This window comes from Liolophura sinensis, chromosome 1 (genome assembly GCF_032854445.1).
Source record: "Liolophura sinensis isolate JHLJ2023 chromosome 1, CUHK_Ljap_v2, whole genome shotgun sequence".
Taxonomy (NCBI): domain Eukaryota; kingdom Metazoa; phylum Mollusca; class Polyplacophora; order Chitonida; family Chitonidae; genus Liolophura; species Liolophura sinensis.
Window position 1 is genome coordinate 40,261,430 of NC_088295.1, and position 288,358 is coordinate 40,549,787.

At 38.1% G+C, this 288,358-nt stretch overlaps 9 protein-coding genes across 19 annotated transcripts; 4 read left to right on the plus strand and 5 right to left on the minus strand.

Annotated features, from left to right (window-relative positions):
- Positions 1 to 22,626: 22,626 nt before the first annotated feature.
- Positions 22,627 to 43,278, minus strand: LOC135482222 (ketimine reductase mu-crystallin-like). The gene is made up of 12 exons (XM_064762100.1): positions 43,112 to 43,278; positions 42,470 to 42,614; positions 42,138 to 42,249; positions 41,664 to 41,881; positions 36,078 to 36,197; positions 35,537 to 35,638; positions 35,062 to 35,242; positions 34,206 to 34,327; positions 32,716 to 32,800; positions 27,765 to 32,508; positions 26,566 to 26,802; positions 22,627 to 25,675 (listed from the first exon to the last, which is right to left on the minus strand). The coding sequence occupies exons 1-10, from the start codon at positions 43,276 to 43,278 to the stop codon at positions 32,438 to 32,440; spliced, it is 1,323 nt and encodes a 440-aa protein (XP_064618170.1). The 3' UTR covers positions 22,627 to 25,675; positions 26,566 to 26,802; positions 27,765 to 32,437.
- Positions 43,279 to 43,363: 85 nt separating this feature from the next.
- LOC135461541 (nuclear pore complex protein Nup85-like) lies at positions 43,364 to 59,234 on the plus strand. Of its 2 annotated transcripts, XM_064738681.1 has the most exons (22): positions 43,364 to 43,420; positions 44,179 to 44,275; positions 45,123 to 45,227; positions 45,558 to 45,618; positions 46,043 to 46,113; positions 46,750 to 46,863; positions 47,350 to 47,471; positions 47,753 to 47,878; positions 48,083 to 48,205; positions 48,535 to 48,666; positions 49,659 to 49,762; positions 50,901 to 50,984; positions 51,463 to 51,528; positions 52,112 to 52,162; positions 52,876 to 52,976; positions 53,999 to 54,084; positions 54,567 to 54,598; positions 54,923 to 55,023; positions 55,720 to 55,819; positions 56,070 to 56,121; positions 56,544 to 56,669; positions 57,407 to 59,234. In XM_064738681.1, exons 1-22 carry the CDS (start codon positions 43,382 to 43,384, stop codon positions 57,506 to 57,508), a joined length of 1,995 nt encoding a protein of 664 aa, XP_064594751.1. In that variant the 5' UTR covers positions 43,364 to 43,381; the 3' UTR covers positions 57,509 to 59,234. The 2 variants fall into 2 exon arrangements, with proteins under 2 accessions (XP_064594751.1, XP_064594752.1); XM_064738682.1 differs by lacking the exon at positions 48,083 to 48,205.
- Positions 59,235 to 59,379: 145 nt separating this feature from the next.
- On the minus strand, positions 59,380 to 72,949 carry LOC135461542 (transmembrane protein 104-like). 4 transcript variants are annotated; one of them, XM_064738685.1, is made up of 10 exons: positions 72,821 to 72,949; positions 71,254 to 71,375; positions 69,246 to 69,318; positions 66,770 to 66,854; positions 65,104 to 65,156; positions 64,503 to 64,533; positions 63,850 to 63,949; positions 62,954 to 63,065; positions 62,465 to 62,558; positions 59,380 to 62,269 (listed from the first exon to the last, which is right to left on the minus strand). In XM_064738685.1, exons 1-10 carry the CDS (start codon positions 72,863 to 72,865, stop codon positions 61,497 to 61,499), a joined length of 1,488 nt encoding a protein of 495 aa, XP_064594755.1. In that variant the 5' UTR covers positions 72,866 to 72,949; the 3' UTR covers positions 59,380 to 61,496. The 4 variants fall into 4 exon arrangements, with proteins under 4 accessions (XP_064594755.1, XP_064594753.1, XP_064594756.1 ...); XM_064738683.1 differs by lacking the exon at positions 66,770 to 66,854 and adding an exon at positions 68,333 to 68,429; XM_064738686.1 differs by lacking the exons at positions 66,770 to 66,854; positions 72,821 to 72,949 and adding exons at positions 68,333 to 68,429; positions 72,449 to 72,736.
- Positions 72,950 to 73,251: 302 nt separating this feature from the next.
- On the plus strand, positions 73,252 to 79,968 carry LOC135482385 (N-acetyltransferase 9-like protein). The gene is made up of 7 exons (XM_064762340.1): positions 73,252 to 73,328; positions 73,825 to 73,934; positions 74,323 to 74,382; positions 75,237 to 75,317; positions 77,857 to 77,916; positions 78,881 to 78,975; positions 79,629 to 79,968. The coding sequence occupies exons 1-7, from the start codon at positions 73,252 to 73,254 to the stop codon at positions 79,743 to 79,745; spliced, it is 600 nt and encodes a 199-aa protein (XP_064618410.1). The 3' UTR covers positions 79,746 to 79,968.
- A 1,215-nt stretch (positions 79,969 to 81,183) lies between these two features.
- On the minus strand, positions 81,184 to 101,757 carry LOC135462222 (arf-GAP with dual PH domain-containing protein 1-like). 3 transcript variants are annotated; one of them, XM_064739638.1, is made up of 10 exons: positions 101,665 to 101,757; positions 98,013 to 98,146; positions 97,030 to 97,121; positions 96,113 to 96,308; positions 94,984 to 95,130; positions 94,589 to 94,672; positions 94,001 to 94,132; positions 92,338 to 92,563; positions 86,507 to 86,571; positions 81,184 to 83,170 (listed from the first exon to the last, which is right to left on the minus strand). In XM_064739638.1, exons 1-9 carry the CDS (start codon positions 101,744 to 101,746, stop codon positions 86,516 to 86,518), a joined length of 1,149 nt encoding a protein of 382 aa, XP_064595708.1. In that variant the 5' UTR covers positions 101,747 to 101,757; the 3' UTR covers positions 81,184 to 83,170; positions 86,507 to 86,515. The 3 variants fall into 3 exon arrangements, with proteins under 3 accessions (XP_064595708.1, XP_064595706.1, XP_064595705.1); XM_064739636.1 differs by having other exon boundaries at positions 81,184 to 84,974; XM_064739635.1 differs by lacking the exons at positions 81,184 to 83,170; positions 86,507 to 86,571 and adding an exon at positions 88,606 to 89,300.
- A 470-nt stretch (positions 101,758 to 102,227) lies between these two features.
- On the minus strand, positions 102,228 to 118,363 carry LOC135469286 (vacuolar fusion protein CCZ1 homolog). Its single transcript, XM_064747905.1, has 12 exons — positions 118,212 to 118,363; positions 117,397 to 117,494; positions 116,943 to 117,033; positions 116,031 to 116,156; positions 114,485 to 114,568; positions 113,704 to 113,879; positions 111,608 to 111,760; positions 110,942 to 111,087; positions 109,874 to 109,988; positions 107,097 to 107,252; positions 106,658 to 106,785; positions 102,228 to 105,865 (listed from the first exon to the last, which is right to left on the minus strand). The coding sequence occupies exons 1-12, from the start codon at positions 118,284 to 118,286 to the stop codon at positions 105,810 to 105,812; spliced, it is 1,404 nt and encodes a 467-aa protein (XP_064603975.1). The 5' UTR covers positions 118,287 to 118,363; the 3' UTR covers positions 102,228 to 105,809.
- Positions 118,364 to 118,470: 107 nt separating this feature from the next.
- On the plus strand, positions 118,471 to 131,229 carry LOC135477038 (uncharacterized). 2 transcript variants are annotated; one of them, XM_064757199.1, is made up of 11 exons: positions 118,471 to 118,499; positions 119,341 to 119,518; positions 120,064 to 120,296; positions 120,776 to 120,901; positions 122,001 to 122,126; positions 123,696 to 123,923; positions 124,483 to 124,551; positions 126,078 to 126,196; positions 126,504 to 126,746; positions 126,992 to 127,010; positions 129,505 to 131,229. In XM_064757199.1, the coding sequence occupies exons 3-11, from the start codon at positions 120,089 to 120,091 to the stop codon at positions 129,615 to 129,617; spliced, it is 1,251 nt and encodes a 416-aa protein (XP_064613269.1). In that variant the 5' UTR covers positions 118,471 to 118,499; positions 119,341 to 119,518; positions 120,064 to 120,088; the 3' UTR covers positions 129,618 to 131,229. The 2 variants fall into 2 exon arrangements, with proteins under 2 accessions (XP_064613269.1, XP_064613262.1); XM_064757192.1 differs by lacking the exon at positions 118,471 to 118,499 and adding an exon at positions 118,583 to 118,678.
- Positions 131,230 to 154,797: 23,568 nt separating this feature from the next.
- On the minus strand, positions 154,798 to 207,821 carry LOC135472438 (ras-related protein Rab-37-like). Of its 4 annotated transcripts, none has more exons than XM_064751946.1 (8): positions 207,404 to 207,821; positions 187,146 to 187,256; positions 170,801 to 170,842; positions 165,335 to 165,401; positions 160,703 to 160,755; positions 159,784 to 159,906; positions 159,290 to 159,366; positions 154,798 to 158,211 (listed from the first exon to the last, which is right to left on the minus strand). In XM_064751946.1, exons 1-8 carry the CDS (start codon positions 207,518 to 207,520, stop codon positions 158,112 to 158,114), a joined length of 690 nt encoding a protein of 229 aa, XP_064608016.1. In that variant the 5' UTR covers positions 207,521 to 207,821; the 3' UTR covers positions 154,798 to 158,111. The 4 variants fall into 4 exon arrangements, with proteins under 4 accessions (XP_064608016.1, XP_064608024.1, XP_064608034.1 ...); XM_064751954.1 differs by lacking the exon at positions 165,335 to 165,401 and adding an exon at positions 165,724 to 165,790; XM_064751964.1 differs by lacking the exons at positions 187,146 to 187,256; positions 207,404 to 207,821 and adding exons at positions 174,293 to 174,403; positions 184,995 to 185,251.
- Positions 207,822 to 267,920: 60,099 nt separating this feature from the next.
- Positions 267,921 to 272,389, plus strand: LOC135475191 (chromobox protein homolog 8-like). The gene is made up of 5 exons (XM_064754993.1): positions 267,921 to 268,047; positions 268,139 to 268,182; positions 268,295 to 268,360; positions 268,510 to 268,573; positions 268,747 to 272,389. The coding sequence occupies exons 1-5, from the start codon at positions 267,979 to 267,981 to the stop codon at positions 269,677 to 269,679; spliced, it is 1,176 nt and encodes a 391-aa protein (XP_064611063.1). The 5' UTR covers positions 267,921 to 267,978; the 3' UTR covers positions 269,680 to 272,389.
- Positions 272,390 to 288,358: the final 15,969 nt, after the last annotated feature.

The following is a 288,358-nucleotide window of genomic DNA, read 5'->3' on the forward strand; positions in this document are numbered from 1 at the left end:
ATTTCCAATTATAATACCATTGCAGCAATGATTAAGTAATTAATCATTCCCATTAAAACAGTAGGGTGTGGCCTCCAAATCTGAACCTGTAACTGGGCAAACACCTATAATGGTTTGTGACGTCGCGAGAACACCACTGGCTCGAAAGCATCGTTTTTGTACTGAATAACATAGTCAGTGTAGGAAGTATGTGTAGAAATAATTCTTTAGAGGGATTTGGTCTTCTATGGAGTTCAGTGGGACCATTTCACTTCTGCCGATAAGGCATGTGGCTGTAACTCGTCAAGGGTCGGTGGTTTACTCCGAGAACTTCGGTTTCCTCCAGCCATAAAATCATATAAATGAAAAATGACTGAATATGGTTTTAAGCAATAATCAGATAAATAAATAAATCTGTTGGGGTTAGAGTAGATAAACGATAATAACAACATGTCAGAAAACCTTGTTTATTCAGTGAGAAAAATATGAAACGGGGAACATCAGAAAAATACATTGAAGACTATAGGCCCTAAATCAGCTATGTCGGTGTTCAAGCCGGCATTTTCGGCTTATGTGGCGTCACTTACAATCTAGGACGAACAAAATTTTTCTGTCTAAAGTTTATCTCCAGGTTTCATACATACCAATGTTTAACCCATTTATACCTTGCCGTTAAAGTTGCAGACGTCACTTCCACTTGTGTAACATTTATCTCCTTGCTTTGGGATAATGTTAGACGAAAGACTGTGTCTGCGTTAAGAGAACTACCTACTTAAAAAAAAAAAAAAGAGTTTTGGAGTCACGTGACATTTTCACCGAATAGCGAAAATTTTCAACCGAGAAAGTCCTGATAAACGAACTAAATAAGCCTAGGCTTTGTGCAACTGCAGCCTCAGTCAATTGTATCAGCCGTTCTGTAAAGAAAACGATTTTCTGTCTGCTTGCACAAAATCAAATATGGACGACAAGTCACATGATCAAAGTTTCCAAAAGTTAATGTGCATAACTTCACGTCCTTACCTAAAACAGAATGAAATTTCATAAATGTCTGCTTAGCTGGGTTTTTTCCACAGAAAACGTTCTTCAATTTTGGTGAGAATAATAATAATTCAAACAGATACAGTAGGGATTCAAGCCTAAATGGGTTCAACCCCTAAAAAGATTTCAAGCTGGGTTAACTGTTATGAACCTATCTTCACTAAAGCGATGACCCAAGATACCGTGGTTTGAAGTTCTGTTTTCATTTCATTTCGCTTTGAAGATGTTGCTCTAAAACCGAACCATGGGTATTTTATGTTTTCTGCTAGGTGATCTTTTCTGTCCTAAAGTTAATGACGTTCATGACAAAAGTCCATTTATTAGTTAAGATTGTATTTCCTGAGGATTACCGTCAAGTAATAATAAATGGCGTATGGTTGAGGTGCGTAGTGCTTTACTCCTTTTGGAGTATAGCCTACACACAATTATCAGATGGCCGATGAAAATTTCTGAATTTGCAAGTAAAAGGATTGTTTAATTTAGACTGCCCGATCCGCAAAAAACGATCTTTTCAACTATTAAGCAAATGCTAAAGAAAAGTGAATAAAAAATAAGCAACATAATTTAAGAAATTAATCAATGGCTTTAGTACAAATGGGAAAAAGGTTTTGACGAAGCAAGATAAAAACTACAACAACGACACTCATCGTTTTAGATTGATGGAACAATTTTATTGAGAGCCATATTTGTACCAACTTACACTGCGTTCATAAGTAAGAACTACATACCTGTAGTGGAACCATTCACCTCCAGTTCGCATATACATAAAGCCTGAGAATCACGGGTGAATTTGGCAGTCCTGAAGTATCTACCCATGACCGGGTTAACACAGGCACGAACCGACCGTAATCCGTGTGACAGTTTGTCTTCACTGGTATAACACAGGACGGGAGTCACCATCTTGCTCATAGAGTCATTCCAGAAACGTGAGACTGATATTGTGAAGTTCTTAATCTGACAACCTGAAAAACAATGTTTCAAAGTGAATACAACAAGAGTTCAGGTGAACACAACATACGCCCCAACGAATGCATTTGTGTGAAATGTATAAAAGAATACCAGCAGCATTGTGGTGAGTATAACCCCTGAGGGAGAATCTTCATCTCAAGTAGACAAAGGCGTCCACATCAAATCCCAATTTTATGCGGAAAACAGTTGGAATTGTAAACCAGACACGAAAATCAAATCTATTTATATAGCATATATAAACAAAATGACTATCTAGGTACAATGAGAACTGCGAAAATAGACAAATGTGAGTGGCGACACATCGTCATCTGTGTATTCATGTATTCACCAAAATTAAACCTCTATTTAGAAAACTGTTGAGTTATAGCCGGGACGCGAAATCAAACCTATTTATACAGTATATATAGGAAACTGGCGATCTGGTAACCATGACAAGAGCGAAAATGATCAAATGTGAGTCGCGACACATCGTGTATGTTTGTATCCACCAAACACTAAAACTTAACGCATGAAACGGTTGGAGTTATAGTCAGAGGGGAAGTCAGACTGAGCTGGTATTGAACTAACAGCGACCTTAAGCACTCTACGCACCAGGCCACAGACGCCCCGCCAGAAACTATAAGAGAACACAGTTTGTTAAATAAACCTTAAGTGCATTCCTTTCTCCAAAAGGCTATGTATTTAATGGAATCGAGCCCTTCAGTTTCATTGTTTATCACTGTATGCTGCTAACTGGCTAAAAGAATCATCTAAATGACAGTTGATGCCGTTGGATTGGACTTTTGCGGACCAGTGTTTGTGCGTGCCAGTTTGTTGCGTGGGTTTCTCCCGGGTCACTGAATAGGTGATCGTACAGCAAAACAGAACTATTAATATGACAGCGTCTATTGGCATGCATTCTTAACAGCTCTTAATATTTCAAAATTTGGATTTTCTCCGACAGCGCAACTAACGAGTTTGTAGCTGATTCTCGAAAGGACGACCTATTTACTCTACAGAGAAAGCTCACTCATTTACTGCGAATTACCCGAAAGATAGCTGCCGGTTAAAAGTACTCTAACACAAGGGCAGGCTTTCACCCTGTGAACAGATCTAGGTCAAACGCTGACCCGCTAAGCAATAAGCCGGCCTTATTGGCAACTGAACACACATAAAAATAAAATAGACACAATTTATCATAGACGGGGTCTCAACAATATGGATGTAGAGTAAAACTAGCTACATAAAAGTTTGACGAAGCCATTAAAATCCGTTAAAAGCTTAGAAAAACCTTGGAGGACAATTATATGATCTTTAACTGCCTAATTAACTGCCCATGATTTCCCGGAATAAGTGGTATACCAGCATCCCTGTGTTACTGGTCGACGGTTGCAACATTGTCATGTCTGAAATAAGCAGAAGCTGAAAACCATTTTTACAGATTTCTTGGGAAGCGTGAACTGCAGGCTATTCCAAATCGATTAATGTTAATGTTATGTCACACACACCGGTTGTCATGCAGGAATATTTCAGATACAAATTATATGTAAACAGCCCGCAAATAGAATAGTCTATACTTACATTGGCTGTAAGCGAAATTTGCGAATATTGCAAAGTACACGATGAAGGACGTCAATCTTGCCCCATACGTAAGAAGGATCTTAGCCTTTCCTGCTAATCGGCTGAAGTCGATGTGCATGTCACTGCATACTTAGAATCTGCCACAGGTTTTTCATTGGATGTCATAAATTTCAATAGTAACTATTGACTGAGGCTTGATGGTGATTTTGATGATGGTGACAGTTTTCTAGAGGAAGTCATTTATAGTCAACTAGATATTACATTGTATATGTAAATTTTCTTCCCAAATCTGGAATCTTGGAGAATACGATTATCTTGGAGAATAATACGTTATCGTAATGACAACTCTATTAAAATTGGTAAGGATTCTCATCATGTCACACTTAACTATCTCTTCATCATCTACGTAATTCAGAAGTTACTGCTTCAAGCATTCTCAGTCACAGTCTTCACTGTTATGAGAATTTCAGTTCACATCTTGTTGATTTTTGAAACTCGTCTGACAATATGAATCAAAATAAGTGTGGAGAAAATGAAAACAAAAAAAAAGCTTGTTGCAACACACAAAACCATAGGAATATATCCACTTTCAATATCCATTGGCAGATTTGGAGGGACTTTTTTTATCGAGGGTACATGTATAAATGTACAGTTTCTGCCAAGATATTTGCTGATTCCCATGACCAATAACATGAAGGTGACATCTCCCACCATTGGATAGCCAATATTATCTGCCACAGTTTTTTTTAACACGCCACGACAGCATTGGTATGATACCATACCACTTAACAGTTAATAGTGTATAAAGGCAGCGATATTGTAATTAGCTAAAATATATTTCAGCTAGTATTTCTCATGCCATACGATTACTTGCGATCATCTCTTTGTCATAGTAAGGTGTGAACATAAGGTTTCTGCGCTGATAAGCATAGCAGTTCTTAAATAAACTGTCAAGATAGGCAACACAAGAGTGCTAGAGCGGCTGAGATATCGATCATGCAGTGTAAGAGGTTAATATTAATTACATTAATGGAAACCAAATGCTGTGACAAAGGCTGTCCTCTCCAGTTAACCCTCCTCAAAGTTGCATGGTTAAAAATGTAGAAGTCTAATCCAAGTAACACATATATGTCAAATTTAGAATTTTTACCAAATGTTTCCTTGGCAGAATAATCTTTCCTATCTCTTCAAAAATTTAACAGCAGGAATGGGATCCATGTATTGAACCTGAAGATAAAAACAATTAGCCATTATCAATGGTAGATACAAGTAAACGAGAGACAATCTTACAAGTACACAAAATCACTTAGTTGATAAAAACCCAAAAAATAGCTTTCAGGTAAATCGTTATGGAAATCTGGGCCATTTTTTGTATATTGCAAACTGTATTTAAAAGGCCTCGGTTTTCTACAACTTCATTTTGGAGCGATGAATGACTTACAGTGACGACACCATTTAGTGCTGCACCTTGGAAGTCATGTGATGACTTCAATCTACGATGACCTTCTGTTGCAGAAATTGTATAAACTTCAAGCATGAAAGAACGGATACGGCCATCATCGTAATACTGAAGCACTGAAACGTCGGTTTCAACAAACACTAATAATTTATTTCCCATGATTACTAATTATCCCCTTGACTTGTTTTGAAGGGATACAGACAAAAAGTCCCCCGGGACAAAAAGTCCTGTTACTGGAAGAACGGACAAAAAGTCCTCTTCATAACTAAAGCTTGTTTTCTTCATACATTTTAACAAATTGATACTTGTAAAAGAAGAAAAAGACATTACTGTTGCTCTTGATATAAATTAAAACACATGTATTAAAAGCTAATCTGTTTGACCCTTGTAAATTTGAACATGTGAAAAAAGAATAAAAGGCATCAGTGTTGTTCTTGATGCAAGTTTATTAACACATATTAATGATATATATAGCACAAAAATGCAGCACAACTTTATAGAAAAGATTACCATTGTTCAGGATAAGTTTAATAACACATGTTAAAGCTATAGCACAAAAATGCAGCATTGTCACCCAGAAATCTAGAAAATTTGTCACTAAAACTGAAGCTGTGAATTGAACTTCTTTGCATAAATGTTGGTAGAAAATTGTGCCGCATTTTTGTGCTACAGCTTTGAAAAAGTATGCTTCAGTTCATATCAAGAAAGTCTTTTTCTTCTTTTACAATATCGGTTTGTTCAAATGTATGAGGAAAACAAGCTTTAGTTATGAAGAGGACTTTTTGTCCACCCTTCCAGTAACAGAGGGACTTTTTGTCCTACATCCTGTTTTGAGTAAATAATACCGATCCAATGACAAGTCGTACTGGACTAGGCACAGACACCCGATCTACCAAGACGCAGTGCCATGCTTCTATCTATGTTATCTCAGAAAAGATAAAGACAAAGACGATAAATATGTTTAAATTTTACTTTTTCTTTTATTTTAAAAATTGGCATGATATGTCCACGGCTGGTTGTTATGAGTCTTGACCCTGGGCGGTGCAGAGGTCAAATCATTTTAAGTCGGGCTGTCGACAAGACAATGACAAGCCCTCAAATCAAGCATTCAAACAACAGTTCAATATCAAAGTTCACATCATCAACAAAGTCAAAGTTATCACATCATCAATATTGACCCTTGGCGGTGCAGAGGTCAAACTTTAAAACTTTAAATTTGAAATTCACATTATCGACAAAATCAAAATTAAGCTCATATTCAGTAATAGTATCGGTATTGACCCTGGCGGTGCAGAGGTCCAATTTCAACATTTCCAATTCCAAATTCACATCATCAACAAAATCAAAGTTATTCTCATCATCAGTATTCACTAATTGACCCTGGGCGGTGCAGAGGTCAAATTTCAACACTTTCCATTCCAAATTCACATCATCAACAAAATCAGTTCTTATCATAATCAGTATTGACCCTGGGCAATGCAGAGGTCAAATTCATTTAATATGCATGTAAATTTTGTTGGGTTTGTACCGCTCCTATCGCCAAATGTGCGACGGTTTGGAAGAAGTAAACCAAAGCACACCGCCACACATAGTGTAGGTTAGGAGCTCAGCACAAACAGCAGCCGTGAACAATGACAACAACTAATAAGGCGGGTAAATTGAACCGCTGATCATTTTGAAAAACTCTAGCCCACCCTGCAACGTGTTCAGAAATATTTCCAACTGGTGACAAATGTACTCCATCAGAGTCAAGAAATGCAGTCGGATTGTTCTCTATATCTCTATGACAGAGAATCGACCCCCCATTCTTAATGACTAGACCTCCGGCAAAGGAGTTCAACCTTTTCCTGGCTTGATTCATAGCAGCGTTGTTGCCCGAATATCGCCATTCTAATCTAGGTAATATTTGTGACCAGATTATTTTCAAATTCTGGAACTCATTCATGATATAATCAAATAAAGAAAACATAGCCAATCTTAGTTTTCGTATAGCTGCTTTGCCCATGTCATTCCCACCACAATGTAATACAATGACAGCCGGCTGGGGGCCGATATGTTTCAACAACCCTATTTTGTTTCTGGCCTGCAGCAAACTCATCCCACTGTATCCCTGCCACCACAATGTGTACCGTATTCTCGACAATCCCAAATCAGGGCCACCGGGTATTATGACTGGTGCAGTGAAAGCTCTTTTGACTATGGAGGAGCCTATAACCCAGATGCACTCTGAAAGACCTAAACGATATCACTGTTTTACATTTATCAGTTATTTTAACAATGGCACACGTATATATGATTGATAACAGGCAGACCGCCACCGGCCTGCTCTTTTAATCATTTCTGCTGTCCCGCCTGCCAATGCCAGGTCTGTGGCCGCACCAATTTGCAGGGAGTGACCTCTGTATTTCAAATTCTGCGTGTTAAAAACCTTTAAACATTTCTGAAGTATTGCAGAAAACTGATACCGAGTGAGTGGGGCACCACTGAAGTCACAAAACAAAGGGCCCTTGATGTGTGATCGGTTTGAAAGATATGTTCCCATGCTTGTGTAGGGACAAATACGAGGATTTCCCGTTTGCTTGTCAACTTTGATTGTTACACCTTTGCCTGTTTGATCAGTCTTAGAATAGCGGATATTTTGGGTTAGTCTCTGCCTTTGTGTCCAAATGAATATCAGCCCGGCTGATAACCTGATAATCAGGCTTTGTCCTAGATACCGCAAACTCTCCGATCCTAAGAAAGGCAAAATACGCCCAAGAAAAAGCAGCTGTGAATAAGGTTGACTCATACGTATTTAGCACAAACACTCGCCAACACGTGAATAACTTTCTGCAAGATTTCTTTGGTGATAGGTAGTCTGCTGTCCGGGCTATGGTGAATACGTTTCATTCCCTGCATTAATTTGGAGTCCGCAAAATCTGATGTGTAATCCACTTGTCCTTCTAACTTACATCTGTACGAGATCGCAGATAAGTACGACCTTTGCTGAAGAGTAAGTTAGACCTCGTATTGACAAATGAGCTATGTATGAAAACAATGAACTCCAGCTGAGGAGGCCAAGCATTTTCGATGTCTACTTGTGCACAAAATTGAAAATATGAAGCTAAACCAGTTCTCTGGGTTGCGTGTGAATTTTCTGAGAGTGCTGCTAGGAGGAGTCTGTCAACTTCAGGCTGGAGATCAGAGTATAGAACTCGACTGGGACCGGCTCTGGTAATACATTGGCTGATGGGGACACGTCTCTGAATCTGTCCCACTGTTCACGAGAAATTGCGTCGGCCGTTAAATTAACTTGACCAGCAGTATGTACCGCTTTAAATGTTATGTTGTGAAACATTGTATTCTGAACAAAGGGCCTTACTAGCCCCATGACACGTCTAGATTTAGATGTTTGTCTGTTCAGGATTGCAACCAGGGCTTCGTTATCGATATTTAGCAGCACCCTCTTGTTTGATAACTTGCTACCCCATATCATAATAGGGACGAGTTCAAGAAAAGTTATATCACACTTAACTTCCTTCTCAGGCCAAGAAGCTGGCCATGGGTAAAATACCCACTCTTTCTGAAAAATTGCCCCACATCCTAATTCAGTAGACCCGGCACTGTCAGTATACAGTTTCAGAACCGATTCAGACGACCAAACATCACTCGAAAAATACACTGTTCTATTAAAGCGGTCCAGAAAATGTGACCACATCTGCGTGTCGGAACGAAGCTCTTCGCCAGTTCGAATAAAATGGTACAGTTTACTCACTCGACTTGTAGCGTCATGAAAACGTGTGATGAATGTTCTACCTGGCGGAATGGCTTTGCAAAAGAAATTTAGTTTGCCCGTCAACGATTGTATTTCACGTAAGATTACTTTCTTACAAGTTAAAAATTCACCCAAAAGGCTTGACAATTCCTCACGTTTTTTGGCAGGAATCCGCACAAGCATTTGAACAGTGTCAATTTCGGACCCCAGGAATGTGAGGGTCATTGAAGGACTAACTGTCTTTTCGGAAGCTAAAGGGACTCCTAATTCAAAACACAGTCTTTCAAATGTTGACATGATATTTTCACATATATTCGTGCCTGCAGCTCCAGCAAAAATAAAATCCATGGGTAATGGTCCATGGTGTTTTCATTTGTGGTATGTACCGTTAGCCAGTGTAAGAAAGATGAAAATGTTTCAAAAGCCCGACACGAAATGGCACAACCCATTGGCAAACATTTGTCGATGAAATAGTTTCTCTGGAATTTCATGTCGAGTAAATCAAAATCTCCTGTATAAACGGGTAGTAACCTAAAGGCAGATTTGACATACATTTTACCAATCAGTGCCCCACAACCTAACCCAGCTATCATTTCTAAAACCTTGTCAAATGAAGTGTAATTTACAGAACACATTTCTGGATCTATAAAATCATTAACAGTGTCTGAAGATGGAAATGAAAGGTGAGTAATGAGCAGCCCCCGTCCGATTTAGGAACCAACCCAGTTGGAGACACTCTCAAGTTTGATATCGGACGCTGCGAGAAAGGCCCAGATATTCTACCCAAGTTTACCTCTTTCTTTATCTTTTCCCGTAATTCAGACCCATGTTCAAGAGCTGAAATGAGGTTTTTCGATTCTTTAAAAAGCCAAGGGCCATGATAATGTAAACGAAAGCCGGAACGAAACCCATCAGAAAGTGATCGAGCTGCTTCTCGATCAGGATACAATGCTAGATGTTTATCTAAAGCCTCCAGGTTGACTGGGGTTCGGCCTAAAGTCTATATATCTGGGGGGGGGGGGGGTTTGAGATGGGTTTCGTGCTCTGGGCTTGGTATATGTGTACCGGTTTGTGTTGAATGTTTGTCTTGTATTAGCGAGAAACTGGAGTCAAGTCCTTCTTCGGCCAAGAAAACCGGCCCGGATAGCACAGTTGGTAGAGCGTCCTCTTCGGGCCAGGCAGATCCAGGATCAATCCTTGATCGAGTCACACCTAAGACTTTAAAAGAGGAAGTTGTAACTTCCTCGCTTGGCGTTCAGCATGAAGGGGATAGTGCAACGACTGGTTGACCCGTATCAGTATAATGGCTCGGGCGGGGCGGCTTACTTGCCTTCGTTAAGTCGTCTCAGTGAAGCAGCACTAAATAAAAGAGCGGTGGAAATCCGTCCTGCAACAAGGAGGCACATTACACGTACATGCACCCCAATGATTCCTTCGTCGTCATATGACTGAAAAATTGTTGAGAACGACGTTAAACCCCAAGCACTCACTCACTCACTCACTCGGCCAAGAAAGGGCTGTTGCTGAGGTAGAAATGATTTTTGCATGTTGGACATTGAAATGGGATGGTCACCTCCACAGCGCATGCACAAAGGCAAATATAGACAAGGATGCTTAAAACATGTGCCCTTAAAGTTGTAGTCATAGCATTTGCCCTGACTGCTGCCCTGCTTGTAAGTATGTGAAACAGCTCTTCCGCTGTTGTTAGAACCCATGTACAGAAACCACAGCTCAGTGTCAACCTCTCCGCACGAAGCGGATGGGTTGCCTCCCTTGCTTAGTCTGTATTGTACATCATACTCTTTCCATCCTATAGCTGCCCTCTTTGCACCTAATCGAATTGTGTAAATGTATTTCAGCATACTACGCGCAGCTATTGGGTGCGCACTGATATAAATATCTATGTAATTGAGAAAAGCATCTGTCCATTTGTCTAATGTGTCGTTAGATTTTGACTGGACTTCCCTGGAGACAATTTCACCATTATCATTTAAAAACAAACGCCCCGTGCTGGACGGAAGTCCGTGCTGAACGGAAGTAGAGAGGCCAAATCTACAAATTGACCCTCAATGATTTTTTGTCTAGTTTGATTCGACACATGTAATCCCAAACTAGGTGCGTTACAGGACATGACACTAACAGGGTTGTTTGTATCACCTGTTACCGGCCCGGATAGCACAGTTGGTAGAGCGTCCGTTTCGGGACCGGTAGATCCAGGATCAATCCTTGATCGAGTCACACCTAAGACTTTAAAAGAGGAAGTTGTAGCTTCCTCGCTTGGCGTTCAGCATGAAGGGGATAGTGCAACGACTGGTTTGACCCGTATCAGTTTAATGGCTCGGGCGGGGCGGCTTACTTGCCTTCGTTAAGTCGTCTCAGTGAAGCAGCACTAAATAAAAGAGCGGTGGAAATCCCTCCTGCAACAAGGAGGCACATCACACGTACATGCACCCTAATGATTCCTTCGTTGTCATATGACTGAAAAATTGTTGAGTACGACGTTAAACCCCAAGCACTCACTCACTCACTGTATCACCTGTTTCAGGCTCAGGGGCCTGGGTGGGACTGGCAGTTTGGCATAAACTTTGACGTATGTCCCTCTGAACCATCAAATCATTCCCGCATGATCCACTAGGCCTACATCATCGTGACTTCCTTCACAATGATGTGTACGTGATTTTTTATACGTTAACTAGAGTATTCAGAGTAAGAGACATTTAATCTTTACATACGAACTGACTTACCAGACTGGATATTGTCAATGGATAACAACTCAAAATATCACATAGAGTTATCTGTCAACTTAACTTATTATAAAATATAAAGAATTGAATTGAATTGAACATATTGTGCAGATTAAACCATTGTCTCTTCCCTTTCTTTGTTACAGAGAAATGAACATGTAATAAAAAATACACATTTCTCTTTGTTGTTTCCTTTGTGCGTGTGTGTGATGTTTACCGGTCAGTGACTGTATGCTTATACAATATACAGTCTGAACTGAATCCTGAAGAGTGTTTAGCATATGGGTACATCAGAAGTCTTTCATCCAGACCAGCTGACGGATTGTACGTCCTAGTGGAATGTGTGATGGGAAATGAGACCGATTTGTGTGTGATGGAGGAGGTGAATGCGGAGGAGTGTCGGAACATGTATCTCGTGTCCTTACTTAACTTGACGATTTCTTCCTAATTGTGTGTAGGGAGAGAGTGTACTTCTGTTCGCGTTTGTGTGAGTTTTCGTTGGTTTCCAACTGTTTGTATTTGTATTTCTCCTATACAGTGAGCAGACCTGTTGATATGTGATCTTGGTTGTTCTTGCTCATTAACACACTCAGTTTCTAGGTTTCTAACCTTCTGATGTGTGTAATTGTACCGCATCTCCATAATGTCGTGACGGTTGTAACGCTCTACTAGGTCATAGTAATGTTCCTGCTTGTCCCTATATGTTCTTAGCTGTCGATGCATTTGGGGAGGTCCATATTTCGGTTTTAGGACATCACTGCTTGTTGGCAACAATGTCCGTCCTCTGCAGCCCATAAGTTTCTGCATTAGAGATCCTGGTGTATTATCCCTTGGTGTGTTACATAAAACAGAAGTACGAGGTAGACGTCGCCTCCGTTCCCTGTAAGGCCATTGGTCTGTCGCTGATACGGTTAACAGATCATATGTTTGATTTTGTAAGTTTGAGCAAACACCAGACTCGCAACTTGGGATCACGCGTCGCTGAGTCATGCGCCTATAATACCATCCCTTACAATGTTTGAATTTATGTGCGTGATCGCTGTTCTGGTGAGCTGAGCTACTATGCATCGCGAGTAGTATGGTCAACCACTGTGAGGTAATCCTCAACTTGAATTTAAAACAGATCACAGCCTACCTCGCTCCAAGGCTGATTTGTGTGAGACAAATACGACATTTGCTTCAACACTTTTTTATTTGCACAGCACAGAGAATGACACATGATCACATACATTTTCAAATATGTCTTACATGTATATAAAGAGAAATTATACATTTGGCAGAGATCCTTGACATACAACCCCAAAAACATCGAGAATTGATTTGTAATCCCAAACGTGAAACGTATCTGGAAATATATGACCATTCAAAAAAGTAATCATTTTTCCAACCCATACACAAGTTATACAGTGTGGACCCGTTCAATTATATCTTTTACAAATGTCCATTTAACGTTAAATAGTTTAAAGTTCCGGTTCATTGGTGCGACCAAAACTTTCAGTGATATATACTAGTAATTTAGCTTTTGTACAAATGCTCTAAAACTTAAAGTTGCTGTTTTAAACTTGTTTTGATAAATGTGCTGCTTAGTTAATAACAAAAAAGCACACTTGCCAGATATCCCCTATCCGTTTATTCATTTCTGGCTAAAACACAATATCTCCAGCTCTTTGTTCTTCACAATTTCCAGGTGCACATTTTGTATTGTTCTAGCTGTTTCTTGTCGCAAGGTTTTGGGACTGAATAAACGCTGCACTTTGTACACACCATCATTATATGTGCTTAACTCGTCCCTGTTATCTCAATGATGTGTTGCTAGGCCGTGGATCTCCCGCCTGTTGTCTAGCCAACAATGCTGTATGAGCTTAGTTACAGTTCGTAATTCCATATCTGCTTTGATGGTTGCTGATAGTTTCTCATGCCAGTCATAGGAAAGAGTGTCTGTATTGCACAACATTAATTCTTCATTTATTAGCTAAGACTGGGGTCTGTTTTTTGGGAAACTTTACTAAGGAAAGTCTGTAAGGCGAATGTCGGAGTCAAGATGTAGGGTTCAAGTTTCAACATAGTGCGATTTCTTGGCATGGACGTAGCATGTAGAACCTTTGTGAATATAATGTCTCTAAAGGCATATGTCTAACTCAACTGTACCATCACATTTACCTTCAGTTGATGGAAGCGTTACAGCCCAGCATACGGCAATCAATTCCTTATTGGGCCTATATCGTTGCTCATGGGATGACAATGAGGCGTCAATTAAGACCCTTCTTGGACCTGCCAACACATAACAGTATAAGGAGTTTGCTGGGGTCATAATACTTCATTAATGATGCTGAACTCAAAGCGTCTTTAAATTCCTGTAAGGCTACTTTTTCTACACGTCATTCTTCTGGCTGTTTGAGTCCCTTAAGGATGCGTTAGGCTGGCTTAAATGTGGAATGTACCTTGTAATATAGACTTTCATACCTAAAGCCTCTGGAATGCATTTATCAACACTGCTTACCCTTACGATCAACTCATACACCTCATTGTACGTTTACAACGTACAGACATGTTAACATACCAATCATCATCAGATTATGGGGTTGAATTATTTCAACAGTAATCAACAGTACGCATTTCACTTTCTGGTTTCACTGTTTCACATCTGATTCCGTCAACATTTCTGTATAGTGTTACCAGTGTTACAGTTCTTGAGTTAGGCTTCATGCATTGACCTCTGCCACGTCCGCTGTAGTTTTCTCTGTCACACCACATGATCCGCAGAATTTTAGAAATTGTTACCACCCAAACTGTCTGTATTATAAAGAGATGGCTTGTTCGAAATACTCGACAGTTTAGCCGCACAAAAAGTAACCAAAACCCGCAGATTTTATTTTCCAACGATTTATTAGGTTTAACAAGAACAGATAACAAGACTTATACAAATACTAAAGTACTGAAGTTTAACAAGAAGGATAGCAATATCTATACAAATACTAAAGTACTTACATATACAACGGTATTAAGTCCAAACGGACGCATATACTCCACAATGCTTTATAAATGCACAGAGGCAATGTTCACAAGAGGGAAAGTCCACAGTATAACTGAATGTATGACGAAATATACACAAAATTCCACAGACAGGGTCCGTTTACTAATAAGCACTGTGTACACAAGAGCACAAATTAAATATACAAGTTCAGACTGAAACAAGTGCTCGGTGGAGATAGGATATAACAAAGCCAGAGGCTATAAAGACACCAAAATTCAGCGCAAAAGGCCTACTAAAGTAACACACAGCGAAAGCATCCAAAACTCTCAATAATACTCCTTTTCTCCCCTTTCATAGGTCTTATATAGACTGGTGGAATTTTCTAGAATAAGAAAAACTTAGCGTATTCTGGAACATTCTAAGGCAGAGGCAGACAGCAGGCCCTGAACTCAGCATATGTAAACTGTGGCAAGCTAAATTTAGAAGCTGACGGCAGTTGTTCACATAACAAAATGTATGACACTTTCCATATTCATGGGAGCGGTTAGATTTGACACAGGTTTTCTTGCTGTCAGATTATATAGTTAGTCTTCCAGGCCCTCTACCGTGAAATGGTTTGAATAGTGCCCATGTCTTATTTCACCGGTTATGAGTGACATGGGATTAAGATACATCATTTACCAATTACACTGTCGTCGCTGCTACGGTTTTTCTCTCTATGCTGTAATTCTTACTTTATTACAGTAATATCTTCTTTACTAGAAAGAGCATTTTGAAGAACCTCGCGGTCGTCTGGTGGTACGCTTGCGATGCCTACGCCCCCATTAGTCTCGATCTGATGCGATTTGATCGAAGGAAATGCAGAAGTGAATTCACTTTACCCTATGCCAGTGAATTCACGAGATGTGCCGTTTGAATTGGCTTTAAACGGCCCGGGCGGGAGATTGTACATCGCCTCTACGTAGACTTGATAACCACGCCGCCATGAGGTACCAGCGCCAACGACTTTATTTCCGGTTAATAAACAGTGCCGAAGACGCACGAAGGTGCATAATACATTACAATATGATTGTTCAAACTATGCAATTCTCAAGGTTTCAAATGTACTAATGTGTTCTATTTTTGGAGAAAATATTTTATATTTTCGACACTCATGAGTGAGTGAAACTATAAATTTGGCGTTTTCCAAGTCCTGAAAAGAAATGATGCACGCCACACTTAACAGCAAGAATGAATCTATGCTACGTTACTAGAGATAGCACTCAAATAAACAGGATGAGGGTTGGGGCGACTCAAAATCGCCTTGAATTAATAATGAACTTCGCCACTTCATTGAAAACTTTAACTCTGTTTCTTGGAGGACATAGAACTGCCTGTAATGTGTGTTGAAAAATACCATAATGTGATAGCTTTGCAAACATTTGAGTTCTGATTACATTATATCTGGGACATCTTAACAGAAAATGTGCTTCGAACTCATCTACATCTCAAAAATCACACCAGCCAGTTGGGTGACAGTTTATCTTGAAAAGGCGTAAGTTAACATGTAAGACACCAGACATTAATCTGTAAAATAAGACATCGTGTCGTCTTGGAGATAGGCTTAACCACTGGAAATAGAAGGCTGAAAATGAAAACGACCATTATTCGTTGTATCCCACTCATTCTGCCAAAGCGAGTAGAAGTGTGATTTAAGTTCATTGAACATCCCTCGACATGATAAGGTGTAAGAGACAGATGTATTATGCAGCAGTAGCGCTTGTTTTGCAGCCTTGTCCGCTTCTTCATTACCCGCTGTTCCGACGTGGGCAAAAAAACCTCTATCCCCTGAAAGTACAAGGAGGTTATCAACCATAACAGCTCCAAAATCACAGCACATACAGTTTGCCTTTCGACACTAGTGTGATTCTGGGCCATCTTTGTTCAGCTGCTCCCCTAAACTACATGGTTGGCGTCACATTTATTGGTTGGTTGGTTTTCTAAACATTGACCATTTAATACTTTCATGTTTCAAAATGATGAATATACCTTGTCTTTATAATGTCCTATGCAAAATGACTGAATTAAAATTTCAATTTTATTCACTTATTTACGTGTAATGAACTTTACAAAGATTGTTGAACAAGCACTACGTATTACGTGTACAAGTACGTCTACATAATTGCTTAATATATGTACTGGTAATCTCTTGACAACATTTCGTAATTACGCCATAATGGCTTAAATTATTCACTAAAAGGCTAATCGAAAGTTTCCATAGTGTACGCACCATTAAAGATGCTGGTATGTGTTCAATGTACATCTGTTTAAAAGATCATTGAATTTTCTTCTCTGTTGCAAAATCTTCTTGTATACCATTTTTGCAGCTAGTGTGTCTTCCACACCAACTCAAGGAAGCAGTAAATGTTTGTTGTCTTACTGTACCATATAAAGTGACTAAGAACGAACTGATGCATAATCCCGCCCAGATAAGGAGATAGACTTTATTCCAAGAATATCATCTCTACAATTACAATCTCTACAATTCTTGCTACTTATTTTAATATTATCTCGATTGATTCTCCTGAAACATCTAAAAGACTCTTTGACAAGTAGGTAAGATGTTTTAGTAAGATTAAATAATTTTCACAATAACGGACTGCAAAATCCCACCCTAAAGTAGTGGAACGTTGAACATAAACTGTCGAGATGCTATCTTTGTGATCCAGATTTATGCAGAAAACACATTGTGTATTTTACGTTGAAAATACAAAAAACACAAAAATACACAAAACTTTTTGACCCACTTAGTGCTCTCCTATTAGGTGGAAATGAAAAACAATATCGCTGTGCCAAATACAAGAGACAGCATAGAGAGCGAAAATCAGAGCAGCGACGACGGTATGACATTTGGTAAACGGTAACGCGTTACCAGTGAACCCCGGTGTCTTGTTAATAGAGCTAATTGTACCATTCTAATTGTTCATGCACATGCTTATGAATAACAACTTACACTCTCCCTATGGAATATAATTGGGTAAGAAATATGCATTGACGTTAACTGTAACATACTAGACCTCACTGGTCTACAATTACTCAAAATGCTGTGTTGCCATCACACTGAATAATCATTCAGGTGTACATGAAAACAATACAAAAGGACCAAGCTTCGAGGATTGTCAGTCCATCAGCTGATTCCTGGTTTACGCAGGTATACAATACAAAGGACTACAGTATATCGAAAGTGAAAGTAGACCAGTGACAACAGTATGAGAGTTAGTTAACACGTAACCTGTGAAATCCGGCCTGTTGTCAAAATGCCACAGTTATAGTTTTATTCTATCTGTTCATATAAATGCTTAAAAAGTCTAAATTTATGCACCTACCCATCTGTTATACTGCAATAATAGCTTAAGTATGATGGATAAGTCGAACAACACTAGGACAGGTCTGTGGCAGTATGAGATTAAAGAAGGCAGGGATTGACCACAGTGTAACAACTGGTATGTCTATTGACACCAATGAAAACCTGACATTTGACGGACCCTTGTCAGACTTGAAGTAAAATACAAACTCACAGCATAGAGAGTAAAACCAGATCAGCGACAACAGAGTGATAATTGGAAAATGGCCACACCTCACCTGCGGAATACGGCTTGCTGTAAATTTACCTCAGTTAGGGTTTTATTCTAACTATTCATGATCACAACTCGTCAAGCCCGACTTCAGAAGTTCAAGTTACATGTACCTAACTACCACACACTTAATTACTTCAAGTATTTATGCTTTTGGCTGTACGTCGAACATAATAACTTTTCAGTCATATGACGACAAGGAGTCATTGAGTGTGTGCACATATATTGTGTCCTCTTGTACTAGGACAAGTCCATGCCGTCAAATTGCTGTTGCCACTGAAGTATCATGCCGAGGACAACATGCAGACATGACAACCCACCCAGTCACATTATAATGATAATGCTCTAACCTCTCAGTGCTGAGCGCCTAGCGATGCAGCAACAAATACCATTTTTAAAGTCTTTGGTATGACCCGACCCGAGTCTCCCAGGTCTCCCGGATTAAGTGGATTAATCGTTACCACTAGTTACAGAATAGAAATGTAATCTGGAACGTATTTCCTTATTTATTTCAAGTTTCTGGGTGGAGAAAACCGGGGTATCCAAACTAAATAACCGACCGTCGCCCAATACTTGATAAATTTCTTAATCACTTGAATCTATGCGTCGAAACGGACTTCCGTCAACCTACATAGACCTACCCAGGTTAATAATCACAAGGCCATTTCCCAAAATGACGTTGTGTACGAAAAAAAGTACGAAATTAAGACGGAATCTTGACCTTGTATGGTAAGGCGGAGAATCGGCCCGAGAGAGGTAAGATAAGAAAGTGCAAATTTCAAAATCCCAGCACAGTAGTGTAAATTTCCAAATCAGAAGTATAAATCAAAGCACGCATAAAGTTATACGGCCATAAATGGTCACTTAATAATAAAGCATAAAAAACGCACTCTCCATTTAAAACGCCAATTTTTCGTTCAAACGGGGCATTGTCTTTTTTTTTTTAATTTACAGTATGAGGAGCAACGTTAACCAGAAAATATGTTTACTGACGTACTGTCAAAGTTTCGTTTTGGTTAACGTATGCCTTCATATGTAAAGCATAAACTTTATAATGTGATAAGTTTTGTCATATTTTGGCAAGTCTAAACTCCGTATTTCTGCGGTAGTATCCCAGGATCCTCCATTGTACAGTGGTCTAGCAAAGTGGCTGTTGAAAACAGGTGCATCTCGAGGAAGACTTCGAATCTATGTTGATCTTTTTTTCCTTTGGAAATTATACTTTAGTGTGAGTAAAGATAAAGGCCGTCTTGCATTAAATAAATGTTATCATGAATAAGAATGATCATTAAAGCTATGATATTACGCAACATTTAGCAACTGTAGCGAAATCATACATGATCCTGGTTGACATAAGGTGTGGCCCATAAACTATCATTAACATTAACTTGTTATCTATTTGTTTAATTGATTGTTGCATAACTGCGAGCTCAAGAAGTTTTCAGAAAGTTACGTTTGTGGCGCAGTGATTGTCGCAATTCTAACGCAAAAGAGAAGCTATTTCAGTGTGAAAGGAGCCGGCTACAATTTTTCGATTTTATGACTTCTACATCGCTTTAGTGCACGTTTGGAGTTTGACGTGTCACATGGTTGCCATACAACAGGAAAAGAAGAGTAAAACAGAACTGAAAAAAGATGTAGCCATACTAGTGTGTCAGTGGCAGTAACTCACAGCTATAGTCAGTTTCACTACTTGAGGTGCAAAGTTTCTCGCACTGGGGCAGATTTCCTGCCTTTTCACACCAGGTCCTTTCGAGCAAAGTGTTTCGATAAATGAATGGTTTTGAATGAAGATAATTAGGGTATTTGCAACGTTGGGTAGCTCTTATCGAGCGACACAGTTGCGAGAGTTACGGAGAGCAACAGTCCCAAATGTGTCGGATTGACGGTAAAGAATATTTACCTCTGTTCACACGCGCATTAAAATTTCTCTAGCATAAATCAACGTCAACCTTGTGATCTCTGTAATTGACTAACCTGTTGTGAGACTCACCGAACCAAAAGGGCAGTCATGTCTGATCATGTAAAATAATCACATTCCAGCCTATATCATAGCAGTTAGTGTATTACCGAGATAGCGACTGCAGGATAGACTCTGAACACTGGTCAATGCATCAAAGTCAATGCATCGCCTCCTTTGCCTCGATCAAAAATGCTCCTCCACTACTGCCCTCTTGAATGGCCGGCAGTTTCATACTGGTTTAACAAAGTTACAAACACATTTCGTTATATTATGTTCTAAGGTGTAAAAATAATTCTAGTGACCAACTGCATGCAAGTGTAGCCACAGTTTTTTTTTTACATTAACATCTTCATACCGATAGGGGTGAAAAGGATTAACATGGGGACGTATGCCTCTGCTGCAAGGAATTGGACATCTGCTTGTCAATAATATATCTGCTGTAATATTACTCATCAACACACATTATGGGTATCAGCAATGAAACATATACGTCATGTCACTAGAGTGGTGTTCAGAGAGGGTGTGTAGCATTTTTATTACGTGTTGCAGGTTCAAGACATTTACCCTACAGGACTTGTGTTTAGAAAGAAAACGTTGTAAAATATTTGTGTTTAGACAGAAAACATTGCAGAATATTCGTGTTTCGATCGAAAACACTGTTGAATATTCGTAATTAGGTAGATAACGCTGCAGAATATTCGTGTTCAGAGGATATTTGAAAATATTTTTGTATGGTGGATCTTTGGGACCACAATTTTTTGGTACAGATCGTCGTTGGATAATAATGTTTTAAGTAAGGATGTGATGTATGTCTAATAAATCTATTTAAATGTAAATTGGTATTTATATCCAAACACATGCATTTAATTTGAATTATGATAATATTTAGGATTATATTAAAAATATAAATATGATCCAGGTTAAACATATTTCTTTCATTTATTTTCATTTCATTTATCACATTATCACACAAACACAATATATACCAAGAGATGGTCCCAAATACCCAAAAGACAATATTTTCAAGTGTCTTTTTCTCTTTAGGGAAAGTCGACAAAAGTATTGAAGATCACATATACAGCTATGTTTTCGCACTCTGTCATCTGAGCTTTATATAATTTTAATGTTTTCTCCACCTTTCAGACTTTCTTTCACTCTCAGAAAGATATTCCACCAGGAAAACGTTACACACCAAACAGCAGCCACTGACTCTCAGGTTCCCATTCTTGAGCCCTCAGTTGGATACATTTGGGATGAGATGGGAAGCCGAGCATAATATCACATGAACCCACTCCAGGCGTTGCAAGATTATGGGCAAGCACTAGCTTCTTAACCATTGACTTAGTATTCAGGTGCACTAATCCTAGAGGTGCTAGAGTCTTGTAATTGAGGAGACGTTGGCTTTTGATATGGTCGTCCCAGGATGACGTTATGCTCATTATTGGCCTCCTCTAGCTTAACAGTTTTATCATTGTAGGCCCTTTCCTGATAGTCAGATTTTTATTCCGAATTTACGACAGCCAACTTAAGGAAATTTTTGTCCAGCCAAAAAAAAAAAATAAAAAAAAAAATAACCCGGAAGCTTTGAATTTACAACATGTTACCAATATATAGAATAAATTCAAGGTGCTCGATTCGTTGATTTCAGTGGCAGCTTAAACTCCAAAATTAATTTGTTAATTTTAACAAAGTGGTTTTTTCTTAGCGATGCTAGAATGTATTTTGTCACATACAACATAACATTCTGTTAGTCTAATAAAATCTTCATGTTACAATAATCTGCTGTAATAGCAGAGTACATTCTAGCATCACTCGGACAACAGTGTTTCTGTAAAATTTAACCCATCCATATTTTTGGGTGTATCTTGTCATGTCGAAAGGTAGGACCAAACGTGTTAACAATGTTTTCATGCAGTGCATAATTGATTACTTTCAATGAAGGCATTCAGCCTTTCTACAGAGCCTGAACATAATACTTTCGTTTCTTCTCTTTCAAACACCTGATGAAAATAATAAATTATCTAGTATAATACCAGTACATATTATAGTCGGATTTATGGCAGATGGCGCACAAGTGTTTTCAATCTCCGCATCTGACATACTTCATTACAAAAGAATGCCTTAGTAGTTTTATGTACTCTTTTGCTTGAGTTGTGTTGTTGATTACAAACAAAATCTTCCTTCCGTCTTCGGTTCAGCTTAGGCCTAACTCGAGGTTATGGACGAAAGAACCCAATATCCATTAGCTGGCTTTTGTCTTCCATTGGCGCACAAAGCCGCTTGACTATGACTGAATCTCAAGAGTCCGACAAGGAAGATGTTGACGTGCAGTGTAATATGTATAGACTTTGTGAAGATGACCTTACCACTCATTGATCTTTCTTGAAATAAAACGCGACTAGGATGTATTTGACATATATTACCCATATCAAACTATTGCTGATGAAGGGTCCCAAGAATAGAGAGCCTAGGAAGATTACTTCACATGCGCACCAAAAGGATATATATGTAGAGGCCAGATTCATGCCCAGAACATTCAGAAAATTCAAAACATAAACTCCTGTCCACGTTGTTACTTTTTATTGTTTCATAGCATTGGAAAATACATCATCAATTGGGCTAAAGGAGAAGAAATTACAACATCTTTCCTCGAAACCTGACTTAACCTCGTAAAGGTGAAAGAAACCATCCACCAGCTAAGACAAATAACAGACAAATACGACGTACGTTGTTTCGGCAGACAAAATAACCATATTTACACATTCTTTTGCATAAACTATTATTACAAAGTACTTGTAGAAGGGTTAAAAATAGACAGAAAAAAAATCTAGGCCAAAATACTACTCGCGCTCTTCAGCTGGGAGCAACTTCGACAACATTCTGAAAGATCAGGTATTTCACTTAAACCCAATCATGAAGACTCACCACCAATATACAGGATAGCAGACATGCTAACAACACCATGCATGTCAGGCAAGATTTATATCTGAAACCTGAAAATGCACAACAAAATGAAAATGTCCACATTGTGAACAAAAACTCTACAGGAAGTTAAAACAGTTTTGGAAAAATGCTTTTCAGCTATCCTAAAAATATACAATGCATGTGGATACCAGACAATTCAAAGACATTGGCAGGACATCTCCACATGAGACTTCTCGATCCTCTACACGAAGATCTTTCATCGAGATTTAATCCATGACTTTAATTTCGATATTGTTAACTATCGATTTATTAATGGCAGAAAACATCACAGAAAGCCCAGCATAAGGTGTGTACAAATCTTTCTATAGCGTGTACAAACATTGACGATTTCAATCTACGTAATAAAAACACTGGTTAAAACTTCTAAGTCAAGGCTACACTATCAAGTCTCTCTATTGAAAGTGCCTTAAATTTTGTTCAACCATTAATTACAACATATAATCATAGCGTGAAAAATCCACGGCGCTACGCGCTTTATAAGCATGCATCTTACTCCGTTTAACTTGGGGCTATATAGGAACTGTATGTACACGACACAGCCTTATAATCCCCGCTATGTTTATATGAACAGTTGCATTGAAAGTCTATCTGAAATACTATCAGCCTTTTTCTTGCCTCATTGGACTACGTGCTGGATTTGATTGTTATAAATTGTGCCTTTTCAGCATCACTGGAAACTGCACACTTCTCGCATGTACATATGCGATTAATGTTTTTCTGTATCAAAAGAGTGTAAAATGTGATTGGTCACGAACCATGTGACCTTTTGGCTAATGAAACACGACAAAATGATTGGAATCCTTGTGTTTTAATGATAACACACGTGTATTTCTATCATCACTGGTTTTAATGTGAAACACTGGCTTTACAAGTATGGTTCTAAAGAGAGCAGTTTTGAAGCAGTGGTTGAAATTACTCAATGAAAACGTCATTTGGTATCTCTTAAAGCCTTTTACGTCATTATCGGGTGTATCCGCCGTGAGCCTCGATGACAGTCTGAACCCTTCTCATTATACCACCTGTCAGCCTCCTGATACTCTGCAGAGGAAACCGCTGCCATTCCTCGTGCAAGGCGGATTCCAATTGAGCCAGATCATGTACAGGTGGATCCTTTGCTTGCACAAGACGACCATCTGGCCCAATTGGGAGCTGCCTTACACGTTTTACTGGTTGAGGGCATAAACTGCGAAATTTGCTTGCTATTCGGATATGTTTCTTGAACAGCATGTATTATAGAACACATCGTGAAATCAAGGGCTATTTCTGCTTCGCCCGGTAAGGCGTGGTCAATGAGCTCGTAGTGAAATGATCTTAACAACATTTCATTTTAATGTGAGCGTTGGGTGCTTTTAGGTTAGAAATTCTGAGCTCATGAAAAGAGAGACAATAATATAAATACTACATATCGACTACATTTTTATTTAAATCAATACCAGAAACCACTCTTGTTAATGATCACTTAATTTTTATAACTATATTAGCGTCTTCTGAAATCCGGTTCTGAATAAAAGTTAACGCGGTAAATATTCCAAGAATATGAGATAATTCACGAAAACACGTCATAAAATTGTAGACACATTGCCATACGTTAGACCGAGAAAATTTCCAAATTTGACAGCCTAAAGTAAATTTTAAAAATTTTCCCGATATGCTTAACGATAAAGATGAAATAGGTATGTCTTCACATCCCACTGATTACGTGTTTACAACTTTAGCTCCTAGAATCCAAGAATAAATAGCTTATTATAAGTTATAAATGTTGACTTAAGTAAAAACTTAATCCCAGTGTCGTCACCAGGTTGCTTCATAAAACCTCTGGTCAAAGTTCACATCATTCTCCTAGGGAGAATTTAACAAAAAACAGAGTAGCCATGCATATAATGTAAACGATACCCATAAGTTTAAAAAAATCATTCACAATCTGCAAGCATTGTATGGGTGAAAATATACATGTGCTTATATTATTTGCTGGCAAACCATATCCTTATTTCCGTGCCATTATTTTCTAAACTATCTATCGGGTGGGCATAAAAAATGGGCTTAGAAGATGCTGCATTGCTCCATTGTCATTTGTTCAAACCCTTTCAAACTGCCAGCCGTGCAACACAGCAGCATCTTGAGGGAGTGACTCCTTCATTCATAACTAAGGCCGAGTGGACACCGCAGATCCCCGACTGCAGTCCCATGGACTACTCTGTATGGAATTCTCTGAGCGAGAAGGTTTATGAGGGAGAAGGTTGAAGCACGCAAGGACTGTTGGAAAAAAGTGAGGTAAGACGGTTTCGGAGATTTTGAGTGTCAAAGTACGGTCCATTTTTTTATGCCCATCCAGTAATGCATTGTGTTGCAACAAATTTTGAATTTACGTCCGCATATAATGCTTCCCAGTTTTGCTGATATCTAGTGTAATATATATCGCGTCCATCCGGGTTCTGACACCTCATTCCCATGCAGATTGTCCAAAGGGTCAGCGATCAGCTCGCAAACTCCGCTCTCTGTCGCCATGTTGAAAGAGGTACAATCCACGTGATGCCTACAATACGCGGAACAAACCACACTGTCCGGAACCTTCAAGGTTTGTATGTAACGGCTTGTGGATCTCTTTCCTAGTCTCGACTGATACAGGAAGAATCTCTCTGCGAAAACAAAACAGCAGAGTGGGCACTGAAATGTTATTAAGATGTGTTATCCAATAAAAAAGACCTTGTAACTTTCTTACCCGAATGGATATCATATCCCCAATGGATACACCACCCCAAAAAGTCATTGCAACAAAAAGCCATTAATTAACTTTATCTGGCTAAACCATGCATGATAATGTTAACAGATGGTCATCGTGTACGTTAACTCTCAAAATATCATCCGTTAAATTTAGCAGAAAGTCTGTTATATGAGTGATGCTACTGCTAGAATGTATTCTGTTATTGCAGCAGATTATTCCGTCAAATATAACACACACATTTTATTAATTTTGGAATCTTGGGCGCAAATGTGTTCTCTTAGAAGGCGCAGTGTGGACTGACTCAAACCATGCTCTAGCGGCTGTCTTAACTAAGGGCAATCGCTCAGTAAACAAGGTGAAATCACTCTGCGCTCAGTGAATGTACGACAACGCCAAATGAGGTCTGTCAATTACGCAAGTTGCACCTGTTAACGACTTTGTGCGGCAAATGCAACGTAGCTCATTAAATCGTGCTTCATCACATTTATTTTAGGTTGCGACTTGAGTTGTCTCGTCCTTTCCGCGTTACGCGTGTCGTCTGCTTCAGTCATTTTGAGACAGAGCGGGAATTGAGACGATGTCAAATTCAAGGTAATGATTAGCCTGTGTGATTCGATATAACAAAACAACAATTGCGTGGATCCAACATCGTTATTTTCCCGTCTATCAACAGAGCTTTAATGTACAACTTCCACAGCACACTCAATTTATATCAACTGTTTCGATGCGGCAAATTTTACGATTTTTCACTGCGCAAACAAAAGGAATTAATTTTGTATAAATGTCACAATAACACAAACTTACCATTTGTTAATCCAAACACCTCCAGTTCACAAAGACACAGGGACTTTGGCTTCCTCTTTGGGAACATACTGATTTTCAGGTATCTAGACATCAGTGGTTTAACACAAGAAAGAACTGTTTGTGTGCCGTTCTGTAGACGATCTTCGCTTGCATAGCAACGAGTCGGATTTACCATTTGGTCCGTGGAATCATCCCAAAATAGTGACACTGATATTGTGAAGTTAAAAATCACACAACCTGTATAAACAGAACAGTAGGTCTATATCATGCGAAACCAAAACTCCTCTTTGTATTAGATCCTCCATAGACCATATGAAGTACGTTGATTTACGTTTGCTGGCCATAAGAAAACATACAGTCTTACTTGCATTACGCAAGGGAATTTGACACAGATATTGTGAAGTTGAAAATCGCACAGCCTGGATAATTAGAACAGTATACTGTGCTAAAATAAATATCAAGTGTGAACAAACCTTGAAGTAAAATAAAGCTAAAATATGAAGTTGATCACATAGACAACTGAAAACTACACGTAAATATCCTTTTATCTATTTTTTTTCAGAGATTTGAAAGGCATTCAAATATTTGAACACTATGGTGGGCTTTACGAGTCATATTGCCGTTAAGTAGGGACTCTGACGTAACATCATTTTTTTTCCTGATGTTCATCAAAAGGAAGGAACAGTATTTCATTAATCTTTTAGTCATGGATAAAAAGAGTTTTTCCGACATTGTGTCGTGATTAGGGTTGGAAAAACTTCCCGTGAAGTCAGAGCTCCTAAACTCTATTAGTATGGTCCATAAAGCTCACTTTAGAATTCATTTATTTGAAAGCCTTTAACTCTTTTCACAAAGAAATGAAAATATATCTATGCATAGTTTTAAGTGGTCCATTTCGTGATGCCTACTTTGGTGTTTAGAGGTCTTTTCCTTTAAAACTTACTTATTTGACTTATTTATGCCAGACTCAAGAATTTTTCACCTATACAATGGGAGTCAGCTTATGGTAAAGGAAACCGCAGTATCTGGGATAACCCACTGTTCCCCTATGTCACATACAAACATGCTTTTTTGACCGAATAAAATGCACCACCGCCACCCAAAATTTCAAGCCTCTGACCACATTTTACAAGGCCAAAAACATCTAACTGACCATTTCTCTCACTATAATATAGCAAAATGCGTTGAGAGATAATTACTTTGTGGCCTTGGATGAATTGTCACTCCTTTAATAAGATACGCATCCTGCAGGTCCACCATCCACCATGGTGCAAATGACTTGGCAGTCGAGCTGCACGTTTGGTTCAGTCCAGTGACGGGCTTTCGATCCACGGCAAAACTGGAATTCCCGTTGAACACATTACCCTGGTAAACATACGTTTGCACCCCAGATTGCTGTGTGGGTTTGTCTCGAGCAAGTTCCTCCAAGTCTTCATGGAATGAAATAAACTTTATTTACGATGGTACATGGTACATAGAAATGCTAGTGAAAAACAGACAACTGTTTAATACAAATCCAGCGTGCCATTTCTGAGCTATATCCGTCCAGTAAGACCGCAACTTGAATTTTATCAAAATAATTGGGTATTTCTCCGGAAAGAAATATCAATTACTACGTAACAGTTACAGTTGCTTCCAACTCTAATTTCAGCAATCTCAGCAATAGTCCGTTAAAATACCATCATAAATTGGGTTCTTTTACATGGCACTCGAAAAGCTGTATTTATTCCGTAAAAAAATAAATGGTTACCATAAAAATGTGAGAAACAAATGCTTGTACGAGAGCATTTTGGTGCACTGTAAATCTGACACTGGTGATAACTTCAACTGTAACGACATTTAACAGTGAATTTCCAACTTTAGTAGAAACCTTCCACAGCGTGTCACTTCCGAAATTCGTACGGCATTCATAACCCATGAAGGGACGTCCCAAGTCGATAATCGCAAGACCCTTTTTCAAAACAACACGTATGCCCAAATGAAGATACAAGAGATGACGCATAGGGTCTTAAACAGTAAATAAAGCTGGTAGCATGTAAGAGCGAATGATTCATCAGTTTAGGTCGATTAATTCGATATATTGAAACTAACCTCAATTAAACAAGATCATTGGCAAAATGTGCAAAACTTCTCTTTCCTATATCTGATATGTTTTGTTAGGAACCCTTACGCTACACATCAGATTATCGTCTTTTTGACTATACCGATCGATAATTGCACTGTTGACATTAAAGTTGTCGTACCGGTACTTACACTGAGCTTGGGTCAGTCCTGTAAGAAGCACCAAACATACGATAACTGGCTCCATCGTGGATACGATAATCAGTCTGACGGAGGAATGTTTCGTTATAAACGTTTGTAATCGACGTGTATTTCTCCTCTCATGTAAATGTATGCTACCGAAGTCCCATTGGATAGCATAAAAATCCAATATTCATATTCCATTACCGACTGACGGCGACCCATATATATAGTACAGATAATACAAATGAACGTTAGCACAAATAGAATATGAACATCAACCGAACGCTCCGATTCAGCAGTTTTCTTGCGAATCAATGCTTTGGAAAACAATGATCTGTTACAGGATCTTTTAAACATATTGTACTCTCAGCGATCCCGTGATAAACACTGTCTTTTGCTTTTAGAACAGACTGATGATGCCTGAAATGTGCTCGTGTTAGTACAGATAATACAAATGAACGTTAGCACAAATAGATTATGAACATCAACCGAACGCTCCGTTTTATGAAAATTCAGTAACAAAAAAAATGAAAAAAAAAACACTCTATTATAATTTCATATCTTTTTGCTATAATTCAGAATATATCGAGGATATGTAATGAGTTATCGATATCAATATCATTAAACGATTGATTAATGTGGATTGAGCTTCTATCCGATAGGTCACCGGAAATTATCGATCTGAAGGAAGTTCATTAATATAAAAGCGAAGAAGCGCGAGTCGTGGCGGGTGGCTAAGACATGCACTTATCTGTCAAACGCTAGGAAGGGAATACACTTACTCTCATTGTTAGTGGGGCCATGATGAAAATAAGCTGTCGATGACGAGAGTATCTTTGGCTACCGTTCCTTGAAGATCACTTGCCTTTCAGCAATAACTAAAGCAATGAATCAACGTAAAACATCAACCTGTGCACCATATGTGTATTACAGCTAAGCAACCATGTTTGTGCCATGATAGGAATCAACCAACATTAACCTATGACCTTTGTGAATTTCTCAGGGGCACAACATAAGCTATCAACATGCGCGCATATATACGGTCCTCTCGCACTCCCTATTTTCCATTCTCTGTCACTATACCTCTTCTTACAGCAGCCTCCATAGTGATAACGTGTAAGTAATAAGGCACCATACTCATCCCAATGATCTCGGAAGAGAAATCTCCAAAACTTCACATCGCCTGACATGTACGCGATATTACTGTACGTGGCGTCAAAAACTCTTCCTTGAAATAAAGGCTATAAGGCTTGAGGAGTCGGATCGTGAAATCGTATTACACGAGTTGGCTGAGTATTCTAAGACGGAATCGACTACAGCGTTCTTAAATAATCACTGTTCTTTCAATGTTCAAGTTTATGTGACTACGCCTGGATATATAGTGCCTGAGACATTCATAATGTAATATAACGCACTGACCATTCATAGCTGACAACGAGGAATAAAGGTTAGACACTCTATAGCTGACCAGAGCTTACAAAGACAAGATGAAGGAGCTGTCAGCAGGCTGATTCTACAGTCAAACGTATCCTTCATCTGCATGTATGTAGCTTATTTCACCAGAATTTGACACTTTTGTTTTGTCCTAGCAATGTCCTGATCATACCTTTTCTATCACTGAGCTTACTATTATTTTCGTCTCCATGAAATGCTTGTATTTGTTCTTGTGCAAATTAGCACGGAGTTTTACATAACACTGTGTGTTGATGGGTTTCCCCATGGGTTTCGTGGGTTTCCCCCAGGCCCTGCCCGCTTTCCTCCCACCATAATTAAGTATCGCCTAAAACACCATGCAATTGGATAATAATAAAATTAAATTTGTTCTTTCATTCTCTGAGCTACAAAGGATCGTTGTACGAAGACATCGCAGGTTTTTCCTAACGGCAGATGACAATGGCGTTTCATGATTCGCCACATGTATCAAGAATGTTTTACACATGTATTTATCATGTGACGATTCAGCAGTTTTCTAGCGAATCAATGCTTTGGAAAACAATGATCTGTTACAGGATCTTTTAAACATATTGTACTCTCAGCGAGCCTGTTTGAATGATAAACACTGTCTTTTGCTTTTAGAACAGACTGATGATGCCTGAAATGCGATATTGACACTTTGCTTTTGATGGCTCCCATTTCGCTGTTCCGTTCATATTAACAAACTGATAACAACCGAAACTATGGTTTCTGATAATGGGGAATGAAGGAGGTTCAATTTTTCACCATTGTACAAATGCCGATTTCAATGCCATTTCGAAACACTTTTGATCCATAGCCCCCAAACAGCACTTTGCATTCTTTGCATATTATGCAACAAATTACCTCATTCCTTACGTCTAAAAATTCTGCTAAACTATCATATAACTACTGGTGATTGTCATGGTGAGTGTCCCATGAAAGCAAGTGTGTTTAAAGCTACTATGAAAAATAAAAAAATTGTTCTTAAACTTGACATATGTATGTATCAATGTAACGTTGAGTTATTTCATTTATCTGATTGGTGTTTTAGGCCGTATTCAAGAATGTTTCACTTATACGACGGCGGCCAGCATTATGTTGGGAGGAAATCCACGACCATCCGCAGGTTGCTGGCAGATCCTCCCACGTACGGGATGTAAAGCTGAGCCAGGCATATATCCGTTGTGGCTATATTTTGTATGTACATGTTATATTTGTTTAATCAACATTAATATAACACAGATTAAACAACGAACAGACAGTTACCATGAAATAAAGACCATAATAGTATAAATGAGATCCAAATATAATTCGCGAGCATATAGGTCTCTATACTTGGGACTTGAATCGTGAAGTTTTCGAAGAATCTGTATATATGCTAACAAGACGCGCCCCTTACGCAGACAGATTGAGCAAAATGCTTCTTTATGCACTGCTAAAAAAAAGCATCAGATTGAATAGGTCAGTCTAGATTGCTGACGTTATGTGTATAAATATAACTGAATAAAATGTACTGATTTGTTGTCCCTCACCAAATTTAGATGCTCAGTTGGTTAGCGCGCTAGCGCAGCGCAATGATTCAGGAGTCTCTCGCCAATGCGGTCGCTGTGAGTTCAAGTCCAGCTCATGCTGGCTTCCTCTCCGGCCGTACGTGGGAAGGTCTGCCAGCAACCTGCGGATGGTCGTGGGTTTCCCCCAGGCTTCCCCCGGGCTCTGTGGTTTCCACCCACTATAATGCTGGTCGCCGTCGTATAAGTGAAATATTCTTGAGTACGGCGTAAAACACCAATCTAATAAATAAATAAATCAATTTAGATAACAATACGAATCAAAGTCTTACATGGCAGCTAAAAAAGAGTACCGGTGCACATCTTTGAACCCGTGTGCTATTGGTGGACCAAGTTCCACAGGGTGAAACTACTGTACACTAGCATTTTAGTGCTTTAGTGAACACCTATGTGCTGTAACACCCTACTTAGTTTGGATCCGTCAGTCAATGATCAATGAAGTGATATTAAACCTGTCAAAATTGTTTACCTGCCTAATATACATTAATGTGTACAAAATGAGTTAATCAACATACACACGTACGTCAGTATGGAAAAATATTTTCTAAAGTTTCAGTATGTAAATATTTGGTAATATACGTTTTCTTCTTTACAAACGTTTTTCTTCATTTCGGCCTTTGTTGTAGGATCTTGTCGTATACCAATTTTGCAGCCACTGTGTCTTCAACACCAATACCTGAAAAAGATAAATTTTGCCATCCTAAAGAAAGGGTTGACCTTACTGCCTTAACACAGGGCGACATTTATATCATATATATCAACCTAGACAAAACAACCTTCCCACCTATGACCGGAGAGGAAGCCAGCGCGAGCTGGACAGACATAAATTAGATATCAGATATCTATGAAAGCAATTTGTTCACAAGGAATTCTTGTCACCTACCTAGTGATTTGAAGATGGTGGTTTGATCAGTTTGCGGTTTCTTCCAACCCTGGAACAATTCACCAGCTTCAGCGAATATTTCGGCCTGAAATCATCCAATATGTAAAATGTATAAACGCACATATATACAAGCCCTTTGTACTTACACATAACTGCATGTGCAATGGCCTTCTCAGAATTAATTCAAAGATACTTCTTTTCCGATAGCACTGATTTCGAATCGCTGTATCAAATCAATTCTATCACGAAAATGATAACTTTAACACTATACGGTTTATCTTGCATGAATGTAAAAATAGGTCTTGGGTTTCCGCACAGGTTTCCCCTCATCGAAAGTATAAATGAAATAGCCCTGAGTATGACGTAAAACAATAAAATAAATAAATACATAAATAAATGTAAACGCAGATATATCACACAAAACTGTTCCCCAAACGTTATGTCTTAATTTACTAACGTTTCCCCTTTAAGTCAGGAGCGACTTTCTTAAATGGGTTTCAACTACAGCAAACAATGTCCTTGTTGGGTTTGTAGTACACCTAACATTCGTTCTTTTTCTCTTTTTTTTTTTCAACACCACCTATCACTCTCGATTCAATTAAGTACATTTATGGAGTGGGTATGCAGCAGCAGCTCGAGTTCACACCAGTGTCTTAGACCTAATGTAATGAAAACCGCTGGAAACCCAGAGACAGTCTGCGAACATACATACTGCGTAAATCGGATGTTTGTCTTCAGCAAGATCACGCGAAAAACCCTTATAACTAATAAAAACACTTAAACAGCGTTATGTCTTTATTATTTCTTCATCCAGTCCAGATGTTCTACAAGGAGAGTATCTTTCTACCAATAAACCGTGATCTAACGATTGGAGTAGTCACTGAGTTGAGGCTTCGTCAATGGAGACACTAAAACGTGTTCGTTAAGCCTGTCATACGTAAATGTCGCTCTAACTATGCCATAACCAAGTCCATTGTACCTCGATCAAAACGCAGGACGGCTATAATACATCAATTCTGAACATGTCTGAAGTCCGAGCAGAGTTTCTGCGCTTACTCGACACCATTAACAAGCCGCGACATTGAAAGTTGCCTCTGTGTTGTCTGCAGGTTTACGAGTTCTTACTATCTGCGCTTATGCCATTTTTGATGGACGCGCCGTCATCTTCCTGGTTGTAGGACATAGTGTGGTGGGGGCATTAAAAAAGAAAACGCACCAATCGGCGTGTGCGATACCATTCAAATTTCCATTTTGTCTTAGTGCATTTTTCTGATTCAGCATAAGTTCATATAAAGTGCCATAAAAAGAGATAAACTGTCCTTAAAATAATTTTGAGAAAAGGATATTCCACATAATACATATCTATTTTCGTGTCATAGGAAGATATGCAGTTCTGATGAACAAACACATGGCCCAGAGGTAACGGATTCGAAAACGCGACATATATTGCATGAAAGTAGCACTCAAGAAGCTGTAAATGTACACTGTACTTTGCTCAGAATGACATCTCCAGATTCCACCATGGCTGCTTCGCGACTGTCCACCACCAGAACAGAAGAGCGGACAAGGTCTGGGTCAAGCTCCTGCCAGTCAGCTTTACACGCCCCAACAGCTACAAACAGTGAGAACCTTTTGATCTTTTAATTTTGTTTGAAAAAAATCAATGGGTTTCAAATCAGAGAAAGGCTTCTATTATTGGTGAGAGGGGGCATAATTGGCAAACGCGTACCATAAATTAATGGATTTAGAATGTTCAGCAAACGGTTGTCCGTGCCAGTTTTACGGTCGAGACAGAGTTAGTTTGTTCATGCATACATTTTATCAGAATGGCAAAGAAGGTTTTCCTGTCCGGCTTCAGAAACTTCAAACAAATCGAAGGAGAAAAAAGTTTACACGCACATATAATATTTGGTCCTAATGGATGCAGGCTTCATGAAACACAACACCGTACATCAGTTGTTACAACAATGTAACCTAGCTCACATCCAGAACATTTTCATGGTGTTTTTTTCTGTCAGATATTTTTTTCTTTAAAGTGAAATTTTTATTCACTTTCATGGGATTATCATTCAATAAAATTCAATCATCTCTTGCTGTGCTGCCACCAATGAAGAATTGTGCCAAAGACATTAGACAGGACACCCTGTCCAGTCACATTACACTGACACCAAGCCAACCAGTCTTGTTTCTTTGCTCTAATCAGTGCTGTGCACCATTTTTGCACCATTTTTGCACCACTTTTAAAGTCTTCGATATGACCCAAACCAGGTTTGATCGACGCAGATGCTGTAGCCATAAGGCCACCGAAGCAGTCTTTATGCAAATGAAATGAGAAACTACACGAACCATTAATATGAGTACCAGCTTTGACCCAATCAGCCTTGAGCAATGGTTTCATTGCAGAGGTTGCCATAACAATGATGTCTGCCCCCTTGACGGCCTCTTCCACAGAATCACACACTCTACCATTGGGCACTTGAGTCACTAACTTCTCAGCACTCTCCAGTGTTCTGCTTGCAATACGTACCTTCAATATTTAAGTAAGTTCATCTGAGCTGGATGTCTTATTTTTACCATGAACAGGCAAATAAATGTCTTGAAATATTACTTTTGGTGCTGAAACTTACATTTCACAGCAGGATATCATCCTACCTATCAAACAAATCTCAACACACCTTTCTAAGATCAATAGACCTCTCAGAATTAGGCAAAATGTAAAATTTAATCTTGGGCGAAACTTTAGATCATTCACTGTAAATTCATGAACACGGTACCAATGATGATGAGTACCATGATGAAAGGATGCAGAATATAAACTTACCTCAGTAAAATTGTAGATTGAGCTGAGAGAGTGGTAGTGGGAATGACCCTGAACTCCAGCTCCTACAATAGCCAGGATATGAGGCGACGGCTTACACAGAGCCTGAAAGCAGATTTTGGCGGAGATACAGTTACTGCATTTTCCCTACCTATTCACATACACAAAAGTCGATTTTGAGGCTAATAAAGGTAATAAAATATTACTTTTGGGCATTTTTGCAATACGTTATGACATTACCTTCCAAACACTAACCCTCCTGTAGTAAGGGTAATAGGGGAGGCCCTTAACACCCACACCTACTGTAGTCAGGATAATAGGGTAGGCTCTCAACACTCAACCCTGCTGCAGTCAGGATCTGAGGGATGGCCCTGAACACCTACCCCTACTGTAGACAGGAGACCCTGAACACCCAACCCCACTGCAATCAGAATCTAAGGGAGGCCCTGAACACCCAACCCTACTGCAGTCAGGATCTAAGGGGAGGCCCTGAACACCCAACCCTACTGCAGTCAGGATCTGAGGGATGGCCCTGAACACCTACCCCTACTGTAGACAGGAGATCCTGAACACCCAACCCCATTGCAATCAGAATCTGAATAAAGCCCTGAACACCCAACCCTACTGCAGTCAGGATCTGAGAGGGGGCCCCGAACACCCAACCCTAATGTAGGCAGGATAAGAGGGATGACCCTGAACACCCAAACCTACTGTAGTCAGGATATGAGGGGAAGCCCTGAACACCCAACCCTACTGTAGTCAGAATCTGAGGGGAGGCCTTGAACACCGAACCTTACAGCAGTCAGGATCTAAGAGGGGGCCCTGAACACCCAACCCTAATGTAGGCAGGATAAGAGGGGAGGCCTTGAACACCCAAGCCTACTGTAGCCAGGATAAGAGGGGAGGCCTACCACACCCCACCCTACTGTAGTCAGAATCTGAGGGAGGCCCTGAACACTCAACCCTACTGTAGTCAGGATCTGAGGGGAGGCCCTGAACACCCAACCCTACTGCAGTCAGGATCTGAGGGATGACCCTGAACACCTACCCCTACTGTAGACAGGAGATCCTGAACACCCCACCTTACTGCAGTCAGAATCTGAGGCAGGCCCTGAACACTCAACCCTACTGTAGTCAGGATAAGAGGGAAGACCCAGAACACTCAACCCTACTGCAGTCAGAATCTGAGGGGAGGCCCTGAACACCTGACCCTAATGCAGTCAGGATCTGAGGGATGGCCCTGAACACCTACCCCTACTGTAGACAGGAGACCCTGAAATCCCAACCCCATTGCAATCAGAATCTCAGGGAGGCCCTGAACACTCAACCCTGCTGCAGTCAGGATCTGAGGGATGGCCCTGAACATCTACCCCTACTGTAGACAGGAGACCCTGAACACCCAACACCACTGCAATCAGAATCTAAGGGAGGCCTTGAACACCCAAACCTACTGTAGTCACGATCTGAAGGGAGGCCCTGAACACCTAACCCTACTACAGTCAGGATCTGAGGGATGGCCCTGAACACCTACCCCTACTGTAGACAGGATCTGAAGGGAGGCCCTGAACACCTAACCCTAATGCAGTCAGGATCTGAGGGATGGCCCTGAACACCTACCCCTACTGTAGACAGGAGGCCCTGAACACCCAACCCCATTGCAATCAGAATCTGAAGAAGGCCCCGAACACTCCACCCTACTGTAATCAGGATCTTAAGGGAGGCCCTGAACACCTGACCCTAATGCAGTCAGGATCTGAGGGATGGCCCTGAACACCTACCCCTACTGTAGACAGGAGGCCCTGAACACCCCACCCTACTGCAATCAGAATCTGAAGAAGGCCCCGAACACCCCACCCTACTGTAATCAGGATCTTAAGGGAGGCCCTGAACAGTTGACCCCATTGCAATCAGAATCTCAGGGAGGCCTGAACACCTGACCCTAATGCAGTCAGGATCTGAGGGATGGCCCTGAACACCTACCCCTACTGTAGACAGGAGACCCTGAACACCCAACCCCATTGCAATCAGAATCTGAAGAAGGCCCCGAACACTCAACCCTACTGTAATCAGGATCTTAAGGGAGGCCCTGAACACCTGACCCTAATGCAGTCAGGATCTGAGGGATGGCCCTGAACACCTACCCCTACTGTAGACAGGAGGCCCTGAACACCCAACCCCATTGCAATCAGAATCTGAAGAAGGCCCCGAACACCCCACCCTACTGTAATCAGGATCTTAAGGGAGGCCCTGAACACCTGACCCCATTGCAATCAGAATCTCAGGGAGGCCCTGAACACCTGACCCTAATGCAGTCAGGATCTGAGGGATGGCCCTGAACACCTACCCCTACTGTTGACAGGAGGCCCTGAACACCCAACCCCATTGCAATCAGAATCTGAAGAAGGCCTCGAACACCCACCCCTACTGTAATCAGGATCTTAAGGGAGGCCCTGAACACCTGACCCTAATGCAGTCAGGATCTGAGGGATGACCCTGAACACCTACCCCTACTGTAGACAGGAGATCCTGAACACCCCACCCTACTGCAGTCAGAATCTGAGGGAGGCCCTGAACACTCAACCCTACTGTAGTCAGGATCTTAAGGGAGGCCCTGAACACCCAACCTTACTGCAGTCAGGATCTGAGGGGAGGCCCTGAACACCCAACCTTACTGTAGACAGGATCTGAGGGGAGGCCCTGAACACCCACCACTACTGTAGGCAGGATCTGAGGGGAGGCCCACAACACCCAACCCTACTGCAGTCAGAATCTTAGGGAGGCCCTGAACACTCAACCCTAATGTAGGCAGGATAAGAGGGGAGGCCCTAAACACCCAACCCTACTGCAGTCAGAATCTGAGGGAGGCCCTGAAAAATCAACCCTACTGTTGTCAGGATCTGAGGGGAGGCCCTGAACACCCAACCCTACCGTAGTCAGGATCTGAGGGGAGGCCCCAAACACCCAACCCTACTGCAGTCAGGATCTGAGAGGGGGCCCCAAACACCCAACCCTACTGTAGTCAGAATCTGAGCGGAGGCCCTGAACACCTGACCCTAATGCAGTCAGGATCTGAGGGATGGCCCTGAACACCTACCCCTACTGTAGACAGGAGACCCTGAACACCCAACCCCATTGCAATCAGAATCTCAGGGAGGCCCTGAACACTCAACCCTGCTGCAGTCAGGATCTGAGGGATGGCCCTGAACATCTACCCCTACTGTAGACAGGAGACCCTGAACACCCAACCCCACTGCAATCAGAATCTAAGGGTTGCCTTGAACACCCAAACCTACTGTAGTCATGATCTGAAGGGAGGCCCTGAACACCTAACCCTACTACAGTCAGGATCTGAGGGATGGCCCTGACCACCTACCCCTACTGTAGACAGGAGACCCTGAACACCCCACCCCACTGCAATCAGAATCTCAGGGAGGCCCTGAACACCTAACCCTAATGCAGTCAGGATCTGAGGGATGGCCCTGAACACCTACCCCTACTGTAGACAGGAGGCCCTGAACACCCAACCTCATTGCAATCAGAATCTGAAGAAGGCCCCGAACACCCCACCCAAGTGTAATAAGGATCTTAAGGGAGGCCCTGAACACCTGACCCTAATGCAGTCAGGATCTGAGGGATGACCCTGAACACCTACCCCTACTGTAGACAGGAGATCCTGAACACCCCACCCTACTGTAGTCAGAATCTGAGGGAGGCCCTGAACACCCAACCCTACTGTAGTCAGGATCTGAGGGGAGGCCCTGAACACCCAACCCTACTGCAGTCAGGATCTGAGGGGAGGCCCTGAACACCCAACCTTACTGTAGACAGGATCTGAGGGGAGGCCCTGAAAACCCACCACTACTGTAGGCAGGATCTGAGGGGAGGCCCACAACACCCAACCCTACTGCAGTCAGAATCTTAGGGAGGCCCTGAACACTCAACCCTAATGTAGGCAGGATAAGAGGGGAGGCCCTAAACACCCAACCCTACTGCAGTCAGAATCTGAGGGAGGCCCTGAACACTCAACCCTACTGTTGTCAGGATCTGAGGGGAGGCCCTGAACACCCAACCCTACCGTAGTCAGGATCTGAGGGGAGGCCCTGAACACCCAACCCTACTGCAGTCAGGATCTGAGAGGGGGCCCCAAACACCCAACCCTACTGTAGTCAGGATAAGAGGGAAGACCCAGAACACTCAACCCTACTGCAGTCAGAATCTGAGGGGAGGCCCTGAACACCTGACCCTACTGTAGTCAGGATCTGAAGGGAGGCCCTGAACACCTGACCCTAATGCAGTCAGGATCTGAGGGATGGCCCTGAACACCTACCCCTACTGTAGACAGGAGACCCTGAACACCCAACCCCATTGCAATCAGAATCTCAGGGAGGCCCTGAACACCTGACCCTAATGCAGTCAGGATCTGAGGGATGGCCCTGAACACCTACCCCTACTGTAGACAGGAGACCCTGAACACCCAATCCCACTGCAATCAGAATCTAAGGGAGGCCCTGAACACCCAAACCTACTGTAGTCACGATCTGAAGGGAGGCCCTGAACACCTACCCCTACTACAGTCAGGATCTGAGGGATGGCCCTGAACACCTACCCCTACTGTAGACAGGAGACCCTGAACACCCAACCCCACTGCAATCAGAATCTCAGGGAGGCCCTGAACACCTAACCCTAATGCAGTCAGGATCTGAGGGATGGCCCTGAACACCTACCCCTACTGTAGACAGGAGACCCTGAACACCCAACCCCATTGCAATCAGAATCTGAAGAAGGCCCCAAACACCCCACCCTACTGTAGTCAGGATCTTAAGGGAGGCCCTGAACACCTGACCCTAATGCAGTCAGGATCTGAGGGATGGCCCTGAACACCTACCCCTACTGTAGACAGGAGATCCTGAACACCCCACCCTACTGCAGTCAGAATCTGAGGGAGGCCCTGAACACCCAACCCTACTGCAGTCAGGATCTAAGGGGAGGCCCTGAACACCCAACCCTACTGCAGTCAGGATCTGAGGGGAGGCCCTGAACACCCAACCTTACTGTAGACAGGATCTGAGGGGAGGCCCTGAACACCCACCACTACTGTAGGCAGGATCTGAGGGGAGGCCCACAACACCCAACCCTACTGCAGTCAGAATCTAAGGGAGGCCCTGAACACTCAACCCTAATGTAGGCAGGATAAGAGGGGAGGCCCTGAACACCCAAACCTACTGTAGTCAGGATCTGAGAGGAGGCCCTGAACACCCAACCCTACTGTAGTCAGAATCTTAGGGAGGCCCTGAACACTCAACCCTACTGTAGTCAGGATCTGAGGGGAGGCCCTGAACACTCAACCCTACTGTAGTCAGGATCTGAGGGGAGGCCCTGAACACCCAACCCTACTGCAGTCAGAATCTGAGGGGAGGCCCTCAACACTCAACCCTACTGTTGTCAGGATCTGAGGGGAGGCCCTGAACACCCAACCCTACTGTAGTCAGAATCTTAGGGAGGCCCTGAACACTCAACCCTACTGTTGTCAGGATCTGAGGGGAGGCCCTGAACACCCAACCCTACCGTAGTCAGGATCTGAGGGGAGGCCCTGAACACCCAACCCTACTGCAGTCAGGATCTGAGAGGGGGCCCCAAACACCCAACCCTACTGTAGTCAGGATAAGAGGGAAGACCCAGAACACTCAACCCTACTGCAGTCAGAATCTGAGGGGAGGCCCTGAACACCTAAAGCTACTGTAGATAGGACAAGAGATCTGAGGGGAGGACCAGAACACCTAATCCTACTGTAGTCAGGATAAGAGGGAAGGCTGAGAACACCCAACCCTACTGTAGTCAGAATCTGAGGAGAGGCCCTGAACACCCAACCCTACTGTAGACAGGATCTGAGGGGAGGCCCAGAACACTCAACCCTTCTAAAGTCAGCATAAGAGGGGAGGCCCTGAACACTCAACCCTTCTAAAGTCAGTATAAGAGGGGAGGCCCTGAACTCCCAACCCTACTGCAGTCAGGATAAGAGGGGAGACCCTGAGCACCCAACCCTACTGTAGTCAGGATAAGAGAGTTACCCTGAACACCCAACCCTAGTTTAGTCAGGATAAAAGGGGAGGCCCAGAACACCCAACCCTACAGTAGTGAGGATAAGACAGTTGCCCTGAACACCCAACTTTGCTGTAGCAGGATAAAAGGGAAGGCGCTGAACAGCCATCCCTGCTGTAGTCAGGATAAGAGAGCAACCCTGAACACCCAACCCTATTGTAGTCAGGAGAGGCCCTGAACACCAATTCCCAATATAGCTAGGATCTGGGTAAGGGGGGGCCAGGTAGGGGTTACTCAGTTTCTTGAGTGCTGTGGTAAACACCAATGAATTCAATAAATAGTAATGTGGAAGAGCAGTTTTACAGACTAATCAGTTCAATAACTGAAGAAAAATTAAGTCGTCTTTTAATATATCTGGGGTATTTTCTTGCAGAACATGTACATGTATTGGCAGCATGCATTTTAGCATTGCATTCCTCCTCAGTAATGTTTTTAAAGGAATAAAACTTGTAAGCCCTCATTCCACAAGCACACTAAAAATAGTTTACTGCTCAACTGAAATAACACCTGGGCTGAAATGACAAGGACCAATGCTGCAAACAGCTGACATCACCTTTGGTAACAGCTGCAGAGGCTGCTGCAGTCCTCATAGCTGTAATAATTTCACCATCCATCACCTTAAACAAAACAGCAAAATATTATGAAATACAAAAAATGACATTTAAACCAGACCCTTTTCCACCAAATAAACTGAAAAGTATTAATTACTGACGTCAAGTGTTGGTTCAATAACTGCCAAGGTTTTAACAACTCACAATCAATACCTGGATGTTTAATAGGCTATTTTACATGCATGTAGTTTTGATGCACAACCATACCCAGAATTAATTTATTTACAGCTTTAGGGACACCAGTTGTAGGTTCCAGTAGTACAATTAAAGCATGATGAGTGGGGACAGCCTTGTTTTCCGGGTAAAAAGACACAACTTTTGTGGCCAGAGCATTGTCCTTTTCACTGTATGCTGGCATCACCAAAAAAACCCTGAAAGAACAAAAAAAAAAAAAAAAAAATCAGAAATAAGCAATTTTGTGAAAATGAACAAGAGAAATTATGGTTTATCACTATAAATACATATATCAACTGAATAGGGTCTAAAGCCACATCCTTCCTATTCTGTGCATAATAAGCGGTGATTTAAAGTAAGGCTCATAAAACATCCAATTAATTAAATTAACAAAAATAAAAAGTAATTCAGAAAATAATTAAATTACACTTAAATGCGAGCTTAATTAAGAGCAAAAGTACATTCAGGTCACATAATACTTAATTATGGACTGGCGGTGGTGCCTCAAATCCAGTCACGGTCTTCAGCGAGTAGGCTGGAGACCATAAAATTTATTGATTTGTGAATGTAAAGGATTAAAACAGGACCAATTTCCAATTGCTGACTTAAGTCAATACGTGCATGTAACTTAAAGTCCTTTTACTAAAATTAAATGTCGATGAAAATATTGTAGTGCACCTATTGAAATTCTCACCCGTTGTATTTATTAACCCTGGTTGTAGACCGCACGGGCTGAACCACGCCCCCCTTCTCACGATCCGAGAATCGAGCGAGCGCCGTCTCCATGGCAGGGATTAGATCATCATATATTAGCACAGCCCTGACGTCGTCAGCTGAGAAGAACAACAGTTCACCTGCCATCTTTATATCGAGTTCAGTCGGATCTGGTAGTTGCCCAGATTCGATATACAACACCTTGTTGAAAGTTACCTCCCTTTCCAGAGAACTCCTCTGATGATTACACATGGCTACCGAGCGGGAAGGCGATCAGCTTTCAGTGACGGTAAATAATTAAAAAAAATTGACCAATGTTGTAACGTATCAACCTCTTTTTCATGTTCATATTGGCCTTCGTGCGGTTGCTTCCATGAACAAACGATAGCAAGGTCGTAAATCATTAGGAACTGTCGCAAGATACATTTATAGTGTCTTTAAAAACGATTGCTGTTGTTGTAAATTGTGATGCGTTCAAAGCATGATTACGTAGGATCATAAGGAGGTTTACCAGCTTTTAACCTGTGCCATGGGTGTGTAGCACAATAAAAATAACAAATGCTACAACATATTTGCCTGAACCGCTAGCTGGCTGAAGAACCTGCAACGAGCAACTCGATCAAATTGCTTACAATGATAAAGGGAGAATATATCCAATCATATCACATTGTTGAAGGACAATCTGTGTGATATTTTAAAATTCTTACATTCATCGTAACATTAAGTCCATCAGCTCCTCTCCTTCCCAATTATGGCAACCGCACTCACCTCCCCCGCTCATTTCACCAATGAAATTAATTAACTTGCTGCCGTTTGGTCACATTACCTGCTAGACGCAGGCAAATATTTGAATTTGAGTATTTGTATAGTCTCACAATAAATAGTAATTGTTTATATTGACGACTTGTGGACTTAATAATTTACATCTCAGATGCTCATTCCTCTGTGAACTAACATCATTGTGTCTACCATGTGACAGCACCCTATTCTATCCAAGTAAATCATTTGTGGACAAATATATGATGCTCAGACCAACCCGTGTTTCAGGTCATTCCAGACCCAGCCTGTGCCCAAGGGCTGAAGGCAACATGGGGGCTCGGAAAACAGATGTTTGTCTTTGCTGGTATGCACCATAAAGTCCAAGGTTTGTCAAACTTTCCTTAGTTTTGTTTCTTAAAAGCCTAAAATCTAGACATGTAATGTATTAAAATAGTAATTTCTTCTTTTCAGTGTCTTATATGTTCCTATAGGTTTGCCTCATTGCAAATTATATTTGTACTCGTACATGAACGTAAAAAGTTCTGTAGCATAAATGAGGCTAAAGTTTAAAAGAACCTGCTGAAATAAATTCAGACTTTTTGAGTTGGTTGAAGTAAATTAAAAAAATGAGTTGCATTTGCCTCATAATTAAACCTCCTGGGCCTATATTTTCCCAAAAATGTCAAGAGAATTATAAGGGGAAATTGTTCATTATAAGTCAAGTAAACCGAATACGATTTTCCTTTCTATTGATAATGTTTATATAAAGTATTTGTAGTTCCCAACGATTTGTATGGCAGAACTGAAGTTACATTTTAGATGACATAATTACAATACAAAACCTTGTCTGACATTTTAAGTTCGCTGAACATCTTCCACCAGACCCCCCATTAATTTTCCATAAGTGACAATGTTAATGTTTAGCGCTGTAGCTCAGCCCCAAACATTCCGTGGCCAATAAGCTTTGGTGCATACCTGCCCCAGCCTGTGAGAAAGAAGCCATCAAAATCTTGACATAGGTTGACGGTCAAAATCTGGACAGATATGCCGGCAACTGGGAGGGGTGCATAGCAACGCCAAGGGGACGTCACTCACAGCCTCATCACCACCTATCTCCTTGTGTCCTCTCGCCCAGAATTTCAAACTTTTATCAGTAAAACTCATACCTGCCCAAAGCTTAGACAATTTCCTAACTGAAGGTGAATTTGGCTGACTGTTATGTGTGTTCACAGAGGAGATGAGAGGAAACCTTGAGTCTCCCACATACATACACCAGGTGAAGTGGGACACAGAAATGCACGAGCCCATTACGAGGAAGCTGGTCAACGAATCAAGAAGTGAGCTTAATTCTTGATTAAGTTTATTCACTGTTTTTCTCAAAGACCTACATTGGTGGTCAGCAAGTTCTTTGTACTCAAGTGATTTAGATTCGTCAGTAGGCTGGTTTTTGCCCTTTTATTTACAACAATTTAAACCTTAAAATTTATGATCAAGGTGTACTTTTTATAGTACTGTTGTAAAATGTCCATTGTCCTCAAGCTGTAATTTATCTTACTGTTTTTTTATTATTATTAATATTTATGTAAATTTCTTTACTGAAACATTGCATCTACAGTTGAGTATTGTATTTTATGCTTACATTCCCATATTTATTGTTTATTTGTCAGATATTTTTATGCTTCTTCAACATAAAGTGACAGAATGTTCAGGTGCCGCATTAAAACCACAGTAAGTTTGTCCACAAGGCTTTTTCCTGATTTCTCCGTGTTTTTCCAAGCTTTCAAACTGCATTTTGACTCATAAGAACAGTATTGTATCCAAACTAGACATGTTGCTTATAAATGTTCTTTGCCACTTCTCATATTTATTCCTTATAGTCCACAATGTGAACTTAAACTTTAAGATGTGCATTTCAAAATTAGGCCATGGTTAAGCATACATTAATTAAAGTTTAGCAGGATCTGGGTATATGTTGAAATATCATCTATAAATGTTCTGTTCCATGTAACACGCTACATATGTAGGTTAAGAGAATCAGTTTTTATTCAGATTTGGTGGTAGAAATTACCATGAAACGTACAATGTGTCCTTGGTGTTTTGTTTATATAATATTTGACATACTGTATATGTATGTTGGACTCGTTTGTTGCAGCCTTGTGAAGGCCAGTCGTCAATATAGGGCTGTTCTCAAGGCCTGTAGTATTAACCTTCACACAGCAGCAGGTATGTTTCTTTCATTACAACTTTCCAGTTTGACCAGCATCAAATAAAGGCAGTTGTTCATACCCACAAATGGGTTCCCATATTCTGACAATGGCCTAAAACGCATGTTGTGTTAAATAAAGAAACACTTACCTGCATCCACGACATGATTACCATTTAATAGATACCATAGTAATTAGTTCATGATAATGCACATTGTTATGATATGAAGGGTTGTGAAATCTTCAGCGTATATAACTTCCCCAAAACATACATTCTCCAGCTGCATGAGTAAATTAAAGTGGTTTGCTCCAGCCTGGTAGCTATTAATCAAATGGGCGTGCATATATAACTCTGAGTAAGTACCTTGACTTTGGTTTGGTGGGGTGTAATCTTGCAAAAGATGAATATTTGAAATGACTTTTGTGGTCATTATTGTATGATGTCAGGACCGTATATCGAGAAAAAAAATTCAAGTGTGAAAACTAAACAATCATATTTGTCTTCAATTTACTTATTAGTTTAAATACATTTTGATTACTTGTGGCACCCAGCAGTTTGGTAGCCAAGTTTTCAATAAATGGCTCTAGATATGTCCCTAAATCTGCATGTGTTCATGTTAGCTTAGGTTCTGATAAGAAATCTGAAAACTTCCAGGCAGCACCTTCAATGAAGAAGAGCGAGAGAGATTAGAGAGACAGGTGCAAATCTATGAGATGATTGAGCTGATTTGGAGTTTGTGCGAAATGCTGTTCATTGAGGTCTCACCAGGTTTGTATAATCTGTTAAACCTAGTGATTTGTTTTGAGTTCAGGCTTGTATCTAGTTCAACCAGTCTCTAGTATTGAAAATTGCCCTCACAGATCTGGCACTCATAATACATCAGCTGGCTGGTAGGGTGACATTAAGTAATGGAATGTACTCCAGCCTATCAATCTTGATGAAAAATATATGGGCAACTTCTATATTAAGTCTGGAAGTAATATCAGTAGAATAACAGTTACAGTATTACAGTACGATAGTTGGCAAATAGTCGGACGTAACAGGTGAATTTTGACCTCTTATTCTGAAAACGTTAGTTTTGTTAGTCATTTCTTATTTGTTGGCTGTTGAGCTCAAAGAAAGAATGATAAAATTCTTCACGTTCATGTAATTATAAAGAAGAAATTGAAGTTGAACAAAAATATAAGCATAAAAAGAAAAGCCTCAGTATCTCAGTGTTAAATAAGTTTGCTTGATGGTGCTGTGATCTGATAGGTGGGGTAATCCTGACCCAATTGCTAGAGTGGTTGCGCTGGAATTTCTGTGAGGCAGAGACACAGGCTTTGGAAGTGATGCAGTATGACCCACCTGAAAACCACAAGGAGTACTGGGACACTGTGAGTGAGAGCATTCTTATCTGTAAGAGTTTGGAGGGTCAAGTCTAAGAGCATATCTACATATACGCTAAAGCTATGAATAGTAATGTCAGGAATATACATAAAGAAAACAAGTCATACATGACGGCTTTTACTGTCTGCTCCCAGTAATTTTCTTCAAGAAATAGATCTGTCTGAAGATCATCTAAGACTTGACTTATCCAGAAGCTTGGTCGAAATGTGAAATGTTTAATGCAAAATTAATAATGCTAAGAATTTAAATTGATATGTTTTATTTACAGATTTACAGGTTTGTCCTACAAGGCAGAGTGGACAACGCGCGTAAACTGTTATCCTTACATTCACAAATAGGAGAAGACAGCTTCCAAAGTCTGGATGAACTGTTAAAGAAATTACCTCTACAAGCGGTAAGGCAATTATTTTTTTTTCCAACCCAGACCTAAGTTTAAAAGTTTCCTGTATTTCACAGATGAAAAGCATTTTTTATATTGTTGATCTTTTTGAAGCCACAAAATTTTTTTCTATTTTGGCATCTTAATTTTTTCAGTGAAAATACTTGTATTAGATTATCCCACTTTCCCAATTTGTCAGCATTATACAATTGTGTTAAGATTTACCGTGGCCATTCGCTTGCCGAGTTTGACATGAAATGGCGTCACTGGAGAGAGGAGTGTGCAAGAAGACTGGAGGATGGGGAGTTTGCCTCCTGTGTCAACCTGGAAAAAATCTGCCGAGTAAGTAACCCTGCATGTTTACTCATCCATTTTGAGGACGGCATTAAACAACAATGAAATAAACAAAATCACCTTCCTTTTCAGTATAAAAAAAATGTTGACCAAGAAAAAAAGAAAAGGAACAGACATGAAAACCGTTCAGTGTATGTTTCAACTTTAGATACAATGTTTCCATAAAGAATTTACAAACAACATTTTGGTACTTGTGTTTATAAAATTTCGTTGAAGTGCAATCAGCAGTAGAAGGAAAAATGAAAATAAAAACTCTTGTAACTATTGAAATATTGAGTTGTTGGTTCTCCAGACTGTTTAATTTTATTTTACTTCAGATATTATGTGGTGATGAAGACATATTCTCAGAGTTGAAAGATCTCTGTGAAACATGGTATCACATGCTGGTGTCTAAAATGCTGTATCAGAACCCCACAGTCAAGGCATCAGATCTACAATACTATGTTCACGTAAGTCCTGAGTGAAACACATAAACAAAGCACATCGATTGAAAAAGGTTAATGGGTTATGCATGGCCCAGGAACTCATTGTTACACCTTCATGAATTACAGACTACATGTACATTAAATGACCTAAAATTTCAAGAAAGAAGTGGAATTTTGGAGGCAAATAAATGTCCTCAAATATTACTTTTGGTTCTGACTGACATTTTCATCCTACTTGTCATTCTACCTTCCAAACAACCATTCAAACATGGTTGTAAAATCAACAGAACTTTCAGAATTGGGGGAAAAAACAGCAACTTTATCATGGACTAAATGTGAAGGCATTTAGGGTAAATCACCCATTGCAGCATGTATGCTGACAATGTTTGCAACCCAGATGCTAATATTATTTATTGCATTAAAGGATATGTGAAAAGGTACTATGAAATGGGCATATTTTAGATTTCTTAACAACCTCTCTATTTTGTACATAGTTTCTGTCAGTGCTCATCAATGAACATAGTGGGAATGTGGGACCAGCTTAGCACCCCTGAATTCGAGTTATCGCCCCAACAAAGTTAATTTGACAACTATCACTGTTGACATCGCCGCAAACGTAATTTCCGGAAGGCTAGATAATTTCCGGAAGTTGTGCCTTTTCAGGAAGTTTTAAACTAGTTAAAAGCCATTTTTCGTAATGACCCAGGAGCTTCTCACCATTGCAGTTGCTGTGATTTCAAGTCCAGCGCATGCTGGCTTCCTCTCCAGCCATACGTGGGAAGGTCTGCCAGCAACCTGCGAATGGTGACGGGTTTCCCCTCACCATAATGCTGGCTGCCGTTGTATAAGTCAAATATTCTTGAGTAAAAAGCCATTTTCCATCCTAAAATTGATATTTTGAAATAAAAACCAAGTGTTTCAGGTATCCTATAAATGACCATTGTTGCCATATTGCTCTACTTATGTCCTGAACCTGCCATCAACTTCAGAGGAAAATGTCATTTCCTCCTCTACAGGGCTGTATCAACGAGTACGCAGCTAGAGGTAGACTAGGAGAGCTAGACAATATCTTGATAGCAGCGTTAGAGTTTGATATCCATCAGGTGATCAAGGACTGCAGGTAAGTAATATTGCTGATTGTCTCCCGTGCAACAAGATGGACGCATCCGTATGTTCATGTCCCTCCTACACTTAGTATATTTTTCAGAAAATTAACACCATCTTCAGTAAGCAAGGAAAGGTTGTGATTCTTCAAGTTCCACAGTTTCCTTGATTCTGATTGGTTTGACCTTATACATGTAGCATCGCTTCAGTTTTTTGTGGAGTTTGGTTAGTTTCTTCACAGAGAAATTTAAGTGTTGGCATCACAAGTATTAATACCTTTACATGCTTCTCAAAGTGCACTTTTACATACCAACTATTAAGTGAAATACAGTACTTTTTATCTTCTTTCAAACAATGCCATGTTGATAGGGGTCATGGGTCATTGGCTGCTTGTTTGATAGGTGTTTTACAGATTACCTAACTATTTTTCACTTACATGATGATAGTAGCCACATTAATTCTACAGGTCAACATGACTTGTCAGTTTCCATTTTGGATGAATTTTACCAAGGCTCGTGTCTGAGCTGGCTTTACCTGTCACATTGAACATTGCACTTGTGGCTTCTTCGTTTGGTGGTAGAGCATCCGCTTCAGGACCGGTAGATCCAGGATCAATCCTTGATCGAGTCACACCTAAGACTTTAAAAAAGAGGAAGTTGTAACTTCCTCGCTTGGCGTTCAGCATGAAGGGGATAGTGCAACAACTGGTTGACCCGTATCAGTATAATGGCTCGGGCGGGGCGGCTTACTTGCCTTCGGTAAGTCGTCTCAGTGAAGCAGCACTAAATAAAAGAGCGGTGGAAATCCGTCCTGCAACAAGGAGGCACATTACACGTACATGCACCCTAATGATTCCTTCGTCGTCATATGACTGAAAAATTGTTGAGTACGACGTTAAACCCCAAGTACTCACTCACTCTTCGTTTGGTGTCTGATCAGTCCTAGGATGGTTTGACTCTTTGTCCATTTGAACTCCATGTGGAGTCTCTGGAAGGAGTGTGTCATGTTTGCCAGGTGTCTGCGCAGTAATGATTAACTGAGTCAGCAGTTTTGCAGAAGTTCGTTCAGCTCTAAACTTGAGCTCTGCAATTCATGTATAATGTTTCAGCGCACTGCCCAAAAGATCAACCAGGAATACGTCTAATTTTTTTCAGTTCCGTGTTGGGCAGCTGGTGGTTTGTGGTTCATCTGACAGATCTCTTTCATCACAGCGGTGGGTTAGAGGCTCAGAAACAAGGGTAAGTCGCGTCATTCTATGACTGAAAAACTGTTAAGTACAATGTAAACGCCAATGTTTCTTGGAATGGAACGCACATGAACATCTACAGTGTGAATTTGTTAGATGAATAACTCAACCTTGATTAACCTTGCAAAAAGTCCATATCATATGCAGCCTTACACAGGGTGCAATTTCTTTTCTTGAAATGGCATTTGAGTTTTATCAGTCAACACTCTCAATATGACAAATTGCATGTGTACATGTAGCTTTTCCTCTGCTAATGTAGGAAGTGTTGCTAGTTTTAATTTTAACAGGTAAACATGAGAAAGTAATATATAGTAAATATGTGTAGTCAACAACACATAAATAATTTCATCATAAGTACATACAGCACTATTTATTTCGAGCTGTAGCTCACCTTGCTTGAAACACAGTTTGGGCATTCAATTTCTGCAACAGCTAACAGCACTTGAGATATATTTGCGTTCACACTTCAGATATGGGTCAAACCTAAGGGAATTCCTTCTGTTGGAGTATGCCTCAGGACTGATGTCACACAATAGGTAAAGCTTTAATGAAGCTCTGTAACAAGTGTGAGATGTAACTGTGGACAGTAAAGGTCTGTAGCATAGTGGAAAGTTCACTCTTTAAAGGAAAGCATGTGAAGGACATGAAATTCAAAACGAATTTCCTATAGTGCCCATGGATATGAGGTGTTCAGTATTTTACAACATAAGCATTTGACCTTTGATATGTTCAAAATAGGCTCCTTCTGTCTGTTTTGCTCATTAAGCTTTTTATAAAGCAGTTTTAATGTTTACTCAGCACAAACATGCGTGGCAACACTTGGCACAATCTTCTAACAGCTTTTTAAAACTGACAGTAAGAGGTTTGTTATGTATCTGGAAGGTGTTCCTGAAATTGTCATGTTGTGTTTGTCATCCCTTATCTGAACTGTGGTCTTAGTACATTATTCTTGAGCACAATTTAAAAGATCAGTCATATATGTTTTGAATAATGTACTCTGTATATACATCCCAATGTTTGAAACTTGTAATTTTGTTTTCCATTGGTAAGAATCATTTAAGAAAGATGTATTGTTATAAAATGAATTGATTGTTTTGCTTCAATTTTTGTTCTTTACAGTTTGTGGCAGATAGGCATTGATTATTTTGATCATTGTCCTGAATTTGGCAGGTAAGCATAGAACTAAAATAGATTTGGATTGTAATATTCCGGATTTATTTGGTAGCATGGACATGTTGTCCATTTTTATCAAATGAATTTTCATATACCTGTGTCACAGCAATGTCAGGGCTACATGTAGCATTGGCAATCACGGACTGTTGTTTGTATTGCAAGTATCATGAAGTCTCTCGTTTTATATTTTATACTTTTAATGATCGTTCCACATATGTTTCATATTGCCATCAGCAACATTCAAGTTGCACCTTGGCATTAACAACATGACGTCATTTGATGATACCACAAATTTTCTATTGTACATATTCTTGTTAGTCTATATGTTTTACTATCTTTCTTTTTCTTTTTTTTTTTTTGTCAAATTTTCATTTTTGGTGTCTAAAGTTTGCTTCCTAGTTGAATTGATTGATGTTTGGTGTAAAATAAATATATAATTAAATGAATACCATATGATGTGGACTATATTTGCGTTGGCGCCGCAGAAAAATAGAGCATGTATTCTGTCAGTCCGTATTCATTCAGTAACCAGTAAGTGCAATTCTTTTTCATAAAAGTGCCATTTATCTTTATTTTTCGAGATTTAGCAGAAGTACACAGCATTGCTTTGGCTTATTCACCCTTAATGCACACGTATGTTGGTGTTGAATGAATATGACTAATGTTATCAAACATTTATTTATGTATTTTGTGGATGTTGTTCTTTCCAGGAGTTACCTTGAGCTGTATTTAGAGCACATTCCTCTTGACACAGAGAAGAAAGCTTGGAAAATCTTGAGAATCTGTGAAGCGAGGGAAATGAACCATCAAGGTATTGACTCATATAAGCTCATAAAATAGCATGGCAGTGGACAAGGCACCATGTGCATGCATCACTCATACAATCCAAAATATAATATATGATAAAATACTTATCAAGCTAACTAAATACTAAAGATGTGTGTACTACTGTAATTCTTAACCTTTCCACAAGTTTGCAAGGTGTATATTCAAGCTTTTTCTGAAGGCATTATTCTGTGGCGACTGATGAAATTATACTTTTTGTGAGACCCTGAAACTAACCCATCCAACCAACATTGTTTCATCTCCAAAATCAAATTGAAAATGTGCATAAATTGCACTGAAAGTTGCTGTTTCATATGCGAAAAGGTTGAGGAATTAGAGTAGATTAATTTGATGAGAGAACCCTCTCACTGGTTGAAAGCCCACTCCACTTTAATTTAGAGTACTTGCCTTTGACTAGTGAGGTTGGTTTTATATTTGAAACGAGCAGCTGCTGGAGATGCTGTAAGTGTTTCTCAGCAGATTCGTTATCTACCTGATAAAAACTGTAAAAGTGATGGTATCCAAGCTGTTGTCTCTACTCGTAACATACGTTGATAACTTATATCTTGTGGAGCATAGCATGAACACAAATCAAACAAATAGGAATTGGATAAGAAACTAAAATGTGAATAGGAAGTTCCTTACTGTACCTTTAAATTACACAATGATTGGCTTCATATCAGACCATGTGGTAAAATTGCTTCGTTGTGTTTATTTAAAGATGCTTACATGTACATGCTTGAAACCCAGCATACCCATTATATCTTCTTTTAAGAAGTCACAATAGGCCCAAAATTTTCCACAAGTGTTCTGGAATGCCTCAGTACATATTTTCGGATATTTTAATGAAGACGAGCTTCAGAATTTGTATCTTCTATGTACTCTGAGCTTTGGTGAACTCCATCTATGAATATACTGATTTGGCCTGCAATTAACACTAACAATCAATGCAGGCCGCTGATAACAAGACATATAATATATATATATATTTGTTATTTGTATTTACAGTGCGGAGCATCTGTCGATCAATGGGAATGAAAGCTCTCCACAATGGCCGACTAGGGTCAGCATTGTCTTGGTGCTTGAGGTCAAAGGTCAGTTATAATTCTGAGTGGAAAACTTTTCTCTGGCGTAAATGTTGGGTGCTGAATTGAAACCTCCATGATCTTATATTCGGTGTTGAAATACCAGTGAGACGTTGTCATTGTACCTTAAAGGGAAATAGCGCCGAAAGAAATTCAGCATATTTTTTTTGATGGCGGCAGTACATGCCTTTAAGGAGTGAGCCTTTTCCATAACTAGAACTTAATGTAAATGAAACACAGTAAATGACCTGAAATGTTTGCCCCCAAAAAGTGCATTGTTTTGGCAAATAAATGTTCTAAAGTATTAACTTTGGAAATGAAACTTTCCAGTGGGATATCATTTCACCTCCAAAACAAGCTTCAAGACATTTTTCTTAGATTGGGCAAAAGGAGAAACTTTGTCATGGAAGAAACCTTGTCATTTACCACAGTACAATCTTTAATGTTTAGTAACATGAAATCTGAATGAGAATATGTTTTGATACTTCCAGGATGTGGCATTTGCAACCATGATCACAGAAAAGTAAGTTTCCATGAAATTTGAATCCGTTTGAAGGTCTGTAATTATTTCGTGTCAGTATTAAGATATATGAAATATGGATCTCTGACCGAAAGTAAAGTTACATTTTTGTGATTTGTGAGAGCAAATCGCTTTGAAATAGGGACACCTTTGAAGTTATCTGAAACATGTGTTTGCTATCGATTCTGCACATACTGTAATTCTCCAACGCATGATTGAAAGATATTTATCTGGCTTCTCTCTATCGTCTTTGGAATTCAGATAATGATGTCATTAGGTGACATTAAAGCAGTAGTGATTTTCAGTGTTGTTCAATTTTATCTGTAGGTTTTTAACAGAATACACAGACAAGGGTGACTTCTCTAATCTGGACTTGATAGACAAACTAGGCCCATCCATGTTACTAAGCAAGAGGCTCACTTTTCTGGGTAAGTTACCAATTCTAAACAAAGGGTCAGTGTAAATGTTGAATAGGAAACATTCTGTGTGATTTCATGCAGGTCATAAAGATAAGAAATCTGAATATTTATCTCATGTTCTCTGAGTGTTCCTTTTCAAATCTTAAGTGTTCCTTTTCAAATCTTTAGTGTTCCTTTTGAAACCTTTAATATAACCCACAAATCCAAATAACTGTCTTAACCGTAGGGGCCTGTGTGGTTAGTGTGCCAGCACAGCGCAATCACTCAGGAGCCTCTCACCAATGCGGTTTCTGTGAGTTCAAGTCCATCTCACGCTGGTTTCTTCTCCGGTCGTACGTGAGAAGGTGTGCTAGCATTCTGTAGATGATGTGCTCTGTCTGGTTTCCTCCCACCATAACATAGAAGTGAAATATTCTTGAGTGCGCCATAAAACACCAATCAAATAAATAAATGTAACTGTATCCAATACAAAGTATTAAACTGTTTTATCAACTTTAATTACAGTTGATTATGTATAATTTCATTAAATTTTTCACCATCTAATCACCCTGCTGTCTAGAATTGGTCGATAAAAAAATTATATGAAGTTGTATGTGATTGTCTGTTCTTCACCAGTTTTATAGTACAGGAGGGTGATTGGTGAAAGATAACTGTAGTTACTGTCGTATGGTACTAATTACTTGTATGTGGTAAATAACTGTGCAGGCAAATACAGAGAATTCCACAAGCTGTATGAAGATGGGGACATTTATGCTGCGGCTGAGCTACTCCTGTCTCTGCTTACAGCCCGTCTGACTCCTAGACAGTGAGTTCTTTCTTCATACCCCTTTGCCATAATATTTCATATTTATGACAAGAGACCTAAGAACAACAATTTCTTTTCCCCCATCCCTATTTTCATGTGTCAACCAAACATGATTCTGACTGAAATTAATGTGTAGTATTAACCACTGGTTTAGTTCAGAATGGCAGACGGGATTGCATGTTTTTACATTCACTTTTTCTTTCAACACAGCCATATTATTATGTGAATGAGTTTGCATTTTTTCCCACAGGTTTTTACTCACACTTCTCACAGATGCTTTGCCAATGTTAGAATATGAAGAGGTAAGAGCGAAAACCACAGAATTAAAATAATGATTTTCCAATTTATTTTCTTTATTTCCAGAAAATAAACTGGATTATTTGACTGGAAAAGCCTAGAATAGGAAAGTCATTTAGGCAGCAGTGATTGGAAAATTTTAAAGCATTATTGTAAGATTTACTTGAATGTTTAACAGTTGAGCCTTTATAGTGTATTTAATTTGTTTTCAAAATAATGAAAAAGACACCAAGAGCTTCCTTAGGTAGTAAAATGTAAAAAAGAAGAAAAAAAAAGATTGGCTTTCTTTCATGGAAACTGGGATGATGCCTTGATCTTGAGCAGTTGTTTTATTGTCATTCATTCATTCTTGTCCTAATCATATAACCGAGGCATTTGTTGAGTGTGTTGGAGTTTTCTCCTCTGAACTCCCACCTTTCCTCTTCAGGTTATCTTCACCAGTCATCAGACTTATGAGCTAATGTACTGTTTAGAAAGTATTACATTATCCAAGACTCAAGACGACCATAAACCACCCAAAGGAGAAAGTCAGTCAGGAGCTCAAGTGAAAAAGGTAAAAACATCAGTGAATTTACCCTTGTGGACGACTGAAGTCAAGCAGATTAATGTATCACACTGTTTTCCAAATGTGGATTACGATAAATGACCAACACTTTTACCCCCAAAATTGCATTTTGTAAACCATATAAATCCTTCTACGTGGTGTATACAGGTTAGTGTGTGGCCCGTCTTACCGATTATGAAGCACATTCAATGAAACAAAGCGCCATGGTAAGGAGTGCTGTAATTGTGAAATTGTGTTGTCTTCATTTTTGTTTCTATACTACATGTACTCATACACATATACCGGGTACTTCAGATTTTCTTGGGGCCTCCGTGGCTCAGTTGGTTAGCACGCTAGCGCAGCGTAATGACCCAGGAGCCTCTCACCAATGTGGTCGCTGTGAGTTCAAGTCCAGCTCATGCTGGCTTCCTCTCCGGCCGTAAGTGGGAAGGTCTGCCAGCAACCTGCGGATGGTCGTGGGTTTCCCCCGGGCTGTGCCCGGTTTCCACCCACCATAATGCTGGCCGCCGTCGTATAAGTGAAATATTCTTGAGTACGGCGTAAAACACCAGTCAAATAAATAAATAAATAAATGTACCATTATCCTCCTACATGGTCCTATTTTACAGCTTGCATATGGTAGAGTACACGCTGAAAATAGCACTTTTGGTTTCTTGTAAGGCTGTACGGTATAGGCTCTGAAAAAAAAAAAAAAAAAATCAAATTTTCTTGGGTTCTTTTACCAGGGCCTGAGTGAGACAGAGAAGGAGAAGATAGAGCTGATGAGGCTGGCTCTGGCCAGGAACTTAGCCAGGGCCATATTGAAAGAGGGTACACTCAAGGCTTGAGCGGAAATTTCAGTGACCATTCTGAAAGAGAGTACACTCAAGGCTTAAGCGGAAAATTCCGTGGCCATTCTGAAAGAGGGTGCCCTTAAGGCTTGAGCGAAAAATTCAGTAGATATTCTGAAAGAGGGTGCAGGTACCCTTAAGGCTTGAGAAAAAACTTCCCTTAAGGTTTGAGCAGAAAAATCAGTCGATATTCTGCAAGAGGGTACACTCAAGGCATGGGCTCGAACTTTATTGGACATTCGGAAAGAGAAATTTCATTGGCTTTCCAGAGGATACACTCAAGGCATGAGCGGAAACCTGACCATGGCCTGTCTAAAAGAGAGCACACTCAATGCCTTATGAGCTTTGTTGTTGTCATTTTGAAGGAAGTCGGGACCCTCCTACACATCATGTTGTGCCTCTACGGGTCTTGTGAAAGAGGTTGTAACAGTGGTGCTGAGCTCATGGACCTTCATTCACAAATCAGCTTGTTAATACAATGGGTTAAATTAACCGAAAAAAAGGCCGCAGACAATGCGCAGAAATCATGGAAATCTTAGTTTTGATATTTCTTGGCTACCGGTATCATTTTCTTTCGATGAATTATGAGTGTGAAGGCAAGGAAAAATGGGTCATTAAGTGCTTCAAGGAGATTTTCCTGGAATTTCTGTTGAGCCTGAACATGTAGTTGTTGATAAGGGGTGGGGTACTGGAGAGGTCAACAGTGAACAAATATTATACATGAGCAGGCCTTGGCAATGTGACCAGGAACAGGTATGTAACAGGTCTACCAGGCCAGTTCTAAGTTGTCCATACAAACTTTGCTTAGGTCCTCAGTGGCTCAGCATTTGAGTCCAATTCCACAAAGCCATTTCTGACTGAAGTCAAAATTTGATTTATGATTTTCAAGCTTACATTTTGGCATAAGAAATGAAAATTTTGTCCCCTTCATCAGTGTTATCTGAAGACAACTATCCAAATTTCAACTTCCATTTCCAGAAACTAATAATTGTACAGAGCTTTCAAATTTGACTTGAGTCAAAAATGGCAGTCAGTGCAGCCATATGTTTGGATCCAGTATCCCTTCCTGTTATAGGCTGCAGTGTTACACCAGTTTTTCTGTTGGTGTTACTTATAGTGCCCTGGATTCACTGACAAGCCCTCTTAATGTTACAACATGAAAATGCCTACATTGCTGGTTTCCATGTTAATGATAATGCATAAAACACTAGGAGGGCATAGTGCACTCAGGCCCTGCTTTGGTATGTTTATTAGTTTACTCCATCTATAAGCTTCAATGCCATCATGTATTAATTAAGTGAAATATTTTTGAACAAAACAACAATCAAATAAAGATCTTTGTTGGCTTTACACTAAAGGCTTTTGTGGTTTTAATTGAAATATTTTCAATAAAACAACAACCAAATAAAGATCTTTGTTGGCTTTACACTATAGGCTTTTTTGGATTTATTGAAATATTTTCAAGTACACTTTAATGTATACCCTAATTTTTCAACCCTTTCGCACATAAAAGGTCAACTTTTGCATAGTTTATGCTCAACTGATTTTGGAGATAAAACTACATTAGTTGGATAGGCCAGTTTCAGGGCTTCTCAAAAAGTATAATTTTGAATAAACACCTTTCAAACATACCAACAGAAATACAGTAGCTAGTAATGCATGTGTATCACTGGATTATTGTAAATACATTGATCAGCCTGCAGTTCAGTAGTTCATGTAAATCTTGTCACCTGTACTAATCCCTTAGTTTTTGCTAAGAATTTGAAAACTAGGAACGTGGATGAATCTTTTGCACACTGGTATATATTCTTTGTACATGTACTTACAGAAGACATAAGGTCGTATTACACTATATCATATGTTACAGTATTTCATACGATTTATTTAAGTACATGCTTACAGATATTGAATGAACTGCAACATTTTCATTCTTTAACAATGTAAAAATTTATTCATTGATTTGATTGGTGTTTTACACCGTACTCAAGACAATTTTACTTATACGCCAGCAGTCAGCATTATGGTGGGAGGAAAAACAACAATGTGAAAATAAGTGATCATTGATTAACAGCTCTATGATAACAGTAGTTCTGAGTACCTGTAGACATTCAGCATGAAAATGCTCAATCATGCCAAACTTGATGGATGAAGTATCTGCAGTATCAATCATATGGAATTGTGCTGAATTATAGATCAACACTTATAACATAATTCATAACATGTAACTTGAATAAAGTACAGAATATATGACAGTATGTATTAAGTTCAATTTAGCCCATATCAGGAGATGTATTACTTCACATTATCACAGTCAAATTTGGATACCCAAAATAATTACATACAATTACATAATGTATGCATGTATATATGAAAATTATTGAATATTAAATCAACAAAAGATAACATGGATGAAACATGTAAATAATCTTCATGTACTTACATCCACTTAACAAAGGTCCATGTACAGAGAGGTCTAATAGTGCAACTTTGTAATGCATTTCAGCATGAAAAATACTTCAATTTCGTAAACAACATAACAGAAAAGACCAAAAAAAAAAAAAATGCTGTCTCCAAATAATGGAGCACTCTAAACCACATCAATGTTTTATTATCCCACTTCAAAACTGGTAACACATTGTACCTGTATCATATATGATGTAGGAAAACTCATTGTAATTAGGTTAAGTACCTAAGCTGGACAATTCTCCCAGGTGTGAAATGGAAACAGATGTGAAATCACATTTTAAAAGGATTCATGTTCTGAAAAAAAAAACAAACAAAAAACACTTCATGCAATAATAAATTACAGATTTCAAATTCATATGCTAATATGTGCAGTGAGGTAAACAAAACAGCATGTGCCAAATGTATGGATAAAGTCACTTGTTTACACGTGGAATAAACTTACTAATCTGTGCATTGTATGATATTCCTCTGGTACACTTCATATATATATGTATATATATATTCGGCATGACAGTCAACTTACAAGCGTACCTGCATAAGATTAAAGAGGGCTTCATGAAAGTTGGTCTAGGTCTCCAACATACTGTTTTTATTTATTCTCCGCATAGCTATAAAATATTCAAATCACTCTATCCATGCAAATAAATCTCATGGGTTCATATACTCACTCCATGCACTTGAGCAAACACAAAGGACCCCTTGCAACTAGATAGGAAATACATTATAGTCTCCTAGTGGCGCAGTGGAATTTCTTCAGGCAGGTTGACTTCGTAATAAACTGGGTACAACTGGGACGCTGTCAACCTATGTGTAGTGCTTAAGTCAAAAAGTGATCAGATTCAGATTTGGTGCGCGGAAGTCGACTAAGACTGGCGGCAACTATAAGCAGATAATTAAGATTGCGTGAGCCCTGCTTTATAAAGATCTACATCATTTATATGCCATACATACACCCTTGACTCACAAAGTGCCAAGTGTGAAGTAAAATTCCACAAGACACAGCGACTCCCGTTTTATGTAAATATGGTAGCATGCGAATGAATCTAAACAGAATCCTTATCAATTAACTTTTTTTCCAATTAGAATTCGAATTTAATACCCCAATACATACATGTAATAGTATTAGTAGCAAAAAATCAACCAAGTGACAAGATAACTGACTTGGTTACAGTTACAAAGTACCCTGCTTTACTTAACCCAAGTCGTAAGAGTTTATTCTCGTAGAAAATGCACAATGAATTTCGGAGCTGCCTAACTGCAGTGATTCTAGTGAATCAATACTGGCAAACACACCAACCAATAAACACTGTTTTAAGTTTTGAAAACCTTTCGAAAGAATTTATATACTTTCAAAAAATCCAAGGACCACTGAGGGCCCTGGGTTAAAGTAGTTAAAATCCATTAAATTTGTTCATGAGATTTGTTCCAAAATACGTAACCCATAGTGGAACTTTCATTTTACCTGTGAGTAACTAGCTTCGTTGAATAGCAAAACGTGACAATTTATGCTGCTGATAACTTACTGTATACCATTAATGATGTGATTTACAGTCACAAACACAATACACAGGACAGCCCATATCATGACGAAGATGATCCACACTATATGGCGGAACGGAGACCTGTGTACATTGCGTGTTTCCCTGCCTACCGTCTCTACAATATTTCTACGCGAGAAGAGAACTAGCATGGCGGGTATAATGTACTGGATTCCAGCTCCTGCGTACGAACCAGTTATTCCCACAAGAAGGTCGACCTGATTAGTTCCAAAAGCTACGGCAAATGGGGGTAAAATTGTCACTAGAGGAAATACAATTCTATCCACGATCCAAGGATATGGTCGGTGTCTTTTGTAAAACAAAGTCTTTAAGTTGTTCCGCAATGTAATTCCAATTATTGGGAAGTTGGTGCTGAGAGCAAATACTGGAAATAGCACTATGAAGTATTGAATAAACTTGATGTTAGTGATGGAGGTATCCTCTGTGTCACATCTATCCGGCAAGAAATTGAGCGTGTACAGGTCCTTCAAAGAGTTAAATGAATATATGGCCGTGAAAGATAGTAATAGGTAAAAGACTGAGATCAGTGAATAGTCTCCAAATAACAGCTTGTAAATCTTGGCTTTCTTCTTGATTGGTGCCACCAATGATGGTAAGGAGTGATGACACATGAAAGAATACACACAGACTCCAAACAGATTAGGAACCCCTGATATGTCCACGACCTTCGGATGACCTTCGCCTTGACCATTGGCAAGACGGATCACCGCCAAGACTATCATCATTGAGAAGGCTAAAAATAAAAGAAAAGATTCAGATCTAAGTGCAGAAATACCTATATAAAGCAACTGTACATAATGCAAAAACAGTTTAGGAGCCCTTTCGTACCATTTGGTGTTGACACATATATATCAAGGCATCATTCTTCTGTTATCATGGCGTAATATGTAAAATACATGTAACATGTACATGTAAATCTCATTCTTACCAAGCCATCTGATGAAGGTTGTTGTAAGTTGAAGGTACTTGGTTTTCTGTACGTTAAAAAACACAAACGGGCCCAGTAGTAACCCAAATGCTCCCTGTAATATAAAATACACATAAAAGAATTACGCATATACACAGCAAAAACCTGTATGATTAACTTTTTCATCTGCTGAAATTCAATACTAGTTCTTGTCCCAAACTGGTTTGTGCTGTTGGAAGTCCACAACAGAGCAGAAATGGTCTTATCATAATGAATAAAACTATCTGAAACCCATCCTTGACCTGTAAGTTGTCATGGTGAAACCATGTATCATGTTTCAATTTAATACAATGGGCCCTTATATGAAAAGAAATGTTTTGAAACCTGTTTTGTGACAGCTGAGGAATAAACCTGTAGACACTTCTGGTACTGGCATGGGAATAATTATCTACTACAAAGACCTAGCTAGTTTAAAGTCACTTTAATAGTGAGGGGACAAATATTACTGACCACTGCAATCCTGTAGGCATCCATCCTGCTGACACTGGGCACTCCAGGCCAGCACTGATCTTCATCTCCCACAGTCACATTACAGGCTGTCCCATTGGGCAGCTGATATGTGCTGCAAATGTCAGACCACATACAGATAAGGAATACATAAATGGAGAGAAAAATACATACACATAAAGAATACATAGATGGAGAGAGACAAGATACATACAGATAAAGCAAATGTAGACAGACGCAGACATGTGTGGACAGATCTTGGCACATACAGATGAGGTATCCATTGACAGAGATACATACAGATAATGCATATGACTAGATAGACAGGGACACAAACAGATAACACATGTGGACAGACAGGGACACAAACAGATAACACATGTGGACAGGCAGGGACAAAGAGAAGGGACAAAGAGAAGGCATATGTAGACAGGCTGGGACATAAACAGAAAAGGCACACATAAACACTGACACAGGGACACTTACAGATACAGCATACGTGGATGAAAAGGAACACATACAAATAATGAGCAGTGACACACAGATACATCCACCCAGGGTTGACATATTTATCTTTAACACTTGTAAGTTAATTGAATTACATGTTCAAGGTATGTATTCGTGTAAGCATAGAACAGATAAGATGGTACAGACTGCTATTTACTTTCCCCCCCAAAAAAGAAAAAGAGAATGCTGCTCGGGTGTAACTGGACCTTTACATTTTGGTCTTTATCATAATCAGCCAATAAAAATTACATCCAGAATAAACATGTCCTCTTTGCATTTTTGTTTATCTAACTGACCATCAACGTGAACATCTACTGTCTACCAGCTGTCAAGAGTGCATTCCAACAGATGACAGATGCCACTAATCCTTGTTACCCTATGTGGATACTTACCACATAACCAGCCTAACAGACTTTGGCACAGCCGCAGCGTAGATAGCCAGGTCACCATACAGGTAGATCACCAAGCAAAGATAAAAACAATTCACTCCAACTAAAAACACAAGTACATGTGTATAAACATTAGTTGTTTTTGCAAGAAATTTAGTTGTATACACTCCTTGCTTCAGACACTAATTTGATAGGACTGCTTCAGTGGACTAATGGTTATATCATCTGCCTCAAAGTTGGGAGACCTGGGTTACTGAGGTCAGGTCATGACAAAGACTTTAAAAATGGTACTTTGTGCTGCCTCACTTGGTGCTTAGCATGGAGAGGTTCAAGCAAGGAAACAGAACCGGTTGGCCCGGTATCAGTGTAATGTGACTGAAAAAGGTGTCATGTTTAGAGTCATCAGCATGATACTTCAGTAGCAGTAGCACTTTGGTGGCAGGAAGTTGCCATGATAAATGACTCCTCGTACAATATATAATCCCCAAGCATACAAACATACATAAATCCTAATTTGTTAAATGGAAACAGTGAATGTTGAGCTGATTACCTTCACTCAATGAACACTGACTCGCAGAGTGTTAAACAATATTCTGAAAGAAAGAAAGAGTATTCAACACTGAGACATGAATTTAATTCAAAATTCATAAACTCACCTTTGTTAAAAAACATAGAAGCCATTTGCCCCTGTAAAAAAAATAACAGTATGCTTTAGATGATCTTATACGTTACACCTGAACATTTGTAAGGAACATCATGTAAGGAAGAACATTTCAGTCAAGAATTGTAGATTTACAATGTGTCTATTCCTTCATGTGATCCATTCTCAGAGGGACCAGTGGAACAAACTTCTACTCTTAATGGTAAACATGTTACTCATTAACTAACAAAAAAAAAGTGGAATATTTATGGTTAAAGCTAATCTCTTTGTCAAATGCTGTTCATCCCAGCTGTCTTTTAATTTTACTTACACTTCAGATTCATATCATTAGAGTGACTGCCTTTTAATTGCTAGAGTCAATCAATTCGGCAAATTTTTTGGGATTCACATGACTTCATTGTTCTTCGAAGCCTTGTTGGCGAGAAGTGGTCATCTTTTTTGTGCACTCATACGTGAAGAATAGTTCATGAAAAATTCTAGAGTATGACTTTCAAACATCCATCAAATAAATAAACAAAATATTTAGTTCTTCTCTTTTCATAAACACGATAAATTATAATATTGTTGTAAATAATATTGACATCCTGAAGTCTTACCATCTCCACCCTTTCAGTGATGGCAGACAGGTTGTCAGTGGGTACACAAGTGGCTACAACATAAAAAAATTTAACCTTTATTGGACAGATTCAACATTTTTCTTCCAAAAATGATTTTTTTCATGGGACATATGTATAAAATGTATATATTAGGCTGGTTTGGCAATAACTGAAAAAGATATTTTTAAGCTTTCACTAAAGTATTACAAGCCTTTAACATCACACTGAATTCATTTCAGCATTCCATCCAGTTAGTTTGAAATTATAGTATACATTTATGGTTTGGTATTAAAACAGGACAAAAAAGTTTTAAGACACTCAGAAAGTACAAAGAATGAAGAGAAAAAAAGATATTCAGCAGCACTGAGAAACAGAGCAGGACAGTGAAACAGGTGGATACATGCTAAACAGGGAAAAGGTAAGTTAGCTAAACCCCAACCAAATGAACACTGATAATGAACGGCAGAAAATCCCTAACATCTGAACAGAGGCGCATATGAACAAATCACAGCAAGCTTTTACAGTAATGGGGATAGCAAGAGATTATGACAAGGACAATTAACACTATCTGTTAATTCATCAGTAAATATTATGCAGTTTGTGAATTTTATGCAAATCATTGTTTAATTGTATATCTTGTTGTCATGAGCCATTGCCATGTACAAATACATTGTTTCATTTGTACGTTTCAACACTCTATTCCACTTCTTCAACGTACAAAATGGTAATGAGGTCTATGAGACAAATGTCGTCATGTAAACGCCACATTAAAAACAAGGATCTGGACGGGAACACAAAATGTTATAAGTGCAGGGTTAACAATCCAAAGTGTAGGCCTATATACGACTCTATCAGGGAAACTCTTACATGAGGCTGTGACACAATGTATTTCATCTAAAGTTTAGCCTGTAAAAATGTACTTTAAGAAGCTTGTAAAATGATACTTTTCATATCAACACTTAAGTTTTTCTGATAAAAAATTAATCAATATTCACAAAAAAACTTTTGAGTAAAACGATAAGGTGAAGGAATTAATCAGAATCAAGCTAAGTACATCACTTGAGAAATGCTAAACTTAAGGTGACATACAGTGTGTGGTATTTCACATGAATATGGAATGTCGAAATATTCCAACTCACTGATTGGATCATGATCAGATACTAACTCAAAAGCCATATAAGGGAGCCAAACAGTTAAGACATGCAAATCACACATTATCATGCACATTTCAAGTAATGCACAACGAAAATCATGCCCAATTAAAATCATGCAAAAGCAGATAGGACAGCTCTGTGACTTTTTAATCTTCATATATGGTTTATGTTTGGATAGATTATCAAACTCATACACATGTGGTTTTCTTAAAATTTTACACCAATGTACACGTAGTTTCTTCATTAAAAAAACTTCATTATGGTTTATTATTAACAAACGATTTCAAACATCGCATTCAAATGGTAAAATGCAAGCTAATTTGAACCATGTCTTGCTGAAGGACACCGGTCTTTTTTTGAAAGAATGCCCATGAAGAAATAAAAATGAATTTGAAGCGCCCTTTTTTCAAGTAGGTATATGTAACAGAGAATGATGTTAAAGCTGCGTGGTGTTAGTAATTGCAGGTTAGAGGTGTAGTATTTGCTTATCAACGAAAGTTACAACACCTCACCGTCATCATACATCAGTGTGGTGGAGGAAATGCTATGCTGGTCACTGATCAGAGCCTTTCTCTCCTCACAGTCAGGGGAACTGTCCTACATGTGTATATCCACACCATACCATGATCCATCAATAAACTTAATGAATTATTATGGCTATATGACACATAAACAAATTCAAATCAAAAATATTAATTTGTTCTTTATCCTAATTGTGTAACTGCTGAATGAAGCATCAGCAAACAGAAGAGTACCCACTACAGCAGTTAAAAGGTGTATTATATGTGGCAGAGCCTATACCGTACAGCCTTACAAGAAACCAAAAGTGCTATTTTCAGTTTGTACTCCACCCTATGCAAGCTGTAAAATAGGACCATGAACATGCAGGCTATGTAGGATGATAATGGTACATTTATTTATTTATTTATTTATTTGACTGGTGTTTTACGCTGTACTCAAGAATATTTCACTTATGCGACGGTGGACAGCATTAATGCAGAGCCTGGGGTAAGCCACAACGATCCGCAGGTTGCTGACAGACCTTCCCACGTATGTCAGGAGAGGAGGTCAGCATGAACTGGGCTATTGGTACACATTCATACAATATTTTTAAAGTCTGGACGAAAAAGAAAAGTTGAAGTATTCTTCTCCACTTTTACTGGTGGCTCAGTGCACTGTACTGTCTTGCATTAGTGCAAACTTGAACTCAATTAACATCCACACCATTGTGCATGTCAAATCCTGATTACATGCCATTCTTGAACAATTTGGTTCAATGAATCCTATTTCATGCTTTTTCTATGCAAGGTAAGGCAAATTTGTTTATTAAAAGAGCACAATTTATTTACTAATAACTTTCAATGAAAAGTATTTAAATAGGTATAAATCAATGAAAAATACATTTGTTTTTTAACACACTACAAAAAAGATACATGCACTAACATTAGGCCTTTACTAGAATTTTCTTTGTTTATTCACAGTGTTCGATCTAATATCAACACAAACAATTCCTTTCTCATCTCTTGAAAACCTTATTTTTTCTTCACTGAGGTTAAGTTTTAGAAAAGATAAACTTTTCAGACCGGAAAAAGTTAAATCATGAAATTCTATACACAATTTTAAAAACTTCATACAATTGTAGAGCAGGCATCAAGCATTCCAAGGCATAATCTGCAATATTTGCCCATGTTCCATGCAGTAAAATTGTTTCTCATTGGAAATCACATGCTTTTTGTTTTCAAGTTAGCACATTCTTTCGTATCTATTGTGTGTCTTGTAATCGCCACATACCCAAACAAAAAATGTTTCAAAAGCATACTATGTGTACATATGCAATTTCTTGAAGCAGTCTATTATTAATTTCACTGCATACCCAAAGCCTAATACTTAGTTCTGCAGCCAATGTCATGTCAGTATGGTGAACTATAGAACCTGCACAAATAATAATACAAGGTGAAAAAAGAAACAAAACTGGCACATGTTTTAGGGCAAACCGAAGGCATCTGAAGATGGATACTAGATAGTGTGGGAGAGCCAAGCTGGGATAACTGCATTCTTACAGTAACTTTACATACCACAAGCGTGTTCTCCCAGTAAAGGGGCTGTTTCATCTGTGTGATCTACAACTGCTGTATCATCTAAGTTGTTATCCTGTACACTTACAGCAGGAGACTGCAGATGATCATACAATAATGTGTCACCATACAACAGTTAATTGCACTATTTGTATGTACAAAAATAGCCATTAGACTGCAGAGTTCTTCAGCCCTGAACAATTATAAATCCTGCTTGATTTACTAATGGCAACATAGTTTTAGATATACATGTTCTGCGTTTACAAGACTTAATCTTCCAACCAAGTCTGGTTTTGGAAAGTAAGCTATTAACATCTGAAAGCAAGCAGAACGTCTAACATTGAGCTGTTGTCATATAATTATTTAAATACCATGTGATGTAGCACATTTCTTTGTTTCATACTTCTTCCTTATAAAGTGTTTTAAGGCTGCTTTTAACACCATTCTTTCCCCTACCAGGAGCTTAATCTATATCAACTGATCAATCCACAATCAAATGGCACACATAAAGAATATTCTCAGCAAACCACTCAAAAATATGATGAGCAAGTGCTGAAAGTGAATTGCTAATAAACTGCATATTTTAACAGTTTAACAGTAAAAATGTGCAATAATCTGACACATTCACCATCAATATACAGATTTCTAATCCTGAAGTTTTGTTTCTTTCCTTATTTCCACCTATATTCCTTTTCACTTCATCCATGCACGTTAAATATTTTCAGTTTAAACACCTATCAAATAACACTGTTACTTTTTTTTCTTCCTTCTTTTTTGGTCGTTATATTTTTGAAGTCAAATATATAAACCCAAGAAGACTAACCCTTCAGAATGACATATCTACATTCTGATGCCTTAAGTAACCACACACTCCAATCAGCTAATGTAACTGCAAGAATTTCATGTACTTTACCTGAGTCCTATTCAGTTTAAGCTTCACATTTGCTGCTGCCATACTCTCAATCACAAAGGTAGCTGTTAAATAACTGAAATATCAAACAAAACCATAGGAAGTATGGAAATGGCGCTGGTAACAGTCACAATGTAATTCAAACGAGTACAAAATTCCATGTTCCAGTAAAAGGTGCACAATTATTGACTGAAAATGATTATCTGCAACCTGATATTGGAAAGTAAAGCTAGGTAATAAGCAGATTCTTCAACAATCCAACACGTGCTTATACTCGTAATTGTAATCTCAGTGCCAGTGGATGTAACATGCACAAAGAGTTTTTTTTTTCTTCGACCTTCACAAGACATTTTGTAATAGCAAGAGTGGCAGTTGTGTCATATTGTGTGTAAATCAGTGATGAAAATGTTTTTATTTTCTCTGTGTTTCAAGAAGAAACTACAATTTCTAAGTGACTAAAAAAAAAAAGCTGTTAAAAGACGATTGCAGTCCAAGTCATTACCAGTACTCCGATAGTCCATGTTAACAATGTGGATAAGTGCAAGTTTTGTGTAGACGGCACGATGTTATCGCTTTCTCTATTCTGCCTTGTACTTTACTGAATGCGAATCATCGATTCGAATATAAAAATGCCATTTTCTCTACTTCCAGGTATGTAAAAACCTAATAACCTTGAACCAACTGTTACACCAATGCCACATGAGATGTTCCTACAGTGGTAAGATGTAGTGTTACACATAGAATCAGCGTAACGTATAGCGAAATGTTTATAACAACGTCACCTGCTAGCGTGCGCCATTTTAAAGCAGTTTAAAGAATGACAGAAAACATAGCATAGGTGAGATTTCTTCGGTAACTGTGGTTACACAATTTCCCCACGTTATATGCATGTATAGAATTCTACTGTGGTCATTTTACACCATATTTCAGGAACAGAAACTCATTATTTTCTGACATAATGTTCTGTGATAGTAGTTCACTTCTTAATAGTCATAATAAATACGTAGCCATGTTATTTGCATTTTTGACAGAACTATGCAAGCTTGTTTAGACCACCATGGTTGTACTAGTAAAACATCTAAACGATATGAGGACAGTAATGGTTGACTGACCGTGTAGTTTTAGTAGTTCACTTTACATTTTCATGATAAATACATAGCAATATGTCATTGCTATTTTTGAGAAAACTATGGAAAGCAGTTAAGACCATAATCACTACTCCAGCAAAATGTCTGAAAACAATTGGGAAGACATAGCTTTAGCCATTGCCCCTTGATTATGTGTTTAACGTTTGGAATTGTCTGTTTCTTTGCTTTTGTTCTATAGTCTATAGAAGTGTGTTCGGACCATACTGGCAATTCAGTAGAATCATTTCAAGAAAGCCACGCTAAACCAGAAAACACTAAATTGTACTAGGCTTTTGTCATATTGTAAGACGCTTACAAATGTATTTATGTACAGTATGATACACAGTTACGTATACATACGGTGATGTAGGACTTCATTGCTTTCTCCAATCTGCACTGTACTATGCTGAATGCAAGTCACCGATTCAAATATAAAAATGCCATTTTGTCTGCTTCCAGATCACCTGTGTTGTGTCAAGTAATTTTCCAATTCATAACCCTTCCAGATCACCTGTGTTGTGTCAAGTAATTTTCCAATTCATAACCCGGCCCAACAGAGGATAACATAGACACACCCTTAATGACTATAAATTTCCAAAAATGTCTAAACTTACTCATTTTTCCTGATTGTAAGAGTTATATTGATTATAGAAAGGTGATTTAATGTTTGTTTGGATGGTAAGATGACACCCAACTGGAAAAAATGTAAGTTTCAGCACTAAAAATAATATTTTGTGACATTTATTTGCCTCTAAAAATGGACTTTCGTGGGCGAAATTTTAAGTCAATTTAGGATAATTAGTCCATGTATACTGTACCATGTACAAGGAGCATTAACTTGCTGTCAGTATATACCTTTTTGTTTACACCTCAGACATACAAACCTCATGAATCCCAGTATGATGATAGTAATGAGACTAAAAAGCCAGCCAGCTGAATGGAATGCCCCAGGCATGGTGAGAGCTCCTGTTCCCACAATCAGGTTGAATATGTATATCATCCCAATCTGTTCAGACATAATAAACGGCTGAGTTTACTATCCGAAATATTTCCTTAAATATATTATTTCTTTATTCAATGTATCTCTGCATGCATGTAGGAATATGGCTGGTGAATGATTTATTTATTTATGGTGATTGGTGTCTTTCGCAGAGAATATTTTACATTAGGATCACATTCAGTTATATTAAGATCACATTATATTAAGAACAAAAGAAGTGCAAGTAAGTATATTCACATTTGACTTATAAGAAGACTAATAGTTCCTCTCGGAAAATTTGCAATCTATTAATAATTTATTCAAAGGAAATGTAACAGGGTGATATATAAACGCTGTATACCCACAGCCTGCAGGTAATAGTCTGGTAGTAGAAGCATAGACTCCAAACCCAGAGACCACTGGTTCATATCCCCTGCTAGTAGGACCTGTCAAACAACTTTGTCACTGGTAGTTTTACATTGTATTTGAATACTCACAGCTAAAAGAAATCTCAACTAACAGTGCCTTTTTGCCTTATCAACTTCCTTTGGTTATCTACATTCACACTCTTGCAAATTAGTGTAAATTGCAGAAAAAGGAGAAAAGTGGAAAATGCAAGCAAGATATCCTTCTGCAGGGATTATGACACATTTGATCTCGCTCTGTAAATGTCTATCTAGTTGCAAACATGTACCTGATTTGATAGGTACAGCCACAATTGTTACAATGTGAAACGCGACTGTGTGATATAATTCTTTGCACTGCACGGCACACTTACATGAAGCTCTCTTAACGTTAAGAGCACATAACTACCATGGCAACCAGCACTGTAGACATTACATCGCCATAGTAGTTACGTGCTCTTAACTGTATGAGGGCTTCTTGCAAGTGGGCCCAGACCTTTGCCCAGAAGAAGTTTATTTTAGTCTGGTACCATGCCTCTCGACAGTTCCATTGAACAGATGACAGGGTACAAGACTAGAACAAACTCTTCTGAGTTGTGCTTGGTGTCTCTGAAAAACAAAAAGAGCATGCAGACAGTAGCAGATGGAGATTACACGAAGATGCAAAAATTTTGATGAAGTATAATGTGAAACTACCATGGACAACTGTCGATGTCGCTTTTATGTGAAGAAATCACATGGAAATATCCTTCGGGAACAACAACACATTTTAGGGTGTTTCACACTTTAACTCTCGTGGCTGCGCTACACGACTCAAGTGTGACATATTTGCATCTACTCTCTGACACTCTGATCCGATATACATATATTATGCACTAACTGGGCATTGGTGAAAATTGACAGTTCCAGATTGCTCTAAAGTTGGCTCAATTTTCTTCAGCCATGGATGGTCCAATCCAATGATGTAAAAGGGCACTTCGTTTAAATGTCCATTTTGTCAGAGCAATCTTGGACTAAAGGTTGACACAGCTTAAAAACTTAAGTTTCATCTCTTAAACAACTTTTTACCGCAGGAGAAAACTGTGCCCCTGTGTCTGTGATCCCACCAGCCATGATGAGTCACCTCTGGACGATCTCTATCGCCGATTCACCATAAACAAATAGCGGAAAGAGAAGATATGGAAGGAATCAACAGTGGGACATTCGCAGAGCAGACGATGCTAACACAAGTGAACCAATTTCCGGGTCACATGATTAATCTACTTTTTGCTTCCTTAAATCAATGAAAACTAAATTGACATAAAAATCTAAAGACTCCTTTGGGTCAAATTTGAATATGCTTTATAAAAATTGAGCACACTTTTCTTGAGGTTTTTTTATAGTTTACGCCCACTTGGCGAAAGTGGCCTTGGAGTTGGAAGGTTTCTAAAGATGTATGGGGCACTGAGCGATCGGATTCAGGGGGGCATAACCGCGAAGATGCTCAAAATATCGTCCGCATGAAGATCAATGAAAATACTCAAATATCTGGCAAAAAGATTGTACTAGTGCCCTATGACAGATGTCATGTCCTCAAGTATGATTTGTCTTTGACATGTAACATTTATGGCGTGAAATTTTGCTAACTGTAAACAAAATTAAAGTAAATTGTTTGTCTAATTCCCACTACATTACCTAAATTGTCTCCCTTCAGAGGCCTCGCAGAAAATCCTAGCAGAAAATTAACTCTTTTTTTTTTCAGTTATTGATTATGAAGAATTAAAGGAATCTCTACCCAAATTGTAAAGTTTACGTAATGATGCTATTACTTCTTCAGTTTTATCATTGAACCAACGGTTGACTTGTCCGAGATTGCTCAGTCGTCATGTTTGGCAAGAGTTTGTTAGGGCAAGGACGACCCTCAAAGCAAATAGGCATACAGTATGATAAGTAAATATATCCTGTATGTAACAGTAAATAATAATAATAGTAATAATAATAATATTATTATTAATATTATCGATGGCAGAACAAAATTTTACCAAACTAAATATCATAGTACATCATCCTTATAATTGATGATTCTCTTGCAGATATCATGAATGGATGAAATCTGAAGAACTACAGGCGCTTACTGCCTCGGAGCCTTTATCATTGCAACAAGAGTATGAAATGCAACAAAGTTGGCGATTGGATGAAAAAAGTACGCTTAAAATGATACACAACATGCACATGTTGGTCACACCGATTACTGCTCATAACAATCTGTCATAGGGCCAAGTTGTTTGGAATGCTGACACGGTAGAGTGGGTGGAAAATATGATTTTTTTAATATTTGATACAGGGATACAGTAAACTGTTCATGTAAGCCTGATAAAAGAGTATAAATCCATAATTATTATTTATGAGAAATATCACTTTGCTTAAACGGCAGTTGATAGAAAGAATTTAGACATACATACTTTGAAATCAGGATATTTAAAAAAAAACAGCTAGGATACATCAAAAATGCATTGCTATGTTTTTCTGTCCAGTAATACTTGTGTCAAATCACAATTTGTGCAACTTTGTTGTTTTTTTTTTTATTTCAGAATGCACTTTCATTGTATTGGATTCTGAGGTATACAACTCTAATCATCACGATGAAATAAGTATGTGATCATTTCACTTCTGCTATTTTGTTGACATGATTGTCATTATTATATATTGTTGTACATATCAAACTGACAGCACTGTGATGGCTGAGTTATTTGAGCATCATTCGCAGTGGGGGAGGGGGGAGGGGGCATATTCAATACTGAGTTGGTTTTGACTTTAATCACAAGACTATTGGCCATCAGCAGATATGACAAGTGGATATTCGATATATCTAGTCAGTTAATCGATACCACGACACGCTCGATATCTAACCACACATTCTTGCACCCATTGTCAGTATAATGTGAACAGGTGCATTGTGTCTTCACTGTGGCGCATAAAATGTTGGTATTAAGACTGGCATGCTATAAGAAGGCCTGTGAAATAGTTTTGAACATGGCAGTTAATCTCAAACAACCAGCTTTAACCTGGATGCCCTTTCACTAAGCAGAATAAAGAGCAATACTCATCTTCCTCAAATGTAATCATTTCAATCCACATTCGTTGTTAAACAAGACAAGTTCAACCTTTTCAGATTGCTCCCATCAGCTGAAATTGGCAGCAGTTATCAATGCTGTTTCATGAATCCAATTAATGATTAGAGAAACCCTTATACACCACACACACACAAAAAAAGAGTTCAACATAATGTTTTTTGTACAGTATTTGTGTTCTGTTTTACATTATGATGTGGACTTAGGTGGAGATTAAAAAGTTTCCATTCAAGATACATGTACACGTCCAATCATTATGCTTCTGTCTTCTTGATGGTGGACTCTGAAACTTAATTGTCTGAGTGTGATCTTATAAATGTTTTATTTAGACCCAAAGCTTATAATGTGGTTGTTTTGCCTGGTATTATTTGCAGGTTCTATGGTTGGAGATGTGAACCTATTCTTCAATGAGCCAGATTTTCCTCACTCTGCAGAAATAGAGATCATGATTGCAGGTAAGATTTGGATGAGTTGTACATACCAGTGGGTGGGACATGGCCATGTGGTTGAGATGCTGGCATTTAAAGTGTCAGAATATTAGATGTTGGTTCAATCCCAGCCTGGGACAAAAATGTTTACACACCCATGCATTCACTGTTCTTTGGAGAGACCAGTTGCCCTAGGTTTTAGTCATACACTGCAGTCTCCACTGTCATAATGCTGTATTCAATATATAGCCCGTATATATACAGAAACGGTTGTAAAAGCTGTATGCAGACTCAGACTGCCATGCAGCAACATCTAACATCTCACCCGGTGACGCAAACAACACCAAGGCTAATTGGATACAGCATGTGATCACTAAAGCTGGTTCGAAGGCAACTGTCGAATCACCTGCTGGTGTTTGCTATGAGAGAAACTATTGTTATTTATTGCTGTTTATCTATGGCTGTATGCACCTTCAGAAACAACTTCTCCATGTGTTGTGCCAGAAATCCCTGAATTGTAGAAATGAAAGGATTCCCGTGGGAAATGTGAAACCACCCCTTGTGTTCAACTGAAGAGGGAGGAGGTAGTGCCCCACAGATTTCAAAATGAAATAGGATATTTCAGTGCAAAGGTTTTTGTGTTAATCATGATTTGTTGGGATACACAGACTGTTTGTCACTTATCCTGTTTCAGTACATTCATAGTGTGACAATATTTGTTAGTTCATTCATTCCATGGTTCATCTGGAAGTTAAGTTGTTTAACTGTGTATATGTTTACATTTCACTACATCACTGACTCTGCAAGTGCTTGAGAACAGTTGTGCAAACTGAATTTGCTGAGTTGCTTGAACAAGCATTAACTGATTTTCACGTTGATATTATTTTGATACCAAGGGAAAAGTTTGGAAAGTAAGACTGTCGAAACGGTTAATTTCATGCATATTTCAGTAGACTGCGACTTTTAATAATACTTCTAATAATTCATTTAAGTCATAGTTCACATAAATAAGTGATAAAGCCAGGTTTGCTTGTAACTCATGTATGATTTCAGTTTTGTTACATTGTTTAATTGCACTGTTGGTTAGAAGTTCGAAACTTTTGAAACTAATGGTTTAAGGCTTTGTTCAAGTGAATTGTATGCATATTAATGTGAACGCTCTAAAAATGTGCTGAGATGACCGGTACACCTTTAATCACAAGAAATGGAGGGATGTCATATTGTTGTATTCAATATACAATCCATGTCCACATTTATGCATGATAGCAACTCCTGCATCAGGTTATGATTTTGTATACAATACACAGTTGTCATGGACTCCAATATGGCAGCATTGGAGTCATTTGTTTTGATACAGTACTTGGTTAGATCCAGCATCTAAATCAGTTATCCAGTATCATCTGAATGTGACATCCACCACCGTCGACTTACATGGACTTCCGGTTTATGAGTGAAATACTTTTGAGAAAAGGATTAAATACCAATGGATCATTTGCCTTTAGAAGTGATTCTTGCTGTTGTTCCATTATATCTTTTGGAATTATTAGACCAGCTGCTAATTTTTTACTTCATAAACTGATGTCTGTCGTAATATATGATGCAAATGTCTGTTTTCTGTGAAGGGGTCATTTAAATCAAGATTGGGATGAAAGGAGACTACTCTTTTGAAACATTATCAGTCAATAATCAATTTTTAGAGATGCGAAATGGTCATCATTCAATTATACTGACCTCAGTGTTAACTTCCCTACAGGTGTAGACCTCAAAGTAGTTGTCAAGTTTTACAGAATTAGAGTTGTCAACATGAACTGAAATGCTGTTGCAGTTACATTAAAGTTGAGGTCTATTTTCAATATTTCTGATATTAATTGAACTACATGTACATAAATGCTTGTTCACAAGACTGACAAGTTTGAAATGAGAAATCTTACTTATGAAGTAGAGCTGAAAGAGATGAGGACATGCACAATGTGACATACATGCCAATCTGGCCTCAAATGCATGTTTCTTTTGAAGTCCTTCATTCCGACAATTAATTTATATACCTGTAGTCTCATGCTGGCTTCCTCTTTGGCCATACATGGGAAGGTCTGCCAGCAACCTGTGGATGGTTGTGGGTTTCCAGTGGGTTCAGCCCAGTTTCCTCCCACCATAATGCAGACCATTATCGTGTGAGTGAAATATTCTTGAGTGCTACATAAAACATCAGTCAAATAAATAAATAATTAAGAAATAAATAAATATATACATGTATATCCTTGTCAATTTATTGCCTTTTGTTGATTCTGTAAGTGATATCATGAGGGGTAGGTTAGCACGCCAGTGCAGTGCAATTACCCTGAGCCTCTCACCAAAGAGGTTTATGTTGGCTCCCTGTCAGGCCATACGTGGGAAGCTCTGTCAGCAACCTGCAGAGCTTCCTGCAGAGTTCTACCTGGTTTCCTCCCACCATAATGTTAGCCATTATCGTACAAGCTTGAGCACGGCATAAAGCACCAATGAATAAAAAAATAAATCAGTAAAAAAGTAAATAAAATAATTATGCCATAACTTTCTTCTGTTTCAGAGCCATGGGCCAGGGGTCAAGGGCGTGGCAAGGAGGCCCTGTGCTCCATGATGAGATATGGTGAGGTTCTGATCATTAATATAAAGATAGTTTGTGTATCAGTATAAGCTTCATTTTATTGACAGTTCCTGGTTTGATGTCTAGTAATCTGTAATTAAAACCTTTTTCATAAAATTTAATGATAATCCAGCATTAAGGCAGGAAAAATACCTTGTTTTCAAATTGTTCAAATTCCAAATTCCCCCTAGATCTAATGATGTACATGTATAGTGCAATATGAACATTCTTACTGCCCCCGATAGCACAGTTGGTAGAATTTCGCTTCGGGAGCGGTAGTTAAAGGGTCAATCCTTGGTCTAGTCACACCTAAGATGCTTGGCGTTCAGCATGAAGGGGATAGTGGAACGACTGGTTGTATCAGTATCAGTATGATGGCTCGGGCAGGGTGTCTTACTTGCCTTTGGTAAGGCATCTCAGTGAAGCAGCACAACATAAAAGAGCAGTGAAAATCCATCCTAAAACAAGGTGGCACATTACATACACTCTGAGGATTCCTTCATCGTCATATGTCTGAAAAACTGTTAAGTACAACGTTGAACCCCAAGCATGCACTCACTCACTCACATACTTTCGTTTTACACACTTTTATGGTTTACTGTAAAGACTTAACCATGATTAGTATTTCTTAGTGTTATGATTACTGTCAAATTTTCATTATTGAAACTTGTGTATGCAATGTAATGCAATTCTTCTAATTTTTAGGACAGATATTAGTAGTGCTGAAGCCAAAAAAATAACATTTCTGTCTTAGTTCTTTCAGAAAAGTAAAGTTATTTATTAGATGGACTAAGTATATTAGGAGAGAGAAACTGTGTATTTGTGTTACAGTTACATGAATGTGGGCTACAAGCAGCAGGCCAGATTTCCCCAAGTTAGAAGAATTACAGAAGAGTGTATGATGATTGATATTCTTGTGTTATTTGATGAATTTGAATTGATGTGAGTCATTTCTGTGATGTTGTAGGCACAGATAAACTGGGAATACAGAGGTTTACTGCCAAAGTTGGACTGGCCAACAACACAAGTCTTCGTCTGTTTGAAAAAATCGGATTTAGAGAGGTATAGCTTCCCATCTGTGCTTGATGTTATACTCAAGGATATTTCACATGCATGGTGGTAGTCAAGCGTAGGAAACCACACAGAGCAGACGGGAAACCACTGCACTTCGCCAGGCAGCTGACAAGTGCATCCTTTCAGAAATCCTCAGTCAGGCCAGTGGTTACTTGATTCAAATACATCACCTCACTGATCAGTGAATGAATGAATGATAATGATAATGCACTGATCAGTGAGAAAGAGTTGCTCAAACCTGTGGTGAGGTAACATGCTTTGTAGTTTGTGTAGGGAATTGAATTTGTTATGTCCACAAGCGTCACCTTAATGAGTCATACTATATACACTATAATCTAGTTTCTTTAGGTGTTTTATTTTTCTTTTGGTGGCAATATCCCCAAACAACATTGCTTACCCTACCCCATAATTATTCTGCAGTTATTATGACTCCATTATTGAAAGTAATCATATATTGTTTTAATAATAATTGTAATTCTTTAATATTATTCCATTATATTCAGACTACAGCGCAGCCAAATGGCTATTGTTAGGTCTCTCCAGATAGGTGGTGTTTGGTTGAACTTTAATTTCTCTACCATATTGTGTAAGACCTGGTATAGATCTATCAGATAGCCATTTATTGCAATGCTCATTTGCAGATATCAAGAAGCGAAATTTTCCAGGAGGTCACACTAGAACTGCCTGTCAGTGAAGAACTTCTGAAGACTTTGATATTGCAGACACCATGTTACAGCATAGAAGATCACATAAAGTGAAAGTCCAGCCAGATTGAAGTCACATCCTCAAAGGCTCCAGGGTCATTGCGCTGCGCCGGCGCGCTATCCACCTCGGCCATGGAAGCCTCCATGGACTTTTACATTGTATAAGCTTTCATGAAATGTTATTGCAAACATTTACTTTAATTTTTCGGAGCATGATAATGTTCTAATATTTTACTGGTACAAAATTGTTTTAAAGTCATGTAATAAATCATGCTGAAATCGGAGTTGGATTTCTGATGGCAATTTCTACCTCTCTACACATCAACAACCAGCTAGTGTAACAGGTCTATGATAAAGTAATGGATCTGTGATGAAGACCTGGTAAATTTTTACAAGTAGTGTAACATCTATTTTGATTGATGTTGTTAACAACATACTTCTGAGTTTTGTACTTGCATGATCACGGCAGTCTGGTTTATATTTGGATGAAACATAGGTAAAGTGTTGCCCTTTACCATGTACTCCACTTACTTTCCGACTTTTAAAGCTGCAGCCAAACTAGCGAGAATGTGAAAGTCAGAGCTTTCCCATGCTTTAACCATCTGAACCAGCCAAGGCCAGGTAATCTAAGAAGGCATTCTCAGATGACTGATAGCTTATTGATTCTACATACATGTAATACACTGTTTCACTTGTTGCCATATTCATGACAAACATTGGGTTTATATGTGAAGGAAACTTTCCAGTGGCAGGTGAAACAGTTCTATGCTTTACAAGCCCAACCATATAGAACCAGGGACATATTATAGCTTGGGATGAAATGTTTATGTGAACAGTATAATCCTCAGGCATCTGGTGGAGCTGTGGTAAAGTGGGAGGACTTTTTCTTGTTGCGTGATGTCAAATATGTTGCCTGCTACAGTTTTATGTCTGGTCTGTGTTATTTAGTCAGTGTAATATTCTACTGCTGATGCTACAGTAGAACCCTAGGTGTCACCAAAATGACGCACATGTATTATGTCCCGCTTCAGCATTCTGCCTACATGTGTATATCTCGTTCGTCAAGGAACAGTAGATTAAGCTATCATCAACTTGATGACTGTGGGCAGAGACAAATTTTGGTCTTAATTTAATTTGAGTATGTATTGTGGAAAGACTTATTATTCTTAAGAGATATTAATGTAGGTATGTGTAAAGTCACAATTTGAGCCGGTGGAAGCAGGTAAATTTTCACTGATACCTCAAAGCCTAATGGCAAGCATAAAGCCACATTTGAAATCAGAAAGAAGAGGAAAAGACAATGTCATTTGTTTCTGGCAAATTGACCAAAACAAATGTTTTTCACCCTGTTTAGTCAGTGACATACATATTCTACTTTACATTACTGTATATGTGTATATGTACAGGAATCAGATACATGCATAAAATCCTTACCACATGCATATATATACTGACTAAATAACACAAAACACAAATGTTTTTAATTTAAACGCTGTTTATTTACAACCATTTACATGACAGTAACTGTATGTTGTTAGCAGTTTGGTCCCTTAAATATACAGACAATGATCTCCGCCTAGGCTGTAATTTACCCCTCATTTCTATTTTGAATAATTCAATGGTGTCATCATTTTGTACATGTGTGCCTTCTGTAATTATGACACAAAAATGGTCCCAACTGATTTTTTGTATATTTGTGTGCCATATAACATTTCATGGAAATACATTTACATGAAATATATACACCACATTGGAAGACCATCAATTCTTCACATTTTATCTATAAGCATGTTTTTTTTTCTTTTTAAATTTCTTCACAATTTCAGAACTTTAACAAAATTTTAAACTAACTACTGTAGTAAAGGAAACTATTAAAAATATAAATTGCAAGATTTCTTAAGGAATGGCAAGGAGAAAACGGTGAGTTTACATAATAATACTGTATATGCCAGAATGCATCAGATGCTTATAGAAATAATCCCATAGCTGAAGATTAAAACATATTCAGCGTAAAAAATACACTGCGTTGAAAACAGCAACATTTAAGAATTGAAAAGTGTACATTGGCATGACAAAATATCACTGCTGACAATCAGACCTTCAACATGGTAAAAAGCCTTTAGAAAATACACACAGGTGACAGCTTCAACAGAAGAAAATGACAGAAAATCCATCAGTGTGAGCCCTCCAAATATCACATAAGCTGAAAGTCTTTGCACACTGGAAATTTGTGCAAAGCTTTATAAAAGTGTAGTTCTACTGAATCTTTATTGTTTAAAGTTAAGGATTTCAATTTTTTTTTCAAATATTGTTCTTAACAACATTGTTTGTTAATTTGACAAACCTCTGGTATGTTTTACTGTAAAAAAATCTTTGGCTAATTTTATGGTTTAAACATTTATGACTATATGCTCTTTGGAAAGCATTCATTCATAGAATTTGCACGGCTTGTCATCAAGACTTCGTGAGAAAAATTCTGCTGCTATCCCTGCCATTGATAGCCACATTTATTACAGTTAATATCATTATGTCTAAAACTTTCAATTAAAAATCGTACTACAAATAAAATATCATACGTAGAATTTCTTCATTACTTTTGATCAACCTTATTACTTTCATATTTCATCATTAAGACTACATTTTATCAAATTAAAGTTTTCATACAAGCAAGCACTAATGAAGTTTGGATCTCCTGTTTAAAAACAATTTGTCAAAAAAGTTACCAATAAAAAGTACAATATATAAATCCATTGATCACTATGCTGCAATATTTTTAAGGCACAGGTAAACATATAAAAACTGGGCTTTATAAGCGATGTTTTGATGCAGGGTATATGACATGCACATGTATACCAAATGACATAAATCACAGCAACACATCGCAGATACTTAGCAGTAGGTTGACTCAGTCATGTCAGTGGTTGCAGGACGTATTACTGATATAACTGTTTAACTCTTCGCCTCATCATTGTACAGCTTTGATTACTGATCAAGTCTACTTTCAAAAAACTATGTCAGTAAATTCTTCACAACTTTCCTCACAAGTTACATAATACATGAATCATGTGATTCACAAAGTTTTGTGACAGTAGTCTATGCACAGTGGCTTTATGGTACAATGCAGTTACCATCAAGTACATTTACTGTACATTTGTATTTTTCCGAAACAGGTACCATAACAGCTTTGCCATATATATGTTTGTGTCCAAAACATGCGGTTTGACTATATTAAACATTTAAAAAAATAGGTGTATAAGTGTTTTACGCACACTATTCACATGTTCAATTCTAAAAAAAAAAAAATCAAAAAAATCAAATAATGTATAAAATTCATGTTAAATAATAAAATGAATTATTCTGGGTGGAGGTGAGAACTGGTTGTCTTGTTACACTGAGTACTGAACTGTGGCTGTTGTCACTGGCCAGGTCTGACATGAGCAGCTATACACAAATGCTGTACATACAACCAAGCAAAACAGCTGAAAACAAGAAAGCAAGAAAAGTTTTTATCCATGTGGCTGCATAAAACAGCACTCAAATTTAACTATCAGAAGATGTTACATTTCCATCATGGCCATGAATAGTATAATCAAAATAAATTCCTTAGTGGGGTAAAAATGTCGTACTCATTAACTAAAATAGCAATAATTAGGTAAGTCAGGCTCTTGTTGGGTCACTGACTGGCTTCAACTTGCTTATTAAATAGCCATACTTCGTTCCATGTATACTATTACAAATTTTTCAGCAAAATTAAGGAGACTTAGCTTCACAAACACGACAGAGCACAGACATCATATACATGTAATATCAAAAGTCAACATTTCTTATTCTCGCAGGTATTTTTTGTGTGACTGTCGTATCAATCATCCAAAGTTATGATATTTTAAAAATTGAGTGAGCAGTGCACTAGAGATAAATTGGCTAAAAGATTTCCTAACAGAAAAGTTGTTAAAGTTTATATGAAGAACATGAGTAGACTGCCTGGATACATCTACAATATGCTGTAATGTATATAATTAAACAGTTAGTAATTATGAATATATAATATACAGAACCCCAACTATAAATCAAGTCATATGTAAACATTGCACAACTGTAAAACAAATTCCACAATGCCAACTTTCACTTGAGTAAAATTTTGATATGCAATTTATTCAGATTTTTATACCCTACGAGTACGCACTGGGAAAAGCACACAAGCAAATACTGCGACACATAAATCCTGATATATACGTTTACAGCCATAAACTGAGTGTTATATTGAAGATTCGAATTTTTACTCAAGTCAAGGCTCACTTTGTGAAACAGAACACAGTTCTGTAATAATGCCATACAATGGTATATTTCACACGCAAAAAAAACATATTATTTCTGTCTGAAATTTTAATGTACAAACATTTCATTATTGCCTTCTACTAAATGTTTTAAGTCAAATTCCATACAAAGCAGAAAGTAGATAAAGTACACATGTAAGAATTGCTGAAGACAGATATACTGTATCAAAGCCACAGATATAGATATAGATACAAAATATAAAGCAATTAAGACAATTACCAAGGCTGACTTTTAGTAAATTCCACTTTCAAGTCTCTCCACTAAAAAATTATCTGACATATCACTTTGAATGCAACTATAATATGAAGACTTATGTTTGACCACATGCTTATTAGTTATAAAATATTACTGTTCATACACAGCATTGACATGAATCATCTGCTTAATGCAGCACTTAATCTCACAAGAGAAGAGTATATTTATGGCTTAAAGCACAAAAGACAGCAGAAAGAACATGTATGAGACACTTACCACCTATCCATTATCAGTACAATTCAGAACGCTGAGATGCCTTAAGTCAATGTTAACTTTTGTTGAATGATATCTAATCTTTTTTTTTTTACTTCACTGGTATTTAACACCGGACTTAAAAATATCACATATTGTTCCTCTCTCGCTGTTACTTCCTTGAGCTATAATGCATATCGTTTTCAAATTTGACAATGAGGGAATTGTGTTAAATGGGCATTGCAAATTTTGCGTCACATTTCATTCAATTTTCCACAGACCAGTGTTAAACCGAAGTGGAGAATGGTTTGACTGATGAATGAGCGCATTATCACCAAAACAGATGAGCTACCTGTATTAATCAAGATCAACAACTGCTCCAATTTCTCACCACTGTAACAGAAGACCGAAGAATGCTTCTTTGATAGGCACTTGGCACCGTCCCCAACAACATCATTATTTTCTTCTTTTTGTGATCCACAAAATCGTTGATTGGTCAGGCTATGAATTGTGACAGGTAAATTAAAGGATTACATGTACCAAGACTTGATTTATCGATAAACCTCAATCGTTGAATTTCACGCCCCAGCCATAAGTGGAGCCAGCTTCATTTTTTCATTGCTGGGTGGCTACTGTGTGAAAAGGGAGGATTATGTAGAATGTTCATTGGTGAATGATAAGCTAAAACTGTGTGATCAGAATGGATAGTAAAGTCACCCACGAATCAATCTAAGAAGCACAAATGAATGAAGATCGAAAACCGCTTTGTACCAACAACTACAAAACTGCAAAGTCACACCAATGAGTGACGACAAATGAACAAAACCAGACTATTGTTAGACGGATTCACTCACCACCATGATCAATGTATGAACAGAACAAAAACAGTCATAATGCAAAACCCTAATTCTTCAACCTTTTCAACCACACTGCAACCAATATTTTTGATACATTCTGACAGAACCATGTGGTGTAGAGAAACAAAAGTGACACAAATCATTTTGGCATCATTCTCATAATAACTATCATAAATCCCATTGGAAAAACTGCTTTAGAGGTCGAAAGATTAATGATTAACAGTAAGCAGTATGTGAAGGTACCAAAGAATGCAATTACCTCTGTGACCATGAAAAATTTTCCCTGCTGTTCTCTATTAAAATTAGTGTTTAATATCAAGAGCTGAGTTCCATGCATTTCCACTAAGGCAATAACATGTTAATACAGTAAGTCACATAGAAGACAATCAGAGCATTTTTAGAGTTAGCCAGTGGTAGTGCAGGGGCCAGTTTCACAAAACTTCTGTGTTACATCACAGTCATTATTCATTACTCCTCATGCACTGCTCCCTTTGCTCACTTTACATCGCAAGCAAATTCTGAACCAAAATCTTGAACAACGCTAAAGTCATTGGTGTGATTGAAAGCGACCACAAAAAAGGAGACTTTGTTTCAACCTTTTTTCTCTCATTCATACTTGATACATTTACACTCTGAATATCCAGAGTATGCACAACATTATTCCAATGGACATCAGAAACACTACATTATTGGTCATTATTGGAATTATTGGAATCTTGTTAAGCCTTTGCAAACTCAGTGCTCTGCCCAAGTAAAGGCATGGTCAAATGTATCACTCTGGGTGGAAAAGTCAAACTTGTCTAGTGGGGGCAGTGATGTAAAGATAGCATAGGGAGCTGTTCACGCGCTGTGGGGAGAATGGTGTTACATTTCTTACTGGCATATGTAATTATCATGGTTATGGAAGAAGAGATATTGCTTTAGTAGTGTGTACACTGTTTGTTTATATGGTAGTAACAAGTACTTTGTTAGTAAAAGTGAAAAATGCCCAGTGTCTTTTTCCACGAAACATCATAAATGTGTCTTCAACCATATCTTAAGGAGGTGAAAAATTTATTTACAAAACAAAAAAAAATTTACCCAAAATTTTACCAAATTTTGTGAAAAAGACCCCAGATGTTTAGCTGTTAGGAGTACACATGCTAATAGATGTAAAACCAAATTTGTGGTACTGACCTGCATTGATTACCTATTAAATAATGAGACAACACTTCTTCGTTTGCTCACCAAAGTGGCGGCCACTGCAACAAATCACCATAGTAAAGACCTTTTCGATACAGGTATATGCAATAAAATACACACAAAACAGAAAACATTCTATGCATGATAAAAGAAATATGGTATTTCAAAGTACATAAGATCTCACTAAATGCATAAGTATTTGTAAGTCAAACTCTAAGAAAAAAAAAATGAAACATCACTCGGCAATTTTTTCGCTGAAGATTCACTGCATGATAAAATTATCTTACATGTGATTGGGCAATTCAGTACAAACAAGTATGTGAATCTTTCACTCAAACAAAGGAACAATCAATGAATGATGCCATCTATGTTCTATTCTTTATTTAGACACAAACAGAAACACTGCAATATGACTTTAGATAATTACACACACAGCAACAGATATGGATGTTTATACAGCTAACATGACAAAAGATGATTAATATGTCAAAGATGAAACACAACTCCCAGTAATATGCAGGTGTCAATCCATCAGCAAAATGCCTATTACTTTAATGCTACTAAATTAATGTAAATCTCTCAGACATAAGGTCATTAAGGTCAGGACTTATTTAATTCAGAGTTATACACATAGATGAAGAACCACAGAAATCTTGTCAGAAAAACAGTAACCGCCAGGAAATGGGGGTGAGTGTTCAAAGAAGAAAATGAGGTGTCGTCAAATAGAACATTACAAATAAAATGCTTTGATCGATTGTCCTATAAGTCCAGAACATTTCACTAAAAATGATGTTATAAACCAAACAGAGGCTGGGTACAAGTGTTATTCAAGCAACCAATAACTGGAATGGTAAAATGAAGACCTTGTTAAAAGATGCAATAATTCTTTTTGTTACAAAGAGCATTGTGGTAACACTGACAACTGGTCACATTCCAGGGGGGCATGTACATGTAAATGGCAGGTGCTTGGGATGTCTTAGGTGAAGGAGTGACAGTTTCCACATTCCCATGCTCGCTACTTCTAGATGAGGAATACACATCACACAGACACTTTTAAATGTTCCAGGAATTTTTGTTTTGTATTGCAATTTTTTTTCTAATGAAAACACTCTTTAGAAAACAATTACAGCTTAGACATACTTTAGCCAAGACACTACATAATACTAAGCTGAATTTGAGAGGCATGTCCTTTCTTGCTTTGTATATTTTATACTATCTTATTTATGTTTTCTGGGTGGGTTGGATGTCTGCTCAGTGTTTCCACAGCTGAAAAACTACAGCATAATTTAAAACATATGTACATGTGAATGCAGTATTATATTTAGGCCTACAGGAAATTTAATCGAAGATCCGCAATACTGATATATAATTAGATCATCAGTAAGAATTAATAATTAAATACAAGGGTTATGAAGAATAAGCAGAATGAAACCAATATTACAGATTATTATAAGAGTTAATATTTTGGTCAACTCTTGGATAGCTAAAAAAAAATCCAGAAATTTATGTTTCTGGCTGACTATATCAAGCCTTAGCATGTACAAGGCGTTCCTAACACCAAATTATATATACACATTTATTTCACCTGCAAACATTTATTCAATGTTTGCAAGTGAAAGCATTTGTTATGCTTTTGTGCTACATGTATTTTGGAAAATCAGGCGTACTCCATTAGTGTCAATACTGCAAGCAAGTTCTACCATGTGTGCATTGGGTTTGCACATTAGGAAACCAATGCCTTACTTATGAACATTAACCTTTTTTACATGAGCATATTTACTGCAAATCTAACAACTACTCAACATGGCAATTCTGTGATCCATACAGCTCTATGGACAGATGTAGAGAACTTTAGTTGGCCTTGTACTAGTTAAACAGCATAATGGACAGAAGACAAAAAAAGCCACCACCATCTACAGATTAAATATGAAAGTAATAATTTTAAAGAGGGCTATAGTACATATGCCATAATTGTTTAAGCTTTCTCACAACTATTCCTAACTAACTAACACTAGTTGTGTGTGTATATATATATATATATATATATATATATATATATATATATATATATATATATTTTGTTTATTTGGCCTTTTTAAACTGGAGAAATGCATATTTACATGCACCCTGCCTGAATTAAAGTTGCATTCACTTTTATAATATGAAGAAAGATTTAGAAAAATGTCATTAACCACATTCCATTAGCAACAGCTAAAAACATTCAACTGGCTGTTTTTCACAACAATCACATTTAACTGTTACATGCATTCAGGTACTGGTTTTTAACTTAAGCTGGATTTTTTGTTCTTAAGTTTTGGAAAATTGTGTAATGTAAACTACTTCAAGTAAAAATCTCAGTAAAAATAAAACAAAATTTTTATTTCCGCTAACATTCGTAAACTACATGTACAAGATGCTCAACCTGATTATTTTAACCTCAAGAAACAAAAATGGGTTTCAGATTATTATGTTCTTACTGTAAAATAATACAAGGAATACAAATTGATTAAAAAAGTCTCATTCGTAACTATTTTTCTTTTTTTTTAAGTAATTTATTAAGAGTCATTTTATAACATTATAACTTAGTAATAAGCAAGAAAAAAAAGTGCAATGAAAATCATTGTATTCTACAGGACTGAATGAAGTGTGACTTTTTGTTACATGTTAAGTCCCAGCTTTATATAATGCGTGGCGTGTACAAATATTCTACGTAAGGATGAAATCGATTTTCATATGAAAGGGAAGCTACTCCTGCGTTTGCTTGGACGTCGGAAAGGCTCACGAGCCCCTGCAATAAACCATCAAACCGTACAGAGTTAACAACAAATGAGATTTACAATGGGAGAAACATAAAAGAATAAAGGCATAGCATAGGATAGGATGAAGTCCCCAACAAACAGTACCGTGAACATACTTGACAACTATTACCATACAGTTAGTAAACTCACAGAAACCCTCTTCCACCCCAGAGTAACCACAGATACTATATTTACTAGATCTGAGACCTGTTTCATTCTTCCCAGCTTATCTTTCAGATATACAGATCCGTACTCTTTCATTCACTATTAAACCTGGAACTTGTACTATCACTTGTGCTGTTAACATGTCAAAGCTGTATGCTACAAAACATGCTTCCTTTAAAGGAGAAGAAAACATAAAAATGATGCCAAAATCAGATGAAAGAGCGTTAAAACTTATTTGCAATTATGATTTTAATATTTTTTTGGATCTTTTTTTCAGAGAAAAGGGTATTAGAAAATATTTTTGTATGGTGAGTATTTGGGACCAACTTTTGGTATTTATCGTTGTTGCATAATAATGTTCTAAATAAGGATGTGATGCTTGTATAATAAATTTATTTGAAGGTAAATTTGTTTTTTTTATCGAAACATATGCATTTTAAACTAAATTATGATAATATTTATGAACATTTTAAAAATGTAAATATGATCCATGTTGATGTTTAATGCATTTGTTAGATGAAAAGAACAAATTCTAGTGCAAAAATATTTATTAAACCAATGATACATCCTCATTTATGACATTATTAAACAAAGACTATAAATACCTAAAGGTGATCCCAAATACCCACCATACAAAAATTATTTTCAAATGTTGTTTGAATAATGAAGACCATAAGTCACATTTAACACAAATGTACCTGTCACATCAAATGCAAGTCAAACTTCCCCAACCATCATTTTCGATATTACAAGCTTGCCTCACTCGTCATCATTCCGGAAAAAGATGAACTTGTAGAACAATTGGATTGAAGATCACACCATTAAAAGGACAACTGACAATTTGTTTAGGAGTTCAACATTAATTTTTGTTTTAATAATGAACAAAACAAAGAAGTTCAAAGAAAATGATCTCAATTTTCGAAAGAGCAGAGTTCACCCTTGCAACACAGTCATGCGATTCAAAAATGGCAGCTACCAAAGTTCGGATGCTGTCCAAGTGGATGCCTTGGTGATTATGTTAATTGCAACCTTATGGTCTTCATAATTCCCCCATAATGAGGTGATATGAATTTTAAAATTACTATAAGATAATGTGGAAACCTCATTTGTTTGCATAGAGCTTTATCACCCTGAGGACAGCAGAGGCAACAGGACTGAGCTCCAGGATGCTGGATGTAGCAATATAGAGCGTTTAATGTGCAAGCTAAACTGGGAACATGGTCATCCAATCTCAGAGCTAAACTTTTACATGTTAGACGATTTACAATGAAGATTCCTGCTAAAGTCATGACCTATACATGTAAATGAAGTCAGTAAAACACTACATCTTTACCAACAGATAACAGGTTAGAGCTAGGTAAAGTACAGGTATAATAGTGATTTCACCTATATATTTGATATATATTCCCAACTAATAACTTTGAACACGCTGGCCAAACAACTGTCATGTGTGAGAAGCACAGGTGCTCAGAAGGGGTCTAGTTACCTACAGGTAGATTACATGAGCATTCCTCATGTACGAACATTAAAGTGACATGGTTGCCCAAATACTAGATATTTCAGCGTTATTACAGAATGACAGGGATATCGGGTACTTTTCTCAAAAAGTAAAAGTCACAAGCTTTTCGTTAATCCCACCCAGCACTGTAAGTGAACGTTTTAAAAATAACAAAAAAAAAACCTGCAAACTGAAAATTCTGCCAGAATATTTAAATGAGGCGCTGTCAATTTAGTGGAAATGGAGCATGGGCACTTCATATGTAAACAAACACGTGACTGATTAGTTTATGCATAAACTTTAAAACTTTGTTAAGACTTCATTAAAAATCCAAATTTTGGGCGACCATGTCAATTCAATACACAAAAGTATACTCTCATATTTTTCTATTCCTTAGGCACTAAATATGTATACAATATATCATTTTATGCATAATGAAAGCTTTTAGGATCTATAATTTTGCTTTCATGGGTCACGCCTAACTCAACAGAATGAAAAAGCACTTTCACAATATAACAGCTGTTCAAAATAGTAGATTTTGATGAGACAAATAGTAGATTTTGATGAGACAAATGGTAGATTTTGATGAGACAAATCCAAGTTTTTGACGAGACAATCCAAGAAATAATCTAAACAATGATCTGTGTACTTGTGTCTATCATGTCTGTGGGACGGGAAAACTGATTGTCTGAAGGGGTAACACTGTCCTATCAGATCCGACACATAACCTATGAACTATCAGGTTCATTGTAAGCAGGCGCTTGATCACATTAATCTCCACTCGTCTACTGACAGAAATTTATCCTCAGTATTCATAACAGTTTTCCTCCTCTAATTGTGGTGAGTAAAATGTGTGTTGTGGAAAGTCAAGGCTTTTTCCATGATCAATTTCTTCAAAACAAAAGACTCAAACCAAATGATACAAAGCAAAACAAAACATAAAAGGACTCACCGCCCAATTTTTACACGAGGTTCTTGAGAGAGAACACGGACCAGTAATCTCTTTATGTGCACATCATTTTTTTATGCAGACACACTGATATCAAGATTACACGTTACAGAATTATACACATAGTATCTCTAAAAATACGCCTTGGTATGTGGAACAGCAGATACAACTTTTGATGAATTCTGAGTCATTCTCTCCCAAATGGTGTTGGGAGACCTTCACCATGCCAAACACAATATGTTTCCCTACATAACACATCTGCCTATACTGTTAAAATGTACGATTCTGCCTAGTTGAATGAATGAATGATTATGACTTCACGACACACTGGCAATATTTCAGCCATACCGTGGCAATTCTCCCTAGTTGAAGGTAGTGTCCTACACCCCTGGATGTTGTGATGATGTATACTTACATCTACTGTCCTGAGGCGTTAGAGGCATCTCCATAACCTTTTGTAAGCTGTCTATCCACTTGTCCATGTCTTCTTTGCTCTCTGCACTAAGGTAGAACACCCGATTAGGTGTGGTGAGGGTGAAACCAAACCCTGGGGCGTCCTTTCCGTCGGGCACACCTGCCTCCACAGAGTACCCACCACTGTCTTTATGACCAATGAATAACTCACCAAGGGCAAAGGCATTCTGGGAAAGGAAGAAATCATCTGAGAAATGGTAGATCAGGGACACCTGTCAAATGCCCTGCTTTTTTTTTTTTACTGATGTCAAACTTTCATTGGTGACATCATCATAATGACATCATGTCCAACACACTGCGACATTTCAATGAAAGGTGATACATTGTAGACATTATCCTACAATCCATTTTCAACGTAACAATGACTCAAGGTCCTGCTTTACACATCCCACCTCACGGGATTAAAAAATATGCTGCCTTCCCATTGCTCGATGTTGTATTTATTTATTTATTTGATTGGTGTTTTACGCCGTACTCAAGAATATTTCACTTATACGACGACGACCAGCATTATGGTGGGTGGAAACCGGGCACAGCCCGGGGGGAAACCCACAACCATCCACAGGTTGCTGCAAGACCTTTCCCACTTACGGCCGGAGAGGAAGCCAGCATGAGCTGGACTTGAACTCACAGTGACTGCACTCGATATTGTACAATCATGACAAAATAATATGTGAAAGATTACTACTACATATTTTGATACAAGCAGTCTGTGCACCTATATATATGTGTGTGCAATAAGCTGTACTGGACTGTCACAAAATCTTGTGAAAGCCACAGGATCTGCATGTAAGGATAGAAGGTTTCAGGAAGGCCTGACACTTCACACTCAATTTCCATGGATGATAGTTGTACTGTCTGATTATCAATTACTTTGATACCGATTTATTATTGCCATCTATCATTAAAAAAAGCATACAGAAGGAACAGAGATGATTCTTCTTCCAGTATCAGATCATATCTCGCAAGTACATTCGTATTAAACCTGAAAAATGCAGAGTATAGTGGCAGGCCTGCTTGCAATAACCCCTATCCACAAAATCCTTCCATGGATTTATTTACTTGACTGATGTTATACACCATACTCAAGAATATTTTACTTATAAAAAATATAGTACGGCCTGGTGGGAGCAAACCAGGCAGAGTGAACGGGAATCTCATGACAATCCACATGGTGTTGGGAGACCTTCTCAAGTAAAACCGGAAATGAAGCCAGCAAAGAGCTGGACTTAAACTCCACAGTGATCCGAATTGCGAGAGGCTTTGGTGACAAAATTTCTATGGAGGCCAAATATTGCTTATTCCGCAATATTTCCTTATTTTTGCACTGTTAAATAGTAAAAATGGCATGAACTTACAATTTACCTCTCTCAACAAATTGCATATGATTTCATGGTATATTTAGACAAGTGCCCACATGATAAGCGTTAAGCGATATTCTTTAAATTTAACTATGTGATTGTTGTTAAATGCCACACCCAAGAATTTTTCACTTATACAATGGTGGTCAGTTGTATAGGTGGAGATGCACTAGTAGATTTCTAAATTTGTCTCCTTCTATCAAAAATACTTAAGTGAGTTTAATTCACATTTTGCCAACTGACCAGTGGGTCCTCGGTATACATGAGCTTCCTGCGATCCAGAGTAAACCATCGTCTTCTGTAGGGCTCATTGTTTGGGCCCATTTTACTCAACCAACCTTCCATAAGGAAGTCATGTGTTAAGTCTTCTGCCATCTGAAACATATGTAATATTCCATATGATCTTATGTGTAAGATTTTGTTATGCACAAAAAAAAAACATACATCTGTAGATTTTAACTGGCTAGTCATATCTTACTTCCGTTGATAAAACCAGGATTTTTGCATTTTTCTCAATCTAAAGTTTAAATTCTGTCAACAAATTTATGTAAATCTACATTCGCCTCTGATTGAGATAAAAAAAAAATATGAATTGTTTGTCAACAAGTTGTTTACATAACAAGCTGAGGCTCATACACATGTTCTTAAGCTCTGAAATAATTAATGCACAGTTATCAGTAACCTAAGCTCTCTGAAGTTTGACTTTCTTGGTAGTTACAATGTATGCTTGGCTTTCTTGGTAGTTACAATGTATGCTTGACTTTCTAGGTAGTTACAATGTATGCTTGACTTTCTAGGTAGTTACAATGTATGCTTGACTTTTGAACTTACCTCATTTGCATCTCTGTCTGGGAAAGCGATCTGTTTTCTACTTAATTTAGCAGCTCGAATACAATGAAACCAATCTACTATTTCCTGGAAAAAAAGTCAAGTAGATTAATTTATCATACAGTTAGCATGAAAATTTATAAAATATTTAAGGTAACAAAATTAATATTCTTACATGATGTCTGTACTTAATATGCAAGACACAAGCAATATTATTTATTTATTTATTTATTTGATTGATGTTTTACGCCGTATATTTCATTTATATGATGGCATCCAGCATTTTGGAGGCAAGAAACTGAGCACAGCCCTTGGGAAACCCAAGCAACAAAACAAGCTGGAAAAACAAGCAATATTAATTGAACTACATGTTTTAGCACTGAAGCTCAAGAACTTACCTTAGGGTCATTGGCATACACAAACACATTCCGTGTTGAACCATTCTCATCAAACATTAACTGTAAAGCGCATGGGTTTCCTGTTTTCTCAGGTACAAATACTGCATTAAGTGTATCCAAATTTATAGATGCTTTTGGCGTTCGTGCCTGCAGAGAAGATGTCTTCATTAAAATTTTCATCAGAACATATATCCAATACATGATGAATGCTTCTACTTGGAGTCTTTATGTTAATATAAAAAAAGAAAAGAGGCACATGGAAAGAGCTACATTTATACAGCTGCTTCTGACTCAAGTCAAAATCAAACACATGGATAAAAAATATGCTGGATACGTATGAAAGTACACGCAGGAAAAGATCACCTAACTGTATTGAAACTTTATTTCACCTTCAGTTCTTTAATGAAAATTTTAAAAACATACGTTCTGAAGTGTGGAAATACCCTGTATTAAGAAGTTATATATAAAAAAATTCATTTGATTGTTGCTCAACATGCTCAAGACTTTTTTATTATGTTCCTTGTATGATGGCAGACAGTTTTATAGGTAGGATAAAGTACTAGAATTAAACCACAAACCACTGGCCAGTTACTGGAGATATATTTATTTATTTATTTGATTGCTGTTTTACACTGTATTCAAGAATATTTCACTTATACGACAGCGGACAGCATTGTGGTGGGAGGAAAAAGGGCAGGCTGCGGGGGAAACCCACGACCATCCGCAAGCTGCTGGCAGACTTTCCCACATATCGCTGGGGAGGAAGCCAGCATGAGCTGGACTTAAGCTCACAGTGACTGCATTAGGGTGAGGCTCCTGGGTCATTGCGCCGTGCCAACCCCTCAACTACTATATGATACATAGGTCATATTGGTGGATGGCATCACCTTCATGTAAACCCACACAAGAGAAAACCCTGACTACTTACTGTCACCAAAGCCTTGTGAAAAACAGAAGTAGGGGAATCTGTAAAATTCTGTCTGACATATATGACTCACCATTTCTTTATTGTAGTAGCTCAGTGTATTATTCTGAGTGGAGAGAGCTAATTTATGGGACTCGCCATTTTTTTTATTGTAGTAGCTGAGCATATTATTCTGAGTGGAGAGAGCAAATTTATGCGACTCACCACTTCTTTATTGAAGTAGCTCAGTGTATTATTCTGAGTGGAGAGAGCAAATTTACGAGGGTAATACTTCTTGTCATCTCTGCCTCGTTTGTACAAGGTGCCTTCCCTGTAGTTTGTGGTGTAAGCCGCCTGCCGTTCTGGGTCCTGAAACTCAGCCCTCTCGTATTTGGCATGGATCCACTGTTCTCTCAGCACACTAAATACAGATAAGAAGCCTGAGCAGGGACAAAGCCATTATGGTGCACTTTCATGTACATCTGCTATCACACAAACCATTGACCTGGCTGAAGTCATGGAAAATCTGCAGGGAATCTGTAACCTCTCTGACTGACTGATCTAATAAGCTTTCAGTATGGTTAAGTAGTATCAAACATCATTTTTTGATTTTCACTATATATGCAGTTAAAACAAGCACTTAAACATAAAGAACAAAATCATGCAATGGTCTTCTTCTTGGGGTGTAAAAAGAGCTTTAAATTACAGTTTTTCTATTGCCCTGTCGGTCAGTCTGGAAATTAGGTAGCTTGCCACTGGTGAAATATCTCTGTGGAGGGGAAAGTCCATAATCTTTATGAGTGGTTTCACATTAATCTGCTTTTTATTCAGAATCACACATTCCTAATTCACTATCTGGTGCCTTTTACATTTATAGCCTGCTGCCTGATCCTTTATCAAAGTTATGCATTACTGAATTATCTCCCTTCAAGTCACTCCCTCATATAAATGTTGCTTTTTACACAAATCCACTAAATCCACTATCGATGTTAGTGATTCAAAATAGGCATTTTCCTGTGATGTAACATTACGGGGAACAATGCCTATGCTGTCTGTTACTAGGGAGATCAAGTGTTCTCCAGCTTTCATTCCATTTTACAGAATATGCAACATGTGTGAAAGGGAAAGGAGAAATCACTTACAGTGGATCTGTACTCTTTGGACGTCTGTAGAAAGCTGGAACAAATTGTTCATAGTTACTCTTTGCCTTTTCATTCCCCATGGCTGCCATAAGCTGCAAAAGACAAGCAGTAAAACAAATAATACTCACACAATATGAAGGTATCAATTTAAATGACTAGGATTTACATAACATTACTTTATACACGTTTTACTTCTCATACAAATACAGAAATATTTTATAATGTACCAGGTAACACAAACTTATGTTGATTTACAGTTAAATGATTTTAAGGCTATGCCCTAAAGCAAATTTCTATCCAAAAAGAAACAGCAGTTGAGAAATCATTTCCCTTGCTAATGATACAGCATGAATCAACAATTCATCCAAGTCGATTGAAACATATCACAAAATTAGGCTGCAGGAAAATAGCGACAGTCAGGAGTCCTGTTATTTTTGTACCCTTCTAAACTGCAGGTTAGGGTTAACAACAACAGGGTGTCAACCTGTACTAGAGAGACAATTTTTCCAAGCGACAGGTAAAAACAAAGGTCACCTGCAACAGGTGTATTTTGGCATACCACTTGAGGAGATGTCTGAAATATTTTGGGGGTCAAAATTCAGCTAAATAAAACCAGTCTTAGCACTTTTAAGACTAGTCAGCCACAGTCTTATATTTGTGTTAAAGGAACATGAAGTTTTATATGTAGAAATACAACCACAAATATGCAATAGCTACAATATCCTGCGTCCAGAATTTTGTGTCACCTTACACCTAGGTCTCATTTTAAGTGAATGGACAATGTTAAAAATATGGAAATTCACATGTCAAATATTTGACCCACCAACAGAAAGATGACCATCCTCTCTCACTTGAGATCAAGCTAAAGATGCTTTGTGACCTCTAATCCTGAACAAATATCCCACTTTTAGGTCTGAGTTTCAGTCCTGTACAGAATAATCTATAACTCTTGAGCCTACGGATGGACTGAGTGTCTTTCCTACCTCTAACTGACTATTCTCCCAGTTGTCTAGTTTTATGGACTTGATTTTGCTGATGTGTGTGCCCATACTACGATGTATCCCTGCACAGTCCTGACAAAGAAACACACCAATGTTGTACGAAGCCCATTCTGGATCTGAAATAGAGTCAAGCACAGAAATAATTAATACAGGGTCTTTTTGTTAAAAATTACCTGCAGTGTAATTCCTTCTATAATATCAAGCTTGACCTGCATACACATGTGTGTAGTATGTCAGGTGTACACGTATGTGAAGTCTTTTACATTTGACATCCATCTAAAAATCACAAGTACACAAATCAGATGTGATAACTTACATTTTTCTCGGTGATTTTGGTACAGAAAAGATTGTCGTGCTACTTACATGTATGTATATATATACATATATATATATAAATATATTTTCTATCAACAGAATTCTATCCTTGAGAGAACTGGTTTAAAAGTTCACATTGGACATAAGTATCACTTTTCCCCCTCACAAAACATTGTATTTCATTGTCTACTCAAGAGTGGTTTAGGTATGCATTCAAACCTTGTAGCTAACTGGTATGAAATGTTGTATCTGCAAGTGCAGCTATTCCACTACAATGCAGATGAATGAACATCTTGCTTGTAATTCCATTTTATAATCCTGCTTAAACTGTATGCAGACCATGTGTTATTTGTTGTATTAATGTGTCTGTAAATAAAGATATGGCAATATGTACATTGGACTGTGAAAGGACAGCTTAGAAGATCATAACAGGAAGTATAAAGTGTGTGTATGTCATGTAGATTGACATATTTTTGCAGCATAACTTTATCAGTCTGTATCAGTGATGATATAAATAAACCCATTGTTCCTTAGTAAGCTTACATCTACACAGTACATATGTACATGAGTTTGACTTCTTTCAGAAATTCATTAATGTTAAACACATACAAATGTACATATGATTTGATAAAACAACTGATTACTGGCAGTATTTCACTTGTAATGATGAATGATTTCAGTCCGGGGGAATCCCCAAATCTCCACCCATGCCTCTCACATGTTCTATATTAAAGGACAAGACAGAATGTGGCTGAAACATATTTCAATCGAAAGCAAAATACTCAAATTTTACACAAAGTATCACACTTTATTATTTTAAAGAGATTTCACCCAATAACATGTAGAACAAAATGACAATGCTGCACAAATGGCTGGTGTGAGTCGAGGCAGCCATCTTGAGAATATTATCCAATCAAACACGTTGCTCCATGGAGTGACAAATGATAACACAAAACTACTGCATAAGACATCATTCAAGCATTGTTTACAACGATTTACTTGCATGTAGCTGAAAAGCCATTTCACAAAGTTGTGGGGCAGGTCTGTATCACTTGCAGACCACCACAGGCATAAAATCAATTGATTTACAAGCCGTGTGATATTCAATGATGGTATCACAAAGTACATGTATGTCAGTCAGTAACATATCGTCTCAGCCCAAACCTTTGTTGTTCATTTTAGCATTTAGTCCACAGTTTGTAAATAACAAATATCAGCATCAGTGCCAAATTCATTAGGGATGCCGAAGGTTTATGAGAATGAGAAGATGGTATCTCACTCAAAATTAATTTTAAAAATCTTATGATATAATTTTATTTTCTCTGAATTTCTTCCAAGTGAAGAGTTTATATTTGCTTGTCTTTCTAGCATACAAGACATGTATGTATGTTATAAAACACACGAAAATGATTGAAATGCCATGTTCAAGCCGAGGCGCTTTTTCTGACATCTGTGATAACTAGGTCGGTACTGCTCTCATTTTAGAAGCCCCAAGCGCTACAAAATTGAAGCATAAAATCCAGCGACAGTCGAATGCCTAGATCAGCCTCAGTGGTACTTAAATTTGTTTTCATTTGTTTCAGAATTGAGCACAAATGTAGTTGTGCAACGATCCTTTTGTAATTTTGTAAACATTTACTTGGGGTCAAAAATCACCAGCACAACCCCTCCGGAGACTACAACCTGAACCAGGAATACCCCAGCCGTGAATCTGCAGCTGGGCTATTGAAACAGGGTTGCTGGAGTCCCTTGTAGTAGGCCTGCTGTATCAACAGTTCAAGCAGTGGACGAAATTCTTCCAGAGTATACTGCTTAGACTTTTTTTACGTAAAATACCTTCGTCACTAGAAAGCTAGTGTAAATGTTACGTCACCTTGCCATTGATGATGGAAACATGCTGAAGCTGTGTCAAGATGAAGTTTCACTAAACCTCTACTGGACTGAACAAAAATCTAAAAAAATATTGAATGCCGGATTAAAATAGTTTGAATGGTAATCTTTCAGTCCGTATAAACATTAGTCAGGTGTTGTCTTTCCCTTTAAAGCAGAGACAGACATGTATGACTGTATTATGGTATGATATCACAATGTTGTTAAAACTTATCTAAATAAGAAATTGTCACTTAAGTGCATTACATCAGTATATTCAGCCATTATTGCACATATATTTTTTGCTTCTGATGAAGTGATGGTAAGATCATGCAAAGTTTGCACATTTTTTCCCATTTTTTTTTAGCAATACTATAGTCATCATTGAACACCTCGGCAGTATTACATGGTGAAAGATTTTCAATCAGTCTGCGAGTTAGTAGAAACAAATCACAGTAAACTTTGGTGTTAACTGTGGTGCTAACTGATAGCAATTCAACATGCTGAGTAACTCTTATACCTTTCTTTTATCTCAGCTTATTTGTTTGATTAAAGTTCAACACTGTGCTCCAGAAATTTTTGCTTGATGATGGCTGTCTGTTTCATGAGTGCAGGAAACTGGAGTGCCTGGAAAAAAACATCCACTTTCGACAAGCATTTGATAAACTTCCTGACAGCAAAACAACAGGATATTTCTTTATTTTTTTTTTTTACTAACAATTAGGCCTATTCATACCATAACAACCTATTAAATATAGCTGAATTTCTCCTTAAAAGGAAGCATCAACTCTCTAAAGTAAAAACATTGTTGCACAGAAGAGCTCAATCTCCCCCTTTTTTTGCATTTATTTTTTTCAGTATTTATTTAATTTTGTTTATTTACAATTGTTTCCATATTTCTTCAATGAGCTTTGCAGTAACTGTTTTTTCATGTATTAAACCGTTGCTATAAGGCAACAAAATAATAAATCTAAAATTCCAAAACTTAATGAGAGTCTATCATTATCAGCATTAACATTTATCATTTTATAGTTCTCATTTTAGCATTATGTGATAAACACATGCAGTGCCAATCTTGATCTGAAAATCTCATTCTGACAATCCGCTGAGGACCGGGTATTAGGTCATTCACAAATTACATACGAGATACACTTATTCAATTGGCTACAATTAAATGAAACATTCAAGAATTATGGTTCCAACATTATGATGATCGTCTGGCATAAATTACTGTGATCTGCCAGCTTGTCTGAGGGCAGCACAGAATTTGGGACACTTAGACTGAGTTAGAGGGGGAGGGGTACATGCATGGCAGGGAGTCTGAAAAGTTGAAGCAGGCAAGACTGGGACCCCCCTCCGAACTGACAACTTACACGTGAAAAAGGTTGTTTTACAATAATTCGATCTGTCAGTACTATTTAAGTTAACATGTCGTCAAACATAAACCTACCTTTGGCACCACAGTCGACACACACGTCATTTCCTGACTTTTGCTGTAAGTCTAGCAAGAAGTTCTTACTTCTTTCCGCCATTTTGTCGTCTACAATGACCGCCGCAGTGAATCACTTCCTCGTCACCCAAATGACAGAGGGGGACACCCACCTGTGACGTCACCAGATAAATTTTAGGTTACTGGGTCAAAGGGAATTCCTACTGACAGGCGCCCCTTAACTCTTCAGTCGGATTGCATGTAGCCACCAGCGATTTTGCGGTTTACAATAATTTTAGCCGATCCAGTACACCATGTACTTGTTACAGTGTAAGCATATTCTTTACATAAGCTGTTAAACGGCTTGTGGCAGCCTTTTCCTTGCTATAACCACGGCTATTGGTACAGACTGTCCACAGGCACTTCGAACCGACCAATAGAGCAAAATAAAATACTACAGTATATAATACGTATCCTAAAATACAGTACCATATATTGGAGTATTTAATTTTGCTCTATTGGTCGGTTCCAAATGCCTGTGAGATTGTCTTTCTCATACAACTAAAAGAAAAACGAAACAAACATTTTCTTTGAAATGGAAGAAGTTTATTTCACAGGTTTATTGTATAGCATATCCCTTTTTCTGCATAATGATGACCTATCAACACAAATATCATATTGGATATGACTTGTACAGTACATGTTTATAACCTGATTTAAATTGTACGCATGTCTCTCACCACTAATTACACTGAATGGCCACATATATAACCATTTCACCAGATATTTTACCATAGACTCATTCATATAATTCATATACATGTAATATTCACACAATGTATATATATATGTAGTATATTCAATAACATATGTTGCAGAGGCCTAGCTATTACAGGATAAGATTAACATCACATTCAAGAAGGTGCCAAATAATTACACAATAAAATTAACAACTGTTTCAAGAAGGTGCCAAATAATTACACAATGAGATTAGTATCACTTTCAAGAGGGTGCCAAAAAATTACACATTATGGTTAACAATTCTTTAAATGAGGTGGGGGGCCTCCATGGCTCAGTTGGTTAGCGCACTAGCGCAGCATAATGACCCAGGAGCCTCTCACCAATGCGGTTGCTGTGAGTTCCAGTCCAGCTCATGAGGGCCGTACGTGGGAAGGTTTGCCAGCAGCCTGCAGATGGCTGTGGGTTTCCCCCGGTTTCCACCCGTCATAAAGCTGGCCGCGGTCGTATAAGTGAAATATTCTTGAGTACGGCCGTAAAACACCTATCAAATAAATAAGTAAATTAAACAAGGTGAAAAAAACTACTTTTCACAGTATGTTTACATATAGGTCTACATAGGCCAACATGTAAAAGCATACCCTAAATGACCCTAAATTTCATGCATGGTTAACTTGCCCACTTTTCCTGATTGAGAGGTCTGTTGATTTTAGAAACATGTTCTGAGGTTTGCTCGGAACACAGGATAATATTCGGCTGGAAAATTGTAAGTTTCACAACCAAAAAAAGTATTTTGTGACAATATATTTGCCTCTAGAAATGCACTTTTGTTGGCGAAATTTTATTTATTTATTTGATTGGTGTTTTACTCTGTACTCAGGATTGACGGTGCTCAGTATCATGGTGGGAGGAAACAAGGGGTGAAATTTTAGGTCATGTAGGCTAGTTCTGTAACAGTTTCCATGTGAATGTACACAACCAAATTAATTTCCTTAAAATATTGTAAATAATAGGAGCTCTCACGCTTATCTAGATGCATTTCCGTTCTGTTACTCCCAAGGAACAATGTTATATGCAAATACATAAATGAGTAGGCTTTTGACTGATGTACACTGAGGTATGCATGTTTAATTTATGGTTCTTCCGTTACAGTTTTTGATCAGTCATGCCACATAATGAACTAGTTTCAACATCATACAATTTGCATAACACAAACGTTAGAGGTTAGACAGAATACATGTACATTTATCACTTCAAACTTGTTAACCAGGGTTGCATGTTTCATACACTGTATATTGATTTGTGCAATTTTACTGTCCTTCCTTTAGTTAGCTGCAGCATAGTAATAATGAATTGCTAAAAACAAAGCATTTCTACAAGTCCCATCTCAGGTCTACACCAGTGTGATATTCATGATCACATGGAATCACACACGCACCTGTCTTTATGTAGGCATGGGTCAACAAAGAAGTCTTTGTATGTCCAAATATAATCAGATTACCCTAAATTTGGAAAATAGCCTAACAATTGTAAAACTTATTTTCTCTACCTGGCTTAGTACTTGTCAATCATATTTTTTACTACTGTAGTTTTTCCACGGCTGAAAAATTACTCCTAATTTATAATAATGATCAGCAATAAATTATTGAATATACCCCATGCAGAGATAATGATTCTGTCATTCTGCACATTTGCAAAGAATGAGAACACCTGACACCTGTGCACAGGGATAGAGGGGTGGGGTGTTACAGAGCGCACCTCACTACCCCACTGTTCTACTCCCAGTGACATGAACTTTCCAAGTTTGGAGAACAGTAAGTTTGTTCACAAAACAGAACAACGTTCAGCTAATTAAAAATCTCTTAATACATGAGTTATTGTAAAAGCATTTGAGCATGTTCATTGTATACATCGAATATTCAGACACTTCCTACACATCTGTTCAAGAATTCTGCTGTGTACATAACTGGTCATGGCTTCACAAAGTAGCCAGTACTTTTATTATGATAAATATCATAATTTACTTTCCCAAGTTCACAGAATAAATACATAAAAACAGGTTTTGATTGTGAAATCCAATTAAGCATTTACACCATATTGATTTTAACATCACAAATATATGGATCACAACTTCTATTTATTCAGTGAGCAACATTTGGTATAGGTACTAATACCATTATCAAGCATCATATGACAAATGTCATGGTGTGTGAAGAACAAATGGAACACAGCTCAACACAACTCTACTAATAAATGTAATCAGCTGGACATGTACAACATGGTCAGGAAACGCCATCCCACTGTACAATCTAACAATTCCATCTGCGTTAGCACTCAAGCAGAATTTGGTTCCATTACTTAGCAGTGTTCATTATTCTTTACAAAGGGAAACATTTTCTGCCTAAACAAGTCAGTTTCATGCTGCATAAAAACTCATCATTTTTTGCAGCAGTGCTTGTGAACTACAGTGCACATCTTTGCTTTAGCATCAAAACTACACAGAAACAGTGACGAATTACAGAAAAAAACCACACTGTTCACTGCTTGGACTGACTTCTTTCAGGTGGATTATGTTCATCATTCGGCCCAAAGCAGCTGTAGTCCACCTATAGGGCTATGCATTATAGCACACTGGTCACTGCACGTACTTGAAACCCCTACTTCATTATTTATATTTGCATCCATAGATTACCGGGCTCATATTTATTAGGCAACTTAACTCATAAATTGCAAGTACTTAAACAACCACACTCAGGCCTGGAAAGAACTCAAATTGTGGTTGATGGTTCATTGTTCTACAGTGAAGAATCAGTGTACAAATTTTAAACTTCCTTAAGTAAATCATTTTAATAGTAGCTCTGTTTGAATTTTGAGTGAAGTGTTAACATGTTTGTTGATATGTCAACACTAAGATGCCATTCCATGTCCACAGGTGGTCTAGCTCTGAAACAGTGGAGCCAGTGAAGGCTAGATTGGCAAATAAAACATACTTGACACAACCATTTTTGAGGTGGCACTAGTTTCTCACATGTGATAATGCAAAGCTTTTGTACTACCCAGATTTTTATGGGCACAAGCATCAAATGAAAAAATGAACTGCTCAATCCTGAGACAACTGTTTTGTATGTAGTGGTGGGGCTCATTAGCACTGATTGAAAATCTTCCACTTTCTCTTCTTTTCCACTAAATGAGTACATGTACTAATATTATCAGGCAAACAGCTGACTGTGTCAATGACTTTCCTGGAAAAACACTTATGGTGCCAGCTGGGCACCTGCTGTTAATATTTGTATGTTACTACCTATTGAGTAAAAAGGTTGCATCTAGAAGTATTTCTTGCCTCACACTGAAATTTTAAAATGCTGGCCTAGTTGTAAACATTCAAATCACAGATATTGAAATCCTTCCAACAAGAAACACAGGTTGTATCACTCTAAGAAAAATATACTGTTGAAATGTGTTGCACAAAGTCGCTTAACTTCCTCTGAAAAAAAGAAGGAAATAAAATATGCAGAATTATCATAAATTTCAATCAAGTAACATTTTTAGGTTTTAACTTCTTTTTTTTACTCTGTAGCATATATCAGGTGAAGGACTCATCACAAGAGCAATTTTAAAAACATGAAGACAGTATTGTGGCAATATAGACTAGGATACTCAACAATGCTTGAAGGTGTGCACTGACATAATGGTCAGTCATGTTTTCTTAAATACTGAACAAGAATACATACATGTATGTTTTTTGTTTTTTTTTACAGAACAGTTTACTTCTACAAACTGGAGTTAACACCAATACTTAGGTTACCTAAATTACCCTCTGCAGATTACTACTCTGTACGATTGGCAGCTCTACCAACTCACAACTACCATGGTGGCGTGTGGCCTACAGTACTGATTGCTGTGGTAATTAAGTGAACGTAACGTTAAAGAGTGCTTTGTGAAACTGGGCCCACAGGAAAACCCATAACCATCTGCAGACTGCTGGCAGACCTTCTCTCATACAGAGGAATCTGCATGAGCAGTGGCTAACCACCTTGGCCACAGAGGCACCCTCAGTTTCTGCAAGATACTCATTTGTTTTACTGTTTCCTCTATGTATCACTATGAAGTTGACTTGAACTCCTGCACAACACTGCCATCATTTACATTAAAATTTACAAACCATGGATTTCTACAGGACTGACAACAGTTAGCTTTTAAAAGATAGTCTTTTTCATTCTTTACTATGTAATGGACTTCCACAACTCCTGTGTGACACTGTACTAAGTTTACATACCATTGATTTCTATAAGATTGGCATTTTTCTGATTGAGCACAACATAAAACTCCCTCTGGTCAGACTTCTTGCCAACCACCCAACAGTCCGTCAGCGTCTTCATTACTGTCTCTCCATTCTCATCATTCCTACAACAATCAAATCCCGCCTACAGCAATCTCCATTTCTTCAGTTTTAAAAATAAAAATACTGACGAAATAAATAAAGGTTGAAGACATTTAAATACATGATTGGAAAGCTTTGAAAAACTGGAAAATCATGAAAACAAACAACATCTGACAAAACCAAAAGTTGGATTTTAGGCTTTATGTTTATTTCGTTCTTAGATTTTTTAGTGTCAGCTAACTCGTAAGACACAAAATAAAGTTGGTGTCGCGTAATTGTCTTTAAAACAAATGAGTGACAGCCAGGAAATCTAAGATTGCATAAACCTACAAACCATGTAAGGTCAGAGTTGATATCGCCGAGCAGTTTCAGTGTCTCAGGGGGTATGTGGATGTTGGCAGACTTCTTGCTGTCCGTGTGGACGGTGGTTTTTTGTGCCAGATTCATGTGGTTAAAGTATATGTACCTGTACTGAGGCTCTGCCAGGTTGCTGTCAACACAAAACAGAACAGAAGTGAAGTCTCTTTCCTAAGTCAACTATATACCTGTACTGAAGCTCTGCAAGGTTGCTGTCAACACAAAACAGAATAGAAGTGAAGTCTCTTTCCTAAGTCAACTATATACCTGTGCTGAAGCTCTGCCAGGTTGCTGTCAACACAAAACAGAATAGAAGAGAAGTCTCTTTCCTAATTCAACTATATACCTGTACTGAAGCTCTGACAGGTTGCTGTCAACACAAAATAGAACAGAAGTGAGGTCTCTTTCCTAAGTCAACTATATACCTGTACTGATGCTCTGCCAGGTTGCTGTCAACACAAAACAGAATAGAAGTGAAGTCTCTTTCCTTAGTCAACTATATACCTGTGCTGAAGCTCTGACAGGTTGCTGTCAACACAAAACAGAATAGAAGTGAAGTCTCTTTCCTAAGTCAACTATATACCTGTGCTGATGCTCTGCCAGGCTGCTGTCAACACAAAACAGAATAGAAGTGAAGTCTCTTTCCTTAGTCAACTATATACCTGTACTGAAGCTCTGACAGGTTGCTGTCAACACAAAACAGAATAGAAGTGAAGTCTCTTTCCTAAGTCAACTATATACCTGTACTGAGGCTCTGCCAGGTTGCTGTCAACACAAAACAGAATAGAAGGGAAGTTTCTTTCCTAAGTCAACTATATACCTGTACTGAAGCTCTGCCAGGTTGCTGTTAACACAAAACAGAACAGAAGTGAAGTCTCTTTCCTAAGTCAACTATATACCTGTACTGAAGCTCTGCCAGGTGGCTGTCAACACAAAACAGAGTAGAAGGGAAGTCTCTTTCCTAAGTCAACTATATACCTGTGCTGAAGCTCTGCCAAGTGGCTGTCAACACAAAACAGAATAGAAGAGAAGTCTCTTTCATAAGTCAACTATATACCTGAAGTGAAGCTCTGACAGGCTGCTGTCAACACAAAACAGAATAGAAGTGAAGTCTCTTTCCTAAGTCAACTATATACCTGAAGTGAAGCTCTGACAGGTTGCTGTCAACACAAAACAGAATAGAAGAGAAGTCTCTTTCCTAAGTCAACTATATACCTGTACTGAAGCTCTGACAGGTTGCTGTCAACACACACAGAATAAAAGTGAAGTCTCTTTCCTAAGTCAACTATATACCTGTGCTGAAGCTCTGACAGGTTGCTGTCAACACAAAACAGAATAGAAGAGAAGTCTCTTTCGTAAGTCAACTATATACCTGTACTGAAGCTCTGCCAGGTTGCTGTCAACACAAAACAGAATAGAAGTGAAGTCTCTTTCCTAAGTCAACTATATACCTGAAGTAAAGCTCTGCCAGGTTGCTGTTAACACAAAACAGAATAGAAGAGAAGTCTCTTTCCTAAGTCAACTATATACCTGTACTGAAGCTCTGCCAGGTGGCTGTCAACACAAAACAGAGTAGAAGGGAAGTCTCTTTCCTAAGTCAACTATATACCTGTACTGAAGCTCTGCCAAGTGGCTGTCAACACAAAACAGAATAGAAGAGAAGTCTCTTTCCTAAGTCAACTATATACCTGAAGTGAAGCTCTGACAGGCTGCTGTCAACACAAAACAGAATAGAAGAGAAGTCTCTTTCCTAAGTCAACTATATACCTGAAGTAAAGCTCTGCCAGGTTGCTGTCAACACAAAACAGAATAGAAGGGAAGTCTCTTTCCTAAGTGAATGTTACACATATATCAGGGCAGTAGGTTTCATGGGTGAGGATATCAGTGTGCCTTAAGTAAATCAAAGATTTAATTCGGCGAATTTCCCCTCAAGTCACCGTAAAAGGCAAAACTGTCTTCAGCAATCTTCATGTAAGAGCATATGCTTTGTGACATTGTGTGTAGACATGATGGCAAAATACATCAACTAAAGATGACTTTGAGACAAATGAATTTTTGCAACACTCCAAATTAACATCAGTGCTTATATTGTCAAATTTAAAACTTTACCGAATATTTCAATTAGTAAATAAAAACCGGCCTGCTCTGAATTACCTTCCTTGTTACCTGACAGTGACTATGACATAATGTGAGACTAGTTTTTGAGGCCTTAAACCAGCACAAACGGCGTGGGACAAGCATCGTGCATTATGTAGGTTATTTCACTACAGTGACAAATATTTTCTAGGCAACGAACATGATATCAGCCATTGGGAGTTGCAGAAATGTTGAGAGATCTTAAATGGAGTCAATGATTTTCAGCCTAGATAGAATATACGTATCTGACAGAGTTCGCTGAAGCTATCAACCCCTATTATATTTAATGAGGGCCGAGATTTTTAAATAACCTTCAAATGGATTTTAAAGAATACATGGCTGTTTATCCTGGGCTTTCCAAATTAGCTTACAAAATAAAATCTATTTTAAAGCTAAGTCTTCAACTAGCTTGTGCCTCTGTCACTCCAAACTTGCCTTTGGCGATTTTCTGAAGTCTCACCTAACCACAGCTTACTCCTAAAAACGCACCTTTTGAATGGGAGAGTGACCTCCAGAAAGTAATTCAAAGAGGCCCTATGGCAGGATGAAGCCCTGAGTATCTGTGCGGGCTGCCACAGAAGCCACAACAAGATTAATGTGAATTCTGGTTGATCTTACCCCAGTCCAGTTCTCTTGGAGTATTGTTCCCCAATATCTGAGGCCAGGGCTGTCAGCTGAGGGCCCAGGAAAGTGTCCAACTTCTGACACAGGTCAAAGGTTGGAGGGTTGGATGCTACAAACACATTGCAAATATTGCAAAATACATTAGGGCATGTACATGTAACCTTTGTAGTTATAGAATATAGCTGTCAAATGAGCCTAGGCCATTGGCCTGCTTCACATTCAGTGGCTTTTTTGTCTAGTTATCATGCACCCTGTGGCCTGCAGTTTTAAGTGTTGTTGGCCCAAGAGTTAAGTGTTGTTATTGAAAAGTTACATGAAAACTCAACTGGTTTAAACTCAACAGGTGCCAACCATCAGTGACCTGTTAGGGATACATCATCACCATGGTTAATAATGCAAGACACTGACACTGGTAATCTTGTAAACAATAGAAGACATTGACACTGGGAGCCTGGTAAACAATGGTTACCAGTGTCCATGTCTTCCATTGTCAATCTTGTAGACAATGGAACACACAATGGCATCAATAACCATGTAGATAATGGAACACACCACTGCAACAATAACCTTATAGATAATGGAACACACCACTGCAACAATAACCGTGTAGATAATGGAACACACCACTGCAACAATAACCTCATAGATAATGGAACACACCACTGCAACAATAACCGTGTAGATAATGGAACACACCACTGCAACAATAACCGTGTAGATAATGGAACACACCACTGTAACAATAACCTCATAGATAATGGAACACACCACTGCAACCTGCAACAATAGCCTTATAGATAATGGAACACACCACTGCAACCTGCAACAATAGCCTTATAGATAATGGAACACACCACTGCAACAATAACCTCATAGATAATGGAACACACCACTGCAACCTGCAACAATAGCCTTATAGATAATGGAACACACCACTGCAACAATAACCTTGTAGATAATGGAACACACCACTGCAACAATAATGGCAGACAGTGATTCGGATGTACTGATGTGTGTTTGGACACTCAGGCTCTTGTAGAAACAGTCACCACACAAACTCACCTCTAATGAACAGACACACACTAGCACTGAGAGCCTTGTAGACCAACAATAAAGTGTCTTCATTTGGTCTTTCTGTATTCACATAAACTCTTGGGATTTTCCCCATCTTTTCCGTGTCTTTCATGTTTGGAGGGCCAGTAATAAACCTTTAGGGAAAAGTGAACAAAATAAATTTCAGTGTTGATTATACTGTAATTCTTCAACCATTTCGCATATTTGCAAGGTGTTTATTCAAGCATATTCTGAAGGCATTATTCTGTGCAGACTGACAAAATTATAAATTATAAACTTACAAATGTGCATAAATTGCCCATGAAAGTTGCTCTTTCATATGCGAAAGTTGAGGAATTAGGGAAAGTACATTTAAAAGTCACTTTTCCAATATCAAACACAAAAAGCATGTTGAGAACATTTTGACTTTACTCTGACTATCATTCTGACCCATGAGTAACGCTGTTCTTTTGAGTACTCCTGTTATGATTTTCAAACAGATCTTTCATGACATTAAGGTTAAAAGTGAATACCATGCTGGTGATGCCACAGGAACATCTAGTGGCTGCTAGTTTTATTACGCTTGTACATACATTTTATTTACAACGAATGAAGGTTTGTGGGACATTCAAAGAGGTTCAGTTACAGAAAATTTATTCTAAAGGTGACACTTACTTGCCATAGTGCGCGCTGACTCCCAGTAAAGGGATCGCTGGCTTGGTCGAGTTGCCAACAGCAGCATGTAGCTCCTGCTCCATATAATTTGGGAACAGACTTGTCGTCAAGTATCGATAAATTATTCTCATATCATCTTGCTCCAAGCCACTCCTAGAAAAAACAAGGGTGATGAGAAACCCGATACCTCGCTGGTAATAGCTTCAATTCAAATGGCAGCCTAGGTTTCATGATGATATGTAGAAAAGTGATAACAGCTTAATCAAACATGAAACCTTACACTAAGGCTACATATACACCTGTGAAGTGAATGTGAACACAACAAGTCTAAAGAATGGTACCAAAACAAAAAAATGAAGTGTAATGTCCACATGTCAAGCATGTTTATCAAGCCTAAACAAAAAAGCTTACTTCTCATGGCGAGCTAAAAATGTAAATATTCCTAATTATTCGAAATGAGTAAATCTCCAAATCCTGTTCATCATTCCCACCAAGTTTCATAAAGATAATATGAAAAAAATTAGAATATCTGACACAGACATAAAACCTCATCCTGGCCAACAAAACTAAATACTACTGGCGATGATAAAATGGCAAATTCAAAAATCGGATAATTTGAATAAAAATGCAAATATACCTAATTATTTAAAATTATTTCTTTCATGAAGTCTTCAAAGCAAGACCAGCATGCCTACAAAGTTTCAGCAAGAAGGTGTAAAAACTGCGGCAACATCTGACCCAAACAAAAAGCCTTACCCTGGCCTACTATAGTACTGGTTTTTGTCCAAAATCTGATAATTTGAATGAAAATGCAAACATCCTTAATTTATAATCAAAATGAGTAAACGTCCAAATCATGTTCATCATTTCCACCAAGTTTCATGAAGTTGATGTGAAAACTGTGAGACAAGCAGACCCAAGCATAACTCCTTACTCAACTGATCCAAACAAAAAAGGCTAACTTGGACACCCAGACCGACACTGACACCGAAACCGGCACCTAAACTAACACCACTTTTCCCCCACACTCACAACACCTCGCCTTACTTCCTAACATCGAGCTAAAAATGTGTCACAGGTAAACCAGTGCATTTACACATGGATCATTGATAAATCCTGTGAGAAATATAAGACACAGCAGTATATATAATGAAACATTATATATACTCTTTTTTCATATATACATTGCCAAAAGCGTGTTATTTATCTGACTGGCATTTTACACATTCCTCAAGAATATTTTGTATAGGTGATGAAACCGGGGTAGAGGCCAGGACAGGCCACCACCCTTCTCCATGTACCTTGCCTTCACATCTTAGAATGGATCTTAGCGGACACGATTGTACAAAGAGATCGCAGCTACAATTGATTGAGTTTACCAAAAATTATGCCACTTGTACAAAGAAATTGTGAAAAAGATGATTGTAACTTTTCATAGTCAAGACCATGATCATAGGCCAACACCAACTTTGACTCCTACATAGTGGTGGTTGGTATATATGGAAAATGTACCAGTCAATAACTTTTTCTTGCTTTCATTTTTAAAAGAGTTTCTCATCATAATGATTCAGCAGCTGACAAGAACATCTGAAAAACTTGCAACATCTCTTTTTTTGAGACTTAATTTTGAAGCGATTGTAAATAGTCAAACAGGGTTGACCTAACTGTAATTTTTAAGTTGTAAGTTTGTGCAAGAGTGTGTCGTTTGTAAGTTAGAGCTTTGTGCACAAGGAGAAGAAGCTCCAGCAATAATCAAACAATTGAGAATATTGAAAAATAAACGGACAAATGGCATAAAATCAACAGAATATCCTTCCAATGCCTTGCATATGACTATAATCATGCCATATGGATCACCACTCTACAAAAAAAAATAAACATACATGCCAGTAATAAATTCAGGGACCCTGTGTCGAGAAATGAAGTACTTCCAATAATCAGCTTTACATAAAACAAAAATGTTAGACCAAAATCCAACAGCTTAATTTTCACTTCACATTTTGAAATTTTTTAATCCATCATGAACACTGCTTGTGTGGAAGTGTCATCAACACTGCACTGTACAAACCAAATCAGGACATGACTGTGTGACTTACCAGACTAGCTGATCACTATACAGAAATGTTGTGTACTTGACAGTGGGGAAATTAGCTTCTAGCTGATTAATAAAACACTGAATCCTGAGGTAAGTATTCTTGTCCAGAGGCAGGAAGTGGATCCCATTAAACACATCTAATATATCACTCTGCTCCACCTTCAAGGTTAACAAATACTGAAAGAAAAAAAAAGTGTTTTACTCATTAAAAAAATTAAACGGTTGCATCCTAGTGAAAATCAGAAATCCATACACATATACAGCATATTTCACTCTAGGTTTAAGAATAGCTCAAGAATGCACTTCTACCATATCTTGTTCACCTCTCCCAATTTTACCTAGCTTTTCTTACAAACTACAATATCAAGTCATCTGTTCTCTAATGCAACCACAATTAGCTACACATACATGTAGATAATCATAAATATCTCAGTTACCTATTCTACCTATCCTTCACACAGAAACACCTCCGATACAAACGAAGACTGATAAATATCTTGAAACTGGTTTGCAATGTGGGATAGCATCTCTTTCGTAAGAGTTGCTACTATACTATGTATAGGTCATCCATGGGAACGTCAGTACACATAGGGAAATGTGTGGTTGTTGCAGCAGTGAAACATCATTTAATACTCAAAATCCATCAGACTCAAACACACTTGAGGTACACATTTTCTTTTACTTAATCTGCTGGCTTAGAGCAAATTTCTACATCATTCTCAAACGTCTAAAACAATCTGTGTTTGTATGAATAAAACTGGGCCACAGTAATCTGGGCTTACCCTGGAGAAAAAGTGATCCAGTCTTTGCTGTAGTCCATTTACATCAGTTCTGGACAAAATACTTGTGAATGTTCCATTGAAAAGCTGTAAAATAATAAAAAAAAGAAAGGTAGAGCTAACAGTATTAATGGGTTGAATACAACAAGAATGAATAGTAGATTAAGAAGGAGAGGAGGGGCAGTGAAGAGGTGGAAGGTGGTGCCTTCAGGCCAATTAAACTTGATTCCTCAGTTCTTGTTGAAGTATTTTGGAATATGTGTACCAGCAGCAGGACAACTTTTCATTATCATTATTTCTACCCTCCTTTGTCATTTGCCTTTTGTGACAATTTTTTTAGCCAAAGAAAAAAACATATATTGTGTGGGTAAAATGGTGTGCAGGCCTAGTCCAGGAACTAGGAATCTAGTGTGATAGACTTAAAAGGAATCGCTCGCATAAATATTCTCCTGATAAATGCATTAGTACGGTAAGTAGTAAACAAAAAGTGTAAAAAAAGTTGTAAACAAAAAGTGTAAAAAGTTGCCAGTGCCCAAAACAATTAAATGTGCATAAAATTAGCTTTCGTTCATATTAAATACATTACTGTGCAAATGTTTAGAGTATGGGCAACTGTAAATGTCGGTTTCAAAAGAATTTCATGAAAAATCATGATACTGTACACATGCCAAAACTGTCAACTATAACACTTGTCAGTTTCACAACTCTTTTCTTGCAACTGCAGGACGAGTAGACCATGTATAAATACATGCCATGTATCCGTCACAAGGACACCAAAATATTGAAGATTCAATTGTTACATTCCAAAATTTGTTAGCTGGCGCAAAAAAAAAAAAAAAAAAATTGCTGGTAACTATGTTTGCACATAGATATAATAGGTGTGGGAAGCACACAAGCATAAAGTGGCGGATGGACGGATACCTCTTACTCCTAAATGCTTTCATTTGGGACAAGTGAAAACCACGGAGTGGCATTTGTGTAATATTCGGGTGTACACTTGGGGACGATATTACATGTGTTGTAATGAACATACATGCAAGAGAGTGATTTTTTTTCCTAAAGCATAACATACGACAAACTGCCCAGCCTACACTTGTTAACAGGAAACGTTTGTAACAAAATGTTTTTTTCCAGCATCTCCCTCAATCCTATTTGAGACCACAGACTTCCAGGCATTTGTCTTTTTGCTTTTACATCATGCATACTCGCTCACACACGGCAGTGAAAACACTGTCTAAGTAACACGGGAGTTAATACAACACTCATAAGTTCAAAACCAGGTTTTGTTGACGTTCACATTTTATATATGCAGTGCACATCATCATTGTTATGTTGTCTTACATGCTATAATTTCTGGTTATTATCATCCATACTTCTCTGAATATCATCCAATGTTGTTCATTTCCCTATAAAATCCCATGTTACCTTTCACCTCGCCGAGTGAAGTGCCCTGTCTCGAAAGCATTTCATCTTTACATAAGTAACAACAAATCAACTTTCATAATACATATAGTTATCAAAACACCTGAGATACTTGACACAGACTTACTGTGAACATCCTGTAGGATTGCCTTAACACAGCCTCAAACACTGAATCCTGCACATCCTCCTCGTGGTATTCATTATATGTGATCCCATCTTTACTAACCTTCTCTGTGACAGGAATACTCACCGTCTGCAAACAACACATAAACATTGTAACTACAACTTTTCAGTGTCAGTTCCCATTCGTATTGACAACGTTCAATGTATGTATGTATGCTTGGGACTGTACATCAAACTGAACAATTTGTTGGTTACGTGATGATGAGAAGTCAACAGGTGTGTTTACGTATACTGTATCTTCTTGTGGCAGGGCGAGTCCATGCCGTCAAACTGTTGCCACCACTGAAGTGTCATTCTGAAGACACCCCACCCAGTCACATTATACTGACACCAGGCCAACCAGTCCCGTTTCCTTGCTCTAACCTCTCAGTGGTGAGTGCCAAGCATGGCACCAACAAGTACCATTTTCAAAGTCTTTGGTATGACCCATACAGGGTTTGATCCCGCGTTTCCAGACTTTGAGGCAAACACTCTAACCATTAGGCCACCAAAGCAGTCAAACACCATTCTATTGTGTGATATAAATAACCCTCTCTAATATATGTGAGAATACCTGCTGTCTGCAAACAATACATCCCGGTACATCAGCATCATAAATCATCTGAGCTAGCCAAGCCCCATAACTAATGAACTCTAAAATTACATGCAGTTTACATCCAACAGTCATGAAGATAAAATTAAATTATTATTTTGTTAACTATTTTGAACCGTAAGTTGGATGCCATAGCAGAATCCATATCATCATACCCTTATTCAACTTTTAAGGCTTTTCTTCAAGAAAGGTTAATCGTCAAATTAAAAACGTGAGTACATGTATGTACTAACAGCAGCGATCGAAACAACCTGGTAAGCTCACCATAATGACCCAAAAATCTTTTTCAGCCTCCAAAAACAGCTGTCGAGTTTTCATTGTATGTAAACTTTCACAGGGTTTGTCAGAAAATGTTCTGAAATAAAAGAAAAAATAAAATAATAATGCATACTATACTGTCTCTGGAGTGAGCTGGTCATGTATATATATAGGGAAAAATTTTAAATATCCTGTTCATCTACAGCCAGCAATTTAAATTATAAAGTACAGTAAATGACATAAGCTCATGACGTTTTAGAACATCATGTTGAAGACTTACATGTTTTTACAAGGACAATAGGCATTAATCAAAATGAAAGAATATAAACTAATCTGCCTAATGAACTATGTCAGTCTAACACGCCAACATGACAGTATGAGGTACACAGACATGGCAGAAGTACTTTCTGAAATCCTACTACAGTTGTTTAAAACTATCACCAATAACCAATTCACTTACTCAGCAAATTTGATAAGAGCCTCACAAAGTCCAACATTTTTTATCTTTGAATCGATGTCTGTGTCTTTGGGGAAGTAAAACATAATCTTCTTTTCCTCCTAAAAAGTAGAATGTCTTAGATATAATCATCCACATGTATTTTATGTATTTAATCATTTGAGTGTCGTTAAGTGCCCTACTCAAGAAATTTCCTCTCATTAAACGACGGTCAATTTCATGGGTGGAAATGGGAGTACCACAAACTTTTGATAAGTTACTGACTAACTTTCTCACAATATGATAATGTGATCTACAGATAAGCACACCATCTTGGTAGCAGACAAGGCCGGGTTTAACCCAGCAGTTTGTATGTCCTAGAGATTCATTTATCTTTTATGTTAGACAACACAAAGAGGCAAACTGAGATACATGTACATTACACAACACTAGTGGACTTACACCCTGCTGATTGGTATGTGTATTTTATCATTATTAATTATCAAGAGTGAGAAAAATAAGATAGATGCTGCACTGGTAGTTCAAACAGAATTAAATTTTCACTGGCCTTTCATCATACATGAACTGATCTTTTCCTTCATTGAGGACATGCCTATTTATGCAATATCTGGATAATATGAAGACACTATAACAAATGACACACAACCTACAGCATATAATCGGAGGGAACTGCATTGTTCACATGTGTGTCACGACGACGTAAAGGTGTAGTTTGCGTATTTTTCAAACGACATGTAGGCCTACAATAATCTAGGCATATGTACAGCGTATAAATGTTGTGTTCCAAGTGAATAAAACTGTTGTTGAACTTCACTCACTTCGCCTTCTCTCGGTCCATATTCGGAATTAAATATAAAAAAATTAACTAGATTAATAAGTGTCTTCGAACCCATCTTCACTCAGGATGGGTGCAGCTGTCATCAAATACAACAAGGTTTTTTTTTGTATTGTTGACATCTCCTATGTGTTTATCTTCTTTCGCCTCCCATGATTGACTCGTACTACAGTCGTACCTTTCTTCAATACTAGCCAGTGGCGCCATCTAGAATGGTCTGCGATTCTCTCCCTTGGATGTAGAAGTTGTTGACTAGATTTTGAAGAGTAAGGTAGTTATGCACTTATTTCCCGGGTTAGCTAGACGTTGTCACCTGTGGTAGTTGTTCAGATAGTGATGTAAAGTTGAAATGTAAGACGGTGAAAGCTGAGGCCATTATCAAAAGCATTGTTCATTCGTCTGTGCTAAAGTTCCACAAAAGTAACTTGTCAAAACTCAGAACTAGTAAAGGTACTTGCAAGCTGTGGGAATGGTCTAATGAAGAGATAATGTTACAGGCCCCTATTTGTTAGTGGCAGCCGAAAAACTGAAAATCATCCTAAAATTGTAAAACAAAGAATCTGTGGATAGTGGAATTTAAATGTGGCTATTTACGCCTACGCCTGTCTTAATAGTTTATTTTATGTTGTCCATTGGCCATGATAATGGAGTTTCAAACTAATTTTAATGTTTCATTGTGATGGAGGTAACCTACATAGGAGTAGAAAACAGGCAAAAATAATTAATAATTATTGGCTTAGTTCCAGATAAGATATTGGGTTAAATCTTCCAGCTTTGGTCACATTACAATATCGGTACTGGTGCTTGTACCCTACTAAAAGTTAGCTGTCAGTATGCTTACTTGTGTCTTCTGCAGCAACCAGTCATCAAAAATTTTGTATCCCTTTAAATCAAGAAGGTTTTGACAGATTTTCTTAAGGTTAAGTACATCTCCTGCATCTCTAGTAAGGTTTTAAAAGTGTAATTATTGACCATCCAGCAGCTGAATTACTAGTCACCTGCCTACTGACTCTGGACCATTTTGAATTCTTTTACAACCCTTTGCATCAATTTACTGCACTGTATTTAAACAGTAATAGTTTGCATTAATTAATTTGTTCTTTTGTTTACAGACATGCCGATTCCACATCTCCATCATTTGGTTCAGGCATTCCCTCTGCTGATAATCATCTTTCTGCTATTGGCTGTAGCTGCTTTCATCCTGTACAGATACAATCTCCTGCAGAGTGTCCAGCAAAAACTGCAGTGAAATAAAACAGATTAAAGATAGGTGTAAACCAGTAAACAAAGGTATTTACCCAGGTTGAAGAATACCATTTTCAATATTCATTGTTTGTGTGTATTTTATTTTATGTTTGAGACTGATCGAAAAATGAACAGTACAGGTGTACATATGACATATACCTCCAGGTTCTGCTTTCAACAAATGTCAACTTCCCTAGAAGTCTTTGGCACTCAGGGTCACATACAGCTTAGACTAAGACTTCATAAGTCCTGTGTCAGACTGAGGCTGGACGGTCCTTGTAGACCAATGAAACATTTATCTCGCCTGTAATGCCGCCTCGTCAAAATGGTGCAAATGTTTTTTTATGCAAATCATTTCTTCTAGAAGGCACCATACAAAAAAAAAAAGTAAAAAAACAAAGATGATATGGTGCCTGTTCCACAAAACCATTTCTGACTGAATTTGAGATAAGATTTTAGAGGTTATTTTTGAGCTCTAGGAATTAAACTGAAACCACCTCCTAGGTATTACCTTCAGATAACAACTTCCATCTAACACATCATGTGCATGAAACATTGATCTGAATTTAAGTTCAGTTTTCTGGTTTCAGAAGTTCGCTTCAGAGCTTCCTTGCCATGGACTGTGATGACGTTGAAGCTTGTCCAGGACTGAACTTTAAGCATGGGTTTCTGCACAGTATAAACCACAGACTGATGCTGTCACATGACAACATGATACAAGAACAGCAGATTACACAGGAGAAGGTCAACATGAAAGACAACGTTAACAAGGCCGAGCAAAGGAAGCCTAGAAGGCCAACAGTTGAATTGTATAGTATTCCAGGTGGGACTTAAGTTAATTGACAGTTTAAGTTAATTGACAGTTTAAGTTAATTGACAGTTTAAGTTTGAAACTAAAAAATATCTGATGTGAATTTGTACGTAGATGTATGCAAGTGCAGATTAAGAAAAAATGTTTCTGATAAACCCAAGTTTGCTGCACTACTTTGTACATTGCAGTTGAAGCCATGGGCTAGCATTGAACAAAACATGTAAGTTCTTATCACTGATTATATCTGGCTAAAGTTATGTCCTACTAGGATCCGTTTGATCAAGGTTATCCACAGCATGTACCTGAGTTAGGGCATTACTTGTAGGAGATTTCTGTTGAACCACCAATGTGTGTCTTTTCATTTTTTTTTTCTATTTTTCACAATTTCTATGCTTTTTCATTATGATAACTAGAAGTACGTTGAGTACTAAGGAGCACACCTGGAAACTGGTACAGTGTACACTGAAGCTGAGTGTAAACTTGCATTTCAGCTCGGAGGAAGGGAGGTGACCCTCATGGTCAGCTTATGGCTGTATTTGGGACAAGAGGCTCCTGTACTGCCTCAGACTGTGTGAGGGACCCAGGCAGAGAGTTGAAGAAGGATCTGAAGATAAATGGTAAAAGTCAAGGAAATGTGAAAGGGTGAACGGTACAAAGATCCTCTTCAAGTTTGTCGATTTTTCTTAGTCTGCAAACCAATTTGGTATTTCTTTGCATATGTATTTTATAAGCCTCAGCTCTGAAATACTTTACCTGCAACTCTCATGCCCTGGACAGTTATAGTGAAATTATTATGGGTTTACTTGTGAAGTGGATGCTTTGTGCTGTCACCAAAAGATTCCAAATATGACTAGAAGCAAGATTATTGAAACAGAAAGTGGAAAGGGTAGAACTCTATCGTCAGACCAACTGAACTTGAGGTGATCAGGTAATGCATGTGTTACATACATCACTATCTCCTGGTTAGGAAAAGTACACTTAGGTATTCAGAACTTTTGGTGGGAATCTACTCAAAAACCTTTACTCTGAAACATTTCCTCAAAGCATTGCTGTGAAACATTCATCCTAACCATTATTGTGAATATTCATCAAAACATTGCCATGAAACATTCATCAAAGCATTGCTGTAAATATTCATCAAAACATTGCCATGAAACATTCATCAAAACATTGCTATGAAACATTTCATCAAAGCATTGCTGTGAAACATTCATCCTAACCATTATTGTGAATATTCATCAAAACATTGCCATGAAACATTCATCAAAGCATTGCTGTAAATATTCATCAAAACATTGCCATGAAACATTCATCAAAACATTGCTATGAAACATTTCATCAAAGCATTGCTGTGAAACATTCATCCCAACCATTATTGTGAATATTCATCAAAACATTGCCATGAAACCTTCATCAAAGCATTGCTGTAAATATTCATCAAAACATTGCCATGAAACGTTCATCGAAACATTGCTCACACACAGCAATGCTTGTCAGTTGAAATCATTTTGTTGTGAAGCATTTATCTGAACAATTGTTTTGAGCCATCCATAATATCCTTTTTCTGGTGAAGCATGCATCATTACGTTGTGAACCTTTCATCAGAACCATGGTTGTAAAGTTACTGTTGTGAGACATTCATCCAACAACTGATGGATTGAAACGTGCATCAAAACAGAATGACTGTGAAACATTCATCCATGTTGTCATTATCAGCTTCAAGCAATGTTGGCACGTGTGACCCAGCTGTTGTGACAGAGAACAATTGTTCATGTACAGTAGGAAGGACAGATTTCCTGGAGTTCAGCGGACGTGAAGTACAAGAATCAGGAGTCAGACAGGGTAACTATGAAGACGGTCCACATATAAGACAATTACAATGACTTCTTGCAAAGTGATGGGATTTATTTATTTAAGTGATTTAGTACTATGCTCAGGAATTGTTAATTTCTAATGACTTCTACAGTGTTTGTGTGTGGAGGAAGCCGGGTATACTGGATTACAGGCTGTGTCATCATCAGTCATGGTCAGTCAGCTGCCATGAGAGCCAGCTTCCTCTATACCCATGCTGCAAAGTGTTTGTGTGTGGAGGAAGCCAGGTGTACTGGATTCCAGGCTGTATCTTTATCCGTCATGGTCAGTCACCTGCCATGAGAGCCAGCTTCCTCTATACCCATGCTGCAAAGTGTTTGTGTGTGGAGGAAGCCAGGTGTACTGGATTCCAGGCTGTATCTTTATCCGTCATGGTCAGTCAGCTGCCATGAGAGCCAGCTTCCTCTATACCCATGCTGCAAAGTGTTGGTGTGTGGAGGAAGCCAGGTGTACTGGATTCCAGGCTGTGTCATCATCAGTCATGGTCAGTCAGCTGCCATGAGAGCCAGCTTCCTCTATACCCATGCTGCAAAGTGTTTGTGTGTGGAGGAAGCCAGGTGTACTGGATTCCAGGCTGTATCTTTATCCGTCATGGTCAGTCACCTGCCATGAGAGCCAGCTTCCTCTATACCCATGCTGCAAAGTGTTTGTGTGTGGAGGAAGCCAGGTATACTGGATTACAGGCTGTGTCATCATCAGTCATGGTCAGTCAGCTGCCATGAGAGCCAGCTTCCTCTATACCCATGCTGCAAGTCTCACCACGCTCATATTAATCAAAAATTCATAGATGTGGCTTTAGTCAGTAGTCAGAGCAAATTAAAGAATAGATGAATGAATGAATGAATTTATAACAGTCAGAAAAGTTTATAGTTACGGAGGAAAATTATGAGTATTCTGTTTCATGTGTCTACACTTTGTGTCATCAGAGACACAGGGTATGTCGAGTGTAGAGTACAGAAGTGCAGAGGCTCCTGCTAGACCTGGCATACAGTCCAGGGCGAAGGAGCATAATATGAGGGTATTACCCTTACCAGATGTAAAGTCAGGTACAGCGTTTTGTTTGTGGATTGGAATATTAAGATACAATGAATAAAAATGTATCCACTGTAGATAAAATTTGAACTCACCATGAGTTTAAATCAGTGTGGTCGGTTTAAGCTCATCTGTCCCTTGTACAAGTGTAGCTTAAGCGTCTGATAAAAATTAAAGCAATGTTAAGGTAATCGGAAAGCTGGTGTATCAAGGAGCACTTCATGTATTGAGCTCAGGTTTGCTATATATCATTGTATAAAGCACAGTATTAAACAAGAGGGTGACGGCCTATCTTTGTAGCTGTGCAAGTGTATTAATTACATACAGGACCATATCGCCTTGTGTATTAGAATATTTGTTAATATTTGATAAATGTTTTGTTTCATGTATTGAGCTGGTGTGTTTGTCTTAAAGTTGAGCAATTTGAATGCGCTGTGACCAAATATATTTTCTATTTTACTTTATGCGTTCGGAGCTGAGATTTTACATTTTTTGTTTTTTTATCAGACAAGCTCTTTGGTAGCCTTGATACATGTAAGCCTACCAACTCTGTGTTTGGATTCAGTGGAGAGCTGAATTATACTAGTCCGCTCAGAGTCAGCACCACTATCCATCAAAAACCTGAGAGGACATGTGATGATAGTTCAGGAAGTGTTGCTGAGCGCACACTTAGGAAACTGTTAAGGAAGAAGCCAAAAGAGGGTCATGCACTGTATATTAAAACATTGAATCCAGGTACAGTATACATGTGCCTTGTGCATATACATTTTGAAGATTTTTAAATCCTATGGCACCCTGGTTTATATTTTTGATAAAAGGTCTTTTGGGGTAGTCTTTAAATAGGTACCAACCATTTGTGCAACTGTGTGTATATCTGTCCCACTTTTCAGAGCTGTATATACAATCTGGTATGCATACAAACATGACAAAGCTGAAACTTGTTGTCATAGCTAGCTTATATACACACATTCTATGGTGTCATAGTCTACATTTTATAAAATTTCACAAAATCTTCGTCTTCCCATCTGCTTAATCAGTAACCTTTTGCATATTATGAGATGAAAGCTTTCAGGACTTGCCCCCAATTCAGAGATTATCAGCAATTTAATATTTTAAAATCTTGAGTTACAATGACCTAAAATTTACTAAAATCTGAAATTGGCCAAATTATATGCAAAATTTATAAAATTTTCATTTTCATTTTCCTTTTTTTTTTTCCTTGGCCATTTCCACATATTTAACAGTTCTCTGCTTTAAATTGTGTATATGGGACTACATGTAGTTATGTTCACAGGTGTGCAGGTAGAAGGCCCCACACTGCTTTCACAAGGAGTCTCAGATCTAGTGATAGAAGCTCTTCAAGGTAATCCCTTACCACAACTTGACATGTGAACTAGTGAAGGGTGTGCCCAAAATACCAAATCGTACATGGGAAGGTCTGCCAGGGACCTGCAGATGGTCGTGGGTTTCCAGAGCCTGATTTCCTCTCACCATAATGTTGGCTGCTGCCATACAAGTGAAATGTTGGCCGCTGCCATACAAGTGAAATGTTGGTCGCTGCCATACAAGTGAAATGTTGGCCGCTGCCATACAAGTGAAATGTTGGCCGCTGCCATACAAGTGAAATGTTGGCCGCTGCCATACAAGTGAAATGTTGGCCGCTGCCATACAAGTGAAATGTTGTTGGGTACAACATAAAACACTAATCAAATAAATTAATCATAATACAAAGAGACCATTGAAACAAGCCATTCAAACACTTAACAGTTTTCACTGAGTTGAACTTGAGAGCAAAATTATTCATTTATTCACATGGACTTGGTGTTAAGATCAACAGATTTGAACGTTTTTGGTATCCTCCAGATATCAGAAATGTGTATATAAATCTTTGATCTGCTCACATTTAGACCATAAACTAGAACAGATGGCATAATGCCCAAGTTAGAGTAATCCCTTCTTAAGATTATCGATCAAATCCTGACATACTTTGGGCCCTTTCTTGTGTAGTTGCAGCTTGAAATTAGACTGATTGTCCAGAGCCTGGCAAGGTGTTGCAGTTACCCTGAAGATCAAAACCGCGTTAGATCATAACAAAGACTTCAAAATGGTACTTTCTGCTGCCTTGCTTGGTGTGAGATTAAAGGAAGGAAACAGGACTAGTTGGATTGATGTCAGTATAATGTGGCTGGGCGTGGTGTCCTTGGCACGATAGGTCAGTGGGAACAGCACTTTGGCGGCATGGACTCACCCTGCCACCAAAAGATACAGTAAATGTACATACACTTAATGACACCTCATCATCATGTGACTGAAAAATTGTTTATAAGCACAACATGAAACCCTAGGCATACATTCATACGCTTTCCGTCATTTATAAAGCTGCTGACTGCCATCAGTGTAAATTTGACATTAAGTGTCATTTATGAAGTCATCTCTTCAGAACTGAATCAGAACTGATTAAACAGTCACTCTGCTGAGTTGGATGTACCTGCATCTAGATGAGTAAGGTGCGTGACACCTAACCATCAGTAACATATGGTGTGGATTCAGTCCCCACCTTGGACAGAATTTGTAGATTCCCACTCGCTCACTGTGCTTTGGAACCTTGGTGACAATAAGCAGACACTGCTTATAGGGCTTTGCCCAGTCTTACATTTGTTTTAAAACCAGTTGTCTTCCAGCAATGTGGAATGCAAGTTTGTACATGGGAAAGTTTGCGAGTAACTTGCCAAAGGTTGATGGTTTATCCTGGCCACTCTGGTTTTCTCCAACCATGAAACTTTCCAGTCGTCATATAAGTGTCTTCTGCAGAACAATAATCAATCTGTCTATCAATCTGTATAATGATTTCAGTATTCAGCTTTTAATAGTTCGCTGAATGTGTTTCAGATACCACTCGTGTGTCCAACACTCAACTACAGAGAATAGCTGAGGTGTTGGTCGCCAACTCCTCCATATCTGAACTGTTTTCCTACAGGATGAGATACATTGTCATGTTTATACTTCAGGTATGGTACTGTAGACAAGCATTTCGTCAGACACTAAGATATGTTTTGAGTAAAGACCTGATTTATTAACATTTTCCTGTGTTATTGTGATATTGGTACAAGTTAGAATTTTTGCACTTTTTTCTTTAGGATTAATTTTATGAGATATGTAATGTTGGTGTTGTAATTTCTAGACTCCCCAAAATAAGCTTGAAAATCATATTTGAATTTTGACTTTTGTCAGAAATGGTTTTGTGGAATAAGCCTCTAATGGAGAATTTATACCAGTACTGTCTGAAGAGAATAAATGCATTTTGTAATTTTTCAGAAAGAAAAACAAATTACAAAACCAGGTGCTGATGGGAGGTTTGTGAATGCTCTTTTGGAAGCCTGCCAGAATGGGAAAGGGAAAAACAAGAATGTTTCTGTGACGACTGGCTTGCCTTTCCTCAACTTTGTCACAGTGATGTACTGCTGTAACGTGTTTCACGAGTCAGCGCGTCTAATGTGTGCAGAACTCATCTACAACCACATTTATGCGTTCATTAAGGTGTCATCAGATGCTCTGCAGGTATGTCATGTATAGTCTAGATGTAAAATTTGTCTGATGTTTGAAAATGTCCAGTATTTGTATAAAGACAAAATTTGTTTTATAGTTGAAAATGTATTTGTTAAAAGCAATATTTGGCCTCTAGCAAGGAAACAAACAAATTTTGAGATTTTGTGCAACTCTTCTTGGTGCTTAAGAATCAACTACATGTACCAGGTCCTGTTGTATATGCATATTGTACTATATCGAGGTGAAATTGATTCCAGACTGATGTTACTCGTGTAGGTAAGAGCTTTATATTTGCCCCTGAGAAGTCATGCTTATTTGTTGTTGTGTGAGTCTCTGAACAGCTGCTTGTACACCAGAACATTGAAAACTGACTTGTATCAACAAGTAGTAAGTTTTCTCAAGAAATCCTGAAACATCCAGTAATATCATCCCACAAGGCACACTGATGACAAAATGAATATCCCCCGTTTTTGCGACTCTGGTATCCTACTTCTTAGAGTGCTTTTAAAATGCAAGATGTTACATACCTTCACCTGTCTGCTGCTAATTACACATTTGCTGCAAGTGTTGGTTTTCCATTATGTACTAGAATAATATTATTTTTGTAAAGTTTTTTTCTAAGACTTTCCGCATATTGCAAAGTGCCATGTATGTTATCAAAAGCATCACCTTTGTTGCTGTGTCTTTGTATGGCCTGTGGTTTTGGTGTGCTTTCTCACTGCTTTCTCTCAATTCTTTGACTTCCATATACAGTGCACATGTGTAATGTACACACATCTATAGGGTAGTATACATCAAATATTTCTCGATCATACATGTACATGTAGTCCTAGTCATACCTTATACAGCAATCTTTTTCTCATGATCCATTCTGGAGAGAAGGTTAAGTTGCTAAAAAAAAATGCATTGTGCAGAACATTTGTAACAGAGATTTCAAAATGTCAACTTATGATCTCTATGTCTCTCTGAGACTCTGGCTGTTGAATGCATCTCTCTTGAGCGCGTTAAGTGTGTACTTGATATGATCGTGTGAGAGTGATGTATTCCTACAGAGAGTTTTTGTTTGCATGAAGTGAGCTCAAGTGCTGTGCTTTGCAAAGCTTCAATTGGTTGGTTTCTGTGTGAGTTGGATTTGTTGTTTATACTTCAGAACAAATGCAGCAATAACCAAGTAAGATGGGTAGATGGATGCATTATTTAAGCAATCAAGTGCTTTGTGCTGTTAACATTTGCCAAGACAGACAAGTGTGAACTGTGGCTAAAAAAGTTGTATTTGTTTTTTAGATTTTTTTTAGGATGATCAAATGCTGTGAAAGTAGCTGGTGTTGAGGTACTCAAACATCACAAAGTTTTTCCCACTCTAATTACAGGTTTTCTTAGTAACTTTTATCCACAAATAAAATACTAGTCTAATAATGTTCTTAAAAGTTTCACCATTCACTTGAATGCGAATAAAAAATGTGATATACACATGTATGTACGAGTGCCTTGCCACTGTCAGTATGCTCCATAAAGCCGAGCTTGAAATTCAAACATTTGAATTTTTTGAATTCCATTTTAAAAAGTCCAAAAATATAAGTGAAAGTTTTTTAATCTGATGTACTTATAGTTTTTAAAAGTTTATCTGGCAAAGTGTATGCCACTTTATGTTTTTCCTTCCAGGATAGAAATAACTTGTCAACCAATTCTGTATAACCAGCTGTGCATTAAGACTTTATCATTAATGTAACGTCAATCTTCTGGACTTGATGCAATAGCACTATAACAGCTCTGATACTGAGTTAACTTCTGCTTTCTTAAATGTAAATAACATGCTTTTCTTTAACCCAAAGTGTGCTGGACTTACATCCTTACAAAATGAAACAGTTGTTTCCAGACTTTACTGCATTAAATGACATCATATGTATCATTATCCTGCATCAAAAACAAATGCCCCGGTTTTCATTGGACAGCAATGGTCTGGTGGGGGGGACGTGTATCCCCATGGCGTGCGTCAGCTGATGTATATGCCTGTTGATTGGGTTATCTCCCTTTATTCAGTGTGACAAACATGAGGTTGCTGAAGCGATTCACCTGTACATCAGCCTTCGGGCTGAATTCATTGGTCTTTTGCAAGATAAATATGTTACTCAGTGAGAGGATACAGAAATGTATGGTGTTGGTAATCCTCATGGTGCTTTGCCCAATATGAGGATTAGTGACGCGACATATTTCCATATTGCCTGAGTAACCCTGTGACTAACCATGTCAAGTTTGAACAATTTTCCACTGTGCCATATTCAGTTAAGACTCAGGATTCTTAAATGCTGAGGTTTGTTCAAAGGATTAAGAGCAACAACCAAATAAAGTCAAAACTACCCTTTTATTGGTGAGAAAGATGGTGGCATTTTAACCTGATGATTAAAATGAATTTGTGACCATTCCTGGCTCTGTTTGGCAAAAGTAGTGATATTGATGCAACCAATCAGTCTCTGTGACAAATGCGATCACACACTCTTGCCAGTTTGAATGCATTTGTTAGTCGAGAGGTTTGCCAAATACCTTCAAGGGACATTCGTTTGCTTTAAATAAACCAATAAACCTGACCGCCATTATATAAGAGGAGAATTCCCGAACTCCGTTACACCATACAAATAGATAAATAAATACCAGTAAATGGAATGATTTCTGACAGTAGTGCTGTTTCCTATGTGTTCTGGCACGTGATGTTGTAAAAAAGTACCTTTAACATGTTAACACAATTTGAATCCTTATATTTATTTATTCCCAGGCGGAGCAAATCTTCTACCTTCTGAAAAAGGTGGGACCTTTGCTGGAGATCGATGTTCCTTCCCAGATGTACCAGCTTTATATTACGGTCAAAGAAAAGTTCCTCTCCAGTAAAACAAGTGAAATGGTCAAGGATGTTTTACTGGACATCATAGAGGCTAGGGCAGCTGGCTGGAAAACTGTGTAGAAGAAGATGGTGGTGGGCAGATATTGGTGGTCATTATGCTTATGTATAGCTAGTCATGCAGTCTTATTTCTATGTATGGCATAAAGATTTCTACAAAAAGGAAATATAAACCATAAACTAATTTGGTCTTTTGTTAACTTTTGTTAGAATCAGTAAATTGTGTCTTTTGTGTCGTAGGATTAATAACTATGTTTTTTTAGCTATTTAGTTCTGAGATATTAGTGTTTAAAGAGGAAATATTGATACTTAGATAAAGCACCAGTATGGTTTATGATATACATTTATGTTATATTTCATTAAAGATATGATGGATTAATTTGGAGATCTTGCTTTACAGTGATATATTTGTTGTTAATATATGTGAGTGAATATACTTTATTTAGTGTACACAACACCTGCATTATTAGAACAGCTACATGACAATTTTTGATAGATTAAATATCGACCAAATCATTGAGTTAGTGAAGAAAATACATGAGAAATTTGTGGCCACGAACCTTACAACAGAAAGAATTGTTTAGTTGCTGTGGAGCAATACCAGAATCATCGTAAAGCGAAGATGCATCAGGGTCTTTTTGATTTGTAACATACATGTATATTTAAACCAAAAAAGTACTGTGAATATAAAGATTGGTTTGCCTACCCAAAGAACAGATTGTATAACAGAGTTTAAAGACAGATTGCACTGTGTAACAGAATAATGAATGAGTGATCCCGTAGTGAAGGTCTCATCCTGTAGTGAAGGTCTCATCCCATAGTGAAGGTCTCATCCCGTACTTGAAGTACAGTACTTGAAAGCAACACTTTGGCTAATCAGGTTGTTATGTTGTATAAAGGCATAAATATAGATACAAAATTGATCATATTTTGAGTCAAGTTGTATATCGCCTTTATACAGGTAATACCTAGTGCATCTGAACTGACATCTGCATTGTGGAACAGTGATAATTAACCCATGATTTGAAAACATAATAGAGCACATTATGTGATGTAGATCAACATTAGCATCATCTAAAAAGAAGAAAGTGTTTAGTGACCAGAATAATATGGATCGTATCAGTGAAATATTCTTGAGTATGGCGTAAAACACCAATCAAATAAATAAATCATGCAGGATTTCAGTTTGCACTGACTAGTACTGTTTTAAGGTAAATGTCTTTCATCATGTTGTTTTGTAGTGCTAGCGACAATGTTGTACATACTGAAGGCAAAGTTCTGCTAATGGCCTTTTATTCAGTTTGGCCATGCTGTGTTGTCCATATTAAATGTAAGGTAATAGGTATTGTGCCTTGTGGCTATCTCATATTGTCCAGACTGAATGTAAGGTACTGCTGTTTCCCATGTCTTGTGACTATGTCATGTTGTCCAGACTGAATGTAAGGTACTGCTGTTTCCTTTGCCTTGTGACTATGTCATGTTGTCCAGACTGAATGTACGGCACTGCTGTTTCCTTTGCCTTGTGACTATGTCATGTTGTCCAGACTGAATGTACGGCACTGCTGTTTCCTTTGCCTTGTGACTGTGTCATGTTGTCCAGACTGAATGTAAGGCACTGCTGTTTCCTTTGCCTTGTGACTGTGTCATGTTGTCCAGACTGAATGTAAGGGACTGCTGTTTCCTTGCCTTGTGACTATGTCATGTTGTCCAGACTGAATGTACGGCACTGCTGTTTCCTTTGCCTTGTGACTGTGTCATGTTTTCCAGACTGAATGTACGGCACTGCTGTTTCCTTTGCCTTGTGACTGTGTCATGTTGTCCAGACTGAATGTAAGGGACTGCTGTTTCCTTTGCCTTGTGACTATGTCATGTTGTCCAGACTGAATGTACGGCACTGCTGTTTCCTTTGCCTTGTGACTGTGTCATGTTGTCCAGACTGAATGTAAGGCACTGCTGTTTCCTTGCCTTGTGACTATGTCATGTTGTCCAGACTGAATGTAAGGTACTGCTGTTTCCTTGCCTTGTGACTATGTCATGTTGTCCAGACTGAATGTAAGGTACTGCTGTTTCCTTTGCCTTGTGACTATGTCATGTTGTCCAGACTGAATGTAAGGTACTGCTGTTTCCTTTGCCTTGTGACTATGTCATGTTGTCCAGACTGAATGTACGGCACTGCTGTTTCCTTTGCCTTGTGACTATGTCATGTTGCCCAGACTGAATGTGAGGTACTGTTGTTCCTATGTCTTCTGACTATGTCACATTGTCCAGACTGAATGTACGGCACTGCTGTTTCCTTTGCCTTGTGGCTATGTCACATTGTCCAGACTGAATGTAAGATACTACTGTTTCCTGTGTCTTGTGGTTATGTCACATTGTCCAGACTGAATGTAAGATACTGCTGTTTCCTTTGCCTTGTGACTATGTCACATTGTCCAGACTGAATGTAAGATACTACTGTTTCCTGTGTCTTGTGGTTATGTCACATTGTCCAGACTGAATGTAAGATACTGCTGTTTCCTTTGCCTTGTGACTATGTCACATTGTCCAGACTGAATGTAAGATACTACTGTTTCCTGTGTCTTGTGGTTATGTCACATTGTCCAGACTGAATGTAAGATACTGCTGTTTCCTTTGCCTTGTGACTATGTCACATTGTCCAGACTGAATGTAAGATACTGCTGTTTCCTTTGCCTTGTGACTATGTCACATTGTCCAGACTGAATGTAAGGTACTGCTGTTTGGCTATGACTTGTGGCTATGTTATGCTGTCCAAATTGACCGTATGGTACTGTATAAAACTAGTCATGTCTATATACTGTACCCATTTCATGTACATGTATGGTGGATATGTTTTTAATCTTTGTTGCTTGTGCAGAATTAGTGTTGTATAAATACAGAGCCTTTTTAATTCATTTTTAATGTTCACTATATCAAGACCATTCCCAGTTTTAAAGTTTTGGAACTGTGTTGTCATTATGGTTACATGAGCGTCTTTTTGCTTGAATCTGACATGGTGTTATAGGCCAAAAATGTGAGAAAAGTAGGGTATGATTTTACTGATCAGGTCATACTTCTGCTGACAGTGCAGTTAAAAGTCCGTGATAAAGTTGATGGATGTTCTACATAGCCCTGATGCTGTATTTACTGTGCTCTACAGTAGGAACCAGTGTGTTGATTACATTTCTGTTACGTGGCATTTCACATTATTTGGATTGATTCACATTAATATCTGCTCCTCTGCACATTTGTATTTGGGCTTTTAGATATTGAAGGATTGGACTTGCTCACTTCATATTACCTGGCTTCACTTTTCTGAAGGTCTTAGATGATGATTTCTCTTGTTGTAATATTTTTATCTTGCATTCCCTTTTTACTCACATGGCTTTCTTAGCTCACCATCCAAGATGTGTTTTTATGTGAAACATATGCCCAGTGTATGGGCGTATCTCAAATAATCATTGTTGCAATCATGTCTTGTCTTTATTTTATTTTCAAGTTTTAAAACCGGCTTTATTTATGTACTAGTATACACCACTCATAATGTCAGTATTTTTCCTGTTAAATCTTACGCCAATAGCAGCCTTTCAGCCTTTGCAGTTTTTTTTTTCTTTTTTCTTTTTTTTAATGTTTTTTTATTTTTATTATGCCTTGTCGAAAACAGACCGAACTGCATCCAGCTGTGTGTCCAGCTTGAGTAACATCATGCTTAAATTGTCTCAGAATGTCTGAACTTTTTCATACATAGTTTGTGCTATATGTTCTGCTGGTAACTGGTTGGAAAAGTTTTTGTAGGGACCTTTTAATTCCACCAGCTAATCGGTCATGTGTATATAAGTCATGTGTATTCTTGTTGTACAGAAATAAATGATCGTTTGCACCGGGTGTGTTCTCCTAAGGCTACATACAGGCATCTAGAAATAATCATTATGGAAGACACAAGCGATAGTTTTCAGAGTTTTTTTGTGTATTCTTGTTGTACAGAAATAAATGATCGTTTGCACCGGGTGTGTTCTCCTAAGGCTACATACAGGCATCTAGAAATAATCATTATGGAAGACACAAGCGATAGTTTTCAGAGATAGGCTGTGTCACTACAGTTGTCCTCGCTTAAACACAGCAGGGTAGGATTAATTCACACCACCAGATTCCAGGTCACTTTTCCAAGGCTTCCTTAATGTTGGGGACAGGTCGTGGCCTTGCCTATGAGATCCATTGGACAGGGAATTGTAGACTACCCCTTCAGTGTAGGCATACGTGGTGACAAGAAACGGACGATGACGCTCGTGAAACGTTGGAGAACACCTTCACTTAAGCCCCGTCCAGACTATCCAACATTGTTCAACTTTTGTTGACTCAACAGTAAGTTAAATGCTGTTGAGGTAAGTTGAGTGCCCCGTCCACACAATAATAAATCTGAGGAGGAGATAATGAACCTTACTGTGACGATATAAAGGAATGTCTCAGCACACACAAGTACACACACACACACACCCAAGAATATGTATTTTCATGTATAAGCAATCTGATATTACATTTATCAACGAAATGCGGAAGCAGATAAGTTAAATCTCTGTACAGGCCAGGAGGTGTGAGAGCTTATTGGCTCTGAGCCTGGTTGCGCCTGCTTGCAGCGAGTGTATAAGGCCTTTGACTTATGAGGTCATGTGTTCAAATCCCCCTTCGCTGTTGCTTTCGCGGCTTTAAGTTTGTTATTCACCTTGCGAAGGTGGGCAGTTTAGACCCGCCACATTCGTTCCTCCATCCAAAAATGACTGCTGTCCTTTAAATTAAAAATTCTGGAGCAATGCGTTTTAAAGGACCAGTCAATTACGACTGTGTCAAATTGTCTGAATAATTAATTCATAATTAATAAAAAAATAAGTACAATTCTAAGAAGAATGAACCCTCGATCTTCCGCATACGTATACTACGAATATATACACTTTTTTTTTACTATAAATAATCAAACATTTGGCCTAAATTCGACCTAAATGCACGGCCCCTAACCATCCAAACTGCCAATGGGCAAGATATTGCTGTATATACTGAACTGGTTCGGTTCCAGATGATGGTGTTTACTAACTCTGGTGGACGACAGAATCTTTGCTAAGCCTGTAGTTTATAAACGTCAGCCAAAACGTCTTTCCGGAGTCTAGTTTATAAACGTCGGTCAAGACAGTAAAACACAAAGGTGATGTCATTTTCTTGAACAAGGATAACTATGGAACCTTCATATAGATATTATGCGCTTATAGGTATATTTGATCTAAATGCATTAATCTGTAACTATCACCCAAGCGCCCATGGCAAGATGTTGCATAGCATTCAGGAATCATAAATTACGGTGGCCGTGTGTATTGTACTCTTCCGGATTAAGGGGACAGTTTGGAACCACGCTGCAGGTAAGCCTATAACACTCGCTATACGCTACACTCTATTGGCCGTTTAAGTATGAAAACATATACATGATTACAGAACCATTTCTCTTCCCCCGCGGCTAAAACCGTTAGGATTCTCCAAAGGCAGAAAATCAAACTTACAAGGCTATTAAGTGCAAAACCTTTCAGGGGTCTTAAGGCCTATAATGGTTATACCTGGTTACTCCAGTGGAAATTTTCATTCTTCAAGCAGATACCGCGGGAACGGGCTGTGTCCTAGTGGTTAAAGGTGCTTGCTTTTCAATCGCAAGGGTACATGAAGTGCGAGTTCAAACCCGGCCTTGGACAATGAGTCTAAATTCCACCGCTCTCCTTGCTTGTGGGGCCTTGGTGACAATGAGTGGTCGGCGACGGTCGTGAGGCCCTTTCCGCAGTCTAACGTTCGTTGAAGACCAATCGTCATCCACCAATATGGTCTGTATGTATGTACGTCCCATGCGTTTAAGTTCATCAGAAACTTGCTAAAGTTCGGTGGTACAGCCCGGGCGCTCCGGTTTCCTCCACCCATAAAACTGACCACCGTTGCATAGGTGAAATTTGATTGAGCATGGCGTTAAGCAATATAATCAAATAAATTAATTAATCGAGCTGACGAAATTAGTTTATAGGATAATGAGGAGGAAACTTATTGTTGTGATTGTGGTCTTGTCATTGTCAATGATAGCCCAAAACTTAATTCGAGTGATCAATTCAAGTCCGTGTATTGATCAAGCAGAGATTTTAAATTTCAATGGCGGGGTAATGACCCAGGGGTCTCTCACCAATGCGGTCGCTGTGAGTTCAAGTCCAGCTCATGCTGGCTTCTTCTCCGGCAGTATGTGGGAAGGTCTGTCAGCAACCTGCGGATGGTCATGGGTTTCCCCCGGGCTGTGCCCGGTTTCCACCCACCATAATGCTGGCCGCCATCGTATAAATGAAATATTCTTGAGTACGGCGTAAAACACCAATCAGATAAATAATTGTGTTTTAAGGAATTTATCATGTGTCGAGTTGGTTCCTCCCCAAGTTCCTCCTGGCGTCCTTCCTCGTATCAGCGAAATATTTTTGAATACGGGGTAAAACACCAACCAAATTTATAAATAAATAAATGAATTACGAATAGAGTTTTTCAGTACACTGTATGCTGTGTCCCTATTGTCCATTTCACATTGGGGGCCTCCGTGGCTCAGTCGGTTAAAGCGCTAGCGCAGCGTAATGACCCAGGAGTCTCTCACCAATGCGGTCGCTGTGAGTTCAAGTCCAGCTCATGCTGGCTTCCTCTCGGGCCGTACGTGAGAAGGTCTTCCAGCAACCTGCGGATGGTCGTGGGTTTTCCCCGGGCTGTGCCCGGTTTCCACCCACCATAATGCTGGCCGACGTCGTATAAGTGAAATATTCTTGAGTACGGCGTAAAACACCAATCAAAAAAAAAAAAAAAAATCCATTTCACATTGTATTCGGAATCCCTGCATTGCTTGGATTGCTGATCTCAAAACAGATAACGAGCAACCCAAAATGCAGTTTAAAGATATTTTTTGGACATGTTAAAATCTTCCAGGACCCTGCATCTTAGTACATGTAGACCCCAAGAAAGAAAGAAATGTATTATCTATGTACTGTAAAGTTCGAATCTATTTAACTGTATGCACATGTTCTAAATTTGCCATTGCTATGTGATCTGGGTTGTTCTCTTAAACGCCTACTCTTACAATCAAGATTATACTTGTCAGTCATGCCCGCGCGTGACAAGTACTTTTATCTCCTTTTGTGGTCTCAACCTATGTACAGGCCTGCAGAAGTATCCTATAACCAAGGTCACATCATCTTCAGTAAATCAACTCAGACATTACGTATATCTTTACGGGTTAATGGTAGAGAAAGATAAGATATATATGCTAAGTGCCTGACACATTTGGAATGATGAACAAGCTCGTGATCGCGTAGGCAGAGTCAGTAAGCTTGTACATTTCTGATTCTCTCGTTTACTTGGAATCCAACAGCACCACTGATACTCTTATTTGCAATTTCGTTATCATTTTGTATATACTGAATAAATATAAAGGCTACAATGTACGCTCGACCCATTTGATTCCCCTCTAGCGGTTTAAGCAACCATATCTGACCCAATACTTACTAGTGAGTGTTTCGTTATTAACACATATGTAGGGGAAACGTATGGAAGATGGATGCGCGAGTCGAGAACACGAGAATGCGAGATTAGTGAAACCGCGCGATATATTATTGCTAATCTCGAGCAGATTGTTACATACCGCGCAGGAGTAACTACAAAAATCGCTTGGTTTTTGGAACTCCCGTGTTGTTGATCCGCGGGTTTTGTGACGGGACACGCGAGTCGAAAACTCCAGAATGTGAGATTAGCGAATACTAGGCGATTTTTAAGCTATTCTCGCTGAAAAACAAATTTTTGACAAACTGCGCGAGATTAGCAATAAAATCGCACGGTTTATCTAATTTCGCATTCTCGATTTCTCGACTTGTGTGTCCCGTTATAAAACCCAGGAGTCGAGATTAGGCAAAACCGCGTGATTTTTTGCGCGAGGTTTTTGTTATTCTCCACTCTCGAGTTTTCGACTGCTTGTATTAAAAGACGCGGCTCCAAACGTAACTGGCGCAATCCAGGGGCGGCTTGCACAAAGCCATCGAAGGTTAAGTCGACTGTAACTACCATAGCGGCACATGTTTAAAATATACGTTGCCATGGTAATTACTATCAACTCATCCTACGATCGCTTTGTGCAAGAGGTCCCTGGCCATCAAATTTACAGTGTGGTGCATTTAAGCTCTATCTGTACTAAACTCTTCGGGCAATTAAGTTGTGTGGACACGAGCTTATTTCAAATGAGATTGGTTTAAACATGCTCCTCGCGCCCCTATTACTAAAACGTTGTATCGCTTAACTGCAATATCTGTCGAATAAATTGAAGTATAAAACAAATTGCTGAATATGTGACCAGACCATGAGAACTCGTGGTTACGACATGCATTTTTGACGCAGCGAAAACGAAGATGTGTGCTAAATTGAACTGTTTATACATAAGGCCATATGCCATTTTGTACGTTTTTTCCTCTGCGGCCGTACGTGGGAAGGTCTTTCAGCAACCTGCGGATGGTTGTGAGTTTAACCCAGTCTCTGCCCGGTTTCCTCCCACAATAATGCTGGACGGCGTTGTGTAAGTGCAATATTCTTGAGTTCGGTGTAAAAAAAAAAAAAAAAAAAATGAATTAATTTTGTACGTTTTCTACCTGCGTACCCAATATGACTTAAAATTTCAAAAGTGCAGTTTTAGAGGCAAATAAATGTCACAAAATATTATTTTTGGTGCTGAAACTTTTATTTTCCAATAGAATATCATCCCATGTTCCAAGCAAATCTCAAAAGACCTGTCTAAACCCTGTATAATACTCAGAATCGGGGGAAAAAAGAGCAAGATAGTCATGAACGAAATTTATGATCATCTAGGATACTTCGCGAGAAGATCAACAAAACTTTACACATTATTTAAATCATTATTTCAGTTATTCAAGACGGGTGACATGTAAATTACCTCCATTAAATCAGTCGCCGGCTACTTGTCGCATATGGCAACTATCACTGCAATGCCGCCGCTGATCTGGTTTTATTTTCTACATGTTGTAGTCTTTCGAAATGTAGGCCCAGACATCAAGTTTGACTATAAAATCAGATGTGGTATCATGGAAAGGGGTTTATTTCAGATTTATATTAAGTGTGAAAGTCGGTAAAGGCCATCGAGCGATCAAATAAGGCGCTAGGAAGATTGCCTTAGACGGCTTCCATACATAGGCAAAATCAGTGCAGTCAGCGGCACGTATATCGCCGGAACGCAAGTCATTGTTAATTTAAAAGCTTGTTGAACGAAATATAGTTACTCTCGAATGTTTCACTGACACAATGGCGCTCAGCTTCATGGGTGGAGGAAACCAGAATACACGACGTAAACCATGGACCTTTCGTAAGTTACTGACGAACTTTTCCACGTCACGCGCAGACACGCACACAATAGGCCCTATTGGTGGGAGACAAGTTGTCTGCATGTAGCGATAGGCCGCTCTAAAGGCAAACTCATTGTCGCCAGTTCCCCGCGGGCAGTGAGAGGGAGAGAATTTATAAATTCCCTGCCCAAGGTCGGATTTCAACCAGCACTCTAACTCTAACGTCATTGTGAAATAACACCCAATAACAATTTCAGCAGGTTTTATCCAACAACTAATTTGAGTGTACCGCCTCAATGGTGTTTGAAACAGTGGTTTATGGCCTCGGACCCCCATTAATTTTCCATAAGCGACAATGTTAACGTCTAGCGCTGTAGCTCAGTCCCAAACATTCCGTGGCCATTAAGCTTTGGTGCATACCTTGCCCAGCCTGTGAGAAAGAAGCCATAAAAATCTTGACATAGGTTGACCGTCAAAATCTGGACCTTTCCATGCCGGCAGCTGGGAGGCGTGCCTAGCAACGCCAAGGGGACGTCACTCGCAGCCTCATCACTACCTCACACCTTGTGTCTTCTCGCCCAGAATTTCAATCTTTCATCAATAAAGCTCATACCTCCTCAAAGTTTAGACAGTTTCCAGCATTTTAATACCAAGCATGCACCTGTGCACCAAAAATGGACGCCTGAGAGCAAAAAAAGACTTTATACCCTAAAATTCACAGAACTACAATCGTCCCTACCAGAAAACGGAAGTTGTAATGGGGGTCTGTGTCCTTATATGGTTGGCCTACTGGCCTACATATTTATTTACATATGATTCCGACAGATATACCTTAAACTTTTTATTCATGAATGTTGAATGTAAGTACACGTAGTAACATTATTATACTAGTTGCGAGGCTAGCCGCAAAAAGTGAATGTGTGCCGAACGGCAGTGGCAGTGATCTAACACCCTGGAGCGCTGAGGGCAGTATGGAGAATATAGGTCTTGAATGAATCGACCAATACTTCACTATCCTTTCGAAATCAGGAGCAGTACACATCCAGTGAATATAGTTTTGACTTATCTAAGACTAGTTCCACACGTAGGCCTACACGTAACACTGGAGGAAACCTACGTTTACCTGTAGAGGATACAAGGCGTCCCATTCTGTGGGTAAGTGATGATGAACTATACCTGTCAATATTGGACAGCACATAGAGCCCTGTCACGTAGAGAAAATACTTTATATTCCTAAGAGCTGCCTGTGGTCCAAAAAACAACATGGCTTCCGATCGAGTGGATATTGAGAAAATAGCGGTCAACCTGTATGAAATATTAGATCTCAATGAAGAGGCCGTGAGAGAATTAACGAAAGAAGAGCAAGATACTGTGATTGAAAAAGCTTACGAAAGACTTAATACAGTCTGTCCATGTGATGAGAATGGTGACTCTTTGGACCCAGTTCGGCTTGCCTATGACATTTTGAAGGTCAGAAAGAAAAGGGCCAGTCATAATAATTTGCTGGATTTCAATCATGGATTCTATAGACGTTGGAAGTCTATCTTCTGTCCTGAATGTGAAGGCAAATCTCGAATATTCGTTTGTCTTCAACAGGTCATTAAACTATTATGGAATATCGGCAAATCCATAATTGTGACCTTGCCTGGCAAAGCCTTCAATAAACTCGCTATTCCTGTCACAATTATATTTGTAATCAAAGAAGGGGTGAACTCTGTCGAGGAAGCAAAGCGGGACTTCCTTTCCCAGATACGTGTATCGTTAGGAGACGATGTGCCCAGACTGTACCTTCTTTCAACGGCTGAGGTTGAATGTCCTGAAACTGAACCAAGGGATAAGTTCCGATTGAAGTGCGTATCTGATGGGCCCTGGCTATCCAGAATGGTAGTATCTTACAGCTTCTTGGACACACAGATGAGACAGATTGCATCCGGCAGTGGGGCTAGTGTGACGCTCCCAGGTGATTGTAGGAATATCCAAGTTCACTTTGAGATCCTGAGGTTCCCGTTTGTCTGGTGTGACCTGAAGAGATGGAACCGATTCCATCAGGAGTGGGAAGAAGCTGGTGAAGCACACGTGTTTGAGTATGCGGAACCTTCAGGTGACAGAACCTTCACAATTGGAGGATCGCTGTATTTTGAAAAGGTTCTCAGGGTCACCGATAAAATGAATGATGATGTGGACGACATGTAATCCGAAAATATTATACACATGACTTACTATAAAGAAAAGAAAATTCGAATAGAGCTACATTTGAATCGACCTACGTACACCCACTTTGCATCATGTCGTTTTGTACCTTTACAAAATGGGTCTGTGAAAAAAACCTGCGGCAGTGCCTATACACCTCCTATCTTATGTAACTACACGTACTTACTGGCTGTACATTTACAGTTATAGGAGAGCTATTTATATAAATGAGAATAGAGTGTAGCCCAAACTACCACCAAATTGTATATACTATGTTCTTTATCTCCGATTTTCTGAATTATCTAACTATTAATATATACACTTGTCAAAACCTCCAGTGGAGCAAATGTTTAATAAAATGTGGAAGCTTTCTTTGCTGCAAAAATCCCCTAATTAATCACGGACAAGAAAAACTTTTCACTTGATCATGTTCCCTCATGGTGTACACACACAATCTAACCACCCACTTCTTCCTATGATGTAGCCCCCACTGGTTGCAGTGGTATGGAATTTATATATCACGGAATGTCTTCACGCCATAATGTGATCTACACAAGTTGGGATAGATTTCTTTACAAATTAATGGTCCATATGTTTAAACTGAATTTTGACTGTTTATATTTGAGAAATCTATCTAGTAAATATCTTACATTTAACTTAAAACAAGCATTTATGTAGGCCTGTTAGATTATTTCTTCATGTACAGGCTGAGATTAGCGCGATTGTATGCGATCACCCAGCAATACCGCCATAACCATGCATATCACCAAACAGGTTTTCACGGTGAAAATAGCTATGATCTAAACAGAATGTGCATCCATATATGGCAATATAAATCGTTATACTAGGAAATGAAGACAGCTTCTTATCTCACTTTATATCAACCAGTACGACTGAAATACTATTGGCCTACATGTACATACCATGTCCATTACTGAGAAGAGGAAAGATCTGTTCTAATGTCGAAAAGTTCTCCTCTTTTCAAAGGTATGAGCATGTTATATTAGTCATCACTGTAATATAGTTTGAGCTGATGTTCAAATGCGTTGACATTTCCTTCATTTATTTATTTATTTGATTGGTGTTTTACGCCGTACTCAAGAATATTTCACTTATATGACGGCATTATGGTGGGTGGAAACCGGGCACAGCCCGGGGGAAACCCACGACCATCCACAGGTTGCTGCCAGACCTTCCCACGTACGGCCGGAGAGGAAGCCAGCATGAGCTGGACTTGAACTCACAGCGACCGCATTGGTGAGAGACTCCTGTGTCATCACGCTGCGCTAGCGCGCAAAGCAACTGAGCCACGGAGGCCCCCTGGCATTTGTTTTAGTAGCATACAAGTATAGTATACACGCCTACTCTTACATTCAGGGTTAAAGGCTTATCACTTTTGTAGTATGATCTCCTCCTATACAGGCATGATACAAAGGTCCTTTCAGAAAGTAGAATACATTTAGAACGATGAAAAAACGTCGTGGTCAGTTGGACAGATTCAGAATGTTTTATATGTGTGATTCACTCCTTTACTTGGGATCGAGGACATTTTCTAACCATACCGGACTGCGTCTATTTTCAATTTCTGTAATGGTTTATATATAATGAAAAAATGCATACATTTTACACTAGCTCCAAGTATTGTGTGTCTAAGTATAATTCACAGTTAAACACCTGTGTAAACTCGTGCAATCCACACCGTCAAGTTTACAGTTAAGTGATGAGTTTACACTCTACTGGTACTAAAATCTGCACGTCGCCTTTATTATTAATTATTTAGATATTTAGTTCATTTTTTTAACACCATATGTGGTCAAATAATTTTTTCATATGCGATGGGCGGACAGTCTCAGGGGTGGAGGCATAAAAAACCAAACACTACATTACTGGAAGACAAGTTGTCGAGAAACGTCGTTAACGGCTTATTGTCATCAAAAACACACAATCAGTGAGACCTGTTTTTAGTTCTACAACAGTGTGACATTTGTCAAACGAACGCAATCCATTTATGCCAGAGGTTAATAGGATTTCAAGTGCATCATGTATCTTATTAGCCAAGTTGAACCTGAGGACCATTTATCAGAGGTTGTGGAAAAGTGGTGCAAAACGTATGGATTAAAACATCACTTTCAAGGATATAATGGTAGTTCCGAAATAGAGACATATTTATAAATGTGTGTATTTCCAGAGACCGTCCACTGATTGCACAAGATTGGTTTTCTTGGAGGATTGACGGAGAGTCCAACATTAGTAATAATAGTAAGGTCGTATTGCAGTTGAGCAGTCGATGGACGAGACAGTAGAGACCTTTAGTTAGAAATTACAAGTTGTAATTTGTAACTTCTAACTGTAAACTACAATTTTACCTATTCTAGTTTGAAGTTACAAGTTACAAATTGAACTTGTAACTTCTGGCTAAAGGTCTCTATTAGGAACAGTCAAGACGTCCAGGCCCCGTCGAGACCAGGTGTTAGCACTGTAATGACAATGAGCCAGAGTTGAGAGTTACACATTTTCTTATAGACATTTTTTGAAAATGAATTTGACGATTTTGTAAAGTTCGGATTTATGGCGTTAAAAGAGGATGTTGGTGAATTGTTGGATCTGCCATCTCGCAGAAGAGTGGGTGACCTTGACGGGCCATCGAGTAATCGGATCCGTATTGCGTACATATCCGCCGGGCCTTCGGTATCCAGAATGGTGGTGTCTTACAAATTCCTAAGTTCACAAATGACGGTGACAGCATCAGGCAGCTGGGAAAGTGTGGCTCCTCCACGGGTTTCGAATATACGAGTTCACTTTGAGATCCCGAGGTTCCCGTTTGTCTGGTGTGACCTGAAGAGATGGAACCGATTTCATCAGGAGTGGGAAGAAACTGGGGAACCACACGTGTTTGAGTATGCGGAACCTTCAGGTGACAGATTCATCACGATTGGATCGCAGTATTTTGAAAAAGATCTCGGGGTCGCTAATAAAATGCAAGACGACGTGGACGAGTAAACATACTGTACAGATGACACACTGTTTCGAAGAGAAAAGCCACATCAGGATGAATGTTTTGACAGGATAATGAAATGTGTGTATTGGTTTGGTCCTACGTGGTCCTAAGACACACTACCCATTCGGCCACTGAAGCGGTCCGTAAAGACATGTGTGAATGGCTGAATGAATGTAGGCTGCTGTGAACGAAGGAAGTAATGTTCAGCACCCACTGATTAAGGGGTTGCTTTGAACAAAGGAAGTAATGTTTAGCCCCCACTAATCATAATTCTGGCCGCCGTCGTATATGTACTTATACTAATTTGTTGGATCGGAGGGCTAAAGCACCGGCTGGCTGCGATCATCAGGCCCTTGACCAATAATGCCTCATTTTCGCTATGGTGTAACAAAGGCCCACGAGCCTCTAACCACATGTTGCTTATTCGCTATGGTATAACCTAGGTCCACGAACCTCTAACCCATGATGCGGCGTGTTCGCTCTGGTATAACCTAGGCCCACGAGCCTCTAATCAATGAAGCAGCGTGTTCGCTATGGTATAACCTAGACCCACGAACCTCTAACCAAATGATGCGGCGTGTTCGCTCTGGTATAACCTAGGCCCACGAGCCTCTAATCAATGAAGCAGCGTGTTCGCTATGGTATAACCTAGACCCACGAACCTCTAACCAATGATGCAGCGAGTTCGCTATGGTATAACCTAGACCCACGAACCTCTAACCAATGATGCCGCGTGTTTGCTATGGTGTAACCTCGGCTCACGAGCCTCTAACCAATGATGCAGCGTGTTCGCTATGGTATAACCTAGACCCACGAATCTCTAGCCAGTTACACTGTGTGTTCGCTATGGTATAACCTAGCCTCTAACCAATGACACCCCGTGTTCGCTATGGATGACCTAGGCCCACGAGCCTCTAACCAATGACCGCGTGTTCTCTATGGTATAACCTAGACCCACGAGCCTCTAACCAATGACACCCCGTTTTCGCTATGGTATAACCTATACCCACGAGCCTCTATCAATGACATCACGTCCCACGAGCCTCTAACCACTAATGTCGAAGTGGGCGTTGTTTGCTTCAGGCTAGATTCACCCTGTTTTCTCCATCCATAAATCTGACCACATGCCGTAAAATTCTTACACTGTGTACAGCCTCAATCAAGTTATGTAAACTCTAACGCATATGATGCTGGCTTTCTGTCCGGCCGTACGTGGGAAGATCAGCCAGCAACTTGTGGATGGTCGTGGGTTTTCCGCAAGCTCTTCCCGGTTTCCTCCCACCATAATCCTGGCCGCCGACGTATCAGTGAAATATTCGGCGTAAAACATCAATGAAATAAATAAATAAATAAATAAATAAATCTAACGCATGCCTTAGTAAATTTGCTCAGGGTTTTTTCAGAATTTGGATGATAGTCAAGAAATAAGTTTGAGATTAATGTCTAAACTGTCCGTCAGGCATAGTGTGCAATATATTACGCCCTTTTTTCTCTCGAACAGGTCTTATACATGTAACAAGAAAATATGTCCTTTCTTGACCCCCAGAAATCTACATATATACAGAAAAATTATACAAAGGAACAAAAGCTAGCTTAGCATGGTTAGAGATCAGTACACAACAGGTGAAGTGTGTTTCTTATTAGATCATGTAGATACCGTATTCCATTTGTTATAACATCGACAGAGCATAAAGAGACATGCATAAGACTCAGATATCAGTTGTGTACAGACAAACACGCTTCAAGTAATTGGTCAGTAATTTTTTTTTTCATAAAAATCAGTGGTTTAAGCCCTATAGTGGGGAGAAAATCAGCTGAATCACCCTGTTGTGCAATACATCCGGTTAAATGCCAACTAGGTCGCCTCATATCAATGTGTGTGTGTAGGCGAGACTTGTAAATAAGCGTGTATGCCTTGGCTGGGGAGGCGCCTAAGGGGGAGGGGGGTTATGGGGGAGCTGGGAACGGGGGGTCTATTTGTTATGTGGAGGGCCCCAAGGGGAGGGTATGCCAGAACCTATAGTGTGTATACTAGAACTTCTGGACCTCGCCGGGAATAGGGGCTGGGGGCCTCTATTTACCAAGGGGAGGGTGTGCCAGAACCCCTATTCCCCCTACTACTACTCTCGAATGAATCGACCAACAATTCACTATCCTTTCGATATCAGGAGCAGTACACATCCAGTGAATATAGTTTTGACTTATCTAAGACTAGTTCCACACGTAGGCCTACACGTAACACTGGAGGAAACCTACGTTTACCTGTAGAGGATACAAGGCGTCCCATTCTGTGGGTAAGTGCTGATGAACTATACCTGTCAATATTGGACAGCACATAGAGCCCTGTCACGTAGAGAAAATACTTTATATTCCTAAGAGCTGCCTGTGGTTCAAAAAACAACATGGCTTCCGATCGAGTGGATATGGAGAAAATAGCGGTGAACCTGTATGAAATATTAGATCTCAATGAAGAGGCCGTGAGAGAATTAACGAAAGAAGAGCAAGCTACTGTGATTGAAAAAGCTTACGAAAGACTTAATACAGTCTGTCCATGTGATGAGAATGGTGACTCTTTGGTCCCAGTTCGGCTTGCCTATGACATTTTGAAGGTCAGAAAGAAAAGGGCCAGTCATAATAATTTGCTGGATTTTAATCATGGATTCTGTAGACGTTGGAAGTCTATCCTCTGCCCTGAATGTGAAGGCAAATCTCGAATATTCGTTTGTCTTCAACAGGTCATTAAACTATTATGGAATATCGGCAAACCCATAATTGTGACCTTGCCTGGCAAAGCCTTCAATAAACTCGCTATTCCTGTCACAATTATATTTGTAATCAAAGAAGGGGTGAACTCTGTCGAGGAAGCAAAGCGGGACTTCCTTTCCCAGATACGTGTATCGTTAGGAGACGATGTGCCCAGACTGTACCTTCTTTCAACGGCTGAGGTTGAATGTCCTGAAACTGAACCAAGGGATAAGTTCCGCTTGAAGTGCGTATCTGATGGGCCCTGGCTATCCAGAATGGTAGTATCTTACAGCTTCTTGGACACACAGATGAGACAGATTGCATCCGGCAGTGGGGCTAGTGTGACGCTCCCAGGTGATTGTAGGAATATCCAAGTTCACTTTGAGATCCTGAGGTTCCCGTTTGTCTGGTGTGACCTGAAGAGATGGAACCGATTCCATCAAGAGTGGGAAGAAGCTGGTGAACCACACGTGTTTGAGTATGCGGAACCTTCAGGTGACAGAACCTTCACAATTGGAGGATCGCTGTATTTTGAAAAGGTTCTCAGGGTCACCGATAAAATGAATGATGATGTGGACGACATGTAATCCGAAAATATTATACACATGACTTACTATAAAGAAAAGAAAATTCGAATAGAGCTACATTTGAATCGACCTACGTACACCCACTTTGCATCATGTCGTTTTGTACCTTTACAAAATGGGTCTGTGAAAAAAACCTGCGGCAGTGCCTATACACCTCCTATCTTATGTAACTACACGTACTTACTGGCTGTACATTTACAGTTATAGGAGAGCTATTTATATAAATGAGAATAGAGTGTAGCCCAAACTACCACCAAATTGTATATACTATGTTCTTTATCTCCGATTTTCTGAATTATCTAACTATTAATATATACACTTGTCAAAACCTCCAGTGGAGCAAATGTTTAATAAAATGTGGAAGCTTTCTTTGCTGCAAAAATCCCCTAATTAATCACGGACAAGAAAAACTTTTCACTTGATCATGTTCCCTCATGGTGTACACACACAATCTAACCACCCACTTCTTCCTATGATGTAGCCCCCACTGGTTGCAATGGTATGGAATTTATATCACGGAATGTCTTCACGCCATAGTATGATCTACACAAGTTGGGATAGATTTGTTTACAAATCAATGGCCCATATGTTTAAATTGAATTTTGACTGTTTATATTTGAGAAATCTATCTAGTAAATATCTTACATTTAACTTAAAACAAGCATTTATGTAGGCCTGTTAGATTATTTCTTCATGTACAGGCTGAGATTAGCGCGATTGTATGCGATCACCCAGCAATACCGCCATAACCATGCATATCACCAAACAGGTTTTCACGGTGAAAATAGCTATGATCTAAACAGAATGTGCATCCATATATGGCAATATAAATCGTTATACTAGGAAATGAAGACAGCTTCTTATCTCACTTTATATCAACCAGTACGACTGAAATACTATTGGCCTACATGTACATACCATGTCCATTACTGAGAAGAGGAAAGATCTGTTCTAATGTCGAAAAGTTCTCCTCTTTTCAAAGGTATGAGCATGTTATATTAGTCATCACTGTAATATAGTTTGAGCTGATGTTCAAATGCTTTGACATTTCCTTCATTTATTTATTTATTTGATTGGTGTTTTACGCCGTACTCAAGAATATTTCACTTATATGACGGCATCCAGCATTATGGTGGGTGGAAACCCACGACCATCCACAGGTTGCTGCCAGACCTTCCCACGTACGGCCGGAGAGGAAGCCACCATGAGCTGGACTTGAACTCACAGCGACCGCATTGGTGAGAGACTCCTGTGTCATCACGCTGCGCTAGCGCGCCAAGCAACTGAGCCACGGAGGCCCCCTGACATTTCTTTTAGTAGCTGTTATGTATGACTATTTAACGTTTTCATGTACTGTTAGTCTGCGGACCTTTGTGTTGTATGTTATAAGCATAACAGGCCCTGTTATATATGTACAGTGCGGACCTGGCCGAAAGCACCTCGTTCAATGCTCTGTTTATTTAACTGGATGTTCATTGGCTTTTAATTCTGTGTCTAAGAATAGTTGAATCCACCTGGACCGTATATAAGCCGTGTTTTCTGTGCAGAGTGGAGGTATTTTTGCTGCATCCACTGGGAGCCAGGAGAGTGTGAGACGCTCTCGTATCGAGCCCATTATTTTGATATGAGCTGGTGATGCAAGTTTCATTTGGGAGGACAGTTTTTTATGCCGGCACCGTTTGTGTACCACAGTAGTACTGATGTCTGATTTATGTGAATTTCTGCGGAAGTCACGTTTATTGGTGTTCGGATCTTTATTATGATTATACAGTGTGGACTGTGTAATTTGTTTAACACGCTGACCTCACCTGACCGACAAGGTCGTCAAGGACTCTAAACTGAAGTTTTCAGTTTTGCAAAGGACGTTCGTTCTGCCACAAGGTGACATTACTCTACGTCTCTGAACGGCTCGTTTGTGAGCTTCTGCGGGAGCTGTGACTGATCTGAAGTGGACTATACCTCCATGCCTGTATTTACCCTGTGTTGTGCTCTGCGGGTGTGACGTCATTCAAAGGCTTGACTGTTCCAGTTCTGTGTAACCTGTGTTCGTGTTCGCTAACCTGGCGAAGTACCTGTCTAGGACAATTTGTGACTTGTGTGAATTGTGTGTTTATCCCATGGTCTTTACGTTGGATTTCCTGGAATACATTCCTTGGGATGCAAAGGTGAACTGGAAACTTGTAAAGACCGGTAATACTGATGTGTATGTTGTTGTTGTTGTTGAACTGTCTGTAAAACAGTACATCTCATTTTATATATAAAGCATTGTTTACATTGTAATATTGAGTCACTGAGTCTGTTTTCTGTTGCCGTTTTCTATACCGTAACATAGCATACAAGTATAGTATACACGCCTACTCTTACATTCAGGGTTAAAGGCTTATCACTTTTGTAGTATGATCTCCTCCTATACAGGCATGATACAAAGGTCCTTTCAGAAAGTAGAATACATTTAGAACGATGAAAAAACGTCGTGGTCAGTTGGACAGATTCAGAATGTTTTATATGTGTGATTCACTCCTTTACCTGGGATCGAGGACATTTTCTAACCATACCGGACTGCGTCTATTTTCAATTTCTGTAATGGTTTATATATAATGAAAAAATGTATACATTTTACACTAGCTCCAAGTATTGTGTGTCTAAGTATAATTCACATTTAAACACCTGTGTAAACTCGTGCAATCCACACCGCCAAGTTTACAGTTAAGTGATGAGTTTACACTCTACTGGTACTAAAATCTGCTCGTCGCCTTTATTATTAATTATTTAGATATTTAGTTCATTTTTTTAACACCATATGTGGTCAAATAATTTTTTCATATGCGATGGGCGGACAGTCTCAGGGGTGGAGGCATAAAAAACCAAACACTACATTACTGGAAGACAAGTTGTCGAGAAACATCGTTAACGGCTTATTGTCATCAAAAACACACAATCAGTGAGACCTGTTTTTAGTTCTACAACAGTGTGACATTTGTCAGACGAACGCAATCCATTTATGCCAGAGGTTAATAGGATTTCAAGTGCATCATGTATCTTATTAGCCAAGTTGAACCTGAGGACCATTTATCAGAGGTTGTGGAAAAGTGGTGCAAAACGTATGGATTAAAACATCACTTTAAAGGATATAATGGTAGTTCTGAAATAGAGACATATTTATAAATGTGTGTATTTCCAGAGACCGTCCACTGATTGCACAAGATTGGTTTTCTTGGACGATTGACGGAGAGTCCAACATTAGTAATAATAGTAAGGTCGTATTGCAGTTGAGCAGTCGATGGACGAGACAGTAGAGACCTTTAGTTAGAAATTACAAGTTGTAATTTGTAACTTCTAACTGTAAACTACAATTTTACCTATTCTAGTTTGAAGTTACAAGTTACAAATTGAACTTGTAACTTCTGGCTAAAGATCTCTATTAAGAACAGTCAAGACGTCCAGGCCCCGTCGAGACCAGGTGTTAGCACTGTAATGGCAATGAGCCAGAGTTGAGAGTTACACATTTTCTTATAGACATTTTTTGAAAATGAATTTGACGATTTTGTAAAGTTCGGATTTATGGCGTTAAAAGAGGATGTTGGTGAACTGTTGGATCTGCCATCTCGCAGAAGAGTGGGTGACCTTGACGGGCCATCGAGTAATCGGATCCGTATTGCGTACTTATCCGCCGGACCTTCGGTATCCAGAATGGTGGTGTCTTACAAATTCCTAAGTTCACAAATGACGGTGACAGTATCAGGCAGCTGGGAAAGTGTGGCTCCTCCACGGGTTTCGAATATACGAGTTCACTTTGAGATCCCGAGGTTCCCGTTTGTCTGGTGTGACCTGAAGAGATGGAACCGATTTCATCAGGAGTGGGAAGAAACTGGGGAACCACACGTGTTTGAGTATGCGGAACCTTCAGGTGACAGATTCATCTCGATTGGATCGCAGTATTTTGAAAAAGATTCTCGGGGTCGCTGATAAAATGCAAGACGACGTGGACGAGAAAACACACTGTACAGATGACACACTGTTTCAAAGAGAAAAGCCACTTCAGGATGAATGTTTTGACAGGATAATGAAATGTGTGTATTGGTTTGGTCCTAAGTGGTCCTAAGACACACTACCCATTCGGCCACTGAAGCGGTCCGTAAAGACATGTGTGAATGGCTGAATGAATGTAGGCTGCTGTGAACGAAGGAAGTAATGTTCAGCACCCACTGATTAAGGGGTTGCTTTGAACAAAGGAAGTAATGTTTAGCCCCCACTGATCATAATTCTGGCCGCCGTCGTATATGTACTTATGCTAATTTGTTGGATCGGAGGGTTAAAGCACCGGCTGGCTGCGATCATCAGGCCCTTGACCAATAATGCCTCATTTTCGCTATGGTGTAACAAAGGCCCACGAGCCTCTAACCACATGCCGCTTATTCGCTATGGTATAACCTAGGTCCACGAACCTCTAACCCATGATGCGGCGTGTTCGCTCTGGTATAACCTAGGCCCACGAGCCTCTAATCAATGATGCAGCGTGTTCGCTATAGTATAACCTAGACCCACGAACCTCTAACCAATGATGCAGCGAGTTCGCTATGGTATAACCTAGACCCACGAACCTCTAACCAATGATGCAGCGAGTTCGCTATGGTATAACCTAGACCCACGAACCTCTAACCAATGATGCCGCGTGTTTGCTATGGTGTAACCTCGGCTCACGAGCCTCTAACCAATGATGCAGCATGTTCGCTATGGTATAACCTAGACCCACGAATCTCTAGCCAGTTACACTGTGTGTTCGCTATGGTATAACCTAGCCTCTAACCAATGACACCCCGTGTTCGCTATGGATGACCTAGGCCCACGAGCCTCTAACCAATGACCGCGTGTTCTCTATGGTATAACCTAGACCCACGAGCCTCTAACCAATGACACCCCGTTTTCGCTATGGTATAACCTATACCCACGAGCCTCTATCAATGACATCACGTCCCACGAGCCTCTAACCACTAATGTCGAAGTGGGCGTTGTTTGCTTCAGGCTAGATTCACCCTGTTTTCTCCATCCATAAATCTGACCACATGCCGTAAAATTCTTACACTGTGTACAGCCTCAATCAAGTTATGTAAACTCTAACGCATATGATGCTGGCTTTCTGTCCGGCCGTACGTGGGAAGGTCAGCCGGCAACTTGTGGATGGTCGTGGGTTTTCCGCAAGCTCTTCCCGGTTTCCTCCCACCATAATCCTGGCCGCCGACGTATCAGTGAAATATTCGGCGTAAAACATCAATGAAATAAATAAATAAATAAATAAATAAATCTAACGCATGCCTTAGTAAATTTGCTCAGGGGTTTTTCAGAATGTGGATGATAGTCAAGAAATAAGTTTGAGATTAATGTCTAAACTGTCCGTCAGGCATAGTGTGCAATATATTACGCCTTTTTTTCTCTCGAACAGGTCTTATACATGTAACAAGAAAATAGCCTCTTTCTTAACCCCCAAAAATCTACATATATACAGAAAAATTATACAAAGGAACAAAAGCTAGCTTAACATGGTTAGAGATCAATACACAACAGGTGAAAAGTGTGTTTCTTATTAGATCATGTAGATACCGTATTCCATTTGTTATAGCATCGACAGAGCATAAAGAGACATGCATGAGACTCAGATATCAGCTGTGTACAGACAAACACGCTTCAAGTAATTGGTCACGCAATCCATGAACACGAAGAAATATGCACAGGTGGCATGCAGAACGATCATGTTCTACTTCGTGTAAAACTGAATGGCCTCAAAGGCGAGGTACATAGTGTTACTTTTCTCTAACATAAACCACCGATCGGCTCCAATACTAGTAATCTAAACACTGACAGTAATCTGGACTCTGACTAATCTGGACACCGGAAGTAAGCTGGTATTTGGTTGTAATCTATACACTGACAGTTTAATCGGGACACTGACAGTGATCTGGATACTGGTAATAATCTGGACACTGACATTGATCTGGACTCGGAGAGTAATCTAAACTCTGGTAATAATCAGGACACTGACAGCAATCTGGACACTGACAGTATTCTTAACACTGACTGTAATCTGGACATTTATATCGTCTCTTACAGTAATCTCGATAACGACATAAGCCTGTTCACTGACAGTGCAATGGAAACGGATAATAATCTAAACACTGATCTGGACACTGAAGATAATCTGGATTCTAACAGCAATCTGGACACTGACAGTAATCTTGAGACTGGCAGCAATCAGGACAATAATAGTAATGTAAATAGTGACTGTAATCTGGACACTGATACCGGTGCCGCTATCGTCTCTTACATCTCCATAATGACACTAACCTGTTTACTGGTAGTACTCTCGACACTGACAGCACTCTGGACACTGACGGTAATCCTGACACTGACAGTACTCTGGACACTGACAATACTTGTGCTAGTTTCTTGAAGGGCTTACTTGGTTTCCGCTGTAAAATTTCATCAGTCATGTGAAACTAGGTCGATGGGTTACTTTATTTATCCCATTTGTAACCGAGTTAAAAATTGTTTTACAGGGAAGGAACTATTGAAGTTGTTTGACACCTACAAATCTACATTTTTGGATGCTCATGTAAACTTTCCTGTTTTTTTTTTCTATGATCTTCCATGTGTCTAAAATAGAAATCCATGACATAAATTTTAAATGAACTTTTACATAGGAATAAACGGGGTCTCCGTGGATAGGTTGGTTAGCGCGCTAGCGCAGCATGATGACCCAAGAGCCTCTCACCAATGCGGTTGATATGAGTTCAAGTCCAGCTCATGCTGGTTTCATCTTCGAGCGTACGCAGGAAAGTTGACAGCAACCTGCGGATGGTCGTGGGTTTCCCCGGGACTTGCCCAGTTTCCTCCCACCATAATAATGGCCGCCGTTGTATAAGTGGAATATTCTTGAGTATGGCGTAAAACACCAATCAAATAAATAAATAAACAACATTGCAATAAACAATGTATCATAAAATCCTCATCCATCAAAAGACATCCTTGGGATTCTGATAGTAGCTAGAGCACATTTGGCACAGTCTGTAGGAAATTCTTTTTTTGCTGAAAGTTTTGAATCTGTAGCAGGTGTTCAAAAACTGACAAAGGCCTTTTATCTGAAGCTAAGAGCTTCTTCTCTTCTTCAGCCGGCATGGTCCCAATAAGTAAGATACAGCTTGCACACCAGGCTAATGGAAATATAATATTAAATACAACAAAAACCAACCAGGTGTTGAATGTCTCCTTGAATGCCATTGTTTTAATGTCAACTACAGCTATATACATCTGTCATTTTTTACATACTCTTTAGGTATATTGCACGGAGATACTGTTTTCTGTACAACGTTTCACACAAAGTGTACAGACATTGTGTATATTCTATATGTACATACACTTTTAAAAGTTACATCGTAAACTTAATTTTCAACAAAGAAACATTCTTATCTCTAAAACACACCCCTTTGAAATGTTTTATAAATTTATTCTAAACCAATATTAAACAGAAACCTTTTCAACAAACACTAGGCAATATACATTGGTGACATCTTGACACAAAATAAGAAGGAATAAATTACAATAAATAAAGAGATTATGCAATGTTCGGTAATTTCTATATATTATGACAACCCTTCCCTCTAGCAACAAAATGGAATGGCCTTGGCAATGTACAGGTTCAATAAAACAACAATCATGTAAAGCATTATATATATGGTAAAGAATTCAATTTCAGTAAAATAAAACATATGTGAATGAAAGGTGACACAAACGCTATGTTTCTTCTCATTTGCAAGCTTACATACAAGTGGGCCTACTGAAATGCATTCCATAAGCTCCGCTCCACACCATTTTCAATTTCCAATCTTCGACGTACACCAGATGTGTATTTTGTGCTAATCATAACAAGTGTATAATACGGATGCAAACCTTCTGTTTCAAACACTAACACACTAAAAATTCAGATCTTTGCACCAGCTGTAAAGTTTGACTTAGGCCTAAATGGAGATATCTACAGGTAAATTACAGTCTTGAAAATATATTTCCACACTAATGAGAACCATTCTATCCAACAAGGTCTACTTGCCTGATGTCTGATTTTCATTTTGTCTCGTTTTTAATGATAAAGCAATCAGGTTGTATATTAACATGTTGTGTAATCAACCAAATATGACAGGCAAAGCCATGTGTTTCACTCCTACCTTCTTAAAAGTTAATACAAAACTAAATGTTTCCATTTTGTCTTAACCCCACTTTCTTTTATGTGGTATAATTGAAAACAACTTTGTACCTTTCAGACAAATATATAAACTACAGGGACCACTTTCACAATACTTCCTAGGTCACATTTCTCGTAACTTTTTTTCGTAACTGATGTTGTTTACATGTATGTTTTGGTGCAATAAGGCAACGTTATTTACAAGAAAAGTTATGAAAAACTGATTTACAAAGTTTTGTGACAGTGGCCCCTAAACTCTGATGTATATATGATCACAAGAACATCTGTGGCAAAACAACATACATTAATCTTTCCTCACAATTTGGACCATAAACAGAAAAGACAACAGCCTGATTTAAATATCGAGAAAACAAAACCTTGATTTATGAGTTTATATACTGAGTTTATACCACACACGAAACATGCTTATGATGAGTGAATAATGAAAATCATCTCTGTAGGGGACTGATTTCAAACCTAACACCAAACTGAATTCACCACTTACAATTCAGCACAAGTGGGCCAGGACATCTATACATTCCATATTTTTACCCGTCTAATCGGTAAATCAAAATATTTGAGCCTAACTAGTCAGTGTTCATTTACCCCCCCCCCCCACCCCTGTGACCCTCAGAATACACATATATAGAAGTTAGATTGTTTTGACATTCAAAGACATCACCATGTGTTATGTATACATATTTAGCATCAGACAGATCTTCACAAAAAGTAAAATTTGGGAATAGAGTTTGTGACAAAATATAGGCAATTTATGAAATAATATTAAAAGTACAGTAAAATACAACGTTTATGAAAGGTACAAGAGACAAGTATAGCAATGCACTATTACATAACATCTTGAACACAAAAAAGTGGTTTTGACATAAAATGTTTCATTCCATTAAATCTGCTGGCAAAGGGCTAGAATTCCCCAGAGGCAAATATTCCATGCAAATGGAATATATTATATATCACTTCAGTCCTTAATCTATATTGATTTTATAAAGATCGACAGAATGGAGAAAGGCAGTGTCATGACAATAGGAAACGTGTCAATATTCCATCACCAGTGGTGGAACTGGGCTCATAAAAAACACTCCTATACATAAACAGGTCCATGTGGCCAAGGATGTTGTTGTTAACAAAGAATCAATCAGATGGACTATATATCTATATTTAAACTTTTCTCTTTAAATTCATATCTGTTTACAACATGGGAGTTTTGAGTTTGCACTCTTTCACAATGAAGGAGAAAAATGTTCTACTGTACCATGTGGCCTGTCAGAAATGTTAGGTAACTATTTCTGATTACATTTTATTTACTATAATATGAGCCCTTGCAAAAAGTTTCACAAAAAGTTGTTTAGAATACAAGAACTATGGAAAAAATTGAGTTGCTTAACGTTTTGTGAATGTGAAGTTAAGAAGTTCCTGAAGAATGGCCTTTGTGTATGGCCTGTCATTTGTGTATTCGACAAGACAGCTGATTGGTTAATTATTGTGAACAAAAGTTGCCTAACATTTTTGACAAGTTACAGAAGGACTATTTTAACCCGTTGTGACACAAGAGATCGAACTCGCAGCTCCCCTATTATGCTTGTCTACAACTTATAAAATTAAAGACTGTCTTGTGAGTAAAATTACCTTTTGGGAATGTTTTCACATACGAATCCATGAAATTTGTCTGACATATTCCTGGCAGGTTTTGTCAGGACAATCCCTGTGACCAAATACCCATGTGGAATAAAAAAGAAACAATTTGTCCTACAACTATCCTTGGCAAGTTACTGGGATCTCATGTACAAATTCCAAATCCTGACAGACAAATTGGGAGTGTACATGGCAATTTGGGATTTTGAATGGCATTGTATCCTGTGAACCTATGTCCTGTCTTGTATGAAATTCTGGTTTCTGTGAGTAAGAGATGTTAAACTATAAAATGAACCACCAAATTCTGGGGTATCGTTTCTAGCTCTTCTAGCATCCACATTCAAAGTAGGCAAATCCAACTAGTTGTGTGTCCATTACACACTCTAGTCTAAAAATCTGGCAAACTTTGATGATCTGATACTCTTGACACACTAAAATGAGTGCTACTGAACTCAGGGCATCCATGGCTTACATTTCAGGGGACTTGTGGCAAAATGCAGCAAAGTAAATCTGCTACATGTATATCAGCTTACAGCTAAATGTTAAATGCAATGGCAAAATAATGACTGGGCATTGAGAGTAACGGACAAGGACATTCAGGTATGTCCCCTGGTTTCCACAACTGAGTCTTTGTACATGTAAAAATAATTTAATTCAGGAAAATTTGTATAGGATCTTTTCCTTCTCAGTCTTGATTACCCACAGCATCCGGCAGACTTTTTCTCACTTTCTACATATTCCGTAACACTGAACTTGGGTTCGTTAGGTCGCCTTGTTTTCTTCATTTTTAAATCTCTGAAATCACAAATAAGGGTGGTCATGAAACTAACAACTGACGTTAAACGTTTAATTCTACTCAGAAACAAGATATCAGTTGCTAAGTAAACTGAAAAAGGAAGCACAGTTTGTAATGACATAAAACCCCTGACTTTTTTATTTTGACATGTGTTTCATGCTGCAATGTAAACACCAAACCACGAAACTTCTCCCAGCTCCAGACAATCTTCCTGATATAAACCCAGCTCTGTTACACGACCATCTACGTCCACAGAATTTCTGTTCTGTAATAGCCCCCTTCAGGACTTGCATGTGCAGACACTCACATGATTCTTTTCCCGATGCATACTAATACACTGTGTATTATGAACAGTTTTTTTCCTTGACAATTCAGTTCACAACACTTTTGAATCTGCAATTTTGTGTTAGCAATCAGCCTTTGTTTGTCGTCTTGTCCAATTATTAACTGAACATGGTCTGCATGTGATAAACCCAACAGAGACAGACCAAAGTCTACAACTAATGATCCAATGACAAACCATAACATCTAATCATCTATCACTTTTCCTCTTTTTTTTTTCCATTTGTGTATCAGAAGTTCGCGTATATGTTTGATACATACATGTATGTCCATCCAAGATCTTGGGCCCAGTTTCACGAAGCCCTCTTAACATTACGAGCTTGCAACTACCATGATGATGTAATGCCTACAGTCTGGTTGCTGTGGTAGTTAAGTGAGCGTACTGTTAAGAGTGCTTCCTGAAACCAGGTCCTGATTTGTATCACTGCCAAACTATTTCAACAATGAGTTCGACTTTTAAGTTGTTGCCAATTTTGACACTAATTTCATTTTGTGTTTTGTGAAACTAAAAAAAAAGACTGAAGTAACAATAAGACCGAAAACCTGACTTCTTATTTTGTATAATCTTGAGTTTTTGTTTTTTTTAGAACAACTTTGTTTTTAGAAAATTAGAAAATTTTAGAAAAAGTTTTATTTCTATTTTTATACCTTCCTTTGACATTGAAAAATGATTTATACAGCCCATAAAACAACATGGTGGTGTGGCCTGAGCTTAATCAAATGATGCCAGCTTACCTAGCTACAGCCATAAATGCCAGTTCTACATTCATTCCTGTCTTTGCACTAGTCTCCATGAATGCAACACCGTGGTCCTGCAAGACAATAACGTACACACAATCTGCTACAAACTATGCAAATGAACACGCTATTGTATATATGTGGCAAAATATGTTGACAGAACAAAATCTCAAAATCCAGCAATCGTTCATTACGGATACATTTCAAAGACCTGCTGAGCGATTGTAACACTTCCTTGAGCACAGTGCAGGGAACAAATAAGTTCAACACCAATCTGTAAAAATGAAGAAAAACCATACGGAAAAACTAATACCTCCAATTAGGTCCATACTCCCCACAGAGGGGGGTACATGTGTTACAAATCTGGATGTACATGTATGTCAACAACTATCATGCACACTGATGGATCTTAGGTGCAAATAAAGATGCGCCTACTGCATTTACAAGCAGCATGGAGACAGGGCTGAGATTTACGTCCAACAACAACATACCCTGGCTAGTCTCTCCCCGTCTTCTCGTCGTATAACTCGCTCACCCGTCATATCAGATTTGTTGCCTAGCAACATAATGACAACATCATCTTGTGCATACTCGTTTATTTCAGCTAGCCAAGCCTGTAAAACAGAGCGAAAGACAAGAGTTTTATTTACATGATAACAATACATACATTCAAAAGTAACATTCCACAATATAATGACTGAGGAACCCACCTGAAAACATTTCTCTCTTGTAACTTTAATTTCTGTAAAATAAGAAGATTACAGAATAGAGAGTAACACCAGAGCAATGACGACAGTGTGACAGCTGGCAATTGGTCACTTGTATTACGGGTAGCCGTCACACGTTTTACCAGGAACCAGTGAAATGCGACCCATTGCTGATTTACCTTATTCTTACTGTTCATGTATACTCAATAAATATACACATGTGAACGCTTGAAGCAATTTTATATAGTTTTCTCTCAGTTTTAAATATTCATTATCAATTGTGGCTTCAATTTCAACCAGATTTTCACATTTTAGGGCAATAATCCAGGAGCTGTGGCAGCGTTAAAACAGAGTTGTCGATAATCACAGCTCATGCTCACATACAAAAAACTGTTGACTGTACGTGGGAAAGTCTGCCAGCAACCTGCGGATGGTCGTGGGTTTCCACCAGGCTTTGCCCGCTTTCCTCCCACCATAATGCTGGCCGCCATCGTATAAGTGAAATATTTTTGAGTACGGCGTAAAACACCAATCAAATAAATGAATAAATAAATAATTATTGAGTTAAGGCATTATTTAACAATGAGAGAAAACAATATAAACTGCTTCATGCATTTATATTTTTTTTGAGTAGACACATGCACATGCTTAAGTAGTAGCAAAGTGAATGACAAAGACTAGATCATAGAATAGTTATACTCACTCTGATATTATCGAAGCTGGCCTTGTTGGTAACATCATACAGCAGTAAAAGGGCTACAAGAACAAAAGAACACCAAGACATCAGGAGAGAAACATAAACAAAATCATTAGCATTAACATACATGCAGTAAGATACACACATTGATCTAAGATACATGTACAAGTTCAAATGACTAGAGGTCATCAACTTCATCAAAAGCAAAGTCTGTATTATCTATATATGTTCAACAGTTTCAGGTAGACTAAATTTAGGCTAGGTCAATAAAAGGAGGTATGTCTGCAATCAACTGTACTTTGGGATTTGATCAATACACTGGATTTGATCAAAGTCAAGTCAAACATTATTGATTCAAACCATGTGCCTCAAGGGTTATCTCCCTTGTATCAGAAATGTGCATCATGCAGAAATATTCATATACAAAGCAAGAGTAGCAAACTACATGTACATTTATTTGTAGCTTCTTCATAAGCAAAAATAGTATGTCGAAGTTACTTTCTTCATGCATGAAATATATTATCTTACAGCATTTTAAGAATTATTCATGCTAAAAATGCAGGTAAATATTACTGATACTCAAAAGCAGTTAATGTGTTAAAGTTATAATTGGTGTTGACAAAATATCTGTACACTACACTATAATTCAACACTACAAATATCAACTGTCAATTAGAACAATATAATATTGCAAAGAGCAATAAGATAATAGTATAAATGCTATTTTAGAAAATGATATTCAACAAGTTAAAACACAATTATTAGAACTCAAATGAATATTGGTGTCATCACTAAATATCGTTATCCCTAGCACACATTATACGTCATTCTTCTAACATAATGTCTCTCCTATGATTATAAAGGTTACACCTTATTTTCCTCATCCATCACACAACTGCAACTCACATCCATCATCCTTCACATAAGAGTTACAACTCACATCCTTCATCCTTCACACAACAGTTACAACTCACTTCCTTCATCCATCACACAATTACAACTCACATCCTTCATCCTTCACACAAAAGTTACAACTCACTTCCTTCATCCATCACACAATTACAACTGACATCCTTAATCCTTCACACAAGAGTTACAGCTCACATCCTTCATCCTTCACACAAGAGTTACGACTCACACCCTCATCCTTCACACAAGAGTTACAGCTCACATCCCTCATCCTTCACACAAGAGTTACGACTCACACCCTCATCCTTCACACAAGAGTTACAGCTCACATCCTTCATCCTTCACACAATTACAACTCCCATCCTAAATCCTTCAAACGAAAGTTACAGCTCACATCCTTCATCCTTCAAACAAGAGTTACGACTCACACCCTCATCCTTTACACAAGAGTTACGACTTGCATCCCTCATCCTTGGCACAACAGTTACAACTCACATCCTTCATCCATCACACAATTACAACTCACATCCTAAATCCTTCAAACAAGAGTTACAGCTCACATCCTTCATCCTTCAAACAAGAGTTACGCCTCACACCCTCATCCTTTACACAAGAGTTACGACTTGCATCCCTCATCCTTGGCACAACAGTTAAGACTCGCATCCCTCATCCTTGGCACAACAGTTAAGACTCGCATCCCTCATCCTTGGCACAACAGTTAAGACTCGCATCCTTTATCCTTGGCACAACAGTTACAACTCACATCCTTCATCCTTGGCACAACAGTTACAACTCACATCCCTCATCCTTGGCACAACAGCTACGATTCACATCCCTCATCCTTGGCACAACAGTTAAGACTCCCATCCTTTATCCTTGGCACAACAGTTAAGACTCCCATCCATTATCCTTGGCACAACAGTTACAACTCACATCCCTCATCCTTGGCACAACAATTATGACTCGCATCCCTCATCCTTGGTACAACAATTATGACTCCCATCCCTCATCCTTGGCACAACAGTTAAGACTCCCATCCATTATCCTTGGCACAACAGTTACAACTCACATCCCTCATCCTTGGCACAACAATTATGACTCACATCCCTCATCCTTGGTACAACAATTATGACTCCCATCCTTTATCCTTGGTACAACATTTAAGACTCCCATCCATTATCCTTGGCACAACAGTTACAACTCACATCCCTCATCCTTGGCACAACAATTATGACTCACATCCCTCATCCTTGGCACAACAATTATGACTCGCATCCCTCATCCTTGGCACAACAATTATGACTCGCATCCCTCATCCTTGGCACAACAATTATGACTCCCATCCTTTATCCTTGGTACAACATTTAAGACTCGCATCCTTTATCCTTGGCACAACAGTTACAACTCACATCCTTCATCCTTGGCACAACAGTTACAACTCACATCCTTCATCCTTGGCACAACAGTTACAACTCACATCCCTCATCCTTGGCACAACAGCTACGATTCACATCCCTCATCCTTGGCACAACAGTTAAGACTCCCATCCTTTATCCTTGGCACAACAGTTAAGACTCCCATCCATTATCCTTGGCACAACAGTTACAACTCACATCCCTCATCCTTGGCACAACAATTATGACTCGCATCCCTCATCCTTGGTACAACAATTATGACTCCCATCCCTCATCCTTGGCACAACAGTTAAGACTCCCATCCATTATCCTTGGCACAACAGTTACAACTCACATCCCTCATCCTTGGCACAACAATTATGACTCACATCCCTCATCCTTGGTACAACAATTATGACTCCCATCCTTTATCCTTGGTACAACATTTAAGACTCCCATCCATTATCCTTGGCACAACAGTTACAACTCACATCCCTCATCCTTGGCACAACAATTATGACTCACATCCCTCATCCTTGGCACAACAATTATGACTCGCATCCCTCATCCTTGGCACAACAATTATGACTCGCATCCCTCATCCTTGGCACAACAATTATGACTCCCATCCTTTATCCTTGGTACAACATTTAAGACTCCCATCCATTATCCTTGGCACAACAGTTACAACTCACATCCCTCATCCTTGGCACAACAATTATGACTCGCATCCCTCATCCTTGGTACAACAATTATGACTCCCATCCTTTATCCTTGGTACAACATTTAAGACTCCCATCCATTATCCTTGGCACAACAGTTACAACTCACATCCCTCATCCTTGGCACAACAATTATGGCTCACATCCCTCATCCTTGGCACAACAATTATGACTCGCATCCCTCATCCTTGGCACAACAATTATGACTCGCATCCCTCATCCTTGGCACAACAATTATGACTTGCATCCCTCATCCTTGGCACAACAGTTAAGACTCGCATCCCTCATCCTTGGCACAACAGTTAAGACTCGCATCCCTCATCCTTGGCACAACAACTCCCATCCCTCATACAGTTTATCAAACTGTAATGATATTTACAAGAGGTAGATTCTGGCTGACTTCCTTTTGTGTGAGTAAGTAAAATATTCTCAGCTCATATATAGATACAGGTACATTTATATTCAGACTACCCCAATAGAATGCAGAGACTTGAACACGTTACCCAATGTTTGGCAGATGAATATGAGCAAACAAAAATTGTGATAAAAATTCACAATAACAGAATGACAATATATATATTATGGTACAGGCAAATTGTGTTGCTTTGGAATAAGAAACAAATAGAAGTGAGAGCAATATTACACTGTGAGGTACAACACTTCAGCGACTCCCTTCACAAGCCACGCACTAGATTCAAATTCATTATAGGATAACATCTAAACGTACATCTATGGTTTGACACTGTGTAAGGGGTACCTTCCAAGGCATAATGAGATAAACTTCAAACATTTTTTTTCTCATATTATTCCTTTCTTTTGTATCAGCTTTCTGCATAAAACATTCAAATGCTGTGTTTGTGCTTGAAAATACATCAAAGAAAAATTATAGAATGGAACAATTAAGTTTCACAGTTTGGATCTTGCAAGTAGGTACACTTGATGAAAAAAAAAAAGACAACAGTAATTCTGGTCTGTGAACATACATCTATGTAAGAGGAAGCTTTGAAACTAATGAACAGCATCTATCAGTATTATACAGTATATATGATCTTCAAATTCCAGAATAGATACCCTATCAATCTACACGTACAGCCACTGCACACGGCATGTATATTTTACCTTTAATAGTATAATACTACTGTTATACCGACACAAAAAATATATAAAAATCGAGCAAAAAAGGTGTGAAAGGTGTTGTTTATGGGTGGCAGATGTCAATCATGCATTTAACCAGGTGTAACATTCCAAATGCAGAGCTTTGCATTAAAATATCTCCCATTAGATCTTACTTTTGAAGACCGCAATTCCTTTAAACATGAGTATGAATGTGACTAGAATGGATGTGCATCAAGAAACACTTCACCATGCAGTTTAAGTACTGCTATTTGCTGTCCCATGACACAGCTGTTATTACGTTTACACAACCATGCCTAACTTCCAACAGAGTTATTAACTCTAAGCATATCAAAGTGATAATTAAAGCACTAAAGCAAACATATACAAAAGACTGCAGGAGTTACAATGATGCAGGTAAAAACCATACAGAGAAGACAAACATTGACCATGATGGGGCTCCACATGGTGACCATGTTAAAACAGTGAGCAATATATACCATGGGCATCTCTGTAGTAGGCGTGGGTCACACTCCGGAACCTCTCCTGGCCCGCTGTGTCCCATATCTGGAAGTGACAAGTTCTACATGAGCAGAGGAACCAGCTGAATAAAGAATGGTAAACAAGGGAGGTAACTCTACAGACTCCTGATATTGTCATTTCAGTGGTGAGCATGATGATATGACATGCCTACTGTTGGTATGTACAGCCTGAAATCTTTGCTGAAGCAAGGCATTAACAATCTTTAATTCCAAACATTCCACTGAAATGACACCTTTGCACAGGATCTGTCAAAGTCACATACAAGCATACAAATGGGCACTCCATCCCCAGGAGTTTGCAGGCTTGGGGGGTGGGGTGGGGGGGGGGGGATTACCAGCACACCTACCATTCGCATCACGGTAGTAAGCCCGTGTGATGCTGCGAAATCTCTCCTGACCTGCTGTATCCCAGATCTGAAAATGAAGAGGCTGCTTTCAAATCACCACGGTTAAGTGTTACTACAGCTAGGCAACAAGATCACCTAAACTGATTCAAAATGTAACTGTTGCTGCAAATTTCAATATACGTATTTATATACTAAGCACGAATATCTGAAAAATAGAAATCTGATGAAAACTAATCATTAGGATTAATTTACAGTTGAGTGAAACATTCATGGAATGATTGAAATTTTTTTTCTCTCATAACTTTTATAATGTTTCAATTCTAAATTTTTCCATTTGACAAATACTTGAAATAAATAACTGATGAAACTGCCAAAAAATTCAAATTCAATACCAAGAATTATTTAATACATTAGAACCAGTTAATTTCAGCACTGTCAAAAAGTAAGAAACAGTTTTGAATCATTTTAAGCGACAAACTAAAAGGGGAACTCGAACTCCAGAGCAATAACTGACACTCAAGTTTGTTAAAGGGTGAATTTATTTTATAAATATTAGGATTAAAATTGTAAGTACTGGTTTAGTAGTTGATATGTTGCTATGTACAATGTGCATGAATATGTAGCACTGAATGGTAAATATGTTAGTCTTTAGGTCATTACAGATAAGAAATAGATTTTACATGTGACAAGAGTGCTTTTAAAACGGAATTCAATTTCAAACAATAAAACATAAAACATGCGTTTATTACACATTAACACAAAATATACATGCATTACTGCAACTATTCCTTCTCTGCAAAAGATTGGGGCCTTTGTGGCCGAGTGGTTAGCGTGCTAGCACTTGGGAGTCTCTCACAAATGCAGCTGCTGTGAGATCAAGTCCAGTTTATCTGCTGGCTTCCACTCAGGTTCCATGTGGGAAGGTCTGGCAACAACCTGCGGATGGTTGTGGGTTTCCCCCAAGCTCTGCCAGGTTTTCTCCCACGATAATGCGGGCCACCGTCATATAAGAGATTATTACTGTGTATGGTGTAAAACACCAATCAAATAATACACAAATCTTCAAAGATTATGGCTAGAAGTTTTTTTCTGAATCTGAAGTTTATTCCAAACTCAGTTTTAAATAAATTCAGCATATTAGTGTTTTTCCCATACAAACTGAAGTCAGTAAATCAAACATTTCTGAGTACTCAAGAATCATAACGACATACTAATGGCTTAAATGAAAAATACAAATCATAACACACCTAACAAACTTAACAACCCAGTTTCAATCCTCTTAAGATACCTGTTTTGGCTGGTCAGGAATTTAGGATAACTCTATGCACATCAATATACAATATAATGTTAAAACTATAACATGTACATGTAGGTCAACAGATTGAGCTCCTAACAGTTGATGATATACATGTGCACACAAGAATGTAGGAATCCATCAAGCATGAGGGTTTATGACAAGGCTTTTTGAAACAAGCAATACAAATCGTTTTAAGTCATGACACTGTCTTGGAAAGTCAGCCAAAAAGAGTCAATACAACTGACCTCATGGCTGTGGAATCAGCCACCTAGGGTTAATACCAATGACATTATGGCCATGGAATGAGCCAATGCAACTATTCAGTGATAATGGCCCTGAAATCAGCCATCAAGTGTCAAAACAACTAAGGACATGTCCTTGTAATCATAACCATCAAGTGCAAGAAGGATAATTTTCATGCAGGCTGCATTATGGATAGTAAGACTTTCAGAGTCAATGTAACTAAAAATGACATGGCCCTGGATGTAACTGCATCAATGCAACTGATGGTATGGCCTTGAAACTCGCCGTCAAAAGCCAATGCAACTATTGAATAAGCCATCGAGTGCCACTGCAACTCATGATACGGGCTTGATATTAGCCATCAAGAGTCGATGCAATCTATGACATGGCCTTGAAATCAGCCATCAAGTCAATGCAACTAATGAAATTGTCTTTGAATCATATAGGGGCCTCTGTGGCCGAGGTGGTTAGCCACCAGAGCAGCACAATAGCCCAGGAGCCTCTCACCAATCCGGTCACTGTGAGTTCAAGTCCAGCTCACTCTCAGGCCTTCGTGGCCACCAATCAAATAAATAAATAAGTAAATCAAATCATCCATCCAGTGTCAATGCAATTTAAGATATGGCTTTGAAATCAGCCATTAAGAGTCAACACACCTAATGACATGTCCTTGAAATCAGTCATCAAGAGTCAATACACCTAATGACATGTCCTTGAAATCAGTCATCAAGAGTCAATACACCTAATGACATGTCCTTGAAATCAGTCATCAAGAGTCAATACACTTAATGACATGTCCTTGAAATCAGCCATCAAGAGTCAATACACCTAATGACATGTCCTTGAATTCAGCCATCAAGAGTCAATACACCTAATGACATGTCCCTGAATTCAGCCAACAAATCAATACAACTAATGGAATGGCCTTTGATTAATTTGCGGGTGTGCTAACCACCTTGACGACGGAGGCCCCTACAATGGCCTTTGAATCATCAATTAAGTGTCAATGACATGGCCATGAAATCAGCAAACATGTCAATGCAACAAATAAAATGGTCAATGAATCATCTATCAAGTGTAAATGCAACTTATGATATGGCCTTAGAATCAGCCATCAAGAGTCAATGCAAATAATGACATCATCTTGGATTCAACCATAAAACGGCAAGAGTCAGTGCAGCTAATAAAATGGCTCTGGGATCTTTCATTAAAGAATATGTCAAGAAAGTGATGACCTAAAGGCACCTGGACCAGCAAAGGACCATGTAAAAATACTGTCCATGTATGACAATTACGTATTGGGGGATCAAAAATGACATACTGTACTGCTGATCTATTGAATGTACTATGAATGAAAATATTACAGATCATGACGTTCATGCGTGTCTTTTAGAATTCAAAACTCAAGACGTGACTGTGTGATTCATTTTTACATGATCTTCAGTGAAAGGCTGCTTAACCCATAACCAATAGGATTACAGGCTTACATTAGCTATGCATGTAATACACATTTTTAGCACTTAACCCAGCTCGAGGCTCATAAAGGTGAATTCCATGTGAGCTTCATTACATGAGTAAGAGGGCTCAGATTTACATGGAAGCTGTTAAGATCATGACTTTGGCATGAAGTCTTCATTAGAATATCTATAACGTTTTTCTGCTATGTCTGGACATTGTATACCTGGGGAAGATTTGTGATTCTGAAGCCATTGGCATTCATCTCTTAGGCATTGAGATTTATCTGAATACAAAGACATTCCTACCCTACACTGCTACGAGAATTTTCTACCATGAATGCAGCTCAAACATCAAACACATAAACTAAAGTTATCCCATGACCTATATTAAACACACTGGCAGCCACATCTTCAATTATCAACACCTTTTTATATTACCATGATTACCCCTATCATTTTGCAAGAAGCGCCATCAGTGCAAAGCTTTAGACAGCAGCCAATGCAGGTGCCACAAAGGCTCAAGGCTGTCAGGAATGGGCTTGTATAATCGCCTCAAGTCTTCACCACCCACATGCTCTCTCTCCATACAGCACCTGATAACAGTTTACCCTGTACAGACACTACTGGTTTTCCTGATCAAATCACCAAATTGCTGGTTTATGGCCATACATTAACAGGTGGCAGAAATCTTCAGAGATGTGCATGACAGATCTAACTGAAAAGTGTGGAATCCTTTCCTTAAAAAAAAGGGTCAAGTTTCCAAGTTTAATACATCTTCTTCTTTTTAGGTAAAACTGCACTTTCATTTTTCTAATCTTTAATAAAAAAGTCTAAAGTTGATTCCTATAGCTTCAAATGGTATTTTTTCAACATTTGTGTATACATGTAGGCCTATGTGTGAAACAGTTGCCACAGAAACTGACAAAGAGCGAAACCACTGCTCTGACAACTACTCAAAACTGGTAACATTGTTATTCTTCATGTTTGAAGATGTGAATGAACTTTTATTTAAAACATCAAACTTCAGTAATAAGTTCCCCCAAAGTCATTAAATTTTGTACTCTTGTGTGAGAAAGAAAACACATACTTCCTTTCTTTTGTTTCTGGTTTAGAAAGAATGAAGTGGTTTAAAAAAACAAAGGATTTTAAGATGAACAATATTTGAGTGACTGACAGAAAACTGTAACTTTGATCTTGCTAGAGGCAATAATATTGATGCAATTCCAGATGTGAACACTGTAAAGAATATGGAAATACAGACACTAATTTAGTATGGAAATGTTAATATGGTTAAAGATGAATATTACCCTTTTGAAGTTTTAATGCACTCATTTCTAAAGATTCCAATAAAACTCCTGAAAAAGGAATTCTGGGTTGTAAGAAAGACCCATATTCTTTCCCCACCCCAAAGCATTTAATATTGTTCTCTAGCAACATATGCTGATCCTGTATATATACTATAGTTCTTCAACCTTTTCACATGTTTATAAGGCATTACTCTGTGTAGGCTGGTAAGTTTACTACTTTTTGTGAAGCCCTGGAAATGGTCAATCCAACCGACGTAGTTTTGTCCCCAAAATCAAATTAAAAATGTGCATGAATTGCACTGGAAGTTGTTGTTTTATATGCAATAAGGTCGAAGAATTACAGTAACCATGTATATGCCAATGACTTAATAATGTGAACTGTGCCAAACACAGAAACACGCCAGACTGTACACACTTGCTCCAGATCACTTATTACAGGACTGATTCTCATTTCTGCCTTGCCAACTTCAATCAAAATAAAAACTTCAAAAAAAAAAAAACACAATCTTCTACTTGCACATGTAAGCACATTCATGTACATGCAAGAACATTCATCAAGTCATTACATCAATATCAATTCTTGCCCATAGAACAGTAAAATAAAAAAACTAGCATTTTTTTCATCACAATATTATAAACTGTAGAAACTATTTGCACGTCTACACTGTTCGATGATCATAATTCTTTCATCAGTAATGAATTAGCGTTTATGGACGAGCAAATTATACATGCACTGAAAGGTCAAAGTGATGAAAGATAAAATTGAGACTTACTTGTAATTTGACCTTAGTACCATCTACATCCACTACTTTATTCTGTGAACAAAAAGAAGAGACACCAACATATTAGGGCCTAAACCAACAAATACAGAATAAGTGCCACCCAAACACATTTGGTCTATTATCATGGTTATTACACAATATAAATTGCATGCAGACCAGTATACTATTATGTGCATCAGACATAAATTTCCATCCATAACTACATATGTAGTTACATTCTGACTGTATATTAAAAGTAGAAGTGCAAACCAGGACAACTGCAGGCATAAGTATGACTGTGTATTAAAAGTAGAAGTGTAAACCAGGACAACTGCAGGCATAAGTATGACTGTGTATTAACTCCCACATGTATAAATACATGTATACATACTGTATCGTACTTAAAGTTTGGTATGTAAATAAGGGCTTTCACAACAACATAAAGGCTTTAAAATAAGTTTTCGATGCCCACCCTTAAATTTTTCTAACAAGAATTTAATCTCACGTCACAAAACACTCTAAATGACTGTGTATGGTTGATGAATCAATCAGAAACCAGTAAAATGTGTCACTTGAAATGGTTAACTTTAAGTGAAATACAGTATATGTAATATATAGGGGAAAAGCATAAGCACAAGAAAAACTGAAGTTTGAGTCCGGTAACCTCTCTCTAATTTTTGGTTTGCCCTATCTGTACAACACACAAGTACATGAATATTTCACTTATAAGCTTTATGGTAGGGAAGCCAAGTCCAAATCACTTTACAGATGAGGTATTGTCTTTGAATTGATGTATTTTACATAATCATATTTTATATTTCATAACTTAACTGCATATTTCATAATCCTAAGAATGTACAATCAGACTGCTAGTGCCTCGGGCAATTTCTAACTGTGATCCAGTTTACAACGCATTTTATTTTTTGTATTGGCAAGAAAGATACATACATGTATATTTGTAATTCATTAATATATATTTGACATTAACACTGAAACAACAATTTTATTTCTGAAATTACGGTCAAAAAGAAATGTATGGAATGTGTTACTGCTATATCACAATAGGTGTTCAGAGTGCACAAACACACATGACATATTCACACCCAGGGACCCTAAATCCAGTTCATTATTGCATTATTTCATTATGTACGCAGGCAGAGCTAATGACAATCCCTTAAAAAAGGCCCTAAATGCAAATTGCAATCTGAAAACTTCACATTTCAACACGGTTTCCAAATTCGTGGTGCATAAAAAATAAATGATTAGTGTTGGTTCTTTGAAAACTTAAGTTTGACACTTGACCAATTTTAACATGGAGTAACTGCTTGAACATGTTGAAGGCTTTATCATTACCCTAATTCCTCAACCGTTTCACATACAAAAAAGCAACTTTCAGTGCAGTTTATGCACACTGATGATTGGATTTTGGAGGCAAAACTACATTGCTTGGATTGGCCAATTTCAGGGCTTCATAAAAAGTATAATTTTATTAGTTTATAAAAAATAATGCCTACAGAATACGCTTGAATAACTACCTTGTAAACATGTGAAAAGCTTGAAGAATGACAGCGTGATTATGTGTGTACATGTAAACTCCCTCAAGGACACGTGTAGCAACCCTACACAATACTGATTATAGCAACACAAACTCTACCTGCAGCATCATAAATTTCCTTTTCTCTGAAGCGTTGTAAAGGTTACAAAGATAAAGGTGGACTAAGCACAGGCTGGAGTATACATATACACTTGTAATGCTTGTACACAAGACTATCTTATTAGATGTACATGTACAGGCTGGATTATACATGTACACTTGTAATGCTTGTACACAAGACTATCTTATTAGATGTACATGTACAGGCTGGAGTATACATGTACACTTGTAATGCTTGTACACAAGACTATCTTATTAGATGTACATGTACAGGCTGGAGTATACATGTACATTTGTAATGCTTGTACACAAGACTATCTTATTAGATGTACATGTACAGGCTGGAGTATACATGTACACTTGTAATGCTTGTACACAAGACTATCTTATTAGATGTACATGTACAGGCTGGAGTATACATGTACACTTGTAATGCTTGTACACAAGACTATCTTATTAGATGTACATGTACAGGCTGGAGTATACATGTACACTTGTAATGCTTGTACACAAGACTATCTTATTAGATGTACATGTACAGGCTGGAGTATACATGTACACTTGTAATGCTTGTACACAAGACTATCTTATTAGATGTACATGTACAGGCTGGAGTATACATGTACACTTGTAATGTTTGTACACAAGACTATCTTATTAGATGTATATGTCTCCTAATTCCGCAACCTTTTCACATATGAAAGAGCATAGATCTTTCAGTGCTATTTATGCAAATTTTTAAGTTGGTTTTGGAAACAGATCTACATTGGTGGGATTGGCCAATTTCAGGGCTGCACAAAATGTGTAATTTTATCAGTCTACACAGAATAATGCCTTCACCCTTGTAAACATGTGAAAAGGTTGATCAGTCACTATAAATGTACATCTTTCAGACAGACAGTTGTGCTGCAGAAAATATTACCTTGCACATTCAAAAAATTGAAATGTAGTGTTTCCAATTATATGTATATATAAAACCCATGGTAATCAAAGAAATATTTTCACGCGTGGGGCTGTAGAATGACTTGTTTTCACTTGGTTGTGTTATTTCCACGGCAGAATCATTGTAAAGGAGAACAGTTCAACTTCTTTCTCTAGTACCTGTAGATTTTCTTTATAGTATCCGATAGACAGATTTCACAGGATTAATACATGAAGGAAAACAAACACACTCAGAAATACTTATAAAGAAAGGTTTTATTCCGAGAACAAAGATAAACATAAAATCCTTGAACAGATAATAAATTATACAGGCATCTCTGGCCTCAAGTGGCTTAAATATGTTCCTGTCTACAGATCTACATGTACACTGGAAAAAGTGATAAGCACAGAGGAATCACTATAATAACAGTCTATCCCCTGGCAAAAACTCCTCACCAGATGATATCAGGTGATCAGCTTAACTCTGATAATTAATCTGACTGTTCCTTAAGGTGACTGTGTTCCCAGCTGAAGCCCACATAACGGGATCTTCCTGACAGACAATTGCCAGGAAATCTTGATTAATCGCTTGCACTCGCATAATTTTAAGATCCTTTCATCCCGTTTTTCTAAGGTCGAGTCATTGGCATTTGGGTGAACAAATTGGTATCAAGATCAACTGAGACTGTGATCAGATCAATATTGAGTCTGTCACCAGTATAAAGGACAAATGACAAAGCCCCGGCGACCAGCTCTCCAGCATTTCTTTGTCCACTTCATCCAAATGTGCTTGTATCAAGATAAAAACCTGTTTTATTCTCCAGTTGGGTGTTTCAGTGATACATGTGCTGTAACAGAGAACTTGAATACTTGTCTTTTCTTGCGTCTCCTGTGACACGGCTGACAAACCACCTAAATGCGAAACTCACCCTAAAATCGATGCCCACTGTAGAGATAAAGCTGCCAGAGAGAAAGGCACCATCTTTAAATCGGACAAGGAGGCAAGTCTTGCCCACACCGCTGTCTCCTATCAGCATTACCTAGGGAGGAAAGAGAGAAAGATTGGGATTGTTAGCACAAAAGTGGTGACAAATTGTTTTCGCTTGCAGAGAAGACAGAGGGATTGTCACAAAAATAGATGCACATGTACACGTACAATTTACCACCAACTGGGGAGAAGGAGTTCAGCCACGTTTGCATTTCAACAGGAATTGAAGAATCATTCTCGTCTTGACTCCCATCAACCAAACTACAGGAATTCAAGCAGTTATCCCAATCAAAATCATGTTTTTCGTTACAATGAAATGCACATTCTTTCACATCATTACTGGAAGATGGAATCGCCAAAATCTAATTTTGTGGTACAGCACCACATGTATTAAAATTACGGATAGATTCAGGTGGATTCCTGTTAAGCAAATCTATGACGAATCCATGAAGATTATGGAAATTAAAAATACAATTATGAAAATAATGGCTTGAAAAGCGAGTAAGGTTGTAATCAGATTCACGCAACAATTTAGAATTACATTGTTGTATTTTTGCAATATACAGTACTGGGCCCATTTCACAAAGCACACGCAACGTTACATGCACGTATCTTCCATGGCAACCAGTATTGTAGGTATTTCATCGCCATGGTAGTTACGTGAATGTAGAGCTACATGTGCTATGTGAAACGGGGCCCTCAATACTGTGACTTTATAAATATGATTTATACTGTTATACTATTTATACTGTGTTATTATCAGCTCAGCACTGTGGCAACAAAACCAGCATTAGAACACACATGCAGGTACACACACAACATAAGGTCATGAAATTCGTACCAATACAAATCAACATTCCTAGACCACAAAAGTTGTAACACATATCTGACTCGCTTGCTGGGCACTTAGTACTGAGAGGTTAGAGCAAGGAAACAGGACTGGTTGGCCCGTTGTCAGTATAATGTGACTTGGTGGGATGTCATGTCTGGTGTCTTCAGCATGATACTTTACTGGGGGCAGCACTTTGGCGGCATGGATTCAGCCTGCCACAAGAAGACACTGTACACACACCAAATGGCTCGACGTCGTCAAATTGCTAAGTACGACATAAAACCCCAAGTTTACACACACCCTTTACTCATATGTTTTATGTTACTTTATAACCAAAACTAAACATCACCCCAAGCATGCTCCTATAACAAACATTACTACAAGCCACAGGAGTTGTTGATGCATGTACATACAGTACCATGCAGTGACTATTTCTGTTTCATGTACTGGTCAAAATTTTGAATTTTCTTAGAACAACACACACTGCTCATCAGAAAAATCATTTTTATCATTTTATATTTGTACTGCACTTATATTAAAAATATTGAAATAAATTTATTGAAGAACATACTTGTATTCCTAGGTCACTCCTCTCAATATCTGAATTAAAAAACAGAACTATCCTAATTCTTCTAATTTCTGAAAAAGGGTATATATAGTAAATGTGCCAATACATTGTTTATACATAATAAACATTGTCTTGACTCATCACACATTGTATTTCATTTTCTGACAATGACGCGATACATGACAACTGTATGCAGGTATTAAAGTAGGCCACACAGGTGAAACAAACAACTGGTCACCAGGTGTTTCACAGTTACCAGCATGTCAAAGCAGGTCAGTCCAGGTCAGGAACATGATAATGATACATGTTATTTTCTTATCAAGCAAATGTACTAAACAATATGCTTCCTTTTACATACATTTTACACGTACAGAAGTACATGCAGGTCTTCATTTCTGAAGTTTCTGTATGTTTGCATAAACTAGTTCGTGGTTCTCTTCAAGATCTAAATATCACTGATACGTCCTGCGCCATACATTTAACATCTTTATAAAACTAGTACATGCAGGATTTTATTTCTCTACCCGTCCATAACTTAACAAAGCCATAATGACTGTCAGCCAATCTCACAAAGGCTTACATCTGGCCAATAAAATCCTGCCCCATACATGTAAACCATTACATGAAAGAGTTCATATCGGACATTTCTGTATGTGTCCATAACTTAACAAAGCCATAATGACTGTCAGCCATTCTCACAAAGGCTTACATCTGGCCAATAAAATCCTGCCCCATACATGTAAACCATTACATGAAAGAGTTCATATCGGACATTTCTGTATGTGTCCATAACTTAACAAAGCCATAATGACTGTCAGCCATTCTCACAAAGGCTTACATCTGGCCAATAAAATCCTGCCCCATACATGTAAACCATTACATGAAAGACTTCATATCGGACATTTCTGTATGTGTCCATAACTTAACAAAGCCATAATGACTATCAGTCATTCTCACAAAGGCTTACATCTGGCCAATAAAATCCTGCCCCATACATGTAAACCATTACATGAAAGACTTCATATCGGACATTTCTGTATGTGTCCATAACTTAACAAAGCCATAATGACTGTCAGCCATTCTCACAAAGGCTTACATCTGGCCAATAAAATCCTGCCCCATACATGTAAACCATTACATGAAAGAGTTCATATCGGACATTTCTGTATGTGTCCATAACTTAACAAAGCCATAATGACTGTCAGCCAATCTCACAAAGGCTTACATCTGGCCAATAAAATCCTGCCCCATACATGTAAACCATTACATGAAAGAGTTCATATCGGACATTTCTGTATGTGTCCATAACTTAACAAAGCCATAATGACTGTCAGTTATTCTCACAAAGGCTTACATCTGGCCAATAAAATCCTGCCCCATACATGTAAACCATTACATGAAAGACTTCATATCGGACATTTCTGTATGTGTCCATAACTTAACAAAGCCATAATGACTGTCAGCCATTCTCACAAAGGCTTACATCTGGCCAATAAAATCCTGCCCCATACATGTAAACCATTACATGAAAGACTTCATATCGGACATTTCTGTATGCATCCATAACTTAACAAAGCCATAATGACTGTCAGCCATTCTCACAAAGGCTTACATCTGGCCAATAAAATCCTGCCCCATACATGTAAACCATTACATGAAAGACTTCATATCGGACATTTCTGTATGCATCCATAACTTAACAAAGCCATAATGACTGTCAGCCATTCTCACAAAGGCTTACATCTGGCCAATAAAATCCTGCCCCATACATGTAAACCATTACATGAAAGACTTCATATCGGACATTTCTGTATGTGTCCATAACTTAACAAAGCCATAATGACTATCAGTCATTCTCACAAAGGCTTACATCTGGCCAATAAAATCCTGCCCCATACATGTAAACCATTACATGAAAGACTTCATATCGGACATTTCTGTATGCATCCATAACTTAACAAAGCCATAATGACTGTCAGCCATTCTCACAAAGGCTTACATCTGGCCAATAAAATCCTGCCCCATACATGTAAACCATTACATGAAAGACTTCATATCGGACATTTCTGTATGTGTCCATAACTTAACAAAGCCATAATGACTGTCAGCCAATCTCGCAAAGGCTTACATCTGGCCAATAAAATCCTGCCCCATACATGTAAACCATTACATGAAAGAGTTCATATCGGACATTTCTGTATGCATCCATAACTTAACAAAGCCATAATGACTGTCAGTTATTCTCACAAAGGCTTACATCTGGCCAATAAAATCCTGCCCCATACATGTAAACCATTACATGAAAGACTTCATATCGGACATTTCTGTATGTGTCCATAACTTAACAAAGCCATAATGACTGTCAGCCATTCTCACAAAGGCTTACATCTGGCCAATAAAATCCTGCCCCATACATGTAAACTATTACATGTAGGACTTCATTTCTTAAGTTTCTGTATGCATCCATAACTTTATAAAGTCATAATGACTACAAGTTCTCTCAAACACCTACATGTAGATTTGGCTGATATGTCCTGCCACCTATGCCATTCTTCACTGGGCCATCCGTCATAATATGTCCCCTGTGTATAACTCAAATGACCCTTTGATAAAAAACCCTACTGAAAAGTTTTTACTGGGACAATTGATAAAGATTTTTTTTATGAAGGTCCAATACATATATATGCGGGACTAGATGCTCATACATGCAGTCTTATAGTAGCATTCCCCTTCCAATTTGCATCTCTACCCCTGCCATATGGCATGGATGGATATAATATTACTGTACATATAGCAGACTACTGCCATTTATAAATGTCAATAATTGTTTCTGCTGTACGCATACATGTGCAAGTATGAAAATGAGCGGCATCACAATAATAAGTTGCTAAAACTAGAGGCCAGTAATGACCATGCATGCTGTTGTCAAACACAACAGTGCAGGTTGACTAAAGACCAGTTGTTGAACTGCACGGGCAGCAACTGAAACTAAACTATCTACGCTATGATCTGGAAACCATCTGCCATGCAAGTGTGCAGATCTGATGCAAATGGGTTTCTATCTGATGAGCAATATCTCATTTAGAGATTTATGAAGTAATGCATCTATTAATCATCATGAGTGAAACATGAGCTCTGAAAGGCTTTAGTAAACCTGATGTTCATGTCAATGCTGTTGCACTACAATGAAAAGCACTTTACATGTAAAACCTTCCCTCAGTATAATACACAATGTGATTGCTGAAATATATGTTTATGATACTGAATACTGTATTTGCCCTAAAAAGTTGTCCAATAAGATGCTTTTTAAGAGGCGAAGATAGGTCGTAAAATTTTACATTTGGTGCTGAAACTTGCGTTTTAATTTTGCTGAAATTCCAGTAGGTATCAACAACCTTCCAAACCCTCAAAACAGGTTTCTAAGAACTATAGAATTCTCAGAATTAGACAAAATGAGTAACTTGGTCATGGACGAAATTTTAGGTGAAATGCAGTAATTCTGATGTTTATGAACCGTTAGTATAAACTTGGAGTCTGGATGGCAAGCATTCAATGGAAATAAAATGCAAAGTGCGATTTAATAAGCAAAACCCATACACAAATATTTTCAGTCTCAGAAATCCTAACAGGTGAACCAGGGTGTTGAAATATCTATAAATAATTTAATACATATCTAGATACATATACATGTATGTGCTGAAGCTCATTAAATTGATCCAATTGGGGAAAAACTGGAAAATACAAAATGTTTAAAATGTGAATTAAGCAAATTTGACAAACAACATTTAATATATAATGTGTTTTAGTATCTGTTTTTTGGTCAGACCGCTGTATAACATAAATGGAAATAGCCCTATTTAAATTCTTGTTTACAGTGATCTGATTGAAAAACTTTATACTGGGGCAGATTAAATTTTCAACAACATAATGAAATTGGACACACATGTACATATATGTATGATATTCACATCTAGCAATGATAAAAAACAGGACAATCTCCGAGGCTTACAATGCTGAAGCATCATGTTTTTAAAACTGATCTATACGTGTTTATTCACATGATGTACTTCATCAGTGTTTGTTCAAGAATATTTCACTAAATACAAGAGCGCCCAGCATTAATATAGTGTGAAGGATCCAAGCAGAGCCTGGAGGGAATTTTTCAATCTGAATTAAAATAACAGTACATGCACATGAATGTAGATGTGCATATGTATACTCAGTTCAATATGCTTGCAACAGGTTGTCTACCTAACACCATGCTATCTATGCCATACTCTGAATACAAACTTTCCTGATTATAATAAAATCTGTGCCAGAAAATCAATCCTTATTGATTGAGAATACAGTAAAGATTTACATATGTGTGTATGACTCACATGGAAATGCAAGCATTGCTCCTCCATCTTGCTGTTACACTGGCTGTATGTAAACCCTCTGTTTGACCATCTGCATGCAGACAGGGCTTTGTAGTTCACAAACAAAGCGCTCGTCATGCGCTCACAATTTTCACCTGACCAATGCCGACCTCGTCAATGTGTATCAATAACGACTGTCTAGATATTTTTCCTTTGTAATGCGTCTGAAATTATTGCCTGAAGTTATAGGAACATACCTATAAACATATATGTTACACTGTCCCATTGGGACAACCATGTGAATTTCTGAACAGAAACTGTGCATGGTAAGCACAAACTCCCATCAGCCCCCACAGGCAAAGCCTATTATATGGTGGATTGCTCCAAAGTGGTTTGCATTACAAAGCCCATAAAAACTTCTAAATAAATAATGTGCACACAAGGAGAAAAACTGTAGTGGCATTCTTCGAAACAAATAACTTATTCATTCAAATTGCTTCCTGAAACTGGAGGGAGCCAATATTCTTGCCTCCACTTCCTTTTCGCATTTTTCTTTTGCCAGCTGCATTATTTTTGTCTAGTGATAATAAACCTTACTTTCGTGCTGTACAATATACAGAATTTAACATATTCAAGTCTACAATGTATCTCTTTAAAACCAATGCCTATTTTGATTGTTTCTTATGCATGTAGCTCAAAGAAAACTAGCTGCCATCTATTGTTCTTGTATCTGTGTGACTAAACACTAGGATGCAGTGAACATGTTCATCCAGGTTACTAACTGCACAAGTCCCATATAAGCTGACAAGCTAAGCACAGTCAAAACAGGCTATGAAAATTACAGCTATTACATAGAGCTTCTCTTTCAATAATGTTATTAAATTTACTACTTGTCTCACGCCAACACCTATTTGTGTTCAAAAAGACTGCAAAGATACAGGGGGCACATGTGTATTATCACAAACAACTAATTTATAAATTTTTGTCTTTGACTTACAAAGGGTCTGCTAGGAAGATCAAAATACCTTGTTGCTGAGTTATCGAGTGAATTCAGATTTCTGTTCGCGCAGTTTATTTAGGGTTAATTTATTATTATTTACAGTACTCTTACTGCCCGCCCTCCTGTGGAACATTTCTCTGACATGGTGGTAGTCGGGTTTATGGGTGGAGGAAATCAGTGCTCCCCTGTCAGATATAAGTACATGTACCAAGCTTCCTGACAAGATGCATGTAGCATCTCATCATCTCAATGGTCAAGGGCCAATAGCCTGGATTGAGGGATAAATTGGTGTTAAATGCCAAAATTCTATACTCAAGAATTTTTCATTTCTGTGACGGGTCAGTTTTATAGTTGGTGGAGAACAGAGTGCCCGGAGAAAACCACCTGTCTTTACTAACTACATGAAAACTTCCGGACTTAACATGCTTAAAACATAGCCGAAGCAGTCAGAGTTGGACCTGATTGGTCAAGGACCTGATTGGTCAAGGACCTGATTGGTCCCAACTGCGGCCTGAGCCAGTGTGGGTCCCTAGGCTGAAATGAACATGTAGTCTGAGAGTACTGTTCTCTATACACGTACATGTATGCAATGAACACGTTTGCACAGTACTACTGTTAATAATTGTAGTCTGTGATAGACAGATGTATACTCATAGTAAAAGTCACTCTCCATTGTGTATTTTTATAGTATGCTTATATTAATGTACAACTTGTGCCCAAAGATCACAACATACTGAGCTTTCCCTGATTTACAGTATCTTGGCAAAATCAAATAAATGTACACCCAGAATTTCTGTTACAAAGGCCTAATCAATAGTTATAAAGACTACAATACTTGTACTCTTAAATCCTGACATGTCCATAATATCTTGCACGAAGATGAACTAGCCTCTTTGTTATAGCACACAGCTCTATGACGCAATATGCTATGAAGGATTAGGACATAATAAAGAGAGCATCACTCATGCATGAGATAAGAACACCACCCTTGCATAAGAAAAGAACAATACTCTTGCATAAGAAGAGAATGGCACATTTTCACAGTAAACCTACATTAACATGTAGGAGAATACTGTACTTCTTCTCCTTCAATCACTTTAAATAACAGAAGATTGCATTACATAAAAATCCCTAAAATACATTTGCCTGCATTAAGTCTGTAAAACAATGTTTTATTTCAGGACAGATTGTAGTATTTATGATATCCTTGATTCACCTATGTTGAGATTACTCCAAGTCACTGCCAAGATTAAGATCATATTACACACTGTCAATCATTTTAAAATCAGCACTACATTTATATTTATCAGCTCTGAAATTATACATATACCACTACAAGCTAAAACTTGCTACATTTATGCCAGTTCTAGTTCATTTTGACCATTACACTATTAGCTGGAGGACGTTTTCTGAATGTCAAAGTTGATGTCATTGTTATACTGTTGGGGTCTCTGTTATTTTAAACTGTATGATTATGTTTCAAACAAAAATATAGAGTAAATCCAAATGTGTACATGCAATAAGAATGGAGAATGGAGGATTGTATTCCTATGAGCAATTGATACCACAAAACATCCTTTTTGTATAAGATTCAAAGAATTATACGGTAATTTAACAGGAAACCAGGCCAGGTGCACTAGTATAACATTAACCTGAATAATCAAAGAATAAATGTATTAGTGGTTCAGAGCCAAGTTCAATACACGTTATAATATTGTGTCACATGTATAAACTTTATATCAAACTGATCATTAAAAGAACCAGAAAGCTTCAGGAGATATATCAGTAATGTTTTTCTGCTCAAACAAAAATGCATCATACCATTTTATTAACGGCAAAATTATAAAAAGCAAAAATCTAAAAATCTTCAAAACATCTTGAGGACAATACTGAGAAGTATATGTATGAATCCCACACATACACTATGTACTACACTGTATATCTATATGTACTACACTGTATATCTATATTAATTATCATACTACATTGTATTCTACACTAAATATTTGAAAGAAGAAAAACAAAAAGAGCTAAATGAACCATGCAGGAGTCTGAACTCTCACCATGCCATTCCCGTTATCTGAGGTTTGAGCCATTGGTCACCACCCACAAATCTGTAATCTTCTGATACAATGTAATATCTGTACGGCAGGGGTATGGGTTAGTGCACTACCTAAACGCTCTTAACACTGTTGTAGTCAGTCCTTCAATTTCTTGCACTACTGAGCACACCGACATTATTTAATAAACACACAATTCCCTTTCATCTCAAATGGACGCTTTCTTCACAGCTTAACACCCGTCATGCTGTTAACACAACTGAACTATCTTGACCACTGACAATTGAAACATTAGCCGACACGGTCTGGTTTGCAAACTGCTAATACCACTGTCTACAAACAAGAAAGAATGACGAACACAATGTCCCGAAAGCAACAGTGACAATGGTTGTCCTCTGAGCTGCATAAATGTACATGTGTACATTTACACTGAAATAACTGGCAGACTAAACTGTGGGCAGGATAAACGTAATACATGTACATGAGGATGGCCACTGGAATGTGTCTAGTCTGTAGTGCATGTAATCAGTATGTGGCATTTATCCCTATCTCCACAATCAGTGAGCTCCATTATAGTAATGCTTCAGTTACATGTATATTATGTGGGATCTCTACACACCTGTACTGTATGTGTACACATATGCTGGTTATCCATCTGCATGTAGATACATGTGTACATCTGGCTTATCCATGTAGACATATAATCTATAGATCTGTACAACAGATCTGTGTACAAGTCTCCACCCATATACATGTACAGCTGTTTTTTTTTTAAATCATAAACTAGTAAATACATGCATGTATACATGTAAGCTGACATATACAAACTGTTATGCACATATAAATAGCATATGAATCATAATTGTGGGCAAATGACATGTGTGGCAGAGAAAGATAGAAATTAAACAAGGCCTTGTGTTTAAATGGAAATCTAATCTTCATCCTTCATAGATCCTCCACGTATTAAATGAGATTAAAAACAGCAAAAAAAAAGAAAAATAAACCCCTAAAAAAACAAAGAAACAAAACAAAAACGCACACATAAAGATTACATATATGACTGCATATCCATATACCGTACATGTCTCTTGGATACGATACCATGGTTAACAAATTTGTTGTTGATTTTTTTTTGTTTTTTTTTTATCTGAAAATACCTTAAGAATTTTACAGTAGATGACATCATGAGTTCTCCTGTGAAACCCTCAAACAGGAGGTATGAAGTCTTGATACGGCCCAAATTAATAAGAAATTTTGAGCTTCAATAAATATAAAAATAAAATAAACATAGTCATCACATACTTTGAAACCGGAATATTTTACAAAAGTTGTTATTTTTACCGGGAAATTTTGACAAGAAGGATTTCAAACAGAAAATCAACTCTGGTCCTGTCTTTCATAACACGGGCTCTTGAGACGCAGGTACTTGGAACCACTCAGTAGAGCAAAATATTATTACCACAGAATATGGTACTCCAGTCTCTGGGCTAGGATATTACTGATGGACTATCCTAAGGTACCATATATTGAAGTATTTTATTCTGTTCTACCTGTCGGTTCCAACTGCCTGTGCTGCTGAGAGTCCGGTCTGTCATATAAAACACAAACCGCATGAAAAACGATTACACCGACTATCAACAGGTAGGTGATCACAACTGTACAGATGGGTTAATAATGAATCCTACATGTTTGTCGAAAAAACAGCTGATCAGTTTCAATAAAAATCATTTAAACTAAAGCACTGTTTGCAATGGCAACTATAGACCACGACAATTTAATTTTTAAACAGTATGTTTCTGTGTAAAGAAATCCAAATCCAACTTACCTTGCAGGAGAAATCGTAGAATTCGCTGATAGATTTACTGGAACTTGACTGCCGCACGAACCCATTGCGATTCCTTGCTGCTGTTGAGTCGGAGTAACGATCCTTTCCCATGTTGACAGTGGAGAATTACTATTTATCAGGCTTTCAGGTTTTCCACATTGTCATTTTGGCCCCCCAAAACACGGCCTTGGGGTCGCCTTCAAAGGATCTCCTGATTTGACAAGCTTCGTGACTTGCCGCCGAAATTCACACTTCGACAACACTTAAAATGGCGATAAGTCAGCCTCGCGGCGACAGATGAATGATCTTAGGGGAGATAATTCGTGTCCATCGCGGCAACGATTTCTGTACAGTTGCACACAGACGCCTCGCTAACCGCGGTATATAAATGGATATTTAATAACGACAGAGGAGGATTGAAAAGGCCAAATACATATATCGATTTAATAAAAAAAGGACGATTAACATCTCAGGTTTACATATAAATAAACTTACAAAGAATGATGTCATTTTTAAATAAATTTTATAAAGTCGGGAGTTCAAACCGAGCTGATGCTGAATTTTGTAAGCATAACAAACACGCCAAGCGCAATGCTGGTCGACATATTTATACAGCAGCATCACTGTGGAATGCTAAAGCGAAAAACAAAATTCAAACAAAAATGGGTATGCTCAATTTCTGAAGTTAAATTAATTTATATGCCAAAAAAGTAATACCGGAACCGGTACTTGAGTCAAGATATTTTACCTGTAACTCCAAACAAGCATATTTCAATAAAAAATGGAAATCTGTCCATAAGACACAAATTTTAGCCCAAACAGGTTACCATTTGTGTGTTGGTGATAAATGTTTTCTTGGATGAAAAATGTTTATTTGGCACATAAAATACACATTGAAATAATAATAAAAGAAATTTATATGTGTTTTAAAAATTTTGCAAACTGATAAAAAATTCAGTTGATATTTCCTGTTTTGAATTTTTCCACTTTGACATTCCATATAGCTAACTCTGACCAAAGAAACCTAAGAAGTCACATCTTTCTGACTCGAGTCAGGACAGTGCTTGGCCTTTCCGGCTGTGCGTCAGTCAGAGAAGTAGGCCTATACGTGTGTGCCCGGGAACACTCTTCACGAGGTCGGACGACGCTCTACCTCTCGGCCGTATGCGAAGACTTGAATTTTATAACATTATTGATCAATAGTTAAACATTTTGTGGAATATGGAGATGTACGGTTTGCAGAGAAGAAAGTATGTATCGTGTGGGTTTTAGGTATATCCATGTCGGATAAAGAAGCTTTGCAGAAATAACTATATATGCGCATATGTGTAAATGCACAGTGACATTAGAGCTGTTTGCGGATTTGTCCTGATTTTATATTGTCTGAACATTAGCATGTTTAGGAAGGTTTTTTTGCAATTTATTGTTTATATATATATATATATATATATATATATATATATATATATATATATATATATATAGGATGTTTAGGAAGGTTATATATATATATATATATATATATATATATATATATATATATATATATATAAAACAATAAATCGCAAAAAACCTTCCTAAACATCCTAATGTTCAGACAATATAAAATCAGGACAAATCCGCAAAAATATATATAAAATATGTCAGCAATTGCAGTCATTTTGATTTTGTATGATCTAGCCTGACCAGTTACCAAAGTACTAATGCAATGGAAAGACTATAATTTTCAGTGTGTTGTGAAGGTATAGGGTACCAAAATAATGAACTAGGGCGTGTAATCACCACATGAAACGAGTACACAGATTGCATGGGCTAAGTACAAGAAAATTTACTTTCGATTTTGTTATTACATTATCTACATTGTCCCCCCCCCCCCCAATAAAATAACAGTAGGCCTATGTCATAATATAGGGATAATATTGACTGTAAATCGATATTAACCGAATAATATTTCATGCGTTACAAATCAATCATATATAGTGAATAGAGCAAACATGGTAAGGTGGCCAATCACTATCAACAGAGGCTTTCGAACAGTCGATTCCTTAATTTCAAGCTTAGGTCCATTGCATGTACATACTTAGTAATGCATTTCTGTGAAGTTAATTCATGTATACATTTTTATTGATTTTGGATTATCATCAAACTTACCGTGAAACCGATCCCGACTGTGGCAGAAAATGATCCCTGCTGAAACTTTCCCTGATCAAACTGTACCAATAATGACGTTTTTCCAACACCACTGTCGCCCACCAAGATTGTCTGCAACAAACAACGGTTAAAGGGAGGTAATCACAAAGGAAAGTCAAATGTACACAGGTACAATTGTCTCCCCTACTATCTGCAACGGCCGAAATGTCGGATCGTGTGTCACAAGGAAATCCATTTTCAACAGGAATCAAACCGTTCATTTAATCCGTATGGAAAAGGTTGCTGTTGAAATAAGTCGGTTGATGTTTGCACACTTATTAACCAATTACAGCCATTGCATGCAAATATCTACAGATATAGAGATCTCTCCATTGTATGCAAATAGCTACAGATATATCGATCTTTCTAAAATCAATTAGCTACAAAACAAGATGTTTAGCTAAACTTAGCTGCACAAGATCTCTATGCGATCTTTAGAAAAAGAAAGAAAGTCCACATGAATAATATTCTGGAACCTGAATAGAGGAACCGTCAACTGGCTTGTTTCTGTGATATATGCATGGGTCTACGTGTACTACCGTAAAATGTATCAGGTATAGGGGCCATGTGTCAAGCACCTTCAGGCTTGAGTTAAAAGTTCAAACAGAATTGCTCAATGAAGTTTACAATTTGTACACTGATTTTTTTACCGCACAACAATGTACCTACTGCAATCTGAGTTCTTTCCTGTCATGTGTTTAGCGCTTTAAATTGCTTGATACAATACATCATTGATACAGTGAACAGGGGCCCGCGTCTAGGCCTATTGAAGTTAAGAGCATACCTTGAACAGATCATGTAGCTTGCAGACCCACATAAGGCCTATTAGTTCTATACTATTCATAGAGCTGTCTTAGGTGTATCAACATTCAGATATAAAGTGATCAATCAAAATTGTTGATTTTAGAATCTGCTAAAATGGTTCCATACATACTGAAGGTCGTTACCTGTCCAGCGAGTAAAAATTCAACTTATTCTTCAAGAGTTTTCTAAATACTCAAACCATATGGAAGCGCTCTTCTCGAAATGAGCATGCATACATGCTATACAGAGGGAAGACTTGGGAAACTAATGTTTACTTTTGTTGTGAGTGTACACAGCTTATTTTATGAGGTTGTTACAGGAACGGGTCTAGCCGATCGGCTCCCTAGGGAGCTTCTGAATATATTCCGACTGCAAGGCAGCTGGCATTTAGAAAATTGTTTACATAGCAGTTTTTATGACCCTCATATGGGATTGTACTTTGTAGTTATAACACTAAGCAGTCCCAAATGTCTACATTCATATTATTCTTGACAATTGAGCCTATATTATATGAATTACAAATATGTATCAATAAAACAAAAATGCGAAATCAGAGATTGGCTAAGATTATTAACAGTATCGAATACTCGACCTCAGAATATGACACACAATGGTCAGCAATACATGCCAATCGTCTATACCTTTTGACCAAGGTATATAGCCCCCAGCAGAAGCAGAATAGGTAGAATTTACAACGCAGAACATGCATTACCCACTCATTTGATGATCGGAAAAAATATAGCCCCCAAGGTTGAATACATCAGGTAGTTGGATGTCATTTATCCGATATCATGAAAGATAAATATCATGAAGATTAATGCTACCCTGTCATCATATAAATCTATACTAAAAACGAAACGTAAAACATTTAGTATATATCTATACGTGAGGAGCATCAGTAGACACCCTTACAGCGAAGGATATAAATAGGTCTATTCGTAAAAGTTTTCAACGCGATTTCTGGAAATCAACAGAAGTGGAAAAAGATCGTTTGTAAGGAAATGAACATGTCATTTATAAACACCTGCTGATAACGGATAAGAGAGGCTAAACACTCTTGAGAGGTTTTGTCATCAAGATCGGATTCTTTCCTAACTTCGAAGATTTCCGTGTGCATCAACACAAAAGATTGATGGTCTTGCCGACCTGATGGCGTGTTAAGATGGACAAAATGAAAAAGTGAAAACAACGAAAAAAAATAGATAAAGTGCAGAGCTGATATGTTATGGAGCATATACAGTGGCTCTAGATTCTGCTCATGTACATGTATACAGCTCGGTTTATTGATTACTTTCTTATTTGATTGGTGTTTTACGCCGTTCTCCAAGTCCAGCTCATGCTGGCTTCCTCTCCGGCCGTACGTGGGAAGGTCTGCCAGCAACCTGCTGAGGGTCGTGGGTTTCCCCCGGGCTCTGTCCGGTTTCCTCCCACCATAGTGCTGGCGGCCGTTGTATAAGTGAAATATTCTTGAGTACGGCGTAAAACACCAATCAAATAAATAAATAAATAAATAAATTACGCCCTTCTCAATAATATTTAACTTATACGACGGCGGCCAGAAGTATGGTGGGGGAAAACCGGGCAGAGCCCGGATGAAACCCACAACCATCCGCAGGTTGCTGGAAGACCTTCCCATGTAAGGCCGGAGAGAAAGCCACTATTATAGAATAGATCAGACAATTAAGATTAGATTTATGCTCGCTTTGGCATGAGAAACAGCTATTACGTAGCTCATGTACATCACACAAGCTTTACCGCAAGTATTAAATTCAACAAACCTAACAAATCAAGTTACTCGATAAAGACGTTTACATCTGACGTTGCTAAATGTATGATCACAATTTATTCCATGTAAACAATATATACACAAATACATTCACGCCTTAGTTGCAAAGTCTCAAGTCACTACAATATGGCTGCAGTATTCTGTGGTGTTAAGCAATAATTATTCATTTAGAATCACGGTCCAGTACTGAACCTTATGTCACGTTCATGCGGATTCAATCATTTTATCGATGCTTGTTAACATTTCAAGAATTCAGTTGTCCTTTATCACAACTGATAGACGATACAGAAAATGGGCAGCATTTGCTAGAAAAGTATTATTGGAAAACGTCTAAGAATTACAATAGTCTTATCTTCGACAATACTCGCGCGGACTTAAAACGACTATCGATTTACTACCCTAAGGGTTAATTACATTTTGCCGCTATTTTTTCCATCAAACTTAACACGGCAGCCATAGTTCAATTTTAGCCAGAACTCGGTCTGGGTTTTGTCAGAATGTCAAGTTGATAAAACACAATGATTTAAGAAATGTTCCAAGTATTATGACATCTCGGAATGTCGATAAGAATGAGTTGTATGACTACTGCTTAATGTTCACAGTACTAAAAACCGTACGATTCTCTGTAATACAAAAAAATTCATTTTACGTGTGTAGTGCTGTGGAAAGAACACAAGTTAAGATGCAGAGCACGGAAAACCTCTCACATTTCGAAAGTCTTCACAAGGATTATGTTAAATCACGTATACCGCCTTCGAATCACCATGGTAACGCATCACATTTTATTTTTCTCTGACAACGGCACACCTCTTGCTTTATGTACATGGCTATTTCCGGTCACTAATGGATCAAACACTTTACAGCCGGAAGTCGCACTCTTCATCCGGAAGCAAATAATGATGCTTCGCTTCTGGCATAGAAAGCCCTGCAAATATGTGTATTTCTATACTCTTATTTTTAAGGGCAGCTGTTTTTACAAACTGAGTGATACAAACCCGTTGATTTTGATTTTAATCATGAAGACGATTTTAACACAGAAAAACGAGGTTGTATGAATGACATTTTATAACTGTCAGTCGGGTTCATCGATGCTTTTTCCTCTATTGTGAATAATTATATGGCTGATAAGACGTCTGGACGCTTTTAAAACTCTTTGATGACCATAAGATGACATTTATCCATGCACAATGTACATATCTGACTCTTTATGAATTGTCCTGCATTCAGCAAGAATCGTGTTACCGATGCGTGTTACAAATAGAATCAAAACCCACGAATCAGATCAAAAAGCTTATTATTTTTGGAAACTGTACGTTCTTTGAATTTTCGATCATCAAGGCTCCAACCTCTAAACAACTATGTAAAAACGGTTAAGCATATAAGGCGTTCTTTGAAGTGAATTCGACCGTTCCAACCCATAGAAAGCGTCTTGTACAAGCGGCGTAACACTGGTGGTTACTGTCAAATAACAACACAAACGTCAACTGATCAGAAAAAGAAACGGTATTGATTTTGTGTCGTAAAACACGGCGAAGGAGATAAAAGCAAGACTTGCCATCGATTTCTCTTCTGGGTCATGCATTCGAGCGAAGACTTCATTGATTCACAGGACATCCGGGCACATTCTGGCGGACTAAACTGTCCCCAATAACCGGTTCAAAACATGGCTCATCTGCCGTTCTCAACCCAGACTTATTACAGTTTGAATCCACAACAACACGAAGCCATCATCAAACCACGTCTGCGTTTGAAGTTCACCGGCTTCCAGACGCTTATAACATTGCTTATTCTGCCCGTAAGCATTTCATTACGGAACGAAGAGCAAAGCCTTGATAGCGGGTAAACGCCAAGCCGTGTTATGTACACAAATAGGCCACTATAAGCATTAGACATGGAGATCAGGAGCTGATTCAGCACTTAGTTTTTAGGCCCAGCTTGCCAAAATTTCAAACTCCATTAGGCGCCTATTACACTTATTTTTGGACGCCGACAGTTTATACTTTGATATATGTATCCACAATATAGAGTTTCAAACTTACACTGGGTAGATAAAGCAATCGGCAAAATAATTTATTTATTTATTTGATTGCCAACAAACAATGTGCAGGTCAATTCTTTTACGTGAATCGACTTTGAATATGACGTAAAATACTGATCAGACGGACTCAAGAATATTTCACTTAGAATATTTCACGGCCGCCAGCATTATGGTGGGAGGAAACCGGGCAGAGCCCGGGGGAAACCCACGACCATCTGCCGGTTGCTGGGAGACCTTCCCATGTAGGGTCGGAAGGGAAGCCCGCATGAGCTAGACTTAAACTCACAGCGATCGCACCGGCTCTGGCGTGCTAGAGCTTTTGGCCACGGAGGCACTTCGCCAAAATCAAAATACTTTTTAAATTCCTGAATTCTTAATTGTACTTTCTGCGAGGCCGAGATGTTGAACTGCTTGAGGTCTACTCTGATTAATGCACAAATTCATAAATTTATATTAACGATGTAATGACAGTCTTGATGCAAAGTGATTTTAACTAGCACTGAGGCTACACACAAACGTGTAATCAATAATATTCATATTTTGAGTTTTCTATTTTATAATATCACAAAGCAAGACCAAAGCAAGACACTTGCTAAGATCATAAGATTGGTTATTTTGTTGCTGCTTGCTTACCGTCTGATCAGTATTTTACGTCATATTCAAAGTCGATTCACGTAAAACAATTGACCTGCACATTGTTAGTTGGCAACAGATGTTTTGGATTTTGGTTTGCGGGAGAAAATCCTTGCCATGGTGGAAACATGGTATGAATCAAATCATGATCTCAGTTCGATACTCTACCGCAAAATATTACTCTATAATATAATGCGTGCTTCTATTTGACAAGAGCTAAAGCTTGTCATAGAGACTTAAATTAACGGAACTAAACGCCACAGAGTCAAACATCATCGAATATCAATGTTACTGTACCGTACAAGAGATGAATCCACAAATGATTGATCCGAAAACAAAAAATTTCCATTCACTTTATTAATCACATGCAGCGAAGTCATGGAGGGATTCAATCATTGTAAATTGTTTCATAATGGAAATATGAAAAATATCATAGATGATTCGTTTATGCAATAAATAAATGAATTCAATAAAAAATGACAGTGCAGTGTGAGTAACTGAAAAAAACTCACTTCCAGCTTGCAAGCTGTAAGGTTTCGCCGTTTTGCAAATGGGCCTTTTACGACTCTTGGATACTTAATCACCACCTTGAGCACAGCACATTCAAACGGCTATTTCCATAGCATGTTAACACTACTATGCGGCTTTTTTCCTTATCTTCATGGCTATGCTCCATCAAGTTATGTTCTATCAGGTTACTAATATCAAGGGGATACAGAAAAGCCAGCATTTTATTTCCACGAACACTTTAATTACCGATTGCCAACGCGGAATTGAAAAAAAAAATAACAAAAGAAAAAAAAACAAAAATATGAGAGGGGCCATAGATTCATCCATAACTGGGCGATAAAAACATGGCTCTTTTCAATGATCGCAGCCTAGTTCTCGCTGTTTGTATTTGTAATGGTAGTGTAAGAATCCGGTAATCTCCTCTTATACTCATAAGGAACATTTGGCCTTCTTTATATGGTCATTATAAGCGGGGCCAATTGCTAAGACTAAACTGAACGCAATACTCGTGAAGTATTTCGTGTGGTACATGCATGTGCGTGTACATTTGGAGCATCCATATTCATGAGCGAATAAACACTTTGGTTAACATGTTTTCTGAGTGATTTTGTTCTAAGGAAGCCTTTAAGGTGTTTTCTTAACAGTCATACCGCGATAGCGTAGGTGTGAACGCGTAGTAAATCAGTGCCTTTATTTCCGTGGCTATGTAATGTAGGATTCAACTAGCTGCAGCCCGGCAGCAGTCCTGTAAATTCATGAAAACACAATTCCAACCGTCAAGAATTGTTCTACAGTGGGTGATAAAACCTGTTAGCCCTCTTGTGCAATTCCCTCTCCTACATGACAAAAACTGAAACGAAGGTTTGGACTGACTATCAGTTCTTTTAAATTAGAGATGATTAGAGCCATAAAGGTGTAGGCGATCCTGCATGATGAAAAGAGCACATACTGCGCCATTTGCTAATGGCTTGTTCGACATTTCTTCTTCGGATTTTACAAATTAAATCGAGCATAACAAAAACACAACACATGCTGTAGGAATTACGTGTGCGGCAGTAGAGAACTGAGCTGAAAAATGATTTGTTTGTTGGGCGAATAAACACTTTGGAATAAACACCATATTAAAGAGAACAAAATTTATGAGGTTTTCAGTTTAACATATTTGGATGGCGGCTCCATTCCATAGAATGATTTGTTGGCAGGCAAAAAGGTATTTGAGCATTCATGTTAATGTATCCACAGTAGTCAATTCATAAAGAACTATGGCCACAACATTTGGGCCTGAAAATCTTAACATTCGTAATTGCTTTAAAAACTAAAGTTACATTTTTAGAGGGGGCGGGGTGGGGCAAGGCTTACATCTCATAGGCCATTTTAATAATGACCTGATGGAAAAATGTGTGAATATTTACAAATGTACTTGTTTTTACACATTTTCATACTCAAACAAATATTCGTTAATTAGGATAATAATTCATGTACTTCTGAATATGTCGTTTCAGTTTACCAAAGACTGATTCCTTCATTCATTTTTAACGTCTATGTTCATGCAGTCTGGCTCAATAATGCACGCATTATCTCTCAGTAACTGAAACGCCCTCGTCTCACGTCACTTCCTCCCCACTCTTCGGTCATTTATTAACACATAAGCCTATAATGTCAATCTTCCATAACTCTGTTTAAATGTGGATAAAGTAAACAAAGGTTTGAGAGAGAATACCGCTTTACTATGGCTTACTTGAAACTAAATGAAGATGTTGACATTTCATTGCCACGGGGTAAGCTAAAGTCAACGCGAATTAAACTAATATGATCCAACTCACTTAAACTGCATATAAGGTCAGTATTCTGTGGATGGCAAGATACAACATGGGCAAGATTTAGCGCACATTGCTTCAAAAATTAGGCACCGCTCTAGACAAAGAAAAAAATCTGATGAATTTGAGACATCACCATTGTACTGAAATGAATAACGAATATTCACTGGTGATAGCAATAATAAAAATCGATGCTAGATGTGCTTCTTTAGATACAAGGGCTTAGCCGTCAGAAGCGAGCTCCATTTGCAATTTTTGTTTTCAAACAAGATTAACTCTCAGCTTATTTCCCCTTAATTGAGACAGCCTGCTTTTTATCTTTGACGTCTGATAACCATGTTTAAATGGCTCACGATCTGGAGCAGGTGGGAATGCCGAAACTTGATCTAAAATCTAAAATGACCGTAACCCGTAACTTAACTGGTGTCGATTTCATCAATACTGGATGTGTTCATGACTGCACCACTTCTGACCAAAGGGCGCTTGGACGCGCGCTCACCGGAAGCAGGTAGCTCTACAGCCGGAAGTACTTCGGGTTTTATATGTCGCGTTGTAATTACTGATCAATGAGTTTAAGGGAAGAGACATCACGATACCCAAATGACATTCATTTATTTAATTACCACGCGCACAGAACACTGCTTCGAATCGATTGATATCGAGTAGCCTATACACATCCAATTAATGACCAATGTGTTACCACTGCAGAGGTATTAGGATCCCCCATGCTCTCTTTTCGGCATTATTTTGACCAACTTCGGACCTTAGTGTACGACGTAGAGGTACCGTCATTGGGTTGTCATAAATTAACGCCGCTCCCACCGCTTAAGGATGTTTTTTTCTAAGAAAAGAAATACTCAGCGATAAATAAATAGCAATATCTATAATGGTCCTCGATGTTTTGTTCTATAGTGTATAGTATATATAGCAAACTCAGTGCAACAAGTGGTCAGATTAACTGAAACGTACGTACAGCTGACAACATAAAGTCACTTGGATTGGGTTCATTCTGTGAAATTCTCAAAATACACCACAAAACTCACCCTTTACACCATGTATGGCTTACCCCTTAAAAAGCAACACCCGTCCTTTCGAATTGGTTTTCTGAGAACACATTTCAGAGGAAATGGCAAAGAAAGAAAGTGAGGTCAGTGAATTCGGAGCTGTCAAGAACGGCTGGATTATCAAAATGCTCCAGAGCATGGAATAAAAGGAGAAAAGAAATGTTTTATAGAAAAGGCATGATCGCCCGAAGCCATCAACTCCAAAGCCCATTCTACAGCTGAGGATGGGAATAAAGCTGAGATTGTTTATAACAGTTTCAAGCCGTGTGCAGTTATCCCCAAAAGAGACTGACCAGTGGCTGTTTTATCAGACGTCGTTCACAGCCCAGACGTCTCGTGAACTCTCGCATTATCACCCAGACAAAACGATCAGCCGATAACTGACTAAAAGCCCTTTTGATTGTGTCTTTGTGCCATGTAAAGCTGACTGATTTGTTCCTTAGGTTTCTTCTTGTCTGGTTTCGCGGATTTATGTAGATTAACCTATCTTAGACATATCAAAATGTGCTCAGTCCACTGGAAGATATGAGATATAGGTTATGTCAAACCTATACCTCAGTTTATTGACTGAAAATTTCTTGAAAAACCTAGAGAACGGCATCTTTGAGACTTTTTCAAATGTTTCGTAGGAATAACTCACCAAATGTGAAATGTTGCAGTATTATATATGTGTTAAATCAAGAAGTCTAAATGTAATTCTGAGGTCAGTGTAATAGTTATACAGTGGAACATACATGTATGTGCAGAGAAACAATAGACAACCTACATCGTGCCAAAACAAAATGACAAAAGCTTTACCCGACTGATAATCTTAGGAAATGAATAATTATCGGCTAACACATTTTGACGCGGTTGTAATTGTTCATTATGCTGTGGGCTGTTTGCAACACAGAAAACACGCCAACCTCGAGAGTGGGATTTCAGGTCTTCAGCTTTATATCCAGTCGGAAACCAGACAAAATAAATGAAGTCAGATGTGATCTGGTAAGCGAAGAAACTCCTCTTCACCATATGCACTCAAGAGTCACAAAAAGCTTTCACTTGCAGTGGGTACAAATGCATACTTTTTTTTTCGTTTTGTCTTGACCCATGAGGTGCGCGAATTTAGCGAGAGTTGGTTTGGCTAGTATACACATAGGGGAGGACTGTGGTACCCGTCGGGTTCTTCACGGCTTCCTTAACCCATAAACCTACATGACCCTCATGGTACAAGCGAAATATTCCATGAGCATTTGTGACTTTAACATCAGGTGTTTAAGGAGCCCGCAGAGGGTTTTTGATTGGAAAATAAAATAACAAAAGGATATATTACAATCTTATAGGCAACCTCCGTGGTTAGCATGCTAGCACAGCACAATGGCACAGAAGCCTCTAACCAATGTAATCCCTCTCAAATCAAGTCCAGCTCATGCATGCTGGCTTCCTCTCCTGCCGAACGTGGGTAGGTCTGCATGGCAGCAATCTGCGGATGGTTTCCTCGGGGGTCTGCATGATTTCTCTCTTACCATAATGCTAGCCGACGTCAGCGAAATATTCTTGGGCACGCCGTAAAAAGCACCAATCAAATAAATAAATACAATCTAAGAATACAAATGCCTTCATATATTTCTCGCTACGAATACATTTTCATTTCATTTTTTCCACAAATTGGGTAACCGAGTTTTGATGGTCAGATTTAATATGAATGCAAAAATGATAAATATAACTCTTCACCTTTCTATGTCGCTCCTAAGCAAAAAACTTCAGGTGCCTGCAGGAAATGAATATTTCACACACTTCTTTTTCCTGCGTTTTTGTTACTTTGCAATGTCGAGAGAATTCACGTGATATTTGTGTCTCTAACTCCATCCGACGTACACACCATAAACAAGGTGTTTCCGACGCCGTACTGGTATTTCCTTCCCACTCGATTCCTGGCGCCTGTTTCAGAGGAAGTCTGTCTCATATAATGGCAGATCGATATTTACCATGCAGTAAGAATGTCATTTTTTGCGTCCTCTTTTTTCCAGTCTCACGTGGATTCTCGTAAAAATGTCTTTATTTGTCACTTACCACTGCGTATTCAACCCACAGCCGTTAACTGGACAATGCAAACAGTTACTCCTCAGTCAAACGCCCCTTCTATGGCGAATTTATGGACTCCTTAAATTGGTTGACGTTTGATGAAGTGTTTTGCGAACTACAGCCGCGTTATTCTTGTTTGATTTATACCTTCTACCACCGATCACCTGATTCATTCTCTGACAGGATGACTCTCTGCCTGATGACATAACGGCAGAGGTGTACACAAGCAAAGTCATTGAAATATCTAAGTACAACGGAAAAGAAACAATACCAGCTGTCCGTGAAAATGCCTGAGTAGTAGCAAGGAATTCAACTCCAGCCCCACGGCCCCCAAGTCGATAAATACTTTACTCGACGGGTATTTCTATACATGACACAAAATTAAAGGAGGCGCTATACATGAAGCACACAGTTTCACCACACATTAGTTAACGCAAATGAATATTATCTTTCACGCTGAGAATAAAATCCACTCCGTTTTAAAGTATAAAGAAGCTTAAGGAAAGCAACACGCATCTGTCTCAGTTGAGCTGTTTACATAAATAGTCCACGCCATTGTTTATTTCTTCTTTGAAAGTCTTTCTTTTCTCAACTCCTTTAAAAAATGCCAAGCTGAAATAAGCTGCAAGATTTAGTGGGATTCCGATTGACTTAGACTGTTTAATGTTAATGCATTCTTGCCTTCTGTGGGGAACGAAAATTGCTTCTCTTAGAAATTAAATGAAAATTGATATAAACAGCATATCCATGCAGTTCGCAGCACTGTCGTAAATTGGCCTAAATAGCTGTAGGTGCTGACAATCTAGGTCAAAGTTCAGCGATCGTCTACAGAGTAACAATGAATACCTGACGCTTGTTTGTTTACCTTTTTGTTCGGTGTTTTATTAAATTTCCAGTTTATGATATAATACTTAGACATTAATATAACGCGCATCTTTCGAAAATAGTTCCTCGCATTTAGTATCTATAAACTGATCACTATGATATCGAAGGCATAAGTAATTTCAACAAGAACTGATGGCATTTCATAAATACGATAAAAAGTCGACAGTGGATTAGCCGTTTTAATCTTACAAATCACAAAATGGCATACACCTTGAACATTACTTTAAGACTGATTCTGTTTGGTAGTACCGATTCGTGACTTGACTGAATTTGCTAAATTTTGTGTAGAACTTTATTTTGTTAGACGAATGCTTGCTTGATGATCGTGGGAATCAGCTCTCTTGCCCGCGATCGTGTGGGTACATACACGTGGTCTTGCCTTGAAGGATTTAGAGATCATATCGACAAAGACTTCACGATTGTGTAAAACTTTACAAAAGGCTGGTGTTACTATCTTAAGCCAAATTAGAGTTTATAGTATGTAATATTTTGCGAATGAAAACGCACAAAATTGAATGCAAACTGCTCTGATGTTTCACCTTAGTGATAAAAAAAAAACAAACAAAAAAAAAACGTTCGTCGAACAATGGCGAAGCAATGAGCACAATGAAATTAAAGACTACAGCACAGAGGATAAAGTCAGATCAGCGACGGCAGTGTGATTCTTTGTAAGTGGTCACACGTAACGGTAGAATACGGCCCATTTTACCTCGGTTATGAATGAATGATTATGGCTCAACGCCATAGCACATATCAGTAGAGGTGGCGCGTGCAGGGAATAAAACATGAAGTTGGTTTCTACAATATGTATGTTCCTTTTGTTTGTTTTTTCACAGCTTTTCTTTTTTCAGATGTAGTGATGTAAACTTTCAGTAAGACTAAATAGTGCAGTTTGCCAAAAGCCAGTGTCATAAAATTTGATTAAATACTGCATTTTGTCAGATACTGATGTAATATATGATCATGGCTAGAGTTTCTCAGATACCGATCAAAAAATTGACCTAATGCTACAGTTTGTCAAAAAGTTGGAATGATAAAATTTGATTAATCGCTAAAATTTGCTGTGATTAGAGGGTGGTGTAATAATTAAATCTACGGTTACAGTTTGCTACAGGGTTGCAGTTCATCCAACCAGTGTAGTTTGACTAGGTCGTTAGCCCAAACATGGTTAACCAGACACGTAAACGATGCTTCACGTTGATAATAATATTTTCAAACACAAATACCCATAAATCAGTGGACAAACAACTCATCATATAGTCTTGTTTTTATTCTAGCCAAGCACTAAACTCATATCCCACAAGACAGAATAAATTCTATCGAATCTTTCTTTTTCGCCTATTCTGTTCAAACTGTGGTGCCGAAGGGGCACTATAAAATCTTTACTTTAAAAATCATCATGAAGTTAGACTATAACATCGGAAAAAACCTCAAGTGTCCTGGCCCGCGCTGTGTTAGCTCGTATAACACCAAATAAAAACCAAGGAATAAGGATGATTTGATGACTATCATGATGCACTTGAAATGCTTGGAAAAGCTGTCCACGTCTTAGAGTACCAGACATGAGAGTCCACATTAAACTTTAAACTTAAGGATCCCATCTTATTCCCAGGAGGAACACAGAATGACATATACTGGACCATCTCAGATACATATTTATTGCAGCTTCTCATATTTTGTCATATAGTTGTTATGCATTTTCATGGTGTTGTATATGTGCCAAGAAAGCCTATTCAAAATTTATGCACCATGGAAGGAGGAATATCCAATTTATTTGCGTCTCGATCCCACACGTATTACCGACAGATTCCTCATTTCTTTAGCCACTCAACGCTTGATCACACCCCGGGACTCACACACGTCACTTCGTATACTGTACTACGGCGGGAATGACAAGTAATATCCGCTCTAAATCAGCCCCCGGGCCCCGGGCAACTCGCCAGATTGCAGGTGGGGGAATACCCACAGCTGCAGCGTTATAACCAACGCCATATGACGTTACCATATTGATTGATTGATTAGTCGATTTGAGCAATGCGTTGAAAGAGGTCCTAGAGGTAAACAAAGCCGTTCACCATTCCTTAGTTTAAATAACTTCGTGAGTGTGAGAAATTGCAGTCATCTCTGTGGGCTGTTGTAAAAAATAAAGTTGCTGGCAGACCTTCGAAATTATGTTTTTATTCTGCTAAAATTTGTGACATAACAAGGAAATCTTGAATCTTTGATTATCTCAGTATTGCATATTAACTCTATATGAGATCATCACAAAAGCTAAAAACAGATTGAGATAAGTTTACAAAAATTACATTGTTAATTGTTGTTGTGTATTGTCACTGGTGTATGGTTGGGAAATTGACTGATTCATTTATTTACTTGATTCGGAGGTCTTTTGAAGCCGAAGCCAAAAATCTTTCACTGAGTGTATGGACCGAGGGATGTTGAACCTGACGCGTGATGACGATTTGTCCGGTGATGTCGGACCTTTCACATGATGACGGCTTGTCTGGTGATGTCTATAGGGATGTCCGCACTACTGCACACTGACGATTAGTCTTAAGGAAAACCACTCGATAAGGAAATAATATAAAATTCCTTTTTCTAACAGGACCAGTCTCATTTTATTGCTGTTATGGTTACTGGCTTAGTGCTACAAAATACACGGTTCCGTCAATAACGAAACCTAGATAAACAGCCACCCTGAGCACCAAAGATACGGGAAGTCGGACGTACATAGTTGACGTATAGAATTTTACAAAATAGGTCAACTAAGTATTTTTGTGTGATGCTCTTCATCTATGTGGTTCAGCAGGTAGACGTGGTAAGAATTCAAAAAAAAAATAATAAAAAAAATAAAGAAGGATTGTTAAAGCGCTGTGACGCCTACATAACAGCGCTAATAATGAACGCATCGGGGGTTCTCCATAAAACCCGATGTTTGCAATAGTCCAATAGTATGACACATTCGTTTTGGATAACGAGCTGGAGGTCTGTAGAGAGGAAAGCCGAAGTACTCGGATAGATAGAATAATTTACAGGTGTGTGCCCGAGTCCGTCGGGCACAACACCGACTACAGACGCAATGTCGCCACCCCACGAAATGAGATTTAAGATGGTCAAATAGACGAGAAGACTTGGCACACACCAATCAGCAGAATGGAGTCGCCAGTAAAATAAAAGGCATCATCCTCGTCATCATCGCCCATCATCACTACTATGAAACAGGCGATTCACTCAATTTTCACTGAATGAACGACTGACAAAGGAATTGAACAGACTTTAGGCTATAACCATATCAAGGTTTTGGTAGGGCGTTGACGTTCAAAAGATGTGGTTTAAGGGACTGGTTTACCGGTTTATTTATTCACTTATTTGGGTTTAATGGCGCTCTCAAGCTTTTACCACTGCTTAAACGAGGCCGGTTATCTGATAGGTGAAGGAAACCCTACAGCAGCCACTTCTTCTTAAAAGCCAAGGTTGTCGATGTGGAGGGGATGTATCAGGCATAGTGTTATAAGTGACTTGAAGGAAATGGCTGATTCTGAGGTGGAATAAACGCTGCTGTATTTTTTCTCCTATTGACTTAGGTTTTTATCTGGTTATATATCTCGGGAGTTATCTTCTGCTTTGGAAAGCGTTAATAATCAAGTTAATGGCGGTAAAAGTTGACTTAAAAGTTTTTACCTCATTAAATGAATTATTTTGACTATTCTAGCCTTTGCTTTCCCATGCATTTCCCATCACGAAAGATTTAACAGGAATAAAAACAAACATGGTTTAGATACATTACAGGCTGCTTAGATACAGCACTTTCTTTTGAATAACTTTCACACGAAATATATAGAATACAGCAGAGAACTGTATTAGTAACGGCTTCTCCCACAGGTCGATTGTGTTGTACGCGTTTGAGAATCAAGAATGTTGTCAAGATTCACGATTGTCCTAAATAGATCTGATAGACATAAAAAATTTAACCAGGTTCATGTGTATCGTCGATGACACAGGGTAGACACTGGGTCTTAGTTTCTAAATGGCACATGTAGACGTGGGACTTAGTCTATTACGTGATTGTCCTAAATGGCACTGTTGGATACAGAGACTTGGTCAACTTCTTGTTTGTGCTCAATGTCACAAGTAAACGCAGGGACTTAGCCAGCTGTTTGTTTGTCCTCAGTGGCACTGGTAAACAGAATCTTAGTTAGCTTCTTGTTTGTTATACCACTGGTGGACACAGAGGCAGTCAGCTTCATGTTTGTCATGAATGGTACTAGTAAACGCACAAACTTACCCTAATTCTTCTCAAATTTGGGACATATATTAGTAGTGTTGAAAGTAGAATATTACATTTCTTAGCCTGCCGTTTGGAAAACTAAAGATATGAGTATGCTGTTCATTAGATAGTCTAACCATGTGAGAAAAAAGAAACTCAATATTCCTGGTAGAATTATATAAATACTGGCTAAAATGTCCAGACGAGGTGTCCCAATTTTTAGAAGAAGTAGGGTGGTCAGCTTCATGTCTGTCGTAAATGGCACTGGTAAACGCAGAGACTTAGCTTCAAGTTTGTCCTAAATGACACTGGTATAAATAGAGAGTTAGTCAGCTTCAGGTTTGTCCTAAAAATAGCACCGATAGACACTGAGACTTGGTAATCTTCATATTCGTCATAAATGACTTAGCCAATAACTTGTTTCGTTTTTTTTTCTTTTCTTTTTGTTTTTTTTTTCTTTTGTTTTTTTTTTCTTTTTGCTAAATAGACTCAGAGACTCAGTTAGTTTCATGTTTGTCGTAAATGGCACGCTGGGTCGATATCACTCTGTTAATTAAACATTACTACCTTTTTAGCGGCGAATTAGCACCGGCAGTCGTACTGCTATATACCATCTCGAATGCCGCTAGTAAGGCTTTCTATTGATTTTTTTTGACTGCATGCGTTCTGAACTAAGTTTACAACAACGCACCGCACTGGCAATGCCAGCCGTTAAGAAAGACATAGAGGGTAATAAAACGATGGTTTTGTTCTCGGAATAATAACTTTTCTTCGTTTGTTTTATACACTGGAGTTCAATAATCTTCACACAAAACTGCTGCACGCAACAACACTTCGATAACACTCTGATAGCAGTCAGCGTTCTTTGTTCACGCAATTACCAATATTCATAACAAAATTATTAAGGTGTTCCCCACATGCCTCACTGAACATTAAGTTTACTGCCAGGTGTGTATATGGTGGGTATTATTTGTATATCATCATACTATATATGGTACATATATATATTTGGAAACGTGGTAAGATGCCCGCGTTACTTTTGTCAAGTTGACACCTCCAAACCATCAGCTGATGCAGAAGTTGTAGCTAAAATTTAAACTTCTCAAAATTTGTATCGGTATTGTCTCAAAAATCGGTCCACAACTAACTAAGAGGATATGGAGCTTTAGATTTAGCCTATGGGGCGCTTAGCCTTGACTGAAGATGAACACGTCAGTAAATGGAAAATGAATTGCCGCCTTAAGACATAATAATGCTAACACATATGTAAAGAAATCATAGGATTTGTAATCAAAAAGTGCACGAAAGATTGTTAACATCAAGAATGAATAATGGATAAATGCATTTCCAATGTTTTTGCACTGGTTTACATCAAAGAAAAAACACAAATTGGCATGAAATGAACTAAACGATAAAACTGTGTGACCACTTATATTTCAAAGAGACTTCTTTATTCAAATATATCACGAACTCTTGGCCATTCATGAATATAACTTCACACTGGTATGCATTACATGATATGGGCTGAATTAATTGGCCATGTACCGATATTTGTCAATGGCACCCTTAAAGAAAAAGGGCGTTAAAGGTGATACATTGGCCTCAAGGGGGAACCAAGATTTCGAAGATACAAAATAACCAGTAAGTTATTTCTGTTGTAGTCACCTCAAACCCCACCAGCTGGAAACTCTAGCTTGTTGACTTCAGTTTTGACTTGTCATGTGGCCTTACACAGCATTTTGTCCAATCAGAATAATCCAAATACTCTGTCGTTCCTGCAGTCCCACTATATACGTCAGAAGTCTGGATAGGCGTGGTCAAGATGGCTGTCCCCTATAGGTTTACAACAACCGACACTTTCTTTAGTGTGTGTGAGTTTATAAATGCGAAGGTAAAAAATTTTTTCACTTCGCACCGAGTTCTACTTGGTCAGACATTCCCAAAATGTTAAAATGTTGTTTAGTAACACACAAGAAACATATCCTTCGTGTATATATCACGAACCAATGACACGAATGGTAGGTACAAATTACTGTCAAAAATTAAAATAATACGAAACTATCCGTTCAGGAAACTGCATGCTTGTAGAAATGATCGTACACTTTATTTGGTTTTGAGACTCACGAGTGACTGTATACATGACTATAGTGTACAGTAAGGATCTGTCTTTGGCCGCCTTGCACTGCCAACCACACGAGCGTTATATAACTCTTGTAATGTAAGTCCCATCATCACCAGATGTTTGCGTTATTCTGACATTCCACTTGAACTCCAGAAGAACACTATTTATAATTCATAAGGTTGATATAACGAGCTCAGGCTGAGTCGATAACATTATTAGAACACAGGCAGTGTGAATCGATACGTCATATAGAATCACGACTGGCCTAAAATATGAGGCCAAGGTATTGTGTACAGATACCTCTTGTTTTACACGTGAACTTCAGTCTATGTAAAGAACTCATTTAGACATAGAAGACAACAAGTATCTTATTCTATGCCATATTATGGGATTTTATAAATATGTTTTTCATACAGAATGTAAAAGTACCATGAATAATCAGTTTAAGTAAGTAATATTTGACGAGAGACAGTAAATCTAGAAGTGAACTGATCTGATATGACAGATACGTTTTCATATATGAAAATATGTTTGAAAATGTGCCACAAAGGGCCACGAGGAGGAATTATTTATTATAATACTCTGGAAAAGCCCACAAGCACAAGTGATTTATCACCAAACGGCATTGTTAACTAGGAGAGATAAGAAGACAACCGTGAATGTTAGGTTGGGAGACTCGAACATGTATAAGCCTATATAAGGCTCACAAATATAACTGTAAAATTTCTCCTGTATAATTATATGTGGAGTATTGGTAATAAGATGACCATACATCAATGTATTTTTTGGTATTGTTGGTATATTATCCACCTATTTATGCCTCTTATGGCCGATATTTTCTATTTCTGTGTGTAAAAAAATCGACACCTGCCGACACCTGCATGCCGATAAGTAGGTGAGGAGCAAAATCAGACGACTAATTCCTGTGGACATTTGACTTTAAGGAGTTTGTGTCGTGTCAAATAAAAAACACACTTCGGTATTCTTACAATATGCACGAACCCATAAATGAACTGACATCTCGTGAGGACTCCGGTATTAAGAGGCTATGTCTCGCGAAAGCCGCGAGTCTTTGGAAGCAATAGAGTCTGTGTCCCATCCTAAAATACAGTGACGTATATAGTGTTCCACTATAGACATCCCCCGGAGCTAAAAAGTCATTTTAGTGAGCGGTCACATAAATATTTTAGTAGAGCCAATCAATGATATATTCGTTCGAGCATCTACCAAAGTCGGTAAGTAAAAAGCCTGCATGACGAAATCGATCTGCTGGGAAATTTTGGCAAAAACTTGCATTTAAATATTGCCAATGTAAGTGATCAAAATACATTGTTTTAGGGCCAAACTCTCATATATTATAGGAGTATTCCTTTTGGTGGTTGCGACGGTATGGCTGCAGTACTGCCGAAGTGGCGTCAAGACATAATCATCCATTCCGCGAGGGAAGGACAAAACCGGACACACGGGCTATATTATAAGACTGAATTCCATTGCTGCCAGAATGAAAACAGTTTCACAATTAAAGTGTTTCGGTCAAGGAACAGTTTTGTTATAATGTATGCATGACATGCACGTTATTTAATTTATAGTGGTGGATGGTCATTGTAAACAAATCAATGCCCAAAATTACAAGAACGGCCATAATAAATATAATTAAGGGACGGTAAACTCGTAACGAGCGAGCGTAGGTTTCTCTCCTCAGGTCACAGATAAACTTCAGCATGATTGTCTATCATCATTCGTACGGCAATCTGATTCAGACAGAAGCATAGAACATGTACATAATTAATAGCCCTCTTGAAGCCATAAGACATGAAAACCATTTTAGGCAATGTGCTCAAACGATTGCGATTAAAACCTATTTCTTCATTCTATGCACACAATATTACGAGCATTCTAAACTCAAATAGTTCTAAACTACAAAACAAACAGGCAGTTGGATACGTTAATTGTCGCAATGAGTCAGGGAGGGAATGTTATGTCTACGATTAAAAACATGCAACCATTCTAGATGAAACATTTTCTTTGCTCAAGGAAAACAAGACAGGGGTTTACTCAATCAGACAATCAGACGATATAAGCAAATGATGATATATCCAAGAACCCCTGTGCCTTGTTCGAAAATAAATAACCAGCGCATATGGCAATCATGGAGCATTCTACAAATAAATGGGTTCTCAGTTGTGAACGGGAATGTCTATTTGGGCTCACTAGCTCCTCAAACCTTACCTTATGTGTGAGGGTTTCGTCGTACGTTAAATCGGCATTCCCCAGAGTACTCCGATCCATGAAGCCCGCAGGTTGACCATTTTGCACAAGGCGGAGCCCGCAATCCGCGTCTCCCATGATGACCAAAAACTTGACTCCCTTCCAGCTGGGAATTATGCACAAGAGTTCCGCTAAAACGAGCTCTCGGAGCAGGCACAGGGACTATCTGAGGAAACACATAAGCACTGGCTCCACTGTGTAGATTCGACTACAAAACAGGTGCCCATGAATCGATACGAACCTCTCCAGCAGAATACAAACTCGCTTCGATATGCCTTGGGCATGAACGGTCCTACACATAGAAAGCACCGCAGTTGAGGACGAGAAATTGGATACGGAGTCACAGAGAGGGCAATGTACGAGGATAGCTCAGGCTGTTCTCTCCAATTTAATACCCCCGACAACAGCGATGTACCGAGCAAATGGTAATTCTATAAACTTCACCAAATCCCACCAAAGGACGAGCTGATTCAAGACTGGGTACATCCGAGACGATGAGTATATATGTGCACAGCAAAATAAGAGTGACCTCCAAAACGTATTTGTGAAGCCATGTATCTCCGAAGCAAGCACCTAGAACCTGAACATGTTTTGTCAGAAGGACATCGGTATAGCCGTTTCTCAAATCCCTTTGTACAGGTCACTGAACATCAGCACAAACATTCTTAGGACAAATTCTAGAACATTCAATGAACGTAAGCTTTAGCCAAAGCGTCGCAGACATCGATCGGTACCAGATGATATCGACATCGGGCTCCCTTTTTGGTTCTATAATGGGTTCTTAATAAGAGGTTTATTCCCTAGTCTTATCTTGTCATATTCAAATATTTCCTCTAGTAACTTCCTGTAATTTGTACAACGATCATCCCCCACCCAGCTGGGCAATCGCTCCACCCACGACCAACTTATTACCAAGGCGTGCCCGACCGTTGCGGCTAAAGCCAAACTCACGCTTCCATGGGCATTAAGGTATCGCCTGACGCAGAGACATTACCAATCGATGCGGATCAATTTGAAAGACTGTGAGGCTCGGTCCGACAGACTGATTGATGCACACATTGCACGGGCGCAGATATAACGCAAGCCCCGTCTCCTTGGATATCTGGTAATTGCCCAATGACGTCACTGGTCAAACCTCCATGCTTGTATACATATTCCTGTATATTTGAGCATATTTGCTGTTGGAAGCGTGAGTGTATGGTACCGTACCACTGTGCTCATTCAGCCAGACAGATTGCTGCCAGCGGATTGATTTTGTACCAAAGTGCTGTTTGCTCCTCTCCAACTGGGAAACCTAACCATTAAGTCTATGGACGCCCCACAACAGGCTCATCACCTCCAGTGTATATCTAAGAAGGGTTATTTTTAGAGCTAGTCGTTCCAAGATTACATCAGGAGTTAGCGGAATAGCACATCTGCTACCATTACCTACAGCCTATGTACGCCATTCCTGAAGAACCTTACAAATTTTGAATGTATACAATGGGCGATGTGTTATGTTAACATGGAGAGAAAAACTAGAACAGCGACGACAGTGTGATATAGCTGGCAAATGGCCACACGTAAGCCATGAAACCCGGCCTTGTGTTAAATTACTTCATTGGCAGAGTAATGGTCAGATTGTGGTATGTTGCAAAACAGAACGTTTCCTCCATCTGTGGTCGTTCAGGACTGCAATGTGACAAGTGTTTCAATGTATATTGCTAGAAGCGGTAACATTACCCTGAATCACGGTAATTGCCAATTTTATGACCATCTACGAACCATTACACTCTCGGTGATGTTCTGGATTTACTAGCTATGCTATAGTCTTGTATTCACACGGATCAGTATGTCGATAGCCATTAGTGGGCTTAACTAGATATAAGTACATTTGGATTCGATCGACTGGCTATAAATATGTTCTTGATGCTTAATTTTAAGTCCGACCTTATATATTCATATACAATTCGTAAACCACTCGGCTATCTTCAAAGTCGATAATTTAGTTGTATCTAGTAACTTCAAACTACAATTAGTTTACCTATTATGTGGTTTGAAGTTACAAGTTACAAGTTGAACTTGTAACTTCTAGCTAAAGGTCTCTAATATCAACATCCATTTCTCAAAACAACCTTAAAGTGAACATAAAGTCGGTCACTAAAGCTGAATCAATCAATAAAGTAGTATTCCAGAAATGTTCGGAAAATATTTTTAAAGTTTTACGCCGCTTATCTAGACATATTCCCGAGGCACATCACCTCTGCAGGTTCTCCATTTTCTCCATCGTTCGTTAAACTTTTTTCGGACGTCTGTGGTGTAATATATGTGTTCTATAATAGTTACCTAACATTTTTGACTGGTGACATGATACAGTCGGGCTTTATCTACCTTGAGCCATAATAGAGTTTAAACTCGAAACTCCCCTATTCGTATAACACTATCTCCCAGGCTGTTTGGGCTGTTCGCTCATACCGTGAATGTGATGTCAAGCAGTAGCAATTACTGTCGTAAGCACTAGAGACAAAATTTTGGGTTGCTTGGAAATAAGGAATTAAATGCGCGATAAAGCATCTGTATTTGCGTTTGTATGTTTTTGTTTGTTGTTTTTTTTATTTTTTAAGCGTAATGTAATACGCTTAGTAAATGGGATTACAATGTGGCATTTTGGGTAACTCCAGACCAGCCACGTCAAATTGCTATCACTGCATTTCATTACGTAATTCTATCTTGCATGCATGATGCAGGGATGTATAAGTTGCTAGTTTTGAAGCATTTACATAAACAGTTAGTAGGTGAATTGACATGATATAGGACTAGTGTATATACAGTATGTAGAGTAAAACCAGAAAAGAGACGAGAGTTTGACAACTGGAAAAGAAGTCACATGTAACCGGTGAATTCCGGTGACTTGTTAGAATTTTTCTAATCGTCCGTGTAAATGCTTGGATGATAGCAAATTAGACTCCCCTACCATCAAAGCTTAAAATGAGGCCGGATTTCACCAATTATTATGTGACCATTTGCCAACTATCACACTGTCGTTGCTGCTTTCGAAACTCTCCATATTTTTTTATATTACCCGAGCAATCGGTCGGACTGTCATACTGACATTCCTGCATTTCCAAAGCCCATCTGGTAAGTCTAGAAATCAGATGTTTGTACTTACAGAGGTAGACAAGCACGGGATTTGTAGTCCGCGACGAGAGGAAACTGGCGTCCAATACAGAAAAGGCCTGAAGACTCTACAAGCCCACATGATCACAGGATAGTTGAGTTCTGCGTTATTAAGGACCTTTGAATCTATTGGCGTGGGAAGAGACATTCAAATACTAGCAGTCAACCGTGATTGACGTTCTGGGTTAATAATCACAAAACCGATTTCACCAAACAACGTTCCACACAAACAAACAATGAACTTACAACGTATGTATAAAAAAAGTTAGAAAGACAAAAAGGAGGAGAAATTCATATATGAAGAGAAGCTGTTGTCTATGTTGACAGAAAGAAGCAATTCGGTATCCAAATCAGAGGCATGTGATTTCACACGCTCAGCGCCATTCTGTATTTGTGAAATTACAACCCCAACAGCTTTTAATGTTGTGTCAGTATGAAGTTGAAACGGGCGATTGAATTCCGGGAGTGCCAAGTTCATAAGGGTTTCTACAACATGGCAACTTGGAGTGAAGCGCCAGTGCCATATCTCCAATGCTGAACTTCATCATCTTGGCTTTCAAAACCAGAATTTTTGCATGGTAACTATGTCCTGTATCATTTTGTCTATATATATATATACAGTGGTAGACTTTATGTTCACTTTTTAAATAAACACCAGTTTGCAAAGATATATTCAAAAAAGTTACCATATAAAAAGTAAATAAAACGTAAGAGTGAAGTTTTCAATAATGAAGGGAAGACGGTCGATATTCTAGGCATGATATTCAATTCAAAAATGTCAAACTCGTTGTCCATGAAAAATTGCTGTCGTGCACTGATTGCTAAACTATTCACAAACGAACCATACTGGGGTATGGACATGAATGTTTATACAGCCCAAGCTTCGTCAAATCTAAAATAAATCAAATAAAACAAATTACAAATAAATTGCGTACACCACAGAGTGTTTGCAGACAAGAACCAGCCTGGCATATGTGACCAGATCCCAATTTTTATTTTACCCTCTAGCCTTCCGGTGTTTTTATAAACGATGCATCTTTGTATTGACTGCGATGACGGTTAATTGGTTGATTGGATTTTTCTTCGCTTGATTCATGAATACTTATACTACAGATGTTAGGTAACTAATCAACCCTCCATACCTTTCCATCATAACGTATTTTACGTCAAGACGTAGTTACATTGTAATGAAAGACTTACAGCATAGAGGGCAAAATCAGTGTGATAATTACAAATAATCGGTGAAACAGAGCTGCCTGTCCGTTTACCTCAGGTAGGGTTTTATTCTAACGGTTCATATATTTGAACTTAAATAGTATCAACTTAGACGCTCCCTAGCACCATGACTTAAGCAGAATATGGTCAAATAATGTGGGGATGTTATTTGAAATGTATTGACTGGCCTATCATTAGAAACTTTCCTTCCCGGCCCGAATATACAAGGGAAATAAACCTGTGCTTAATGAAACACGATGAAATGACGTGCTTTACAGGTTATGTTTGACTAGATCCTATCAGTGCTCTTGTGTAGTTTATCTTGAACTTGATATACGTTTACCTTCTTGCTGATGCATGTATAATGATGTGGTCGTCATCTGTGAATAACGAAAGATATCAACCTTTATGGGATTTGAAGAGACCACAGATAATCCGGGTGGAATTTCATCTGTGCTGAAATGACAGTGCTCACTTGTGTTACAGCTTTCATGCAAAAGAAAAAACGATCACAAATTTCACAAGATCGTGAATTATCCTGTCTCAGACATGTACATAGGCAATTACATGGTATTGTCCATGGTATTACTTAACTCACTGTTGTGAGATCGCGTGGATAGTGTGATCGTCCTGCTCTATTTCGTTAAATCAGACACAATGCGATTGGGAAAGGGCACTCCACCGGAATGGCCTCCGCTTTGTGTAAACCCATCTTCTTCTTGTTAGGAATATTAGGCGTAAGTTAAGGATCTCAGGGGCATAGTAGGGTAATTTCATCTAATTTCATCTTCCAACAACATTGATCTAACTTGTGTTCTTGAATCGTTGACGATGGTTACAAACTGAGGTTTCCGGCTACCACCATGGAGCACCCTATGATGGTTGGCAGGTACTGTAGTATCCAAATGTCCAAATTTATCATAGTTCAAGTTCGGCTAAAGAAACACGGATACATGCAATCAATCAATCAAACAATCAACCAATCAATTCATCCATCAATTAAAATGCATGTTTATTAACTGCATCTTCAAAAAATTGTGTTATCCACGCCAATAGCAGCAAACCTCATCCCAGAACATTGACATATTCGCAGTTAGATCGAAAGTTTATTCATTTATAAGGGCGAGAGTCAGAATTCATACGTCAACCAAATGTCAACCGAAATAGACGTTCGGTGTCAGTTTCCAATACAACGCTCAACACAAACCATCAAAGAACTAAGAAAGTATATATTAAGAGATGAAATTTGGGCGGATTTGTGCAAAGAGAAACAGTCAACAGTTTTTAATGCAACCGGTATGTTCGAGGCAAATGAAGTAAATCAGTATCTGAATCGTGTACCATCCTACAGTATGTAAGTTGGCAATAATCAGATCATGTGTCTGAGTTGAGCTTGGATTGCAAAGGTTCAAAGTGGCCATGTAATACAAAACAGTGAAAGTGGAATTAGATACAATTCGTTCCTATTAATGCTCTCAAGAGAACTGTACCCATTGTAAAATTTAAGAAACCTACGATGACGGCTTTTGAATATCCTTAGACATTCTTATTCCAGCCCCAACCAAGATGGACTTTCCAGGTCAATAATCTCACGGCCAATTCCCAAAACGACGTATAACACAATCTACGGAAGAACTAAGGAAGTGTAAAAAGTACAAAATTAGGACGGCATCATGCAATAGCAAAGAGAAAAAGTCAGCAGTTTTTACCGATGGTATAGAGAAACGCAAGATATGATCAAGGCCATTGAGTGATATCGGGATTCAAATCGTATACCACGTCAGCAATAAAGTATATATCTCAGCAGTGCTTTGATTGCAACTGTTTACATATCCAACGGTTTACATATCCAACTGTTTACATATCCAACGGTTTACATATCCAACTGTTTACATATCCAACGGTTTACATATCCAACTGTTTACATATCCAACGGTTTACATATCCAACTGTTTACATATCCAACGGTTTACATATCCAACTGTTTACATATCCAACGGTTTACATATCCAACTTGGCTATCCAATTCAACATGACGGAGAATATACAGCCCTAGCCCTTCACGCTAGTTTTTTCAGTAATAACTTTATTGACGTTGATTGAAATTATTACACCACAAACAGGAGCTAACAAATGCTATAAAGTGAAATATATGCAGGAACTTCCGGTATATTGCTACCCAAGGAAAGATATTTTACAGTCTCAAGATTGAAAATATCCCTCTCATCGTAAAGTCTTCGGCCCTGGTAAGACGCACCATCTGGACAGTCTGTAGCTCCAGAGAATTTGGATATAGTAATATAAACAGTTTCCCTGTGCATTATTTCATATTGCTTGGTTTTTTAAGCAGAATTAGGTGATATCAATCAACAAAGTTGTCGAAAGAAGTACAGCAAAAGAGCTATATTATGTTAAACGTGATTACAACACAGCATTTTGAATCATTCTAAACCAGTGAGGTCTTATAAACTGAAATTACATGTAACATCACTGTATTTCTTTACCAAATTCTGCTTAAGCCACGGTCCTAGGGGATGTGTAATTTGCTACTATTTAAGTTCAATTAGATGAACAGTTAGAATAAAACCCTAACAGACGTAAAATGACAACAGGCCATATTTCACCTCTGACACGTCGCTGGTCTGGTTTTACTTTCTAGGCTGTGCGTACCGGCCCCCAATATCTCATTCGGTAGAGCGTCTGCTTCGGCGGCGGTAGATCCAGGTTCAATCCTGCGTTGGGTCCCATCTAAACCCTTAAAAGAGGAAGTTGTAACTTCCTCGCTTGGCGTTCAGCATTAAGGGGATAGTGCATCGACTGATTGACCCGTATCAGTATAATGGCTGGGGCGGGGCGGCTTATTTCCTTTCGGTAAGTGGTCTCAGTGAAGCAGCACTAGATAAAAGAGCGGTGGTAAAACGGATCAGTCTGCTGTAATCGCAGAATACTTCAACACTCAAACAACAGACTTTCTGTTACAATTAACAGATTAATTTTTTGAGTGCATCTATATCCTGTGCTCTTAGTTACACCATTATCGCCATCAAAGGTTCAGTAAATTTTATAATTATAGATCCATGATTGGATTTCGAGAAATACATATTCAAATCCGTATGGATTCCGAATATTTAGGCTCTACTAAAGCACTGGATAAAAAAGCCGTGGAAACAATCCTGCACATTACATGCGCTCTAAGGATGCATTCGTCGTTAAACCCCAAGCACTCACTCACTCACTCTATGCTGTACACTAGTACTTATGGCGGTAATGACATGGGTTACGAGACGGAAGACAATGAACATAACATGCCAGCAAGTCACGGTGCATGCATGATATATGGCCCCAATATTATACATACAAAGACACTTGCGCTGAAATCTAGCACAACAACTTGTGTTGTTTTCATTCAACACAGAAATGTGTTACCCCAACACAAACATGTGTTACCCCCAAAAAAACGTGTTAACCTAGCACCAACATGTGTTAAATAAATGTGCACGTATACATGTTTGTGTTACAAAATAATACAACATAAACTTATGTTGAACCAAAATGAGGTAATGTATGCTGAATAACAACCTAACTTGTGTTGGTACAAGAAAAACTTGTGTATTTTACATAAGTATTGTGTGTAACATCCAACACATCTGGTGTTTCCACTCTTTCAACACCAGACCATGTGTTAATTCAACACAAGATAGAGTTGTTCAAATATGACAAGTTTATGTTCGTACAAGGCAGGTGTTTTTGTGTATATTTTTGAGATATATCTCAAAGATATGAATGAAAAGTCCCTGGCTTTTGCTCAATGATTAGAATTCAACCAAAGCTAACGCTGCAATTGCCTTGTTCTTATTTTATCGGACATTCTATGATTATCGGTTCCTGGGATGATCAGGTAAAAGTGTTGTGTGTTAAAAGATAAATGACAATTTCCCCCAAATAATTGCTTTCAGAAGTATATCAGAGACTTTTTTTATTAATTTTACGTAACACTTCTGTTTGTAAATACGGACTAAAAGATTAGGACCGAAGACAATTGTATCAAAGGCACTGATGCCATTATAGACAGGCATTGGAACACAAAAGACAAGTATATCACAGTGCCCAGGCCATTGGAGCACGAGAATTTGTAAAGAACAGACAAGTGTACCACAGCGCCGAGGTCACTGCAGCACGAGAATTTGTAAAGAACAGACAAGTGTACCACAGCGCCGAGGTCATTGGAGCACGAGAATTTGTAAAGAACAGACAAGTGTACCACAGCGCCGAGGTCATTGCAGCACGAGAATTTGTACAGAACAGACAAGTGTACCACAGCGCCGAGGTCATTACAGCACGAGAATTTGTAAAGAACAGACAAGTGTACCACAGCGCCGAGGTCATTGGAGCACGAGAATTTGTAAAGAACAGACAAGTGTACCACAGCGCCGAGGTCATTGCAGCACGAGAATTTGTAAAGAACAGACAAGTACATCACAGCGCCGAGACCATTGCAGCACGAGAATTTGTAAAGAACAGACAAGTGTACCACAGCGCTGAGGTCATTGCAGAAAAGGTTTGGAATATACAAAAGACAAATATAGCACGAATCTGTTAAAGCAAATACATTGGAGTAGATGAAGCAAGTGCGCCACAAAAGACGAGAAAATTACAAAAGGGAATACAAGAGACAAGTGTATCATAGCGCCGAGGCCATGACAGCAAGGGAATGGAATACAAGAGACAAGGTCATCACAGCTTCGGGGCCATGGCAGCAAGGGAATGGAATACATGAGACAAGGGTTATCACAGCTCACAAGCCATGACAGCAAGGGAATGGAATACATAAGACAAGGTTATCACAGCGCCGAAGCCATGGCAGCAAGGGAATGGAATACAAAAGACAAGGTTATCACAGCGCCGAAGCCTTGACAGCAAGGGAATGGAATACAAGAGACAAGGTTATCACAGCTTCGGGGCCATGGCAACAATGGAATGGAATGCAAGAGACAAGGTTATCACAGCTCACAAACCATGACAGCAAAGGAATGGAATACAAGAGACAAGGTTATCACAGCGCCGAAGCCATGGCAGCAAGGGAATGGAATACATGAGACAAGACTATCACAGCTCGCAAGCCATGACATCAAGTGAATGGAGCACAAGAGACAAAGTTATCACAGCTCGCAAGCCATGACAGCAAGGGAATGGAATACATAAGGCAAGGTTATCACCGCTTTGGGGCCATCGCAGCAAGGGAATGGAATACAAGAGACAAGGTTATCACAGCTCGCAAGCCATGACAGCAAGGGAATGGAATACAAGAGACAAGGTTATCGCAGAGCCGAAGCCATGACAGCAATGGAATGGAATACAAGAGACAAGGTCATCACAGCCCCGAAGCCATGGCAGCAAGGGAATGGAATACATAAGACATGGTTATCACAGCTTCGGGGCCATGGCAGCAAGGGAATGGAATACAAGAGACAAGGTTATCACAGCCCCGAAGCCATGGCAGCAAGGGAATGGAATACAAGAGACAAGGTTATCACAGCTTCGGGGCCATGGCAGGAAGAGATTGGAATACAAGATACAAGGTTATCACAGCCCCGAAGCCATGGCAGCAAGGGTATGGAATACAAGAGACAAGGTTATCACAGCCCCGAAGCCATGACAGCAAGGGAATGGAGTACAAGAGACAAGGTTATCACAGCTTCGGGGCCATGGCAGCAATGGAATGGAGTACAAGAGACAAGGTTATCACAGCTTCGGGGCTATGGCAGCAATGGAATGGAATGCAAGAGGCAAGGTTATCATAGCTCACAAACCATGACAGCAATGGAATGGAATACATAAGACAAGACTATCACAGCGCCGAAGCCATGGCAGGAAGAGATTGGAATACAAGAGACAAGGTTATCACAGCCCCGAAGCCATGGCAGGAAGAGATTGGAATACAAGAGACAAGGTTATCACAGCGCCGAAGCCATGGCAGCAAGTGAATGGAATACAAGAGACAAGGTTATCGCAGAGCCGAAGCCATGACAGCAATGGAATGGAATACAAGAGACAAGGTCATCACAGCGCCGAAACCATGGCAGCAAGGAAATGCAATACAAGAGACAAGGTTATCACAGCGCCGAAGCCATGGCAGCAAGGGAATGGAATACAAGACAAGGTTATCACAGCTCACAAGCCATGACAGCAAGTGAATGGAGCACAAGAGACAAGTTTATCACAGCTTCGGGGCCATGGCAGCAAGTGAATGGAATACAAGAGACAAGGTTATCACAGCTTCGGGGCCATGGCAGCAATTGAATGGAATACAAGAGACAAGATTATCACAGCGCCGAAGCCATGGCAGCAAGTGAATGGAATACAAGAGACAAGGTTATCACAGCTCACAAGCCATGACAGCAAGGGAATGGAATACAAGAGACAAGGTTATCACAGCCCCGATGCCATGGCTGGAAGAGATTGGAATACAAGATACAAGGTTATCACAGCCCCGAAGCCATGGCAGGAAGTGAATGGAATACAAGAGACAAGGTTATCACAGCTTCGGGGCCATGGCAGCAAGGGAATGGAATACAAGAGACAAGATTATCACAGCCCCGAAGCCATGGCTGGAAGAGATTGGAATACAAGATACAAGGTTATCACAGCCCCGAAGCCATGGCAGCAAGTGAATGGAATGCAAGAGGCAAGGTTATCATAGCTCACAAACCATGACAGCAATGGAATGGAATACATAAGACAAGACTATCACAGCGCCGAAGCCATGGCAGGAAGAGATTGGAATACAAGAGACAAGGTTATCACAGCGCCGAAGCCATGGCAGCAAGTGAATGGAATACAAGAGACAAGACTATCACAGCGCCGAAGCCATGGCAGGAAGAGATTGGAATACAAGAGACAAGGTTATCACAGCCCCGAAGCCATGGCAGCAAGTGAATGGAATACAAGAGACAAGGTTATCACAGCTTCGGGGCCATGGCAGCAAGGGAATGGAATACATGAGACAAGATTATCACAGCCCCGATGCCATGGCTGGAAGAGATTGGAATACAAGATACAAGGTTATCACAGCCCCGAAGCCATGGCAGGAAGTGAATGGAATACAAGAGACAAGGTTATCCTAGCGACAAATGTATGACAAGGTCCGAGACCATGCCACCAAAGGATTGTAATATAAAGGACAAGTTTATGGCAAACCCCGAGGCCATGGCAGTAAACGATTGAAATACAAGACAAGTTAATCACAGTGCCGAGGCCATTACAACAAATGGTTGGAAGCCATTACAGCAAAAGTTTGAAATATGAGAGACAAGTTTATCACAACGCCCAAGCCATTACAGGAAAGGACTGGCAACAAACGATTAGAATAAAGAGACAAGTTTATCACAGCGCCCAAGCCATTACAGGAAAGGACTAGCAACAAATGATTAGAATAAAGAGACAAGTTTATCACAGCGCCCAAGCCATTACAGGAAAGGACTAGCAACAAATGATTAGAATAAAGAAACAAGTTTATCACAGCGCCCAAGCCATTACAGGAAAGGACAAGCAACAAATGATTGGAATAAAGAGACAAGTTTATCACAGCGCCCAAGCCATTATAGGAAAGGACAAGCAACAAATGATTAGAATAAAGAGACAAGTTTATCACAGCGCCCAAGCCATTACAGGAAAGGACTAGCAACAAATGATTAGAATAAAGAGACAAGTTTATCACAGCGCCCAAGCCATTACAGGAAAGGACTAGCAACAAATGATTAGAATAAAGAGACAAGTTTATCACAGCGCCCAAGCCATTACAGGAAAGGACAAGCAACAAATGATTAGAATAAAGAGACAAGTTAGCACAGCGCCGAGGCCATTACAACAAAGGAGTGGAACACAAGAGACAATTTTATATAGCGCCAAGGCCATGGTACCACACGATTAAAAAACAAGAGACAAGTCTACCACGAGGCAAGTACAGTTATTGAAAGGAATACAAGGCACTTTTACCATATACGCCGAGGCCATTGCTGCACTGGGTTGGCCACAATTATAAGCCGATGCTATTATAGCAAAGTGTTAAAATTCAAGCGTTAAGTGTACCACTAGCGCCGAGACCATTACAGGAAAGGGTTGAATTATACGAGAGAAATGTGCACCACAACTGTCGAGGTTGTTACGACAAAGAGTTGCAATACAAGAAGAAAGAGTGCCACAAACGCTCAGCACAGGGCTGGAATACAAGAGTCAATTGTGCCACAAGTACGGAGGCAATTACAACAAAGGACGCAATACAACAGTCAAGTGTACCACAAACACCGAGGCCCTTATAGTAATGGGTTGGAATACAACATCAGAGCGTACCACAGACGCCAATGCCATTATACAGCTGAGGGTTGGAATAAAAGAGTTAAAAGTACCACAAACATTATAGTAATGGGTTGAAATACAAGATTCAAGTGTACTAAAAATTTCGAGGCCATTAAGGCAAAGGCCTATAATGTATGCATTCCCTAAAGGATCATACACATCACTACACGCTGCATGTAATTCCATCGACTGACTAATATATTTAGAAAATAATGGCGAGGATAATGGCGTGAGTGTGAACATAAACCAATAAAAAAACGTTATTCACTCTGAGACTTAGCCACTCGGTTTACGCACTAAAATCTTTATTGCAGTATTTATTTTATTTATTAATATATTGATTTTCTTATTTATTCCTAGGCACCCTCGACTAGACTTGTCCTTCTAACTTATACGCAGTGTTAAGTAACTTTACGACGGTAAAGAGATTTATACGTGGTAATATTGAGAAGAGTTATTTTCCTTCTGCAAGTACATGACAACTTTCCATCGTAAATCCAACAGATTTCGAAGCTATAGCTGGGTGAACAGTTATTGTTCACCCAGCTATAGCTTCATGGAAATTCGTTAAACCCAACCCACGTGACTCACAATTTGTTTACGAGAACAAAGAATATATAATGTACAATTTGGTTTGTGTTACAAGGAAAGCCTAACGTCAATAGCAAGCAAGAATATCGGAGAGAACATTTTCGCCCATCGCCAATCAGTCAGAGTATAACAGACATTATTTATTATAGAATCGATGGGCATTTGTGTAAATAAGGGTGCCATTCTGGTCAACATGACAGAAAGCTTAGACGACATAACAATGTTTTAAAGCTAAAAGATTTGCCGTGTGTTGGAAACAAAAATCTTTGAAATAGCCTAAAGTCTTTGCTGTTATGTAGCTGCATTTATTCGTCAGAAGCAATCAATTCAAGGGACGTAAAAAAATCTTTAAAATAGTCCAAAATCTTTGCTGTTGTGTAGCTGCATTTATTCGTCAAACGCGATCAATTCAAGGGACGTAACTACGCATGCCATAATGCATGAACATCTGGGATTTGACCGAATTGGGAACAGGTATAACATTTTTTAATAAAAGACTTTCGTCGATCAAAATTTGTACCTGTGAATGAAAGTGCTACAGGTTGATAGGTTTAATACAATGACGAAATAGCTAATTATGTTGAGAAATCACAGTGAAACATAACACGTTGCAGATGACCAAGCATTTAAATTCTGGAATAAATTTAGACATGCGAATATCTCTGATTACATATGATGTATTGGTCAGCATAGTGTCTACGTTCAGTTTATGTATAATGCTAAATTATATTCAGATGCACGGATATTGCATGTACATTTATGATTATTTCTCCAGACAAATTTAGTTTGCATCGAACGACCCGGTTTCTTGTGCTTATTCACACCCGCCCTATTCTGACTAACACAAAATCATTTGTCTATATTTATATATACTGGCTTATAAACAATGAGAAAAATCAAATTGATATAACTAACAGTACTCAGGATATGAAAATCATATAACATTAATAACGGCTAAAATAATGCAATGTCGTATATTAATGCATATATTACCAAGGCACACATAGTACATACTGTTCGATCATTCGCATGATGAACTCGTGATGGGCTATGGCGGTTTAACCATCACTGTGACTATACACCTATATATGGTGCTAATGTGGACATTTCTTGTATTTAAAATTAAGCTGAAATCTGAAATAAATGGGTATGGTAATATAGCTGGACAATATACAAGTTTAGCCTTTTTGTCTGTAGCGAAATCTAACTACAAATATGGCCATTCCTCCGTCTCCTTTGCATGTACAGCCAGGCCTTATACTTTATATACTGGTGACGCGTATTTACATCGGCAATAATGGACACGATGTAGGCCTACGAGAGGAGTTCTGTGGACTAAAAAGCTCTTAATTTATTTCTGAAAATTTCACATTAAATAACTACGCGGTCTTTTAAATCGCGACAGCAATCCGTCAAATAGTATGTAGTGGTTGTAAAAAAAGCTGAAAATTGGCAAGGGGCGAGTCGGGCCGAAATACGAGATTCCCCAAGTAAGCCCCTACCGAAGTCGTGTCGGTGAATCTCATTGGCTATCGCTTGACTGGTTTTCTCAGCAGGCCGCGTCTCCTTGCGCCCCAGTGACCTAGTTTCTGGATGGATCAACAACCGAGCTGGCGTATCGATTTCATAGACTGTACGGAACAGAGTGGCAGCCAGAAGAACAGACGACCATTCTGTGGCGCATCGGTATGCAGCCTTCCGTTTGATGGTGGGTTGCCTTGTGCCTTCGACTTGCAGAGGCAACTTGTCGGTGATGCATCGTGACGCGTTGGCCTATTTTACGTGCGTGTGCGAGTGTGTGTGCCGCAGTGAGAAAAAACACCCCCTGTTTATACAGTGACTGATAGTGATAGGGAAGCCTGGATATTCACATAGCTCCCAGCTTGAACAGCCAGCATGGGTACTTGAGCCGCTTAAAAGACAGCGTCAGCTAAAAATAGACTGCAAATGAAATGAGATTACATAACAGGCGTGTATCGTGAAATAAAGATCGTATCCATACGCCGTGTTTGAACACCATTGCGATTCACAAGCCTAGTAAATATATCAACGCATGTACAAGATGAAAGATAATATTTTATGCAGTCTGTTTTACGTAATTCCAGTGTATTTATATGAACTGTAGATAACAGGCGACAGTATCTCAAGCACGAGTAAAATAAAAATATACCATATATTAAAAGCAATCATCGACCTACAAAGTCAGTCAACATATTTATGGTGAAATAGAAACTGGAATCTAATTAGCGTCTATAATGCAGTTGGAAAGAACAGGAAAATATAACGTCTTGCTATTTGCGCATTTTTCTAAATATAAAAAGACTACAGCATGGGTGTAAAGTTAGAGCATTAACGACAGTGTGATAGTTGCCAAAAGGCCACACGTAACCGGCGAAATCAAGGCACGACAGTGTGATAGTTGGCAAATGCTCACACGTCACCGGTGAAATACGGCTCCTTGTCAACTTACCAGATTTAGGGGCTTTATTCTAACTGTTTATGTAAATGTTTAAATAATAGCAACTTACTCATAACACCATGGCTTGAGCAGAATTAGGTAAAAAAGAGGAATGCAGAGCTGTTAATTGTAATTTATTAGACGTCACTGATCTTTTATTGCTCCAAATGGTGCGTAATTCAGAGTATTGCCGGTATGAGCATGGCGCGGAATTTCTTTCAGATTTGGCATATGATCATACGTAACCGGTGAAATTCAGATGCTTGTTCTCAGTCAGCCTATCACAGTGAGGGTTTTATTCCAACTGTTCATATAAATGCTTAAATAGTAGCAACTTACACATCACCTATAAACCGGCGAAGGGGGCGTATATAAGCTGGGAGTAATTCAGGTCAACTCGTATTCATATATTAGATTTATTAAGAAGTATGCAATATAAAGTGATCAGTATTTCGGCAGTGTGAACAATGACATCTGACTCCAGGCACTTAACTCATACATGATGACTTAATAAATGAATGATCATGGCTTAACGCCACATCGATAGTATTATACAGTCATGTGGCGAGAACATCTTTAAACCAAATAACAGTGTTCAGGAATGTCGACATATCAGAATCATAAAATTGAAATAAATGAAAACGAAAAAAGCCCACTGACGCTATAACACGCATGGTGGTGAAAATTACTACTTCACCCATTTATTTTAAAAATAAATTAGCCTTATACCTCAAATGTAATCCTGACTGAGGTTAAATGTCTACAGTGGTCGCTCTGTGCTGGTTGTAAACACATTTATATGCACCGTTGGATAGCAAGATGGTTTGCAAGATACATACTGAATGCTTAAAATGTACACATATAGCTGGCAAATGCTCACACATAAGAGGTGAAATACGGCCTCTGGTCAATTTACCTTAGGGCAGGGTTTTATTCTAACTGTTCATGTAAATGCATAAATGGTAGCAATTTACACGTCCGTAACAAAGTAAAACTAGCCGGTAAACCAATTTTCGGTTAATTGGCGATTTGCTGAAGCGTTTCAATACACTTTCCATCATTTGTGTATGCTCGCTCAAATAGTAAGCTATACATGTCACGTTGTAAAAGTGATAAGAACAAATCACGCTGCACTTTGTTGGCCTTGAAAATGAGAACACATCGTATACCGCTCTTCAGCCCTTTTATGATTGATAAGAACAAAGCAAGGTTGTACCTTAAGTCTCATTATAAATGGCTCTAACGAACCTTGCCACAAAATAAGTCTTTTTTTTTAACTGTAAAAACAGATAATGATATATTCTAATTTAGGCTTTCTTAAAACGAGATAAAATCTGTACACTTTAGCCTAAATATGAATGGTAATGTTAAATTAGAGTCAGACTTTAAACTTTCTTATAATCGATCAGAACGAATCTTGCTGCAATTTTAATTAAGCTGGCTTGCTACCTCCCCCCCCCCCTCCCCTCGGCCACGGAGGCACCCAAATAGGGATAAGAACAAATGTTACATATACATAGGCCTTGTTATGAATGATACGAACAAATCACGCTACACATTGGACCTTCTTATAAACGTTCAATTTATGATACACATTTTCAATCTTCTTGTGAACGGTTGAAAATGCCTGCCATGTAAAACGTTATGCATTGACTCGGATGAACGACAAGAAGAAGCCACAAACAAGATCATTCAATCAGCCAGTCTTGTTGACTGAACGATTGATCTACATGCAGTGTATCATAATGTGTGATTGATTTCCTCTATCTTTGAATCAAAAAGACGTGTATATATGCTTGGGGTTGTATGTGGAACATTTGTGTACATATATCTACTGTGTCTTCCTGTGGCAGGGCAAGTTCATGTGGCCAAATTAAAGTGATGTTGCCACTGAAGTATCATGCAGAAGACACCAAACATGGGACTCCATATGCATGCATCCATTCACATTATACTGGCACTGGGGGATTCCGTGGCTCAGTTGGTTAGCGCGTTAGCGTAGTGCAATGACCCAGGAGCCTCCCCCCAATGTAGTCGCTGTGAGTTCAAGTCCAGCTCATGCTGTCTTCCTCTCCGGCCGTATGTGGAAAGGTCTTCCAGCAACCTGCGGATGGCCATGGGTTTCCCCGGGCTCTACCCGGTTTCCTTCCACATAATGCTGTCCGTCGTCGTATAAGTGTAATATTCTTGAGTACGGCGTAAAACACCAATCAAATAAAATGAAATAAATATACTGACACCGGCACAGCTAGTCGTCTCCTTTTTTGCTTTAGCCTCTCAGTTCCGAGCGCCTAGCGAGGCGGCAACGTATTCCATTTTCAAAGTTTTTTTTTGTATCATCCCAGGTATCATGTCTTCGATTAGAAAAGATGGCACAACATCGTGTTATCAGCTGATCTTAATTAATTTAGCGACCGGCCGCGGGTCACCATGAAATTCTTGTACTGTACATAACTGTATATTCACCTGTTGACCTATAAATGAGTTCATACCTGTAAATAAATCACGACGTATCTCCTTTGATATCGACATCTAAAAACTGGCAAGAATTAACCTAAAACGACCCTTAACCTCCACAAATTATGTTTACCATAGCTTTAAAAGGCGTCGGTTAATCACTATTTTTAAGGCATTCAATATTAGTTTTTCTATTTTAAGCCCATGCACGTTCAAAGCGAATTAAAATTTAACTTGTCAACGTTATTCCCCCATCAATAGTTAAACGGGTGATTTTTGTGCAAATTTCCCAATAATTTGTTCACTGTGAAAATAATTATACTCAATAACACGATACTCATCAGCAAGCGTCCTAAACGGGCATTTTAATTAGCAGAACTGATATTCAATTTTTTCGACCTTGGGTCATAACTTTATGAATAAATTCAAACTGAGTGTACTTTGTAACATCTCTTTTGCCCGGCTGAACAGAAACGCAAACAATGAGAGCAAAGTCTTAAGGAACTGAATTCTTTTTCAAGCAGTTTCATTGACATGACATAAAGCGATGTACAAAGCGGTGGGTGTATGTCAACCGTCGTTACGTGAGGTTTTATAGATTGTCAAAAATCCCTATAACTGTAAATCATTTATTTTTTTATTTGATTGGTATTTTACGCCGTACTCAAGAAATACTTCACTTATAGGCTACGACTGCGGCCAGCATTATGTTGGAAGGAAACCCACTACCATCCGCAGGTTGCTGGCAGCCGTGCCCACGTAGGACCGGAGGGGAAGCCAGCATGAGCTGGACTTGAACTCAAGGCGACCCCATTGGTGAGAGACTCCTGGGTGATTGCGCTGCGCTAACGCGCAAACAATCTGAGCCACGGTGGCCCATTAACTTTAAATTAAGGTAATACATGTACTTGCATGCATATACTTGTCCACGATTTCATAAAATTTAGAAAGCTCATTAAAGTGCTAATAAGTCTGTAGTTTTTTGCTTAATTCCAGTATCATAATGGAGAGTTTGGAAATAAAAGCTTAAGTCAAACATAAAACTTAACTTTTTCAGCTACACTGTATAAGCAAAACACTTTTGCTTCTGTAAGCAAGAATAATATCAGAACGTTTAGTGAATCGGGCTCTATATGTCGGGGTCGCCGGGTCACCATGTAGCATCTGTATACATGCTCTTTTAAAATATTGCTTTCGCAGAACCATACGTAATTAAAATCGACGCAGATATATATCTTGCCTGTCAACCCATTAAGAATACTACATATATGAATAAGGACGTTAGATGGAAGAGGCAATTGAAATGAGTAACGAAGTCATGTTAAGGTGAAGACAAGTGTTCATATATATATAACTGTGACAAATCGAGTTCACATAATACATGGGTAGTGTTACTAATCCAAGTATGCTAGTACATGTCTGTAGTTATTCTTGTTTTTATATAATTCAGTGACATTTATTTAAATTTTAGCGTAATATTTTCACAATATTTTATTCATTTTCTATATCCCAGAAAGTTTTCGGCAACGTTTGAGTCTATATATAGTGCTATTTCGATGATTTTCGTGAACATTTAAAAAACACGTGAATCCACAGCTGCCGCACTGGATGCAGAGTACTAAATATGTAAACGCACAAGTGTCAAACTGCCGTATCTGCAGATATCTGAGGTCCCACGTGCAGATATCTGAGGTCTCACGTCTATCCGCAGATGGTGCCATCGAATGATTCCCAATAAAAACACAAGCGTCCACGTGTCAACTTATCTCAGTTGGAGTTTTATTTTAACTGTTCCTGTAAATTCTAAAATAGTAGCAAATTAAATGCCCCCTATATCACCATGGCTTAAGCAGAATTAGGTAAAAAAAATGCAGGGATGTCAGTTGGAATTTATTAGACCTCACTGGTCTTAAGTTCCAAAGGCCAAGCTTGTCTAATGGAGATTGTGAGATAAAGCTGGGGCAGAGCGACACATGCGTTGAAAGGAGTATGACAGATGTGTATGTACATGCAAGAACAAATAGATAGTAAAACTGTTATATTATCACGTTTCTCAAATGAATCGGTGTGTATACAGTAATGTGTGAAATCGATGGATTTGCTGTCTGCATCGTCTGTACACAAATGGTTAGATAAACGCTGTTTATACTGCATTATAAACAGGTTACATATACCAACATATCACTGACTGATTATACATAGGATTGGGCCTGCACGTGTGGCAAGGTAATGGGATATTACATTAAGGTCCATTCTTTATTTATACAACATGCACATCCCACGTCATATGTTTGTGACTTGAGGCTAATCTACATAGCTAAGTCGAGCCAGCTTTTGCCATTGCCTATACAATATTCTAGTAAAGGTATACATTGTAAAGAAAAAAGTGTTGTAGCCATGTATACTTATAGTGTATACTTTTAATAAACTAATGTCTTACTCCTCTTTGCATGCAATCGGCTAATTTATGCGTATGAGTTTTCTATAAATGAGTTATACATTACCAAATTATATATCATAATTCTCCATATCCTTACAGGTTTTTTTTTTGTAAATTCTTTCAGCGATATTTACACATACTGAATTAGTGGTAAAACTAAGCAACTTACGTTGCATTTCAATCACATTCTGATGTTGTCGATTGCAAAAGTTGTACTTTGAGTACAATAGAGAAAGAAATGCAAAAGAGAACCTACAGGTCTTTTTATTTTTTTATCTATTTGATTCATTTTTAACGCTATAGTCAAAGTATATTTGGCTCACCTGTATACAAAAGTACATGTGCACTTATTTCATATCTAGCGAGTATCGGTGGCCAACAAGTCATAGGGAAAGCACAGTTAGGGTAAATGTATAAGGGTTCTATCTTAAAAAGTGCTGTGTGTATTGAAATCAGGTTTTACGTACATGTGGAGCACAATAATGCCATGGGGTGCTCTATTTTTGATGCGCTGCTGTCTAAATTACTGTAAATTATGAAATTTATGACCTTCACGCCTCGTTTGTATATATATTAGAATCCATGCATTGACTCCGAAGTTTTGCATCCATGTCTCGTACAGGCGAGCTCTTTGTTAACCTTGCTACCAAATCTATTTTACGCTAAGACAACTCTGATAAGTTTTGTGAACAGTGGAAACCGTGTCGTGTAGTAATATATATAAAGGACGCACCGACCTAGGGCGAATTAGTGAGGAGCTAGGTGTGATGCACTGACTTGAACTTTACATTAGTGGGTGGTCCGTAACATAAGTTATATACCTTGCTCATACGGCCACAAGTCATGCAGTCGCCCATAGAACATATTTATCCTATTTTCGTACTTAATATACTTTTTTAGTTCGTTGCAGTTTCCTTATCAACAGTGAGAGCGGGGGAAATCTAGAAATGACCCGTCCAGGTACCGTACAGGATTGAACCTGTTCCTCGTGTGCCCCGGAGACTGAAATACGACTATCTTGTATTTATATTCGACCACCGACCGCTCTTTCAAAATATCAGTGTATTAATAACCGATATTTCCAGGTGGATCGTAGCCTATACATGTTTATATATGTCAGAGAATACCGGCATCAACATGCACATGGTCAAAAATGCTGAAATATCAAAGCTTTTGTGGGAAACGAATCCAGCCCCCTATTCCATAAAACAATCGTAAGCTAAGTTGATTGTAATGATATAAACCATAACAACCTAGACTATCTAGATGTTTACGATCAACCTTTTGGTCCTAAATGCGATAGGTCTTGCATGAAAATGCTTCTTAAAAATTAAGGCATTATTCCAGTATGAAAATATAACTGGAAAAAATACATATACAGGTAATTACACGCAAATGTATCTGGAAAGAAGAATACCAGTATTATGTACATTAAAAATCCCAGTATATGAAAATAAAAGACTAAAGAACAGAGAGTAATGTGTGATAGTTGACAAATGATGATATGTTTATAACGAGTGAAGTATACAGCTCAGGATCATGTGTATACCGGGCAATGTAAATACTTTTTGGCAACCAAGCACTCGTCGATAATATGACGGTCATTCTTTTAAATTATAAACTACAAACTGCACATGTCCGCATGTTCCTTGCGTATTAAACGTCGTATAGTTTATTCCCGTGTTATATATGTATCCCGTTAATTAGTCTACCTGAATAAGTTGCCTTTTCTTTCACTTAAGGTGACTGGCCTCTCAGTTAACTTCAGTTTAAGCCTCTACACTTTTTTGACATTATTTTTTCTATTGGTGCTTAGTCAAGTGTTAAATCATTAATCACAGACAAAAGACTGTCGGCGTTTAATGTGCGACCAAAATAAGTCGTTAAAACACGAGATAGGTAAATTAAACACGACGTGAGAATACAGGCTGGGACCAGAGACACAAAGAACAACCGGAAATAGTTTTTGTCATGTAGTAACTCGACACAAAGATAGACGGAAATCCGTTTTTGCTCTACATGGTTTTCCTTGTTATTTACTTGTCGCCTTTGATATCGCTATTTAACCTAAATGGAAGCCTAATGTGTGATATGAAAACAAAAAAACAGGTTCTCTGACAAAAGAATGTGCAATCAAAAGATAATTCAGCTTCCACAAATTAGACCTTATTTGCGTGTATAGTGAAAAAACACATATACAGGTAATTATATACAAATGTATCGGAAAGAAGAATACCAGTATTAGCACACCAATGACTCTCCACAGAAAAGTATACATCACGAGGCGAAATGATTTCATACGTTAACTGCTTAATTTATATCTTTATGAGATATAACAGACATTCGTATATCAGTCGTCAACCATTATGGACGTTCGCAAGACCAGTTTCCAAAAACAATGTTCTGCACATCCCACCAAAGATCCTATTTAGAGGGTATATACTATAAGGAATTCAGAAGAACGGAATCGTGAAACAGTTGACGATTTCGCAAAGATAGATGGATTGTTCATACAAGGCGCGTAAACGTAACCAGTTTACATCCAAATTGTGTATACCAAGCCAGTTGGCAAGTCAACTGTTTACGTAAATAGCCAACGTGGTGATCTTATTCAGTACAATACATACAGAGCTTACAGAAACAGGGTTTCGACATCCGACATCTGACATCTGACGTTACGCAAGTTGACGAATGCAGTAAATGATGAAGGTAAAAGTATCCCATGCACCTAATACAGCTCATTCGAGTATAGGACGGGGACGAAGTTATATTAAGCCATTAGTCTTTCGGTATAGTTAGAGATTCTGATATTTTAATTTATACTAATTGATCTTTTATCTATTTGATTAGTGTTTAACGCAACTGAGGTTAATGGTGGTAGAGACAGAAGTGTAACCTCCAGACAAACCCATAACTTAAAGCGGCAAGAGCTGGTAATTGTTTATCATTACAAATGATAACACACTTGACTCATTAAAGACTTAGTTATTGACTGCCATTTTACGACTTAATTCACTATAGTCAGATTAGTCGGAAACTGTATACGTCTGTATACGTACAAGAGCAAGTGTTATAGAGACGGTCCATTCAGGTAAAATCATAAAAAAAACATTCCCACATGCATTCATTCATTCATTCATTTAAATGTGTGTGTATATATATACCTTCCTGAAATTGAAACCATCAATGAAAACTAAACACGTATATTTACTGTATACATAAACATTTTTTATACAAATTTCGACTTTTGTCTATCAATTTGCTTGTTTAAACTTGATTCATTGCTTCATTATAAAAGTCACTTTTACATGTCAACACTAAATGTTCTTGTGATTTCGTGATTTGGAAATTAATGGAATCAAAATAAAACATCGTGGATAAATAATTTTATTGTTTGGCGGAAAACAGTCACGACATTTAAGGGTATCAGTATGTCATGCGTAATAATCCAATCATTATACAGGTGAAGTATCTAACGCTCAGATTCTTGTGTGTGCAACGTAACGACTTGCAAGAATTAACTTGTAGGTAATTTGAAACTGTGCCTTGGTCATTTTGACTTACTGACTGATTGATTGAGTTATTAGTGTTCAACGTTACGCTCCAGAATTGTGTACTTACGTAACGCTGGTCATTTTAATGAATGCATGGAGGAGGCCGAAATGTCCTTATAGTCAACTAGCCACTTTCGCAAAAAACGCTTGGGTGTTAAAAGGAATAACGCATTTTATATAAGATGATGATCTGTGGATATGAACTTTCTCAAAATTTCAAAAATATATTTTGTTTAGACAGAAGAGATATAGGAATCAAATTTAAGATCCCTTTCGTCTTTTTCAAAATCATTGAATATCTGTTCTGACGCCTAGATTTTTACGCATTCACCGTGCACAGGTTCACAGCCAAAGGTTGAAATCGAAAGCAAATAGCTGGTATAAACTGTGTTCAGATGAGGCAGTTTTAGCAAGTTTAGGGCATGTGCTTGAGCATTGGCAAGAAGACTAACAGGTCTGCTGACATTTGCTTTGTGACTAAGAAATAGATGAGACCAGAGAAATTGTGTCATCTATTTTGAAACAGGCACTTCGTGAACGTGCATATGAACAAGACATTTTACCCTAACCCTCAGTTAAACTCCCTGCTCCCAGGCGTATCCAAATTGCGCATCTTTAGTGAATGGCGATTTTAAAAAAAGTCATGCTTAAGCCTAATCTCAAGATAACCTCGAATTGCAACGCACCCAGAATAAGTTAGTCATTCAAAACATAAAAGTTAAACAACCACAAGAATATAAGATTGAAAAATACGGAAATATCTGTATTACAAAAAATGATTGGGGAGTTTCGAGTTCGAACTCTTTCATAGCTGAAAGTAAAAAAAATTCAATTGTACCATGTACGTGACCTGCCAGAAACCCTGGCAACCATTTTTATTACTTTATTTAGTTTCACAAACAAATATTTGAAGCAGAGGATCGATGAAGAAAATTAACCCGCTGAGCGTTTGTAAGCTTATCAAGTTCGGAAAAGAAAGAGGTGTCATTTTTTGATCCATAACATGTTGAGAAAGGTATTCGGTAAATTAATGCTGATAAAAAATTTTTTGTCAAATCACAAGATAAATTCGGACTTTTTTTAGCTTTAGCCACAAACGAGTGTTACCTCAAAACTGCCTTATTCGTCTGAATCCGTGTTGCGTTGTTATGAGAGGAATGGTGGCAATAATATTAAATTTGCATTACAACATCAGGTTGAAGTTTACTGCCGCGTGCTATAGAAAAGGGCGATGGCGCGTCTGTGTAATGAGATGGCAGTGAGCCATGAAGCTTTATGGACTATTCCAGGGCAATAAAATCCCAAGCGGCTGAACTGACTAGCGTTTATCTTGTCCGCGGCTCGCGTAAAATAGCGAGGATTCAAAAGGGGGACATTGCCACCATTCAGTGCGCTCAGTGTTATTTTTTGATGGTCGTGTCGTCAAGTATAGAAGCCAAACGGAGTGTAACTTGACCCAAAAAGCTGAAACTTCAACCTTATTCTGACCCAATTCCTGAATTTTATACATAAAGAGAGAGAGGAAAATTGTGTGTAGGGATCACGCTGTAATGTGTACCTAAGTAATTCGGGCAATCAGGACCCAAGTAGACTTAAACCTTCGAACCAGGCGGGTTAAGACCACTTTACAGCCTTGAACTACATTCATCTGCACGCCAAACTTTTTCATTCATATGCCCGTGGTAACGTTATATTGTCTGACCTAGAAATTGTATGTTAAGCAATTTTAGATGGCCCACCGTAACTATATATATATATATATATATATATATATATATATATATATATATATATATATATATATATAATATTATACTTGTGCTTGTGCTATCAGCATCCAGGCACTCGGTACTTTAAACAAACGTGCCCCCCCCCCCCCCCCCCCCACCCTCACGCTCGCTCTCTCCCTTTATGTATATTGATGTAGGGCTTGCAGAGCCATAGGCTTATTACACATCGCACACTTAGTTGTTTACGTATAAACATGCAAACACGCACATGGGCGTACAGCAATGCGCATTTCGTTTTTGGGCCTAAAATTATTTCCATGTATGCGTTTAATTCTCATGCATCATGAAGACATCACTGAGTTTAATCAGTTTATTTTTTTTTTATTATTTTAGTTTAATCAATATAGTGAGGATGAATGAACAATATTGCAGACATATCATAACGCGAACACTGACAGGTTATGCAGTTTGAGTTTAACTTCTGTATAAATGGACTCAAGTATGGTAAAGTCAATTCTGCTTAAAGCCAATTAAAACTAGAATAAAAATCTCCAAGGAAAATGGAAGATGAACCTTTTTCAATTCGATGTCCAGATTGTTTCGCGTAAATCAGAGTGCATCAAAGTGTGCATGTTTGTCTCATTACAGACAGTTCACTTTATCGGTTTTCCCTTAAGTGTTTTAATTCTAGTTCAATTATTTATTGATATTGATGAGATCACGACACTATGAAAAAGCTTCAAAGATGATATGTTATCATATATTATACGAATACAATGTAAAGGTGTATACTATAACATTTGTGTATGTGCAATACGTTTTAGTCAAAAGCCTTAATAGTATATATCTGGTGATAAGAGTTTAACTATCAGATCACTTTTTGTCCTTCCACAAATCCGCTTCGGGACCGGTAGATCCAGGATCAATCCTTGGTCGAGTCACACCTAAGACTTTAAAAGAGGAAGTTGTAACTTCCTCGCTTGGCGTTCAGCATGAAGGGGATAGTGTAACGACTGGTTGACCCGTATCAGTATAATGGCTCGGGCGGGGTGGCTTACTTGCCTTCGGTAAGTCGTCTCAGTGATGCAGCACTAAATAAAAGAGCGGTGGAAATCCGTCCTGCAACAAGGAGGCACATTACACGTGCATGCACCCTAATGATTCCTTCGTCGTCATATGACTGAAAAATTGTTGAGTACGACGTTAAACCCCAAGCATTCACTCACTCACTCCTTCCACAAAGGCCACATGATAACCCTTAAATATTCCAAAATAAAATCCGCAGCAAATATGCATGTGGAATTCATTGTATATCCGTTCAAAATGTAAATGGACATGTAAAAACATTACAACACAACAACTTTCACTTTCATTATCGTTTGAATATTGTATGCATATGAGCATGGCCCAGTTGTTCGAAAGTGTATTAGCTAATACTGGTATTACGTCATATTTTAAATTTAAAAACTCAGCAGCAAATATAGTTCTCCAAAGTTAAAGTATAACAGCAGTAGTTTTAGATCAATATTAATACACTGATACAAATTTTTTGGGCTAAGTACAAAATTGATAATTGAGTCAAAAATTGTATTAAGTCTTAAACCAGTTTTGATCAACCGGGTCCAAGACTTTAAAGGATATAAAGCGTGTATGGTTATTTGCTGATTAGAATCCAAATTCAGTATTGCATCGTTCTTGTGTATCATCTTCGGAAATTCCGGAGTCTTATTGGAAACCGGTATATAAGGGCGTCAGTATATGTTGTACTCACCTATATGTACATTCGCATATGTTACATATTTTTGAATATATTCGGCGTAAAATAAATTGCAAGTATACTTTACGTAAATTATAGTGTAAGGGCGCATTACAATTGTAATAAGGGGGCCTCGGTGGCTCAGCCTGTTAGCGCGCTAGCGCAGCGTAATGACCCAGGAGTCTCTCACCAATGCGGTCGCCGTGAGTGCAGCTCATGCTGGCTTCCTCTCCGGCCGTACGTGGGAAAGTCTTCCAGCAACCTGCGGATGGCCGTGTGTTTCCCCCTTGCTCTGCCCGGTTTCCTCCCACCATAATGTAACCAAATATTATAGACAGGCATATACAGAATAGTGTACAAAATGGCCACAGTGTCTGCTGTTCTATATATTAGCTTGCTTTATAGTCACTCGTCATGTTTGACATTTGAACATTTAACGTAACTTAAAATAATTAAATGGTCAGTGGATATATAAGAGCTATATAATATACCATAACTTAAATCAGCAACCTGCGGCATCTGTGCTATACATATCCGCGCAAAGGGAAACCTTATTCCTGGCACAAACCGGTCCTTAACCGCATACATAAATACACATTTGCTGTTTTGGAGTTGGTTTTTGTGTGTGTGGTGTAATCATACAATTTGCTGTGTAGCTTTCCTGCTGTATATTATCCCTATACCTTGAGATAGCTCTACAGGATCATTACAAGCTACAGTGAAGCCTTTCAACAGGTTACCTGCTCTTATTATAACGTTACCATGCAACATCAATCACTTTTTTTACACTGCTTTTGTCGCACACTTCTTGGTCCTTTGGGCAAAATATTGCGCGGATAAATTTACAGATATCATTGTGCATGACCTTATTTTATCTATTTATTTATCCGATGGGTGTTTAATGCCGTACTCATTTAATGCGATAGTACAAACCATGCATGAAAAGTATAACCATAAAACAGTGCACGCAACGAGTTTTTTGTGTGTTTATTTTTGTTTTCGTATATTTTGTTTACTTGTAGGGTGTCTTTGTGTCGTGACCAACATTTTTATGTGTATCAGTCATTGCGACCGACATTCATGTACCAAAAGACCAATATATATATATATATATATATATATATATATATATATATATATATATATATATATATATATATATATATATATATATATGGCAATCGTCGCTTGTCATATCTTTTTACATCATGGAAAGCTGAGACAAAATACAGTGTAACAATATATAGGTCCACTTATGCATTATATATGTACATTGCTGGTATAGTACGAATATCAAGGGACAGCGCAAATGCACGCACTTTGGACTCCATATAGCTTCTGTGTATATTAACATCACCTGAGAATTGTCACGTTCATGTACAGCGAATACTTCCTATTATAAAAATAAGTTTAATAGCCTACAATAAATTCATCTTGATTTTTCCTTTATGACACACTATAAAATAAATAACATAAATGTTTAGGTAAATATTCAGCAAATGCACGCCAAGATACGAACAACATAAGGGCTATGTAGGTCTACATTTTTTTTAAAAGTTGTACAGACTATAAAATGAGCGAACTGGAAAATCTCGTGGGTCATTGTGCAAGCTCAAAATAATGTCCCAAGAGCATCCTACCAATACGATCGCTGTGAGTTCAAGCTCAGCTCATGCTATATAGTTTCCGATCCGATCGTGCATGGGAATGCCTCCAGCAATCTGCGCATGGTCGTGATTGCTTCCCTGTTTCCTACCACGGAGTACACCGTAAATGCCAGTCAAATAAATAACTAAATAGATAGATATGATGGAATCAAAAGCGCACCCTGCCTAACGCCACCGATCATTGTAAACACTTTTGTTTAGTCGTCTTTATGCTTAATTCTCGTATGGATGTTAGATATTTACAAGAACACACACATTAGCTCGGACAGGAATTTTCTAGTTCCCTCCCCTCTCACAAAGCCTATAATTGTTGACATAATATAAGCGGTTGACGGTGCCAGTGGGGTTGTCTGCCTTGCGTTCGTTAAAAGACAAATATGCCTCTACGTCATGCGTGGGAAAGTTAGACAGCTACTTGTCAAAGGTCGGTGGTTCTTTCGCCCATAAAAATTGACCGCCAGCGTTTAAGCGGAATATTCTTGTATGTGGCGTTAAACATGTAACCTTCAAATAGAGTAAATAATACACATGAGCTTAAACATATAAGTTAAATTTAGCCAACATAAATAACGTGCAAACATATTCTGTTCTTGTGAGTAGGCGTGCAAAGATTAAATATTTACCCCAATATTTATCTATGGCTGACGAATACCTGCGACAACACGTTTAATTCACTTTTTTCTCCGTGCGACGGAGAGTTGAATTTTGGGGCGATTTTCTCAGACAACCGACAGCGCCTAGATGTATGGCTTTACTAGCTTTTACCTTGCCCTTTTATAGATTTCCAACCAAGTCTTATATATAAACCACATGTGGCATATTTATACACATGTTAAGTGTCACTCAACGTCTGTTTGTATTTCTGATATGCCGCATGTCTGTATCCTCAAACCAACTGTACGCCAAACCAGCGTACAGCGCCTCATGCACACTGAAGAAATCTCGACATCTCGACAGCGTTGCCCACTTATAGCTTGCTGATAGATATACAATGCTTGTTTCTTGGCTGTGTGCGAAGTAAGGCAGAGGTTAAAGATCATTTCAGGAGTGTCGCAGTCTGGAGAACACGTGCCATCAGGAATGCCCGACATGCATGAAAGATCAAATCTGACTAAACGAAGCGATATACACAAAACATATGTTAATGATAAAATGGTCTAGTGTGTATTCTAAGCTTCGTATTGCTCCAAGGGTCGTAACAATCGTTTCCCGCATATCTATTTAGTTTTGCGATGTCATTGTCACGGAACGTCTGTTCTAAAATAGATCTAACACTACACGAAAGTTATGCAAGTCCCACCCTTTTTGCATTTAATTTTGTAACAAAGCGGCCATATAAAAGATTCTGCCAAGGAGGTGTTGCTAGCAGTTGGCGGTTGCCGGAAGCATGAGAGCTGGGGATATAGCGTCAGTATATTCGAAAAGCGGCGTATATTTTGCAAATGAGCACATGAGCCTGAAGTGTTATAGTGAAGTTGTGATCTGATGAACATGTATCTCCAGTTATGTACGGATCGCTACATCTCTCGTGTGGCCCAAGGTTAAAAATACACCTGTGTGACCCTGTGAGAGGACCGGATATAATAAATTATCCGGATCTGAGAATGATCTGGGTTGATGTGTAGATTTATAACAAAGCAAGTCAGGATTAAAAAGTTTTCAGTTTGAGTCAAGAGTACATGAAAGTGAAATCATGTAACTGAGGTTAAACTGGCAGCTGAATTCCTGTTAGAATTAAAACACGATTACATGTTGATTAATATCGTTCATCGTTATTGAAAGATTTGATCTGAACAGAAACCACAACCACAAAATAAAACACGACTGCTAACCACAACACTATTTGATTAGAATTATGTGTTAGTGAGTGTAATTCTCTGCAAAAGCAAAGAGTTGTCCAATGAAAACTGTACTTTATGTGAAGTAACATTCCAACGTAATGACACTGTGGTTTTATAAATTAATTTATTTATCAAATTGGTGTTTTACGCACGTGGAAAACCCAGGAGAGCCCGAGGGAGAAACCGACTATCTTCAGGTTAGTGCCAGACCTTTCCACCTATTTCCACTGTGGTTTGAGCTTGTGGTAAAGTCTTAGAAATGAAATTGTACTTCATGTATATGTTCTAATCACATGGCGTGTTGTGGTTGTGCTTGTCGTGCTTATAGTGGAAATTACACTAAATGAATAGTATAAATAACAATCTAACCAAATGACATTTATTGTGGTTTACAATAGCATGTGATTGCGCTTATCCCGCTTGTAGTGGAAAGTATGTCATTTGATTTTACCAAAATACACTGTGGTTTTCTCTTTGGGTTGCGCTTATCGAGTTTTGAGAGGAAAATTAGTAAAATTATCTGCTAATAGCATGTTCTTTAGTTCGATAGTTTCTATATTTGAAGAACACATACTAAATGGCACAAAATTGTTAAGTAGAATGTTTAACCTCAAGCACTCACCCACTAACTGGCACAAATGCATGCCATTTTCTGATACTTGTTGGCCTTTTTAAGGAACACACACACACACACACACACACACACACACACACACACACACACACATATATATATATATATATATATATATATATATATATATATATATATATATATATATATATATATATATATATATACCTTATTTTGACCTGCATATTGTTCTTTTATTATCGAATATATAAGGCGATAAAATAGCATTAATTTCATTATGTCTTCTATGTCACGTGTTTTCGATTTTATGTAATATACATTCCGACACTTCGTGAAACTATATTTATAAACCTTTAAAAATTAAATTTTTACAGATTTACTGCGGAAATACACAAAACGTCATTTCTATAATATACGTTAATACATGTATTTTCTATTTTCGACCGTCAAAATATGAAATGACGGGATTTTGAATCGTGGACTTGGGAGAGAAAAAGGGACATTCCATACAAGGGTGGAAGAAAAGTAAATTACTGACAATCATAGCTTTGTGAGATTGAGGCAAACTACAAACATGTTGAACGTTGAGCTTAATTTTAACAAGAACAGTGAGCTTTGTCTTTTGTGGGTTTGGCTGTACATTATTGTGCCGAGTTTTCCGTGGCGTTGTCACAATGAGTCCAAGAAATAAAGGTGATCGTCGTATAATGCAAGCTATAGTCTCATGAGTTGTCTAACTTTACATGCAAATGTAATAACAATACCAGAAAAAAATTCATATTCTAACAATCAACTTGTGCTAGATTTTAAACCCAACTTGACATTCAGTATGTAGCCATTTAAGAGGGACTTCTATAAATATTGTAGCCATTCACAAAATAGGAGTGTAATAACTATACAAGAAAAGGATAATCATTTTCTAACAATCAACTAACTTCAACACTCAACATGTAGTCAGCTTAGAGCAAGGCAGTATGTAGTTCCTCCACAGCCTACATTTATATAGAACATAATTCACACAATAGACTTTAAGGTTTACTTCTTTATTTTCAGGCGACATTGCAGCCTACGACGCCCTTTGCGACGCGGCTATTCAAAGCACGGATTACTTTCACATGCTTTCTTTTGTCTTAGGAATGCCAGACATTTCTGTTGTCCAAATATTTGGCCTACATTGTTGAAGGGCGTCAAAACACAAACTTTACCTCGGCGACTGTACAAATGTAACAGTGACGCCCAACCACTCGATCTTGTACGGTCAGGCGACAAGGTTATATGTAGGGAGGATTATTCAAGTCTGAGGATTACACACTGAAACAAACACACAACCTCTTTATCATCAGTGACATTTTCATGTGTTGTGACCATTTGTTTACATCAAAACTGTTGATATATGGACTCCAACATATATATATATATATATATATATATATATATATATATATATATATATATATATATATATATATATATATATATATATATATATATGTTAAGGTTATATGTCGATGTACGTACATAAGCTGATGTATTAAGATCGCATGTAATCGCTTTTAGACATTCGCTTTAGTTTGTTTAAAATGAAGTAGATTAAAATCTGAATTTATGAATTTAAGCATCACAATATGCAACATGCACACAAACAATATACAATATATGTATAAAGATACAAAGAGATAAATAACTGAACAATACATTTCAGTCTTGCAAATATATCGATACAGTTTTTTTTTACCTCTAAAATTTCAAATTGTGCCCTCAGTATACAAACAAAGCCACTTACAATTTTTTGTAGTGAATTAACACGTTGTTTTGTTATGTTTGTATGTTTGGGGTTTAACCTCGTACTTAATTTTTCAGTCATAAGACGACCAGGAATCTTTAGGTAGCGTAAGTGGATCTGACAGATGTGAAAGAGATACAGTATCATCAACATTGATATTTGTGTCAATCCTCAAAACTCGATGACGCGGTTTTGAAACACGACCTCGACTTTTCGTGTTGAGTTTTTACAGGTTACCTTGCCATTTTCATTTTTCATTTAAATTGATTGAAATCATATCATTTTGTTACCGAGGTACGCTCCAAGGCTGTGGGTGGTAACACTGGGCAAAAAGTTTTCCATTCTGTCCAAAACAGAAAAGATTCTGATATATTTTAACTAGGTGCAAAACGGCAGTGTAGAAATGTATAATGTATCAACAACCTACTTGTCTGTGTGGCAACATTATCCAATCAGTGCTCCTTCACTCCTCGGATCGGAGGTCAGTCTTGGACCCAAATGCCCCATTTCTCCAGCACATGCCTAACCCTTTACACGCCACACTCTAATCCTCAGCACTTTATTACCAAGAAACCGAGTCGCAGTTCCATTAATATCAGGGCAGCATTGCGCGGTTTGCAGGCGGTGTAATGAACCTTTGGTCTTGGCCTCAAGGATCCATGTCCGGTTGTAGCTAAAGTGCCTATCTTATTCCCAGCTAGATCATATAAGATGAACAGGGAAAGCAACACCCACAGACTTGTGCAGTCGTTCAAATCATAACTGTATATCACATATATTGAGTTTTGGTATTTTTCTCCATTAACTCCACTGTTTCCATACAAAGACGGCCCTTGGTAATTTGCTGACGTTGAACGCCACCAGATCACAAATGAAAAATGTTCCTAACATATACACTAAGCGAATTGTATCATATTACTGATGATACATGCATGCGGTAAATACATATATAAAGCAAAGTATAAATCAAACCTAAGAGAAATCGAAAATATGAATGGCAGTCGGTAAGAAATATTCTTTAGCGGAACTATCTTGAGATTTTTCAATGCATACAGATTGTTATAATCGACATAATAAAAGGTGAAAAATGTTTAGCTAATAGTTTTATGTATGTATAAATATATGAGTATGAACGAAAAGTCTTCAATTTCAGGGCTTATAGTTTCAACAGTTTCGTGAAATACATTTTCTCGGGATTTTTTTTTGTGGGGGGGGGGGGGGGTAAACGACTTTATTTCGGATCATAAGTTTCCAGGAGACTCATGAGAACACGCGTGTTATGCGCATGGCTCTGTGTGAGAGCCCAGATAAAAGATGGCTTTAACACAACGTTTTCTGAAATGTGGCTAAAACATTTCATTAATGGAGTATCACACTCTTCATATGACGAGTATATTGCTTTCATATTTGCAAATGGTAACTTGACGAGACCTTCAGAAAAGGAGAACACCAACTTTCGTACTATTTCGAAATTATGTTTTATAATTCTGTTTTTATACCCACGACTATTTACACATTAACAGTGTAAGTCAATGCAGTCCTGTGGAACTGCTGAATATACATAATTGTGAACAGTATCTAGCGTTCACAAAAATAAAATCTTTTGAATTAAAAATGAATTCAATCAAGATATTAAGGATTTTATGTAGATTTTTCTCGGTTTGGTATCTGTTACATATCTCTTTCAGGAAAAATATAATAAGTCAAACTCAATCAGCCCTTACTAAAATAAAATTTGACAGCGGATCATATTTAAGTACACGCCCACTCACTGACTTAACAGACGAACGCAACAGCATGTTAACAGTTGTCTTCATTACAAATATATTTTGTGACTATTGACTCCTATGGATATGTCTCGGCTGATGAATGGCGAAGTGCTTGGTACCAAGGCTGAGGAAATCGTTGTACCGTTTTGCCTAGTACTGACAAATTATCGGAACGAAGTTTCTCATGTTAAGAGGAAACCATTATACCGTGCTACCGAGTACCGACAGATTACCAGAATGAAGAGTCTGGTGCCAAGAGGAAACCATTGTACCATGTTACCTAGTACAAACGGATTACCGGAGTGTCTGGTGCCAAGAGGAAACCACTGTACCGTGTTACCTATTACAAACGGATTACCGGAAGGAAGTGTCTGGTACCAAGAGGAAACCATTGTACCGTGTTACCTAGTACAAACGGATTACCGGAAGGAAGTGTCTGGTACCAAGAGGAAACCATTGTACCATGTTGCATAGCGCTGGTAAATTACTAGAACAAAATGGCTGGTGCCAGGAGACCAACGTACCGGCTTGCCTATATAGTACAGACAGATTACCGCTACGAAGTGTATACATGGTGACAAGGAGAAACCATCGTATAGTGTTGCCTATATTACCGCCAGAGGTGCCAAGAGGAGACTATCTTACACAGTTTTGCTTATAGTACCGACCGATTACCGCAGCATGTATGGTGAAAAAGGGGAAACCGTCATAAAGTGTTACCTAGTACTAACAAATTACCGGAAACCAGGAAATGTGCAGGTATCATAATTATTTATCGTACACGCTAAATAACAACTCAGATCTGGATACTTTTGTGATGAACTTTTACTGATGAATTTCATATGACGATATTTCATTTATGCAGCATAGTTTGCCATGAACTTTTTACTAATGATTTTCACTTGTCGATGCTTCGAGTAAGCAGCATAGCTTTCCCTAAGATTTTACTGACAATTTTAACTTGATGATGTTTGGAATAAGAAATATACTTTATCCTTAACTTTTACTGAGTCAGACTATTTTCATTTGACGATGCTTCGATTAAGCAGCATAGTTTGCCACAACTTTTACTGGCGATTTTAACTTCACGATGCTTCGAATAAGAAGTATAGTTTGCTCTATATATATATATATATATATATATATATATATATATATATATATATATATATATATATATATATATATATATATATATATATATACCGTGTGAACAACCAACACATACACGTGAAAGTATAAATTAAAAAGATACATTTAATTTCGAAATAATGCCCAAAATAATGAAAGTATAACCCACTTAAGTTATATAAGATGTATATATATATATATTTATATATAGTGAAGGGTGGCTCATTTTCAGTAACATTCTGAAATGTACTGAGATAATATGAAATAAACCATGGTGATAGGGGGTGTGCAATGTTCTAGCATTTAAGCATTTACATGAATAGCAAGAATAAAACCCTGGCTGAGGTAAATTAATAAGAGGCCGTATTTCACTGGTTACGTGCGACCATTTGCGGGCTATATATCACTCTGTCGTCGCTACTCTGGTTTTATTCTCTATGCTGTATATGCTTTAATTATATTACATAATTTGCCTTCACCTTTTGTAGTTACGCCCAGCTTTCCGACATACTGTACTCCCTTCCGCTTCTCTTTTTCCTCCTTTTTCATTGTCAATGAAATTCGGCGTTATTTATTTAAACGATTGGGTCAAGTCGACGGGATGACTTTGATTGCCGCTGTCTCCATAGTAAACACTGAGAGCAAACGGTGGCGTACCGGTGAGTAAATGTACGAGTGTTTGCAGAAGGAATCATAGGTAAATAGAGGAAGTTTACTTACCATGCCTTTGATGTGTTCTGGTCGCAACGTTGCCTTTATAGAGGAAATAAAAAACGAACCAGGACTCCGACGTTGAAAAGAAGGAAGTAACGATAATATCAAGACAGTTTACCTTCAACAAGAGTCACGCAGTTTCCATTGCGGGCCGGATAAAGCCATTTTGTGTCGTCACCAGGTATTAAGAAGTATATAACCCTGTGATGAGGAGAAAATCAGTACTCAGCAGATAGAAATGGAAAAAAGATGACGTTAAATTCTGGAATTCCCAACGTATATAGTCGAAATATCTGATACATACATTCTCTGCTCATATTTTTCAGAATGAAAAAACGTGCATGGAAAAAAAAATAATATTTAACTTATAAAACGCGCACTGTGTCTTATGTGTAACTGCATTTTTTGGCGCTCTGGAATCTAACTCATAGAGAAACAACCCATTTAATTAACTTGATTATTGGTTAGCATCTCATAGTTACGCGTGCAAAGAGCGTTACAATGATAATTTTATTCAAGCTGAAAAGAGTCCAGTAGAGATTCCCTCATTTCTTCATAACTATAATATTAATAACAGTTACAGCATTGTGGAGTAATGTCACATGTATGAAGAAGTGACAAAGTTATACAAACTGCAACGTGCGCGAACGGCATTTTTATTTATATCATAGTCTACCATATCACGTCACATCACGTTTTTAAAGGGCACAAATAGACCTGACTTTGTAATTAATTCACACCTAATTAGCTTTAAAATTGAACGGAGCGGGGATAATAAAATAAAAACAAAACCACAGTAGCTGTGTAACGACAATAACCTAGGATAGTAATTTTAAGGATAGTAAGTTCAGCCAAACCCATTAAATATTTCTTGCAAATACGTCGGCCTTTTGAGATCGAAAATGCAGACGACTTCAAATGTAACATTTGTACGGTTATGCATTCATTGGTTTCGATGTTTGCCTTCGAATTAACATTATGATCATTTTTATCAACACGACTGGCTCGGAAACAATACGCTATCGGTGCATATAGTCCATGCACATGTAATATCAAAACACACAACTCCTTATACATACTAAGACTTTCGTTTTTTTTAACTTAATGTTATGCTCACGCACCAAATAGTAGGCATTAATGAATTAGGTGTCTTATAGAAAACCTTGCTACTTTTTGGTCATTCACATGAGCGAGAACAATAAAACCCTAACTGCGTGAGGTAAAATGACAAGAGACCGGATTTCACCGCATACGTGTAAGCATTTACAAACTACATATCACGCACTTGTACTGTCCTCGATACTCGACATTTGTATTGTTTTGATAATATGAAATAAAACATACACACGTTTTGTTTATTTTCAATAATCACGAATAATCCCGTAAACATGGCTTTGTGTTATTAAGTGTATCAAGCCGATAAGCAGGTAAAAGCGTTTTCTATGTACACATATTAATCTCCACAATCACTTTTACAGGTTTTTCGGCTGGTCACACTCAGCAACACAAAGTCATGTTTACTGGAGTGTTTGTGTTTATTGAAAATACACAACATATTACCATGTAAGCATTTCACATGTCGCATCTCTTTAAACTGTTAAACACAGTCTTCAAGAATGTACATCAGGACGCGTTTATGAAGTGTAACAGAAATGTGGTTATAAACAAAACACATTTTTGAATGATTACACTTGTTTAGGGTAAAGGTGGGTGTATTCTGTTGTGTTTAGCAAATATGAGAACAGAGGGGAATATTACACAGTATAAATCGGGCAACAATGTTATCTGTAAATGTGTGAATATATAAAATCTGTTTAAATGTACATAAAAGTCGATTCCCAGAAGCGAATCGAAGGAAAATCTCTATGCACTAAAATGCCCTCAAATAGAAAACTGTGCTCAGAATAATACATTCCTATAAATATAACTGTTAAATGTATCGTATTGCATGCAGCTGGCACCTCGAACCGGGTTGTCAATGTTCAACATTCAGATGCCCACCTATACCTGTATACATGTATCGACATGCAGGTTGTGTAGTGTATGTTGTGTGGGTGGTATATCTGATGCATATGGTTATCCTAATAATATATATAAGGTTGGAAACTGGATAAATGTATATACCATTAAATAGGCGTGCGGACAACAGCTGTTTGAACTGATGTAAATTTCATATGTATATAAATGTCTTTGGGTTTTAAATTCAGATTTTAAAGATTTTTATGTATATTATTGTATCAAAAGCACTTGTATACTGTGTGTTTAAATATGTAATATTTTAAAAATTGCTGTTTAATTATACAGTTGACTTTGGTTATAGATTTTTCAACGTATGTTACACGCTAATTTGTCATATATATACGTCTAAACCCTTGTAACCCCAAGCTATAGGGGATGTGTATGTATCGTGTTAACTGAAATAGTTGCTTTGGATATAGAAAGAGTTATACTAAGATAGATATTCTGATTAACAACAACTTTCAAATTTATCACTCTATACACAATTGGGATGGTGATTAAATGTAATCACATATACAAAAAACTGTTGACTGTCCGTGGGAATGTCTGGCATCAAATAATGGTCGTGGGTTTCCATCGAGCTCTGCCCAGCTTCTTCCCACCATGTAACGCTTGCCGTCATCGTATAAGTGAAATATTCTTGAGTACGGCGTAAAACACTAATCAAATAAATAAAACGGTTGACAGCTTCTCAGTTACTGTAATAACTTTCTTATTTCCTTTATGAGTTGTGTTGAACGTTGTTTGGGAAATTGATCTTGCGATTATTGACTGGCCTGGAACGTTATTTATGATTAACGACTGGTACTCGAACATCTGTTTCGATGCATGGCTAGTTTCATATTTATTGTAGTTTTTCAGGGGATATAGTTTCATCAGTGTGTTGCATGATAGCCTGTTCTTTTAATAATCACAAATCTACGCGACATTAATCAGCCAGCAATGTTGTTTACATGCTGTTTATGAAAGTTTATATACTATATCAAATACCCAACAATGTTGTAAACCAGTCATGTTGTGTTTTTTTGGTTTTTTTTTTTTTGGTTTTTTGCAGTGTATGCATAATATTCTAGTAGCTAATATGCATGAGGAGTGTTTGCAGAGGCCTTCCTACAAAGTACGTTGCTTTTAATCAAGGGATTTTTTTTATACCAGCACAACAGTTAGTAATTAAAACAATTCTTGCTCAATGGTCGTGGGGTTTACATCTAATAGCTAATATTGTCAAATCAGGTTAGCCTCTCAGAGTAAACTTTGTATTTCAGCATGCCAATTTGTAAGAGTAAAATATGAAATTAATTCCAGTGCTTGAAACTCAAGTAGTGAAATATGAAAACATTAAAGATTATTACATAAAAAATATAGAATAAACTGTATTTTTTCACTTTTGTTAAAACAGCCCCAAAAGATGATACACATTTTCTCGGCCTCCGTTATGCAGCAATTGCGTATTACCAATGTAAAAATTAAAGTAACAAAAAGAAATTTTATATGGGGCAAACTCGGGGAGAATTTCCAAATTCAGTTCTAGAAACTACATTTTTTTGTGTTATCGTGCACTTAATCGTGCATTAATCCGTGACATTAAGAGTGGGTGCTGTGCGTAAATATCCGTCTATTCTAGCCCATTGTTTTTCAAAAATTGCACGTTGTACTCAGTATAATAGCTATTAACATATATGTGAAAAGCCTATATTTTTATCCATATGGCATACGTGCTGCTTCGACTTTCTTAGCGACTCAATGCCATTACAGTCTATCGGAAATAACACGTGAATGAAAACAGCATGTTTTTTCCTCGTTGTGATGTTTTTTCCCCTCATTTGTCTATCCCGGTATGAAAAAACAGTGATATTAGCGCTGGGCGCTGGGCGCTGTGGTTTTCATCATGGACACGAAGTGAATTATGTCCCCGGCGATGACACTCTCCACATCTCTCCTCGTTCATCTGAAACGTGACGCGTGGTGAGTAATCGCTGAGCGACTCAATGCGCATGCGTATCGCTCTGTTTACGGAAATACACGAGGCCGGTCACGCCGACCTCACGCGCGAAGGGAATGGCAGAAGACTTCTGCGTGCGGCGTTGAAATACCCGTTTTTATAGGATCCATTTCGGATATATTGTTCACCGACAGACAACCGTGTGGGTTCATCGTGTGTTTAGCTGGTTGTAGATGAAGAACGAAGGAGCTAGGAGATTTTAGCGCAGTGCAGAAACACACGTCAATACCACGACAGGCGCTTGTAGCCGCTTGTTCAGTTTGTTCAGACAAATTTGATCAAATAATTTCATGAATATTTCACGTTCCCGAATTTATTGATGGGTTCATTTATTTCCCTTGGCTAAAAATAGATTTGGCTAAAATATTAACGAATTTCGATATGGCCAGTCAAACATAACTATATTATTTCTGGCTACATGAAGACATGCATCCACAAATTTGAATCCATTGATATGTCAAAATTATGTAAGGTATATACATGTATATATTCCTTTCACAAAATTATATAATTCCCATTTCAAATTAAAATTAGCGCAATCTGCAATTTTTCATCACCTTGACAATACATCGATAAGATATTATAAATATGTAGCCCTGTTAGCGTGGCGTGAAGAGATTAAGGCCTATATATATTTATACAGCATAACTAGATATCTAGATACCCTTATTCCTCAGCCAGTAACACTGGCCTTACTTGCCTTCGGTAAGGCGTCTCGGTGAAGCAGCACTAATGAAGCAGCACTAGATAAAAGAGCGGTGCACATAGCATGCACTCTAAGGATGCACTCTGTTGATGCCTTCGTCGCCATACAACTGAAAAATCGCTAAGTACGACGTTAAACCACAAGTACTCACTCACTCTAGCTCTTGATCACTTATACACAGTCTTGCATATAGGATTTTGTTTCTTCAGTATTGCGCGTTATCGATGAATGTCTCTAAACCTGTGCCTCACAAAAGGCAGTAATACAGCAATCCTGAAGAATTAGAAGTTTCAATAATCAGATGATTAAATTTTCAAAAAAAAAAAGAAAACGAAAAAACGTTCAATAACACCAAAGAACCCAGAAAGAATATATAAACTAAAAAGTCTGAATGACTCAACAGCTTTGAATAATGCATACCGAAAATACTCGAGGAATGTCCTCGGGGTGTAAATTTAACCAGCGTCCAAATCGTGTATGAAACAGGATGCACATACAACACCTGCAACACAATGCACATACACCCCTGCAACACGATGCACATACAGCACTGCAACATGATGCACATACACCAATGCAACACGGTGCACATACACCCCTGCAACATGATGCACATGCACCCCCGCAATACGATGCACATACACCCCTGCAACACAATGCACATAGACCCCTGCAACATGATGCACATACACCCCTGCAACACGATGCACATACACCCCTGCAACACGATGCGTATACACTCCTGCAACACGATGCACATACACCCATGTAACACGATGCACATACAACACCTGCAACACGATACACATACACCCCTGCAACACGATGCACATGCACCCCTGCAACACGATACACATGCACCAATGCAACACGATGCACATACAACACGTGCAACACGATGGACATACACCCCTGCAACACGATACACATGCACCCCTGCAACACGATGCAAATACAACACGTGCAACACAATGCACATACATCAATGCAACACGATGCACATACACCCCTGCCACACAATGCACACAAACACACACACCAATGCAACACGATGCACATACACCCCTGTAACACGATGCACATACAACACCTGCAACACGATGCACATACACCCCAGCAACACGATGCACATGCACCCCTGCAACACGATACACATGCACCAATGCAACACGATGCACATACAACACGTGCAACACGATGCACATACACCCCTGCAACACGATACACATACACCCCTGCAACACGATGAAAATACAACACGTGCAACACAATGCACATACATCAATGCAACACGATGCACATACACCCCTGCTACACAATGCACACACACACACACACACCAATGCAACACGATGCACATACACCCCTGTAACACGATGCACATACAACACCTGCAACATGATGCACATACAACACCTGCAACACAATGCAAATGTAAGTACAAATTGCACACGGCCAGTATTGGCAGGGTTTTGTTTTGTCTCCTATTTTCTATATACACGTACAAAATTTCAGTATAAGCGAAATGTGGACTGATTCTGTACGCATTCACAAATTAAACATGACATATATTTGCAATTAGACTATAAACTTATCACAGTACAAGGAATTCATGTAGTTCCCATGGATTAAAAAAAAGTGTAAAAAATATTGTGTTAGTTCATTTCTTTTACACTTTTAACTACAAATTCTTGGCTTATACCAATACATCTGCGGGCCATGCACAGGCCTCAATATTTTGCCAGGTTGCCTACTCTATAGACAGTCTGGAATTAGCATATAGACAATCTGGATCACAAAGCACTGGTGCAGAAAATTGGTAAAGGCTTTGCAAGTTCTGCCTTTTTGATTTTTGTTTTCAAATCGCACCAATTAAGTGGGCTATAACGTCCAAAGTACCAAAGGAGTCAGTAAGAAATATAATAATGTATAGTAATTAAAGATGGTAACATGTAACAGAAGTCCGAATTTGAGAATAAACGTATGAATTTAGTCTATCTTAGAGAAGTTAACAGTGGCTTTAGCACCTTAGAGATTAATGTTAAAATTGTTATATCACAAGCTTCTTCAGATGTTGTTGCAATCCTAATTCCAGTGTTAGTCTCATTAAGTCCTACAGCCTTGCACTGTTAATGTTTGTTGTAAAAGAAGAAGTCTTGAGTTTTAAATGATGCAAGGAAGGCAGTCGATATTTTAGGCATGACATTCACACACTCGTATTCCGTGAATAATGTTCATGAGGAACACAAATATAAGTATCCTACTAGCATGCTGGACGTAAATGTTTATAAAGTCACCAAATTGACGTATAAATATGGAAGCCTATACAGACCCTAGTCCCTGCTTATGCGCATGCATTTAGATACGACAATGACACAGATCGCCATGACAACGAAATAAGATTGTGTTATATTTCAGGTACAGCTTTTCATGGGATTACCTATTTCTATTTTTCTTTTACATGTATTTTCCACTTGGAACGTAGCATATATATAAGTATTCAATAAGTCAAATCTGATAATAGCGATCCATTCATTAATCCTAATAGTTACAGGTTATCTATTGCTCGGGATATGCAAATGTATAACCAGTAATTTTTCTGTTGAGATCTATTTAATGAAGGGCACAATATTCATTAAACGGCTTAACTTCAAAGAGACCAGCTGTTCACTACCGACATTATAACATACAGCGTGCATGCCTGACGTGCACTTATTCACAGATGGTGGAGTTAATTGTTTGAAATTTTACCCAAAACAAAGTGGGTTGTGGGAACTGGTTAACATGTTGAGTACAGTATTACTTTGACGTGGCGTTTAATCAAATATAATTGATAAATATCGTTGAGCATATATATTGACATATTTTAAAATTTAAATTCGAACACTTTGAAGTGTTCGCATGCATTGATTAAATCAGCTACTACCATGATGTTTTACAACACCTATCCTCATATTAAGGATAAGATGTCCTCATATATGCGAGCTTATATATGGCTTCGAAGCACAGGATACCTAACCTGATTTGTTTAAAGCCGGCTAAAATATAGTTGTTTCTTTTTTAAACTGACTTGTCACCAAGTTGTTAATTCGATATTCGGGAAAGTTGTTTTAATATCGGCTGTATCAAAATGTATCAGGGAAAGATACGATTTAAATGTTGTTTAACGTCGTACTCAGGAATTTTTCCTAGTTATAAAGCGATATCAGACCGGTATTATGGGGGCGGAGAAACAGGAGTTCCCAAGGTAAACCACAGACCCTTTGGTAAGCTACTGACGAACTTTCCCAGTGTGAGGTATACAGACTTCCATATCCTTATTTCTAATTTTTATAATTTATTAAACCCCATAAGCATAGGTCCTTTTTTCGTCACGTCTTTAAAAATAGGAAGCAATACATATATATCTATATATATAAGTTCTCATTGAAAATTTTTAGCTGCAACTAAACAGTTTTATGTATAAAGCCCGTCCTTTTGTATGGTGGGCTGCATGTCAGTTAAGTTTTTGACATCGTAACATTCAACACGAGTCTTCTATACCTTTTAACATGAACCATTCACTTAACCAAGCACATGAGTGCAAGACGACACGAAATGTCATAGAATCCCAATATTGCGAATTTATACGCTTGTTTATTGCAGGTTCAATATTGTTGACTTTAATATTGTAATATTCATAACATTTTGGCAGAAAAACTAAACGTATTATAAGAATAGTTTGCTGAAACTATAAGCATACTTATTCTAATTAATTCTATTTAAAAGAATATGGAGGTGGTTACCGTGAGAGCCTCTCACCAATGCGGTCACTGTGAGTTCAAGTCCAGCTCATTCTGGCTTCCTCTCCGGCCGTACGTGGGAAGGTCTGCCAACAACCTACGGATGACAGAGGATTTCTACCGGGCTTTACCCAGTTTCCGCTGCCAAATAAATGACATGTTCTTGAGTATGGCGTAAATCACCAATCAAATAAATAAATTCCCCCGTTTTCAATATTCGTGTGCATGGTCAGCGTGACAATAAGAGGTTGACGACGCTCTGGGGAATGTTTGAGTTACAGACCATTTGTTATCCGCCAGTACCCTCTGCAAGTTAACCGCCAGTACCCTCTATGTTACAGTATTTGTTAGTAACTTATCAAAGGTCGGAGGTTTAACTGAACACATATATAATCCGCATACAGATATCTCTCTACTGGGTTCAACTGTTCAAATTTAAACGAAGCCTCTGTAACTATAAAATATATATATAAAATAGCGTATTTTTATAAATAAAGTGCGTGAAACAATGTTCTCAACTTCAAACGTAAGTAACATATTTTGGCAAGCAGGATGAAATTCAACAGATTGATCGGTAAAAGCACACTAAGAAAGGGCCCAGATTGTGGTGTGTATAACGTAATATATGAAGTTACACTGACAGAACATGTGACAAAAGCACCGCCAAGCTTGAAGACCCGGGATCATACAAAAGACTTTAAAAATCGAACATGTGGCTACCTCGCTTGGCGCTCAGCACTCAGAAGGTGGATTAACGAAATAGGACTGGTTGGCCCAGTGTCAGTATAATATGTAACTTAGTGGGGTGTCATGTCAGGTGTCTTCGGCATGACACCTGAGCGGCAGCAGCACTTTGACGGCATGGACTCGCCCTTCCACAAATAAGAAGACACAGTATGTGTACATACACGTAATGACTCCCCATGACACCTAATGACTCGCTCATATGACTGAAAAATTGTTCAATACGGCGTAAACCCCAATCATACATATATACAAACATACATACATAAAAGCACCTTTCCATACACAGAAACTTTAACACACTGTTATATATATATATATAGACTCTTAATAATGCACCAATATATATATATATATATAGACTCTTAATAATGCACCAGATATGTCTGACACATGTATTCGCCCACACTATAACATTCTTTAGCTTTAAATAGAATTTGAACAAAGACCTCTGATGTAGTTTACATTCTGATAAAAAAAACGTTGCTGAGCATATATACATACTTCATGTTTTTCGATGTAACACGCTATAGATTGCTGCTTTTCGGATATGCCTTAATACTTCTGAAGTAACATATAATTGATGGATGTATACCTAACGTATTTGCCACTAAAATACGTGTGGTCATACACAGGTACAGAACACACACACTAAAATGCCTATCGAAACGTGCAATTCTATATGCTAAATATTATATGTATTAAATTTCATTTTAACATAATGTTCCTGGTCAAAGGAAGAAACATTTACAAGTATTTAATTAGATGTATGTATAGATCACAGTCTTGATTTCATCTTATAAATGTGGAAAATGCCCCATAATTGTCTTATCGTTTTTTCTTATAGTTGCAACAAAGAGCTATTTTACTGCCTTTTCGTCTGTCGCTATCCGTCGGTAAAATTTTGGACATACCCTATATCTTCTAACGTGCACAAGTCATTCACTTAATGAGAGGCCTGCATGATTGAGTGCAATATGATAATGTTGGTAAATTTGTGCGCTTCTTTTTATAAACATAAATGGTTTTTAAGTTTAATTACAACAGGTATGATTAGCTTTTAATTACAGTGCTATATGCGCGATCCATTTTGAAATCACTGCGCATTTTTCGCCTGTCGATTTCTAGTTATCAACCAAATGTCAGCTAGCTTAACGAGTACTGTATGTTGGATGTGTTATATGTTTTGTATCGGCCCATGCATGTAAGTCTTCCACTAAAGAAAAACTGTTTTTAATAAAAACATCAAGGCAATTTAAGAAGAGGAAATTTCTTAAATTAGTTCTACCATGCTCTCTTTCCCTGCCTTGTTCTGTACTGTATCATGCATAGTGCATTGGTAAGCTTAGCTTAATTTATGTTCATACAGAATGGAAACTTAAAAAATATCATAATCACATCATACATACCGACACTAACAGATAACATCTTATGGATTATCCCTTATAGCCACAATATATGTACACAGGCATATTCTTTCCTCTTCCACGCGAAACTTAACGTAAATATTCGATCAGTCGAGTTTGATTTTATTAAATCTAATACATGTACAGGTTACCTTTTCCCCCAGAGACATATAAGTGTCTTTTTTTCTTCATAAAATACGTTTACATAACGAATAATAATATATATTCGACCAAGGAGAAGAGCTTTTTATACTGTCGTATGCGTAATGCATTTAGTCAACTGAATAAAATTTACATGAGACAAAGTGTCATCTGCATGTTATCTGGTTCTCTTACAGCCTACACATTAAGTACAGCATTACTCCAGGGTGACCTGAGTGGTTCAAAGAATCACATCATCTATATATAATTGATATATATCGACTCTGTTCTTAACTGCATATCATTTAAAAAATCGTTCAATTTTTTTAGATGAAGTATCTAAACTCTTTGAACTATAAGGGTAAGGTTAAGCTGCATGGTTTACACCACATGCACTCACAGTAAGGAGTCCTGATATTCGAGCCTACATATAGTTTCAAAGGTCATGCCACTGAATCTGACTATAAAGCCAGAGCAAGTAGCGTCTCCTATCAATACTGAAGTTGTTGCCATAGCTTGATAAAGGCCAACAATATACGAATCATTTCTTGGGCAAAAATTAAAAAAAAAAAATCTATTCACTTTTTTCTGAAGAAAAATAGAATTTTGTGCAAACAGTCACTTGATACGCCTCGTTATTTATTATGGCACATTTTGTTGATAATTATTAGGTTTGCCGGTCAAACACGCGCTGTTCGCCAGGGGAGAATCGTGTTTACTTCCTCGTCGGATCATGATAAAACTTCATCTCATAAATCGCCCACTAGGCGAGGAGCATAAGCGCGGTAAGCCGGAGGAGAAGCGTGTTTACTTCCTCGTCGGATCGTACTAAGACTTTTAAACTATCTATCTTGGTGTTTTTTATCTTTGCGCTCGGCATATAAAGACAGACAAATCACTGGTCTGTGTGGATGGTGGTAGTGTTCACTAGGATGTACTAGGTGTCTTGTCCGAGTCATTTCAGTGAAGCAGCAGTACAAACATATATTTGGAGGCAATTAACTACATGGCCACCAAAATAATACTGAAAGTGATGTCACCCCACCCCTCCAAAGAAAACCCGACGTTGATTACAAAGTAAATCCAGCTTCCTGAGATTATATGCATGGGACCTAAATTTCATCATCACGTTAAATATCCTGTCAAATAAATGTCAAAATATGATATAAATATGATAAAAATGATCAGGATACTGATCAATTTACCTCCTTTAAGGTTTTACTTTATGTGGCCACGCATATGCTTAAAAAGTAGCAACATACAGGCCTGCAAACACCATGGCTGTAGTAGAATTTGGAGAGAAAAACATCCCGTGATGTTAATTGCAATTTTTCAGACGCATCTTATCTAGAAACACTGAAAATGCTGTGTTATCAGTACATTTAATAAACAGTCACGCGAAAACAGTGTAAAGGGGCAAGACTTCGGGACTCATAATCAACCAGCAGAATCCTGGTTTGTGTAAGAACACAATATAAAACAGTACATAATAGCTGACAAATGGCCACATGTAACCAGTATACAAACTTGTACATCTATGCGTTGAAACATTTGCATACCAGTCGTCAACCAGTCGTCAACCAGTACTGACGTTCCAGGTCAGTAAACGCAAGGCCAATTCCCAACACGACACTCAGGACAGACCACCAAACACTAAGAAAGCAAAGTCTGAAATGAGGACGGAATGAGAAGCAGTGTTTCAATGATGTTGAAAAGACGTAAGGTGTGTTCAAGACGAGTGAGTGAAATCAGTATTCAAATCTTGTACCATGCGAGTATAAAATTATCCATATTTGCTTGCAAGAGAATTCTACTTTAGGAACTTACAGGCGGCTCGAGCGGGTCGGCTTTCTTGCCTTCGGTAAGGCGTCTCTGTGAAGCAGCACTAGATAAAAGAGGGGTAGAAATCAGTCCTGCAAGAATGGGGCACATTGCATACATTCTAAGGATTCCTTCGTCTTCATATGACTGAAAATTATTAAGGACGACGTTAAACCCCAAGCACTCACTCACAGTTTAAGTCTGAAGTTTTTCCAGTTGCACAATACTTTTTACTGAAATGACTGTACTTGTTTGTGCCTTCATGAAAAGAATAGATACAGGTTTGGTGGCACGGCTTCTTGACCCTACAAGAGCGCTTTGCATAAGAATTTTTGTAATCCAATAAAGTTGTAGTATATCGCTGTGGGTACGGATACGGTCCTTTGAGAAAGGACTGATGTTCTTTAAATAGTTCTTCCAGAGTATAGGTCGCTAAGGAATACATTTGCGTTGCGGCAGTCGTAGTGATATTAAGCTCCTGCAAAAGAAACCTGGTAGTAATAATGCTTGCATACAAATGTAATATTATTAGGAGATTTGTCTGCAGGAATAATAGCGTACTTTCTCTGCAGGTCATCAAGTACGTTTGGCTGTAGGCATGAAAATGGCTTCCCACGGAGATTGTCGTTGAGCAGATGTAAACACAAATACGTGACATGTACATAACAAATACCCGGGGGACGAGCTGTCAAAACTCATTTTCATTTTCTCAGCTGGGAAGAAATTTTCGTAGCATATTGCATGCCTTGCCGGAAGTTCAAATATAAAACGTGACGGGCACCCGTTTAACTTCTCGATTGAAGAGTTTCAATAACTGGATTGTATTATGGAGAAAAGCGCTCGCCTATAACGGTTTAAACATTTTTTGAAATCGGATGACAGCATTTTTTAAAACTAATTCTGCTTAAGCCATGTTGCTGGGGGCGTTTTCTCCTGTTTATGCATTTACATGAACCCCTTGAATAAAACCCTAACTGAGGTAAATTGAAAAGAGGCCGTATTTTACCCGTTACGTGTGACCATTTGCCAACTATCACTCTGTCGTCGCTGCTCTGGTTTTTCTCTCTATACTATACGTCTTAATTATAGCGTATGGGGAGTCAATGCATACCAAACATAATGACAGTCTTGAGAACAATTCTTCGTACTCCACTTGAAGTATAGAGACAGATAGTTGAGCTATCTACTAAATGTCTAGTTTTTACACCTGAATCTGGGCGGCCTCCTTCACCTGGCTGTCTGGTGTATTTCGTCTGATTGGTTTCCTAGAGCTTTCTCTTGGCGGTTTTCTCCATCCGCATGATTATTTGTTGCGTTTTACCTTTCGTAGCTTAATCAGAATTAATGTATTGATGATTAAGGCTTAAGGGGAATTCAGTAAAAATGGGGGTAGTGATGTCAATAGTTATACATTATGCGTCATGGTTCTAGAATTACTCAGTATGCTGTGTTATATCTAATAAACAGTAACATGAAAACAATACAAAAGGGCACAGCTCTTGGCTATATTATTCAGTCAGTCAGTCACAGACATGAAGATTTTTTTATACAGCTTGGTGACTTGTGGCAACCAATATTATAATACGGTTTAAGCCTTTATTTTTAACATGTTTTACACATGCTAATATATAAAAGGTAATGAAACTATAGTGTTTGTCCATTGGTAGCAAGCAAGCAACTGCGAGCAGCGTCAAAGAAGATTATTTATCTGTAAATAACAAGGATAGCAGAGGCATATACTATGAATCTGTTGGTTGACCGCATGGGTTAATAGCGGAGTTACTGTCCTTGACCGTGCAGTAAGATAATATTCCTGAAAAACTATTCTTATATTCCGTTAGTTTTCTCGCCAACATAACACATTTTCGATGTCTTCTTTGTCACCAACGCTTAGCGAATATGGATCGCAATATGTAACCTTGTACGCGCATATTGGCTTATGTAACTTTAAGTAATTAGCTGAACTCGAAAAAGATCTGGAATGTGTTGTAAAAAAAGGTATAAGAAAAAAAAACATACATATTTTCTCCTTTACGCGAGAGCAACTGATTTATAGACGTGTCATTCATTATCAGATAATTATTCCATTTTGTCGCCGACTGTAATATGACAATTAAACCCTGGCTGACCGCACTGAATTAACATGACACGTGATGGTGGTGAAACTGACATAGACTGACATGTGTTTATTTCACGCTTACAGCCTTGTATAATTTATCGCGCAACCCGATTCGCCTGGCACTGTATCCGGCCTTTGTTCCAGTTATTCGATTTCAGACATTGTTCCCGTCATTAAACCACGTGAATGGTAGCTTTGTACAGCGCGCCTGTAGACACTGCCAGCAATGCTTTCATTCTACCACCCCCGGCCACTGAGCATCAATTTATCATAAAACACTCGGCAATCATCGGCTGGTTTCGCTGTGAACCGAGAATATGAACCTTGAAGCACGAGTGAATAATGAGCGCGTGAAGCTTTAGTCTGAAACGTTCAAACACCGGCGGTAAAGCCTCTCCACATCGAGTGGTCATAAAGATAGGAGAAACAGTGAGTCCTTGAAACACTGCGTCCCTGTGTACCAGACCGTAGATTTGTTTTCGAATTCAATAAATCAATAAACGTCCGCCACTGCATGCTGTATATTTGAAAACGCGGCCCAGTTATTTTTGTGAATCAGAACCTGTCACTTCTTGATTCTCGTTTTCTTCCAAAACATATATCGTGAGTTTAAACTGGCCTTAACCTGCTTATCGTCTGGTCTCAAGATAAGTCGCTTCATGCAATATCATGCAGAAATAGATTAAAACTGCGACAGTTGTAATTGCAGCCGCTTCGGATATTCTGACTCGTCACAAATACAAATACAGAGTGTATGAAGGCGATATACGTGCATCTCTTTATGAGCATAGTTCTGCGGAATATCTTGATGTAACTCTTTCAGAATAGAGTAAAATCAAGATATTTTAAAAGAATAAATGAAAAAGTGTTTATGGTTCATATCAACGACAAAGACGGCAGTGTGTTAGAAATTTTAAAAAATGTAGTCATTTAATGACATATTGCAAAGAAATGGACAGACATGTGGTTTAACTATACTCACAGACGGGTTTGTTTACAGGTAAATTAGCTCGTTTTTCTCTTTCTCTGTGTCGTATATTAATTCTGTTCATAACATTAAGATTTGATGCCACGCTTTCTGCAGTATACACAAAATAATCAGCAATTTGAAATTGGCGTTGAAAAATAGAAAGTGATAACGTTTGGAAATATCACATTTTTGTTAATAGCTCCCGAAACTCTAAATGAACTACTTAACCACAATTCTTCGTGAAATGTTTGAAATATTGGCGATCATGGTGCTGCACAAAAGTAGCCACGATCTGTGGTACTTAAACACATCTCCACCCAATTGGAATGGTTAAATGGCTGTTTTTATTTGTCATTATAATAATTCGCTTGTAATGTATAAGTTATTACATCTGTTACGGACAAATGATAAGTATTATACATGGTCTTGTCATATTGTTAATAGTCAGATTACACTTACATCTGTATTTGCAGACATGTCGACATAACATAACATAGACCGTATGGTTCGAGTTACAAATAAGCAATTGGCTTCCAAAAACAACTGTGGATTGGTTTCAATTTTAAAATGAGAATTTGATTCCAATTCCAACTTTGATTCTACTTTCAAATGAAAGTAGGGCTCCAATTTCAAATGAAAATGGGATTACCGTTTTATCTGAGAATGGGATTCCAGTTTCTATGTCATCTTGATTCCAATTTCAATGAGAACTGGGTTCAAATTTCAAATGAGAGCTGGGTTCAAATTTCAAATGAGAACTGGGTTCCAATTTGAAGTGGGAAATGCTTGCAATTTGAAGTAGGAACTGAAATTCCAATTTCAAGTAGGAATTGAATTCCAATTTCAGGTCAAAATTGAATCCCAGTTTCAAATGTGAATTGGACTTCATCTTCAAATGAGAACTGGATTTCATTTTCAAATGAGAATTTGACTCGAATTACAACTGTTAATTGGTCTAAAAATAGGCCATAGTCAGTTGGCTATATGTTTGGCGTACAAATGAAGTGTTCACGTACAGTATATGAACTACACCATAATTCGCCATATATATATATTCTAATCTACAGCCGCTTTAACGCTTTTAGACGATACTGCCCATTCATTACATTTTTTAAGGATTTGTCGTTTAAGAGAGGTGCGCATGAAGGTGTAGTACCAGTTTGTAAACGAATTTTCTCTCATTTTAATTCCAGTTATTTCATGTATAACCCTTTTCTCATCTCCCTCTGTTTTCAGATGAATAAAAAATGGGAGCATCGGTATTTTCATTCTCATGCTTTCTTTTAAACAAACGGAATGTTATATTTATTACATATGAGAGCAGGTTATTGACGTGTGTGAATGATTAATGAATGGCAGTTTTTATTTTCTGAGATGAATGGCTGGGTCCGGATTGAAGACAGTTATAGTCATTTTACTAGAAAGGAGATATTATATAAGCAGTTGTAGGAGGAAGGTATTGACGGCCAATTGACAAAAGATGCCTCGTCGGTCAGCTATACGAAATATATTAGTAGAGACTGTAAGGAGTTGTGAACAAAGAAAGGGCATTCGTTTGGAAATAGGAACAATGCGTATATAATTTAATAAATTACAAAACAGCCTTCTTCTCTGTAAAATACTTGTTGGCCGAAATGATGAAATTGCAAATCCAGACGCTGATCGGAGTAAAAAAGAAAATATTCCAACCACGGGTTTATCCATTTGCAAGACTTATCCGCTATGCAAGACATATTAAATGTATTCGATGAAAGGCGTTATGTACTGGTGTTTAATCTGACTGAAAAAGATTACAAATCGCGCTGTGTATAGAACATATCGACGTGTTCTCTAACTGTAGCTGTATTTTTGATAGTCTTCTGTTGAAACGTTCGTTGAGACAAAGTGATATATTATTTAGCAGCTTAATTTAGGCTACCCTTTATCGATTTTAATCCCCGCATATAACTAAAACCCACTGATAAATCATGCTTCTCGAACGAGGTCAATATTCAGTCTTGGAGTCACTACATATATAGCAACGAATCAATGTATAGGCGATTTTAGAATCCATATATATATATATATATATATATATATATATATATATATATATATATATATATTACAAAATACATATGCACTGAACATCCAGCTGCGTAATACAAGCAATACGACACTAACACTGCCACAGTTTATAATATGCAGGCCTGTATGGGGTGGATTCCCCCCATATAAAAGGTGCCAGTTGCAAATTATTGAGGATGTTATATATATATTGGCTTATAGATATAGAAGAAGGAAAAAAAGGTATAAAAATTCCGCTTTATGTTCTTATGCCATTTCATTTCAACTGTATACATTTATAGTGCGGACGTTTATAGGAAATAGAGCCCTCCGTGACCGAGGGGGTTACGACCCAGAACCCTCTCACCAGTGCGGTCGCTGTGAGTTCAAGTCCAGCTCATGCTGGCTTTCTCTCTGTCCGTAAGTGGGAAGGTCTTTCAGAAACCTGCGGATGGTCGTGGGTTTCGAGCCTGGTTTCCTCGCGCCGTAATGCTGGCCGCCGTCGTATAAGTGAAATATTCTTGAGCACAGAGTAAAACACCAATCAAATAAATAAATAAATAAATATATAAGACATGTTACAACTTAGTTTTCTTCAAGGGACATGACAACATATATAGTCTATGTTTACCTATACATTCGTTCATAAGAACAAAAAGCTCGAAACTGCAGTCGGAATACAAAGATGTAAAAAGTTGAGAAGGCTCATTTGCTTTTTTTTTATTCTAGCGTTTCTCTGCATCAGGAAAATCCTACTTTTACACCTATATATACGTGTATATAATATAACTTTGCACACAGAAACCCACAATATTAACAATTAAATACTCAGATAAAAACGCACGTGTGCATAATCCAGCATAAGTGAGGTCAACCACGCTATATTGCCTATGTATGGTTATAGACTAAAACAGGAAACTATATTTAACTAGTTTATAAAATGCATATATAAACACTAAACTGCCTAGAATCTGTTAAGCCCTGATCTATATATGCTGAAAAGTAACAAAAGGAAATATTTATACATGGGAGACGAAAAAGGCTATATTTCACTCTCACATACCATGACATTTGACATAACATAAATGCAGTACATTTATTTATGGAGACATATAGTAATAATGACTTATAAATAATCACTGTTCAACTGTTGGGGCTTCTAATTACAAAACGCAATCAAATATGTAATTTTTATCTTATCTTAAAAGTTTATTACCCATAAAGCTTATGAGCCACACACACACAAAACGAACGCAAATATGTACATGTCACATTTATACTTAACATCCTTCTTTGTGTATTGCCATATGATATGGCGTCCTAGAAATACCCCATGCAAGTGGACATGAATGTGTGTAACGCAACACTGTATAAAATATAAGAGTGTAAAGGAACAGTTTAAATAATGCGCATTAACATGAAGTTATGAGTTGAATATAATGATTTCCCTGATCTGTGGCATTCGCCAAGGAGGGCGGTTTAGTCCGTTTTTTTACTTCTAGGAATATTTATTTCCTAAGTGTTTATCGCCGTGCTCAAGTATTTTGACATGCCGGCATAAACTTATACTTTAAATTGCTGATGTGTGAAAGAAAGCAATTTTTCTTTCGGAAATCTCCAGGTTAATGAAGAAATCAAATTCAGAATCATGTATGTGTGCTCATTTGAAATAAGTAATTAATACCATATACATGCAAGCTGCAGTGAATTGGCGTTTTCGCGAAAGTCGAAATATAATCAGGTAATGAAGTGCATGAGTTCTGTGTGAAGAAAGAAGAGTAATCACTGACAGTTCTTATTTGGGGATGTTTTGTGTGCATGTATATATACAGCTAAAACCCGCTGACAAAATCATACATAAATGTGTAGTCTAGTAAATGATGTGTTGTGTTGAGGTGTGCAATAATAGACTTTCATTTTGCAGACGTACACGCAGTAAATATGCTTTTTTTCTCATTTATATAATTTACCCGTTTTGCTTTTAAAAATGAATACTATACGAGTATAAGTATCTTTTTGCACTTCCATTTATGTAACACACGTGGAACACTATATACAGGGAAATAAAATAATAACTCTTGATAGTTAGTTATATAGGCCAAAGCATGCAGCGGCCATATAAATAGCTCGTCAAAATGATCCTACCCGGGCTCTGCCCGGTTTCCACCCACAATAATGCTGGCGGCCGTCGTATAAGTGAAATATTCTTGAGTACTGTGTACACCGTTCAAATAAATAAATAAAGAAATAAAGAAATAAATCAAAATGATCCTCTAGGTTTCTATTCCAACATAATAATCCCTAAAACAAACTAAAGTGAAGATGCGTTCCATATCGATATTCGCAATACATATATTAAAACCAATAACTCGTCCAAAACTGTTTATATGATTGTCGCTTAGTGTCATGCTGAACTCGTCCAAATTGGTAAACAACGAAACATATAAAATAAGTATAGTATCACATGTATATAGCAAAGAGGCGAAGTCGGTTCTCAGGGAGGTCAGGCAGCATGGATAGGATCACATAATGAATTACACCTGTTTCCACTTGAGATTACGTATTTATCGTTTCATTTATTTATTTGATTGACTCAAGGCTGAGTAAAGCCCGAGCAAACGAGAGCCGAAAAGATTCCATACATGAAATCGTAAACGCACGCATGCGTGCTTGCATTCATGTGAGTCAAGAGCTCCTTCAGAAACATAACGTACTCTTCCCATGCAGATATACACTGATCTGTATGAGCATGCCGTTTAAAAGGTAGACTGGTACCGAGGTAAATTGACATAAAAATCAATAATGAAAAAAAACTGAAAAATGCCTTATTCTCTTTTACTACCGCAGCGTTTCCTAGCTACATGGATAACTGACAAGGTTTTACTTATCATATGGCTGTAATTTTGTGAAAAGATGCAATTTTCAGTTGTTTTTATCGCAGCTTCATCCATATTCTTTTAGCTGCTGGGAATAACATGTATTTCTCCACAGGTTGAATAAACAGCCTATACCTGCCTCAAAACGGGTTTTGTAATCCGTTCACTTTAACAGTCAATACTGGTATATTTGGCAAGATTATGCCATGTGTCAGTACTACCAGTAATGATCCTGACAAAAATGTGTATAGACTAGGAGCTCCATGATATGTTACGGGGCATACTTGTGTGCAGAAATTCCAGTTGTATTTCAAATAATCAATTAAAAATTTAAACATACATCTACTATATATATATAGGTACTCGGGAAATAAGTATGTACATACAGGGTCAAATAAACATAGAGGTATACCTGTTCGAAGATAAGATTTTTTATGCAGCTTAAAAATGAATATTGGCATTCCACATGGTTATGCGATGCGTCGATGTTTATATATATATATTCTCCAAAAGTGATCCCGATAAAATTTAAATGTGTCTATACAGAGCTGTAGTTTCATGAACTCTGATGTGGTTTAAGTGGTCACATTCCATGAGTTTTATTTAAAATACTCTATTTAGATTTAAAATACATCTATTGGTACCCGTGAAATAAAAAATATACATACACGGGTCATATAAACTGTCAGACATACTTATTTAAAGGTATGCTTTTGTAATGCAATTAAAAAAATCGATGTTGGTATTCGACAAGGTTATGCGCTGCGTCAATGTTTATATGTTTTCCCACAAATGATCTTGACAAAATTTGAATGTGTCTTTAGAGCTGGAGTGAACTGTGACGGGCATATATGTGCGGAAATTCCACGAGTTTTATTTATCGAATGTTTTGACATAGGTGTCAACCTCGGGGATTTATCAGCTTTTGACTGTGGGAAACGCTTATGAGTTCAGTGACCAAATATGGCATTGTGTCCACACGTATGCGGATACATATGGTTGTGGTAACATATGACTGTATCATGCAGGAAATGTATAAAATGTCAGTTACGACAGGAAAACTGTGACTAAATTTGCCATGATAAACTACATTACGGCTTTGCATATAAATGAACAGGAGACAAAAAGGCGAAAGTTTTAGTTCGGGTTTCGAAAGCTGAAATGAAGTTAAAACGTTTTAACACGAATCTGTAAATCCAGCATACTGGTGTAACGTTGTAGCTTTTGTAGCGAAAAGACATGTCCTTTAACGAGAAATTCAGAGAGCTAAATATATATACCCCTAAACCAAAGCAACACTTGGCAGTATGCTTTCGAGGCTTATGGTGACAATTTAGGTTTTAACATAATTTTATGCTGATTAAGGCCATTGTAATACCTATAATCAGATTTAACTAAAACTTGCACAAAGTTCTATACCGAAAATAAGAGTTTGCAACGTTCAAACATTTTTGGGAAACCGTATCAATATCACATAAAGGTAACAAAATATCACAACGAGTATAGGCTGTTGTTATATAAACAATGCTTGACATTCTGTTTCAGTTATTGTGAATTTTCTTCTAACTTGTTTTTTTAACCACCAGTATAAATGTGAAACAGTGATTGTGTAATTTTTGTGGGTTAAAGCTAAAAAAGTTGATCTGCCCCCAAAAACAATCTCATAAAGTAAAAATTCTAGTGTATATTAATAAGTTCAGTACTGATAAATAATTTATGTATACAAGGGACTTGATGGGCTTTAATAGCAAATATCATCCAAATTGCTGTCAAGATAAATGTGTATGATGTACACACATATCCTCACTAGTCGAGATTTCAAGTTTTATCAGTGATTAAATTAAAAAAAATATTTGGTTTAAATTATGCGGCACTTTCAATCGTGTGCGATGTATCATTGCTAAACAATGAAATACAAAGATATGTCGTTTAACATGCATGCGTGTAGAGACGGCCATCTAATAAAGAATGTTAACACACCATCGAGCTTAGTCTTCCAGAATAAGCGCTACCATTGTATTGAGGATTAAGAGTGGGGTACACTCCAGATGTTTTGATCTCACCCCAACATTGCCGACTGATTTCATACAATGACTACACATATAGCTTGGTGAGATTGAAATCCATTCACGTCTTTTTCATTTAATTATATACTGGTCTTTGTATAAATGGTCGTTCAAGTCGTTAAAGACATAAGCTTATGAGCTTTGGTTTTACAACAGAAAATTGCCATCACCATCTTCAATCACAGCGAGGTGAAAATTATATTTAAACTACACGTATCTGCGGAGAAAAAAATATTAATATATTTTTTATATTTTGTTTTGAGATAATCGCACTGTACTTGAATAATTTGTCTTGGTTAAGACATGTCTCTTCTTATATGAGATTTAAATTTACCCGATTTTATCTTACGTTAATAGAATATGTACTAATCCTCATACACGATTACTTAACGTAGGCTCTGCTGGGGCTCTTAGCTAGCCAGCCACTGCCGGTGTCTACAATGGTCTACACAAAATTGACCTCGTTTGTGATCTGCTCTCGTTCGCTGGCTATGCGCTTAACAGGGTGAAAACGCACCGTGACGTCACGCGGGGAGTATTATGGGATATGGGCCATGTCTTCGGTGGCCGGGAATATCTGCTAGTGCGACAAAGACGTCGATTTCTACCGTTTTTCCACCTAAATCATGGAACTAGCTGAGATGGGAGAACGAGTTTTTGCAGCGGAAGGCATACAGAAAAAGAGGATACGCAAGGTAGGTTCTCTGAACGCCGTTTTCTGGGGGCTATGCGATTTTCAACGTGTGCGACCCTTGGCTAACGCACTGCTCTGTCTGTCTGTTACAGGGCAAGATCGAGTACTACGTGAAGTGGAAGGGCTGGTCTCCCAAGTAAGTACACTGCCTATTGCTTAACCTCTCCTGCCTTCGTTCTGACATTTAGTAAACTGCCAGTTTTGTCATGGACAGATACTAGAGGCCTTCTATTGTTCTCCCCCGGCAGGTATAACACTTGGGAGCCGGAGGAAAATATCCTGGACGCCCGCCTAATCGAAGCCTTCAACACAAGGTAAGCCGTAAGCATGACACGCCATGCTCCATTCACTCAGCCTGGCTACAGGCAGGCTCGTGTTAAGGGCGGCCACGCCGCGTAGTCCTTCGTAAATTAAGTTCGACATTTCCTTATTCTGCTGCTAACAAACTCCATATTATTTTTAGCTTACACGAGAGGGATGTCACTCCATGCAAGAGAGGCCCAAAGCCTAAAAGATTCAAATCTGGGGTGAGTATTAATACAATTCTCTTTACCCAGTGACAGTTTATATCAGCATGGCGGTCGTTTAGTTAGTGTGCCTTAAACTCGTCGATTTTTTAAAGGGTGTAAATCTTCCTATTTTGCTATTTTTTTCCCATGGTCGGATACTTTGGTATATTGGCTAAATTTTGATAATTCAGAATTCGACCTCAGACGACAATGACGATGGTTCAGAACCTGAGTGTGAAGAAGGGGAGTCTAGCCAGAAGGAAGTGTCCCGGCGGGACGAGGGTACCCAGGCGAGCAGCGCGCCCTTACACTGCGACACATCGGTCGGACTGCCCGTTAAAGCTGCACCGAAGAAACTCGGCCGACCGCCGTCTGCAGCTACAATACAGAAGAGGTTAGAACTTGCAGCGGCAATGAAGGCCGCTGGTAAGGATCCTTCATCCAAAAGTCCGTCATATTTTCCGGTCCCATACGGCATGGGGAAGTCTCAGTACGGGATGCCACCCGGCGTACCGCCTGGGCTGGTGAAGAGGCGGCCAGGGAGGCCCCCGAAATGTCCGGGTATCGGGGCAGCTAAGTACGTAGGTCGCCCCAGAGGTCGACCCCGGGGGAGCTCACGAGGTAGGCCGGCGGGATCGAAGAAATCCCGGGGATTTCTACTGTCAGCTTCATTCCCGTCCCGCAACAAGCCGGATCATTCCTCCCCTACCCGCGGGCCCCCTTGCCTGTCACCCCTGAACCTGAGTTTATCCCCATCACGTAAAGTAAACGCCCACCCGCCGACTTTAGAAAAAAGCAGAAACGACTTTGACAGAAGCCCGAATTCTGGGCACGTGAATGGACTAAAGTCAGACTGGGCCTGTGGGGGCACGAGTGAAAACCCGGACAGTCCCCGGGATGATCTTTCCACAGACTCCTTCCCTCCCCCTCCCATGTTAGTGCCGGAGAACAAGGAGGTGGACGTTAAGAACTACTGGTGTCCCCCAGCTGATGTCAAACCAGTGATTGACAATGTGTTTATTACTGATGTCACGACAGATGCGGTGACGATTACCTTTAGGGAAAGTACGGCGGAGGACGGTTTTTTCAGAAAGAGGGATGATTGTACGAGTGAGGGCGACTAACCGTTATACCCCAAGACGTCACAAACCCACGTGCGTCTACCCTACACAATGCTTTATGTAATAGTGTCAATTTCTGAGGATGGACCACGTGCATTGGACCATGTTGATTAATGTTTATGGATATTTTAATTAAATGTGAAGGTGTGTGTATGTTTCTGCAGATATCCCGGCATCCAGTGAGATTCTTGGATTTAGGGATAAATAAATTACGTTCAGTCATATAATTCTGTAATATTTGTGGTGCCGCACGGAAAATATTTTCCCTTGTTCCTGGATTTTTGTATTCCAGAATAGACATCGAAACAACCTTTTTTTTCTTGGAAGTAAACATTTTTCCGTGCATCAAGGAAGTCGGTAAATTCAGAAGTGTACCGACGTTTAATTATCTATCGGTTTCACTACGTCTTGGATATGACCAAACTGTAGAGAACGTGCATGTAACACTGTGGTGTTGATTTGATTTGATGAAGATAGTAAAGGCATATCTATTTCACTTTGACACCTGCCTTTCGCGGCTATTAAAATTCAGCAATCCTTTAAGCCTCATCCAGACGGTGTCCCTTGTCGGACTGACTTGATGAATTCATCCAAAATCGTTATGTGCATGTGTGAACAGTCCTCGATTTTCTTCAGAAGCATCAAATGGTATGAAATGCTTCACCTATAGGATTAAATTCGACGATATCATAAATTGCACCTTGTTACACCTACTTAAGGCAATGTTAAAAAGGTTTTGCCACGTGTCGAATGTGTATCTCTTTGTTTTCAGCACTTTTGCGACGTGCGCATAAACAAACACTTTCTGTGAACGTAGATTTTTATAGAGTATTAGGTATTTTCTACGTATACGAAGAAATGCCAAAGCATGCAGATGACAGGCAGTTTTTTAATTAGCTGCACGGATTAAGATAAATTTGCGCGAGAGCCGACTACAGTGCGTTGTGACGTTGTATTGCCAGTAGACATTAGCATTTTTCAGATGCTATTGTGTTGGAGATATCATGATGTCATTTCCGGTATCATTGTGGTTGCATTGATTACCGTTTCCTTTTTTTTGTGTGTGCGTGTTTTTTGTTGTCCTTACGCATTTTGTACTTGCCATTCTGAAAACACATTTTTCTCTGATGTTTTGTTTGTATTTGCATGTTATGTGTTTATTTTGCTAAGCCAACCTTTCTAATCGCATTTCAACCCAAAGATATTTCTTTTCTTTTATTTTTGAAGGACGTATAAACTGAAGATGTTACCCGGTTATTGAAACTAGGTCGCCGTCGCTTGTTTACTTAACTACGAATGACATTCGAGTATAATATGTAGTCTTGGTACATTTTTGCCAGAGAAATATCGCTAGTTTGCAATGGATCCAACGTTTTAATTATTTTTTTTTTATAAACCACATGTTTTATAGACTGAAGTTTGGACAGTTACTCGTACAAATATCACTTGTGACTACTGAAATACCTGAAACTGTAATGAAGAAGTAGTTTAGTCTAGAGCGTTCGTTTGAAAATTCCCCTTGATTTTCAAGCTGTTGATGTACAAAACAGTCAGTTGGTGTTGTTGGTAACTATTTTTTTTTAATGGGGAGGTTAAGATAAGTATATGGATCACTCTATAAATTAGCCTTCCAGTTAGGCAAAACTGCCTATACGTCAATCAGTGTCTTTTTTTCTTGTTTAAAGATAGAATTTTCAAGTACTTATTTTTGAACCAATCTGTCTGTTATGTTCAGTCGTTTTCCTTTCCTGTTCACGGATGTTTATATTTTATATGTTGACTAGGAAGTTAACCAAAGCGAATGTAATTCTGGCATAGAGCCAACCTCGACCCGTTACTGTGGTAATTCGATACCAACGCCAAAGCTAGTATCAATCTCATCTTCCATGAACTAGTCTGGATATTTGGGTTTGAGAACCACTGACGTAATGTTGTATAAATACAGCAATTTATATTTTATAAATTGCGGTTTCGGCGGACTAATTAATTAACAAACGAGTCCTTGATTACAAACGGCTTTTTTGATCAAATAGTCCATACTGTTAATCGAATTGGAAATACCTTTCCTTTCACCTGGGCAAAAATGTAGTGAAATATTTTATGGTTGTTTCTGCATCTCTTGCACATACGTCATTTATTTGGCAAATTGTGGTTTCAGTAACTCAGTATTGAGGTTAAGGCGTCATATAGCCAACCAGATCTGGAGTAACCATGGACTGTTGTTGTAATACGTATATGTCGGATAGAGCAAGCGAACCAAACGGCATAAATCTGTATATTTGCGCGTGTTCCACAAATTCGTGAACTGAAGACTACATGTATTCATTTTTGCTGGACAAAATTAAATGTAGCGACGTTTACTGTTGAGTTAAAAGTGGTATGAAATAGGTTGCCATTAATTCGCTGTGTTGTAGTTTATCAAAACTATGCTATATTATAGTGTTTGTATAATTATTACGATCTTCTAAGATTGTTGCTTGTAAATATGCTTACAGAACTTACCTATGATGCGCACATGAGCTCACCTGTGAGAGCGAGCACCTGCTTATAGGTCAGTAGCTGTCAGTGCAAATAAAACGACCGTGTCAACACCTGTGCTGTTGTCAATTTCCAAACGTGTTCAATTTCTAACGCATACTGTTTAAAGTATTTGTATATTGCCATGAAAAAGCTTGAGCCTTTGAGCCGTACGCCTTTATGCTCGTAGAAGAATCGGTTCATTTTCCAATATGGCATATGTTATATATATATATATATATATATATATATATATATATATATATATATATATATATATATCGTTAATTTATCGCATTTGGTTTTCTAAGAGAACATGTTATCAAGCATTTACTGATAAAAACACGTTTTCTATAATCATACTAATCCACATGTCGGGGTTTGCTTCATGTGAAAATGGGTTATAAATGCTGTGGGTTCAATGCCTTGTGAAATTGTGTCACCCTGATGTAAAAAATGTACATAGTTATATATACACACGCTTTTTTGTGAATTTATGTACATAGTTATATGAAATATACAAAAATATATTAATGTAAATACGACTAGTTTTATAAATACAATTGATGAGACCTGTAGAGCTGCGTACAAAGCTTATTACGACCATGGTTCATATGTATATTGTGTATCAAAGGTGAATTAAATATTACTGTTGGTTGTCGTCTGAAAGTGAGTTGTTATGAGTCAAACCTTATTGGTGAAAATTCGTCACTCACGACCAGAAGCTTGCCATTATATTTGCCCGCAGATTGTTATAAAAATTACGGAATCCTGTTTTTATTTGTTCTGCCAGTTTAAACTGGAAGGTCAGGTGTGAAGTTAATGCAAGGCATGTAGATTGCTCTCATTCTTGGTATCGTCATGGCATGTTACCGATATGAGACAGAGATCACGCCATGAGATATAATTGCGGTTTTGTGCAGTTTGTGTATCGCTTGTACATTGAATGGAAAAATTAAGGGAGATGCTTATTTCAGTTGTGATTAATTTTAAGTTTCAAACGTGACAAGCGTAATAAGCGTTGAATGAAGACACACCTATAGCATAATTTGAATACCTGCATATGATCAAAGTTTCAAATTTCGTCAAACATAAATACACCTTTTTGTATGGAATCGGTTGCAGGAGCGGTGCGAAGATTTAAGTGAAACCGCATGATCAACATTTGGTCATGCATTTAAGTTGCACGTGACTAATGCATATTGTCAAAGAATGCGGTGCATGTGTTTCTCTTAATGAATTACCCCTAAATGACATTTAAAATGAAGTATTGCTCCAGTAATCCTTGCCCAGTAGTTCAAAAGTGTATCAGCAGTTAAGTCTGGTATTAAACAGAAAGACTGTAGTATCAAGTCCCATTAGTTTTGTATTATATCATTAGTGGTGTTAAGATTGAAGCCGGGCTTAAGTTATTTAATACACTTCTGAACAACTGGCCCCGCCTTAACTGACCAGTGTTGCAACAAGCGCTAACACCAGCCTTCTGAAATGTACGATAAGACTCATGTCATGTTTTGGTATAAATCTGTCACCAATCTTCAGTGGGGCGGGAGAAACCATATCGATGTTCTAATCAATAGAGCAATCCTGTTTTACAATATACACGGTTAAAAATATGCCCTGTCGGTCACACAAATGCGGCGGCGACGACAGGCAAATCAGTGAAGGTTACATAGTATTCCTGTATTTTAGCAGTGCACTAATGTTAAAGAGATACAGGTCAGTCCTGCATTTATTGAAAAAGGATGTATCTCAGTTACGCATTAAATGTAAAAAGCATGGTAAAAGAATGTATATCTCACTGCACATTAATAGTCAGGGAATTGAATCAGTGGCGGATTCATCGAAAGGAAAGTATACCTCAGTTACGCATTAACTGAAACAGTTAACAAAAGGAATGTATCTCAGTGACGCAGTAATAGTAAGTCAGTCTGTGTCAAATGCGCATTAGTCGTAACGGATTGTATCTTAGTGACGCACTAATCGGGAAGGCGTTTATTTCAGTAGAACCTTAGTGGGGAAAAAAAACAACTATAACTCAGAGGCGTATTCATCGCAAAGGGATGCACGTCAACAACGCATTGATTCTAACAATATATTCGTAATTCAGAAGTACATTAAGCATATATAAATATATATCCCATTAATGGCAAAAGGAAAATGTCTCAGCAGCGCATTGTAGCCTTAAGGAAATGTATACTTATGGGACATTAATCGTAAAAATGCTCTGCCACTTTGTGCAGTATGCCGATGTTTACATGTATTCCGCCAAAGCCCTGATAAAGACAATTTGTGTGTCAAGTTTAGAGTTGTGGAGCATTTAGACTGATAATACTGGTTAACATAATTGCTTTTTACCAGAACAGTGGATTAAGAGGTTAGCAGAACAAATGTACCTTGATCATCATGTATTAAACATTAACTTTATATCCATGGGCTAAAACATTTCACACAACTTGCTTTTCTGCATAAACGTATTAATTTACTGATGAAACTTATAAATTTACGTGTGAATATTCAAACAAGCGGTGTTTGTTTCATTGCAATTTTACCCATATTTTCCAGAATATGATTTATTTATTTGATTTGTATTTCACGCCAAGAATATGTAGTGACTGATTACATTGACAGCAGTAAGGTTTATGGGTGTTAGAAAGCAGACAGGACCAGGAAGAAATCAAGCCAACAAACATCCCGTTTTTCAACGAATGAAAAACTTAACCTGAGGAAAACAATAGCCAGAATTAATTTACTTTCTAAAGTGTTAGCTCACATCTGGCTGACATATAATGAATTTTGTCACCGAGATTTCTCGAACGGATTTAAATATGTTTTCGTTAGAAAATGAAACCATGTGACAGTTATACTGAAATAAATCACCAAACTTGAAATAATTCTTTATTTTTCTCCTAAGGCTCCAAGTCGAAAACTTTATTGCGTATTACATATTATATGAAACGTGTTTATTTCCAACAATTTTCCAAACTGAGCTCAAAAACGTCAGATACAAAGTATGAGTTGTATCTCCGAAAAGAGCATGTGTAAGCATCGTTGTTCTTATTTAACAGTTGTGCTTCGTGCTTATATGTGAACAGTTAACTTCTGTTTAACATTTGACCTGCATGGTAAACTTTACCTCGAAGTACTTGACATTTCACTTGGTTTTTTAGTTCATGGTATTTATATACATGGGCTTTGTCTCCTAAACGCTGATGGAAACTGATACATCTTCCCTATTCGTGTGCGATCAAATCATTTTATTAGCCGAAGTCAGTTTTGCGTACTATATTTGCCTGGGAGGCAACAGTCTTTTTGTTAGCGAATGTCACTTATCAACTAAAAACATCCAATGAACAGTGTCTAAAATGTTCTGATGTGAGTATGTATGGTGATTAAATACTGTTGCTTAAAGTGTATCAATCATCAAAATAATATCGCTTTTTAACTGTTTCATTCATATATGTATAAAGTAATCCTTAGTACAAAATTTAAAAATCATTAAAATTCTTTTTAGAAATACTTTCATAAATCCTCTTTGAAAATTAAAACGTTAAAGGTGGATAAAACAGCAGCTTGTACCTGAAATGCTACAAGTCAAAATAAAAACCAAAAACAGATAGTTATAGAATTATCAAAATTATTGTAAATACATGTAAAACAAAAGATGACAATTAATTTAACCATAATTATTTCAAAAGTGGTTGGGAGGATCCTAAACAACTACAACCATTTTGTTCCGACGTGTATGGCAAATATAAATCAATCTTTTAATCTGCAGTTTTTACGAGGTCACAGGATACGCCATGTCAGGGAAACTTGAGACGCAATGTATCGTCACTCGTACCACACGCGCAAATGGCTAATAGGCAAGGCAGGGTTCGGGTGACGTCAACAAAAACAGCCACGTTCGGTTAGAGAAATCACGTGCGCCTGATTGGCTAGAACTGATGACGTGGCGACGCTTCCCATTTTCTCAATGTTCGCGATTTTGCTCAGTTATCCATGCATATATAACTATGCTCTGTTGTTGTATTTTCAGTTTAATTTAATATTCGCAGCTCGAAATGGATAAAATTTTTGTAATTGTACCTTCGATTATCACTTTAAGTTACTTTGAAAGCCTTAGAGCACGTTGAGACTCCTTAAATTAAATTCTTTAAGTCAAGTTTTCTAACTTTGTCACAGAGCGTTGCGAAACTAAAACTTGAGACTTCTGGATGTATATTACAAAGAAGTCAAACAGTATAGCTTGTATCGGATATTTTTCTCAACTTTGTATGACTGTATTAAAAGGACAGTGTTGGCTATGTCGCTGTATATTCCTGTTACAGATTACCAAGTAAAATGTTTCATCTAAGCATGAAGAAAACATTTTCACATCCACATCCACAAACAGCATTTTCACTAACAACACGTCCATTCTTTAACGTCACACTCACAAAGACTACATTCCCTAACACCACATCCACAAACATCATTTCACTAACAACACGTCCACAGTTTAACGTCACACTCACCATGTCTACATTCACCAACACCATGTTCACAGTTTAACATCACACTCACAAAGACTACATTCACCAACACCACATTCACAAACATCATTTTCATTACCACCACATCCACAGTTTAACATCACACTCACAAAGACTACCTTCACTAACACTACATCCACTCTTTAACGTCACACTCACAAAGACTACATTCACCAACACCACATCCACAAACATCATTTTCACTAACAACACGTCCACAGTTTAACATCACATTCACAAAGACTACATTCACCAACACCACATCCACAAACGTCATTTTCATTACCACCACATCAACAGTTTAACATCGCACTCACAAAGACTACAAAGACTACCTTCACTAACACTACATCCACAGTTTAACATCACACTCACAAAATTACATTCACCAACACCACATCCACAAACATCATTTTCACTAACAACACGTCCACAGTTTAACATCACATTCACAAAGACTACATTCACCAACACCACATCCACAAACATCATTTTCATTACCACCACATCAACAGTTTAACAGCACTCACAAAGACTACCTTCACTAACACTACATCCACTCTTTAACGTCACACTCACAAAGACTACATTCACCAACACCACATCCACAAACATCATTTTCACTAACAACACGTCCACAGTTTAACATCACATTCACAAAGACTACATTCACCAACACCACATCCACAAACGTCATTTTCATTACCACCACATCCACAGTTTAACATCACACTCACAAAGACTACCTTCACTAACACTACATCCACTCTTTAACATCACACTCACAAAGACTACATTCACCAACACCACATCCACAAACATCATTTTTACTAGCAACACGTCCACAGTTTAACGTCACACTCACCATGACTACATTCACCAACACCATGTCCACAGTTTAACATCACATTCACAAAGACTACAATCACCAACACCACATCCACAAACATAATTTCATTAAAACCATATCCACAGTTTAACATCACACTCACAAAGACTACACTCACCAACACCACATCCACGGCTTAATATCGCACTCACAAAGACTACATTCACCAACACCACATCCACAGTTTAACATCGCACCCACAAAGACTACGTTCACCAACACCACATCCACAGTTTAACACCACGTTCACAAAGACTACATTCACCAACAACACGTCCACAGCTTAACATGACATTCACAAAGACTACATTCACCAATACCAAATCCACAAACATCATTTTCACTAACAACACGTCCACAGTTTAAAGTCACATTCACAAAGACTACATCCACAAAGATCACATTCAGAAACGCCACAGAGACAAGCATCATTTTCACTACATTTACCATATCTCATTCACAAAACACTACATCCACAAACATCATTTTCACAAAAACCGCTTCCACTATATCTCATTTACAAAAACTATATGCACAAATTTTACATCCACAAACACTAACACCATGTCCACTATAACTCATTCACAAACACCGCATGCACAAATTTCACATCCACAAACACTACATCCACAAACGCCATATGCACAAACAAGTTTCACATACCACAGACATCGACGACGGTTTACGTCAGAGATCCCATCCAAACGGATAAAATTGACGGTGGGTCTAGACATTATACATATGCGCCATTGGTAAAATCATCAGAAAAAAAAGCGACTGTGCCAAATACATACGACGTTATTCTGTCTTTTCTCCGTGTCAGCTTGTCTATCACACCATGCACTAAACCATGCACGTTTGTACAACCGTACGGCTTGATGACACTGCATGTACTGGAAGCATTGCGACGCAGGGATATTTGCCTTGGTTATACTGACGTTAAATGTCTGTTGTTATGGACAACGCGCTTGGCGATAAATGTTACTGCATTTTAAAACGTTTTCCAGGTCAATCACTCCGCATCTAGTGTATTGCCACATGATTGCATATGTACATTAAAAGACTATACGCGCCAAACATGTTCTTCATGTAGAACACACAACAGACCCCAAATTCGATTGTATATAAGCCACATATATACGGGCCTATACGCGGAATACTTGTAATACGTTTTCTTGCAATGGCCAGTCATCATGGAATTAAGAAATATAAAATCACAAATCTTAACCTCACGGTGTAATAGCCTTGTGAGCACGACAGATTTATTTCTGTCATGGTATTTGATACATTTTCAGCCAAACCATTTAAATGGTATCACCAAAATGTCCTTGCTCGTGTTAAAAATAAATGTATTCTGTTATATTACAACAGATTATTCTGTTAAATGTAGCACACATATTCTTTTAATTCAACATACAGATTGTATAAGACTAACAGCATACTATGTTGAATAACACAGTATTATGTTACAATCACAGAATATATTCTAGAATCATGCAAACAACAGACAAAACTCACAGACAAAACAGATTATATTTGAGTGCATATGTTGAAGAATTTTAAGATCTTTCCATAAATACAAAACACCACACACCCGTAAATACCATACAGACTTAACACATTTGAGTATTAAACACAAAACATCCTATTATTTTATGGATTGTTAGTTTCAACAAACAACATTACTGTAAACGCAAGACAAACTAGCTGTGACTGATGTTATAAGTACATAAAGACATTCTGCAGCTGCAGTGTCACAAACGGTCAAAAATACCCTGCGTCGTACAAGCTGGACATGAGAAAGTTTGATCGCCAGTCACTCTTATGTACAGTTTAGGACTATATACAATTTACAAGTGTAATATCAAAACGTCGCACAGTCTTGCAGCGCGATATACACTGTACTGACAACCAACCGGTCAGCTCTATAGTGTAAACACCCTACCTCATTTAACATTTCCTTCCTATTATATCTGATAAAACTATAATAGTTTTGCCAATTCTGTATACATGTAGTTCATGTGGCTTTTCCCAAGCCCTGTATACTGCCGTATCTAAAACGCCAAGTAAACAACACGCGTGTTGCACCATCGATATGCACATTTTCCAAAGTATTTGATGACGGCTTCTGCGCATGCTCCAGATTCAGATGAGCGAAAGTCGGTGGGATTTTTTAAAACTAAAAGATAACATCCATCAGAACACGCGTATTTCGTTATTTGTTTGTTAACAACTTGCGTGTTCTGTAGCGTGCTGTTACACGACAATTGCGTGTCTAATTGCTGGATGTTAGTTTGAACTTATCACCAAGAGGAAGAATATTTAAAAAAAAAAAAGGAAATGGGAAAATACTTTTATCTCGTCCAATTGTTATTTCACTCATGCAAGCAGTCTTGCGTGTGTTGTTGCGGCAAATTACCTATAGTGTATTGGCAAGCAGCTATAGTCGACGTATAGCGCCCGATGAAATTACGAATTGCTGCAGAGCACGGTAACCTTGAAAGCATTATATATGCTCATGCAGTTCGGAAGATATAGAAATATTCAGTGGACTAAGAAATTCAGTGGACAGCGCAATAAGAAATGGGGATATATCCAACCCTGAATTTTTACATAATTCTCAAATATAAATTCCAGTCATATTCACTGCTTTAATCGTTTTTGTACAAACATGCACGGAGGACGTAAAACTTGACAAAGGCCGGCTGTAAAAATAAAAATAGAAAGCAGTATGCAACAGTGTATGTCTGCTGTACGTGGTTGAACATCACTTCTCTTTCCAGATCACTGTAAATCGCATGTCATCGCAGTTGACCCGGGCCCTGGAGAGGGACGCATACAATATATACATTATAAACGCACGAGATAAGAGGAAACGGATCTTTAACAAGTATGTTTCTTAGAAAATGGTTCTTGAGTAACTGAGTGGTTCGCGGAATTCACTCTTGGCACAGATTCCAATCTCAAAATAACCCATGATGAACTTTACATTTGTATTCTCTATGACCTCTCTTATTCACTGGTATAGCTTACTGCATTGATAGCAAAATTAGAAAACTGGATTACCCATGCAGTTAAATATTTTTAAGATGTACAGATCCACTGACACATAATGTAAGTCATATAGAGTTATCATCACAGAGTGATAATTGGCAAATGGTCACACGTAAAAAGTACAGTACACGATTAAAACTGCGAATTAATATACATACGGCGTATTTATCGTGAAGACTAGGATATCGTTTACTATTATTATTATATCCATTCTATAAACTAGACGCTCACTTTAGTTTCCGTGGTGTCCGAAAAGTATAACAAAAAATGAAAGTACACAAAGTGAAACTTTCATATACAACCGCTCCCGCTACAACCTCTTGTAAGTGTAACGTGGGAACTGGCGACTGTCCAATAAATATATAATTACATGCAACATTGCAACATTGCATATCAGGGCTAAGTTAAGGAGCAGTTCTCTGAGAGATTTACTTATTGGGGTGGGCGTTACTGATATATATTTTTAATGCGTGTTCTAGTGACGAAGGTTGTCTTTCAATCTCTGTGTCACAAGGGACGTCGGTCCAATACTATACTAATAATTCCCAAACTGACAGGAAATTTTCAATATTCCCATACTTTCATTGTTCTTGAGACCGGGTCTATCTTGAAGTTGCCTGCATGGAGATCACGCATATGACAAATGCCGCAAGTGGGTGCTTGGGGTTTAAAGTCGTGCTCAACAATTTTTCAGTCATATGATGACGAAGGAATCCTTAGGGTGCATGTACGTGTAATGTGCCTCCTTGTTGCAGGACGGATTTCCACCGCTCTTTTATTTAGTGCTGCTACACTGAGACGACTTACCGAAGACAAGTAATTTGCCGAGCCATTATACTGATATGGGTCAACCAGTCGTTGCACTATGCTGTTCATGCTGAACGCCAAGCGAGGAAGTTACAACTCCCTCTTTTAAAGTCTTAGATGTGACTCGATCAAGGATTGATCCTGGATCTACCGGCCCCGAAGCGAACGCTCTACCCACTGTGCTATCCGGGCCGGTCCGCAAGTGGAAGAGGTCGTCAGTAAATCACCAAAGGTAAGTGGTTTACTCCGAGCACTTTTATTTTCTTCGCCCAAGAGACTGACTGTTATCTTATATGCAAAATTCTTGAGTATGGTGTTAAAAGGCAAGAAAATAAATAACCCCTCACATGATTAGATCGGTGGTGTTTATTTATTTATTTATTCCGTATGTGGGAAGGTCTGACAGCAACCTGCGGATGGTCGTGGGTTTCCCCCGGGCTCAGCCCGGTTTCTTCCCACCATAATGCTAGCCGCCGTCGTGTAAGTGAAATATTGTTGAGTACGGCGTAAAACACCAATCAAATAAATAAAAAAATAAATAAATAAATTTATTTATTGATGTATTAATATTTTTAGCATTTGTGATTAAAGTGTACCTAACATCCTATGCCAGTTTGGGGTTAGACTTGTGCTGTTCATCGGTGGCCATTTTTACTAGTTTTTTTCTACAAGGTTTTGATGCTAAGAATGTTCAAGCCCATTAATGGACTTCAGAAATTCATTAAAGAACACTTTTTTGTGTGTACTGTAGAATGATAGAAAATCACGACGACAGAACAAAGTAGAGTGCATATTCCATTGGATAAGCCGCCTTTGCACCTGTGGAAGTGCAAAGGCATAATCATAAAATTCTAATCTGTAAAATTACGATACTAGGCGACTTGTCCTCGTAACTACTTTTGTGAGTTAACAGAATATCGATGTAAAGGTGAAGTTCGCCCTCACAGTAAAGGCAGTACGGTAGATCCTATTTTACGATGTTTTTAGGTACAACTTGGCGTTGTAGAAAGCTCTTAAAATTCTTCAACATATGCACTCAAATATAATCTGTTCAGTTTTGTCTGTTGTTTGCATGATTCTAGAATATATTCTGTGATTGTAACATAATACTGTATTATTCAACATAGTATGCTGTTAGTCTAATACAATCTGTATGTTGAATTAAAAGAATATGTTTGCTACATTTAACAGAATAATCTGTTGTAATATAACAGAATACATTTATTTTTAACACGAGCATGGACATTTTGGTGATACCATTTAAATGGTTTGGCTGAAAAAATATCAAATACAACGACAGAAATAAATCTGTAGTGCTCACAGGCTAACATTTACGCTCAGATTTGCATCGTGTTATTTATATTTTACACGCAAATGACAAAAGTGTAAATCTTATTTTTATATCCATATAATTTTTTTACCACAATTAAGTATACAGAACTCTATTGGTATAATACACATAGTTAATGTTGTGTTATGCTATGTATCGCTAGAGTTAAAATTTATTGACTAATATACATTAACAGAGAGAGGTTCAGGATTATCGGATAAGTTACCAGTCGGATTCGTGGCGTATATGCTCTACGTTAATATACTGCCACCTCTACAAAGAAACATATGTGGTAGCAGTTTTTCAGTTTATTCGTGAACATATCTATCTAGGTCAAAGACCGGTTATAAACATGTAAAAGTCAATATAGAGACCGTGTCGTATGATCAGCTGAAATGAACATGGGTGTTCACAACAGTCATGACGTGTTACCATGCCGTCAAAGCAGGCTCGAGGACTCAAATCTGTGACGTGTATGTCATTAATTTCAGCGCGACTCAGCATCGATGTCGGTGCTGTTCCTAATCTATGGTTATAAAGCGACGGGTTGTGCCACTGGAAGTGCACGGGCGGCCGCTTTCATCTGAGCGCCCCGTATAATGTGGGTAATAGCTAGATGTTCTTGGCTAGCCGTGTGTAGAACTCGCCACGTTCATCTTTATTACGTATACACAGCCATTGGGGATGTATTTATTCGCCGTAACCAGGAAGCGGAAGCGACATTTCATCGGTATTAAAATTAACAATGGCCAGTGTGTCACAAAAATGGAATATATGTCGCATAGGGAAGGGTTGCTATATAAGGAATCGTGGATTGGTTCGATGTACATACAGCAGGATCTGACTTGGAAGTACATAGACAATGCCTATGCCTAAAAATTAAATATCTTGTCACATTTTCCTTAGTTGCTTTTTGTGTCGTAATACACTGAATAGAAATCCTATTCTTTTAATACATATATAAGCCCTTTTAATATCGATATAATGGACTCCGCCCATAAACCACAACGAAGACGAGGAACATCAGCAATGTATTTTTCTTTTAAATTTCCAGTTACTCGAGTCAGCCATTGTGCAGCCAATAATCAGCTAAATGTGTGGAAAATTAGTACGATTATCATTTTGAAGTAAGACAAATACTAATGAAGCGAAAATCATAATTGTCGGTATACCTTTATGTAGGCACGTGACTCATATTTATGACTGGCGTGTAGTATATGTGTCAGGGTTATATTTATGACTGGTGTATTGCATGTTTGAGCTCAGCGGTTGCCCCGGAATTACTCGACAAGTCCTATTTCGCAACACTATATTCTCACATCTGTCGCATTTCCTTGAAACAAGTTACAAGTCATGAAAAATTCTGTTCATTGACAAATTTTGCGCCTTTTATGTATTTTTATTTTATAATTTCCTCCTGAAGTTAACACTTACTCTTTGAGTTTGCAGAAAAATTTGAATACCATTCCTCATAAGTAAATGTGCAACGTATGTTTCATTTTAAACTTATGTTGTCTGAAATTAGTCAGGAAATAATCATGCGTGGGAAGGAAAACTTTAAATAAAATTATAAGTCTAAGAACCTGAATAAATACATGTATATGTAAATGAGGAATTAACCCTTCCAATACAGTTTGCATGAAGCTTCCAATTACATTTCTGAAATTTTCATTTCATATTTGTCAAATGCACGGAATTTTTCACATATTTTGTGGGCATTTCTTATAATGCAATGTGATAATCCTAGATATCAAGACATGTTTGTTGTGTATCATCCATGCAATGTTGTTTTATCAAGTATATAAATTGTATGAAGTCATCGTGGCACAGGGAAGAAATCTACTTGGTATTGTACCCAATAAAAAACATGCAGAGGATATGCTGTACAGACTAGAAAATAGTTCATATTAGTCACAATCAAAATGTAACAATATTGTATGTAATAAAAAAAAGTGTATGTCACTCATTAGACGGTCACCGATTTAAATTCATGCATATATTAGTTGTTAAAGGAGACAGAATGGAGACACCACGGGTAAAACCGGTACACTGCTGCATCAGTATACCTGACAAACTGCCCGATAAATAACGGCGAATTTGCCGAATTTAGCAAAAAGAGAGCATGCCTCTATAACATAGATCAAAGTATAGGCTTTCCCTATGCAACACATGCCATAACGCATTGAACCTTCTCACACTCAGAAGATGGATACATTATACACAGATAAATGTACGAGACACGGAATAATACGTGTGTAACTCGTTACTAGCAAAATGACCAGTAATCAAGGTATAACATTCCACAAAACCCGTCTCTTATTTAAATTTCTAACGCACATACAGATAAAGTATAACAAATGTATACCAAAAATTAAGCACGTCACATGCGAAAGACAATTAGCTTTCTAAAGAAGTCTAAAATATATACACAGTCATTTTCTAAATTGTTTATATTGAGAGAGTGTAAATTGGAATACAGCGCTTTTTCTTGTTGTGTACAGTGTATATATTATGTCATACTATATATATACTTCATTTTCGGAACAGTCGACGTAAACCTATACATACACGCACGAAGATGTTTTGCATCCAAACCGGTATATTCAAACGGCGAATAACATATTTAGCAGAAAAGAGACATTTTTTTTTTCGTATACGAGATAACTTTAAATCACGAAAAAGGTCTTAATTTCAAATCTCCCTTTGCATTCTTTATATAACAAAAGTACAAAAATAACAGGGCATATACGATATAGGCCTATGAGATATCTCATAAGTATTATATAGTATATATATAGTCATAGAGTAAATGGACAAGTGCGATTTGTAATGCTCTGTAAGTATATAATCTAGAGACACACGGCAGCCGAAACGACCATAAATATATTTTAGAAGTGAAATTTGAAGGATTATTTCATATACATCCATCATAAAATCCGTTACATAATAAAACAAAAATGCAGCATAAAGTGCATATAAAATCACAGCAGCGGCGACTGTGTATTATATAAAGTTAATGTCAAATTAATATGTTAAGCCCAACTTTTCAAGCACATACAAATACATATAAAATTTCACAAAAGAACCCTAATCAGTAAATTTAAATTACACTCCTCTGTAAAATAAATGATATACTGAAAGACCCCAAAGACAGAATGGTTTTGATTGCATGCAGAATGAATTACGGAATTACTCTATAACAAACCCATCGTTTTGTTGTCTTACATGTGTATCTATGCTTATTGTTTCCTGTACAGATTTATGACAAAGCTCACCTCGGTCATAAGCCCAAACTACAGAAAGCTTTACATATACATACGACTCTGTGTTAACGCTTAAAACCAGTAAAAGCAATACCGCAACGTATGCTCTCTTTTTACACGTAAACAACGATGAATGAGCAAAGGAAAATAACGTTTGTGGCAAATATCTTTTGTTTTTAGTTGGATTACTGGATTGGTTGTCATGGCGTTGTTTATGTATATTGATGTTTAGCAGCCCGTGCCGACCCATATAATCAGTAAAGCGTAAACTTGAAACTGTGAGAGTAAAAAAGTCGGTCAATAGAATTTACTTCACTGTAAAAACAAGAGTTTGGTGACAGGTGTTTGTACACCCGTAACTTCAGGAAAGATTGAGTATCTTTATTGTCCAATATATATATAGCCACAAAAGATATTAATGCATTATATATATGAATGTATATAGCATTCATGCCCCTCGTATAGTGGTTTACATTTACAGCTATACAGCCCGTAAAAATGGGGAACTTTCATCCAAATATAAGCAGAGAAATATGTCTAAACAAAAAATGTCAATGCTGGATCCGGTATGTGCCACAAAGAAATCGTAGGTTAAATTCGCTGTAACTACATTGACAATATACATGAAAGTCTTTAAAATGCTTCACAAAGCTTTGTAAGTGTACTTTTCTAAAACTTTTTTGCGATCTGCGTAATCAAATAAGTATATTTCCAAACAAACCAACGCCATTAACGAGTTATATCAGAAATTTCGTTGTCATCGCTTGTAGGGCTTGGTGACAGGAAACGGTCGATGACACTCGTGCACAAGGCTGTTTCTGCAATCTATATAACGTTTGTTGAAGACCACTTCAAACAAGTCTTCCAACAATTAACACGGGTGGTATCCATATCTGTATACATGTGGGAAAGTCCGATAGTAATTTGCCGAAGGACGGTCGTTTTCACCGGGAACTCCGGTTTTCTTCACTCGTAAAAATGACCGCTACTGCAAATAAGTGAAAAATTCTTGCGCATGGCGTCAAACTTCAATTAAATAGCTGAGTAAATATTCGAGAGAATGGACGTACTATTAAGGTTATGTGAAAGTGATCCATCTATATGCTGATTAAATATTAGATATGGGTGCGTGGGTGGGGGTGGGTTAGGGGAGGGTAGTTTGCTACTATGTAAGCATTTAAATGTACAGTTCATTTTGTATTTACACATATATAAATTTAAGCCTGCCATTAAATGATAACTCTGTCCAACTATACAACAGCTATACAGCAGCTACACAGCGGCTATATATAGAGATAATTGCCTTTAAATGTCTTAAAAACGCTATATCAGGGGACTTTTTTACAAAACACTTCCATATTGGCTAGTTAAACCAATTAATATTTCTATATTTACCAAGAATAGTTCAAATTATTGCCTTTCAGTGAACACAATGTTTACAATGTTAAAATAGTACCAAAGTTTGAACAACTTTATTACCGATTTCGAAAAACGTGCACACACGAGGCTGATAGTTTGTAAAAACGTGTTCTTTGTGCTATTCTAAACTATGGGGAAAATAAAATTAGATTTTCTGCCTTCCAACAAGGTTCAAACCATTTTCAAAATGCAGTCTTTACCTTTAAAATGCACACCTTTACCTACACGAAACCAAAGACTAAATCTCTATAGACCATTTACAAGAACTAACCTCTCCCTATATTCCATCCATTCGAAAGGCCCTCGATAATGGAACAAACTTCCCCAATATCTCAAAATTACCAACTCATTTTCTTTATTTAAAAATAAATTAAAGGGTCACCTCATAAATATTATGGAATCAGATCTCCAGCAACAAACTAACGTTTAGAGTATCACCATCATCCAATCCTTGTATATTGTCATATCGGTATGTATGTCTAGTTTTTCTTCTCAAGTTATACTTACTCTATGTACATTTAACCATAACGGGATAGAACAAGTCCACCCGACTTGCAGTCATTTAAAAAGTTGTTTATTATCATAAATGTTTATACTAATATCTTCTTTCTTTATATCTTTGTGTACATTTGTATTCTGGCTGTTGGTGGATTATATTTTGATTTTTTCTAATGTATATTCTTGGATACATTGCATCTAAAAAAAGCGCTGTTCACAGTACAAAGTTGAAGACAATGCATAGACAAAACCGTCACAAATAACATCAGAATTCAGGCAATTAAAATCTTAAAGCGCAAATGCCAGGTTTAACACGTGAATATTATAATGTAAAAATCCCTACGAGAACGCATGAAGCTGTATGGCAATA

Coding starts and splice junctions, on each gene's coding strand:
- LOC135477038 (XM_064757199.1), top strand. CDS start 120,089: ATGGACTGTGATGACGTTGAAGCTTGTCCAGGACTGAACTTTAAGCAT. Junction 122,127..123,695: donor AGAATCAGGAGTCAGACAGG/GTAACTATGAAG, acceptor TTTTTTTATCAG/ACAAGCTCTTTGGTAGCCTT. Junction 126,197..126,503: donor TTGTCATGTTTATACTTCAG/GTATGGTACTGT, acceptor GTAATTTTTCAG/AAAGAAAAACAAATTACAAA.
- LOC135469286 (XM_064747905.1), bottom strand. CDS start 118,286: ATGGGTTCGAAGACACTTATTAATCTAGTTAATTTTTTTATATTTAAT. Junction 117,495..118,211: donor ATGGACCGAGAGAAGGCGAA/GTGAGTGAAGTT, acceptor TCTACTTTTTAG/GAGGAAAAGAAGATTATGTT. Junction 111,761..113,703: donor TATAGTGATCAGCTAGTCTG/GTAAGTCACACA, acceptor TGTTTTTTCTAG/GAGTGGCTTGGAGCAAGATG.
- LOC135482222 (XM_064762100.1), bottom strand. CDS start 43,278: ATGGCAGGTGAACTGTTGTTCTTCTCAGCTGACGACGTCAGGGCTGTG. Junction 41,882..42,137: donor CTTGTCATTTCAGCCCAGGT/GTTATTTCAGTT, acceptor TGTTTACCACAG/CACTCAAGAAACTGAGTAAC. Junction 36,198..41,663: donor ACTGTCTTATCCTCACTACT/GTAGGGTTGGGT, acceptor TGCCTACATTAG/GGTTGGGTGTTCGGGGCCCC.
- LOC135482385 (XM_064762340.1), top strand. CDS start 73,252: ATGAAGATCAATGAAAATACTCAAATATCTGGCAAAAAGATTGTACTA. Junction 74,383..75,236: donor TAATCATCACGATGAAATAA/GTATGTGATCAT, acceptor TATTATTTGCAG/GTTCTATGGTTGGAGATGTG. Junction 78,976..79,628: donor AAAAAATCGGATTTAGAGAG/GTATAGCTTCCC, acceptor GCTCATTTGCAG/ATATCAAGAAGCGAAATTTT.
- LOC135475191 (XM_064754993.1), top strand. CDS start 267,979: ATGGAACTAGCTGAGATGGGAGAACGAGTTTTTGCAGCGGAAGGCATA. Junction 268,183..268,294: donor TGGAAGGGCTGGTCTCCCAA/GTAAGTACACTG, acceptor CTCCCCCGGCAG/GTATAACACTTGGGAGCCGG. Junction 268,574..268,746: donor CTAAAAGATTCAAATCTGGG/GTGAGTATTAAT, acceptor TTGATAATTCAG/AATTCGACCTCAGACGACAA.
- LOC135472438 (XM_064751946.1), bottom strand. CDS start 207,520: ATGGGAGACGCGGATTGCGGGCTCCGCCTTGTGCAAAATGGTCAACCT. Junction 170,843..187,145: donor CAGTCGGGATCGGTTTCACG/GTAAGTTTGATG, acceptor TTTTGTTCACAG/AATAAAGTAGTGGATGTAGA. Junction 165,402..170,800: donor GTACTAAGGTCAAATTACAA/GTAAGTCTCAAT, acceptor TGTCACTTCCAG/ATATGGGACACAGCGGGCCA.
- LOC135462222 (XM_064739635.1), bottom strand. CDS start 101,746: ATGGCGGAAAGAAGTAAGAACTTCTTGCTAGACTTACAGCAAAAGTCA. Junction 97,122..98,012: donor GGGAGAATAGTCAGTTAGAG/GTAGGAAAGACA, acceptor TGTCTTTTGCAG/CTTATGGCAGCCATGGGGAA. Junction 95,131..96,112: donor GCTACTTCAATAAAGAAGTG/GTGAGTCGCATA, acceptor TCTTCTCTGCAG/GCACGAACGCCAAAAGCATC.
- LOC135461541 (XM_064738681.1), top strand. CDS start 43,382: ATGGCTACCGAGCGGGAAGGCGATCAGCTTTCAGTGACG. Junction 44,276..45,122: donor TATGCACCATAAAGTCCAAG/GTTTGTCAAACT, acceptor GTGTGTTCACAG/AGGAGATGAGAGGAAACCTT. Junction 47,879..48,082: donor AGAAATTACCTCTACAAGCG/GTAAGGCAATTA, acceptor AATTGTGTTAAG/ATTTACCGTGGCCATTCGCT.
- LOC135461542 (XM_064738683.1), bottom strand. CDS start 72,865: ATGGCTGGTGGGATCACAGACACAGGGGCACAGTTTTCTCCTGCG. Junction 62,559..62,953: donor ATGCCTACAGGATTGCAGTG/GTCAGTAATATT, acceptor TTTATATTACAG/GGAGCATTTGGGTTACTACT. Junction 62,270..62,464: donor AACCTTCATCAGATGGCTTG/GTAAGAATGAGA, acceptor TTTTATTTTTAG/CCTTCTCAATGATGATAGTC.